At 40.0% G+C, this 288358-nt stretch overlaps 2 protein-coding genes and 2 pseudogenes across 5 annotated transcripts; 3 read left to right on the plus strand and 1 right to left on the minus strand.

The window, feature by feature from the left end:
* Nucleotides 1-22594: 22594 nt before the first annotated feature.
* Asxl2 (ASXL transcriptional regulator 2) lies at nucleotides 22595-227292 on the plus strand. Of its 3 annotated transcripts, none has more exons than XM_004663740.2 (13): nucleotides 22595-22926; nucleotides 68100-68182; nucleotides 98327-98329; nucleotides 123577-123685; nucleotides 130216-130366; nucleotides 161887-162002; nucleotides 179064-179193; nucleotides 180786-180929; nucleotides 196372-196535; nucleotides 210347-210443; nucleotides 216981-217086; nucleotides 218468-219179; nucleotides 221062-227292. In XM_004663740.2, exons 1-13 carry the CDS (start codon nucleotides 22870-22872, stop codon nucleotides 223483-223485), a joined length of 4296 nt encoding a protein of 1431 aa, XP_004663797.1. In that variant the 5' UTR covers nucleotides 22595-22869; the 3' UTR covers nucleotides 223486-227292. The 3 variants fall into 3 exon arrangements, with proteins under 3 accessions (XP_004663797.1, XP_045004843.1, XP_045004844.1); XM_045148908.1 differs by having other exon boundaries at nucleotides 180789-180929; XM_045148909.1 differs by lacking the exon at nucleotides 98327-98329.
* Nucleotides 138723-139379, minus strand: LOC101608238 (AP-3 complex subunit sigma-1-like). Of its 2 annotated transcripts, XM_045148911.1 has the most exons (2): nucleotides 139107-139379; nucleotides 138723-138926 (listed from the first exon to the last, which is right to left on the minus strand). In XM_045148911.1, exons 1-2 carry the CDS (start codon nucleotides 139374-139376, stop codon nucleotides 138798-138800), a joined length of 399 nt encoding a protein of 132 aa, XP_045004846.1. In that variant the 5' UTR covers nucleotides 139377-139379; the 3' UTR covers nucleotides 138723-138797. The 2 variants fall into 2 exon arrangements, with proteins under 2 accessions (XP_045004846.1, XP_045004845.1); XM_045148910.1 differs by having other exon boundaries at nucleotides 138723-139379.
* Nucleotides 162080-164888, plus strand: LOC105944444 (annotated as a pseudogene).
* An 18212-nt stretch (nucleotides 227293-245504) lies between the features above and the next one.
* LOC101609198 lies at nucleotides 245505-246971 on the plus strand (annotated as a pseudogene).
* The last annotated feature ends 41387 nt before the right edge of the window (nucleotides 246972-288358 follow it).

Here is a 288358-nt window from a genome sequence, read left to right on the forward strand (position 1 = left end):
ATGCTTCACCTTAAAGCCTTGGAAAAAGAAGAACAGGGCAAACCAAAAATCAGTAGACAGGAAGAAATAATAAAGATTAGGGCAGAAATTAATCAAATAGAAATGAAAAAAAAAAAAAAAACAATCCAAAGAATCAATGAACAAAGACTTGGTTCTAGGAAAGGATAAACAAGATTGATAAACCCTTAGCAAATCTGACCAAAAGAAAGAGAGAAGAGACACAAATTAATAAAATTAGAGAAAAAAAGGCAGCGTTACAGCAGATACCAGAGAAATTTAAAAAAAAAAAAACAACATAGGGATATACTATAAAAACATATACTCCAATAAGTATGAAAATCTAAAAGAAATGGAAGATTTTTTTTTTTTTGAGTTATATGACCTACCTAAGTTAAATCAAGATGAGATTAATCACGCAAATAGATCTATAACAAGTATGGAGATCCAACCAGTTTTCAAAAATCTCCCAAGAAAAAAGGTCCAGGCCCAGATGTATTCACTGGTGAATTTTCCCAGACTTTAAAGAGAGAGCTAACACCATTGCTTCTTAAGCTTTTCCATAAAATAGAAAGAGAAGGATTGATAAAAATTTCAAAAAAACTTACTGGCCTATGCTACTGAGTTTTTTTCCTTCTCAGACAGAAGCCCAGTCATCTGTAGCTAGGATCCACATATGAGGGAGAACATGGGGCACTTGGCTTTCTGGGCCTTGTTACCTAACGTAGTATAATCCTTTCCAGATCCACATGTTTTTGTGCAAATTTCATAATTTCATTTTTCTTTACCGCTGAGTAGAACTCCATTGTATAAATGTGCCATATCTTCATTATCCACTCATCAGTTGAGGGACATCTAGGCTGGTTCCATTTCCCAGCTATTATAAATTGAGCAGCAATAAACATGGTTGAGCACGTACTTCTAAGGAAATAAGATGAGTCCTTAGGATATATGCCTAGGAGTGCTATAGCTGGGTCATATGGTAGATCAATCTTTAGCTGTTTTAGGAACCTCCACACTGATTTTCACAATGGCTGGAACAGACTGCATTCGCACCAACAGTGTAGAAGGGGTCCTCTTTTTCCACATCCCCACCAACATTTATGATCATTTGATTTCAAGATGGAAGCCAATCTGACAGGAGTGAGATGGAATCTCAATGTAGTTTTAATCTGCATTTCCCTGATGACTAGTGATATAGAACATTTTTTTAGATGCTTATATGACATTCGTATTTCTTCCTTTGAGAACTCTCTATTTAGCACCATAGCCCCCATTTTTTAATTGGCATGTTTGATTTCTTATTAATTAACTTTTTGAGATCTTTGTATATCCAAGATATTAATCTCTATCAGATATATATCTGGTGAAGATTTTTTCCCATTCTGTACATTGTCTATTTGCTTTATTCACAGTGTCCTTTGCAGTGCAAAATCTTTGTAATTTCATGAGGTCCCAGTGATTAATATGTGGTTTTATTGCCTGAGCAATTGGGGTTGTATTCAGAAAGTCTTTGCCAAGACCAACATGTTGAAGGGTTTCCCCTCCTTTTTCCTCTGGCAGTTTTAAAGTTTCAGGTCTGATGTTAAGGTCTTTAATCCATTTGGACTTAATTCTTCTGCATGCAGAAATAGAAGGATCTATTTTCATCCTTCTAGAGACACATATCAGTTTTCCTAACACCCTTTGTTGAAGAGGCTGTCTTTTCCCCAATGAGTATTTTTGGCATTTTTATGGAATATCAGGTGGCTATACCTACTTGGGCTTACATCTAGGTCCTCTATTCTGTTCCATTGATCTGCATGTCTGCTTTCGTGCCAGTACCACACTGTTTTTGTTACTATGGCTCTGTAGTATAGGTTAAAATCAGGTCTGGTGATACCACCAGCCTTATTTTTGTTGCTCAGTATTACTTTAGATATTCAAGGATTTTTTGTGATTCCAATAAATTTTTGGATTGTTTTTTCTATTCCTAAAGAATGCCATTGGAATTTTGATGGGGATTGCATTAAATGTGTAGATTGCTTTTGGTAAGATTGCCATTTTCACAATATTGATTCTTCCAATCCAGGAACAAGGGATGTTTCTCCACTTCCTAGTGTCTTCTGCAATTTCTTGCTTCAGGGTTTTAAAGTTCTCATTGTAGAGATTCTTTATTTCTTGGTTAGGTTTATTCCAAGGTACTTTATTTATTTTTGTTTTGATGCACTTGTGAATGGGAGGAATTCTCTGATTTTATCCTCTGTGTGTTTGTTGTTAGCATATATGAAGGCTACTGATTTCTGTGTATTTACTTTGTATCGTGCTACATGACTGTAGGTTTTTATCAATTCTGACAGTTTGCTAGTAGAGTCCTTAGGGTCCTTTATATATAGAATCATGTCATCTGCAAATAATAACTTGATCTCTTCCTTTCCAATTGGTATCCCTTTTATGTGTGTCTCTTGCCTTATTGCTATGGCTAAGACTTCCAGAACTATATTAAATAAAAGTGGGAACAGTGGACACCCTTGTCTTGTTCCTGATTTTAGTGGAAAAGCTTCCAGTTTTTCCCCATTTAGTTATATGTTGGCTGTAGGCTTGTCATAAATTGCCTTTATTATGTTGAGATATGTTCCTTCTATTCCCAGTCTCTGTAGGACTTTTATCATGAAGGGATGTTGGATTTTGTCAAATGCTTTCTCTGCGTCTAATGAGATGATCATGTGATTTTTGTCCTTCAACCCATTTATATAATGTTTTACATTTATAGATTTGCGTATGTTGAACCATCCCTGCATCTCTGGGATAAAGCCTACTTGATCAGGGTGAATGAAATTTTTGATATACTCTTGTATTCTGTTTGCCAATATTTTGTGGAGAATTTTTGCATCTATGTTCATGAAGGGAGATTGGTCTGTACTTTTCTTTTTTTGTTCTATCTTTGTCTGCTTTTGGTATCAGGGTGAGCTGGCCTCATAGAAGGAGTTTGGTAGACTTCCTTCTTTTTCTATTTCATGGAAAAGCTTAAGAAGCAAGGGTGTTAGGTCTTCCTTGAAGGTCTGTTAAAATTCAGCAGTGAATCCATCTGGGCCTGGGCCTTTTTTAGTTGGGAGATTTTTGATAACTGTTCAGACCTCTGTGCTTGTTATAGGTCTGTTTAAGTGATTAATCTCATCTTGATTTAATTTAGGTAGATCATATAAACAAGGAAATCATCCATTTCTTTCAGATTTTCATACTTTGCGGAGTATATGCTTTGATACTATGTCCCTATAATTTTTTGAATTTCTCTGGTATCTGTTGTGATGTTACCTTTTTCATCTCTATTTTTATTAATTTGTGTCTCATCTCTCATTTGGTCAGATATGCTAAGGGTTTATCACTCTTGTTTATCCTTTCAAAGAACCAACTCTTTGTTTCATTAATTCTTTGGATGGTTTTTTGTTGTTGTTGTTGTTGTTTGTATCTATTTCTTTAATTTCTGCTCTAATCCTTATTATTCCTTCCCATCTACTGATTTTTTCGTTTGCCTTGTTCTTCTTTTTCCAAGGCTTTAAGGTGAAGCATTAGGTCATTGACTTGTGACCTTTCTAATTTCTTAATATAGGCACTTAAGGCTATAAATTTATCTCTTAGAACTGCCTTCGTTGTGTCCCAGAGATTTTGGTATGTTCTGTTCTCATTATCGTTTGACTCTATAAATTTTTTGATTTCTTTCTTGATTTCTTCATTACCCAGTCATCATTTTTAGTGTATTGTTTAGTTTCCATGATTTTGTGTATGCTCTATAGCATTTCTTTCTATTGATTTGTAGTAAGATTCTATTGTGGTCAGATAGAATGCAAGGAATTATCTCAATTTTCCTGAATTTGTTAAGATTTGCTTTGTGTCCTAACATATGGTCTGTTTTAGAGAATGTTCCATGTGCTGCTGAAAAGAATGTAAATTCTGCAGCATTTGCATGAAATGTCCTGTATATATCTGTTAGGTCCATTCATTCTATGACCTCATTTAGTTCAGATGCCTCTCTGTTTATTTGCTGCTGGTATGACCTGTCAATTGATGAGAGTTGGTTGTTGAAGTCACCCACTACCACTGTGTTTGTTATTTCTGTGACTTTAGTTCTAATAGTGTTTGTTTGATGAAATTGGGAGCCCACATGCAAATATTTTTAGGATTTCAATGTCCTTCTGTTGGAGTATGCCTTTAATCTATATGAAGTGACCTTCCTTATGTTTCTTGACTAACATTGGACTGATGTCTACCTTGTCCGATATTAGGATAGCAACCCCTGCTTTTTTTGTCAGTCCATTTGCTTGAAACACTGTTTTACAACCTTTCACCCTAAGATAATGTCCATCCTTTGTAGAAAGGTGAGTTTCTTGGAGACAACAGATTGTAGGGTCCTGCTTTTTACCCCATTCTGCAAACCTATGTCTTTTGGTTGGTGCATTGAGGCTGTTGTTATTGAGAGATATTATTGAAAGGTTTTTATTTATGTTTACCTTTGTGTGTGTGTGTGTAGATCCAGTTCTACCTTTGCTCTCTTGTGTTAACTAGTATTTGAGTATTGTTTGTTTTTTTCCAGGTTCCTTATATGTGTGCTTTTCCTTCTCTTTGGCATGGAAGATTCTTTCAAGTATTTTCTGTAGAGCTGGTTTTGTCTTCAAATACTCCTTTAACCTGATTTTGTCATGGAATGTCCTTATTTCTCCGTCTATTTGAATGGATAGCTTTGCAGGATCAAGTAACCTTGGTTGACAGTTGTTATCTTTCAGAATTTGGAATACATCACTCCAAGCCCTTGTGGCTTTTAAAGTTTGTGTTGAGTAATCTGCTGTAATCCTGATGGGCTTGCCTTTGTAGGTACTTGATATTTCTCTCTAATTGCTTTCAATATTTTTTCTTTGGGTTGTGTTTGGTACTTTGATTTTAATATGGCGAGGAGAGGTTCTTTCCAGGTTTTGTCTAGCTGGGGTTCTAAAGGATTCCTGTATCTGCATTGGCACCTCTTTCCAAATTTGGGGGAAGTTTTCCTCTATTATATTGTTGAGGACACATACTATGCCTTTGTATTGAAATTCTTCTCCTTCTACTGTGCCCTGAATTCTTATGTTTGATCTTTTCCTAGTGTCCTGAATATCTTGAAATTCCCATTCATTCTTTTCTATAAATTTGTCTTTCTCTTTGCTGGACTGTATTAGATCTGCCACCTGGTCTTCTAGCTTAGATATTCTGTCCTCTCCTTCATCCATTCTACTGGTGAGATTTTCTACAGAGTTTTTTATTTCATTAGCTGTGTTCTTCATTGCTAGTAATTCTGACTGGTTTTTCTTTAGTATTTCTATTTCCTTATTTATGTCTTGTATTGCCTTCTTTATTTCATTAAATTGGTGTCCTGCATCTTTGATTCCTTTGATTTCTTCTTTGATTCCTTTGATTTGTTCTTTGACTTCTTTAAACATATTTATAATCATTCTTTTGAAATCTTTCTCAGGCATTTCCTCCAACTCGTTTTCACTGGAGGTCATCTCTGATGTATTAATACTTTTTGGTGGATTTATATTGTTTTGATTTTTGGTGTTTCTTGTGTTATAATGCATATATTTTTGCATCTTGGATTAAGTTAATGCTTGGATTTTCTAGTTTGCTGGGTATTCTTAGCTGTATGAATTGATCTGATGTTATATATCTTCAGGGTAGGAGATTAAGATGTTAGGTGTGTCTCTTAGCACTCTCAGAGTATTTGAAAAGTGTTCCTAGGGTTCATGTTTGCCTGCTATGGGAGTATTCAAGTAGGCTGAGTGGAACAAAATACAGGTAGATTCTAAAATTTAACAAAATCTGTACACATTCAATCAACAACAGCACTAAGTATTTATGCAAGAGTATGTGTTATAACAAGCAAATACTCTATCAACAAAGAGGTTAAGATTTCTTGTCTGTTGTGGGTTCCACGTCAGCTGTGACCAGGTGAGACCCTTCCCTGGTGCAATCCCAGTTACCTTTATGGATGATTTTGGTCTCAGTCAAGTAGGCTGGCTGGATCACTGTACCGCTGTTCTGTTTTCTTGAGCTTGGCACTGGCTTTTACTGCGGTGCAGTCCGAGCCTGGCAACTGTGTCCCTGCAGATGGTCTGCCCCACTGTTGGAACCGCTGCTGCTTTTGCTGAAACTGCCACTGCTATATCCGCCACTGCTGCTGAAGCTGCCAGTGCTGGGTCTGCCGCTGCTGCTGAAGCTGCTGCTGCTGGACCCGCTGCTGCTCCTGGGCCTGCCACAACCACTTCTGAAGCCTCCCCTGCTGGGTCTGCCGCTGCTGCTGCTGCGGAACTTGCTGCTGCTGGGTTCGCCGCTGTCACTGGTAAAGCCATCACTGCTGGGTCCGCTGATGCCACTGCTATGGCCGTCGCTGCTGGAGCTGCTGCTGCTGCTGCTGGAGCCACTGTGCTGGTGCTGGGGCTGCTGCTGTTGCTGCCAGAGCCGTAGCCGTGGCTTTCACCACTGCTTCTGCTGCCAGAGGTGCTTTGGCCTGCCTGTGTGGGCTCTGGATGCTGTGGGACTCTCCTATTTCTCTGCTGCCATTTTAATTTCTCATACACCTCACTTTTTAGTTTTTTTTTTTTTTTTTTGCTGGGTTTTCTTTGGCTTTTTCTCCCCTTGGCTGCTTTGGTGTGGTTCCTATGCCACCATCTTAACTAGAAGTCCTCTAATTATTAAGTTTCTTGAGTTCTTTGCATATCCTGGATATTAATCCTCTGTTATATATATCTATCTGGCAAAGATTTTCTCCTATTCTGTAGGTTGTCTCTTTGTTTTATTCACAGTGTCCTTTGCTGTACAAAAGCTTTATAATTTCATGAGGGACCAGTGGTTGATTAGTGTTTTTATTTCCTGAGCAACTGGGGTTATAATCAGAAAGTTGTTGCCTATGCCACTATATTGAAGGCTTTCCCTACTTTTTCCCTCTAGTAATTTAAGAGTTTCATGTCTGATATTAAGGTCTTTGATCCATCTGGACTCAATTCTTGTGCATGGAGAGATAAGGATCTATATTCATCCTTCTACATATAGATATCCAATTTTCCCATCATCGTTTGATGAAGAGGCTGTCTTTTCTTCAATGAGTGTTGGTGTCATTTTTTGTTGAAAATCAGTTGGCTGTAGCTGCCCAAACTTACATCTGGGTCCTCTATTTTGTTCCAATAATCTACATGTCTGTTTTAGTGCTAGTATAATGCTGTTTATGTTACTATGTGATATAGCTTAAAATCACATATGGTGATACCACTAGCCTTATTTTTGTTGCTCAAAATTGTTTTGAATATTCAATGTTTGTTGTGCTTCCAAATGAATTTTAAGATTGTTTTTTCTATTTCTATGAAGAATGCCATTAGAATTTTGATGGGAATTGCATTAAATATATTGATTGCTTTTGGTAAGATTGACATTTTTACATACTGATTCTTCCAATCCAAGAACATGCAATATCTTTGTATTTCTTAGTGTCTTCTGCAATTTCTCTTTTGATTGTTTTAAAGTTTTCATTGTAGACATCCTTCACTTCCTTGGTGTTGCAGTCAGGTTTGCATTGTTGGCAGAAAACACATGACCAAGAGCAGCTTGTGGGGAAAAAAGGTTTATTTTGGCTTACAGACTTGAGGGGAAGCTCCATAATGGCAGGGGGATATGGTGGCATTAGAAGAAGGTGGACATCACCTCTTGGCCAACATCAGGCTGACAATAGCAACAGAAGACTGGAAGCTGACTATAACACCAATAAGCCTGACCCCAACAATACACTGCCTCTAGAAGGATTTCATTTCCAATTTGCTATCAGGTGGAGACATGGAATCCAGAACGCCTAAGTTTATGGGGGACACCAGAATCGAACCACCACACTTGTTTAGGTTTACTCCAAGGTCCTTTATTTATTTTAAGGCAGGTGTGAATGGGAGTGATTCTCTGATTTCATCCTTTGCATGTTTGTTGTTAGCATATAGGAAGGCTACTGATTTCTGTGCCTTGATTTTGTATCCGGCTATGCTGCTAAGTGTTTATCAGCTCTAACAGTTTGCTGGTAGATTCTTTAAGGGTGGTTTGTGTATAGAATCATATCATCTGTAAATAATGATAATTTGATCTCTTCCTTTCCAATTTGTATCCCTTCTATGAGTGGCTCTTGCCTTATTGCTACAGCCAATACTTCCAGTACTATATTAAATAAAAGTGTGAACAGTGGAGATCTTTGTCTTGTTCCTGATTTTAGTGGAAAAGCTTAAGTTTCCCCCCCCCCATTTAGTATTATGTTGGCTGTAAGTTTATTATAACTAGCCTTTATTATGTTGAGATATATTCCTTTTATTCCCTGTTTCTTTAGGACTTTTACCATGAAGGGATGTTGGATTTTGTCACATGCTTTTTCTTCATCTTATTGAGATGCTCATGTGATTTTTGCCCTTCAGTCCATTTGCATATGTTGAACCATCCCCTCATCTCTGGGATTAAAGCCTACTTGGGTGGGGTGAATGATGTTCCTGATATATTCTTGTATTCTGTTTGCCAATATTTTGTTGAGAATTTTTGCATATGTATGCATGATGCATATTGTTCTGTAATTTTCTTTTTTTTGTTTGTTCTGTCTTTGTCTTGTTTTGTTATCAGGGTGATGCTGACTTCATAAGAATTTCATAGTATTTCTTTTCTATTTTATGGAAAACTTTGAGGAGCATTGGTGCTATTTATTTAGTGAAGGTGGTAAAATTCATTTGTGAATCCATATGGACCTGGACATTTTTTAATTGGAAGGTTTTTTTTTTCTTTTAATAACTGCTTGGCTCTCCATATTTGTTGTAGGTCTATTTAAGTGGCTTATTTTAAATGGTATATTATTCACTTATGTGAGTCCTAGAGATTTGGTTCTGGTTTTGTAGGCAAGCATGTTAATGTCTAAGCCATCTCTCCAACTGAAGTTTGTGTTCTTAAAGTATGTGTTTATGATTTTTTGAATTTTTTTTTTGGAATTTGTTGTAATGGTGACTTTTCATCCCTAATTTTATTAATTTGTGTCTTTTCTTTCTTTTGGTCAGATTTGATAAGGGTTTATCAGTCTTGTTTATCCTTTCAAAGAATCACCTCTTTGTTTCATTACTTCTTTGAATTGTTTCTTTGGTTTCTATTTAATTAATTTCTGCCCTAATCTTTATTATTTCTTCCCATTACTGATTTTTGGTTTGCCTTGTTCTTTTTCCAATGCCTTAAGGTGAAGTATTAAGTTGTTTATTTGTGACCTTTCTAATTTCTTAATATAGGCACTTAAAGCTATAAATTTCCCTCTTGGGACTGCCTTCTATGGGTCCCACAGGTTTTGATATGTTGTGTTCTCATTGTGATTTGATTCTATGAGTTTTTTTATTTCTTCTTGATTTCATCATTGACACATTCATCATTTAGTAGTGTATTGTTTAGTTTCCATGATTTTGTGTATTTTGTTGCTGTTTATTTGTACTTCAATCCCATTGTGATTGGATGAAGTGCAAGGAATTATTTCAAGTTTCTTTTATTTGTTAAGGTTTGCTTTGTGCCAGAATATATGATCTATTTTAGAGAATGTTCCATGTGCTGCTGAAAAGAATGTGTATTCTACCTTTGGATAAAATGTTCTGCAGGTATCTGTTAGGTCCAGTTGTTCTATGACCAAATTTAACCCAGATGTTCTCTGTTTATTATTATTATTACTATTTGTAACAAACAGCTTCAGGTTTGCTGAAATGAACTTCCAGACCAGACACAGTTATGGAGGAAGGGATATTTATTGAAGCTTACAGATCCAGGGGAAGTTCCATAAAAGGTAGAAGAAGCTGGCCTGCCTTCACAGGAACAAGCAGAGAGAAAGAAGTACAAACCTAAAGCCACACAGAACAGCATACTTCAGGAACTCCTGCTAGGCACACTCTGCACATCTTTAGATTGAAATCTGAAACCCACCACCACACTTTAAGATCCACACTTTAAGATACTGCTCCCAGCCAGGTGGCAGCAGATTCAAACTACAAACAAATAATCAACTGAATATATTGGGGGCCATCTATTCTATTCAAACCACTATTTATTATTATTATTATTATTATTATTATTTTGAAGTAGGGTCTCACTCTAGTCCAGGCTGACCTGGAAATCACCCTGTAGTCTCAAGGTGGCCTTAAACTCATGGTGATCCTCCTACCTCTGCCTCCTGAGTGTTGGGATTAAAGGTGTATGCCACCATGCCTGGCTTCTCTGTTTATTTATTTTTTAATTTTTTGTTTATTTTTATTTATTTATTTGAGAGCAACAGACAGAGAGAGAAAGAGGCAGACAGAGAGAGAGAGAGAATGGGTGCGCCAGGCTTCCAGCCACTGCAAATGAACTCCAGATGCATGCACCCCCTTGTGCATCTGGCTTACATGGGTCCTGGGGAATCGAGCCTTGAACAAGGGTCCTTAGGCTTCACAGGCAAGCGCTTAACCACTAAGCCATCTTTCCAGCCCTCTGTTTATTTTTTGCCAGGATGACCTGTCAATTGATGAGTACTGAAGCCACCCATTAAAATTGTGTTATCTATGACCTCAATTCTAGTAGGATTTTTTTGATGACACTGGGAGTCCCCATGTGTGGTGGTTTGATTCAGGTGTCCCCCATAAACTTAGGTGTTATGAATGCTAGGTTCCCAGCTGATGGAGATTTGAAAATTAATGCCTCCTGGAGGGAATGTATTCTTGGGGGCAGGCTTATGGGTAGTATACCCCGTGTCCCTTTGCCAGTGTTTGGCACACTTTCCTGTTGCTTGGCCAGGGGGTGATATCCACCCTCTGCGCATGCCATCATTTTCCTCTGCCATCACAGAGCTTCCCCTTGAGTCTGTAAGCCAAAATAAACCCATTTTCCTCAAAAGATGCTCATGGGCAGGTGATTTCTGCCAGCAATGTGAACCTGACTGCAACAGTAAAGTTGGTACTGAGGAGTGGGATTACTGCTTGACATCTGACTGTATAGCTTTGGCCTTTTGGAGCTAATTTTCAACAGGACTGTGGAAGGATTTGAAACCTTGGCCTAAGAGATGCCTTGCAGTGTTGTAAGTACAGCTTGATGGACTGTTCTGGTCAGATTTGAAAGAGCTGAATGCAGTAAAACATATGGACTATGAGGTTTGCCTTGTAAGGATGAGAAAGAGCTTTGCCTGGACTGGGCTAGAAGCAGTTTATGTGAGACACTTGCTGTTATGCCCATGTCCTGAGAGTTTGTGCAGGGTTGCATTGTGTAGAAATGGACTGAGAAGAGAGAGAGATGTGGCAAGAAAGAAATATTTCAGCTGAGACTGCTGCCTGCTCAGCTGCAATGGAGAGATTATAACCACTGAGATGGGGTCAGCTGACCTGCATTGGGACAATAGAAAAAATACAGTCTTCTGAAGGGGCCCGAATGCTGAAGGAGTGTCCTGTTCTTCAAAGTCTATTTATTACCCCCTGGATTAACAAATTGGCACCCCATCTGGTATTAAGTGTATAAGAAATACAGGAAAGAAGGGTCATTGAGTTTGTAGCACAGTCTTGTGTTTTGGAAGTGGCCATGGGCAGTGTGAAGCAGGTTTGCTGGATGCCTGCATGGAGACCCAATGGAGTTGCGAGGCTGAACTGTGGGTTGCAGTGGAGACCCAGTGGAGATGCCGGGACTATGAAATGGCTGCCAAGGAGAGCTTCTGGCCCCAGATGAAGCTTTCTGGGACTGTGAGTAGCCTAGCTGGAGGAATGGAATTGGAACTGCAGAGACTTGTTGCTGGTTAGAATGATTGCACTTGGAGATTTGTCACTGACTAGAGTTGTTGGACTTGGAGTTACAGAGTTTGATGTTTTCCCTGTTTAAATCTTGTTTTGGTTGAATATTTCTTTGCTATGCCCAGTGCCATTTTTTTGCAGTATGAGCATTTATTCTGTGAGCATTTATTCTTTATTTGTTTGAGTTTTTGGTGTTATGGATCAGTTAAAAGATTTTTTTTGGATTTTGGGGATGAATGAAAATCATTAGGATTGATAAAAAAAAACTATGAGGATTTTTAAAGTTGGATTGAATGCATTTCATTTTACATCATATATGGTTATCATTTTATAGGGGCCAGAGGCAGAATGTGGTGGTTTGATTCAGGTGTCTGCCATAAACTTAGGTGTTCTAAATGCTAGGTTCCCAGCTGAAAAAGATTTGAGGATTAACACCACTTGGAGGCAGTGTATTGTTGGGGGTGGGCTTATGGATATTATAGCCAGTATCCTCTTGCCAGTGTCTGGCACTGTCCTGTTACTTGGCTAGTGGGTGATGTCCACCCTCTGCTCATGCCATCATTTTTTTCTGCCCTCATGGAGCTTCCCCTTTAGCTTGCAAGCCAAAATAAGTCCATTTTCCCCAAAACCTGCTCCTTGTTGGGTTCCCCCAAAGCTGCTCTTGGTTGGATGATTTCTGCTTGCAATGTGAACCCGACTGCAACACCATGTTAGGCGCATATATTTTAGAATTGTAATGTCCTCCTGTTGGAATGTTCTTTTAATCAATATAAAATGAGATTTTTTTTTTTTATCTTTTCTAACTAATGTTGGCTTGAAGTCTACCATGTCAGATATTAGAATAGCAATGCCTGTTTGCTTTCTAGGCCCATTTGCTTGAAATACCATTTTCCATCCTTTCACTCTAAGATAGTATACATCTTTTGTGTTTCTTGGCAGCAACAAATAGAAGGACCCTGCATTTTTGTTTGTTTGTTTGTTTGGTGTCTCCCTCTAGCTCAAGCTGACCTGGAATTCACTATGTCATTTCAGGGTGGACTCAAACTAATGGCAATCCTCCTACCTCTGCCTCCTGAGTGATGGGATTAAAGGCATGCATCACCATGCCCAGCCTGGATAAAGTAATCTTAGTTGACAGTTTTTATCTTTCAGAACTTGGAATGCATCATTCCAAGCACTTCTGGCTTTTAGTTTGTGTTGAGGGCTAGAGGGATGACTTAGTGGTTAAGTTGCTTGCCTGCAAATCCAAAGGACCAGCTTTGATTTCCCTGGATCCACAAAAGCCAGATGAACAAGGTGACACATGCATCTGGAATTTGCTTGCAGTGGCTGCCAGCCTTGGCATGCTCATTCTCTCCCTTCTCTTCCTCCTCCTCCCTCTTTCTCAAATAAATAAGTAAATAAATATTAAACCAGCTTTTAAAGAAGTTTGTGTTGAGTAATCTCCTGTTTTCCTGATGAACTTGTCTTTCTATGTGACTTGATTTTTCTAACTGCTTTCAATATAATTTCTTGTGTGTGTGTGTGTGTGTGTGTGTGTGTTGTAGTTTAATTATAATATGATGGTGAGATATTCTTTCCTGATTTCTTTTTCTCTTTAGCATTCTAGAGGTTTCTTTTATCTGCATTGGCATCACTATCTCTCTTTAGGGGAAATTTTTTATGATTTTGTTGCCAATACCTACTATACATTTAGAATGAAATTTTTCTTCTTCTACTATGCTCTGAATTCTTACGTTTCATCTCTTCATAGTGTCCCAAATGTCTTGAAATTCCTGTTCATTCCTTCATGTTAGCTCATCTTTCTCTTTGTTGGACTCTATTAGATTTTCCACCTGGTTTTCTACTTTAGATATTCTGTCCTTTCCTTGATCCATTCTATGGGGAGATTTTCTACAGTTTTTTATTTGACTTACTGTTTTTCATTTCTAATGTTTCTGATTCCTATTTTTTCATTATTTTTTTCTTTCCTCATGTCTTGTATTGACCTTGAGATATCATTAAATTAGCTTCCTGTGTTCTTTTGGGATTCCTTCAGGAGTTCTTTTCTTTTATTCCTTTAATTTCTTTTAGCATAGATATAATCATTTTAAACAATCTTTGTCAGGCATTGTATCTAAAACAGTCTTACTGGAGGTTATTCCTAATGGATTTATAAATTTTTTTTTTTTTTTTTTTGGTTTTTCGAGGTAGGGTCTCACTGTGGCTCAGGCTGACCTGGAATTTACTACATAATCTCAGGGTGGCCTCGAACTCTTGGCGATCCTCCTACCTCTGCCTCCCGAGTGCTGGGATTAAAGGCGTGCGCCACCATGCCCGGCTCTATAATTTTTTTTAACACAGTAGTTTTTGTTTATTTTTATGTATTTATTTGAGAGCAACAGACAGAGAGAGAAAGAGGCAGAAAGAGAGAAAGAGAGAATGGGTGCACAAGGGCTTCCAGCCACTGCAAACAAACTCCAGATACATGCGCCCCTTTGTGCATCTGGCTAACATGTGTTCTGGGGAATCGAACTTCAAACTGGGGTCCTTAGGCTTCACAGGCAAGCGCTTAACCACTAAGCCATCTCTCCAGCCCCCATTTTTTTTTTTCGAGGTAGGGTCTCACTCTATCCCAGGCTGACCTCAAACTCACAGTGATCCTCCTACCTTTGCCTCCCGAGTGCTGGGATTAAAGGCATGCACCACCATGCCTGTCCTGCATTTATAAATTTTGGTGGAATTGTATTGTCTTGATTTTTTGTGTATCTTGTATTATAATGTAGAGATTTTGCATCTTGAATTAATTTGATGCTTGGGTTTTCTAATCATCTGCAGTATTCTTAGATGTATAAATCTGACTTTATATCTTCAGGGTGGGAGTTTAAGGTGCCAGGTGTGGCTCCTATATTGCTCCCAGAGTAACAGCAGAAGTGACCCTAGGTGTTGAGTTTGTCTGCTAGTCAAGTACTCTAGTAGGCTGGGTGGAACAAATTACTGGCAAATTCTAAAATTCAACTGAGCAATATATACATTCAATCTTACCAGCACAGATTATTTATGCAAGAGTGATAAAAAACAAACAGATAATCTAATAAAACCTAAGTTCCTAAGGGTGCGTGTTCTCAACATCCTTAATTTTGTGAACTAAGAGGCTGAGATTTCTATTCTTAAATGCAATCCAGGCCAGCCTGTGGCCAAATGAGACCCTGTCCCCAATAATGACAGAATAAAAAGACAAAGGCCCTATAAACCGGGCATGGTGTCACAGGCCTTTAATCCCAGCACTTGGGAGGCAGAGATAGGAGGCTTGCCTCGAGTTTGAGGCCAGCCTGAGACTACATAGTGAATTCCAGGTCAGCCTAGGCTAAAGTGAGACCCTACCTCAAAAAAAAAAAAAAAAAAAAGACAAAGGAAATGTAAAAGGCAACAATAGTCAACACCAAAATACAGCTTATTTGAGAATAGTGTTCCATACAGTGTCTGGAGGTGTTATACACCATTAATGTTCTGCACAGTGTCCAGAGGTGGTATACACCATGAGTGTTCTGGATGGTGGTCTGAGGTGGTTTAAACCAGGAGTGTTCAGGATGGTGTCCTGTGGTGGTATACACCATAGTAGTCTGGACAGTGTTCTGAGGTGGTGTACACCAAGAGCGTTCTTGACAGTGTGCTGAAGTGTGCACACCATAAGTATCCTGGATAGTGTTCTGAGGTGGTGCACAACATGAGTGTTCTGTACCGTGTTTTGTGGTTCTATACAATGTGAATGTTCTGGATGGTGTTCTGAGGTGGTGTACTCCATGAATATTTTTAATGGTGTCCTGAAGTGGGGTATACCATGAGTTTTCTAGACAGTGTTTTATAGTGGTATACAGCATGAATGTTCTGGGTGATGTGCTGATGTGGTGTGCACCATGAGTGTTCAGCATGGTGTCCTGAGGTGTTGTACTCCATGAGTGTTCTGTACGATGTCCTGAGGTGATGTACACCATGACTGTTCTGCATGGTGTCAAGGGTGTGTACCCCATGAATGTTCTGGATTGTGCCCTGAGGTTGTGTACACCATGAGTGTTCTGGATAGTGTTCTGAAGTGGTGTACATCATGAGTGTTCAGGATGGAATCCTGAAGAGGTGTATACCATGAGTGTTCTGGTGGTGTTCTGAGGTGGTGTACACCATGAACTTTCTGTATGGTGTACTGAGGTGGTGCACACCATGAGTGTTCTGGATGGTGTTCTGAGGTGGTGTAGCAGACAGCTTCAGGTTTGCTGAGATGATCTTCCAGACCAGGCACAGTTATGGAGGAAGGGATTTATTGAAGCTTACAGATCCAGAAGTTCCATAATGGCAGAAGAAGCTGGCCTGCTTTCATAGGCCCAAGCAGAGAGAGAGAAGCACAAGCCAAAAGCCAAAAACTACATAGCACTTCAGGAACTCCAGCTAGGCACACTTTGCATATCTTCATATTGAAATCTCAAACCCACCACCACACCTTAAGATCTGCCCAATGACACCACCTCCAGCCAGGTGGCTGCAGATGCAAACTACAAACTAATAGAAAACTGAATATATTGGGGGCCATCTATTCAAACTACCACAGATGGTGTATACCAAGAATATTCTGGATAGTGTCCTGAGGTGGTGTACACCATTAGTGTTCAGCATGGTGTCTTGAGGTGGTGTACACCATGAATGTTCTGCACAGTGTCCTGAGGTGGTGTACACCATGAGTGTTCTGCATGGTGTCCTGAGGTGGTATACAACATGAGTGTTCTGCACTGTGCCCTGAGGTGGTGTATACCATGAGTGTTCTGGACAGTGTCCTGACATAGTGTATACCATTCACATTTTGGACAGTGTTCTGAAGTGTACACCGAGAGTGTTCTGGGCAGTGTCCTGAGGTGGTGTACCCCATGCGTATTCTGGTTGGTGTTCTGAGGTGATATACACCATGAATTTTCTGGATGGTGTTCTGAGGTAGTATATACCTTAAATGTTCTGGACAGTGTTCTGAAATGGTGTACACCACAAGTGTTCTAGAAGGTATTTGAGGTGGTGTACACTATGAGTGTTCTAGACCATGTTCTGAGGTGGTGTACTCCTTATGTGTTCTGCATAGTGTCCTAAGGTGTGCACACCATGAGTATTCTGGATTTTTTTTTTTTTTATTTGAGAGCGACAGACACAGAGAGAAAGACAGATAGAGGGAGAGAGAGAGAGAATGGGCATGCCAGGGCTTCCAGCCTCTGCAAACGAACTCCAGACGCGTGCACCCCCTTGTGCATCTGGCTAACGTGGGACCTGGGGAACTGAGCCTCGAACCAGGGTCCTTAGGCTTCACAGCCTAGCGCTTAACCGCTAAGCCATCTCTCCAGCCCAGTATTCTGGATTTTGTTTGAGGTGGTGTAAACACTGAGTGTTGTGGATGGTGTTCTGAAGTGGTGTACACCATGAGTGTTCTTCACAGTATTCTGAGGTGGTGCACACCGTGGGTTTTCTGGACAGTGTTCTGCGTTGTTGCATACTTTGTTATGGACAGTAGTATGACTCACTAAAGGAATCTCTTAAAGTATATTCAGATTTATTGTCACAGTCCTATCATCAATAATTGATAGTTTCTCACACTCCCTACTAGCAGAGTTAAAATTTTTTTTTTAACTATTTTATTCATGTGAGTGAGAGTGAGAGAATTGGCCTGCCAGGGCTTCCTGCCACTGGAAATGAATTCCAGATGAAAGTACCACTTTCTGTATCTGGCTTTACGTGGGTCATGGGGAATCAAACCTGGGTTCTTGGCTTTGCAGGCAAACACCTTGTCTGCTTAGCCATCTCTCCAGCCCCAGTTTTTTTTTTTTTTTTTTTTTTTTTTTTTTTTTTTGACAATATCTCCCTCTAGCCCAAGAACACCTGGAACTAACAATGATCCTCCTACATCAGCCTTCCTAGTGCTGGGGTTAAATAAATGTATGAGCCAATGCCCTCCACTTTTTTGAGGGAGAGGGCATATAACATAGCCCTTTTGAAGCTAGGTATGGTGGTGCATGCCTTTAATCCCAGCACTCAGGAGGCAGAGGTAGGAGGATTGCTGTTAGTTCAAGGCCAGCCTGAGACTACATAGTGAATTCCAGGTCAGCCTGGGGTAAAGCAAGACCCTACCTCAAACAGACAAACCAACAAACAAAATATAGCCGTTTTGAAACCTGGGGGATGGAAATATCCTATTAGTGTCTAGCATATTTGAGGTCCTGGGCTTGATCCTTAATATGCGTGCATAAATAAATAAAAATTAAGAAAAGTTACAAGATTTTCCCTCATACAGTCCATATATATCAACAAAATTTATATTGCCACATAAATTTTTATTTGGCATGGTGTATGTTCATTTGTGTGCTGGTGTTCATGCATGCATGTGTGTGTGGGTGGGACAGAGGTCAATATCAGGTAACTTCCTCAATCACTCTTCCTCCTCCTCCTCTTCTTCCTCCTTATTTTTTGTTTGTTGAGGTAGGGTCTCACTCCAGTTCATGCTGACCTGGAACTCACCCTGTAGTTCCACGCTGGTCTCCAGTTCATAGCAATGCTCCTACATTTGCCTTGCTGGGATTAAAGGTATGCACCATCATGTGTAGCTTCTTCCATTTTTGTTTCTTTGTTTGTTCAAGGTAGGGTCTCATTCTAGCCCAGGCTGACCTGGAATTCAGCATGTAGTCTCAGAGTGGCCTCGAACTCACAGCAGTCCTCCTATAGCAGCCATCTGAGTGCTGGGATTAAAGGTGTGCATCACCATGCCTGGCTTCTTCCACCTTTAAAAACTTTATTTATTTACTTATGAAAGAGAGAGAGAGACAGCAAGAGAGAGGGGGGGGGGAGGGAGGGAGGGAGGGAGGGAAGGAGGGAGGATATGAATGCACCAGGGCCTCTAGCCACTGTACACCAACTCCACATGCATGCACTACCATGTGCACCTGCCTTACGTGGGTGCTGGGGAATTGAACCTGGGTCCTTAGGCTTAGAGGCAAGTACCTTAACTGCCAAGCCATCTCTCCAGCCCCCACCTTTCTTAAATTTAAAATTTTTTTTTGTTTATTTTATTTATTTATTTATTTGAGAGCAACAGAGAGAAAGAGGCGGAGAGAGAGAAGTGGGGGGGAGAGAGGGAGAGGATGGGGGTGCCAGGGCCTCTAGCCACTGCAAATGAACTCCAGATGCATGTGACCCCTTGTGCATCTGGCTAACGTGGGTCCTGGGGAATCGAGCCTCGAACCGGGGTCCTTAGGCTTCACAGGCAAGCACTTAACCGCTAAGCCATCTCTCCAGCCCCCCACCTTTCTTGAGACATGGTCTCTTGCTGAATTTAGAGCTTATCTAGTTGGCTAGATTAGGTAGCCAGTAAGTCATAGGGATCTCCCTGTCTCTACCTCTCCAGATCTGGGTGCATCACCATGCCTGGTGTTTCACATGAGTTCTCAGGCCCCAAAATCAGGTCCTCATGTTTGTAAGGCAAGTACTTTACCACTGAGCCTCTTCCCAGCCCATTGTTGGTTTTTGTTTTTGTAATGGGCTGCACTTGAACTCATTGAGGGTGATCTTTAACTCCTGATCCTCCTTGATGGTATCCCACCATACTAAGTTTAACATACAATATAGTGCCAATAATGCTAAGGAATTGCATGAACTTCTGAAACCCATCTAGGGAACTCCTATATGCTAGACAAGAGACTGTAACACTGGAGTTTGATTTGGTGGTACAGGCCTGTGATCTATTACCTTGGAGGCTGAGAGAGGAAGATGGCAAGTTCCAAGCCTGCCTGGGATGCAAAGTGAGTACAAGACCAGAATAAATTATTTAGACTATGTCTCAAAAAGGGATGGGGGTAGGGGGGACTGGAGAGATGGCTTAGTGGTTAAGGCATTTGCCTGAGAAGGTGGAGACCCAGGTTTGATTCTCCAGTACCCATGTAAGCCAGATGCACATGGTATCATATGTGTTTGGAGTTCTTTTTCAGTGGCTGAAGGCCCTGATGCCCCCATTCTCGCTCAAGTAAACAAAATATTTAAAAACTGAAAAAAAGGGCTGGAGAGATGGCTTAGTGGTTAAGCACTTGCCTGTGAACCCTAAGGACCCTGGTTTGAGGCTTGATTCCCCAGGACCCACATTAACCAGATGCATGAGGGAGCCCATGCGTCTGGAGTTCGTTTGCAGTGGCTGGAAGCCCTGGCACGCCCATTCTCTCTCTCTGTTCCTCTCAAAAAAAAAAAAAAAAAAGTCTGGGAATACATTTTTGTGCCAGGTCCTAGGCTCAATCACTAGCAGGGCTGGACTGGAGAACAACTCTATAAATGAGCTACATCCCCAGCCCTACACATTAATTTTACGTGGTAAAATATGAGAACATAAATAATGATATAAAGATATTCGGGGTATTTTTGGAGACTGTTAAGGACATTATAAATAATAGTTTCTTAGGAAGTGGAAAAACATCCCTTGTTCCTGGATTGGAAGAATCAATATTGTGAAAATGGCAACCTTACCAAAAACAATCTACACATTTAATGCAATCTCCATCAAAATTCCAAAGGCATTCTTCATGGAAATAGAAAAAACAATCCAAAAATTCATTTGGAATCACAGAAAACCTCAAATATCTAAAATAATACTGAGCAACAAAAATAAGGCTGGTGGTAACAACATACCTGATTTTAACCTATACTACAGAGCCATAGTAGCAAAAACAGCATGGTACTGACACAAAAGCAGACATGTAGATCAATGGGACAGAATACAGGACCCAGATGTAAGTCCAGGTAGCTACAGACACCTGATATTCGATAAAAATGCCAAAAATACTCATTGGAGAAAAGACAGCCTCTTCAGCAAATGGTGCTGGGAAAATTGGATATGTATCTGTAGAAGGTGAAAATAGATCCTTCTCTTTCTCCACGCACAAGAATTAAGTCCAAATGGATTAAAGACCTTAACATCAGATTGGAAACTCTAAAACTGCTAGAGAAAACATTGGGGGAAACCCTACAAAGTATTGGTCTTGGCAAAGACTTTCTGAATACATCCCCAATTGCTCAGGCAATAAGACCACAGATTAACCACTGGGACCTTATGAAATTACAAGGATTTTGCATTGCAAAGAACACTATGAATACAGCAAAGAGGCAACTTACAGAATGGGAAAAAATCTTCACTAGCTATATATCTGATAAGAGGATTAATATCTAGGATATATAAAGAACTCAGAAAGTTAAATAATAAGAAATCAAACAAGCCAATCAAAAAATGAGCTATGGAGCTAAATAGAGTTCTCAAAGGAAGAAATATGAATGGCATATAAGCATCTAAAAAAATGTTCTACATCCCTAGTCATCAGGGAAATGCAGATTAAAATTACATTGAGATACCATCTCACTCCTGTCAGATTGGCTACCATCATGAAAACAAAATGATCATAAATGTTGGTGGGGATGTGGAAAAAGAGGAACCCTTCTACACTGTTGGTGGGAATGCAATCTGGTCCAGCCATTGTGGAAATCAGTGTGGAGGGTCCTAAAACATATAAAAGCCAGGTGCACAAGGTGGCTCATGCATGTGGTTTGTTTGCAGTAGTTAGAGGCCCTGGTGTGCCCATTCTCTCTCTTTTTAATAAATAAAAATACTAAAATTAAAAAGATAACCTTAAGCCGGGTGTGGTGGCGCACGCCTTTAATCCCAGCACTCGGGAGGCAGAGGTAGGAGGATCGCCGAGAGTTCGAGGCCACCCTGAGACTACACAGTGAATTCCAGGTCAGCCTGAGCCAGAGTGAGACCCTACATCGACAAACAAAAAACAAAAAAAGATAACCTTTATGGGTTGGAGAGATTGCTCAGTGGTTAAGATGCTTGCCTGCCAAGCTTAAGGATTCTGGTTCCATTGCTCAGGACCCACATAAACCACATGCAAAAGGTGGCACATGTGTCTGGAGTTCCTTTGCAGTGGCTAGGGCTCTGGCAGGCTCATTCTTTCTCGTTCTACTTCTTTCTCAAATAAATAAATCAATATTAAAAATAAAACCCCAAACAGGCTGGATAAATGGCTTAGCAGTTAAAAGTGCTTGCCTTGGCCTATGGTTGAATTCCCCAGGATCCACACAAGCCAGATGAAGCACAAGGTGGTACATGCATCTGGAGTTGGTTTGCAGTGGCTAGAGGCCCTGGCATACCTATTTTTCTCTTTCGCTAATAAAAAATTAAAAAATAAAAATAAAAAAACTATAATGAGCAGAATTTGATTCCCCAGTACCCAGGTAAAGACAGCTGCATAAAGTGGTACATGCATCTGGAGCTCGTTTACAACAGTTTGAGGTTCTGGCAAGCCCAGCCTCTCTGTGTCTCTCTGCTTGTAAACAAATAAATGCAACTAAGAAAAAAAAAAGATAACTTTTGTGAAAATGAACATAAATGAGGAAACAAGGAGAGGCTTATTGGAAGTGATAGCAGGCAAGATTATCCGTTGAGGAAACAGGCTGCCTTGGCTTTTCAAACTCTCCAGGGAGCCGCAGCTGCCAGCAAGCGCTCTGGAACCTCTAGACAAGCTTCTAGCGAGGGAACCAGTTCCGCTTCCGCAGGCAGATCTTCACTGTGGGCGAGAATGCTGGGCGTCTTACGCAACTGTGGGCAGCCCTTCCTCACGCGCATGCTCCGGTGCAGAGGCGAAGACCGGAAGGGCCGGGGGCGTGGTGAGGTGCTCAGTTCAGCCGACTTGCACGCCAGGCGTGAGAGGTGGAGGCGCGCGCGTGCTCGTTCACGCGGCCGGCTGCGTACAGTAGTGACGGCCGCGCGGGAGCGGTCACATGATCTTAGCGGCTCCCAGTACAGTAAGAGCCCAATATGGCAGCGGCGGGAGTGGTGGCCGCGGCCACAGGAACGGCAGCCCTTTAGACCCCGCCGCCCTCCTCCTTCGCCTTCTCCTCTGCTAGGTGGCTCCTCGGTCCGACTTCCCCTTTCTCCCGTCTCCCGGCCCCGCGGGAGCAGCAGCGCAGGGCACAGCAGGCAGGCAGGGCGACAGAGCTGGGGCACAGGAGCCTCCCAGGCAGTTCAGGACCCGACATGAGGGAAAAGGGCCGTAGGAAGAAGGGCAGGACCTGGGCGGAGGCCGCCAAGACGGTAAGGAGGAGGGAGCAGAGGGAAAGGCCGGGAAGACTTCATCCACTGACCGCGCGTCGCTGGGGAAGGGCGGTCACCGGTGCCGCGAGCCGGTGCTGGGCACAGAAGCGCGCGAGGGCGGCGGTTGGGGTCGCGGCTGCGATCCCTGCGGGACCGGGACGCCGTCCAAGGGGGTCGCCGCGCCGACGCGGCTCCTGCCAGCGTCCGGGACGAGTGCTTCTGGGTGTTGTCGCGGTCTGGTCGCCGTCGCCCCTACTCCGTGGTAGCCCCCGCCCGGCCGCCGGAGGAACCCGTTGTGCTTGCATAATAACCGGTTCTTCTCGGTGCTCCTGGAGAGCCCCCATTGGATGCAGACCGGAGAAGGTCGGTGTGCGCATCCAGCCCCGGAAAGAAGAGGGCAGCGCTGGAGCCGGGTAGAATTGCCCCGCAGAGGCGGACATGCCGCCGGACCCTGCGCCCCCTGCTTCTCTGGCTCTCGGAGCCGACGTGAGGTCACGAGGCGTTTGTTTTTGTTTGCTGCTGGAGCAGAAAGTGCAGGAGGTGTTTAGAAACGAAGTAACAGGTGGGACTTGTAGAATTTTTTTCTGTTTCCGTAGAGACCTATTCTGAACAACGCAGCAGTGCATGGTGGGACCTGTAGTTTACCGGGCCTTTTCTGTAGTCCAAGTGAATGTGGCCCTACAAAGTTGACACTAGTGGGCAAAGCAGTTATTTTCTGGACTTGTTATATGTAAATTTAGAAGTATATTTAAAAAGTAGATTATTGAGGATTGGTGATCAGCTCTGTCTTTTTAACGAAAAAAATATGTATACATGTAGCAACGGAACATTGAGAGAAAGTGAAATCAGCTTATCATTGGTCGTGCAATAGAATAGTAAAACAGCATCCATTAAACAATATTTCATTGCTAAAAAGCGAGTTTTTCTAAGTGAGCTCTTAGAATTCATATCTCTTATTTAAAAAATATATTTTATTTATTTATTTGATACCCAGAGGCAGGGACAGAGGAAGAGAATGGGCACTGCAGGGCCTTCAGCCACTGTAAACCAACTCCAGATGCATGCGCCCCCTTGTGCATCTAGCTTACTTGGGTCTTGGAGAATTGAACCGGGATCCTTTGGCTTTGCAGGCAAATGCCATCTCTCCAGCCCCATGGCTTATTTTTTAAATGAAAATTTTCAGAAATCAAAAGTAGTAAATATTGCCAGGCGTGGTGGCACACACCTTTAATCCTAATACTCAGGAGGCAGAGTTAGGAGGAGTACTGTGAGTTCGAGGCCAGCCTGAGACTACATAGTAAATTCCAGGTCAGCCTGAAAAAACAAAAAAGTAATGTGGTCACTGTCAGGAAATTTAGAAAATTGTAAAGAAGAAAATCACTTATCACTTTCCAGCTATATCTGTTAATGTATCACTACATGTTCTTGTTTCCCCTAAACTTTATTATACTGTTTATCAATTTTGTGTATGTGGGATCTAGGAGAGTGAATCCTAGGCCAGTAGCCTTTGCAAGCAAGTGCCTTTAACTGCTAATTTATTTCCTTAGCCCTTTAAAACACACACACACACACACACATACATATGTATTTTTTTTACTTTATTATTATTTTATTAGTTATGTACACAGTATGTATACAGCCATGTTGGTACCATCATTAGCCTCCTCCCTGTCCCCCCTCCTCAGGGACCCTCCTCCTTGGGGGAATGTGGGTTGTGCATCGTGTGGTTAGCCATCAGTTATGTGTAGAGGCAATGTCTCTGTGCATAATGTCCCAACGTGTGGCTCTAACAATCTTTCCGCCCCCTTTTCCACAAATTTCCCTGAGCCATGATGGGTTTGTTTTAGGTCTGTTAAGTGATGAGGTCTTGGGGGCCTCTGTCTCTGGATATCTGGTTTGGTAGGAGTTGAGTGTTCTCTGTTTCTATTTAGTCCAGGCTGACCTGGAATTCACTATGTAGTCTCAGGGTGGTCTCCCTGAGTGCTGGGATTAAAGGCATGTGCCACCACGCTTGGCTAAAAAATATTTTTAAATTTCCAAAAAAATATTTTGAGTCTTGTGTTTTTGTTTTAGTTAAAATATGAAAAAGGGAAGAGTTATTAGCTCTTTATTGAATGCCTTCACTTATAAGATATCTTTGTCACTTTACTGGTAGTTTCCCTCTAAAAAGTAAAACCCCATTGGGCTGGAGAGTTATTATTTATTTGTTTGTTTATTTTTTGAGGTAGACTCTTACACTAGACCATGCTGATCTTGAACTTCCTATGGATCCTTCTACCCTAAGGCACCCCAATGCTGGGATAAAGGTGTACACCACTACACCCAGCCATCTGGTTTATATGGGCACTGGGGAATTGAACCCAGTTCAATAGGCCTTGAAACTGCTTTTAACTAGTGAGCCATTTCTCCAGCCCTCTACTTTGAGGTTGGCCTCAAACTCAGTGATCCTCCAACTTCCACATCCTGTGTGTTGGGATTATAGGCATAAGCCGCTGTGTGTGTGCTTATGTGATGTGTTTATCCGTATCAGAGGATGACACAGAGTTGTCCTCTTCTACTCACCTTAATGTTTTTCTTTTTGAAAGTCTTACTGATTTTGGAGGTTGGTGCTCTCAAGACCCAGTGATTCTTTGGTGTCTGCTCCCCACAGGACCTGAGTTACAAATGTGAATAGCCATGCCCAGCTGTTAATATGGTTCTGGAGATTCCAGCTCAGGTGGTCTCAGGTCTCTTCAGGCTCTCAGGCTTGCTAGGAAGTGCACTTGAGTGTTGAGCCATCTCTCCAGCCTGAAAATGCTTTTTTTTTTTTTGGTTTTTCAAGGTAGGGTCTCATTCTAGCCTAGGCTGACCTGGCATTCACTCCGTATTCTCAGGGTTGCCTTGAACTCACAGCGATCCTCCTGCCCAAGTGCTGGGATTAAAGGTGTGCACCACCACGCCTGGCTTTTTTGTTTTAAATTTTGTTTATTTATTAGAGGCAGATAGCCACTGCAAACAGACTCCAGACACATGTGCCACTTTGTGCATCTGGCTTTACATGGGTACTGGGGAATGGCACCTAAGTTGTTTGGCTTTGCTAGCAAGTGCCTTAACCACTAAGCCATCTTTCCAACTCCCTGAAAATATTTTTTTTTTGGTAGTATACTGGGGTGGTCACTCTTCCACAGAAGGCTTGTTTACTTTCTACTTCATGAGTACCTCACCACAGCTTCCTTGTAATAAAAGAAAAAGTGAATTTTTAGCTGATAATATGCTTATCTGCTGATACCCAAACTTAATTATGTTTAGTTTAAAATTTTTTTTTTGTTCATTTTTTATTTATTTATTTGAGAGTGACAGACATAGAGAGAAAGACAGATAGAGGGAGAGAGAGAGAATGGGCGCTCCAGGGCTTCCAGCCTCTGCAAACGAACTCTAGACGCGTGCGCCCCCTTGTGCATCTGGCTCACGTGGGACCTGGGGAACCGAGCCTCGAACCGGGGTCCTTAGGCTTCACAGGCAAGCGCTTAACCACTAAGCCATCTCTCCAGCCCTAAAATTTTCTTAATAGTGTTTTAAAGATTATTTATTTGTGTGTGTGTATGTGTATGGGCATGAGGATCTTTTACCACTGCAATTAGAATGGCAGACATGCCACTTTTGTGTCTGGCTTTACATGGCTGGCTGGGGAGTTGAATCCAGGCTGGCAGGATTTGTAAACAAGCAACTTTAACTGGGAGCCATCTCCCCAGCCCCAGTATTTTAGTGTTTGTTTTTTGTTGTTGTTTTTAAAGATTTCTTTATTTGCAAACAGAAAGACAAACACACAGAAATAAGACAATGGACCCACCAGGACCTCTAGCCAGTGCAAACTAACTCTTGATACATGAGCCATGTTGTGCATATGGCTATACATGGGTCCTGGGGAACTGAACCCGGATTGTCAGACTTTGCCATAACTGCTGAGCCAGGCATGATGGTACATGCCTTTAGTCTCAGCACTTGGGAGGCAGAGGTAGGGTCACTATGAGCTTGAGGCCAGCCTGAGACTACATAGTGTATTCTAAGTCAGCCTAAGCTATAGTAAGACCCAACATAAAAACAATAAATGAAATAAAATAAAAGGCATATGTCATCCATACCCAGCTCAGTATCTAGATTTTTTTTTTTGAGTTTTTTGTTTATTTTTTATTTATGTGAGAGTGACAGACAGAGAGAAAGAGGCAGATAGACAGTGGGCACGCCAGGGCCTCCAGCCACTGCAAATGAACTTATGGCTATCCTCCTACCTCTGCCTCCTAATTGCTGGGATTAAAGGCGTGTACTGCCAATGCCTGGCATGAATAAAAAAACATTTTTAAAAAGCACAAGTTTATTAAAACAAATGAGGGTTAAAAGAGAAAAACTGGAGAGTAGGGGTATATTACAATAGCCCATTTATTTTCTGCAATCATGGTTGGCCTAAAGTTCTATATAGAACAGAGTTGCCTGGCTTTGCCTCTCAAGAGCCCCTGTGCACAGCTTTTATTTTTTTCAGTATATATAATTTTTTTTTGTTGTTGAGGGAGAGAGAAAGAAGCCAACAGAGAGAATGATTATAGGCACACTAGGGTTTCCATACCACTTAGTGCATTTGGCTTTACATGGGTCCTGGGGAATTGAACCTAGACTGTCAAGCTTTGCAAGCAAGCATCTTTAACTGCTGAGCCATCTCTCCAGCCCCTAAGCTTTTACTTTAAATTGTTTGGATTTTTTTTTCAAGGTAGGGTCTCACTGTAGCCCAGTCTGATCTGGAATTCACCATTCAGGGTGGTCTCTAACCCTGCTACCTCTGCCTTTCAAGTGCTGGAATTAAAGGTATGTATCACTACACCTGGCTGTTTGGATTTTTGAGATTGTGTGTGTTTGTGTTTGTCTCTCTCTCTCTCTCTGTCTCAGGCTGGTCTCAAAATTTTGGCAATCTTGCCTCAACCTCCTGATTGTTGGGATTACAAAGTGTGTGCTACCATGCATAGTTATAAATTAAGTGCCTTTAAGTATGGGTAGCTGTGGGCTAGAGAAGGCTTAGCAGTTAAGGCACTTGCCAGCAAAGTCTGACAACCTGGGTTAATTCCTTAGTACTCATATGAAGCCAGATGCACTATGGTGCATGCATCTGGAGTTTGCAGCAGCTGGAGGCCTTGGCTTACCTGTTTTCTCTCTCTTTTTCTTCCTCCACTTGCAAATAGATAAAAATGTTTTTAAAAATGTTGGTAGCTCTGAAGTTACATCTAGTGCCTCTTGCTACTGCAAAAAAGCTCCACATGCATGCATCACTTTGTGCATCTGGTTTTATGTGGGTAAAAGAGATTCAAGCTTGGGTTATTAGGCTTTGCAAGCAAGTGCCTGAACTGCTGAGCCATCTCTCCAATCTCTCGATTATCTTTGTGGCGGGAATTCTCAAGGTAGTGTCTCACTCTAGCCCAGGCTGACCCGGAACTCTGTAATCTCAGGGTAACCTCAAACTCATAGTGGTCCTCCTACCTCTGCTTCCCAAGTGCTGGGATTAAAGGTGTGTGCCACCACATCTAGCTCCTCCTTACTTTTTTTTCATTTCCAAGATACTTTATTTATTTGAGAGAGAGAGACAAGAGACAGAGAGAATGGGCACACTAGGCCCTCTAGGCACTGTAGACAAACTCCAGACACATGTGCCACCTTGTGCATTTGGCTTTCTGTGAGTATGGAAAATCAGACCTGGGTCCTTAGGCTTTGCAGTCATGCATCTTAACCACTAAACCATCTCTCTAACCTTTTATTTATTTTTTATTTATTTATTTTTGTTTCCTTGAGGTAGGGTCTTACTCTAGGACTCTAGGGACTACTGTCTATGTAGTGGCAGGCTGCCTTTGAATTCACAGAGATTCTCCTACCTCTGCCTCCTGAGTGCTGGGATTAAAGACTTTTGCTACTACTACTACTATATCTGGCTTCATTTTTTTTTTCATGAAATGCAATTTTATTTTAAGATAACAATAAAGAATATTCATTATGAAAGAGAAATGTAGGTGAAGTTGTATTAAACACATTTATCTTTGTTTCCAGATTCCACTAAAACCATAGTAAGAGATTTAAAATGTAAATAGGAAAATAAGAAAAACAAGAAATAAAAGAATAGCAGTATATTGGAAGTTGAAAATCGACAAATAAGAATAATTCACTAATTGGGCCACGAAAACCCATTCCAAAGCAGCAATAAAGAAAGAAAAGGCCTAACTTAGTTTACACTGAAGAATTTTCTCAAATCAGATTACCTTTTCAAACTCAAGTCCTTATGTCCTACTTGGATATCTGCTACAGCCACTATGAGAGATTGGATTGGCTGCCTAAAAAGGAGGATTGTGTTTTAAATTCTTTATTGGCTGATTTCTCGGAACAAATTATATATATAATTTATTTGAGAGAGAGACAATTCTCAGAACATATGTATGTATATGTAAGAGAAACACACAGAGTATGGGTATTTTTGCCAGGGCCTTCTGCCACTGCAAATGAACTCCAGATGCATTCACCACTTTGTGCATCTGGCTTTATGGGGGTGCTGGGGAATAGAACCCAGACCATCAGGCTTTGCAAGCAAGTGCCTTTAGCCACCAAGTTATCTTTAACCTTGCATTGTGGACTTTTTTTAAAAAAAGTTGTTTTAGAGAAAGAGACACACACACACACACACACACACACACACACACACACACACACAAAGAGAATTGGCACATCAGGGCCTCAGCCACTGCTATTGAACTCTAGACTCTTGTGCCACCTAGTACATATGTGCAACCTTGTGCTTGTGTCAACTTCGTGTGTCTGGCTTATGTAGGATCTGGGGAGAGAGGTTGAACATGGGTCTTTAGGCTTCACAGGGAAGTGCCTAAACCACTAAGCCATTTCTCCAGCCCCTTTGTGGATGTTTTAAAACTCTTTTTAATTGACAGCTTCCATACCTATGGACAATAAACCATGATAAATTCCCTCCTTTTCCCATTTTCCCCTTCACAAATCCACACTCCATCATATTCCCTCCCTCTCTGTCTTTTATTTTATTTTATTTTGATATCATTATTTTTTTCCTGCTATTATGAGGGTCTTGTAAAGGTAGTACTAGGTACTCTGAGGTCATGGATATCAAGGCCAATTTCTGTTTGGATGATTGCATTGTAAGCAGTCCTACCCTTCCTTTGGCTCATACATTGTTTTGGCCCCCTCTTATGCAATGGACCCTGAGCCTTGGAAGTGTGATAGACATATTTCAGTGCTGAACACTCCTCTTTTCACTTCTTTTCAGCACTATGATGCCTTTTGGGTCATCCCAGAGCTCACTACCATCTAAAAAGAGAATCTTAAGCCGGGCGTGGTGGCGCACGCCTTTAATCCCAGCACTCAGGAGGCAGAGGTAGGAGGATTGCCATGAGTTCTAGGCCACCCTGAGACGACATAGTTAATTCCAGGTCAGCCTGGACCAGAGTGAGACCCTACCTCGAAAAACAAAAAAAAACAACAACAACAATAAAAAGAATCTTCTCTAACCAGAATGAGAGTACCATTAATATACCAGTATGAATGTTAAGTAAAGTGCTTACAGGGCAGTTTGGTGAGCACAATATATGTATTTAGCCAGATAAGAGTAGGCATTACACTCCTAAGGCTCATGATTTCCCCCACCATAGGCTTATGATTTAAGTTTTCAGTACCAGGCATTCCTGTGGAGTGGGCCTCCAGTCCAATTAGAAACAGTTGGTTTCCCCTATAACAGACATACCACTATTGCACCCATTGGCTCATTTGGCCTGGCTGGCCAAACTTGAGACATGCAGTGTCCACTGTTTTACCACTGATGGCTTCTGTTTCCCATAGGGTTGTATGCAGCATAGCTTTGTCTAGCTTTCAGTCATCTGGTCTCCAGGGAGGAGGTTGTCAGCACAGTTCCAGTTTGATTTCTTGGTTATTGCAGCCCAGGCATGTTGAATCTTCAGCAATAGGGTCTTACCATATATTCTGAGTGGGAAATGAAGAGCCTTGGCAATGATTTGTAATTTTGAGGGGCATCAGGGACCTCCCTGGCCAACAACTCATTGGAAGGTATCCCATCCCTGGCACTGAAATTTTTCCAGTAACAGTCAATGGCTTCTGGATGTGTCATTATCCAAAAATGTAGGTTATCATATGGCTTATTCACAATATCCTGAATTTTGATTAGCCCTCTCTCCCCCACCTTTTACTTAATCTCTTCCCGTGACCTCACTTAGGCCATTCCACCTGCAGTAATCTGTTTGTTTTTCTCCTTAAATATATACAATACCATCCTCTAAATTCCTCCCCTTTCCTCCTTCCCTTATAGCCCTTTCCTAGCTTACTGGCCTCTGCTACTGAGTTTTTCTCCTCCAACTCACAAATATGTCTGAATATTTATAATGAGGAACCAGATACAGATATGAGAGACAACATGAGATGTTTGGCTTACTGGGTCAGGGTTACCTACTTGGTATAATCCTTTCCAGATATATCCATCTCCCTGCAAATTTCATAGTATCATTTTCCTTTATTGAATAGAACTCCATTGTATAGATGTACCACATCTTCATTATATACTCATCAGTTGATGTACATCTAGGCTGGTTCCATTTGCTAGCTACTGTGAATAGAGTGGCAATAAACATGGTTGTGCAAATATCTCTAAGGTAGTGAGGAGTTCGCTTAGGATATTTGCCCAGGAGTGGTATAGCTACATCATATGGTAAATCTATTTTTAGCTGTCTCAGTACTTTTTATACTGACTTCTACAATGACTGTACCAGATGGCATACATTCTCACCAACAATGTAGAAACATTTCTCTTTTTCTGCATCCTCACCAACATTTATTATTTGTTTTCTTGATGATAGCCATCCTGACAGGAGTGAGATGGGATCTCAAAGTAGTTTTAATTTGCATTTCCCTGATTGCTAAAGATGCAGAACATTTTTTAAATGCTTTTATGCTACCTGTATTTCTTCTTTTGAGAACTCTCTATTTAGTTCCTTAACCCATATTTTAATTGAGTTGCTTGATTTCTTATTAGTTTTCTGAGTTCTTTGTATATCGTAGATACTAATCTTCAGGTGTATAGCTGGCAAAGGTTTTCTTCTGATCTGTAGCTTTCCTCTTTGCTTTATTCACAGTGTCCTTTGCTCTACAAAAGCTATGTAATTTCATGAAGTTCCAGTGGTTGATTAGTAGTTTTATTTCCTGAGTAACTGGGGTTATATTCAGAAAGTCATTGCCTATGACAACATGTTGAAGGGTTTCTTCTACTTTTCCCTCAAGCAGTTTCAAAGTTTCAGGTCTGATATTAAGGTCTTTGATCCATTTGGACTTGATTCTTGTGTATGGAGAGAGATAAGGATCTGTTTTCATCCTTCTACATATAGATATCCAGTTTTCCCAGTATCATCTGTTGAAGAGGCCATTTTTTGTTTTGTTTTTCCAATAAGTGGTGTTGGCATTTTATGTCTAAGATAAAGTGGGTGTAGCTGCCTGGACTTACATCTGGGTCCTCTATTCTGTTCCATTTATGTACATGTCTGTTTTTGGCCAGTACCATGCTGTTTTTATTATTATGGCTCTGTAATATAGGTTAAAATCAGGTATGGTGATACCACCAGCCTTATTTTTGTTGCTCAAAATGGTAGTAGATATTGAGTTTTTTTTTGTGCTTCCAAATGGAGTTTAGGATTGTTTTTTCTATTTCTGTGAAGAATGCCATTGAGATTTTGATGGAATTGCATTAAATGTGTATGTTGCTTTTGGTTAAGATCAACGTTTTCACAGTACTGAGTTTTCCAATCCAAGAACTTGGGATGTCTTTCCATTGCCTAGTCCCCATTTAGTATTATGTTGGCTGTGGGTTTGTCATAAATAGCCTTTATTATGTTGAGATAATGTTCCTTCTATTCCCAGTTTCTGTCAGACTTTTACCATGAAGGGATATTGGATTTTGTCAAATGCCTTTTTTGCATCATGTGATTTTTTTTTTTCATTAAAAATAATTTTGGGGGGTTTCGAGGTAGGGACTCACTCTAGCTCAGGCTGACCTGGAATTCACTATGTATTCTCAGGGTGGCCTCAAATTCATGGCGGTTCTCCTACCTCTGCCTCCTGAGTATTGGAATTAAAGGCATGCTCCATTACACCCAGCTACTGATGGTGTGAAATTTTGATTTCCTTTTTGATTTCTTCAATAATCCATTCATCATACAATAGCGTACTGTTTAGTCTCCATGATTTTGTATATGCTTTGTAGTTTTTCTTGTTACTGATTTGTGGTTTAAGCCTACTGTAATCAGAGCACAAGGAATTATTTTAATTTTCCTGTATTTGTTAAGATTTGCTTTGTGTCACTAAGAAAAATGTATATTTTGCAGAATTTGGATGGAATGTTCTTTAGATATGTTAGGTCCATTTATTCTGTGATATGTATATAAAATATATATATGTATATATATGTATATAATTTTTTTTCTTTTGGTTTTCTGAGGTCGTGTCTCACTTTAGCCCAGGCTGACCTGGAATTCACTGCATAGTCTCAGGGTGGCCTTGAACTCCTGGTGATCCTCCTACCCCTACCTCCCAGGTGCTGGGGTTAAAGGTGTGTGCCATCATGCCCAGCCTCATTTAATAATTTAATTTTTTTATTGTTTCATTATTTTATTTTATTTTATTTTTGGCTTTTTGAGGTAGGGTTTCACTCTAGTCAAGGCTGACCTGGAATTCACTCTGTATTCTCAGGGTGGCCTTGAACTCACGGTGATCCTCCTACCTCTGCCTCCCAAGTGCTGGGATTAAAGGTGTGCGCCACCATGCCCAGTTTACACATTTTTAGTTTTGACAGAGGAAGTGAGAAAGGCAGAAGAGGTGCGGGGGTGGGGGGGAGCGGGTGGAATGGGCACTCCAGGGCCTTTCAGCCACTGCAAAGAAACTTAGATGCATTTGCCCCTTGTGATGTATTATGACATTTCATGTTTGTATCATATTGCATCTGGCTTACATGGACCTGGAGATTCAAATGTGTTCTTAGGCTTCATAGGCAAGTGCCTTAGCCACCAACCCATCTCTCCAGCCCACCATGATGTCATTTAATCTAGATGTCTCTGTATTTTATTTGCTGGGATGACCTGTTGGTTGATGAGAAGTATTGATGTCACCCACTACAATTAGGTTTCCTGTTATTTATGACCTTAAGTCTGATAGCATTTGATAAAATTGGGAGCCCTCATGTTAGGTGCATATGTTTAGAATTGTAATGTCTTCCTGTTGAATTGTTCTTTTAATCAGTATAATGTGATCTTCTTTATCTTTCCTCATTGATGTTGGTTTAAAGTCTATTTTGCCAGATAGTAGGATAGCAAAACCTATTTGTTTCTTAGGCCCATTTGTTTGAAATAGTGTATTCCATCCTTTCACCCTAAGATAGTGTCTTTTATGGAGAGGTTAGTTTCTTGGAGGCAACAAACAGAAGGATCCTGCCTTTAATTTTTTTTAAAAAAAAATTTAGAGAGATACAGAGAACTGGCACACTGGGGTCTCAGCTATTGCAACCAAATGCCAGACGCTTCCGCCACCTAGTGGGCATGTATGACCTTGTACTTACCTGATCTTTGTGTGTCTGGCTTTTGTGGGAACTGGAGAGTTGGACATGGGTTCTCAAGCTTTGTAGGCAAGTGACTTAATTACTAAGCCATCACTCCAGCCCAGATCCTGCATGCCTGTGTCTTTGGCTTGGTGCATTGAGGCCATTTATATTAAGAAGAATGGCCAGAAAGGTACACATCTATTCTTGCTATTCTTTTTGTTTTGTAGTGCTTTTTGTTTTCCCTTTACTCTATTGTATTAAGTGTTATTTGATTATGGCTTATTATTTCCTATTTCCTTGTATGTGTCCTTTGTTTTATCTTCAGTAGGAATGATCCCATCAAGTGTTTTCTGTAGAGCTGGCTTAGTGATCATATATTCCTTTAGCCTGTTTTTTTTTTTTTTTGTCACGGAATATCCTTATTTCTCCATCAATTCGGATGGATAGCTTTTCTGGATTAAGTACTCTCAGTTGACAGTTGTTATCTTTCAGAACTTGGAATACATCTTTCCAAGCCCTTCTGGATTTTAAAGTTTGTGTTGATAATCTGCTTTTAACCTGATGGACTTGCCTTTATAAAGGACTTTCTTTTTCTCCCTAACTGCTTTCAATACATTTTCTTTGGTTTGTGTGTTTGGTAGTTTTATATAACATGGAGAGGAAAGGTACTTTCCAGGTTTTGTCTGTATGATGTTCTAAAAAGCTTCTTGTATCTGTATTGACATCTCTTTCCGAATTTAGGGGAAATTTTCTTCTATGATTTTGTTGAAAATGCCTACTATGCCTTTGGAGTGATTTTTGTTTTTCCCATCTATACCCTGAATTCTTATGTTTGATCTTTTCATAGTGTCCCAAATATCTTGAAATTACATTCATACCCTCCTATTAGCTTGTCTTTGTCTTTGTTGGATTATATTAGATCTGCCACCTGGTCTTCTACTTCAGATATTCTGTTTTCTCCTACACCCATTCTACTGGTGAGAGTTTCTAAAGCGTATTTTGACTTACTGTGTTTTTCATTGCTAGTATTTTTGACTGGTTTTTCTTTAGCATTTCTGTTCCTTTACTCATGTCTTATATTGACCACCTTATTTCCTTAAATTGGTTTCCTGTGTGATCTTTTATTCCTTGAACATAGTTATAATCAATCTTCTTAATTTTAATTTTTGGTCTTTCAAGGTAGGGTCTTGCTATAGCCCAGGCTGACCTGGAACTCACTCTGTAGTCTCAGGGTTGCCTTGTGCTCAGGGTGATCATCCTACCTCGGCCTCCCTGGGATTAAAGACATGCACCACTATGCCTGACATTCTTTTGAACTCTTTGTCAGGCATTTCATCTAAGTCAGTCACACTGAGGTCATTTTTGATGAATTTATAATTTTAGGTAGAATTATATTGTTTTAATTTTTTGTGTTTCTTGTATTATAATGTAGATATTTTTGTATCTTGGCTTAGTTTGATACTTGTTTTCTAATTATTTGGTGTATTCTTAGGTGTGTCAAATTGACATTATATATCTTCAAGTAGAAGCTGAAGGTGCCAGGTGTGGCTCTTAAATGACTTTCAGAGTAACAGCAAAAGTGACCATATATGTTGGGTTTGCTCTTTTTTTTTAATTTTTAAATTTTTATTAACATTTTCCATGATTATAAAAAATATCCCATGGTAATTCCCTCCCCCTGACACTTTCCTCTTTGAAATTCCATTCTCCATCATATTACCTCCCCATCTCGATCATTGTACTTGCATATATACAATATCAACCTATTAAGTACCCTCCTCCCTTCCTTTCTCTTCCCTTTACATCTCCTTTTTAACTTACTGGCCTCTGCTACTAAGTATTTTCATTCTCACGCAGAAGCCCAATCATCTGTAGCTAGGATCCACATATGAGAGAGAACATGTGGTGCTTGGCTTTCTGGGCCTGGGTTACTTCACTTACTATAATCCTTTCGAGGTCCATCCATTTTTCTGCAAATTTCATAACTTCATTTTTCTTTACCGCTGAGTAGAACTCCATTGTATAAAGGTGCCACATCTTCATTATCCAATCATCTGTTCAGGGACATCTAGGCTGGTTCCATTTCCCAGCTATTATAAATTGAGCAGCAATAAACATGGTTGAGCACGTATTTCTAAGGAAATGAGGTGAGTCATTTGGATATATGCCTAGGAGTGCTATAGCTGGGTCATATGGTAGATCAATCTTTAGCTGTTTTAGGAACCTCCACACTGATTTCCACAATGGCTGGACCAGATTGCATTCCCACCAGCAGTGTGCAAGGGTTCCTCTTTTTCCACATCCCCACCAACATTTATGATCATTTGTTTTCATGATGGTGGCCAATCTGACAGGAGTGAGATGGAATCTCAGTGTAATTTTAATCTGCATTTCCCTACATTTTTTTAGATGCTTATATGCCATTCGTATTTCTTCCTTTGAGAATGCTCTATTTAGCTCCATAGCCCATTTTTTGATTGGCTTGTTTGATTCCTTATTATTTAACTTTTTGAGTTCTTTGTATATCCTAGATATTAATCCTCTATCAGATATATAGCTGGCAAAGACTTTTTCCCATTCTGTAGGTTGCCTCTTTGCTTTTTTCACTGTGTCTATTGCAGTGCAACATCTTTGTAATTTCATGAGGTCCCAGTGATTAATCTGTGGTTTTATTGCCTGAGCAATTGGGGTTGTATTCAGAAAGTCCTTGCCAAGACCTATATGTTGAAAGGTTTCCCCTACTTTTTCCTCTAGCAATTTCATAGTTTCAGGTCTGATGTTAAGGTCTTTAATTAATTTGGACTTAATTCTTGTGCATGGAGAGAGAGAAGAATCTATTTTCCTCCTTCTGAAGATATATATCCAGTTTTCCCAACACCATTTGCTGAAGAGGCTGTCTTTTCTCCAATGAGTATTTTTGGCATTTTTATCGAATATCAGGTGGCTATAGCTACTTGGACTTACATCTGGGTCCTCTGTTCTGTTCCACTGATCTACATGTCTGTTTTTGTGCCCGTACCACGCTGTTTTTGTTACTATGGCTCTGTAGTATAGGTTAAAATCAGGTATAGTGATACTACCAGCCTCATTTTTGTTGCTCAGTATTATTTTAGATATTCGAGGTTTTTTGTGATTCCAAATGAATTTTTGGATTGTTTTTTCTATTTCCATGAAGAATGTCTTTGGAATTTTGATAGGGATTGCATTAAATGTGTAGATTGCTTTAGGTAAGATTGCCATTTTCCAATCCAGGAACAACGGATGTTTCTCCACTTTCTAGTGTCTTCTGCAATTTCTTTCTTGAGTGTTTTAAAGTTCTCATTGTAGAGATTCTTTACTTCCTTGGTTAGGTTTATTCCAAGGTACCTTATTTTTTTTTGATCCAGTTGTGAATGGGAGTGATTCTCTGATTTCATCCTCTGTGTGTTTGTTGTTAGCATATATGAAGGCTACTGATTACTGTGTGTTTATTTTGTATCCTGCTACCTGGCTGTAGGTTTTGATCAGCTCTAACAGTTTGCTAGTAGAGTCCTTAGGGTCCTTTATATATAGAATCATGTAATCTGCAAATAATGATAACTTGATCTCTTCCTTTCCAAGTGGTATCTCTTTTATGTGTGTCTCTTGCCTTATTGCTATGGCTAAGACTTCCAGAACTATATTAAATAAAAGTGGGGACAGTGGACACCCTTGTCTTGTTCCTGATTTTAGTGGAAAATTTTTTCAGTTTTTCCCCATTTAGTAATATGTTGGCTGTAGGCTTGTCATAAATTGCCTTTATTATGTTGAGATATGTTCCTTCTGTTCCCAGTCGCTGTAGGGTTTTATCATGAAGGGATGTTGGATTTTTGTCAAATGCTTTCTCTGCGTCTAATGAGATGATCATATGATTTTTGTCCTTCAACCCGTTTCTATAATGTATTACATTTATAGATTTGCTTATGTTGAACCGTCCCTGCATCTCTGGGATAAAGCCTACTTGGTCAGGGTGAATGATCTTTTTGATATACTCTTGTATTCTGTTTTCCATTATTTTGTGGAGAATTTTTACATCTATGTTCATGAGGGAGATTGGTCTGTAATTTTCTTTTTTTGTTCTATCTTTACCTGGTTTTGGTATCAGGGTGATTATGGCCTCATAGAAGGAGTTTGGTAGACTTCCTTCTTTTTCTATTTCCTGGAAAAGTTTTAAGAAGCAATGGTGTTAGCTCTTCCTTAAAGGTCTGGTAAAATACAGCAGTGAATCCATCCGGGCGTGTGCTTTTTTTAGTTGGGAGATTATTGATTACTGTTCGGATCTCCATGCTTGTTATAGGTCTATTTAAGTGATTAATCTCATTTTGATTTAATTTAGGTAGGTCATATGAATGAAGGAAATCATCCATTTCTTTCAGATTTACATACTTTGTGGAGTATATGCTTTTATAGTATGTCCCTATGATTTTTTGAATTTCTCTGGAATCTGTTGTGATGTTACCTTGTTCATCTCTGATTTTATTAATTTGTGTCTCTTCTCTCTTTCTTTTGGTCAGATTTGCTAAGGGTTTATCAATCTTGTTTATCCTTTCAAAGAACCCACTCTTTGTTTCATTAATTCTTTAGATTGAATTTTTTTGTTTCTATTTCATTTATTTCTGCCCTAATCTTTATTATTTCTTCCCATCTACTGATTTTTGGTTTGCCTTGTTTTTCTTTTTCCAAGGCTTTAAGGTGAAGCATTAGGTCGTTTACTTGCGACCTTTCTAATTTCTTAATATAGGCACTTAAGGCTATAAATTTACCTCTTAGACCTGCCTTCATTGTGCCCCAGAGATTTTGATATGTTGTATTGTCATTATCATTTGACTATAAGTTTTTTGATTTCCTTCTTGATTTCTTTATTGACCTATTCATCATTTAGTAGTGTATAGTTTAGCTTCCATGATTGGGTTTGCTCTGCTTTGTGAGTTTTCTAGTATAGTATATTGGGTGGCGCAAAATACAGTTCAACTGAACAGTATACACATTCAATCAAAATCAGCACAGAGTATTTTTGTACGAGTGGGTATTAAAACAAACAAATCTAACAAAGTCAAAATCCATAGGGCTGTATGTTGCTTCACACCCTAACTCTGTCAACTTGGAGGCTGAGATTTCTGGTCTATAAAGGGTTCTGGGTCATCCTGTGGCAGAGTGAGACCCTGCCCCCACAAATGACAGAAAGAGACAAAGACAGTATAAATCAGGAAGCAACAAATGACAACCCCAACCTATAGCTTATTTATGAATGGCAAATCCAATTTTCCATCAGATTTAACACATAATTTGCCCTGAAATGAAAGGTCCAATGGAAGTATTTATTCAAGGGTGGGGATTAAAACAAATAGAGACTATAATAAAGCCAAATTCCTTAGGGTGTATGTCGACCCACACCCTTAATCCTGTCAATTGGGAGGTTTAGATTTCTGGTTTTAAAAGAGTTTCAGGTCAGCCTGCCCTTAGCAATGACACAGGCCCTATAAATCAGCAAGATCTAAGGCAACAACAATCAACACCAAAATACAGCTTATTTGAGAATGGTAAAGCCAACCTAGAATATGTAACATATAACCTGTCTTGTCATGGAGAGAGAGATTAGCACTTACAGTTTAGGCCTATGTACCTTTCGTTGTGTAAGTAGGCCCTGTTACCTTTTGGGATGACTTCCAATCTCATCAATGTCGAGTTCTCACCTTGATTCCTTTCTGTTGTGCTGTGGATCTGATGTTCTGATCCACTGTGCTGGGAGTCTTGCAGGCAGGGCTGAATGAGTTCTCTGGTGGTTAACTTCACACTGGTAGCTGGGGCATGCGTGAGATTGCAGGATGCCTAGAATTGTACCAGAGATGCTCAGCTGGTCCCTGCTGTCTTCTCCTTCAGGTTTCTTGACTTTGTGAGGAGGCTGATGTGAAAATCCCTCCATCTGGTTTCTGTCCTGTAGCTCTGAGCCAGCTAGGTGGGTGGGCTCTCAGACTAGGGCTGCTAGTGCTTAGCAGTATTCTGCCCATTTTCCTCATTTCTAGAAGATGTGAGACTCCTGCTTCTCTACTGTGGTTGATGATGACTTATACGCCTTCACTTTTCAGTAGAAAAGTGTCCTTTAATGGTTTCTTCCTTTTTTTTTTTCTGTGTATTTATTTTGTATCCTACTATGTGGCTGTAGGTTTTTATCAGTTCTAACAGTTTGCTAGTAGTCTTTCAGGTCCTTTATATATAGAATCATGTCATCTGCAAATAATGATAACTTGATCTCTTCCTTTCCAATTGGTATCCCTTTTATGTGTGTCTCTTGCCTTATTGCTATGGATAAGACTTCCAGAACTATATTAAATAAAAGTGGGGACAGTGGACACCCTTGTCTTGTTCCTGATTTTAGTGGAAAAGCTTCCAGTTTTTCCACATTTAGTCATATGTTGGCTGTAGGCTTGTCATAAATAGCCTTTATTATATTGAAATATATTCCTTCTGTTCCCAGTCTCTGTAGGACTTTTATCATGAAGGGATGTTGGATTTTGTCAAACCCTTTCTCTGCATCTAATGAGATGGTCATGTGATTTTTGTCCTTCAATCCATTTATATGATGTATTACATTTATAATTTTGCATATATTGACCCATCCCTGCATCTGCATGGGATAAAGCCTACTTGGTCAGGGTGAATGATCTTTCTGATATATTCTTCTATTCTGTTTACCAATATTTTGTGGAGAACTTTTACATCTATGTTCATGAGGGAGATTGGTCTGTAATTTTCTTTTTTTGTACTATCTTTGCCTGGTTTTGGTATCAGGGTAATGCTGGCTTCATAGAAGGAATTTGGTAGAATTCCTTCTCTTTCTATTTCCTGGAAAAGCTTAAGAAGCAGTGGTGTTAGCACTTCCTTGAAGGTCTGTTAAAATTCAGCAGTGAATCCATCTGGGCCTGGGCTTTTTTTAGTTGGGAGATTACTGATAACTGTTCGGATCTCCATGCTTGTTATAGGTCTATTTAAGTGATTAATCTCATGTTGATTTAAGTTAGGTAGGTCATATAAATGAAGAAACTCATCCATTTCTTTCAGATTTTCATACTTTGTGGAGTATATGCTTTTGTAGTATGTTCCTATGATTTTTTTGAATTTCTCTGGCATCTGTGGTGATGTTACCTATTTCATCTCTGAGTTTATTAATTTGTGTCTCTTCTCTCTTTCTTTTGGTCAGATTTGCGAAGGGTTTATCCATCTTGTTTATCCTTTCAAAGAACCAACTCTTTGTTTCATTAATTCTTTGGATTTCTTTTGTTGTTTCTATTTCATTAATTTCTGCCCTTATCTTTATTAGTTCTTCCCATCTACTGATTTTTGGTTTGCCTTGTTCTTCTTTTTCCAAGGCTTTAAGGTGAAGCATTAGGTAGTTTACTTGCGACCTTTCTAATTTCTTAATATAGGCACTTAAGGCTATAAATTTACCTCTTAGAACTGTCTTCATTGTGCCCCAGAGATTTTGATATGTTGTGTTGTCATTATCGTTTGACTCTATAAATTTTTTGATTTCCTTCTTGATTTCTTCATTGACCCACTCATCATTTAGTAGTGTATTGTTTAGTTTCCATGATTTTGTGTATGCTCTATAGCCTTTCTTGCTACTGATTTGTAGTTTATTTCCATTGTGGTCAGATAGAATGCAAGGAATTATTTCAATTTTCCTGAATTTGTTAAGATTTGCTTTGTGTCCTAACATATGGTCTATTTTAGAGAATGTTCCATGTGCTGCTGAAAGGAATGTATATTCTGCAGCATTTGGATGGAATGTCCTGTATATATCTGTTAGGTCCATTCCTTCTATGACCTCATTTAGTCCATATGCCTCTGTTTCTTTTTTCCTGGGATGACCTGTCAATTGATGAGAGTGGGATGTTGAAGTCACCAACTACTACTGTGTTTGGTGTTAATTGTGACCTTAGTTCTAATAGTGTTTGTTTGATGAATTTGGGTTTCCCCATGTTAGGTGCATATATGTTTAGGATTGTAATGTCCTCCTGTTGGAGTGTGCTCTTAATCAATATAAAGTGACCTTCTTTATCTTTCTTGACTAACGTTGGACTGAAGTCTACCTTTTCAGATATTAGGATAGCACCCCCTGCTGTTTTCTAGGCCCGTTTGTTTGGAACTCCGTTTTCCAACCTTTCACCCTAAGATAATATCCATCCTTTGTAGAAAGGTGAGTTTCTTGGAGACAACAAATTGTAGGATTCTGCTTTTTAACCTACTCTGCAAACCTATGTCCTTTGGTTGGGGCTGAGGCCATTGATATTAAGTAGTAATATTGAAAGTTGTGTATTTAAGTTTGCCTTTTTTTTTGTGGTTCCGGTTCTACCTTTGCTCTCATGTTAATTAGTATTTGAGTATTGCTTGTTTTTTCCAGGTTCCTTATATGTGTGCTTTTCCTTCTTTTCGGCATGGAGGATTCTTTCAAGTATTTTCTGTAGAGCTGGTTTTGTCTTCAAATACTCCTTTAGCCTGCTTTTCTCATGGAATGTCCTTATTTTTCCATCTATTTGAATGGATAGTTTTGAGGATAAAGTAATCTTGGTTGACAGTTGTTATCTTTTAGAATTTGGAATACATCACTCCAAGCCCTTCTGGCTTTTACAGTTTAGGTTGAGTAATCTGCTGTAATCCTGATGGGCTTGCCTTTGTAGGTAACTCTATTTTTCTCTCTAACTGTTTTCAATATTTTTTCTTTGGATTGTGTGTTTGGTAGTTTGATTATAATATGGTGAAGAGAGGTTTTTTCCAGGTTTTGTCTGCCTGGTGTTCTAAAGGCTTCTTGTATCTGCATTGGCACCTCTTTCCCAATTTTGGGGAAGGTTTCTTCTATGATTTTGTTGAAAACGTCTACTTAATGCCTTTGGAGTGATATTCTACTTCTACTATGCCCTGAATTCTTATGTTTGATACTTTCCTAGTGTCCTGAATATCATGAAATTCCCATTCATACTTTTCTATAAGTTTGTCTTTCTCTTTGTTGGACTGTATTAGATCTGCCACCTGGTCTTCTAGCTTCGATATTCTGTCCTCTCCTTCATTCATTCTACTGGTAAGATTTTCTACAGAGTTTTTTTATTTCATTAACTGTGTTCTTCATTGCTAGTAATTCTGACTGGTTTTTCTTTATTATTTCTATTTCCTTTTATATGTCTTGTATTGACTTCTTTATTTCATTAAATTGGTGTCCTGCAGTTTCTTTGATTCCTTTGATTTCCTCTTTGATTTCTTTGATTTGTTCTTTGACTTCTTTGAGCATATTTATAATCATTCTTTTGAAATCTTAGGCATTTCCTCCAACTCGTTTTCACTGGAGGTCATCTCTGATGCTTTAATACTTTTTGGTGGATTTATATTGTCTTGATTTTTTGGTGTTTCTTGTGTTATAATGTATATATTTTTTCACTTTGGATTAAGTTAATGCTTGGATTTTCTAGTTTGCTGGAAATTCTTAGCTGTATCAATTGATCTGATGTTATATATCTTCAGGGTTGGCGATTAAGATGTTAGGTGTGGCTGTTAGCACTCTAAGAGTATCTAGAAAAGTGTTCCTAGGGGTTGAGTTTGCCTGCTATGGGAGTAGTCAAGTAGGCTGAGTGGAACAAAATACAGGTAGATTCTATAAGTTAATTAAACACTGTACACATTCAATCAACTACAGCACTAAGTATTTATGCAAGCGTAGGTGTTACAACAACAATATCCACTATCAACAAAGAGGTTAAGATTTCTGGTCTATTGAGGTTTCTAAGTCAGCTTGTGACCAGGTGAGACCCTTCCCTGGTGCAATCCCAGTTACCTTTATGGATGATTTTGGTCTCAGTCAAGTAGGCTCTCTGGATCGCTGGACCACTGTTCTGTTTTCTGGAGCTGGGCACTGGATTTTCCTGTGGTATAAACTGAGCCTGGTTACTGTGGCCCTGCAGATAGGCATCCCTGCTGCTGGAACTGCTGTTGCTGCTGCTTAAGCTGCCGCTGCTGGGTCCACCACTGCCGCTGCTATAGCCACAGCTGGTGGAGCTGCTGCTGCCGCTGCTGGAGTTGCTTTTGCCTGTGCTGGATCCACTTCAGGAGTCGGAGCCTCTGTTGCTGGTGCTGGATCTGCTGCTGTTGCTGCCGAAGCTGGGCCGCTGCTGACTGTGTGCGCTCTGGATGTCTCCTATTTCTCTGCTGCCATTTTAATTTCTCATACACCTCACTTTTTAGTGAAAGTGTGTATTTTGCTGGGTTTTCTTTGGCTTCTTCTCCCCTAGGCTGCCTTGGCATGGTTCCTATGCTGCTATCTTAACTGGAAGTCTCCTTTTCTTTTTTCCCCCTCCTTAAGCTGTGTTTGCACAGCTACTTTGCTGCCACCTTACCTGGAGTTCACAGATTATTTTCATTGGTGAGACAGCAGCTTTCCCTGGCGTGAAGTTGCTGCTACTATGTTTGAGAGGGGAGGGGTAATACAGATATATAGGGTAAGGGGGGGGGTCTTTCGGAGAGATGAATAGGGGAAAAGTAAGACCTTCTCTTTTGTTTGCTAATAACCTGTTCAGGTGGCCTGGTAGTTCTTGAGTCCAGATCCTTGAGTTATGAGCTCGCTTATTTATTTTTCATGTTTTTAAATTTTTTTTCTGAGTTTTTATTAACCTAACATCTTCCATGATTATAAAAAATATCCCATGGTAATACTCTCCCTCCCCCCACTTTCCCATTTGAAATTCCATTCTCCATCATATCCCCTCCCCATCTCAGTCTCTTTTATTTTGATATCATGATCTTTTCCTCCTCTTATGATGGTCTTGTATAGTGTCAGACACTGTGAGGTCATGGATATGCAGGCCATTTTGTGTCTGAAGGGAGCACATTGTAAGGAGTTTTAATCTTCCTTTGACTCTTACATTCTTTATGCCACCTCTTCTGCATTAGACCCTGTGCCTTGGAAGGTGTGATTGAGACATTACTCTCTATTCCAGTCACTTCTTTCCAGCACCATGATGTCTTCTGAGTCATCCAAAGGTCACTGCCATCTGAAAAGAGAAGATGAGTTATAAGCTCGCTTTTTGTTTTGTTTTAATTTTTGTTTATGGAGGTTAGGTCTCACTCTACCCCAGACTGACCTGGAATTCAGTATGTACTGTCATGGTGTCCTGGAACTCACAGTGATCCTTCTCCCTCTGCCTCCCAAGTGCTGGGATTAAAGGTGTGCACCACCACACCTGGCTGAGCTTGCTTTTAATAGAAGTTTGGTGTCATGCTGTGGTCCCATAAAGTTTTATGGTCCACTGAGTTCAGTGTTCCAAGGCCAGTGGTTTATTATCTCTTCATTCCAGACCCTGAAGACAAAAGGGGCACAGGGTCTGTCCTCAGGGTTCGGAATGAGCAGAAGTCCCTGTTGAGTTGACAGTTGTTGAGCAGCCTGGTGTTTTTGATATGGCTTTTCTTTTGGCCAGTCCTGAAGTTGAGGAGGGAGACCTTAAAACGCACAAGTTTTACTCATGGGAAGTGGGCAAGTACTTGTGGTGGGTGGAGGATAGAGAAGGTCCCCCAGTGGCTCTATAGGGCCAATCAGTTTGAACTCCTTTCTTCCGGGATAATCATCCAGATAGCAAGGGACAGTCTCCAGACAAAGTTCTTGGTTTCAGAGGTAGAATATTGAATTTCTGAAAGTTGTTGCATTGCAGACTCATTTATATGTATGGAATGTGGGAAGCAGAACTTGGTCTCCAAGCATTGTTCTTGAAGTAAAGACAGGAAGGAAGAAGCCTGGAAGGCAGTTTCAGAGTTCCAAGGGCATTTTGAAATCACTTGGAACAGAAGATGATGAAACAAACTGTGTAAGTAGACAGATAAAAGATTGACTTATATGATTGGGCAATAAAAAGTACATCGAAGGAAATAAGTAAGGTTTTAAGGTTTCACATATAGGTGTTATGTCTATTAATAAAAGGCATTAACCTCAATCTCAGACTGGAGCCTGAGTTTGTTTATTGTGGAAGGGGGTAGAAAGCATTCTGCAATCTTAATCTCCTCTTTCCAGTTTGGAGGGGGTATTCTATCTACATACTCAAAGGAGAAAAGAGGGGTAAGGGCTATGAAAGTCTTAAGACACAGTAGCCCCCCTGAGATGGAGCTGTGTTGGGAGAGCTTTAGGGGATGTTTGTTGTCAGGATACAGAAATCCACATTTGGAAACACAGGAAGCTAGAGAGGGCCTATGAATACAAAATGTTTATCAAGGAATAACTGAATCTGTTAGACTAGAGACAAAGAAGAAGCTAAACTGTGGGTATGAAGGAATAAATTACATGTCAATACAGGATAGGTTTAACTTAAAGGGAGTAGAGCTGTGAGATTTTTAGCTTATAGCAAAAATCTTAGCTGGTCAGAGATGTCAGGTCATAAGCCAAAAAATATTATTGGCCATTAAAAAGGTTAATATAAAGTTGGGTGTGGTGATACATGCCTTTAATTCCAGCACTTATGGGGGAGTCAGAGGAGGAGGATCACCATTTGTTTAAGGCCACCCTGAGAATCCAGAGTGAATTCCAAGTAAGCGTGAGCTAGAGTGAGACACTACCTTGAAAAACCATTTAAAAAAAGAAAACAGGCTAATATAGCCCAAAATATTACTGGCTCTGGTAACATTTATTTCTCCACAAGTGCTACAGTCCATCCTTGAGGGTCTAGTCACAGGGTGTGACTTCTAGGAGCCTCAGCTTTTGGTTCTCCATTTGCCAAACTTCACTTTTTACTTTGTGTACATAGTAGGCTGTCTCCCATGTGGCTCTTATGAACTGTCTGTTCATAAGATGATAGCTCTTCAGGAGAGTGATACTTATCAGAGCCATTAGGAAATAAACTCTTAGATCACATTAAATCTATTAGTCTTGACGATCTGGTCAATATATATCTATATGGATTTTTTTTAAAGGAGAGATTTCTTTTTTTATATTTTTGTTTATTTTTATTTATTTAAGAGCGACAGGCAGAGAGAGAATGAGGCAGAGAGAGTGGGTGCACCAGGGCCTCCAGCCATTGCAAATGAACTCCAGATGCATGTGCCACCTTGTACATCTGGTTTATGTGGGTACTGGGGTATCGAGCCTCAAAATGGGGCCCTTAGGCTTCATAGGCAAGTGCTTAACCGCTAAGCCATTTCTCCAACTCTATATGGATTTTTTTTTGTATATGACATGTCATTAACACGTGACATGAATATTATATCTAAGGTTGAAAAATAATAACATAGGCAGTAGGTAAGGAAGAAGGAATTGTTAACTTGGATAAGGAGTCAATTGGAATGTTTGGAAAAGCAACAATTTGGCTTAGGTAATGTAGGAAGTATAAGAGCCTAGTATTGAATCAGCATTTGAAATACAATTTTAAGCTTAAATGTGATAGAGATTAAGAAATTAATTTTGAAGTTCACTTACCAAGTTTAAAGGTTTTTTATTTTTGGTAAGTCCTTAATATAGACTACTTGAACTTTATTTTTATTTATTTATTTATTTGAGAGAGAGAGAGAGAATGGGTGCACCTCCAGCCCCTGCAAACGAACTCCAGACACATGTGCCCCTTGTCCATCTGGCTCATGTGGGTCTTGGGGAATCAAACCAAGGTTCTTTGGCTTTGCAGGCAAATGCCTTAACCGCTAAGCCATCTCTCCAGTTCTGGCTTGTAGTTTTTACTTACGTGGTCCAGAGATCGAAAAGGTCTTAACTTTAGAGGAACTAAAGTATGTTAGTCTGAAAAAGTTTAAAGTTTGATTAATTCTACAGGCACAAAAAAATTTATATTAGGCCCAGTTTTTTCATATTAGAATAAGTTTATGGCCGATAAATAAGTTTTACCTAATAGGAAAACATACAGGAGTAGAACACATATCTCTGTAAAGGATCAGTCTTCTCATCAGGATGCAGTGGCCTTTTTTTTTTAATTTAAGAAAGAGTGAGATAGCGAGGAGATGATAGAGAATTGGCACACCAAGGCCTCCAGCCACTGCATTTGAACTCCAGACGTGTGCACCACCTTGTACGTCTGCCTTACATGGGATCTGTGGCATCAGACATAGGTCCTTACGCTTTGTACGCAAGTGTCTTAACTGCTATGCCATCTCTCTAGCCCAGCTTTTTTTGTTTGTTTGTTTGTTGGTTGGTTTTTTTGTGTTTTTTTTTTTTTTTTTGGTTTCTTGAGGTAGGGTCTCACTCTATCCCAGGCCGACCTGGAATTAACTGTGCAATCTCAGGGCAGCCTTGAACTCATGGTGATCCACCTACCTCTGCCTCCTGAGTGCTGGGATTAAAGTCATGTGCCACCATACCCAGCTTTATTTTCTTTTAATGTTATCAGGGACAAAGGAAATTGGGTATGTATTTTAATGACCTCTAAGTCTAATGTCAGTGAATAGAGATCCCATGGTTTTTAGAAAATGAATGATAAAGTCAGAGTTACTCAAGCTAAAGTGGGGCAGTGAAAGGAAAGTTTGGAGGGAGGTCTCTACTCCTGTTGACTTTTAGGCCTTGAAAAATAATCAAAAGGGGACCTGATAGATGGAGTTATTCTGTTACAGGACCCTCTGGTGAATTGGTGGGAACTGTAAACTTCCAGAAGGTCATTAACATCAATCTTGTATTTTTGACTTATATTACATTTAGGTTCAGTTTAAACAAACAAAGCTAGCTACTTAATCTTGGATTAGTCTTAATTATTGCCAAGTTTTAGAGTTCAAAGACCTATTCTAGTGCCAGAGACCTTGAGTATGAAATAGGTAGGTTTTAAAACACACAAAAAAGGGTTAATTAGCAGAGAAATGTCTGCAGCTACATTATGGAGATAAGAAGAAACACAAGATGGTTTTCAGTACAGGTCAGAAGCTGTAGTACAAACTATGGCCTTGAAGCATTACAGAAACTACAATGTCAGTAAAAAAGACTATGAAGTATGGAATATTACCAATATACAAGTCTATTACCGTACATAACAGATCTTTGGGTCAGGGGCTTTAAAATTTTCTAACACCAATTTCTGTCTCATCATACAGCCTGACACTATAAGTAAATTTACCAACTTACTACAGAGAGTTAAGTTTGAATTAGATAAACAAAACAAGAGAAGTACAGAGAGAACAACTTTTTATGTTAACCCATTTTATCTTAACTGTAAAGACCTTAATTCAAGGCACACTTTCAGGCAGAACCTACTTTACAGAGGGCAGCTTCATGCATGGAGTTTCTAAACACTGTGCTGGAGTTACAAATCCTTTACAATCCTTTGTTTGAATTTCCCGCACTTGTAGAGGAAAGTAATTTATGGTCTGTGAAGGTTAGAACATTCCTTTCTGTCAAATAAGACAGATAGGTTGTTATCTCCCAAGATCAGGTAGTTACATATTGTCTGAAATGGCCAGGCCTGGAGTCAGTTTCAAGAGAGGAAAGTGCAGTATCTATTGCTTCACAGAAGGTCTTAGATGTACCCATACATTTTTATAGATACATTGATTATACTCCATCCAGACTATTATAGGCTTGGAACATTAGATGGAAATATGACATTTTTTTCAATAATTTGGCTCAACAGAAAGCATGTTTACTATATCTTAACATTGATAAATATAGGTAAAACATATCAACATTTTTGTGTTTTGTCAGTAAACACAAATTAATCAGTTTTCTGAATATTTAAGTCATCTTAAACATTCATAAGGCATTGTGAGAAGCAGGATCAAACCCTGGCACAAAAAATATCTATGGATATAGTAAGCATGAACAAGCATAAAGTCAGAAACATAAATTTGGTTTTAGTAGTTTAACATCTTAAAATATACCTATAAACATCAGAACATTTAACATCTATGAATTTAGTCACACATAAAGACAGACTACATGAAGCATAGAACACATGACATTGCTGGCCAGCATTAAACATGATGGAGAACACTGTTATGATGAGGACCCCTGGGGAAGATTACCTGGAGACCAAGTAGTAGGAAGGAATCTTTATTGGCCAGCTGGCGACTACACCCAGGACTTAAAGAGCCTGAATGCAGTTCCAGGCTATACTTCAGGGCTCATTTTCTAGGAGAAAACCACAGGGTTTCATATCTTAGTTTTACCATTGATATTAGAAAAAAAGAAGTGTCCCAGAATCTCTCCCTCCCTGTATTTTCACTCCCCTGCAGCTGCAAGCAAGCATCAGTTAATATAAAAGCAAAAAATTGTTTTTAGCAACAGTGAGGAAAACAAACAAACACTTCTGTGGTGATCCATTGTGTTAAAGCAAGCCAAACATAAAGCTCAAGTGTAGTTGAGGCCCCATCCTGAATCACCAACTAACTAAGCTGAACTTCCTTAAAGTTCAAATATGGATTCACTTATGTCCTTTTCCCACTTAGGTCTCTATCACAATACAAAAATGCATCTGAGAGGTCTGCATGTCCTCTGTAAGGCATGGAGTTGACTTTTTTTTCTTCTAACCTTTAGCCACAGACAAAGACCTCCATAGGTGCCTGTCTTTGTTTCTATTATCTAGCAGTGAGGCAGGTGTTGGTTTACTGTGATTGCCCTGCCTCCCCTGCAGGCTTTTCTCTGGTGGGAGAAGAGAAAAGCAAGAAGAGAGAAATTAGGTATCCATATGTAGAAATTATTAAAGAGGCCCAGTAAAGACAGGCATTCCTTTTGGAGGCAGATATAGGGCAGTCTAAACCACTTTGTACCCAAATTTGAGGAATGGTTCGAGTCTGGTGAGAGAGAGAGAGAGAGAAGGAGAGAGAGAGAGAGCGCGCCAAGATCATGATCTCCAGAGAGTAGGCCGTCCAGGACGGATACGAAGGTTTAGAGTGGAGGGGGCTTGTCTGCAGTATCAAACTCAGGAAAAGCAGGAAGTGGATCAAAAGCACTGGGAGCAGTTGTTGGCACAGAGGATGAAATTCTGGTTAGCAGAATGGTCTTGATCGAGGGGGCGGGGGAGGCGCGTGCACAATTGGAAAAGGTTTGTAACTAAGGAACCTCCAGTCACTTGCCATTTTATCTTAGGAAATTGTCCAAAATAGTGAGGAGTTGTAATTTAAAAGTTTCAGGTTGTGGCCTAGTGTAGAAAGCTAGATCAAAGCTTTGGTTGTAAGGCCCAGAAAGCTGGTGGAGGCTTTAGTGCTGGAGATCCCAGGCGTGGAGAAGGGCATCCCTAATCTTCACCTTTGGGGAGGCATAGAGCAAGAGAGCCAGAGGACCCCTGGTGTCTGGGAGGATGGAGGAGAACAAAGTCTAGGGCACTACTAGAGTGAGTGTGAGCCTTACCTTAATGGTGTTTGGTGAGGTGTTGGGTGGATGGTAGAATCAAATGGCAAGAGACATCTGTGCTGGAAGTGAAGGGGAATAGGAAATGACTTAAGGGTGGAATGAGGAAGCAAAAGAACGGAAACTGAGTTTAGTGAAAACATCTAAAAAGGGGGAAAAGGGGCTTGGAGATAGCTTAGTGGTTAAGGTGATTGCCTGTGAAGCCTAAAGACTCATGTTTGACTTTCCAGGTTCCATGTAAGCTAGACATACAAGGGGATGCATTTGTGCAAGGTCATATATGTGCACAAGGCTCAATTGCAGAGGCTGGAGGCCCTGACACCAATTCTTTCTCCTTGTCTCTTCCTACTCTTGTTTGCTCTTTTATTTAAAACCAAAACAAAAGGCCAGGGGGCTGGAGAGATGGGTTAGCGGTTATGTCACTTGCCTGTAAAGTCTAAGAACCTAGGTTTGATTTCCCAGCACCCATGTAAGTCAGATGCAAAAGGTGGTGCATGGCATCTAGAATTCGATTTCATTGGCTGGGGGCCCTGGCATACCCATTCTCTCTGTATCTGCCTTTTTCTCTCAAATAAAATAAAAGCCCAGTCTCTTGGGCTTGCCTCACAAACAAAAGGTGTGGCGGTGAAGGTCACCCAAGGAACTAGGTTTTCGCATCAGATGCCCCTGGTTCGATCCTGGGTTTCGGCACCAGATGTTAGAATTTGGAATTGACTAAAGTAACATGAGATATACAAGAGAGCAAGAAAACCAGCACAGATAATTTTTATTGGAGGGACAGCAGCTTTCCTGGAGTGAAGTTGTTGCTGCTGCATTTGAATGTGGGGAGAGTAGAGATAAATAGGGTGAGGGGTGGGGGGTGGTCTTTGGGAGAGAACAAAGGGTGGGGGGTAAGGCATTCTCTTTTGTTTACTAATTCCCTGTCCAGGTGGCCTGAAAGTTCTTGAGTCCGCATCTTTGAGTTATAAGCTTGTTTGCCTTTTTAAAAAAATTTTTATTTTAGAGGCAGAGGAAGAGAGAGATAATTGGCATGCCAGGGACTCAACCATTGGAATCAAACTCCTGACTTACACGGGATCTAGAGAGTAGAACATGGGTTCTTAGGCTTCACAGGCAAGTGCCTTAACAGCTAAGCCATCTCTCCAGCCCTCGCTTGTTTTTTAACAGAAGTCCCTTGTTATCCTATGGTTCTGGAAAGTTTTATGGTGGTCTGAGGCCTTCACCCAGTACTGTATAAAGCCAGATGCACAAAGTGGCATGTATCTGGGGTTGTTTTTTTTTTTTTACCATCTCCTATGTAAAATTTACCTAGAAATTGTGGCTAGTGTGCCACACAAAATAAATGAGAAGTAAACACTATTTTAATTGGTTAATTGTAAAAGGCAAAAAGGACATCAGGCCGGGTGTGGTGGTACATGCCTTTAATCCCAGCACTCGGGAAGCAGAAGTAGGGAGTTCACCATGAGTTCAAGGGCACCCCGAGACTATGGTAAATTCCAGATCTGCCTGGGCTAGAGTGAGATCCTACCTCAAAAAACAAAAACAAACAAACAAAAAGAAAAGAAAAGAAATTCACCCAAAGCCTTGTTAGAAATTTTTGTTCTTGTTTTTTGAGGTAGAGGCGCCACCACGCCCAGCTCTCACTCTTTATTTATTTATTTATTTTGGTTTTTTGACGTAGGGCTTCATTCTAGTCTAGGCTGACCTGGAATTCACTATGTATCTCAAGGTGGCCTTGAGCTCACAGTGATCCTCCTGCCTCTACCTCCTGAGTGCTAGGATTAAAGGTGTGCGTCACCATGCTTGGCTCTTAAAAAATATTTTTATTTTTATTTATTTGAGATAAAAAGAGGCAGAGAGAGAGACAGAGAAAGAGATAAGAAGAGAATGGGTATGCCAGGGCTTCTAGCCATTGCAAATGAACTTCAGACGCATGTGCCACCTTGTATTAGTCAGGGTTCTCTAGAAGAACAGTACTGCTAGAATGAATTATTTAAAAAGGGGATTTATTGGATAAGCTTACAGTAGTCCAGTAGCAGTTGCAGGCCCGAACCTGAATCACTGAACTTGGTAGCTGCTCAGTCCTCATGTCCAGAAGCCTCAGCCATCCCAACCTGGCACTGTAGATGGTGCGGGGAAGCTTGGCGGCTTCCTGAGGAGCTGCTGGGTTTGGATCCACGTGGGTCTTCAGTCCGCACTGGTCTTCAATCCACGCTGGAAGGTAGCGAGCAGCTCCGGCAGCCAAGTGGAAGGGAGGAAGGAAGGAAGGAACTCTTTTTACCCAGAGCTTCCTTATATCAAGTCCCCCTCCTAGCCGGGCTGCCCACTCTGGGGGAAGGGCTCACCCTGGGGGAAAGACTTCCTTTAGTTGAGCCTTCCTAGAAGCAGCCTGTGGATTACTAAACAGATCAAGTTGACAACACTTTAACTATCACACACTTGGTGCATCTGGCTTTACATGAGTCTTGGGGAATTGAACCTGGGTCCTTTGGCTTTGCAGGCAAGCACTTTAACTGCTAAACTGTCCAGTCCGAAAATCACTCTTGTAGCCTAGGCTTGATTCAAACTCCACAGCATTACCCCTACCTCAACCTTCTATGTGCTGGAACTTAAGGCATGTGCTTCCATACCTGGCATGAACTTTTGGGTACTATTTAAAGAATGCTACTGACAGAAAGGTAATTAGATAAATGTTTGTAGTGTTATTATTCAGAAGAGAAGATTGTTTTGGTTGTAGAGGGTCTATTTCTGGTTAAGACTTCATAATTTTTCTCCCCCAGCAGCCTTCATAACACTTTCCCACAATGACAGCTAGCTAGCTCAGTTCCAGTTTGATTTCTCAGCATTTTATAGCTGAAGCATATGGTATCTTCAACAATTCTCTCTTATCACCTAGTTCTGGTGGGCAACCAAGAGCATTAGCAATAGCCTGTATTGTTTTAGGGGTTCACTGACTTCTTACAGAAATTTGTGTTATGTTTTCCACTTTTTTTAAAATATTTATTTGTTTGAACAAGAGAGGGGGGAGGGAGGTGTATATAAAAAGAATGGGCATGCCAGGGCTTCTAGTCACTGAAAACGGACTCCAGATGCATGTGCCACCACGTGCATCTGTCTTACGTGGGTTCTGGGGGTCGAACCTGGGTCCTTAGGCTTTTCCGGCAAGTGCCTTAACTGCTGAGCCATCTCTCCAGCTTCCTCTTTTTTTAAATTTAATTTTCCATATTGACCACCTTATTTAATTAATTTGGTTTCCTTTGTTCTCTTGGGATTCTTTCAGGAGTGCATAGATATAATCATTTTGTTTTTTAAATTTTGTCAGGCATTTCATCTAAAACAATCTCACTGGATGTGATTTCTGATGGATTTGTAATTTTTGGTGGACTTTTGTTGCCTTGATTTTTGTGTGTGTGTGTTTGTGTGTTTCTTGTATTATAATGTAGAGATTTTTGCACCTTGCTTTAATTTGATTCTTGGATTTTGTAATTGCCTACAGTATTCTTAGTTGTGTAAATCCAACTTTATATCTCTTCAGGGTAGGAGTTTACAGTGCTAGGTGTGGCTCTTATATTCCCAGAGTAATAGCAGAAGTGAACATAGTTGTTGATTTTGCCTGCTATTCAAGAATTCTAGTAGGCTAGGTGGAACAAATTACTGGCAAATAAAATTCAACTGAGCAATATACACATTCAACCAAAACCAGCACAGATTATTTATGAAAGAGTGGGGATTAAAACAGATAATCTAATAAAGTTAAAGTCCTTTAGGTTGCCCCCCACCCGTAATCCTTTCAATTTGAAAGGTTGAGATTTCCAGTCTGAAATGAGTTCCAGGTTAGCCTGAGGCCCAGAGTGAGGCCCTGGCTCCAGTAATGACAGAGGAAAAGACAAAGGCCTTATAAATCAGGAAACATTAAGGCAACAATAGTCAGCACCAAAAAAAAGATTTTATTTGAGAATACATCAATTAAATCTTAACACATAACCTGCCCTGACCTGGAAGGTGAATTTAGCACTTCCAGTGTAGGCGTATGTACCTGGCTTTGTGTAATAAGGCCCTGTTACCTTTTGGGATGGCTTCCAATCTCACTATTGCTGAGTGCCCTCTGTCACTCTCTGTTGTGCTGTGGACTCGGTTAGGCTGCTTGGGTTGCTGCATCTCAAGTTCTGAATGGCTCTGTGCCGGATGCTGTGTCTCTAGGGGTGGATGAATTCTCTCTGGTGGTTTGTGGCACAGGTGGATTTTCCAGCTGAACAGTGAGAGAAGCTTGGATTAAAGGCGGTATGCTGATTGATTTGAGAGAGGGATTTTTTGTTGTTATTTTTTTGGTGTGCAAGTGCCCACTTCTCCAGAGAGCAGTGGGGGCTTCTTGCTGAAGTTTGAATTTCCAGACCATGAGCAAGTCTCATGTCCAGTCATAATAGAACAGTTGGTTACCTGCAGAGGCTGCATGCATACCACTGTTGTACAAATGTATACTTGTTTTTTTTTGTTGTTTGTTTTTTTTTTTTTCTTTTTCAATGTAGGGTCTTTTCTAGCTTAGACTGACCTGGAATTCACTATGTAGTCTCAGGGTAGCCTCAAACTCAGTGATTCTCCTACCTCTGCCTCTCAAATGCTGGCATTAAAGGTGTGCATCACCATGCCCAACTTAAGTGTGTATTTCTTTTTTTTTTTTCCCTCTCAATTTTTATTAACATTTTCCATGATTATAAAAAGGATCCCATGGTAATACCCTCCCCCAACTTGCCCCTTGGAAACTCCATTCTCCATCATATCCCCTCCTCTCAATCAGTCTCTCTTTTATTTTGATGTCATGGTCTTTTCCTCCTCTTATGATGGTCTTGTGTAGGTAGTGTCAGACACTATGAGGTAATGGATATTTAGGCCATTTTATGTCTGGAGGAAGCACGTTGTAAGGAGTCCTACCCTTCCTTTGGCTCTTATATTCTTTCTGCCGCCTCTTCCGCATTAGACCCTGAGCCTTGGAAGGTGTGATCGAGGTGTTACTCAGTACTCCAGTCACTTCTTTCCAGCACTATGATACTTTCTGAGTCATCCCAAAGTCACTGCCATCTGAAAAAGAGAAGATTCTCTACCAAAAGTGAGAGAGTAGCATTAATATAAGGGTATAAATATTAAGAGAAGTGCTTACTGAGCAGTTTGATAAGCATATTATATACATTTTCCCAGACATCAGCAGATGTTACACCCCTAGGACTCATGACTACCCCTGTTTTAAGTTTTCAGTATGTATTTCCCCCCATGGAGCGGGCCTCCAGTCCAATTGGAGAGCAGTTGGTTTCCACCGTGATAGATGGGCCACTATTGCACCCGTTGGCTCATTTGGGCTGGCTGGCCAATTATAAGGCTTACAGTGTTCACTGTTGAGTATCTTCACTTGGTGGTATCTCTTTCTCCCATTTAACTACATGTAGAACTTCTTCTAGCTTTCTGTCAGCTGGTCTACATGGAGGAGGTTATCAGCTCAGTTCCAGCAGGATTTCTCAGTGGTCTTGCAGCCCAAGTATGTGGAGTCTTCAGCAATAGGGTCTTACCATCTATTCCTGGTGGGACACCAAGGGCCTCGGCAATGGTCTATAATGTTTTGGAGGCACCAGGGATCTCCCTGGCCAACAACTCACTGGAGGTATCTCATCCCTGGCACTGAAAATTTTCTAACAACGATTTATGGCTCCTGAGTGTTCCATTGTCCGAAATTGGAGGATTCCATATGATTTATTTGCATATTCTTAGATTTTGATTAGCTGTCCCTCCACCTTTCCTTTACTCAATCTCTTTAAGTGTGTATTTCTTGATTGGCTGGTTTATTTTGTAGCCTGCAGGGTCCCCTGCTTATTCATGCTGTTGGTAACCATTTTCCTCCAGTAGCTCCCATAGGACTTTCCAGCACCTATGTCTCTGGCTTTCCTTTAGACTTTGTTTATGAGTATGTGTGGATGTATGTATGTAAGTATATATACACATATGTGTACATGCACGTTTCCTCATTTATACTTAAGTTTATCACTCCCCACCTCCCCCAGAGCATGTCTCATTTTACCCCCACGTTGGCCTTGAACTCATTATCCTTAAACCTCAGCCTCCAAGAAGAGCTGGGGTTAAAGGCATGCATCACCATACCGTAGTTTATCATTTTTGTGTAGCATTTGCAAATATTTTTCCTCATGTGACTCTGGGTTTTGTTTCCTTCTTCTATATTGTTTGGCTTTTTTATTTTTGCTGTGTGTGTGTCATCCTACACATTTACCTGTGGAACATCTGGTATCTCACTCTATTGCTCTTCCTCCTGTTCTTTTTTATTTATTTGTTTGCAAGCAGAGAAAGAGAGATGAATGAGCACACCAGGGCCTCCAGCTACTGCAAACAAACTCCAGGTTCATTGGCATTTTGTGCATCTGGCTTCATGCGAGTACGGGGGGTATCAAACCTGGGTCATTAGGCTTTGCAGGCAAGCATCTTAACTGCTGAGCCATCTCTCTAGCTCCTTCCTTCTGTTCTTAATTAAGCCAGTATCTCTTACTGATACTGGAGTTTGTTATTATTTTGAGAGCTCCAGAGATTCTTGGGTTGCCCTCGGCTCCCTTATGAGACTGGGTTACCAGATGCACATGGCCATGCCAGCTCTTTATGTGGGTCTTGGGCATCAAACTCAAGTGTGGTATCTCAGGTCCTCTGCTTACATAAGAAGTGATCTTAATCACTGAACTATCACTTAAGCCCTGTTTTTGGGGGGTGTGTGGGGGGAGGCTTTTTGAACCAGGGTATCATCTATCCCAGGCTGATCTTGAGCTCTAGAGGATATTGAGCTTTCAGATCTTCCTGTCTCTACCTCCTTTAAATCCTGGGATCTACAGGCATGTGCTACCACACCTGGTTTGTGAGGTGTTGTGGATCAAACCCAGGGCTTTGTACATGCTAGGCAAAAACCCTACCAACTGAGCTACATTGTTAGCCCAGGAAAAGCAGTCTTAAATCCATCAAAGACAAGATTTGATTAACTTCTAGGTCAAAATAATACAAATACATAATAGGAAATACATGAAAAGCATATGGAAAAATTCACTGTAGTCTTACCACATAGTGGCAAGTGCCACTGATCTTAGAGCAGTTTTTTTATCCTCCACACATTTCCCACAACTTGGCCTTCTGTTGTTTGTGTAGTCATTACTGTATGGTATGGTATAGTATGGTATGATCTTGAAGTGGTAGCATTGTTTACTCATTATTTTAGGTGAATTCTAACACATTTCACTAGACTTAGGAAGGGTAATGGCTTGAGTAGAGTGTGTTGGTATTAGTAGGTCATCATGATGAAAAATTCAGAAGCTTGTTATGTGATTGCAATTTGTATTTTCTTTCTCTTGGTCCCCTTGTGCAACTTTTCTTCACTATTTGTGATTTATTTTTTTCCTGAGATAGTGTCTAGCTTTAGCCGAGGCTTATCTGGAACTCACCATGTAGTCTCAGGATGACATCAAACTCTTGTTGATCCTCCTACCTCTGCCTCTCTAGTGCTGGGATTAAAGGCATGTGTTGCCACACCCAGCTGGTAATGTTTTTCTTTTCACAGCTCCTTCCTTCCTGCCTCTTCCTCTCCCTGTATTGCCCTGTGAAAGTCACCAGACAACCTTGGATGCTAGTTTTTGCCTTTTACCTTGTTTGAGGCAGAGTCTTAAGCTTGACAAAGTCTGTCCCTTGTTTCCCATCTTGCCACCCTTCACTGCAGTGTCTAGCTTTTTATGTGGCTTCTGGGGAGTTTAAGCTCAGGTCCTCAAGCTTGTGTGGCAAATACTTTGTCCACTGAATCAGCTCCTATTCCTTTTTTTTTTTGAGGCAGGGTCTCCGCTCCTCTTCTCTGTTAGTTATCCTTTCTGTCTAAATTCTAGTTATTCCTTGTTCTCATATGCTTAGCTTTGTTTAGCTTCTGAATCCCTATAGTAAGTACACGGTGAGTTGTGAGTTTGGGTGGTGAGGATCATGGTACCCATGGTCTTGAGTGTCAAATTTATGTAGTACAAGTTTGGTGTAATTGTCAGAACCTGTATGTACATCTCATGTTGGAATACAAAGAATTGGAATAGCTGGGGTCTTCTTTTTCCTGGTTCAGAAAAACTTGTTCCCTGTGGTTTTATGGTAGAAAAAGTGTTAAAAGTTGAACTGATTTATTGAGTTATTTTCAATATCACTGTTCTCAACGGCAACTAACACATACTTGGCTCCCAATGTCATACTCAACCCAAAACTCTAGAGATATTACAACTATTGTGCCCCATACCTTGGGCCTATCCCCTATATAGACTACATGCAGACACTCAATTAATTAAGTCCTTCAATAGGGCCCCACATAATAATTATACTAAAACTTATATTAAAATCCTGTGTTGTAAATACTCTGTCCAGATTCATCTAAGATAAAAATAATTAAAATACAGATAATATGCCAGGTATACCAGCCATTACATACAATCGCAAGATGTTATAATAAAACAAATGGTAGAAAAACTGCTAAAAGTTGAACTGATTCACTGAGTTACTGTAAGAGTTAATTGCTGAGGAGCTAAACTTTATCAGCAGATGGAAAAATCCCAAAGAGAGAAATGTTTGGAAAAGTCCCAGAGGGACAACAAGAAGGAAGGACAGGTTAGGCTAAATCAAAATAAAATGGAGTTCATTGTTAGGGTGGTCTGACTACAGAAATGATTGATATACAAATTGCCATATCTTATTTGTTCACTTACCCCTCCCTTTGGCTATGAAAATATAAAATAAAAATAAAATCTTAGCTCGGGGCCAGAGCTTCTTTGGAGGGCTATCTCAACTCTTTGGCCCCTGGGTAGTAAATAAACTCTTCCACTTTAATTCATGCTAAAATAATCTTTCCATAAAATTTCTACAGCAGTTATCCTTGATTCCGCATTTCCTATTTCTTTATTATTCTAGGAGAAATTAATCTTTGTTCTCTCTGGACTCACATTTAGTGTTAAGCACACTGAATTGCATTTCTTCCTTCTTGGTTAAATGGGATCTGAATTTACAGTGCTAATTAACGATCTTTGTTGTTTAGAGCTGGAGAGATGGCTTAGCGGTTAAGGCACTTAAATTTCCTGCAAAACCTCAGGAACCAGGTTCAATTCCCCAGTACCCATGTAAGCGAGATATACAAGGTGGTGCATGTGTCTGGAGTTTATTTGCAGTGGTTAAAGGTTCTAGGGTGGCCATTCTCTCTTTCTCTCTCTTTCTTTCTGCCTCTCTTTCTCAAATAGAAAATAAAGATCTTTGTTGCCTAAAACAAGGTATACAGTTTTTGTTAATTTTTTTGTTTGTTTTGGGTTTTTATTTTTTTTGAGATAGGATTTCACTGTAGCCTAGGCTGATATGGAACTCACTCTGTCATTCCAGGATGGCCTTGAACTCACAGTGATTCTCCTACCTGTGCCTCCTGAGTGCTAAAGTTTAATGCATGCTCTACCATGCCTGCCCAATTTTGTTAATTAATAAATTATTTTAGAGAGTCAGCTTTTTTTTTTTTTTTTTAATTTGCAAGGAGAGAGTGAGAGTCAGAGAATGAGCACCCTTAACGCCTCTTCGCACTGGAAATGACCTCTAGACATATATACCACTTTGTGCATCTGGCTTTATGTGGGTGTAGAGGTTTTGAATCTTGGCTGTCAGGCTTTATAGGCAAGTGCTAAGCCATCTCTCATAAGGAAAAGAAAAATTTGTATGTGTGAACTTGGTGTGCTAGTGCACACTTCTAATCCCAGCACTCAGAAGGTAGAGGTAGGAGGATCACTGAGTTCAAGGCTACCCTGGAACTACAGTGTGAGTTTTGATTAGCCTAGGCTAGACCCTACCTGGAAAAAAACCACAAAAGTTATATGTGGTATGTAGGAGTTTTGTGAGTGTGTGTTCATTTCATGGTGCAAGTATGGCATTTAGAGGACAACTTTTGGGTTGGTCCTTGCCTGTTTACCTCATTTGAGGCAAGGTCACTCACTCCTGTCTCCTCTGCCTTTCCCATCTCCCTGCCAGCTGGGTCTGAAGATCAAACTTGGCTACTCCACTTTGAGCTGTGCTTGCCTTATCTACTGATCCATCTCCCCAGCCCCTGGCTCTTAACATTACTGTCTGTGCTGCAGTGCTCTCTGAGCCTTGGGCATAATAGAGTTGTCTCATTTAGTGCTGAGCATTCAACCTTATTCCCAGCACTTTGATGAGTTTTGAGTTGTACTATTAGTCCCACCATCTGTTAAAAGTTTCTTTGACTAGAGATGAGAGTAATTCTAATAACATATGAACATATACCTAAATATTTAGAGGGCATGCATATTCATTTAGGCCAAACAATAGTAGTAGCTTTACCTCAATGACTTTTGACCTTCCAAGCCATAATTTTGACTATGTTCTCAGTACCAGACATGAATTCCTTCCTATGAAGCAGGCCTTAAATCCAATTAGAGAGCAGTCAGGTCTTACAGGCTACCTGTAGTTTTAAAATCCTTTTTATTAGCTTGAGAATCTATCAGCTAAGAAGAAAATAAGTACTTAAAAAAATCTTATTTGTGGCTGGAGAGATGGCTTAGTGGTTAAAGGTGCTTGCTTGCAAAGCCTACCTGCCTGGGTTCCATTCTGAGGCCCTGATGCATCCATTTCTTTCTCTCTGTCTGTCTTTCTTTCTCCTCTTTCACAAATAAATACTAAAAACAAATCTTATTAATTGTCCTTTAATTCTCTGTAGTGTTTTTTTTAATGGTTATATTATTATGAAGTAGTTTGCAACAATTGTTTTATAACAGTTTCTGAGTCATTCCACTGGAATGTTTTTATGTGATAAACATTGCCTTCTTGTGGTTAGAGTTCAGTCAGTGTTTTGAAAAACTACCAGTCTTTCAAGCTTGTGGTAAATGAATATAATAGTTTAATAGTGTTTTTACTCAGAAATACATAAGCATTTTGGATTTTTTTACTCTTTGATTTTTCCAGTATATTTTCTCTACGTATTTTTTGTAGGGATCAAATTAAATATAAAAGATATGGGCTGGAGAGATGGCTTAGCAATTAAGGCACATGTCTGTGAAGCCTAAGGACCAGGGTTTGATTCTCCAGGTCCCACGTAAGCCAGATGCACATGGTGGCTCATGCATCTGGAGTTGGTTTGCAGTGACTAGAGGCCCTGACATGACATTCTAACTCACTCTCTCCTCCTCTCTGTCTCTAATGAATAAATATAAATATAAAAGATATTAAGTTGGAAGGAGTCTTTTTTTTTTTCTTCTTTAAACAAACTCCAGATGCATGTGCCACCTTCTGGCTTTATGTGGGTAATGGGGAATTGAACCTGGGTCACTAGGCTTTGCAGGCAAGGTCCCAAACCACTGAGCCATCTCTTTAGCCCTGTTTTTTTGTTTTTCAAGGTAGGATCTCACTCTAGCCCAGGCTAACGTGGAATTCACTATGTAGCCTCTGGCTGACCTCAAACTCATGGTGCTCATTCTGTTGGGATTGAAGGCATTTGCCACCACGTCCTGCCCTGTTTTATTTATTTATTTTATTATTATTTTTTAAAGCATCCTGTATAGTAGACCCGGGCTGGCATGATTTTGCTGCAGTCCTCCTGCTTCAGCATTCTGAGTCATGGGATTGATTAGAGGCATGGACTTTCTTCCCTCCCTCCATCCAGTTTCTTTTGAGGCAGAAGTAGGAGGATTACTGTGAGTTTGAAGCTAGCCCAGGACTCCAGAGTGAGTTCAAGTCAGCCAGAATTAGAGTAAGACCCTACCTTGAAAAAACAAAAACAAAAGTTACTGGTTTATATCTCCACTTACCTTTGTCAGCAGATTAAAAAAAAAAAATCCCCAAAAAGAAACTGTCCAGAAAGGGCCCAAAGGAACAAATTAAAAAAAAAGTTTAGGGTGGCCTGAAGTGATTGATATACAAATTGCCACATCTTGTTTATTAACTTACCCCTCCGCTTAACTATAAAATAAGAATAAAATCTCAGCTTGAGACCAAAACAACTTTAGAGGACTACCTCAAGCTCTTTAACCCCCAGGTAATAAACTCCTACTTTCACTCATACTATTAAAATAATATTTCCAAAAATTTTCTACAACAACATTGGCTAGTTGTGATGAAAACAGCACAAAAATCAAAGAGCAGGTAGCCCGAGAAAAGCATTCTCTTTTATTAATTTTATCCACTTTAGGAATGCTGGTAAAATTTTAATTTGTTTTGTTGTTTATTTTTATTTATTTATTTGAGAGCAACAGACAGAGAAAGAGGCAGATAGAGAGAGAACGGTGTGCCAGGGCCTCCAGTCACTGTGAACGAACTCCAGATGTGTGCGCCCCCTGGCTAATGTGGGTTCTGGGGAATCGAGCCTTGAGCCAGGGTCCTTAGGCTTCACAGGCAAGTGCTTAACTGCTAAGCCATCTCTCCAGCCCATTTTTTCAAAAAATTTTGTTGTTTATTTTTACTTACTCATTTGAGAGCAACAGAGAGAGAAAGAGGTAGATAGAGAATGGCTGGTGAAATTTTATATGAGGCTGATATTAGAAATAGGTGTGACAAAGATTTTTGGTGAGCAGTTCTGTTTCAGTCTCTTGGCTGCTTGGGATTAAAGGCATGCACCACCACTACTTCTTGAAGCATAGTTGTACTAGCTTACTACCTGCTTTTGAAAGGTTGTATACCATTTTGGGCTTGTTGTATGTAGTTTGTCTCCTTTTTCTTTCAGGTGTTTTTTTTTTTTTATTGTTGTAGTTGTTTCTTAAATAATTTATTTATTTTTATTTATTTATTTGCAAACAGAGTGTGAGAGAGATAGAAGAGAGACAAGAGAATGGGCACGTGAGGGCCTGTAGCCACTGCAAATACACTCCAGACGCATGTGTCCTTTGTGCATCTGGCTTACGTGGGTCCTGGGGAATCGAACCTGGGTCCTTTGGCTTTGCAGGCCTTAACTGCTAAGCCATCTCTCCAGCACCACACCCCTTTTGAGGTAGGGTGTGGCTGTAGCCCAGGCTGACCTGGAATTAACTCTAGTTTCAGGCTGTCGTGGAACCCACAGCTCTCCTACCTCTGCCTCTGGAGTGGAGGGATTAAAGGCATGTGCCGTAAGCTTGGCCATTCTCAGGAATTTTCTGTTTTTTTTTTGAGGTAGGGTCTCACTCTAGCTCCAGCTGACCTGGAATTTACTATATAGTCTCAGGGTGGCCTCGAACTCATGAGGATCCTCTTACCTGTACCTCCCAAGTGCTGGGATTAAAAGTGTGCACCACCATGGCTGGCTTTCTTTTTGTTTGTTTGCTTTTGATTTTCAGGGTAAGGTCTCACTCTAGCTCAGGCTGACCTAGAATTCACTGTGTAATCTCAGGTTGTCCTCAAACTCAACTGGATCCTCCTACCTCTGCCTCCCAAGTGCTAGGATTAAAGGCGTGTACCACCATACCTGGCTAATTTTTTAAAACATTTATTTATTTGTCAGAGAAAGAAGGAGAGGTAGAGAGCGAGAGAGAGAGAATGGGCACACAAACCTCCAGCCACTGTAAATGAGCTCCAGATGTGTTCGCCCCTTGTGCATCTGGCTAATGTGGATCCTAGGGAATTGAACCTTGGTCCTTTGGCTTTGCAGGCAAGCGCCTTAATTGCTAAGCCATCCCTCCAGCCCTTCTTTCATTTTTTTTTGAAGCAGGGTCTCACTGTAGTCCACACTGATCTGGAACTTACTTTGTAGCCCAGGCTGGCCTTGAACTTACAGCAATCCTACCTCAACCTCCCTAATGTTGGGATTCTAGATGTGAGTCACCGTACCTGATTTAGTTTGTGTATTATTGAGTGATTTAAGAGTTTATATTTGACAATTTGATGCTGTACCAGTAGCGTTAAGAGGCTTTGGATGTCACTCAGTTGGTATAATGCTTGTTAAGCCCTGGGTTGGTTCTCCAGTACTGCACAAGCTGAATGTGGTAGCACATACCTATAATGCCAGCACATGGAGGTAGAAGCAGGAGAACCAGAAGTTCAAGGTCACTCTTGGCTATATAGGATTTCCAGGTTAGCCTAGACTGCAGAGTGAAATCCTATCTCAGAAACAAACATACACTTAGACATTCTGGGCTACAAAAACAAAAAAATTAAGCTGGGCAAGACTAAGGTAGAAGGATCAACCGTGAGTTCTAGGCCAACCTGTGCTACAGAGTGAGTTTCAGGTCAGCATAGGCCTAGAATAAGACCTTACCTTGAAAAAACCCCAAAATGAAGCTGGGCATGGTAGCTTACTTCTTTAATCCTAGCAGAGGTAGGAGGATCACTGAGTTTGAAGCTACCCTGAGACTACATAGTGAATTCCAGGTCAGTCTGGGCTAGAATGAGACCCTAGCTCAAAAAATAAAATAAAATAAAACCAAATTAATCAATCTAATATTTGCTTACATCCTACGTAAAATGTAATTTTTTTTTTCTTTTCTTGGTAGGACTCAAGAGAGCAGACATTTGACCATGTTAACTTTAACTCCTGAGTTTCTACCCATCTTTTTTTTTTTTTTAAAGTTTAGAGAGATTTTATTAGATTAAGAGAAGGAAAGAGGAGAGACTATATAGAGCTCCTGCTAATGAGAAGAAGGCAGGAAGGGTAAAGTCAAGTCTTGTGTGTACTATTGCCCTACCTAATTTTCAGAGCGTTTCTTAGGGCTATTTGCATCTATCTGGCATTTGTGCCACCTAGTGGATGGTTTTGGAACTAGGTATTCGTTTACAGCTGCTGCCATAGAATTAATTGCTTGGGGCAGGTTCAGAGTGATAGAAAAGAGGGGGAAAAGCCACGCTGAAACTCAGAAACAACCCAGGAGATTTCCCTTCCCCTGTCTAACCTTTAGAAGTGTTCTTTACTGTATGATTCAGATCGAGAAAGACAACACTTGATCATTTTCTGTACCTCTTGCGCAGTTGTGGATTTGTTTGGGGCTGTTTGACAGAGAATGGCAGAAAGAAGCAGATAGAAAGAGTATGGGTGCATCAGGGCCTCCTGCCACTGTAAACTAACCACTCCAGATGCTTGCACCTCTTTGTGCATCTGGCTTTCTCTCCAGCCACCTGGGGCTGTTATTGAGTCTAGGTGAGAGTACTACAGAAGAGACAAAACAAGGAAATCCAGTGCTTGGTGTAATAATACTTTTTCTAATTATGGTTTCCTTCCACCTGCTACCATTTTCAGGGTCCTCAAATAGCTGGTTTGTCCCTTCTGTCCATATTTTTAAATAAATTTAGTGGGTAAGACAGAAAAGACTATGCTTACTATTTTTATTGGATACCCAGGTACATTTGTTTTCTAATAAAGAATGGGATTCGCTTGGCATGGGGGCAAGGGCCTTTAATCCCAGCACTCGGGAGGCAGAGGTAGGAGGATCACCATGAGTTCAAAGCCACCCTGAGACTACATAGTGAAAGTGAATTCCAGGTCAGCCTGGGCTAGAGTGAAACCCTACCTCGGGGGAAAAAAAAAAAAAGGTTATTTTGGCTCATAGTTACAGGGCACAGCCATCATGATAGAGAGAGCATGGCTCCAGGAAAGTGAGGTTGGTGGTCACAGTGTATCCAGCTGTAGTCATGAAGAGATTGGAATGCTCTATAGATACAATTTTAATCTCATTGTAACTGTATTGTTATTTGGTTTGGCTAAGAATTTATTGCACACCATGCTATACTAGGCTTTGCTAGAAGTGTAAGAACAGATAATTTTCAGTGTGCATTAATAGTAGGTCGTAGACAGGGATGTGATGTCAGGGTGGAGAGTAAATTTCATATCAATAATTGAAGTATTTGGCTGGAGAGATGGCTTAGCGGTTGAGGCAATTGCCTACAAAGCCAAAGAAGCTAGGTTCATTTCCCAGGACCCACATAAGCCAGATGCACTAGGTGGTGCATGCGTCTGGAGTTCATGTGCAGTGGCTTGGAGGCCCTGGCACGCCCATTCTCCATCTGCCTCTCCCTCTTCACAAATAAGTACATAAAAATAATCAAAGTGTTAATTTTAGGCTTTGATCCATTCCTACTTTAGGATTGGCTTACGATTTGAGGGAGAGAGAACTTGAGATGAAAAGATTCTGGATATGTATGTTTGAAATGTAATTTTAAAGACATAGTTATAATAAACAATTATACAACTATAAGAACTTAACAATAATGTGTTATTATATACTTGTTTCTCAGGTCTTAGAAAAATATCCCAATACACCCATGAGTCATAAAGAAATTCTTCAAGTTATTCAGAGAGAAGGATTAAAAGAAATCAGGTAAGTTACTTAAATTTCACTAGTAATAGTTATGATATTTGATTAGACTGTTTAGTATATATTCATATCCATTGTCTTAAACATTTGTTATTGGTATCAAATGCTTTATTAATGTCAGATTTACTCAGCTGTTCATTTTTGACATTTTTAAATTATAGCATAGTTATAAAATCAAAAGTGAGTGAAACATTCTTAGTGATAAAGCAGCTATTTCTCTAAGCCCATGCACTTTAACTCTTAGAAATGCCTGGTGCCATTTTTAACCCTTCACCTATCACTTCACGCTTTAGATTTACTAAGTATGGTCATTATCAGATAAAAATTTACTATAGGGCCTGAATGATGGCTTAACAGTTAAGGCACTTGTCTGCGAAGTTTTATTGACCCGTACCCACATAAGTGAGATGCACAAGGTGGTCTGTAGTTTGTTGCCATGGCTAGGGTCCCTGGCATACCCATTCTCTGCTTTCTGCCTGTTTCTCTCTGGAATAAATAATAAGTAAAATATTTTTAAAAATGTACTGTAGGGAAATGTAGCAGACAGCTTCACGTGGCTGGGATGAACCTCCAGACCAAACACAGTTTATAGGAGGATACAGTTTATAGGATTTCTAAAAGTTTAGAGATACAGGGGAAGTTCCATAATGGCAGAAGTTCACAGATTCAATAGAAAAAAAGCAACCACCACCAGCACAAACAAGCATACACTTCAGTAACACCAGACAAAGCTCAACACTTTGCATATCTTAGGCAAGAATTCAGATCTGCCCCTAGTGACACCTCCTCCAGCCTAGTAGCTGGAGATCTAAATTACAAACTTTAATCAACTCCTGAATGTATTGGGGTCATCCATTCAAACTACCACAGGCAGGGAAAGTACTAGAAATAGACAGTCTAAGAATAAATAATATTTGATAAAAAAGAAAATTGGAAGGTCACAGTTGATGGCACACACCTTTAATCCTAGCACTCAGGAGGCAGAGATAGAAGGATCTTCATGAGTTCAAGGCCACCCTGATACTACAAAGTGGAATTCCAGGTCAGCCTGGGCTAGAGTGAGACCTTACCTCAACCAAAATAAATAAATAAATAAAAAAGTTGAGCTGGGAATGGTGGCACACACCTTTAATCCCAGCACCCAGGAGGCAGAGGTAGGAGGATCACCATGAGTTCAAGGCCACCCTGAGACTACATAATGAATTCTAGGTTAGCCTGCACTAGAATAAAACCCTGCCTTGAAAAAAAGAACCAACCAAGCACACAAAAAAGAGTCCTTAAATGAAATGTAGTACACAGTGGTCAATTTATAGGATCAAAGATAACACATTCAGTTTTTTTTCTTTATTAGATATGTACCTACTTAGTGTGTAAACAGCACATGTTGGTACTGTCATTACCCTTCTCCCTGTCCTCCGTAGGGACCCTCCTCATTGGGGATTGTGTGTTGTGCATTGTGGGGGTAGTCATCAGTTATGGGGGAGAGGCAATGTTTCTGCATGGCTCTTAATTATCTTTCCATGAATTTCTCTGAGCCATATTGGGTTTGTTTTAGGTCTACTTAAGTGATGAGGTCTTGGGAGCCTCTGGGTTTCTGGAGCTCTGATTTGGTAGGAGTTGAGTGTCCTCTGTGTCTATCTCTTTCACCCTTGTGCTGATACCAGGTTCACCAAGAAAGCAGCACTCTTGCTCATTTCCCCAGTTATTCTATGGTTTCAACTGGGGATCTGGTGAGTTGTGATGGGCTGATTCTCTCCTCAGGTCCTTCATCCATATGAAAAAGAGAAGCAGAATATCCAGTGGAGAGTGAAATCAGCACTGGATAAATGGGATAACCATTGTTATTTTAGAGAGAATTTAATAGGTGTAGGCTCTTTTGTAGCCTGAGTCGGCTAGAACTTGATATTGGAGAGTGAACTTGATTTTTGGATGTGATCCTGTCTTGTTTCCCAGTTCCTGCTATGGGTTCTATTCCACTGAGTGGATCTGTTACCCAATTCAAGAGCAGTTGGTTACCCACCATGGCTGTGTGCTGCCACCATTACACGTGGGTGAGCATCACGTCAGGTTGTTTGCAGATGAGTAGCTTAGACCATGAGTTACTTGGACGGATGTTGGCCATTATCCCCCAGTCATTCATGTAGCATCTTCTGTCACTAGTTAAGCTGTCTGGGGACTGACTCTTTCAGATTCCATCCAGGTCTCTCCATATTCCATACCAAGAGCATATGGTGTCTTAGGCAGTAGGGTCTTACCATTAACCTTTGGTGGGTCATTAAGTGCTCTGACAGAAGTTTGTCTTGCTTTGGGAAACCTTGTAGGGCTCTCTGATCAACAGCTCTTTGTGGATGTTAACCACATCATGGTATTGGGAGTTACAGGCCAGTGTCAAGGGAAAAGAAGGAAGAAAAAGATATGTAGTATAGAAGAGAGAAGGGAGAGGGAGAGAGAAGATTAAGGTTAGTCTTCATCATATCCTCTCCAGGGCCCTTTGATTCAGGTGTTCCCTCTAATTACCTGATGAAGGTTCAACCTTTTAGTCTGTCTTTCAGGATATAGAATTTTATGGTACCAGTTCCATTTGGGTCCAGTTTTATGTCACTCCTTCCCCCACTCTCCTTATTGTCTGGTCCTCAAGATGCCTATTAGGTATGTCCGCATCTTGGGCAGTTCCAGATTGGGAGCCATGGATAAGTGAGACCATGTGATGATTGTCTTTCTGTGATTGGGTGAGTTCACTAAGAATGATCTGTTCCAAGTTTGGTCATTTTTCTTCAAATTTCATTGTGTCATTTTTCCTTACTGCTGTGTAGAATTCCATCGTGTAGATATACCTCATCTTGGTTATCCATTCATCTAATGATGAACATCTGGGTTGATTCTAGTTCTTAACTATTATAAATTGTGGAGCTATAAACATGGTTGAGCAAATCTCTCTGAACTGAGGCATGGAGCTTTTAGGGTAAGTGCTCAGTAAGGGAATAACAGGGTCTCATGATAACTCTATAGTCATCATTTTTAGGAGCCTCCATATTGCTTTCTGTAGTGGTTGTACCATCTTACATTCCCACCAGCAGTGAGGGTTCCTATTTCTCGATATCCTCACCAGCATTTGTTTTCATTTGATTTTTTTAACGTTTCTTATCTTTACTGGAGTAAGGTGGAACCTCATAGGTTTGTTGTTGTTGTTGTTGTTTTTGTTTTTTTGAGGTAGGGTCTCTAACTCAGGCTGGCCTGGAATTCATTATGTAGTCTCAGGGTGGCTTTGTAATCATGCCAATCCTCCTACCTCTGCCTCCTGAGTGCTGGGATTAAAGGTGTGTGCCACCACACCCGGGCTCATAGTTTTTTTTTAATTGATATTTCCCTGATGGTTAGGGATGTTGAATATTTTCTTAAGTGTATGTATTTGCTATTTGTAATTCTTCCTCTGACAACTCTCTGTTCAATTCTCTGCCCCATTTTGTGAGTGGTTTGCTTGGCTATTTTATTGTTTAGGTTTTTGAGTTCTTTGTAGATTCTAATTAAATTAGGCATCTGTCAGTTGTATAGCCAGTAAAACATTTCTCCCATTCTGTGGGTAACCTGTTGGCTCTGGTTATTGTATGTTTGTCTGTGAAAAACTTTTCAGCTTCATCAGATCCCAATGGTTGAGTGAGTGTTTATTTTCTGAGCTACTGGGGTTTTGTTCAGGAAGTCTTTTTCCACTACTATATAGTGGAAAGTTCCTCCTATTTTTCCTTCCAGTAGTAGATTGTCTGGTATTATATTGAGGTCTTTGATCCATTTGGACTTGATTGTTGTGCATGGCGAGATGTGTGGATCTAGTTTCAGTTTCCTGCATATGGTTATCCAGTTTGTCCAGCACCATTTGTTCAAGATGCTATCTTTTTACCAGTGTACATTGTTAGGGCCAATCAAGTAGCTGTAGTTACTTGACCCAAAGTCTGGGTCTTCTGTTCTGTTCCATTTGTCTATAATGCTGTTTTTGTTACTATGGCTTTGTAATACAGCTTTAGATCATGTGTGGTGATGCCTCCAGTGGTGTTTATTTTGCTAAGGATGTGCTTGGATATCTGAGGCCTTCTACCATTCCATATAAATTTTGAGATCCTTTTTTCTATTTCTGTGTAAGAAAAATATTGGGGTTTTTATTGGTATTGCATAAAAACTGTATATTGCTTTTGGTAAGATTGCCATTTTCATAGTGTTAATTCTGCCTACCAAGGAGCTTGGGAGGTCTTTCCATTTTCTCAAGTCTTCAATTTCTTTCTTGAGTGTTTTTTTTAGATAGGGTCTGATTCTAGCCCAGGCTGACCTGGAATTCACTATGTTGTCTAAGGTTGGCCTCTAACTCACGGCGATCCTCCTACCTCTGCCTCCCGAGTGCTGGGATTAAAGGAGTGCACCACCACGCCCAGCTGGCTCTTAAATTCTTTATGCCACTTCTTCCGCATTAGACCCTGAGCCTTGAAAGGTATGATCGAGTTGTTACTCAAGAATTCCAGAACTGTGATACCTTCTGAGTCATCCCAAGGACACTGCCATCTGAAAACAGAAGATTCTCTACCCAAAGTGAGAGTAGCATTAATATAAGGGTATGAATATTAAGAGAAGTGCTTACTGGGTCATTTCATAAGCATAATCTATACATTTATCCAGACATCAGCAGATGTTACTCCCCTAGGGCTCATGACTACCCCTGTTTTAAGTTTTCAGTATCAGAAATGTATTCCCTCCCTGGGAGCGGGCCTCCAGTCCAATTGGAGGGCAGTTGGTTTCCACCATGATAGACAGGCCACTATTGCGCCTGTTGGCTCATTTGGCCTGGCTGGCCAATTATAAGGCTTGCAGTGTCTACTGTTGCGTATCTTCAGTGGTGGTATCTCTTTCTCCCATTGAACTGCATGTAAAATGGCTTCTTCCAGCTTTCTGTCAGCTGGTCTACATGGAGGAGGTTATCAGCTCAGTTCCAGCAGGATTTCTCAGTGGTCTTGCAGCCCAAGTATGTGGAGTCTTCAGCAATAGGGTCTTACCATCGATTCCTGGTGGGAAGCCAAGTGCTTTGGAAATGGCCTATACTGTTTTGGGGGCATCAGGGACCTCCCTGCCAATAATTCACTGGAAGGTATCCCATACCTGGCACTGAAAGTTTTCTAGCAACAATCTACGGCTCCTGGGTGTTCTATTGTCCAAAACCGAGGATTCCATATGATTTATTTACATCCTCTTAGATTTTGACTAGCCCTCCCTCCACCTTTCCTTTACTCAATCTCTTCCCCTGACCTCACTTTGGGCCTTTTCACCCCTGTTAATGTAGTCTTCTAATTAACGTTTATAAAATACCAACCTATTAATTACCCTTCTCCCTTCCTTTCTCTTCCCTTTATAGCTCTTTTTTAGCTTACTGGCCTCTGCTACTGAGTTTTTTCTTTCTCACACAGAAGCCCAATCATCTGTAGCTAGGATCCACATATGAGAGAGAACATGAGACACTTGGCTTTCTGGGCCTCAGTTACCTCACTTAGTATAATCCTTTCCATATCCATTCATTTTCCTGAAAATTTCAAAACTTCATTTTTCTTAACCGCTGAGTAGAACCCACTTGTATATATGTGCCATAACTTCATTATCCACTCATCAGTTGAGGGACATCTAGGCTGGTTCCATTTCCCAGCTATTATGAATTGAGAGGCAATAAACATGGTTGAGCACGTACTTCTAAGGAAATGAGATGAGTCCTTAGGATATATGCCTAGGAGTGCTGTAGCTGGGTCATATGCTAGATCAATCTTTAGCTGTTTTAGGAACCTCCACACTGATTTCCACAAGGCTGGACAATATTGCATTCCCACCAACAGTGAACAAGGGTTCCTCTTTTTCCACATCCCCACAGCATTTATGATCATTTGTTTTCATGATGGTAGCCAATCTGACAGGAGTGATTTGGAATCTCAATGTAGTTGTAATCTGCATTTTCCTGATGACTAGGGATGTAGAACATTTTTTTAGATGCTTATATGCCATTTGTATTTCTTCCTTTGAGAACTCTCTATTTAGCTCCATAATACATTTTTTAAAAGGCTTCTTTGATTTCTTATGATTTAACTTTTTGATTTCTTTGTATATTCTAGATTTATACCTCTATCAGCTATATAGCTGGCAAAGATTTTTTTCCCATTTTGTAGGTTGCCTCTTTGCTTTATTTACAATGTCCTTTGTAGTACAAAATATTCGTAATTTCATGAGGTCCCAGTGGTTAATCTGTTGTTTTATTGCCTGAGCATTTGGGGTTGTACTCAGAAAGCCATTGCCAAGACCAAAATGTTGAAGTGTTTCCTCTACTTTTTCATCTAACAGTTTCAGAGTTTCTGGTCTGATGTTAAGGTCTTTAATCCATTTGGACTTAATTCTTGTGCATGGAGAGAGAGAAGAATCTATTTTTATTCTTTTTTTTTAAATATATTTTTTAAATTTTTATTTATTTATTTGAGTGTGACAGACACAGAGAGAAGGACAGATAGAGGGAGAGAGAGAGAATGGGCACGCCAGGGCTTCCAGCCTCTGCAAATGAACTCCAGACACGTGCGCCCCCTTGTGCATCTGGCTAACGTGGGACCTGGGGAACTGAGCCTTGAACCGGGGTCCTTAGGCTTCACAGGCAAGCGTTTAACTGCTAAGCCATCTCTCCAGCCCCTATTTTCATTCTTGTACAGATACATATCCAGTTTGCCCAACACCATTTGCTGAAGAGGCTGTCTTTTCTCCAGTGAGTATTTTTGCCATTTTTTTTTCTTTTTTTTTTTAAATATTTTTTGTTCATTTTTTATTTATTTATTTGAGAGTGACAGACACAGAGAGAAAGACAGATAGAGGGAGAGAGAGAGAATGGGCGCACCAGGGCTTCCAGCCACTGCAAACGAACTCCAGATGCATGTGCCCCCTTGTGCATCTGGCTAACGTGGGACCTTGGGAATTCAGCCTCGAACCGGGGTCCTTAGGCTTCACAGGCAAGCACTTAACCGCTAAGCCATCTCTCCAGCCCCATTTTTGCCATTTTTATCGAATATCATGTGGCTATAGCTACCTGGACTTACACCTGGGTCCTGTATTCTCTTCCATTGATCTACATGTCTGCTTTTGTGCCAGTACCATGCTGTTTTTGCTACTATGGCTCTGTAGTATAGGTTAAAATCATGTATGGTGATACAACCAGCCTTAATTTTTGTTCCTCAGTATTATTTTAGATATTTGAGGTTTTTTGTGATTCCAAATGAGGTTTTGGATTTTTTTTCATTTCTGTGAAGAATGCCATTGGAATTTTGATGGGTATTGCATTAAATATGTAGATTGCTTTTGGTAAGATTGCCATTTTCACAATATTGATTCTTCCAATCCAGGAACGAGGGAAGTTTTTCCATTTCCTAGTGTCTTCTGCAATTTCTTGCTTGAGTGTTTTATAGTTTTCATTGTATAGATCCTTTACTTCCTTGGTTAGATTTATTCCAAGGTACTTTATTTTTTTTTGATGCACTTTGAATGGGAGTGATTCTCTGATTTCATCCTCTGTGTGTTTGTAGTTAGCATATAGGAATGCTACTGATTTTTGTGTATTTATTTTGTATCCTGCTACATGGCTGTAGGTTTTGATCAGCTCTAACATTTTGCTAGTAGAGTCTTTAGGGTCCTTTATATATAGAATCATGTAATCTGCAAATAATGATAACTTGATCTCTTCCTTTCCAATTGGTATCCCTTTTATGTGTGTCCCATGCCTTATTGCTATGGCTAAGACTATACTATATTAAATAAAAGTGGGGACAGTGAACACCCTTGTCTTGTTCCTGATTTTAGCGGAAGAGCTTCCCGTTTTCCCCCATTTAGTAATACGTTGGCTGTAGGCTTTTCAAAAATAGCCTTTATTATATTGAGATATGTTCCTTCTATTTCCAGTCTCTGTAAGACCATTATCATGAAAGGATGTTGGCTTTTGTCAAACGCTTTCTCTGGGTCTAATGAGAGGATCATATGATTTTTGTCCTTCACTCCATTTATATAACGTATTACATTTTTCGATTTGCATATGTTGAACCATCCCTGCATCTCTTGGATAAAGTCTACTTGGTCAGGGTGAATGATCTTTCTAATACATTCTTGGATTCTGTTTGCCAATATTTTGTTGAGAATTTTTACATCTATGTTCTTGAGGGAGATTGGTATGTAATTTTCTTTTATTGTTCCATTTTTAATGTTGGCTTCTCAGAAGGAGCTTGGTAGGATTCGTTCTTTTTCTATTCTATGGAAAAGCTTTTATGGAGAAGCAGTGGTGTTAGTTCTTCCCTGAAGGTCTGGTAAAATTCAGCAGTGAAACCATCTGGGCCTGGGCTTTTTTTAGTTGGGAGATTTTTGATAATTGCTTGAATGTCAATGCTTGTTATAGGTCTATTTAAGTGATTAATCTCATTTTGATTTAATTTAGGTAGGTCATATAGATCAAGGAAATCATCCATTTCTTTCAGATTTTCATACTTTGTAGAGTATATGCTTTTATAGTATGTCCCTATGATTTTTTGAATTTCTCTGGCATCTGTTGTAATGTAACCTTTTTCATCTCTAATTTTATTAATTTGTGTCTCTTCTGTCTTTCTTTTGGTCAGATTTGCTAAGGGTTTATCAATCTTGTTTATCCTTTCAAAGAACCAACTCTGTTTCATTGATTCTTTGGATTGGTTTTTTTGTTTGTTTGTTTGTTTCTATTTCTTTTTTTTTAATTTTTATTTATTTATTTGAGAGCAACAGACAGAGAAAGAGGCAGAGAGAGAGAGAAAGAGAGAGAGAGAGAGAGAGAATGGGTGTGCCAGGGCCTCCAGCCACTGCAGACAAACTCCAGAGATGTGCACCCCTTTGTGCATCTGGCTAATGTGGGTCCTGGGGAATTGAGCCTCGAACCAGGGTCCTTAGGCTTCACAGGCAAGTGCTTAACCACTAAGCCATCTCTCCAGCCCTGTTTCTATTTCTTTAATTTCTGCCCCAATCTTTAGTATTTCTCCCTGTCTACTGAATTTTGTTTTGCCATGTTCTTCTTTTTCCAAGGCTTTCAGGTGAGGCAGTAGGTTGTTTACTTGTGACCTTTCTAATTTCTTAATAAAGGCACTTGAAGCTATAAATTTACCTCTTTGAACTGTCTTCATTGTGTCCTAGAGATTTTGGTATGTTGTGTTCTCATTATCGTTTGACTCTATAAATTTTTTGTTTTCCTTCTTGATTTCTTCATTGACCCATTCATCATTTAGTAGTATATTGTTTAATTTCCATGATTTTGTGTATGCTTTATAGCCTTTCTTGCTGTTGATTTGTAGTTTGACTCTATTGTGGTCAGATAGCATGCAAGGAATTATTCCATTTTTCCTGTATTTATTAAGACTTGTTTTGTGTCCTAATAGATGGTCTATTTCAGAGAATGTTCTTTGTGCTACTGAAAAGAATATATATTCTGCAGCATTTGGATGAAATGTCCTGTATAAATCTGTTAGGTCCATTCCTTCTGTGACGTCATTTAGTCCAGATGCTTCTCTGTTTATTTTTTCCCGGGATGACCTGTCAATTGATGAAAGTGGGTTGTTGAAGTCACCCACTTCCACTGGGTTTGATGGTATCTGTGACCCTAGTTCTAATAGTGCTTGTTTGATGAATATGGGGTTCCCCCATGTTAAGTTCATATATGTTTAGGATTGTAATGTCCTCCTGTTGGAGGGTGCCTTTATTCTATATAAAGTGACCTTCCATATCTTTGTACATAATGTTGGACTGAAGTTTACCTTTACCTTGTCAGATATTAGGATAGCACCCCCTTCTTATTTTCTAGGTCCATTTGCTTGAAACACCTTTTTCCAACCTTTCACCCTAAGATAGTGTCCATCCTTTATAGGAAGGTGGGTTTCTTGGAGGCAACAAATTGAAGGATCCTGCTTTTTAACCCAGTCTGCAAGCCTATGTCCTTTGGTTGGGGCATTGAAGCCGTTGGTATTAAGAGATATTATTGAATGGTGTGTATTCATTTTTGCCATTTTTCCTAGTTCTTCTGGTTTTACCTTTGCTCTCTTGTGTTAATTCATATTTGAGTATTGTTTGTTTCTTCCTGGTTCGTTATATGTGTGCTTTTCTTTTTCTTCAGCATGGAGGATTCTTTGAAGTATTTCCTGTAGGGCTGCTTTTGTCTTCACATACTCCTTTAGCTTGGTTTTGTCGTGGAATGTCTTTATTTCTCAGTCTATTTGAATGGATAGCTTTACAGGATAAAGTAACCTTGGTTGACAGATTGTGTTTCTCTCTGTTGGACTGTATTTGATCTGCCACCAGAATCTGTAGTTTGATATCCTGTCCTCTTCTTCTTCATCCATTCTGCTGGTGAGATTTTTACAGAGTTTTTTATTTCATTAACTGTGTTCTTTATTGCTAGTAATTCGAACTGGTTTTTCTTTTTTATTTCTATTTCCTTATTTATGTCTAGTATTGACCTCTTGTTTTCATTAAATTGGCATTCTGTGTTTTCTTTGCTTCCTTTGATTTCTTCTTTGAGTTATCTGAACCTATTTATAATCATTCTTTTGAAATCTTCTCAAGCATTTACTCTAACCTATTCTCACTGGAGGTCGCTTCTGCTGCATTAGTGCATTTTGGTGGATTTATATTGTCTTGATGTTTGGTGTTTCTCTGTTATAATGTATATATTTTTGCATCCTCGATTATTTAATGATTGGATATTCTAGTTAGCTTGGTATTATTAGATGTATCAGTCAGTCTGATGTTATATAACTTCAAGGTAGGAGCTTAAGACATTAGGTGTGGCTCTCAAGACTCTCAGAGTATCTACAAAAGTGACTTTCTGTGTTGGGTTTGCATGCTATGAGAGTATTCAAGTAGGATGAGTGGAACCAAATACAGATGGTTTCTAAAAGTTAACTAAGGAATGTACACTTTCTATGAAAAAGAGCAGAAAGTATTTATCCAGGCGTAAGTATTATGACAACCAGATCCTCCACCTGTCCCTTAGGCTGTGTGGTGCCTCTCTAACTCCCTTAATCCTGACATCAAGGAAGTTAAGATTTCTGGTCTGTAGAGGGTTCTAAGTCAGCTTGTGACCAGGTGTTACTCTTCCCTAATATAAAACATGAGGAAACAAAGAAAGAAGTGAAAGATTCCCAGAGGGTATCTTCCGCGGCCGGAGACCCGCACCCAAGAACCAAGACCGAGCCACTGGATGCAAAGGCAAAAGGTAGTTTTATTGTTCACACAGGCGCCTGTGGGCACTCTAGTCGTTCGAGAGACTGAGCGCGCCGGGCAAGGTGGAAGGTCCCTTTTTATAGGGTTAGGGAGAGCAGAAGCTGGTGTACAGAAGCAGATGCATGGTTACAATCTTATCATTGGTCAATGTTAGGCTATTTCAGGGTTATGGGGGGGGGGCATAGCTGGGTTCCAGGAACCGAGACGGGATTTGGGAACTAGGTAGTTGAGCAAGGTTTGCTTAAGGGAGTTTGCTTAAGGGACTGGAGGATTCTGATTGGTGGAGTTCAACCACAAAGCTAGGGAGGGGTTCTTGCTCAAGAGGTTAGGGAGGGGGTCTTGCTCAAAGGACTTTCTGATTGGTGGAATCCACCTGTGTTGCTTGGCTAAGTCTGAAGCAACCACAGGCAGGGTGGTGACCTCCTGGGTTCCGGGAAACTGAGACAGGGTTTTTGCAACTGGGGCTGTTTTAGCTTTGGGATTTTTCCATGGGGTTTTACAGAAGCAACAAATAGCATGCCCAAAATACAGCTTATTAGAATGGCAAATCTGACCATCCCTGAGATTTAACATATCATTTATCCTGATATGGAAGTTGCAATTAGCACTTCTGGTTCAAGCCTATATACCAGGTTTATTAGGTGGGTACTGACCCGGTATAATCCCAGTTACCTTTTGGCATGATTTTGGTCTCTGCTCTTGCTTGAGTCCTTCTTTCAGTTCAAGTAGGTGTGCCCAGATCCCTGAACGCTGCTCTGTTCACTAGAGCTGGGCACTGGCGGTGGGGGAGGGAAGGCTGCCAATGATGCTCTGGTTCTCTCGTTGTTCCAAGTGTTCTGCCTTGTTATCTGCTCCTCTGTTATTCACTGTTGTTCTCCTTTCACATTTCTTTAGTTTGCCGAGAGCTCCGGTGTGAGTGGAAAATCCCTTCATCTGGTTTTTCTTGTGGCTAAAACCAAGTCTAGTGGCTGGTTGGCACGCTGCCCACGGATCTGCTGGAGCCGCTTCTGCCAGCGTGTGTGGGCTCTGGATACTCTGGATTTCTCCTACTTCTCTGCTGCTGTTTCAATTTCCTATATACCTCACTTTTTAATCAAAGTGTGTATTTTGCTGGTTTTTTTTTTTTTGTTTGTTTTTTGCTTTTCCCCCCTAGGCTGGGCATTTTAATGAGCATAGTGTATACATTTATCCAGACAGCAACAGACGTTACACCCCTAGGGCTCATGATTACCCATGTTGTAGGTTTTGGGTATGAGGGATCTATTCCCTCCCCTGGAGTGGGCCTCCAGTCAAATAGAGGGCAGTTTGTTTCTCCCATAACAGATGTACCAGTACTGCCCCCATTGGCTTATTTACGTACCAGTACTGCCCCCATTGGCTCATTTGCCCTGGCTGGCCAAATTTAAGGTTTGCAGTGTTCACTGTTGAGTAACTTCACTGGTGATTTCTCTCTTTCCCATTGACCTGCATGCAATATGGCTTTTCCCAGCTATCTGTCAGCTGGTCTACATGGAGGAGGTTATCAGCTCAGTTCCAGCAGGAGTTCTCAGTGACTTGTAGCCCAAGTATGTGGAGTCTTCAGCAATAGGGTCTTACCATCTATTCCTGGTGGGAAACCAAGGGCCTTGGCAATGGCCTGTAATGCTCTGTGGGCATCAGGGACCTCCCTGGCCAACATCTTACTGGAAGGTATCCCATCCTTGGCACTGAACAATTTCTAGTAATAATTTATGGTTCCTGAGTGTTCCATTGTCCAAAAAAGTAGGCTTCCATATGATTTATTCATACCCTAATAGATTTTGATTAGCCCTCCCTCCATCTTTCCTTTTCCCAGTCTCTTCCCCTGACCTCACTTAGGCATTTTCATCCCCATTAATGTGTTCTTCTACTTGCATATATGCATTACCTTCCTATTAAGTTCCCATTCCCCTTCCTTTCTATTCGTTTTATATCTCCTTTCTAGCTTACTGGCCTCTGCTATTGAGTTTTCTTCCTACTCACACTGAAGTCCAATCATGTGTAGCTAGGATCCATATATGAGAAAGAACATGCGATGTTTGGCTTTCTGGGTCTGGGTTACCTCCATATCCATCCATTTGCCTGCAGATTTCATTTTTCTTTACCACTGTGTAGAATTCCATTGTATAAATGTGCCCTATCTTCATTATCTACTCATCAGTTGAGGGACATCTAGGCTGGTTCCATTTCCTAGCTATTCTTAGTTGAGTGACAATATTTCCCTGATGACTAGGGATGTAGAACATTTTTTTTAGATGCTTATATGCCATGCTTATTTCTTTGAGGACGCTCTATTTAGTGCCATGGCCCAATTTTTAATTGGCTTGTTTGATTTCTCATTTAATTTGTTGAGTTCTTTGTATATCCTAGATATTGATCCTCTTTCAGATATATAGTTGGCAAAGATTTTTTTTCCCTATTTTGTAGGTTGCCTCTTTGCTATATTCACAGTGTCCATTGCCATACATAATCTTTGTAATTTCATGAAGGTCCTAGTGGTTAATCTGTTGTTTTATTGCCTGAGCAATTGGGGTTATATATTCAGAAAGTCTTTGCCAAGACCAATATGTTGAAGGGTTTCCCCTACTTTTTCCTCTAGCAGTTTCAGAGTTTCAGGTCATATGTTAAGGTCTGTAATCCATTTGGACTTAATTCTTGTGCATGGAGAGAGAGAGAAGAATCTATTTTCATCCTTCTACAGATACATATCCAGTTTTCCCAACACCATTTGCTGAAGAGGCTGTCTTTTCTCCAACGAGTATTTATGGCATTTTCATCAAATATCAGGTGGCTATCGGTGCCTGTACTTACATCTGGGTCCTTTGTTCTGATGCATTGACCTACATGTCTGCTTTTGTGACAGTACCATGCTGTTTTTGTTACTTTGACTTTGTAGTGTAGGTTAAAATCACCAGCCTTATTTTTGTTGCTCAGTATTATTTTAGATATTTGAGGTAGTAGCAGACAGCTTCAGGTTCACTGAGATGAACTTCCAGACCAAGCACAGTTATGGAGGAAGAGATATTTATTGAAGCTTACATATCCAGGGGAAGTTCCATAATGGCAGAAGAAGCTGGCTTGCCTTCACAGGACCAAACAGAGAGAGAGAAGTACAAGCTTAAAGGCCAAAAGCCACAGCACACTTTAAGAACTCCAACTAGGCACACTTTGCATATCTGTAGATTGAAATCTGAAACCCACCACCACACCTTAAGATCATCCAGTGACATTGCCTCCAGCCAGGTGGCTACAGATGCAAACTACAAACAAACAAACAACTGAATATATTGGGGGCCATCTATTCTATTCAAACCACCACAGAGGCCTTTTCTGATTCCAAATGAATTTTTGGATTGTTTTTTTCTATGTCTGTGAAGAATGCTGTTGGAATTTGATGGGGACTGCATTAAATGTGTTGATTGCTTTTGGTAAGATTGCCATTTTCACAATATTGATTCTTCCGATCCAGGAACAAGTGATGTTTTTCTATTTCCTAGTGTCTTCTGCTTTTTCTTGCTTGAGTGTTTTAAAGTTTTTGTTGTAATGATTCTTCACTTAGTTTGGTTTATTCTAAGGTTTTTATGTAGTTGTGAATGGGAGTGATTCTCTGATTTTATACTCTGTGTATTTTTTGTTAGCATATAGTAAAGCTACTGATTGCTGATTTCTATGTGTTTACTTGGCATCCTGCCACATGGCTATAGTTATTTATCACCTCTAAACAGTGCTAGTATACTCTTTAGGTCCTTTATATACAGAATCATGCAATCTGCAAATAATGATACTTGATCTCTTCCTTTCCAATTTGTATCCCTTTTATGTGTGTCTCTTGCCTTACTGCTATGGCTAAGACTAAGACTTCCAGTAACTATATTAATAAATGTGGGGACAGTGGACACCCTTGTCTTGTTCCTGATTTTAGGGAAAAGCTTGATGTTTTTCTCCATTTATAAATATGTTGGCTATAGGCTTGTCATCAATACCCTTTATTTTGTTGAGATATGATCTTTCTATTCCCAGTTTCTATAGGACTTTTATCATGAAAGGATGTTGCCTTTTGTCAAATGGATTTTCTGCATTGAATGAGATGATCTGTGATTTTTCTGTCTTGCAGTCTGTTTATAGAATGTGTTACATTTATCTATTTGTGTATGTTGAACCATCCTTGCATCTCTGGGATAAAGCCTACTTGGTCAGGGTGAATGATCTTTCTGATATATTCTTGTATTCTGTTTGCCAATATTTTGCTGATAATTTTTGCATCTATGTTCATGTGGGAGATTGGTTTGTAATTTTGTTCTGTCTTTGCCTCGTTTTGGTATCAGGGTCATGCATGCTTCATAGAAGGAGTTTGATAGGATTCCTTCTTTTGCTGTTTTTGGAAAAGTTTAAGAAGCATTGGTGTTAGTTCTTCCATGATGGTATGGTGAAATTCACCAGGGAATCCATCTGGGGTTGGACTTTTTTAGTTGGGATATTTTTTAAATAACTGCTTAGATCTCCATACTTGTTTTTGGTCTATTTAAGTGCTTAATCTCATATTGATTTAATTTAGGTATGTCATATAAATCAAGAAAATCATTATTTCTTTCAGAAATTCAAACTTAATGAAATATATGTTCTTATAGTATATCCCTATGATTTATTGAATTTTTCTGGTATCTGTTGTGATGTTACCTTTTTCATCTCTAATTTTATTAATTTGTGTCTCTTCTCTCTTTCCTTTGGTCAGATTTGCTAAGGGTTTATCAATCTTGTTTATCCTTTCCAAGAACCAACTCGTTGTTTTATTGATTCTTTGGATTGCTTATTTTGGTTTCTATTTCATTAATTTCTACCCTAATCTTTATTATTTCTTCCTGTCCCCTGATTTTTGGATTGCCTTTTCTCTTTTTTCAAGGTGAAGCATTAAGTTGTTTGCTTGTGACATTTCGGGTGGTTTTTTTTTTTTTGGTTTTTCAAGGTAGGTCTCACTCTGGCCCAGGCTAACCTGGAATTAACTATGTAGTCTCAGGGTGGCCTCGAACTCACAGTGATCCTTCTATCTCTGCCTTCTGAGTGCTGGGATTAAAGGCATGTGCCACCATGCCCAGCTTTACTTTTGACATTTCTAATTTCTTAATAAAGCCACTTAAAGCTATAAATTTTCCCCCTAGGACTGCCTTCAGTGTGTCCCAGAGGTTTTGGTATGTTGTGTTTTCATTAGCATTTGACTCTATGAAATTTTTTCTTTCTTTCTTGATTTCTTCATTGTCCCATTGTTCATGTAGTAGTGTATTATTTAGTTTCCATGATTTGGTGTATGCTCTATAGCTTTTGCTATTGATTTGCACTTTGATCCCATTGTGATCAGAAAGAATGCAAGGAATTGTTTCAGTTTTCCTGTATTTTAGTATTTGTTTTGCGTCCCAATGTAGTCTATTTTAGAGAATGTTTATGTGCTGCTGAAAACAATGTGTATTCTGCAATATTTGGATGAAATGTCTTGTATATATCTTTTAGGTCCATTTGTTCTATGACCTCATTTAATCCAGATGCCTCTCTCTATTTTTTTCTGGGATGACCTGTAAATTTATGAGAGTGGGTTGTTGAAGTCACCCACTAGAACTGTGTTGGGTGTTATCTGTGACATTAGTTCTAATAGCGTTTGTTTGATGAAGTTGGGAGCCCGCATGTTGGGTGCATATATGTTTAGGATTGTAATGTCTTCCTGTTGGAGTGTGCCTTTAATCAATATAAAGTGACCTTCCTTATTTTTCCTAAGTGATGTTGGTCTGAAGTATACCCTGTGAGGTATTAGGATAGTGACTCTTGTTTGTTTTCTAGGCGCATTTGCTTGAAACAATATTTTCCAACCTTTTTACCCTAAGATAGTGTCCATCATTTGTAGAACGGTGAGTTTCTTGGAGACAACAAATTGAAGATTCCATTTTTGTTTATTTTGTTTTTCAATTTAGGGTCTCACTGTAGCCCAGGCTGACGTGGATTTCACTGTGTAGTCTCAGGGTGGTCTCGAACTCATGGCAATCCTCCTATCTCTGCCTCCCAAGTGTTGCTCCACCATGCCTGGCTAAGAATCTTGGTTTTTAATCCAGTCTGCAAACCTATGTCTTTTGCTTGAGGTATTGAGGCTGTTGATATTAAAGTTATTATTGAAATGTATGTATTTATTTTTGCCATTGTTCTTGTTTTATAATTCTTCCAGTTTTACCTTTGCTGTCTTTATTAAATAGTATTGGAGTATGGTTTGTTTTTTTCCAGGTTCCTTACATGTATGCTTTTCCTTCTCTTTAGCATGGAGGATTCTTTCAAGTTTTTTTTTTTTTTTTTTGTTTTTTTTTGTTTTTCGAGGTAGGGTCTCACTCTGGTCCAGGCTGACCTGGAATTAACTCTGTAGTCTCAGGGTGGCCTCGAACTAATGGTGATCCTCCTACCTCTGCCTCCCAAGTGCTGGGATTAAAGGCATGCGCCACCACGCCCGGCTTTCAAGTATTTTTTGTAGAGCAGGTTTTGTCTTCAAATACTCCTTTAGCCTGCTTTTGTTGTGGAATGTCCTTATTTCTCTGTGTGTTTGAATGCATGGCTTTGCAGGATAATGTAACCTTGGTTGATAGTTGTAATATTTCAGAACTTGGAATACATCATTCCAAACCCTTCTTGTGTTTAAAGTTTGTGTTGAGTAATCTACTGTGATTCTGATGGGCTTGCCTTTGTATGTGACTTGATTTTTCTTTCTAACTGCTTTCAGTATATATATTTTTTGTTTGTGTGTTTGGTAGTTTAATTGTAAAATGGTGAGGAGAGGTTCTTTCCATATTTATCTGTTTGGTGTCCGAAAGGCTTCGTGTATCTGCTTTGGCATCTCTTTTCCAATTTGGGGGCAGTTTTCTTCTATGATTTTATTGAAAATGCCTTCTAAGCCTTTGGAGTGAAATTCTCCTTTTTCTATACCCTAAATTCTTATCTTTGATCTTTATAGTGTCCTTAATATCTTGAAATTCCCATTCATACTTTCCTATTAGTTTGTCTTCTTTTTTTGTTGGACTGTATTAGATCTGCCACCTGGTCTTCTAGTTTAGATATTCTATTCTCTCCTTCATGGTGAGATTTTCTACAGTTTTTTTTTTATTTCATTGACTGTGTTTTTCATTTCTAGTAATTCTGACTGCTTTTTCTTTATCCTTTCTATTTCCTTATTTATGTCTTATATTGACCTTCTTACTTCATTAAATTCCTTTTCTCTGTCTTTGATTCCTTTGATTTCCTGTTTGCTTTCTTTGAACATATTTTTAATCATTCTTTTGAAATCTTTCTTAGGCATTTCCTCTAAATCAGTCTCACTGGAGGTCATTTCTGATACATTTTGGTAGACGTATAATTTCTTGATTTTTTTTGTGTGTTTCTTGTATTATAATATAGAGATTTTTGCATCTAGGTTTAATTTAATGCTTGGATTTTCTAATTATCTGCATTGTTATTAGATGTATCAATCTGATTTTATATATCTGCAGGGTGGGAGCTTACGGTGCTAGGTGTGGCTCTTAAGACTCTGAAAGTATCTGTAAAAGTGACCCTAGATGTTAGGTTTGTCTATTATGAGAGTATTCCAGTAGGCTGAGTGGAGCAAAATACTGACAGATTCTTAAGTTTAACTGAACAATGTACACATTCAATGAAATACAGCCAAGATTATTTGTGCAGGAGTAGGTATTATGACAACCAGATTCTCTAACAAAGTTACAGTCCCTTAGGGTTTGTGTTCCCCTACCCCCTTAATCCTGTCAACTAGGGGGCTATGATTTCTGGTCTGTTGAGGGCTCCAAGTTAGCTTGTGACCAGGTAGGTTCCTTCCCTAATGAACAACAGAAAAGGAAACAAAGGTACTATAAATTAGGAAGCAACAAATGACAAGCCCCAAATATAGCTTATTTAAGAATGGCAGATCTGACCATCCATCACATTTAACATATATTTTATCCTGGCATGGAAGGTACAATTAGCACTTCCGATTCAAGCCTATATACCAGGTTTATTTGGTGAGTACTGATCTGGTGTAATCCCAGTTACCTTTTGGGACTGTTTTGGTCTCAGTTATGCTGCATTCCCGCTTGGGTCCCTCTTTGCTGAACTGTGGGCCCAGGTAGGCTGGCTGGTTCGCTGGATCGCTGCTCTGGTCTCGTGTGCTGGGTGCTGGGTGCATGGTGTGGTGTAGGTGAGCTCCCTCTCCCATGTCTCTTGTTGGTGCTTCTGCTGGTGGTTGGGGAGGGGAGGGTGTGGATAGTGGCTTTAGTTCTCCCACAAGTGATCCTCTTCCTCACTAGCTGCTCCTCCATTCTTTCCTGCATTCCTCTGTACACGTTTCTTGAGTTTGCGAGCAAGCCAGTGTGAATGGAGATTCTCCTCACCTGGCTTTTTCTGCTGCTCCAGGCCAAGCCTGGTGGCTGTGGCTACGTGGACCTGGCCACTTCTACCTGCTTCTGTGGGCTCTGTACGCTCTGGGTCTCTCCTACTTCTCTGCTGTAGTTGATAAATTCTTATACACTTCACTTTTTTAGGCAAGGTTTGTTTGTTTATTTATTTGGCTTTTTTCCCCCTAGGCTGCTCTGGCATGGTTGCTATGTCGCCATCTTAACTGGAACCTCTGAGATGATGGTTCTTGAGTCCCGTACATATAGAATCATGTTGTCTGTGATTATGGCTAACTTAAATTTTTCCTTTCCAATTTGAATCCTTTTTATTTCTTTTAAAAAAAAATTTTATTAGCATTTTCCATGATTATAAAAAAAATCCCATGATAATTCCCTCCCTCCCCTCCACACTTTCCCCTTGAATCCTTTTTATTTCTTTATCCTGTCTTATTGTTTGAGGTAGGACTTCCATTACTATTTTGAAGAGCAGAGGTGGGAATGGATACCCCTGTCTTGTTCCTGATCTCAGTTGGAATTCCTTCACTCTCTCCTCATTAAGTATCATTTGGGCTTTAGGAGCTTTGTGTATAGCCTTTATTGTGTCAAGATATAAACCATCCATGCCTGTTCTTTCTAATGTTTTGATCATGAAATGATGTATTTTCTCAAAGGCCTTTTCTGCATCTATTGAAATGATAATGTGGATTTTGTGTTTATGCTCATTTATGTGGTGTATTACATTGACTGATTTCTGTATGTTGAACCAACCCTGCATTCCAGGGATAAAGCCTACTTGATCAAGGTGGATAATGCTTTTGATAAGTTATTGAATTCAGATTGTGAGGACTTTGTACAAGATCTTTTCATCAGGGAAATAGGCCTATAGTGTTCTTTTCTTAACGGCATCTCTGCCTGGTTTTGATATTTTCAGTTCTTCCATGAAGGTTTGATAGAATTCAGCTGACAAGCCATCTGGTCCTGGATTCTTCTTTTGGGGGAGGTTTTTGATTACCTTTTTAAGTCTTGGTGTATGTGATAGGTTTGTAGCTTTGGTAGGTGTTATGTATGCATGAATTTATCCATTTCCTCCATATTATCCAGTTTTGTGGGGTATAGGTTTTTGAATAAGTCCTTATGATTCTCCCAATTTCACTTATGTCTGTTGTGATCTTCTCTTTTTGATTTCTAATTTTGTTAATTTGGAGCATCTCTTTTTTTTTTTTTTTTTTGCTTGATCAAATTGGCTAGGAGTTTATCAATCTTGCTTTCTCAACAAACTGGCTCTGTGTTTCATCAGTTTTTTAAAAATTGTTTTCTTAGTTTCCAGTTCATTAATTTGTGCTATGATCTTAATTATTTCTTTTCGTCTGGAGCTTTTTGAGTTGGATTCTTCCTGTTTTTCCATTGCCTTTAAGTGGATGGTTAGGTTATTGATTTGGGATCTATCTGTCTTTGTTACGAAGGCATTTAGTGCTGACTTTTCCCCTAAGCACCGCCTTCATTGTGTCCCATAAGTTTTGGTACCATGTGTTCTCATTCGTTGTCATTCAATTCTAGAAACTTTGCAATTTCATTTTTTATTTCATCTGCTACCCATTTATTGTTTAACAGTGTGTTGTTTAGTTTTCAGGAGCTGGCAGGATTCCTGGCACATTTTTTATTGTTAATTTCTAACAGTATAACATTGTGGTCTGATATCATGCAGGGAATTAACGTCAATCTTCTTAAATATATGGAAGCAGGCTTTATGCCCCAGTGTATGATCTAGTTTAGAAAATGTTCTATGGGTTATTGAGAAGAAAGTGTAATGTTTCCATTTTGGGTAGAATATTCTATAGATGTCTGTTAGGTCTAATTGATCTATGGTGTTGGTGAGTTCTCTCACTCCTGTATTAATTTTCTGCTTGAATGATCTAACTATTCCTGATAGTGGAGTATTTGAAATCCCTGACTATGATGGTATGTTGATGGATATTTCTGTTTGTTGTCAAGTATGTGGTTTTTTTTTTAATGAATTGTGGTACACCTGTGTTTGGAATATAAAGATCGATGATTGTGATAACCCCTTGTTGGATCATTCCCTTGATAAGTAAGAAGTAGCCTACTTTGTCCTTTTGGAATACTTTTGGTTTGAAGTCTATTTTATCCAACATTAGTATAGGTACACCTGATTGCTTCTTACTTCCGTTTTCTTGGAATATCTTTTTCCACCATTTCACCCTGAGGAGGTGGCTTGTCTTCAGTGGTGAGGTAGGTTTCTTGAGGACAGAAAATTGAAGCATTTAATTTTTTCTTTTTTTTTAATATTTTTTTCATTATTTATTTATTTATTTGAGAGTGACAGACACAGAGAGAAAGAAAGACAGAGGGAGAGGGAGAGAATGGGTGCGCCAGGACTTCCAGCCTCTGCAAACGAACTCCAGACGCGTGCACCCCCTTGTGCATCTGGCTAACGTGGGACCTGGGGAACCGAGCCTCGAACCGGGGTCCTTAGGCTTCACAGGCAAGCACTTAACCACTAAGCCATCTCTCCAGCCCAGCATTTAATTTTCTGATCCACCCTGTTAGCTCATGTCTCTTGATGGGTGGGTTAAGGCCATCAATGTTTAGGGCAATAATTGTTAGGTTTGATTTAATCCCTGCCACATTGTAGTGGTTTTGGTGTTTCCTTGGACTTTTCAAGGCAGGGTCTCACTCTGGTATAGGCTGACCTGGAGTTAACTATGTAGTCTCAGGGTAGCCTCAAACTCAAGGTAGTCCTCCTACCTCTGCCTCCCGAGTGCTGGGCTTAAAGGCGTGTGCACCACACCCAGCGACTTTGTAGTTTCTTGTGTCTTCTCTGTGTTTGGTTATTGTGATCTCTTTCTTGTAGGCAATTGAGGTTGATTATTTGACTCTTCTGTGTGGATAATTCCCTGAAGTACTCTCTGTAGGTTTGTAGGTTTTGTGTTCATATATTTGTGAAGCTGACTTTTACCATGGAAAGTTTTTCTTTCACCGTCTATTATGATGAATACTTTCCTAGGTAGAGTAGTTTCGGTTGGAAGCCATATGTTCTTAGAGTTTGCAGTGTTTCATTCCAGGCCCTTCTGGCTTTTAGGGTTTCCATTGAGGAGTCTGAAATAATTCTGATGGGGTTACCTTTATTTGTAATGTGTTTTCTCCCTAGCTGCTTCTAGGACTTTCTCTTTGGTGTCGATGTTTAGTCTTAAAGATAATATGTCTTGGAGAATTTCTCCTTTGGTCCAGTCTGTTTGGAGTTCGGTTAGCTTCTTGTAACTTGATGGGACTTTCTTTTGTGAGGGTGGGAAAGTTTTCTTCGATATTTTTGTTGAATAAGTTCTTCCTGCCTTTCGTCTGAATTTCTTCTCTTTCTGGTAGTCACATGATCTGAATGTGGGGACATTTAAGGGTATCCCACAGTTCCCTCATGTTCTGTCCTCAAAAATTTTTTGAAGTTATTGAAACTCTTGGTCTCACAAGTTGTTTCTTCTGTTTTGTCTTCCAGTTCTGAATTTGTGTCCTTCACATAGTTGATTATGTTCTTGAGAACTTTTATAGAATTTTGGACTTGTGAAATTTGGTTTGTATTTTCTAATGCCTTTTTATGTGTAGTATACAATCCTCTGTTGAGTTCCCTTTTCACCTCATTTTCTTATTTTCTTAATGCTTCTTGAAATTCATCCTTGCATTTATTTACGTCTTTTGAGCTTAGCCAGCTGATTATTGAGGTCTTCTTTCTTTGTAGTCTCTTCCTTCAGATAATTTAACTGTCTTTGGAAACCTTCCTGGTTCTTTTCTGTTAGGTCTAATTATTGGACTTTTGTTGATTTTTCTGCAAATTCTGCTAGTTGCTTGGCCAGGGTTACATAGCTTGTATCTTCATTTTGGGATTCTGCAGACACATGTGCCCCCTTGTGTATGTGGCCTACGTGGGTCCTTGGGAATTGAACCTAGGTCCTTTGGCTTTGCAGACAAATGCTTTAACCTCTAAACATCCCTCTAGCCCCCCCCCCCTTTTTTTTTTCTTTTTCAAGGTAGGGTTTCACTCTAGTCCAAGTTGACCTGGATTTCACTATGTATTCTCAGGGTAGCCTTGAACTCACAGTGATCCTCTTAACCTCTGCCTCCATAATGCTGGGATTAAAGGTATATATCACCACGCCCCTCTCTGTTACTTCTGTTTTGATTAGAGAGTTCCATTGTGGGACTGGGCACCCTTGTTGGATTGACTTGCATGTGATTTTTCATGTTATTCCTTGCACTGAGGTCTGTCTATCACACTGTAGGAGTCTTCCTTAATTTAGGAGGCAGCTGTAGTTTACTCTTGAAGTGTCTTCAGTGATGCTTCCCTTTTATATTAGGCTTCAGTCAGGCTTCTTTTTTTTTTAATTTTTTTGTTTATTTTTTTACTTATTTGAGAACAACAGACAGAGAAAGAGGCAGAGAGAGAGAGAGGAGGGGGGAGGGAGGGAGAATGGGCGCACCAGGGCCACTGTGGACGAATTCCAGATGTGTGCGCACCCTTGTGCATCTGGTTAACGTGGGTCCTGGGGAATCTAGCCTCGAACCGGGGTCCTTAGGCTTCACAGGCAAGCACTTAACCATTAAGCCATCTCTCCAGCTCCAGTCAGGCTTCTTAATGGCAATGGGAGCCTGCCTGCTCAGAGTGAAGGAGCTCACAAGGCTATGGTGGGGGGGGGGGTCAAGGACCTGATGAAGGGGCTTATTGGTTGGTGGTTGGGGTATAGGACTGCATGGTCAGGTGGCCCAAGGGGATAAGGGGTAGGCAGGAATTAGGCAAAGCAGACTGTTGTTGCAGTGTGGGCAGCAGGATCCTCCTGATGCTGCCTCCCCATCTTTTATGTGGGTACTAGGGATCCAAACTCAAGTATTCATGTTTGCCCAATGAGCACTTTACCCAATAAGACATTTTCTCCTTTTCTTTTCCTTTCCTTTTTCCTTTCTCCTTTCTCCTTTCCTTTTCCTTTGTTTCTTCCTTTCCCCTCTTCTTCCCCCATCCTCTTTATTCCTCATCTCTTTTCTTTCCTCTATTTTCTCACTTTCTGTTCTCTTCTATGGCCTCATAGATCTTAGGCTGCCCTCAAACTCACTGTGTAGCCAAGGATTACCTTGAATTTTTGATCCTCCTGCTTCTATCTCCTTAGTGCTAGGGTAAGTTTATACTACCATACCAGGTTTTACGTGGTGATAGGGATTGAACCCAAGGTGTTGGGCAGTCTAGCTAAGCATTCTACCAACTAAGCTACATCCTTTGCCTTAGTAAGTCTTTCTTAATTTTTATTTGTATTATATTTTATTAAAAATAATTAGGTGGGGCTGGAGAGATGGCTTAGCCATTAAGGCACTTGCTTGCAAAGCCAGAGGCCCCAGGTTCAACTCTCCAGGACCCACGTAAGCCAGATATACAAGGTGGCACATGCATCTGGAGCTCGTTTTCAGTGGTTGGAGGCCCTGATGGCACCCATTCTCTCTCTGCCTCTTTCTCTCTCTCTCAAATAAATAAGTAGATAATAAATAAAATATATATCTAAATGAAACAACCCAAATATTTACCAAGAGATGAATAGACAAGGAGTGTGTGTGTGTGTGTGTGTGTGTGTGTACACATTATCTTTTTCTGTACATGAGATATTCGGTCTTAGGGGGAAGAAGTGAGCTAGGTCTGGTGATGCACACCTATTATCCCAGTATTTGGAAAGCAGAAGCAGGACATGCTAAGATACTATCTTTAAAAAGTAAAAGAAAGAAAGAAAGTGAAATTCTTACAGATGCAGCAGATTGATGAATCTTAAATATCATGCTAAACAAATAAGCCAAACCCTAAAGAGCATATACTATATAATCCAGTTGTATGAAATATTTAAAATGGACATTCTATAGGGACAAAAGTAGGATAAGTATTACCAAGAATTAGAATAGTGAATTGCTATTTCATGTGTATAGTATTTTGTTTGTTTTGTCTTTGTTTTTGTTCACTATCCTGTAGCCCAGATCAAACTTGTGATCCTCTTGCCTCAGGCTTCCTAGTACTGGGATTACAGTTGTGATGTTTGTACTTTGTGAATGTACTTTATTCCATTGAATTGTACACTAAAAATGTTATATAGTGTATTAGCCTTTTAAAAAACATTTTATTTTTATTTATATTATATTAGAGGAAGGAAGAGAGAGAATGGGTGTGCTAGGGCCTCAGGCCACTGCAGAAGAACTCCAGACGCATGTGCCACCATGTACATATGGCTTATGTAGGTCCTCAGGAACGGAACCTGTGTCCTCAGGCTTCGCAGACAAGTGCCTCAACCACTAAGCCATCTCTCCATCTCATACTAGCCTTTCTTAACAATGTGACTAGAGCAACTTAAGGTTTGTCACAAAAGTACACCCATCCTGGCAGTGAAGGCAGTAGCTTTTGGTCATTGGTCACATCACAGCTGCATACAGGAAGCAGAGTTAGACATGAAGCAGGCATGGTTATATAACAACTAGTAGGCCTACTAGTAGATTCCACACCCCAAGGGTTCCAAAATTTCCCAAAACAAAGCCACTGACTGGGTATTAAGTATACAAACACATGAGCCTGTAGAATCTAAAGGATGTTCACTTGGCTAAGAAAAATTCAGATACGTGCTAGGTGTAGTGTCTTACACTTTTAATCCCAGCACCTGGGAGTCTGAGGTGGAAGGATTGCCCTGAGTTCAAACCTAGCCTGGGCCATAGAGAGTTAAGTTCAGTTTGGGCTAGAGTGAGACCCTGCCTCAAAAACAAAACAAAATTAGAACTGATCTGGTGGCTTATGTCTTCAATCCAAGCACTCAAGAGGCTGAGGTAGGAGGATCATCATGAATGTGAGGTCAGTCTGGACTAGAGTGAATTCCAGGACAGCCTGAGATAGAGTGAGACCATACCTTGAAAAAACAACAACAAAAAACAATTCAAGTACTAATCTCTTTAAGTAGTTAGGTGGTAGGCTGAGGCAGGAGGGTTGTGAATTTGAGGCTAGCCTGGGCTAAATAGTGAGACCTTGTCTCAAGTGTGTGTGTGTGTGTGTGTGTGTGTGTGAAATAGGTCATAGGTTAAAAACCATTTTCCCAAATTGCAGGAATTTTTAGCAGAAAGTATTAACATTTAAATGCCCATTTACAAAACACAAAAGCTTTTTGGTAATATAGGGAGAAAGGGGTCCTTAAAGTTTTCCTCCTCAGAAATTCCTTTTATTTATTTTTTAATTTTAAAATATTTATTTTAGAGAGGGGGTGTCAGAGAGAGGAAGAGGCGGACAGAGAGAATGGGCACGCTAGGGCCTCCAGCTATTGCAATAGAACTCCAGACACATGAGCTACCTTGTGCATCTGGCTTATGTGGGCACTAGGGAAACGGGAATTGAACCTGCATTGCATCCTTAGGCTTCACAGGCAAGCGCCTTAATTGTTGAGCCGTCTCCCCCCTCCCCCCACTGTCCATAATCCCTGTTCATTTCCCACCACTTTTTTTTTTAATAGTGATGGGGAATCAAACCCAGTGCTTCAAACATTGACACATTTTAGCTACTCTAGTCTTTTACTCTACTACTAAATCACATCACTCATCTTCCTCCTCCCCTCCTATTCTAGGGATGAGACCCAGGGCTTTGTGCATACTAGGCACACACTCTGTCACTGATTTATATCCTTAGCCCCTAATTTGGGTGTTTTGTTTTCTCTATTCATTTTTTTTAAATTAATTTATTTATTTATTTGAGAGCGACAGACACAGAGAGAAAGACAGATAGAGGGAGAGAGAGAATGGGCACGCCAGGGCTTCCAGCCTCTGCAAACGAACTCCAGACGTGTGCGCCCCCTTGTGCATCTGGCTAACGTGGGACCTGGGGAACCGAGCCTCAAACCAGGGTCCTTAGGCTTCACAGGCAAGCGCTTAACTGCTAAGCCATCTCTCCAGCCCACTCTCTATTCATTTTTTAAAATTTATGTTTTTACCTCCGTATGTGAATTTATGTGTGTATGGGCATGCCAGGGTTTCTGGCCACTGCAAATGAATGCCTCTTCAGCTTTAAGTGGGTTACTAGGGATCAGTAGGCTTTGCACACAAGCATCTTTAACTGCTGAGCTATATCCCCAACATTTTGGTTATATCTATCTTATTTGTAAGCAATTCAAGAGATTATAATTTGTAACCAAAACCTTTTACGAGCTCATTAGTTATTTTACCACTTTAAAATGTAGAAGCTTAGAGTCTCTTTTTATGACTAATTTTGACTTCCATAATCATAGAAAGTTCAAAAACTGTTTATCCAGATGTTTACCATTTGTTTATGATCTTTCATCTCTTTAGTGTAGGATTTCTCTCTACCATCACTTCCCTTTAGTCCAAGGAATTTTCTTTAAAAGTTTCTCTTTGCGAAGGTCCCTTTGTGGGGTATTTTTTTGTTTGTTTTGTTTTGGTTTGGTTTGATTTCCTTTTCATAGTTGAAGGTTATTTTTTGCAGCACCTAAAATTTTCAAAATTCATTTAGTACTTCAAAAATATCACTGCAGTACTTTCTAACCTCTGGGTCCTGTTGGGAAAAAAAAAAATCTTTGCTGTTTTGAGTAACTATTTTCTTGTAAGTAATAGTTTTTAATTTTTTAAAATTTATTTGAGAGAAAGAGGAAAGAGAAAGGCAGAGAGAGAGAGAATGAGCATGGGCATGCCAGTGTCTCCAGCCACTGTAAATGAACTCTAGACACAGGTGCCACCTTATGCATCTGGTTTATTGTCCTGGGGGTCCTGGGGAATTGAACCTGGGTTTTTTGGCTTTGTAGACAAGTACCTAAACCTCTAAGCCACCTATCCAGCCCACAAGTAATAGTTTATTTTTTTTTAAGTTTTATTTATTTGAGAAAAAGAAAGAGGAAGTACGGGGGCGGTTAATGTATGTGCATACCAGGACCTCTTTCTGCTGCAAATGAACTCCAGTTGTGTGCGCCACTTTGTTAACCTGGCTTTACGTGGGTACTGGGGAATTGAACCCAATCTAGAGATATTTTCAAATTTACGGAATTATATCCTTTACTTTTGAAGTTACCATTTTGTTTACTACATCCTTGCTGTAATCCTGCCTTTCCATTAATTTCATTTAAATCTTTACTTCATGGATTGATGAGTATTGATTGTCTTTTCCTTTGAGATTCCTTCTATTTTTCCAGATCGTTGCATTAAGATTTTTTGTTTGGTTGGTTTTAGAGGTAGGGTTTCACTATAGTCCAGGCTGGCCTGGAATTCACTATGTAGTCTCAGGGTTGAACTCATGGTGATCTTCCTACCTCTGCTGGAATTAAAGGTGCTATAATTGTATTCTAGGGATTGGGTATGTAGTTTAGCTGGTAGATTGCTTGATTGCCTTTTTTGCAGTCTCCATGCTTGTGTTACAGGTATACACCACCACATCTGGCTATATTGTTTGTGCTTTTTTTTTGGGGGGGGGTGTCAAGGTTTGCTAAGTAGCCTATTAGTTTGACCTTAAACTTGGAACCCTATTATTTCAGCTTTGCTGATATTAGGATTATAGGCTCATGTCACACCTGGTGGAAAAAGAGTATTCTTTTTTTGTTTTTTGTTTTTTCGAGGTAGGGTCTTGCTCTAGCCTAGGCTGACCTGGAATTCACTCTGGCACCTCAGGGTGGCCTCGAACTTATGGCAGTCCTGCTACCTCTGCCTCCCTGAGTGCATGAGCCACCTTGCTTGGCACGAGTATTCTTTTTAAAATTTTTTTGTATTTATTGACTTATTTATTTGAGAGAGACAGTGAGAGAGAATGGTTGCTCTGGACCTCTAGCCACTGCAAATGAATTCCAGATGCATGTACCACCTTGTGCATCTGGATTTATGTGGGTCCTGGGGAATTGAACCTGAGTCCTTTGGCTTTGCAGGAAAGGGCCTTACCTACTAAGTCATCTCTCCATCCCCAAAGGGGTATTCCTATCTGTTGTTTAAACGTACACTGAGTTCCTTTGAATCAAAGAGAAGCTAATGTACCTTAAAGTCTACAATTGATGGCATTATGATGGCTCATTGAAATCAGAATGCATGGGAAGAATAATAAAGAGAAATACTAATTACATTCACCTTTAACTCTAAACGGTTCTAATAATTATACTTGGTCATATAATTCATAAAGGACTTCACCTTTTTTCTGGAATAGGTTAGATTATTAGTTGAATTAAATTGTGTATTTTTAGACAATTATGTTATGGGCTAATTTGTTAAAGAAATTACTTTTTTGTATCAAAGGGGTTGGTGCTAATTAGAGGGAATTTGAGTATTGCTGGGAGGGCAAGGGATAGTTTATTTGTGGGAACCTTATTGTTACTTGTAAAGAAAAATTAAAAACTTTTTTTTCCCTTTTTTCATTTTTTTTGGGGGTGCGTTCCAACTCCAGAAGGTAAGAAGCATTACTTTATTTTAAAGAAGTATACATTTGTAAAGTACTATCATAAGTTTAATTGAGCTTACCATGCATGCTTTTTATTTTATAAAATGAGTTAGCTTAGAAATTAAATAATATTGGTAATTATATAAATATTTATTTGTGAAAGATTGTTTCTTGTTGTTTTTACAGTCTGTAATCATTATTTAGCTATAATTTTAGAAACTCAGCTTGTATTAAGATTTACCAAAAATATTGAAGAACTCTCTGTTCAACATATTAATTATAAAAATATTTACAAGACTAGAAGCATGTATGTTAACATTTGTTCAGTGTATATAAAATTGAAGATGTATATGTGGTTCTATCTAATGAAGAAATGTCGGTGAATCCTTTATAGATATGATGCTTAAAACCAGGCCAGTAAAGATTCATTGTTTAGATTCTTTACTAAATTGACTTACTGTTTTTGCCTTTATTGATACAGTATTGTAAATGTCTCCAGCTGTAGCAGTTTTGTGATTTAGCAAAGCATTTGTCTAACTTGCCTGTGAGACTTGAGAACAGGAACAATATCTGTTTATTTTCATGTCATGTGGATATACTATAATTGTTTTTATTAGAGCTTGATTTTTTTATTTTTGGTTGACAGCTTCCATAAGTATAAACAAAAATTCATAATTCCCAACCCCCTCACCTCTTTCTCCTCCTCTCAAATTCACCCTATAGTGAATCTCTTCTTTTTTTCAATTAGACTTTTATATTTTGATACCATCATCTTTTCTTTTTATTATGAAGGGCTTATGTAGATACTGTCAGGCAGAGTGAGGTCATGAATATCAAGGCTATTTTATGTCTGGAAGATTGCATTATAGGGCTGGAAAGATGGCTTAGCAGTTAAGTGCTTGCCTGTAAAGCCTAAGGACCCCGGTTTGAGGCTCGATTTCCCAGAACCCACATTAGCCAGATGCACAAGGGATGCACACATCTGGAGTTCGTTTGCAGTGGCTGGAGGCCCTGGCTTATCCATTCTCTTTTTTCCTCTCTGTCCCTCTCTGTCTCAAGTAAAAATAAATAAAAGCATTAAATAAATAAATAAATAATAAATAAATAAATAAATAAATAAATAAAAAATGTGCTTAGGGCTGAAGAGATGGCTTAGCACTTCCTTGGACAGCCTGATGGCCTAGGTTCAGTTCGCCCAAACCCATGTATAGAAAGATGCACAAAGTGGTACATGAATTTGGAGTTTATCTTTAGTGGCAAGAGATCCTGATATTCCCTCTCCCCCCCCCCCCCAGCCAAACACACATTCAGATTCACACACTCAAAATTGCTTAGAGGGCCATTTGCTGGGTATTATGTATGCATTTAACCAGAAAGCAAACAGGCAAGGTCATGAGAAGCAGGGCTCATGACCTTGCCAGCCATAGGTTTTTCACTAGGTTTTAAGTACCAGGCATGTATTCCTTCCCGTGAAATGGGCTTCTAGTCCAGTTAGAGAGTGGTTGCTTTTCCCCATACTAGACCTGCCACTATTGCACCAGTTGGCACATTTGGCTGGGATGGCCAGCCTTAAGGCTTCCAGGATCCACTGCTGTTTTTGTTGATGACTTCTCTCTCCCAAAAGGCTGCCTGCAGCATAGCTTGCCAGCATTCTGACAACTAATCAACATGGAAGAGGCTTCCATCTCACCTTCAGCTTGATTTCTCAGTGACTCGCAGCCCAAGCTCAAGTGCAGTCTTCAGCAATAGAATCTTACCATCTTACCATCTAGTACTCATGGGCAACCAAGAGCTATACCAGTGGCACTGAAATTTTTCTACTTGGCTTCTGGGCACTGTCAATGTCCACAGAATATTTCTGCCTATACTATCTCTCTTTTAAATTTAATTTATTTATTTGCTTGAGATAGGGAGAAAGAGGCAGAGCAACAGAGAGAGAATGGGCATGCTAGGTCCTCCAGCCGCTGCAAATGAACTTCAAACACATGCGCCACCTTGTACATCTGGCTTATGTGGTTACTAGGGAATTGAACTTGGGTCGTTAGCCTTCACAGACACATGCCTTGACCACTGAGCCATATATCTCCTGTCCCCATACTCTCTTTAAAAAAAATATATATATATAATCGGCTAGCCAAACAGTTTCTATATGGCTTATTCATAACATCTTAAATTTATATTAACACTTCTCCCACCCCTCCTTTACTATTTCCCTGATCCCACTCTAGACCATTCCACTCCTAGTAATCTGACCCTCTATTTACATATCTACTATACCTTCCCCTTAAGCCCTTCCTTCTTCTCCCGCCCTTATAGTTTCCTGGCCTAGTACTGACTTTTATTTCAACTCATACAAGTCTAAATATTTATAGCTAGGATCCACATATGAGAGTGGTCATACAGTGTGTGAGTTTCTGGGCCTGAGGTACCTCACTAAGTATAACCTTTTCTAGGTCCATCCATTTTTTTCTGCAAATTTCATAACTTAAATTTTCTTTACTGCTGACTAGAACTTCATTGTATAAATGTGCCACATCCTCATCCATTCATCAGTTGAAGAGCATGTAGGCTGCTTCCATTTCCTATCTGTTGTGAATAAAGCCACAATAAACATGAATGAGCAAGTATCTCTAAGGTAGTGAATAGAGCCCTTAGGGTATATGCCAAGGAGTAGTATAGCAGGCTTGTATGGCAAATACATTTTTAGCTGTCTTAGAAACTTCCACACTGGTTTCCACAGTGGCTATACCAGGTTACATTGTCTCCAACAACGTAGAAAGGTTCCTCTTTTTCTATACCCTCAATAACACTAATTGTCTTTTGTTTTATTGATGATATCCATTGTGACCAAGTGAGGTGGAATCTCATAGTAGTTTTAATTTGGATTTCCCTAATGGCTGAAGATGAAGAACATGTTTTAAATGTTTATTGGCCATCTGTATTTTTTTCTTTTGAGAAAACTATTCAATTCCATAGCCCATTCTTTTGATTAGAGTGTTTAATTTCTTATTATTTAGTTGCTATTGGAATTTTGATGGGGATTGCATTAAATGTGTTGATTGCTTTTGTTAAGATTGACATTTTCACAATATCGATTCTTCCAATCCAAGATTATGGTATGTCTTTCCATTTCCTAGTGTCCTCTTTGTCATTTTTCTCTGGAGTGTTTTAAATATTGCATTGTAGAGATTGTAAATTTCCTTCAAGATACTTTTTTCTTCTTGTTCTTTCCTTTTTTTTTTTCAAGGATACTTTATTTTTTTGGATGCAATTGTGAATGGGAGTGTTTCCCTGATTTCACCCTCAGCATGTTTTTGTTTGTATGTAGGAAAGCTACTCATTTCTCTGTTAATTTTGTTAATTTTTCCTTCTGTGCTAAACTTGTTTATCAGCTCTTAACAGTTTGCTAGTAGAGTCTTTAGGTTCCCTTGTATAGAATCTTTTGTAAATAATGATAATTTGACCTCTTGTTTTCCAAGTTTTAGATTTTTGTTTCTTGACTTATTGCTAAGACTTCTACTATTATATTAAGTGAAAGTGGGCACCCTTGTCTTGTTCCTGATTTTTCCCCAGTTAGTATACTGTTGGCTCTAGGTTTGTCATAAATAGTCTGTATTGTATTGAGATGTTTTCCTTCTATTTCCAGGGGTGTTTTTTTTAGTGCTTTTTATCCTGAAGGGATGTTGGATTTTATCAAGTGCCTTTTCTGCATCTTAGAGATGTTTGTGTGATTTTTGTTCTTAAGTCCACTTATATGGTGTATTAGATTTACCAATTTGCATATGTTGAACTATCCCTGCATCTCTGGGATAAAACCTAACTGCTTGGGTTTAGTGATCTTTGTGATGTATTTTTGTATTCTGTCAGTATTTTTTGAGAATTCTTTTGTTTGTTTTTTTATTTTAATTTTGTGTTTTGTGTTTTGTTTTTTTCCAGGTAGGGTTTCACTCTAGTCTAGGCTGACCTGGGAATTCACTACGTAGTTCAAGGTGGCCTCGAACTTAACTATAATCCTCCTACTTCTCTGCCTCTCAAGTGCTGGGATCAAAGGCATGCACCATCACACCTAGCTGAGAATTCTTATATGTATGTTCATAACGGAGATTGGTCTCTAATTTCTTTTTCTGTTGTGTTTTTGTCTAGTTTTGGCATTAGGGTAATGCTGGCTTCATGAAAGTTTTGTAGTTTTCCTTTATTTTTCTATTTTATTGAAAAGTTTGAGAAGCATTGGTGTTAGCTAATTCCTTGAAGGTCTAGTAGAATTCACCAGTGAATCCATCTGGACCTGGACTGTTTTCAGTTGAGAGAGATTTTTTATAACTGCTGTGATTTCAGTGTATGTTGTAAGTTTGTTTAAATATCTCATCTTGCTTTAATTTTTGTAGAAAAGCATGTATTTCTTTCAGATTTTATTTGTTGAGAGAGGCAGATAGAGTATGGGTGTGCCAGGGCCTCTAGCCATTGCGAACAAATGCACCATCTTGTGTATCTGGCTTACATAAGGCCTGGAGAATTGAACCTAGGTTCGTTGGTTTTGCAGGCAGATGCCTTAACCACTAAGCAATCTCTCCAGCCCTTTCTTTCAGATTTTCAAACTTAGTTGAGTATATGTGCATAAGGTATAAGGTATGCCCTTATGATTTTCTGCATTTCATTGGTGTCTGTCATAATAGTGCTTTTTTTCATCTCTAATTTTATTTGTGTCTCTTTCTTTTGGTCATTTTTGCTAAGGGTTTATCAATCTTCCTTATTGTTTCAAAGAACCAAGTCTTTGTTCCATTGATTCTTGTTTTTTTGTTTCTATTTTGTTCCTGTTTCCACTCTGATCTTTTTTAAAAAGTTTTTATTTATTTGGAAGCAGAGAGATATAAGATAGAATGTGTGTGCTAGGGCCTCCAGCTGCTACAAAATAACTCCAGATGCATGCAGTAATTTGTGCATCTAGCTCTACATGGGTTTTGGGGAATTGAACTAAGGTCTTTAGGCTTTGCAGGCAAGCGCCTTAACCACTGAGCCATCTGTCCAGCCCAGTTCTTTATTGTTTGTTTTTGGAGGTAGGGTCTCACTCTAGTCCAGGTTGACCCTGAATTCACTATTAGTCTCAGGCTGCCTTCAAACTCAACAGAGATCCTCTGACCTCTGGTTCCACCCTGATCATTATTATTTCTTTCCATTGTCTGATTATTGCTTTGCCTTGTTTTTTGTTTTTTTTCCCCAAGACTCTTGGGTGTATCATTAACTTTGTTTACTTGTATCCCCTCTTAGGACTACCTTCATTATATATATTTATATCTATACCCATACTTTTTGACATGTTGTGTTTTCAATATCATTTGATTCTATTAATTTTTCAATTTCCTTTTTTATTTCTTCAATGACCCATTCATCATTCAGTAGTATACTGTTATGAATTTGTGTATGTTCTATACTTTTCTTTCTGGTTATTTGTAGCTTAATCTCATGAACAGATAGAGTACAAGCTTGTTAGATTTGCTTTGTGTCCTAATTTATGGTCTGTTTCAGAGAATATTTCCGTGTGCTACTGAAAAGAATGTGTATTTTTCAGTGTTTGTATGGAATGTTCTGTAGCTATCTGTCAGGTACATTTGTTTTGTGGTGTCATCTTATCTAGATGCTTCTCTGCTTAATGACCTGTCAGTTGGTAAAAGCAGGGTATCAAAGTATCAAACACTAAATTGTGCTTGGTGTTATTTGTGACCTTACATCTAGTAGTGTTTGTTTATTGGAATTGGGATCACCCATGTTTGGTACATATGTATAGAATTGTAATGTCCTCCTGTTGGATTTTTCCTTTAATCCATATAAAGTGGTCTTTATTTTTCCTAACTAATGTTGGTTGGAAGTCTATCCTGTTTATTTCCTAGATCCATTTACTTGAAATGCCATTTTTCATCTTCTCACCTGAGGTCTTGGAGGCCACAAATAGATGGATCCTATCTTTTGACCTAGTTTGTAAGCCTGTGTTTTTTGGTTGGGACATTGATACTGCGTTACTATTGAAATTTTTTTTTTTTTCCTGTTATTCTCCTCCATTGACCATTACTTGAATATAGTTAATTTTTTCCTGTTTTCTCATGTATTTTCTTGTCAGTCTGAGGTATTTCTTCCAAGTATTTTCTGTAGAGCTGTTTTTATCACAGGATGTTCTGATTTCTCCCTCAGTTATGACGAATAAGGTTGTTGGATAAAGTAATCTTGGCTGAAAGCTGTTACCTTTCAGAACTTGGAATGCATCACTTCAAGCTCTTCTGGCTTGTAAAGTTTGTGTTGAGTAATCTGCTGTTCTGATGGGCTTCCCTTTATAGGTGACTTGATGCTTCTCTAACTGGTTTCAGTATATTTTATTTGTTCTTTGTGTCCAGTACTTTTAGTATAGTATGGTGGGGGAAGGTTCTTTTCTGGTCTTGTCTGGGGTTCTAAGTGTTTCTTGTATTTATGTTGGCATTTCTTTCCCTATTAGGGGGAAATTTTCTTCTATGACTTTATTGAAAAATTTACTATGCCTTTAGAGTGAAATTGTCTTTCTAGACCTGAATTCTTTTTGTTCCTATAAATTCTTAAGTATAATCTCTTCATAGCGTCTTGAATGTCTTGAAATTCCCCCTCTTGCTTTCCTATTTAGTTCTTTTTTCTCTTTGTTGGAATGTTCTAGATCTGCCACCTTCTCTTCAAACTCACATATTCTGCCCTTTCCTTGATCCATTCTATCGGTGAGGCTTCGTACAGGGTTGTTTCTTTTTTATTTAAATCACTGTGTTTATCAGTTCTAGTATTTATTTTTATTTTATTTACTTGAGAGGGAGAGGGGGGAAAAGTACGTGCACATGTGCGCCAGGGCCTTCAGCCACTGTAAATGAAATCCAGATGTATGCATCACCTTGTGCATCTGGCTTACCTGGGTCCTGGGTAATTGAACCTGGGTCCTTTTGCTTCACAGACAAATGCCTTAACTGCTAAGCCATCTCTCCAGCCCTGTTTCTTTCTTTCTTTTTTTTTTTTTTGTATGTTTGTTTTGTTTTGTTTTGTGTTTTAAACTTAAGAGGGAATAAAGGTAGGAAGGGAGAGAGGGCAGAGTGGAGAAATGAATATGGGCATGCCAGGGCCTCTGGCCACTGAAAACAAACTTCAGATGTATCTGTTACCTTGTGCATCTGGCTTATGTGCCTAGTGGGGAATTGAACCCAGATGCTTAGGCTTTGCAGGCCAAGCACCTTAGCCACTAAGTCATCTCTTCAGCCCCATTTCTAGTATTTTTGATTGGTATTTCTATTTTCTTACTCATATTGACCTTATTTCATTAAGTGGGTTTCCTGTTTTCCCCTTTGAGTTTTGTTTTCTTCTTGGATTTCTTCCCTTTCTCCCTTTCTCCCTTTCTCTCTTTCTCTCTTTCTGTCTTGAGTTTTGTTTTCTTCTTGGATTTCTTCCCTTTCTCCCTTTCTCTCTTTCTCTCTTTCTGTCTTGCTGTCTTCCCTTCCCCTTCCCCTTCCCCTTTCTCTTCCTCTTTCCCCTTCCCTGGCAAGCCCATGGACTGGCCTTATTAAACAAGAGAATTGGTGTGCCATGTCCTCCAGCCACTGCAATGGAACTCCAGACGTATGTGTCCTCTTGTGCAAATGTGCAACATTTCATGCTTGTGTCACTGGGTGTGTAGCTTATGTGGGACCTGGAGAGTTGAACCTTAGGCTTCGCAGGCAAGAACCTTAATCACTGAGCATCTCTCCAGCCCTCTTCTTAGATTCTGTGAACAAACTTATAATCATTCTTTAGAATTTACTGTTGGGTATTTCATCTAAATCTGTCACACTGAACTACTTTTGTGATGGGTTTGTAATTTTTGGAGGAATTAATAATTGTCTTTTTATTTTTTTTTTATTTATTTACTTGAGAGCGACAGACACAGAGAGAAAGACAGATAGAGGGAAAGAGAGAATGGGTGTGCCAGGGCCTCCAGCCTCTGCAAACGAACTCCAGATGCGTGAGCCCCCTTGTGCATCTGGCTAACGTGGGACCTGGGGAACCGAGCCTTGAACCGGGGTCCTTAGGCTTCACAGGCAAGTGCTTAACTGCTAAGCCATCTCTCCAGCCCAATATTGTCTTTTAAAAATGTTTCTTGAATTATAATGTAGGTATTCTTTGCTTTTTCATTCCTTGTTCATTTTGGTGCCTTTCTAGTCATTTGGTGTAATCTTAGACATGTAAATCAGAATTTCTATCTTCAGGGTAGGAGCTCAAACTCCCAGAGTAATGGCAGGAATGACCAAGCTGTTGGATGGATATGCTGGCTATATAAATATTCTAGTTTAGTAGACAGGTCCATGATGGTGGGTTAAATATTGAAACCAGACACAGTTTTATGGGAAGAAGGGATTTATTTCAAGCTTATAGATTCAGGGGAAGTTCCATCAATGGCAGAAGAAGCTGGCTTCCACTCATACATCCAAGCAGAGGGACATTACCACCAGTCAGCAAATACCAAAAAGCAACAAGCACATGCTTTTGTCTTTGTTTTTAGAGGTAGGGTCTCACTCTAGCCTAGGTTGACCTGGAATTCACTATGTAGTCTCAGGGTGTCCTTACAGCAGTCCTCCTACCTTTGCCTCCCGAATGCTGGGATTAAAGGCGTACACTACTACACCCAGTTGAGCTTGGTCTTTTTAACTTCAGTTAAGTTTGTAGTCTATTAAGCTTACTTATCAGAATCTATTAACCTTTGAACAATGGGTTATAAAAGAAAGCTTATAAGTCAAAATTATAATTAAATAATAAAAGCTAAGTAAACCTTTTGTGGATTTTTTTCTTTTTAGATAAAATAATGTCAATAATTAAGCCATTTCTCCAGCACCCCTCCCCCCAGTTTTTTGAGTCAGGGTCTCATTCTAGTCTATTCTAACCTGAAATTCACTGTGCAATCCAATTGGCCTCAGTCTCATAGCAATTCTACCATAGTCCCTTGAGTGCTGGGATTAAAGGTGTGAGATACTATACTTGATGGGGTTTTTTAATACATACAGATTCATATATTCATTACTACAGTCATGATACAGAGCAGTTTTAGCAAGGGTAGCACTTGTATTGCTTTTATTGCCATACCTCCTTCCTTCCATATTACCTCCTGTTCATCCAAGATACAAATCTGTACTACATTTCCATAATTTTATCATTTCAAGAATGAACTTGGGCTAGGGAGATGGCTTAGTGGTTAAGGCGCTTACCTGTGAAGCCTAAGGAGTCATGTTCAATTCTCCAGGTTCCACGTTAGCCACATGCACAGTAATGCAGGTATGCAATGTCACACATGTGTCTGGAGTTCGTTTGCAGTGCCTGGAACCCCTGGTGCACCCATTTTCTCCCTCTCTGTCATTAAAAAAATGGCCAGTCTGTTGGGCTTGCCTCAGAACAAAAAAAAAAAAAAAAATTAATCTTCACAGTGTGTAACCATTTATGATGGTCTCTCTCCACATAATTTTCCAGAGAATCTTACAGGTTATTGTAAGCAGTTCATTTCTATATCTTTTTTTTTTTTTTCCTCCTCTCTTAGGCAGGGTCTCACTCTAGCCCAGCCCAGGCTGACCTGGAATTCATTCTGTAGCCTGGGGTGGCCTCAAACTCAGTATTCTCCTACCTCAGCTTTCCAAGTGCTAGGATTAAAAACATGAGTCATCATGCCTGGCAATTTATTCCCTCCTATTGTTGAGTAGTATCTTTATCCCCTGACTTGGATCTCCCACACCTACCCCTTCCCTCTCATCCCTGTGCTGGGAACCAAACCCAGGGCCTTCTGATTGCTTGGCAAGTGCTTTGTCACTGAGATGAGTCTTGTGCCTGCTTGGCAAGTGCTCTGTGACTGAGACAAATCCCTGAATCTGGCTATAGTTTCTTAAGTATTTAAGAACATCTGGATTGTTTTCTTATTTTGGATATCACTAAGAAAGTTTCTGTGAACATTTCTATATGGGTATAAAATTTTCATTTTCTGGCAAGTATATACAGAAATAAAATTGGTAAATTGTGCGTTAAGTTTTAGTTTATTTTTATTATTATTTTTAATTTTTTTGGTTTATTTTTATTTATTTATTTATTTATTTGAGAATGACAGAGTGCGAGAAAGAGGCAGAGAGAGAGAGAGAGAGAGAATGGGTGCACCAGGGCCTCCAGATGCGTATGCCCCCTTGTGCATCTAGCTAATGTGGGTCCTGGGGAATCGAGCCTCGAACCGGGGTCCTTAAGCGTCACAGGCAAGCGCTCAACCGCTAAGCCATCTCTCCAGCTCAAGTTTTAGTTTATTTTATGAATTATTCAGTTTAGGGAGAAATCATTATCTGTGGAATTTGTTTAGGGGAAATTGGTATCTAGGAAAAGGTTGGAACAGTTCCACATACATGTAGGAGAGTGAACATAGAAGCCACTTCAAATAACCGCCCAGAGAGGATTAAGAAATAGTGAAGGGCTCAGAGATAAATGTTACATACAATCACACATGTGAGAAAGTAAACATAAAAGCCATTTCAAATAGCAGACCAGAGAGAATTAAGAAATAGTGAAGGACTTAGAGATCAAAGATAAATTTTACATATAATCAAAGTGAGAGTATACCTCCAAAGCATGACACAGGTAGAAAGCAAGAAGAAAATACCCAAGCCAGGCTGGGGTGGAGGGACAGACTCAGTCCAGGTCATGGGACAAAAGGAAGAGAAGAAAGAGCCTGTGAGAAAGCATGTATCCAGGCAGAGATCCCAGAGCAGAAAGAGGCTTGCCTATGTGGGTTACCTCTTTTATATGGATCAGATATCCAGTCAGCTCAGGTGTGTAAGCAGAGACCTGACTGATTCAGACTCAAAGGGCTGACCCATCTGATAAAGGAACAGTACAAGACCTGATTGGTTAGTGGACTCAGGGCCGACCCAGAGAGGACAAGCTGGAGAAGAGATGCCATTCTGTCCATTTTGGCAAAACTGAGCCTGGGTGTGGTGGCACACCTTTTATCACAGCACCTGGGAGGTAGAGGTAGGAGGATTACCATGAGTTTGAGGCCACCCTGAAGCTACATAGTGAATTCCAGGTCAGTCTAGGCTGGAGGGGTACCCTACCTCAAAACTCTTATTCCCCTAAAAAAAAAATTAAAAAATCCCTGAAACCTAGTTAGTTAGTTTATTTACTTATTTATTTATTTGTGGTTTTTCAAGTTAGGGTCTCACTCTAGCCCATGCTGACCTGGAACTCAAGGCAATCCTCCTACCTCTGCCTCCCAAGTGCTGGGATTAAAGGCATGCACCACCACACCTGGCTAGTTTATTTTATTTTTGATACAGGGTCTTGCTGTGTTAGCTGAGTAGCTGGCCTGGAACTCTTGATTGTCCTGTCTATAACTCCACCTCCTAAGGGTTAGGATTTATAGGGCTGGGGAGATGGCCCAATGGTTAAAGACACTTACTGGCAAAGCCTGCTGGCCCTTGTTCAGTCCCCCACTACAAATGTAAAAATAGGTGCACAAAGTGGTGCATGCATGTAGAGCTTGTTGTTGGAGGCCCTGGCATGCTTATCCTCTGTCTGTACATAATAAAATCAATAAAAATATTAAACTTTTTTAAAAAAGGATTACAGGTATTATGCTACTGTGGTGGTTTGATTCAGGTATCCCCCATAAACTTAGGTGATCTGAATACCAGGTTCCCAACTGATGGAAATTTTGGTATTAACACCTCCAGGAGGGAGTGTATTGTTGGGGGTGGGCCTATGAGTGTTATAGCCAGCTCACCCTTGCTAGTGTTTGGCACACTCTCCTGTTGCTATGGTCCACCTTATATTAGCCAGGGGTTGATGTCCACCCTCAGCCCATGCCATCGTTTCCCCTGCCATGATGGAGCATCCCCTCAAGCCTGTAAGCCAAAATAAGCCCCTTTTCCCAAAAGCTGCTCTTGGTCAGGTGATTTCTACCAGCAATGCAAACTTGGCTGCAATAGTAATGTTGGTACCAAGAGTGACATTGCTGTTAGACACATACCTGACTGTGGTTTTGGCCTTTTGAAGCTGATTTTCAAGAGGAATGTGGAAGGATTTGATACCTTGGCCTAAGAGATGTCTTGCAGTGCTGTAAGTCCAGCTTGATGGACTATTCTGGTCAGAGTTGAAAGATCTGACTGCAGTAAGACCTATGGACTGTGGGGTTTGCCTTGTGAGGGTGAGAAACAGTTTTGCCTGGATTGGGCTAGAAACAGTTTGTATGAGAAGCTTGCTGTTATGCCCATGTCTTGAGAACTTGTGCAGTGTTGCATTATGTAGAAATGGGCTGGTGTGAGCAGAGGGATATGGCACAGAAAGAAAATCTTTTGGCCGAAACTGCTGCATGTTCAGCTGCAGTTGAGAGATTACAACCATTGAGATGGGGCCAGTTGACCTGCATTGGTACAACAGAAAGAACGCAGCCTTTTGAAGGGGCCAGAGTGCTGAAGGAGTGTCCTGTTCTTCAAAGTCTACTTTATTCCCCTTTGGATTAACAAATTGGCACCCCACCTGGTATTATGGAGTATAAGAAATGCAGGAAAAAGAGGGTCATTGAGTTTGCAGCACTGTCTTGTGTTTTGAAAATGTCCATGGGCAGTGTGAAGCAAGTTTGCTGGATGCCTGCATGGAGACCCAAGGAGCTGTGAGGATGAATTGTGGGTTGCAGTAGAGACCCAGTGGAGATGCCGGGACTATGAGATGGCTGCCAAGGAGAGCTTCTGGCCCCTGATGAAGTTTTCTAGGACTGTGAGTAGCCTAGCTGGAGGGGCAGAATTGGAACTGCAGAGACTTGTTGCTGGTTAGAACTATTGGACTTGGAGTTAGAGTTTGATGTTTACCCTGTTTAAATCTTGTATTGGTTGATTATTTCTTTACTATGCCCAGTGCCATCTTATGCAATATGAGTGTTTATTCTGTGCCATTACTTTTTGTTTTTTTGACAGGGGCTGGTGGTATTGTGGCTTAGTTAAAAGACCTTGGATTATGGGGATGCTAGGATGAAGGCCATGTGCCACTATGCCTGGCACTTCCCACTTTTTTATGGGAGTGCTATGGATCTGAACTCAGCCCCTTAAATCTGCATGCCAAGTACTTCTCACATACCATGCCTTCTCACCAGCCCCTTTCCTTGTTTACTTTAAAATGTACATGCCTAAATTAGATATTAGGAAATCTTATATCATTACTATTTCCAATAGCAAAATACACACACACACACACACACACACACACACACACACACACACACACACATTTCATATGGGTTTAGGCCCAGAAGTCATGTAAAACCATCTCTACATCCAGGCCAGTATTAAAATAATGGTTTTTAAAAAACTTTTTTTTTATTTGCTTTATGTTTATTTATTTATTTGAAAGTGACAGACAGAGAGAGAGAGAGAGAGAATGGGCCCGACAGGGCCTCCAGCCATTGCAAACGAATTCCAGACGCGTGTGCCCCCTTGTGCATCTGGCTAACGTGGGTCCTGGGGAATCGAGCCTTGAACCGGGGTCCTTAGGCTTCAAAGGCAAGCGCTTAACCGCTAAGCCATCTCTCCAGCCCTTAAAAGACTTTTTAAAATGTCTTTTTAAATTTTTTTAATCTATTTGAGAGACAGAGAGGTGCGGAGGGAGAGGTAGAGAGAATGGGTATGCCAGGGCCTCTAGCTACTGCAAAGAAACTCCAGACACATGTGCCACCTTGTGCATCTAGTTTATTTGGATCCTGGGGAATCATATCTGGGTCCTTTGGCTTTGTAGTGCCTTAGCTGCTAAGACATCTCCCCAGCCCTAAAATTAATGTTTTAAATTTGCAGTGTAAGTATACCTAGCAAAGAAGAGTTTAAAATTTTTGTTACCATTACCATTTAAAACAAACATATTTATACAGCTTATTTGAAAATACATATATTTTGTTTTTTTGAGGTAGGGTCTCACTTTGGCCCCAGGCGGACCTGGAATTAATTACGTAGTCTCAGGGTGGCCTCTAACTCACAGCAATCCTCCTACCTCTGCCTCCCGAGTGCTGGGATTAAAGGCATGTGCCACCGTGCCCAGCTATTTTCTGATTTATTAATTTATTTATTTGCAAGCAGAGAGAGATAAAGAGAGGAGTCAAACAGGGAGAGAATGGACACACCAAGGTCTCTCACCACTGCAAATGAATGCCAGATGCATGCACCACTTTGTGTACCTGGCTTTGCCTGGGTAATGGGAATCAAACCCAGGTCTTTAGGCTTTTCAGGCAAATGCCTTAACTGCTAAGCCATCTCTGCAGCCCTGCTTACTTTTTTGCAGGGAGGTTACAAGATCTTTTTCTTCCATTTCTATAATCAATTCTTTTTTTTAATAGAAAAATCCCATTTAATATATAATCTACAATTTCCTTGAAAAGAAGTCTAGATTCCAACAATACAGTAGGAATAATACAAATACAAAACAAAATTAGAAAATAGTTTCTCAGTAAGATTCAAGATTTTAAAGACTTTCAAAAAATTCTATAATAGTTAAGAATCTGACCCAAAACTGCATATAATCAATTCTTGAAAGTGCCAAATCCATACCGTCTTATTAGGAATCAAGCTAAAAGTTCACATTTCAGTTTGATATATTTTAGGCCTGCTGGAAGTGGTAAAGACCGTAAAACCACTTTTCATTTTAGTTTCAAGTTGTCCAAAATCTTTTTTAAAAAATTATTTATTTATTTATTTGAGAGCGACAGACACAGAGAGAAAGACAGATAAAGGCAGAGAGAGAGAGAGAATGGGCACGCCAGGGCTTCCAGCCTCTGCAAACGAATTCCAGACGTGTGCGCCCCCTTGTGCATCTGGCTAACGTGGGACCTGGGGAACCGAGCCTTGAACCGGGGTCCTTAGGCTTCACAGGTGAGTGCTTAACCGCTAAGCCATCTCTCCAGCCCCAAAATCGTTTTTTTTTTGTTTTGTTTTTGGATTATTTATTTATTTGAAGGTGAAACAACGAAAGGGCAAGGGTGGGGAGAGAATGTGTGCACCAGGGTCACTAGCCACTGGGAGTGAACTCCAGATACATGCACCACCTTGTACACCTGGCTTACGGGATACTGCCTGAGCATTGAACCTGGGTCCTTTGGCTTTGCTGGCAAGCAATCTAACTGCTAAGCCATCTCTCCAGCTCTCTAAGTTCTAAATATTTTTCAAAAGAAAAATAAAAAGACACAGAAGCAATGGCTGTTACATGTATATTAATGTAGTTCAAAAGCACATTCGTACATACTCATACACATTTCATTTCCCCAAAAAGCATGCCCAACATAATTTTAGTGTGCAATAATTTTTCTTTCTTCAAAGAAATGTAAAAATGATGGTGACTAGAGGTTTCTTAGCAAATTCTATACAGGAGCAGTTTGGTTTTGCTCCATGCTTTCTTTGAAACTATCCTAAGTTTGTAAGAAGTATCTGAGGTTATAAAAGGCTAGTCAGCTATTATTCTTCCTGGGGCACCATGATAGTAAAGACTCAGGATTTTTCATGGATGCATAAATCACAATAGAGATTTCCTCAGCCCTCTGTCTCAGATGGTTCAATAGAACCCCAAAGACTCAGAAGAGCCACAAACAAAACAAACAAAAACCCCCGCATCTCAAACTGCCTTGTAATATGGCAAACACCTTATAGTTTAGCAGTATTCTTAATTTGCTGAAAGATTTCCATATTTTCAAACCTGTCATAAAAATGGCTTAATAGCTATTCAACTTAACTGAACTAGCTCTGAAGAACCCTGAAAGACAATAACCAAATGTCAGCTACCAACAGTAATTCAAAAGAAGAACTGAAAATAAATGCTCAAAAGAAGGCAAAGTGGAGGTGCACTGACTGGCAAGAAAATTAGCCAGGGCATACTGAAAAGCAAAATCCATATTTTGTTTGTTTATTTTTGGTTTTTCGAGGTAGAGTCTAGCCCTAGTCCAGGCTGACCTGGAAATCACTATGTTGTCTCAAGGTGGTCTCAACCACATGATGAGCCTTTTGCCTCTGCTTCCCGAGTACTGGGAGTTCAAGGCTACCCTGAGACTAATGAATTCCAGGTCAGCATGGGCTAGAGTGAGACTACCACAAAAACCCAAAATACAAAAAAAAAAACTTTGATGTATAATAGACTTTCAAGTTATCACCATAATACCCACAATTTATATATATATATATATATATATATATATATATATATATATATATAATGTTGTATATATAATATGTATAAATATAATATATATAAATATTATATAAATAAATATATATAAATAATATATATGATATATACATACATACATACATACATATATATAATTTGCTATTCCACAATCCTCTCCACTGAATCCTTGCTTTTCAATCAGTATTACTCTTTTTGATGCCATCAGTTTTTTCCCCTCCCATTATACAGGTCTTGACATCAGGCACTATGAGTTCATAAGTATATAGGCCACTTAGTATATGGAACATGATACTTTTTTTTATTGAAAGCTTCCATATTTACAGACAACAAACCATGGTAATTCCCTTCCCTACTTTCCCCTTCACAAATCCACCCTCCATCATAGCCCCTTCCCCTCTCAAGTAGTCTTATTTTGTGGTGGTGGTGGTGGTGGTGTTATTTGAGGTAGGGTCTGACTCTAATCCAGGCTGATCTAGAATTCACTATGTAGTCACAGGGTGGCCTTGAACTCATGCCAATCCTCCTACTTCTGCCTCCGAGCGCTGGGATTAAAGGCATGTGCCACCATGTCCAGCAGTCTCTCTCTTTTTCTTTTTTTTCTTTTTTCTTTTTGTTTGTTTTTCAAGGTAGGGTCTCACTCTGGCTCAGGCTGACCTGGAACTCACTCTAGTCTCAGGGTGGCCTCGAACTCACAGTGATCCTCCTACCTCTGCCTCCCGAGTGCTGGGATTAAAGGTGTGCGCCACCACGCCTGGCTTCAGTCTCTTATTTAGATGTCATCATTTTTCCTCCTATTATTAGGGTCTTGTGTAGGTAGTGCTCGGCATTGAGAGGTCATGGATATATGTAATTTTGTGTCTGGAAGATATGCATCATAGGGAGTCCTACCCTTCCTTTGTCTCTTGAATTCTTTCTGCCATGGACCCTGAGCCTTGGAAGTTGTGATAGATATGTTTCATTGCTGAATAGTCCACTGTCATTTCTTCTCAGCATTATGGTGCCTTTTGAGTCAACTCAGTGGTCACTGCTATCTGAAAAGAGAAGCTTCTCTAACTAAAAGTGAGAATAGCATTAATATACGGATATGAACATTAAGAAAAGTGCTTACAGAGCAGTTTGGTGAGCATAATATATGCATGTAGGCAGACTGCAGCAGGCATTACTCCCCTAGAGCTTATGACATCCTTAGACATAGGTTTTTGAGTAGGTTTTCTGTACCAAGAATGTATTCCCTCCTGTGGAATCTGCCTCTCTTCCCAATTAGAGTGGTTGGTTCCTCTATAATAAGACATGATACCCTTTGGCTCATTTGGCCTGGCCAAATTTAAGGTTTGCAATATTTACTGTTGCTTATCACTAGGTAGGGTCTCTATCCTAGGCTTATCTGGGACTGACTCTGTAGTCCCAGGCTGGCCTCAAACTCACAGCCATCCTCCTTTCTCTGTCTCCCATGTACTGGGATTAAAGACGTGCACCACCACTTCTGGCTGTTTATTTATTTATGAATAACAATGAGAACAAGGCAGACAGACAGTAAATATGGGCATGCCAGGGCCTTCTGCCACTGTAAATGAAATCCAGACACTTTGTGCTTCTGGCATTATGTGAGTACTAGGGAACTGATCCTAGCTCATCAGGGTTTGTAAGCAAGCACCTTTAACTGATGAGCCATCTCTCACACCTAATTAGTATTTTTAAAAGGCTCTTTTATGTATTTTCTTCTTTTTCACAAAAGTGTACAAACTGCATTTGTGCAGGAGATAATAGTGCTTTAATGACCTTAGGCAGTTAGATGTGTTATAAACATGGCAAGAGAGCAAATAAAGAGAATTAAGCTTTTTACATAGACATCTTTAATATTTCCATATTAGGGGACAAATAGTGATAACCTGTCATCAGACTGCAAACATCTTCTCAATTTTAAGTCTCATAACCTTATATACATTCCCATACCTTTTTTATTTTTTAATTTAATTAAATTTATTTATTTTAGTTTTTCGAGGTAGGGTCTCACTCTGGTCCAGGCTGACCTGGAATTAACTGTAATCTCAGGGTGGCCTTGAACTCATGGTGATCCTCCTACCTCTGCTTCCCCAGTACTGGGATTAAAGGTGTGCGCCACCACGCCCAGCCCTTTTTTATTTTATTTATTTTTTTTTTAATTTTTTTTATTTTTTTCAAAGGTAGAGTCTCACTCTAGTCCAGGCTGAGCTGGAATCTTGTAGTCTCAGGGTGCCTTCAAACTTGTCTTGATCCTGTGAGTCCTGGCCACTGTGTTGTGCTATTTATTTATTTATGAGATAGAAAGGCAGGTAGAAGAGAAAGATGCAGATAGTACACCAGGGCCTCTAGTCATTGCAAATGAACTCCAAACACATGCATTTCTTATGCATCTGGCTTTATGTAGGTACTGAGGAATCGCATGTGTCACCTTATACATCTTGTTTTACATGGGTATTGGGCAATTGAATCTGTCCCTTTGGCTTTGTCAGTAAGTGCATTAACTGCTAAGCCATCTCTCCAGCCCAGGGCATGATTTTAAAAACAGATCTCATTATGAAATCATAATAAAATTAATACTTCTGACTGGAGAGATGGCTCACTGGTTAAAGGCACTTGTTTGTAAGGCCTGCTGGTCTGGGTCCAATTCACCAATGCATATGTAAATAAATCCTCATCCACAGGGTGCCACATGCATCTGGAGTTCATTTGTGCTTGCTTCCATACTTACAGACAACAAACCATGGTAATTCCCTTCTCCACTTTCCCCTTCACAAATCCACCCTCCATCATATCCCCTTCCCCTCTCAAGTAGTCTTTTATTTTGTGTTGTTGTTGTTGTTTGAGGTAGAGTCTCACTCTAGCCCAGGCTGCCCTAAAATTCACTATGTAGTCACAGGGTGGCTCTTTGCAAATAAAATTAATACTTCCCTCTGGAGGTCATTTTTCTCTATCTTTCAGTTTGTGTCCATTTTTAAAGGTCTTTGGATCAGTGAGATTATGGTGTATAAGGATACAATCTATAGGAGCCTATGCTGAAGACACATGACTATGTATCAAAAGACAATGTAGGGCTGGAGAGATGGCTTAGCGGTTAAGCGCTTGCCTGTGAAGCCTAAGGACCCCGGTTCGAGGCTCGGTTCCCCAGGTCCCACGTTAACCAGATGCACAAGGGGGCGCACGCGTCTGGAGTTCGTTTGCAGTGGCTGGAGGCCCTGGCGCGCCCATTCTCTCTCTCTCCCTCTATCTGTCTTTCTCTCTGTGTCTGTCGCTCTCAAATAAATAAATTAAAAAAAAATTAAAAAGACAATGTATTGGAACATCTATATCTCTTTTCTTCTCCAGAGAATCCTCTTAAGGGAGCTCCTCACCAACATTTTTCTTCTTCTCTTTGTAAGTGGCTACAAAGAATTGCCTGAGACCTGTTTGGGCTAGTCTTTCTCACCTGTTGCAGTCTAGTTCACATTGCTGATAGAAATCACTCAACCAAGAACAGCTTCTGGGAAACAGAGATTTATTTTGGCTTACAGGCTCGAGGGGAAGCTCCACGATGGCAGGGGAAAACGATGGCATGAGCAGAGGGTGGGCATCACCCCCTGGCCAACATAAGGTGGACCACAGCAACAGGAGGGTGTGCCCGACACTGGCGTGGGGAAACTGGCTATAAAACCCATAACCCCCTCCTCCAACAATACACTGCCTCCAGGAGGTGTTAATTCCCAAATCTCCATCAGCTGGGAACCTAGCATTCAAAACAAGTTTATGGGGGACACCTGAATCAAACCACCACATCACCCAATGTGGTTCCTTGTTTGTTGATAGCCCTCCCATCTATTAGTGACAAGGAGGGTGGGCAGAGCCTATATCGAATAATTGCTCTTACCACTGTGACTCCTAACCCTCTTCTGATGTTGATCTTAGACTGCCTGTACAGGACCCATCATTCTCATTCTTGAAATAATCCTGTGACTGATCCCATTCAGAGTTGGTCAACTCTACACACTGGTGGTTTCTTGCAAATCCCATTTGGAGTTGTAGCTATGGCATGTTTTAGCTACTCACTGAGCCTCCAAAAATGTCCTAACCACCAATTTAATACTGGCTAAAAAATGCTCCTTAGTGGTTAAGGCGCTTGCCTGCAAAGGACCCAGGTTCAATTATGACCCAAACAATCCAGATGCACAAAGTGGGACATGCACCTGGAGTTTATAGCAGCTAGAGGCTCTGGCATGCCCATTTGCTCGCTCGCTCACTCTCTCTTTCCTCTCTCAAATGAATAAATAAAAAATAAGATGTTAAAAATACTCCTTGAGCTTTTTCAGAAAAGTCAAATTTCTAATAATTACATAAGGCAGGAAGGGTCTCAGCACCTTGTGGATTGAACCTCTATTCTCTTAAAACATTCTTTTCACTTTTTTCCCCCAGGTTCATAAACTAGTAGTCTATATTATTGCCCTCAATATAGATAGGAATCAAATACAGTACACTCAGGGTGAGTAGCACTCAGGGGAGATCAGTTGGACTTTCTGGACTAAGAGAGCTGTAACTTACTCTACACAGCACAGAGAAGAAAGGTGTCCATGGGATTCTTCTAACTTCTAGAAGTAGAACAAAGGGCTAACCAGGCCCTGAGACATCAAGGAGATGGCAGTTATCAGGACTCAGTGAAGACTGAGTGAGCATTTAGTTCCTGTCTAAATATACTGATCAATCCAGCCTTACTGGCTTCTCTAAAGAACAATCCCAGGTCGGAACTTTGTTTCCCTCAGTTTTGGACCACCCCTCAAATCTAAGTAGGCTTCTCTTGGCACCTTCCATGGTGGAGCATATTTTTCCAAGGTACACACTTGCTCAGTATTATTACACAGAGAAATACAGTATATTTTGCCTTATGACTTTGTGAGTGAGTGGAAAGGAAAAACAGGAAGGTTTACTTAATCTGGCCTCCCACAGAAATTTACCAAATCTACCTAGTTTCACATGTGCCCAGTTTCCAGTCAGAAGGGTCTTGCAATGAAGAAATGGAGAGTTAGGAAATAGAACAGTCCATACCTCCTATCAGTAACTGAGGCAGGCTGAAAGATGGTGGATAGACAAAGTAAAGTTAAAGCAGGAAAACTCAGAGCATTGGTCTATGCAGTCACCCTCCTTCAATTCCCAGCCAATGCACCAGAAATGATTCTGGAATTTAGGGTGTCTTTGAAAGCAGTGGAGCCATTCTTGCTCTTGGTCTGGTTTTGACTCATGAGTTAGGATGCCAGACAGTCACAGGTAAGCGCTCATCAGTGAAGTACATCCCCAGCCTAAGAGCTTTACTATTGTAGAAGTTGCCTTGTTTTGATATTTTATTCATATATTTTAGAGTATTTACTTTTTTCATGTGTGTTTTCAAAAATGATTCTGTTTTTAAATTTTTTTAATTTATTTAAGAGGGAGAGAACGAGACCGCTAGTGAGAGAGAGAGAATGGGCACACCAGAGCCTCCAGCTGCTACAAACTCACACCAAGCACATGTATCACCTTGTGCATCTGGCTTGTATGGGTCCTGGGGAACCAAACCTGGGTCTTTTGACTTTGCAAGCAGGCACCTTAACCGTTAAGCGCTCTCTCCAGCGCGCCTCCCCCCTTTTCAAAAAACTTATTTTTCTTAAATGATTCTTAATAACATTTTGAAAGAATCAGAATTGGGCCTGGTGGTAAAAGCCTATAATCCAAGCACTTGGAAGGCTAAGGTAAAGGATCTTCACTTTGAGATCAGCTTGGTCTTCACGTTGAGTTCAAGGCCATCCTTGCATGTGTGAGTCCCTAAGTTTAATTCTCTAGTACCACCTCCCTTCAAAATCAGTAATGACAAAATTCACTGAAAATACTCTGGAATGCTAGTCAAGAACAGTCATCATTGCTTATTATATGTAGTTGAAGAAACTCAGAAAATTTCTAGATTTCAGCTTCCTTAACAATAAGAGGATATTAATTCTTAAATGATTTAAAGTTGAGGAAAATGAAACACTCTAGGGCTGAAGAGATGGCTCAGTGTTTCAGGCACTTGCCTCCAAAATCTAATGACCCAAGTTCATTTTCCCAGTACCCATGTAAAGGCAGATATACAAAGTGGCACATGCATCTGGAGTTCATTTGTGATGGCTGGAGGCACTGGTGTGCCCATTCTCTATCTCTCTATTTCTGCTTGTAGATAAATATATTAATTAAATATTTAAAAAATTTACATTTCTATTAACATTATATAATTATGCATCACTTAACAGTTTTGTCTGTATGTTTGTTTATGAGGCATATGTGCCCTAGCATACCAGAGGAGGCCAGAGGACAACTTTGAGGTGTCTTTTCTCCATCTTCTTTTGTCTATTAATACATATATTTTTTTATTTACTTATTGGCAAGAAGAGAGAGAATGAGAATGGGCATGTCAGAGCCTAGCACCTCTGCAAATGAATTCCAGACTCATTTGCCACTCCGTATATCTGGCTTTACTTGGGTACTTGGGAATTGAATCCAGGCCATTGGGCTTTGTAAGCAAGTGCCTTCAGTCACTGATCCATCTGTCCATCCTCTGTTCTCCATCTTCTTTCAGACAGTCTCACTATTGCAAGCAAACTTCCAACATGCAAACATGTCGGACTAGTTGGTCTGCGTATTTCAGTTTTTCATGGCTCTTCTTCCCATTATTATAGGTGCACTGGGATCACAGATGCACATGCTCATTTTACATACAATAGGTTTTGCAAGCAAACCTGTTTAGCTACTGAGTGATCTCCCCAGTAGGCATAATTGCTTTTTGTTGTTGTTGTTTTGTTTTTGGGTTTTCCAGATAGTGTCTCACTCTAGCCCAGGCTGACCTGGAATTCATTATGTAGTCTCATGCTGGCCTTGAACTTACAGTGATCCTCCTATTTTGGCCCCCAGAGTGCTAGGATTAAAAGCATATACCACCACACCTGGCATAATTGCTTTAAAATTATTTTTTCTCTATTCCTGAATTGTTTGTGTATTTCTTTGTTGGTTAAATCTCATCATTAAAATAGAATTATTTTATTGTGGGTAATCTTTTTCCTGCCTTCTTATGGACTTGCAAATGTGTTCTTCATACTCTGTATGACATCCGAGTTGGATTTAAAATCTGTTCATGGGCTGCAGAGATGGCTCAGTGGTCAAAAATGCTTGCAAAGCTTGCCAGTCTAGGTTTAATTCCCCAGTACACATGTAAAGCCAGACACACAAAGGTGTACATGTATGAGTTTGTTCACAGTGACAAGAGGCCCTACTGCATCTGGTATCTCTCTCTCCTTCCCTCCTTCAAGTAAATAAAAGTATTTTAAAATGTGTTCATTCTTTTCTGGGATTTTTTATTTTGGCATCTTTTGCCATTGAATATTGCTAAGAAAACAGATGCTTCCTGTTTGGATTTATAGGGTTTTTTCTTTTTTGGGCTGTAGAATGGCTGCAAATAAAATAAAAATTTTAGTGTCTTATAACAATACTGTTTTTCTTCATATTTTTAGCATATCCTGGTCAAAATTATTATTGACTATTCTTAACACTAGGCTGTGGATTTTTCGCTTTTTCCTTGAAAATCACTGGCCATGCTTTTTAGCAATGTAATTGTAATAAAAAGATAAGCCAAATAATGCAAACATACTTTAGGTTCTGTTTCTGTTCACATTTCATTAACCAAATCAAGACTGATTGCCAAACCCAATACCTTTCTGAGAGGTTAAATATATGCCACCCACTCAAATATGCTGCAAGGCCATATGACTGCATGAATTGTGAATAAACACACTAATAAGTTGCCATTTTGGCTTTCATGCTAGCTCCCAATTTGGTTGTTTCTTAATCCTAGAAGTTTAAGATTTATAAGAAAAATGGTTTATTATCAGTTTCGCCTGTATATGTTTGGTTAGTACCTTGCCTTGCTCACATTTTCACTGAATGTTTCCTTATTTAATAGAGTCAATATTTTCTTATTAATTGAAGAGCTGCTTATCTTTTTTTGTTAAGACAAGATCTCATATAGTTTAGCCTGGCCTTGAAGTGGTATCTATGTAGTCAAGGCTGGCCTTGTATTCCTGATCCTCCTTGCCTCTGATTCTTAAATGTTGGAATTACAGGCACGTCTCATTCTTACACCATTCTTGTCTTTCCCTTCCACATCTCTAAATATGAATTCTTTTACATAGGTTCTTGGTGTCATTTACTTCCAGGTATAAAAATAAAAGTCCTTCTTACCACCCCCCCCAAAAAAAGAAAAACTTGCTCCATGCAGGCTAGGCATCTCTCCAGCCCCCTTGTTAATAATTTTAATGTAAATTTCTTTGGTAATGAAATACAAGAAGACATAAAAATGAGATCTGATTGTACCTGGAGAAGAATTTTCTTTTCTTTTCTTGGGGTCTTGCTTTATGTAGCTTATAGTTCACGCTGGTCTCCAACTGTGATCCTTCTGCCTCAGCTTCCCAAGTGCTGGGATTAAGGTGTGTGCCATCATGCCCTCACTCAGAAAATAATTTTTGGAGATAATATAATTAATGATTATATATTTCAAATCCCAGAAATGTAGAAAGTTGCTACATGCAAAATAAAATCTCGCAAGCATTATTTAAAGTCGTTTAAAGTGGTCTCCTGATAAGTTTAAGTTTTAAAGAAACAGCAGTGCTCACTTCACAGATCTGATTTATTTTGATGCAATAGTATGCTAGAGGATATTTTTTTTGAAACACTATGAATGTGTGCATATATCTGTATTGTCCTGTTTTCTTGTATCCTAGATAAGTTTGTACTAAATAAAGTAGGCTATTTGGCATAATAAACTTGATACTATTACTTAATATATTATGGTTATAGAATTCGTGTTACTTTGGATATAGGAGAATAATCTTTCCATCCGTTTTCTCCTTGGCAGCCTCTTTGTAGATTGATACACCTTTAATAGTTAATCCAAATATGTTTAAATCAAACTAGTTTTGACCAACAAAGAATATTCAGAGAAAACTAACCAGTGTATTCTTCATTCTCCTCTTGCTTTGCAGTGGGACCTCCCCCCTTGCATGCCTGAATGCAATGCTGCACACAAATTCTCGAGGTGAAGAGGGGATCTTCTACAAAGTTCCAGGTAGAATGGGAGTGTATACTTTAAAGGTAAGTGTTTTTGTTGGGGAGTCATTTAAAAAGAATAAATAGTAAGTGACAACAGAAATAATATCTTGAGTCATAGAGACAAATGCTGTTCTTGAGAACCATACCTTCTGGAAGAAATGTAATACTTTCAACCCAGAAATAAAATAAGTTTTTGTTTGTGTGTTCTGGGGATTGAACTGAGGGCTTCATGAATATTAAGCTGGTACTAAAGCACGTGCTTTACCAGCAGGTACTTATTCTCATATTCATATTTTTTTCACTAAGCTATAATGATAGGTAGGTATTTTTAAGACCCTGACAGTATTTAAATAATAATTGGGTATTAGATGCTTTGTATTACTCATTGAATTCTCTATTAAAACTCAACTCAAGACTGGCTGTGGTGGCACATGCCTTTGTTCCTAGCAGAGGCAGAGGGAAGAGTATCACCTTGAGTTTGAGGCTACCCTGAGACTACATAGTGAATTCTGTGTCAGCCTGGGCTAGAATGAGACTCTACCTCAGAAAGCCAAAAATAAAAATAAAAATATCAACTCAAAATAGTTATTGTTATGACTCCCATTTCTTTTCTTTTTTCTTTCTTTTTTTCCAAGGTAGGGTCTCACTCCAGCCCAGGCTGACCTGGAACTCTCACTATGTAGTCTCAGGGTGGCCTCAAACTCATGGTGATCCTCCTACCTCTGCCTCCTGAGTGCTGGGATTAGAGGCATGCACCACCACACCTGGCTCCATTTCTTAATAATGGAGAAAACTGAAGTTCAGAAAAGTTTAAATTTCATCACTAGTATTGGTCAGATTGTATCAGAAACCTGATTATTTAAAGCCCAGATTTCTTTTAACTCCCAAGTTCTTTCTACCACAAGGTAGCTAATATTGTTCTTATGCTGAGGAAGGACCGTATCAATATCCTTTCTCTTAACAAAAGAAAAACCAACCCAAATGAACTTATTGACATACGACATTTATTAGTTTGTGCAGTTAAGCATTCTAAGAAACCTAGCCTAAATCCAGAAGATCAAAGAGGTCTCAGCAGGTCACTTGGTCTGTGTACTTTCATTTAGCATTTTTTTCTCATTCATCCTTTCTCCTCATTATAGATGAATTTATTCCCAATCTCCATCACACAAACTGAAATCTGGAGAAGGTAGAATCTCTGAAGCGAAGCAAAAGCCTATTACCTCATTCAGATTTGATTTAGTTGGTTTGACCTAGCCTGTGTGACAATACCAGAGTGATGACTATCAACAGATTCATAGATTTTTCTCTTTGGCCAGTCTGTGGTTCCCTATTCTCTTATTGATGAGGCAAGAAGTTGTTTCCCAAAGGAAGTTTATCAGTGAAAGAAAACTGAATATTTGGCAGACAATAACTGCATACCCCTTAGGGCATGCTATGTCCTGTTTGTTACCTTTAATTCTGAGCTGGTAATCATCCCTATGTGCAATGTTAATGTGGAGGCTACTAACATTAAAAGATCTAATCTTTTTTTTTTTTTTTTCCTTTTTCCCTTTGGTTTTTCAAGATAGGGTCTCACTCTAGTCCAGGTTGACCTGGAACTTACGATGTAGTCTCAGGGTGGCCTCGAACTCACAGCGATTCACCTACCTCTGCCTCCCAAGTGCTGGGATTAAAGGTGTGCCCCACCATGCCCAGAAAAAGACCTAATCTTAACTGGATGTGGAGGCATACACTTGTAATCCCATTACTAAGAAGTTGAAGCAAGAGGAGTTCAACGTTCTAGATCAGCCCGGACTACATTAGGCTAGTCTGGGCTACATAGCAAAATACTTTATTTAAATTTTTTTTTGAGGTAGGGTTTCACTCTAGCCCAGGCTGACCTGGAATTCACTATGGAGTCTCAGGGTGGCCCCGAACTCATGGCGATCCTCCTACCTCTGCCTCCCAAGTGCTGGGATTAAAGGCGTGCGCCACCACACCCGGCTTTAAATTTTTTTTTTTCAATGCAATACTTTTTGTCTACTGTGTTACAATTTCCTGGTGTTATTTGACTTTATTCCCACATGAAGCTTTTGCTTTTCTGAGATCTTAGCTGTTCTATACCTTCCATGATTTTAATTACATTTATTAATTGTCTAGTCTGTTGTAGAGATCAGAGAGAAAAGTGGGTTTTTCAATTCTTATATAACACTCTGTACAATATTTCTAATCATAGCTATGTGAGGTATGTTTCTTCCACATTTGATTAATTAATTTCCCAGGATGACTAACAGAAAGCAGAAAAAAATTACTTTTATTTATCTGTTATGATACTGCAGATAATACAGATAGAAAAGCAAGGTATCACCTAGGAACATAGAGCTTCGGTATTCTCTTGGCATACCACCCACCATGCACCTACATGATTTTTGTTGTCTGGGAGCTCATCTAAACCCTGCCTGGTCTTCAGAATTTTTAAGGAGGATTCATTTTGTGGGCATAATTATATCATTGACCATTGATAGGTAATGTAATTCTTACCCCTTTGTCCCCCTGGAAATTTAGGCTGAAAATTCCAGTCTTCTACTTACGTACATAGTTTGTTCCTTTTGCAGCCTGCCCTTATTACTACCCTACTTAGGAACCCACAAAGAGTCATCATTAAAACAGAAATGTTCCTGTCTCTTAGGAGATTCCAAGAGATTTAGGAGCTCCATGTCAGAAACTGAGGTCAGAAACCAAATAACAGAACAAAAGATTGCTCAGGAAATTACAATAGTTTTGGAAGTTCTTTTTCAGAAACTCTAGCTAGAGTCCGTAACATTTCCATTTTTTAAAAAATTATTTTGCCAGGTGTGGTGTTGCAAGCCTTTAATCCCAGTACGTCGGAGGCAGAGATAGGAGGATCTCTGAGTTTGAGGCCACAGTACATAATGAATTCCAGGATAGCCTGAGCTAGAGTAAGACCCTACCTCAAAAAAGAAAAAAAGTTAAAAAAAAATTTTTTTTTCAAGCAAAAAGAGTGAGCTGAGCAAGAGAGAGACAAAGATAGAAAATGGACTTTAAGCCGGGTGTGGTGGCGCACGCCTTTAATCCCAGCACTCGGGAGGCAGAGGTAGGAGGATTGCTGAGAGTTCGAGGCCACCCTGAGACTACATAGTGAATTCCAGGTCAGCCTGAGCCAGAGTGAGACCCTACCTCGAAAAACCAAAAAAAAAAAAAAAAAAAAAAGAAAATGGACTTTACAAGGCCTCTTGCCACTGCAAATGAACTCCAGATGCATGTGCTGTTTTGTGTGAATACTGGGAAATTGAACCCGGACAGTCAAAGCTTTGCAAGCAAGTACCTTAAATGTTGAGCCATCTCTCTAGCCCCCACTATATTACTTATTATATTTCACTGTCTAGTCTATTCCAGAAATAGTGACAATTACTAGGATGTATTATCTGTAGTTCATGATCTCTTAAAACTCTTAACAGATTTATTGAGAAAGTTAAAACTCTATAGAAATAATTTCAAAGTCACAAAAATATTGTTAAGTATACCATGACAATGAACCAAAATAGAGACTCATTGTAATTAATATGACATGGGAAGTTGTCTTTTTCTTTTTTTAAACATGAGTGTTACAGATTGAAATCTGGTCCTCATGACTGCAGAGCAAGTGTTTTTACCCACTGAACTATTTCTGTTAATCAAACTGCTTCCCCCGCCCTTTCCCCCACTTTTGCTAAGCCTAGCCTCAAATTCATGGCAGTCTTCCTACCTCAGCCTCTAGATTACTGAGGTTATAGTCATGAGCCTATATCATGCCTGGCTTATGTGTTTGTTGTTATTTATTTGTAAGATTTAAGTTGGAATTGGTCTCATACATAAGGGAGAAAGGGCCCTTCCAGGGCATGAGAGTAGTTCAAACAAAGTCACAGGTAAGATTCAGAACAGATTTAAAAATAAAGAGACTTGAAAAAACAAAAAATGAATAAAAGAGTCAGTATTCAAGAGCAGAGGTAGGAAGATTACTGAGTTTGAGGCTAGTCTGGAACTACAGAGTGAGTTCCAGGTCAACTTAAGCTAGAGTAAGACTCGGCCTTGAAAAACCTGAATGATCCTGAGTTTGGCATAAAAGTGCCTGTACCCATATCCTCTAAGCACATTGGACACCCTCTCTAAGTGTGGGTTTTATGTCTCGGATTGAATACCTGTGCTGCAAATGCCACATACGAGTATGGAAATAAAAAGATTTAAAAAGAAAAGAAAAGAAAAGAAAAACCTGAATGAATAAATGAATGGAGATCAAATTTTGAGCTATATGTTTTTGTGTGTGCATGTATTGTGTAGATAGATGGCAGAGGCCTCCAGAAGAACTATGTGATCAAATCTGTGTTTAAAAAGATATTCAAGGGCTGGAGAAATGGGTCAGCAGTTACAGGTGCTTGCTTATAAAGCCTCCCCAGTACCCATGTAAATCTAAATGCACAAAGTGACACATGCATCTAGAGTTCAGTTCCAGTAGCAAGAGGCCCTGGCATACCCATTATCTATATATATCTATTTCTCAAATAAATAAATAAAAATATTTTTAAAAGAAGATATTTAAGTAGGATAAATTTCAGGATAAAGTAGAAGAAAGATGGATAAATTTCAGGATAAAGTAGAAGAAAGATGGATAAATTCAGGCATTAAACTATGAAAGTGGTAAGAGATGCAGGCAGGCGACATTAGGGAAATAAAACATACTGCATTTTGACTGGATGAAAGAGTTGAGAAAGAGAAGATTCTAAGAGTTGGGGCATGAGCATGTGGTCCTAGAGGGATCACAAGGTTGTTTTTCTTTTCTTTCTCTCTCTTTCTTTCTTTCTTTCTTTCTTTCTTTCTTTCTTTCTTTCTTTCTTTCTTTCTTTCTTTCTTTCTTTCTTTCAAAAAGAAGATAATTATATTTGTATTTCAGATACTTGTTGAACCTACAGGTCAAGATGTCTGGCTGGCAACTAACTCTATAAAAGCTGTCCTGCATTTTGAAGGAAGGAATTTAAAATTTTGGGGTCTGTATTTTAAGAAAGTGTGTAACATAAGAGATGGCTTAGAGAGAAACTTAAGTGGACAATAGCTGTTCCTTATAAGATCAAAGTTTATGATGTTGGTTATGATACCATGTAAAGTCACATTTTGTGCTCATCATCATTTTTAATCTGATTATCAAAATAATGTGCAAAATGAATACTGGTGGAAAGAAAATTCATACTTTATTAATTTGTGTATATTTTTATATGCTATATAAATATATAGTAATTAAGATTTATTGACCTTAGTGAATTCAGGTCAGCTTGGGCTACAGTGAGACCCTACCTCAAATAACAAAACAAAACAAAATTTATTGAGCTCTTATGTCAGAAACTATTCTAAATATTTTATATTAATTAGCTCATTTAGTTACTGACTGACCTCTTAAGGTAGGTATTATTATATTTACCCTATAGACTGATACTGAGTCAATGAAAGTTTGAAACTTTGATGAAGGCTAGATAATTAGAAGATAAGCTGGAAAGTCTGATTTCCCTAGCCTTTTATTCGCAGCTACCTTATTAATCACTAAGCTGGCATAGCTATCCTTTCTAATTAGCATTCTCATTTTTTCTCTCGTTTTACTTTTGTTTGTAAGTAGAGCAATAGAAGAGAAACAGACAGAATGGGTGTGGCAAAGCTTCCAGTGCTGCAGGTGAACTCCTGATGCATGCATCACTCTGTACATCTGGCTTTACATGGGTATTGGGGAATTGAACCTCAGGTTGTTAGGTTTTGCAGGCGAGCACCTTAACTGCTGAGTTATCTCTGCTGCTGGCATTCTAATTTTTAATAGATTAAATAAAATGATTGATGTAATTCTTTTTTTAAAAAAGTAAAGTTCCTTCTGTTTGACCTCTACTAATGACTATCTAATATTGAGGAACCAGTTAGGTGCAAATAACAAACTACTGTCACTACCAGACTTTAATTGTTTTAACTCAATTCAGAATACATAGAATACTCCCTCCTACGATATGTAGCAGAATTTAAAATCCCAAACATTTCATTTATTAGGACTTACATCTACCCAATTAAATCTTTTTTTTAAATTTTTTATTTATTTATTTGAGAGTGACAGACACAGAGAGAAAGACAGATAGAGGGAGAGAGAGAGAATGGGCGTGCCAGGGCTTCCAGCCTCTGCAAATGAACTCCAGACGCGTGCGCCCCCTTGTGCATCTGGCTAACGTGGGACCTGGGGAACCAAGCCTCGAACCGGGGTTCTTAGGCTTCACAGGCAAGCGCTTAACCGCTAAGCCATCTCTCCAGCCCCAATTAAATCTTTTCTAATTGAAGCTTTGTGTTGTGCCTATATATTAATGCTGTGAATATTTTTATCTTTGAAAAGAGGATAGAAAAATTAACTTAACTTGACCCAAAAAGGAAAAAAAAGTCAGAAATTAAAAAATATTGATGGTTTTGCTACTGTTTATAATACTAAAAGTTAATCAGTAGTCAGCTATAACATTGCATATTGAAAACAATTTAAATTTACTGAAATTATAATAATTAGATGCCTGTATTTTCAGAAAGATGTGCCAGATGGGGTGAAAGAGCTGTCAGAAGGTTCAGAAGAAAGCAGTGATGGTCAGTCAGATTCTCAGAGTTCTGAGAACAGCAGCAGCAGCAGTGATGGTGGCAGCAACAAAGAAGGGAAAAAAAGCAGATGGAAAAGGAAAGGTAAATCTATCCTTCAATGAAGTACTGAATGCAGTAGGACAAATGTCTTGTTGATCTTTTTCCACACCTGTTAGTCTTTGTTTTTCATCCTGTAGATCAGTGCTTTGAAGTAGTTTTCTGCAGAAATGTTTCTATTTATACTGTCAAACACAGCCCAGTAGCCAATATCTAATGACTAGTATGACTGAGGAATTTTTTTTTTAATTGCTTCTTTTGTGGGAGACTTTTAGGTGCAAAATTGAGTGGCAGGCAGGCCCAATGTGCTCTCCCCCCGCCCCTCTCCACATCTGTATAGCCTTGTCCACTTTCAAGATCCCCCAACATAATCATACATTTGCCCCTCCCCTCCCCCTCCTCTCCCTTCCCCTCCCCTCCCCTCCCCTCCATTGTTTATCTCTACTGATGACTTCTCTAACTCCCATAGAGCTGCATGTAGCATAGCTTTTTCCAGCTTTTCTATCAGCTGGTTTACAGGGAAGAGGTTTTCAGCTCAGCTCCAGCAAGATTTTTCAGTGACCTTGCAGCCTCAGCATATGGAGTCTACAGCAATGGGGTTTTACCATTTGCTAAAACCATTCCTGGTGGCCTTGGCAATGGCCTATAATGTTTTGGGGCATCAGGGTCCTCCCTGGCCTACAACTCACTGGAAGGTAGGTATCTGTTGCAGTCAGGTTCACATTGCTTGTAGCAATCACCCAGCCAAGAGCAGCTTGTCAAAAAAAAAAAGAGAGAGAGGTTTATTTTGGCTTACAGGCTCGAGGGGGAAGCTCCATGATGGCAGGGGAAACGATGGCATGAGCAAAGGATGAACATCACCCCCTAACCATCATCAGGTGCACAACAGGTACATTAGAGTGTGCCAAACACTGTTATACTATACTATACCATACCATACCATACCATACCATACCATACCATACCATACCATACCATACCACACCACACCACACCACACCACACCACACCACACCACACCACACCACACCACACCACACCACACCACTCATAAGCCTGCCCCCAACAATACATTGCCTCCAGGGGGTGTTAATTTCCAAATCTCCATCAGCTGGGAACCTAGCATTCAGGACACCGACACCTGAATCAAACCACCACAGTATCCCATCCCTGGCACTAAAATTTTTATAGTAATGATCTATGGTTTCTGGGGTGCTGTTTTCCAAAGAAGTAGTTTTCCATATGGCTTATTCATACCCTTTTAGATTTTACTAGCCCTCCCCCCACCCTTTAGCCAATCTCTTCTCCTGACCTCACTCAGGCCTTTCCACCCCAGTAATCTATTCATCTACTTAGATATATGCAGTACCTTAAGTCCTCCCCACTCCTCCCTCCCTTATAGCCCTTTTCTAGGTTACTAGCCTCTGCTACCAAGTTTTATTCCAACTCATTCGTGTGTGTGTGTGTGTGTGTGTGTGTGTGTGTGTGTGTATCTCCAAACGTTTGTAGCTGAGATCTACATATGAGAGAGAACATGCAGTGCTCCCTCCCTTATAGCCCTTTTCTAGGTTACTAGCCTCTGCTACCAAGTTTTATTCCAACTCATTCATGTGTGTGTGTGTGTGTGTATCTCCAAACGTTTGTAGCTGAGATCTACATATGAAAGAGAACATGCAGTGCTTGGGTTTATGGGCCTATCTCACTAAGTATATTTGTTTCCAAGTCTATCCATTTCCCCGCAAATTTCATTATTTTGTTTTTGTTTACCACTTACTAGAACTCCACTGTATCAATGTACCACATCTTTATGATCCACTTTTCAGTTGAGGGACATCTATGCTAAGAATAGCTATCATAAAGAAAACTAATCACAATAAATGCTGAAATGCTGGAAAAGAGAGGAATGCTTGTATGTGGGAATGTAAACTGGTAAATGTAAACTGGTACAGCCATTGTGGAGGTTCCTGAGATGGCTAAAAATATTTACCATATGACCCAGCTGTACCACTCCAAGGCATATATCATAAGGACTCATCTCACCACCTTAGAGATACTTGCACATCCATGTTTATTGCTGCTTTATTCACAATAGCCAGGATATGGAACCAGCCTAGATGAAGAAACAGTTTTATTCTACTCCCACCCCTCCACCCCCAAGCTAGGCTTCGTGAGAGGAAAGCAGACTTGTATATCCTTGTGGTTCAAACAAACAGAAATAGGCAGGCTGAGCAGAGAAGCAGAAAAACTGAGCTAAATTGAGCTGAGTGGAGCAGAGCAGGTAGAATCTGGGACAGGATGAAGACAGCAGCCTTTATAGGCAAGGGAAAGACCAGATTAGATTGTTTTGCAGTCAGGTTCACATTGCTGGCTGGAAACACCCGACCAAGAGCAACTTGTGGGAAAGAAAAAAGGATTTATTTTGGCTTACAGACTCAAGGGGAAGCTCAACGATGGCATAAGCAGATAGTGGACATCACCTCCTTGCCAACATCAGGTGGACAAACAGCGACAGGAGAGTATGGCAAACACTGGCATGGGGAAACTGGCTATAATACCCATAAGCCCACCCCCAACAATACACTGCCTCCAGGAGGCGTTAATTCCCAAATCTCCATCAGCTGGGTTTCCCATCTCACAATAGATAGTGGGCTGTTTTTTGATGTATCCTGGTTAACCCTAGTCTTCACCATCTATAAGTGAGGGAAGGTTGAATTAAAGGACGTAAGTATAGTTATTAGATTTATTTAAGTGTATGTCTATACTTCTTAAAGAAAACTGGAGGATCTCTCTGGAGCCTATTGGTTTCCTGTCCTAGGGGATCTGGCTAGGTTCTAAAAGCTAGAAATGAATTCTCCCCCACTGAGCAGATCTCATGCCCATTCTGTGAGCAGTTGGTTACGCACATTAGCTGTGTGTCACTGTTGCACAAGTGTGCTTCTTTCTCAGTGGATTGATTTCACATCTGGCAGGAGGATCTCCTGCTTATTCACTCTGTTGGCAGCTATTGTTCTGCAGCAGCACTCTGTGGGCTAGCTGGAAGGGAACTGGATTCCCTTTTAGTTCCAACATGATCTTTTGAGATTCTGTGGCCCAGTCTGTGGTGTCTTCTGAAACAGGGACTTACCTTTTAGCTCTTGCAGATGTCCAGGTTTTTTGGCATTGGCATGTATTCATTTTGTGTCTTCCTGACCAGTAGCTCACTGGGGGGGGGGGTGCGGGGGGGGGCAACCCAATCCTGACCCTGGGATTTACCAGCCAAAGCACATAGTTTTAGAGTATGATTTCTCCACCTTTTATAGGTTCTTCTGTTTGAGTTCCCCGGAACCTCATTTACTTGAAGAATGGTATTCAGGAGCAAGGTTTCTCTGGAGTTGATTTATATTGCTATTGTGTTTATTAACCCTGCCTGCCTCCCTCTTTCCCTCCCTCATTCCTTCCTTCCCTCTCACCCTCCCTCACTCCCTCCATCCCTCCCCTATTCCTTTCCTTTTTTAAAAATCAAGGTAGGGTCTCACTCTAGCCCAGCCTGACCTGGATTTCATTATGTAGTCTCAGGGTGACCTCAAACTCGGTGATCCTCCCACCTCTGCCTCCAGAGTGCTGGGATTAAAGACATGTGCCACCATGCCCGGTACCCTTTTTCTTTTTTGATGACCCTTTACTTGTAGTCTAGTAGCCCTGCTCCTCCCTCCCTGTTACCCTTTTTCTAAGCTCCATTCTAGCACCATGTCCATACAGCTTATACTTATGATGGCTTACAGTTAACTGAAGCTGATCCAGATTAAGAACTGCATATGAGAGAACATGCCACTTTTATCTTTCTGAGCCTGTGTGACCTCATTCAGTATGATTTTTTCCAAGTTCATATATTTCTAAAATTTGATTAGTCTTTTTTAAAATTTTTGTTTATTTTTATTTATATATTTATTTGAGAGCGACAGATAGAGAAAGGGGCAGATAGAGAGAATGGGTACACCAGGGTCTCCAGCCACTGCAAACAAACTCCAGATGTGTGTGATATCTTTATTTGAGAGAGAGCACGTGCATGCACGCTAGAGAATGTATGCATCATAGCTTCCTGCCACTACAAAAGAACTCCCAACACATGCACCACTTTGTGTTCTGGCTTTATGTGGGTACTGCTGAATTGAACCTGGCTGTCAGACTTTGTAAGTAAGCACCTTTAACCATGCTGAGCCAAGCCCCCAAGGTTAGCTTTAAATTGGCCTTCCAGTGATGGCAAATCCTATTTCTTGGTTTATGTGTTCCATTACACTTGGAAAAAAATGATGTATTCATAGAAAGCTCCACTACTATTTTTTTAGTTGTTTTATTTATTATTTATTTTTATTTTTGTCACAGAGAGAAAGAGGCAGAGAGAGAATGGGTGTGCCATGGCCTTCAGCGACTGCAAACAAACTCCAGACACGTGCACCCCCTTGTGCATCTGGCTAATGTGGGTCCTGGGGAATCGAGAATATTTTATTTATTCATAAGCAGAGAGAGAGAGAGAGGAGATAGAAATAACACACGTGGGCCACCTACCACTGCAAATGAACTCTAGGTTCATGTACCCTTTTGTGCATGTGATTTTATGTGAGTGCTAAGAAATTGAACTTGGGTCATCAGGCTTTGTAAGTCCATAACTACTGAACCATCTCTCCAGTCTCCAGACAATCTAAGAAACAATTACAGGACCTCCATTGTCAGTAGTTCAATAATGAGATTGGAATAACAACTTTACTCTATACTGTACGTATTAATAGAAGACTTTACCAGCAAGGTAATAAGAAATTCAACAATGTTTTTCATCTGCCTTTGACTCAGTTTGCTTAAAAAAAGCACATCTGGTCATGGTGGCACATGCCTTTAGTCCCAGCACTTGAGAGGCAAAGATAGGATCGTTGTGGAACTACATAGCTGTTACACCCAGTTCTTGGCACCCTCACTGACCGCTAAGGAGAAGCAAACACGTATGCAAGGGCAAGGAGCTTTATTTTGGGCTTAAGCTCGGTCTCTTGACTTCACCAATGCAGTGGATCCGTATAAGAGCCCCGAGTAGTGGGAGGGTAGGGTTTTTATAGGGGTTTGAACATAGAAGCAGGGGATGGGTACATGATTGGTTGATTTAAACAGTAACTGCACTTGTACTCTTCTGATTGGCTTAGGATTTTGGCGGGAAAAGTTGGTGGGCTGGGGCTAGGGGAATTGAACTTAATTTATGACTACATGAATATATGGCGTAATCAGTTCCCAATAAGTGTTAAACCCACCCTTACCAAAAAATAAAAACTTAGACCTTGCGGGAAACAGAAACGTAGGCCTACTGAGGACTCTGAAGCCTGTTATGGTGTTTATCTGGTTCCTGAGTCCTTCATTCCCTCCTCTCTTTGTACCATGAGGAGCCAATCTTGGATCCCAATTGAGTTAGTGAGTGGAGTCTAATGGTATATACTGTGATCTTAAAACCATAAGCTGTACTGTATTAATGCATTCCCTAACAGAAGCAACTAACCTATTAATAATGCAAGGTCCTATTGTGATTAGGAACAAAAATAAAAGTAATGGTCCTGCTAAAGCAGAGAGCAGAGTTGTTAACCATGGGGAATGACTGAACCATGACTCAACCATCCTCTATCAGCTTCTCTTTCTTTCTTTCATTTTTCCAGATTCTCTCATACCTTCACCATTGAGTCTCCAATTATACCTGAATGGTTGATATAAAAACAACATTCTTCCCTTAAGGCCAGACATAGTCCCCCTTGCTGGAGGAATAATAAGTCCAACCCCCATCTATTCCTTAATACAACCTCAGCTAAGGAATCTCCATTTTTCTCTTAAGTGAGCAATGGACGTTTCCAGCCTCTGAATGTCTAAGTCTATACTAAGTGTATACTTTCTCAACACATTGTAATGTTTTCCTTGAAGGGTTTGTACTGCAATGCCTGTTCCTGCCCCTGCCAGGTCTGCATTGGGAAATGTTGTCACCAACCAGTAAATAAGGCACCAGGATCATACCCAGTAGCGTACAGTCTTATTCCCCAGGTCTTTCCATTATTCCAGGACACCTGTCTCCCTTTTTCTGTAAACTTGAGAGAAACGAAATTACAGGTCTCATTTCCTTTCAAGGGAGGGAGGTAACATGGTCAATTTTAGTCCCTGGCCTGGTTCAGTGTCATCGTGATAAGGTCCCCTTAGTAGGCCACCTTCCCAGTAGACACACAGTGCTAGGCAGCACAGTAGAAGGCTTCAGGTCCCCCATAACCCTCTTTGATTCTTGCTTTCCCTAAGTGCCCGGGGCATACATAGAAATAAGAAATTTCCTGATTTGCCATAGAGTCTCATGAGTCACCCACTAGTTGATAGAGGTTGAAGATCAAATCAGGAAACCAGGTTACCTGTGGGGCAAGATGTGATTTGGAGTAAGCAGTTTCCCCTGAGGCAGTGTGGTTATTATCCAGGTCAGTTTATAAAGTTTGCGGGAAGTAGCTGCCACAATATGTACAGTTAGGAGCACAGTCAAGATCAGGAGCATTTGAGTTGAACCTTGAGTGGAGTGCTGCATTTCCATTGTGGCTGATAGTCCTCAGGTTCAGCCAGTGGATATGCCGGTCAGATGTGGCAATTCCATCCATCTTCACAGTGGTAGGTGTGGTCAGATGAAGATGTAGGGTCCCTTCCAGCGGGGTTCCGGTGTCTTGCGGCAATGGCAACACCCAGTCTCCTGGATTATTTACATATTTTAGATTTGAAAATAACCCTTTGAACATCTATAGTTTTTTTTTTTCTTTATTATAGAATTAAAACTATGGGGAAAAGATGTCTTAATGTTTGTTTTCCCTCTTGGAAAGCTCTTGTGTTACTTAATAGGCCATTCATATATGGAGGGTATTTTTTATCTTTAGTTATACATTTCTCTCTGAGTGTTTAAGACCATGTAGATAGCCATATTTAATTAAGGATTAGCTTTGGAGGTCGCTAATGGCTCTCCACAGAGACATTAGGGACACATGAGTAGCTCCATAGCTTACTGGTGTCTTCTGTCTGTAAGGATGAGTCACAGCCATGCTGGCCAAGTAGTTTTCCCTTCTTTGGGAAGTCAGGAGGACTGATTGCTCTTCAATTGTGACTCTCTTGTTTCAGACTGTACACCAGTATTTTTGGGGTCTCCATATCCTCCCTGTTCAGGAAGATAGGTGACTTACCAGAGGCCCAGTGTAGAAATGTCCCATCATCTCCAGTGGCCTTATGACCTGGGAGCACAGGCCAAAATATTGACGCCTCTTGCTCTGATGATTCCAATTGCCTTTAGCTTCTACATAGGTAATTAACACACCTAGAAAGGAAATTACACCAGCCTGGATGTATGTACATAGAGAGCACATTTTATTACTGAAATAGATTAAAGAATGGCACAAGGGCTTCTAAAATCATTTTGTCCTATCTTTAAAATTTTTGTTGTACTGTGGCAGAATAAGCATTATATATGAGGCTTAGAAAGTAGGCACATCTCACATTTTAAATATCTAACATTTATAAACATAGGCAGAACCTGTTACCAATCTTGAAAACAGTACCAATTGACTTACAGACTAACTAATTTAACCTAGTAATTTTCAGAAAAGGACAAGTAAGACAGTATAAAGTCTTAGCACCTGTCTTTGAAAACATCTTTGATTAGTTCAGATACCTATATGGGTACAAATTACCCAGAGAACATGGAAACAGAACCACAGAGCTTGAATTTTTTTTTTTTTTTTTCAGATGAGGACCATTGTTTGAGCATGAGGCTATACCCTAAAGTAGGAAATAGGTCTTAAGAGTTAATTTTGTTATAAGCACTGGACTTACATACAATAGAGCAGAATCTGCTCTTTAAAAAAAAACAAAAAAAAAAACAGGTAGCTAAATTCTAATATAACCCTTGATAAATCGTTTTGAAAGAAAAAACAAAACATTGACAACCAATGATTTTGGCTTGAACTTGATAGCTATTGATCTTATGTACCACAGAATTTTTTTTTTCCAGTTACCTTGGAGTTTATTTAATGTTTTCATGCAATACACACTTGGTTTTTTAAATAACAGTTGCGACAAACAGCAGCAAGAATTTAAGAATGCTGCACATGGGATCCATACAAAACACCAACATTTTGGGTTGTACACAATTAAAGAAATATCTCACTTTTCGAAATACTGTGATAGCCAATACATAGAGGCATGCCTGTATGTGGGCACAGTAATGCAGTTTAGAAAAGGGGAGGGAATCACACTGGAACTACTCAATTTCTTTAAAACCTCTGAGCAAGAAAAGTAACATTGAACTTCCATACTGATTTTATACAACTTCTATACAGTACCTTGACTTAAATCCAAGAGCAAAGTTAACACTCTCCTCTATTTTTGGTAAACAACTGTAGGGTAAACTTAGATGACTCCCCCCTGGATTTTACCTGGGAGCAGCCTTTTTAATATTTTATTTAAAAGAGGGCAGGTTTAGCACTTTTATGCTGATGTCACCAATGTTAATATTTCTTGGGATCTCAGGAAGATTCATATTCTTTACAGCTGATACAGCACAGGCTAGAGCTTCTGCTAAGCCAGCCTCAGATTTCTCCAACTTATTCTGTGCATCAATCTGTGTAACGATCTCATTCATGTTGGTCTCCAAGACCATTCCCCCCATCACCATTTCTGCAAGAATATTGTGAACCTTGTCTACATGGAATATTAAATCCAGTTCACAGACATTTTCAAAACATTTGTCTAATGTTTCCACAAACACTTGAATTAGATCTAAAATGCCAAGTTCACTTTCTGAGGAATCCACACAGAAGACAAAATATAGTGTTGCATAATGTCTATAAATCAGTTTGTTGTCAGATTCTCCAATTAATAATCCTTCTAGGAAATTACAAACATTCTCATCTCTCTTAGACACCAAATGGAAAGTCTCCCTGATGATTTGCTGCTGCGTATCTTCACTGTAAGGCTGGTAGAACTTGGACAGCCGTGGCTTCCCGTGGTTGTTGAAGATGAGGATCGCCTTGATCATGGCTGGGCCAGGCGGACCGGGTGGGCGTGCTGGGAAGGGGCGGGAGGATTCCCAGGGCGGAGGCGGGCACACAAACCTCGCCTCCGGGAGGGACATCGCCTGCGATCCTTCCCCACCTGCCCCTTCCCTCCCACGGCACGCCACCACTGAAATTTTTATTAACACAATTTTGTGTTTTACCCATGACTTAAATTTGATAAAACTTAAGCAAGCTATCCCAACATATCCCAGGAAGATAAAAGTTATCATTACTGAAATTAAATCACTTAAACCTAAGTGATTAAACCTAGTTATGAACATTCAATAAAATTATCATAAATAAGACAGAAGCTATCTTTAAAGTCACAATGTCTTTAGGTATGAGTACTTCACCTTTAGAAATTAGCAACTTATATGTGAGCCTTTGTCTTAAGAATAGTTAACCGTGATGAAATGAGGAGCCTAATTTACTTTACTGAGTCTTAAAGCCAGTTTTATAACCCTTAAATCATAGCAAATTAGCATCAGTGACCTGTTAATGAATGAGGTCTTATCATAAGACTCAGTTTCTCCACTCATTAAAACCTTGGCATCAGGTAAACATTAGATTTAATCCAATTAAATGTTTCAAGGGGCCCTTCCCTGAGCAACCTTCATTATCATTATGCCCTGGTGGCATCTATCCTTTTTTATTTATCTCCTTGTCTGGTCCCTTTTTCTGTTTTTTTGGCTTCCCAATTATAAAAAAACAGAACATGCCACCTAAAGCAGCTGTTTTAAGTTCTTATCTGGTTTTGCTACCAACTTTTTTAATTCTTACAAATATCAGGTATTGACTGAGTTGAAAATTTATCTTTAAGAAGAATTTCCGCCTCCATGGTATCTGGAGTTACATTAGTATGTTTTCTGATTGTCTCATTTTAAGTTTCTGGAGAGAAGTAATGGACAATTCCTGTTCTTCCTGCATTTTCTAAATGAGCCCAGGCTCAGGAGATAGGCTAGCAGAGACTTTTGGGCTTACCTGAAAGCTGATTGTCCCATCTGAAACAAAGTGGAGGAAAGTGAATGAAGAATCTAGTCAGTTTATGCCCAATCCTGGCTTTTTTTTTTCTTCTCATAGAAGGGGGACATCCCTCTGACCAGATTTGGGAGAAAAAATTAGGGCTTTAAAAAAAATTTTTCCTATAGGAGTCCTCACACAAATTTCCCTGTTTTCTCCCCAACTAAATGGAGACACATGGTGTGGTATATGTGCCCCTAGGAGCAAGAAAGGTCCAGGACAGGATATCTGTGTTCATCTTGCCTGGCCAGCTCCCATGCCCGAGTACCTCCAGCAGTCCCCAGCCCTGCACGTGCTGTACATCACAGCATATAAGCAGTGTCATTGGCAAGACAGGCCCAAGTGGGAAGACTTCCCCATCTACTCCTGTCTTAACAGCCTTTATGCCCTTCTGGGAGAGGGGTTTCTTGGGACCACTTTCCCTTCTCCACTCTGGGAGCCTGGGATATAGGAACCCCATTTGTGAATGTTTCAGAATGGTCTAGGGACTAAAGGGAATTCTTTAAAGGTAAACCTTTGGTTTTATTACCTTAAATATGGGGATCCTCCCCTTTGTTGATATTAGAGAGAGATCGTTTACTTGTGCTATGTATCATATGTTTTTACCCTGATATAAACATTAGGTAAGCCTGATGCTTGTCTTATGTAAGGAGTTTGTAACCTGATCAGATACCTTGATTCTCAGTTTACCCATTTAATATTTTGCCTAGTGAGAAATTTTATCTAACAGATGTGACTTTAGGTATTCCAAAGAGAAGAACTATAAAGAGAACCACAGTTATATGCTGTACTCCTTTTTCCTTGTCAGAGACAATTGGCCATTTTGTCTCTAGTCAGAGTCTGGGGGACACATGGCTTAAACTTGCATGAGGTCTGAGATAAAGGGGACTCTATCCGTTTCTTCAGAGTCCAGCTTTCCATGAATTTAAAAAGCATATGTTGGAAAGCAAGAGCAAAATGAAATTATAGAGCAGAAAGATAAGCATCCTGACATTCCTTATCCTATTCTGAAGTTCTTTGTTTTTACATAGCAAATTTACCCATTTGCAAAACAAAAGGTGACTATTGTCTATGTTTAACCTGGCTAAACCTCCAAGTATATCTGTACTTATGACGTTGTGACCCACCTAGCAGAGGCATCACCTGTGTCTAATGTAAGATGAATTTAGATTAAGACAATGTACCTATATAAAACGTTTAGAGTATCCTTAAGAGTCTGTAAACAGTTGAAAAATCTATAACTTCAGGCACGGTGTTGAGCTTTAGCCTGAAAGTTCTTTCCTACATACACACATCTTTATACACATACTTTAACATTCTCATCTAAGTACCACTCAAAAAGCATTTTTAACGAGCATTCTATGTCCCAACATTGAACAATTCCTTCCCAGTTCCTTCAGTCAATTCATCTCACTCCATTATTAACCATCTTTCTTTTAAGGCTTTTATTAAAAACTATACCAAATTAATTAATCCTATTACTCACTAACAAGTGAGTAGGTCTAAAGACAATTTTGTGTTATTAATACCAATAAGTCACTAAACTAAGGCAACTATTATTGCTATCTTGAGGCAGGCTGGTCTAGAAGTCAGGTCAGTTGCCTCCTCCTTTTAAGTTCATTAAGGACATTATAATTTTTTTTAAAGATACCTGACAAATTATAAGTTACTGCTTTAGAGAGAATTCTGTTGTTTTTAATAATCCTCTATGAAAGTTGAAGTTGACCTAGAACATAAATTCAATAATTATATTTATGATACCATGCAACAAAGTTGACATTTTTTTTTCTTTCTTGCTGCTTTTTGGTGCACTGTGGCAGCTGGGTGGGGCTTGCATACACCTTAGATCAACCCTGCCTTACTCCTGGCACTCACCAGGGGTCCAGTGTAGTACACGTGGAGGTAATGGTCAGGAAGACTGCTGGGATGCCAAGGATTCTGAACACCTGAATGGGAAAGAGGGGCTCCTCCAGGACTGCTGGGATGCCACTGAAGAAGGAGTAGCTCCACCCGAGGGACCACTGGGAGAGGAGGCAGAGACATGGCACCTCCACGGGCAGAGGCGCCATTGTCTACCATCTGACTCTGACTTGGAGCACTTGCAAAGCTGGCTTGTAGTTTTGCTGCTTAAAGGGAGTGAGGGGACATTTCCTTCCTAAACTTTTTATTTCCTAGCCAGATAAGCTATGCGGGTCCACATGGATGCCCAGAAATCCAGAAATGACCTGGAGGACTTATTCCCAAAGGATCCTGCCTCCCTGTGGGAGAGCTAATTCCCTTAACTTTCAGAAGAGTTCTTATTCCATGAATCTGAGATTTTATTTTATTTTTTGACACAACAGAGAAAGGTTAGAATGCCAAGACCAGAGGGCAGCGTTCCTGAGGGCTGATTAGTACACAGGGGATTCCCCAAAGATCTGGGCATGAGCTTGTCCACAAGTTTAAGAGGCTGGCGACCTGCCCTACAGGCTTTTAAGAAGAGGTCAATGTGTTACCAGCTTTTTTGTGTGTCTGAGAGAAATAGATAGAGGGTTTTTCCCAACACCCAATGGGCTGTCGGGGTTCAGGCAGAGGACGGCTTGCCTTCAGTCAATACCGAATAGTGGCTTTGCCTAAGACATCAGTTGCCAGTTTGTCCTGTCTGGTCCCACATAATGGTGCGAACCGAAAATAAAGGAGAAGAAAGAAACCTGCCAGCCCTCAAAAACATAGAGGCAAGGCCACATGGGCCTATGTCTCCCAGTCCCTCTGGGAGAGAAGTCACCCTGTCCATTTCATAAGGTCCCTGTTCAGGTACCAGCTGTGGGTTTTTGGATTTTTTTTTTAATTTTTATTTATTTTTATTTATTTATTTGAGAGTGACAGACACAGAGAGAAAGACAGATAGAGGGAGAGAGAGAGAATGGGCGTGCCAGGGCTCCCAGCCTCTGCAAACGAACTCCAGATGCGTGCGCCCCCTTGTGCATCTGGCTAACGTGGGACCTGGGGAACCGAGCCTCGAACCGGGGTCCTTAGGCTTCACAGGCAAGCGCTTAACTGCTAAGCCATCTCTCCAGCCCGGTTTTTGGATTGTTGTTCGGGGGGGGGGGGGTTGCCACGGTTCACCCCAAAGGCATCCAGGCAACCTGGGGTGGGTGAGCATGTGAAGAGAGAAAGACATTCCCAGGAGGAAGTTGAACAGCTCTCTCCTTACCTGCTGCCGTGTTGAAATCCCAGCCTGGTCTAGCCAAAGGGAAGAAGGTATCAATGATAGCCCCCTTTTCTGCCTTTGTGTCCTCTTGCCTTGGAAATAAAAAAATAAAGAGCTGGGCATGGTGGTGCGTACCTTTAATCCCAACACTTGGGAGGCAGAGGTGAGTTCAAGGCCACCCTGAGACTAGTGAGTGAATTCCAGGTCAGCCTAGCCTACAGCAAGACCCTACCTTGAAGAAATAAAAATAGAAGAATAAGAAAAGAAAAAATTACATGAAATTAAATGGATAAATGCTGAGATACCAGTAACAAACAGTGATTTAGTTGCAGAGACTGCATTTAGTTTTGGGTCATTCATAGAATATAGATACCTATAAAATTTTAGGCATATCTTGAATATTTGTGAGTGCTTTTGTAGTCCAGTAGAAATTAGTGCAACAGTCTTTAGCAAACAATGACAGTAACACCATTCAATGGGGCAGTTCTAAACTGCATATAGTGGTACACAATTGTAATCTAAATATTGGAGAGGCTGAAGCAGTAGGACTGAGCTCCAGGCCTACCTGGGGTACCAAGGCAAGACTCTTATTTCAAAAACAAACATTAATTAGAAAACAACAAAATCCAAAACAGGACAGTTCTAAGTCATTTGTAATCAAATCAAAATTTGAATAAAGGTAGTATTCCTTCTTATTTGTAGGTTTTACTCTCAATCTGACATCATTTAATTTGAACTGCATTGTAAGACAGGAAGAACATTATGATAGTATCTAAAACCACTTCCTTTTATGTGCAAAATACACAGCTCTTACTGCAAAACATGCTTTTATTTGAAGATGGGCAGAAACTTGATATGTATGTTTCAGCCAAATTCAAACAAATTTGACTAGTACTTTAAAACTATGTAGTTTTGTTCTTAGCCTTAGCCTCTTAGATAGGAAACAGTATTCAAAGAAGAGCTACATGGAATTTCACACCAAGGTAAGGTGACATGATTCTAGAAAAATGATTGCTAAAATCATTTTTTATAATCATAAAAGTGAAATTCGCTTGTTTCCTAAAATGAATTATATATAAATAACTCTCACATAAAATGGCTGCATGAATATTTTTTTTTTTACTTTTTGGTTTTTTTGAAGTAGGGTCTCACTGTAGCCCAGGCTGACCTGGAATTCACTATGTAATCTCAGGATGGCCTCGAACTCATAGTAATCCTCCAACTTCTGCCTCCTAAGTGCTGAGATTAAAGCTGTGCACCACCACGCCCAGCTATTTTTACCTTTTGATACAGAAGTTTTGAGGGATTTTGGTCTGCTTTTACCATCTTAGTATCTTATTTGTTTGTTTATTTATTTGAGACAGAGGGAGGGGGAGTGAGAAAGAGAGAATGGGCACACCAGAGCCTCTAGCTGCTGCAAATGAACTCCAGACGCATGCACTCCCTTGTGCATCTGGCCAACATGGGACTTGGAGAATCGAACCAGGGTCCTTAGGCTTCCCAGGGATGTAATTTAACCACTAAACCATCTTTCCAGCCCGTTAGTGTCACTTTATGTGAAGTACTCCTTTTCACTATTAATAATCACTATTTGTAGGAGCATGTTGGTGTTAATTTTATTGGATATTAAAAGTATTTTAAACCAGGAGTTTGCATATATTATGTTTGGTTGTGTAAAAATGCCATCAATCAACTTGCCCAATAGCATCATTTTGTATATGTTAAACTACTAAGTAGGGAAGATGATACCTCCTTTCAAAAGCATCCTGGTAAGGAACTTTTTGGCAACAATTAACTTAGGTGGAGAGACTTCTGGGAAATGTTCTTGTTGGTAGAGGCTGAGTAAAAGGTTCAGCACTACCATTACGACTGGAATAGTGAGGGAAATCAGAAGCAAGAAAGTTGTTCCAGACTGACTTTCTTGTCTTGTTTAGGGGACTCTGAACTTAAGTAAGAACTGTAGCCAGGCATGGCAGTGCACACCTTTAATCCCAGCACTCAGGAGGCAGAGGTAGAAGGATCACCAGAGTTCAGTGCCACCCTGAGACTACAGAATTCTAGGTCAACCTCGGAGCTAGAGTGAATTCCTACTTCAAAAAATAAATTAAAAACAAACAACAAGAACTGTAGCCAGGCCAGCCTGAAGTAGATGGCACTTATGGGGGCAAAAGTCTTAGAAACAAAACTGGTCTCTTAATTCTAGAAAGGAGGTTCACAGGACTATGAGAATAAAAACGTTTCCTCAAGAGAAGTCATCTAACTTAAAATTATTTTCACATTTCGTGCATCTACTTTTTCCTGGGTCCTGAAGAATTAAATATGGGTCAATAGGCTTTGCAAACAAGTGCCTTTATCCACTGAACCAGCCATCTCCCCATTCTTCTTGTGGGCTGGAAAGATGGCTTGCTGCTAAGGCACTTGCCTGCAAAGCCAAAGGACCCAGGTTCAATTTCCAGGACCCACTTAGGCCAGGTGTACAAGGTGGTACATGTGTCTAGAGTTCCTTTGCAGTGGCTGGAGGCCCTGGTGTGCCCATTCTCTCTCTCTCTCTCTCTCTCTCTCTCTCTCTCTCTCTCTCTCTCTAAGAACGAAAGAGAGAGAGGGAGAGAAAGAAAGAAGGAAGGAAGGAAAGAAGGAAGGAAGGAAGGAAGGAAAGAAAAAGAAAGAAAGAAAGAAAGAAAGAAAGAAAGAAAGAAAGAAAGAAAGAAAGAAAGCAACAACATTTTTAAAACTCCATTTGTTATCAGTCTCCTACTTAAAAACAATAGCAGTCCTGGTGATCTAATATAGGAAATAAAGTTGTGGGTTTTTTTGGTTTGTTTTGTTTTGTTTTTCCAAGGTAGGGTCTTAAACTAGCCCAGGCTGACCTGGAATTCACTATGGATTCTCAGGGTGGCCTCGAACTCATGGCAATCCTCCTACCACTGCCTCCTGATGGCTGGGATTAAAGGCATGCTCAGCTGGAAATAAAGTTTTTTTTTTTTTTTTTTTTTTGGTTTTTTGAGGTAGGGTCTCACCCTGGTCCAGGCTGACCTGGAATTAACTATGTAGTCTCAGGGTGGCCTTGAACTCATCCTCCTACCTCTGCCTCCCGAGTGCTGGGATTAAAGACATGCGCCACCACGCCCGGCTCTGGAAATAAAGTTTTATTCTTTATAATACAAGCATTATTCCAGTGAAATCTTTTTAAAAAAATATTTTATTTTTATTTATTTATTTGAGAGGTGTGGGGGCGGGTAGAGAATGGTCACACCAGGGCTTCTAGTCACTGCAAAAGAACTCCAGATGCTTCTGCCACATTGTGCGTCTGGCTTACGTGGGTCCTGGGGAATCGAACTGAGGTCCTTTGGCTTTGCAGGCAAGTGTCTTAACCGCTAAGCTATCTTTCCAGCCCCCAGTGAAATCTTTTATAGTTTATCATCTCTTCTCCCACAATCTATCATTTTAAATTGAGTCCTACAATCAAAACCAATCTGCAAAGAGACTTACACTGATAAGAATTTGTGCCCCCCACTTTCCTTTTGGCTTTGTAGAGTTGACTTATCAACTTGTTTCATTGATAAGACTGCTTATGGACTTTTCCTTTATTATGATTGTCCTATATGTATTTGTAAGGAAATTAGAGCAGATTGATTGATTCCTTCCTTCCTTCCTTCCTTCCTTCCTTCCTTCCTTCCTTCCTTCCTTCCTCCCTCCCTCCCTCCCTCCCTCCCTCCCTCCCTCCCTCCCCCCGTGTGTGTGTGGTGTGTGTGTGGTGTGTGTGTGTGTGTGTGTGTGTGTGTGTGTGTGTGTGTGTGTATTGCAGAGTAGGGTCTCGCTCTAGCCCAGGCTAGAATTCACTCTGTACTGTCAGGGTGGCCTCAAACTCACAGCAGTCTTCCTACCTCTGCCTCCCATGTACTGGGATTAAAAAGTATATACCACCACGCCCAGCTCAGATTTCTTTTTATGTGTGTTTTTTAGTCATGGATTTTCCTACATTTTCCTTTTGTGGAAAAGTAGTTGATTGGTGTGAGTGTGTACACATAAGTTTTGTGTGTGTGTGTGTTTTACATGCTTTTCATTTATATGTACTTTGGAGAACCAGAGTGTTCATATTAAAAGTAGTTTCTATGGGGCTGGAGAGATGAATTAGCTGTTAAGGCACTTCCTTGCAAAGCCTGCTGACCCAGATTTAATTATCTTCTCTCTCTGCTTGCAATTAATTGAATATTTTAGAAACAATTTTCTTAAAAGAAAGTAGCTTCTAGGACTGGAGTAAATGCTCAGTAGCAAAAGGGTGCTTGCATGCAAAGTCTGGTTATTGGGTTATATTCCCCAGTGCGCACCCAAAGCCAGATGCACAAAGTGGTGCATGATTCTGGAGTTTTGCAGTGGCAGGAAGCCCATTCTCACTTTCACTGTCTTCCATCTCTGTCTTTTAAAGAAGGAGGAAAGAAAAACAGTAGCTATAATTGGTCATTTTCTGAACTATATAGCAACTAGTGAATTGAGGTCCTTGGGGATTGAAAAGTCTTGCTCAGAATAGTAAAATAACTTAGGACCAGAGCTTGGGTGAGATTAAACCAAGTGTCTTAATTTTTCATTTCCATGATCTTAAACAGTAAAAACTACCTGGCTATAAGAGAGCAATAAGCTTATTTTCTAAAGATAGCCATACTAAACACTGACAGAGCTTTAGTTTGGAGATAGGAACAGGGCTTTGACTTAAAGTATATACTGCTTTTATCTCTTTAATCATAAATTTCTCAAGCCCTAGCTTCATTAGAAAAAAAAAAAAAGATTCCCTCAAACCTAGGGCTGGAGAGATGGCTTAGCGGTTAAGCGCTTGCCTGTGAAGCCTAAGGACCCTGGTTCAAGGCTCGGTTCCCCAGGTCCCATGTTAGCCAGATGCACAAGGGGGCGCACGCGTCTGGAGTTCGTTTGCAGGGGCTGGAGGCCCTGGCGTGCCCATTCTCTCTCTCTCTCTATCTGCCTCTCTCTCTCTCTCTCTCTCTCTCTCTCTCTCTCTTTCTCTCTCTCTCTCTGTCTTTCTCTCTGTGTCTGTCGCTCTCAAATAAATAAATAAATAAAAATTTTTAAAAAAATCAAACCTAGGTTTGGGGCTGGAGAGTTAGTTCAGCAGCTACAGGTTGTTTGCAAAGCCTGATGACTGGTACTGATATAAAACCAGATGAACAAAGTGGCACATGTGTCTGTAGTTAGTTTGCTGTAACAAGAGGCTGTGGCATACCAATTCTCATCTTCCTCGCTTACCCTCTCCCCTTCTTTACTCTCTTTCTCTCATATACAAACAAACAAACAGGTTTCATTGTGGAAGTTTCATATATTCACCCTGGGTAGACCATATAGTTAATATTTTTCTTTTTTTTAATTATAAGCTGTTAGAAACTTGTAAGATAGTTGCAGATAGAGTAATACACATTTCTTTCTCCTGACTCTTTGTGGAGCTAAGTTGCTGCGTGCATGGTAAAAAGTCCTATTGCAGGCTTATAATCATAGAACTTGGGGTGCAGAGGCAAGCAGATCATTTATTTTTTTTTAATTTAGTTCATTTTTTTTTTCTTATTGCTGTGAACAAATACCTGAACAGAAACAACTTTTGGGTTATGGTTTCAAGGGGTTACATTTCATCACAGCAGGGAAGGCATGGTGGTAGGGCAGCCCATCACATTGCATTCATAGTCGGGAAGCAGAGAGAGAGAAGGAAATCAAGTCATGTAAAACTTCACAGTCTGGGCTAGTGACCCACTTCCTCAAACAAGGCTCAGCCTCCTAAAGGTTCCATAGGTGTTCAAACACATGAGCATGCATGGGCATTTTATGTCCAAATTTTTAAAAATGCACAATGGCTGTCCATCTTCTTGTTTTGAGACAGGGTCTTTCAGAGGCCTGTAGCATGCCAAGTAGCTAGACTTTCTGGCCAGTGAGCTCCAGGGATCTGCCTATCTTCACCTCCCCAGCAGTGCGATTACAGGTATGTGTCACCATTACCCACTTTTTTTTTTTTTTTTAAACATGAGTTTGAGATAAAACTCAGGTTCTCATGCTTGCTAGGCAGGAACTTTACTGAGTGAGCCATTTCAGGTTCCTCCCACCCATATTTTAGTCTAGGCTAGCCTCAAACTCTATGTAGGCAAAAGTGACCTTCAACTCTTACCTGTATCTACTCAGTACTGGAGTTACAGTTATGCACTAACATCTAATCATGAATTTGCTTGCTTTTTTGGTTGGTTGGTTCTTTTTTGAGATAGGGTCTCACTGTAGCTCACGCTGACCTGGAATTCACTATGTAGCCTCAGGGTGGCCTTGAACTCTTGACATTCCTCCTACCTCTGCCTCCAGACTGCTGGGATTAAAGGCATGTGCCACCATGCCCTGCTAATCATGAATTTGAATTTAGATTTTCTAAAACAAGGGTTTTTGTGCATATGTACATGTGTGTACATTTGTCAGTACACTTGTGTGCACATGTGTGTTAAGACCAGAGGTTGATATTGGGTGCATTCCTTGATCCCTTGAGTGCTTTCCACCATATTTATTGATAGAGTATCTCACTTGAACCCAGAGTTTGCTGATTCAGCTCATCTAGCCAGCCAGCTTCTCCTGAGGCTGCTCTGTTAGTGCCTCCTGAGCATTATGTTACAGGTAGACTACCATGTTAGTCTGGTATTTACATGTGTGCTAGGGATCTGAACTCAGGGCCTTATACTTATGTGGTAAGCACTTTACTTTCTGGGTCATCACCCAAGCTCAGGCCTAGAACTCTGTAAGTAGTCCAGGCTGACCTTACACCTGAAATACATCATCCTCCTGCCTGCTCAATGTTGGTCATACAACTATAAGTCTTATTTTCTTGTTTAATCACTGAAAAGTCTTAGAACTACTGGTAACACAGAGCAGCAACCTATTCCAGGTCTGAATGTAGTGTTTTTGTTTTTGTTTGTTTGTTTGTTTGTTTTGGTTTCTTGAGATAGGTTCTTTCTCTAGCCCATGCTGACCTAGAATTCACTCTTTAGTCCTAGGGTGGCCTTACACTTACACAATCCTCTTACCTCTGCCTCCTGAGTGATGGGATTAAAGATGTGCACTATCACACCCTGCTGAATTACTAAATGAAAATTTTAGTAAAATAGCATCAGCTTCTTGGTGATGTTGCTGATCCAAGTACAGGCAAAAATGTAGCAATATTTGCAGGTTTGGGGCTGGAGAGATAGCTTAGCATTTAAGCTGCTTGCCTACAAAGCCTAAGGACTAAGGTTTGATTCCCCAGGACCCACATAAGCCAGATGTGCAAGGTGGCACATGTGTCTGGAGTTGTTTGCATCTGTTACAGGCCCTGGCATACCCATTCATTCATTCATTTTCTCTTTCTCCCTCTCTCCTTCCCTCCCTCTCCCTTGTTCTCTCACTTGCCCCCAAATAAATAAAGCTATTTAAAAAGTGTTATTTTCAAGTACTTTATCAGTTTTCTGATCCAGTAAATTACTATGAACTGGGTGTCTTAAAACACCAAAAGTTTGTTCTTTTTAAAAATGTTTTAAATTTATTTTTATTTGAGACAAAGAGAAAAGGAGAGAGAAAAAATAGAGAATGGGCATGCCAGGGCTTCTAGCCACTACAAATTAACTCCTGATACATAGGCCACCTTGTGCATCTGGCTTACATGGGACCTGGAGAATCAAGCCTGATCCTTAGGCTTCACAGGCAGTCCATCTCTTCAGTCCCCAAAATTTATTCTTTTAGCAGTTCTGTAGAAGTCTGAAAGCAAGGTGCCAGCAAGGGTCTAAAGGGGATTTCAGAGAGACCGTTCTCCCTTGCTTTTTTGAATTTCAGGTGTTGGGTAGTTAATTTGCCTTATGACTAGTTTTTCTTCTGCTCTGGATCTTTCTTGTCTATATGTCTGTTACAAAAACACATTGTGGTGGGATTAAGGATCCACTTAGATAACCTAGAGTAATCTTCTGATTTCACAAGATTTACTTGTAATCGTCACTACTCTTTCCATAATAAAGTAGCATTCACAGACTGGGAATAAGGACTTGGACATACCTTTTAGGTGACCACCATTGTTAGCCTACTCCAAGTACCCATTCATTATTCTGAAAATAAAATTTAAATCTTTCCTTTGCTTTGTGCTACCTGCATATCTTTTGATAAGCTAATTCAACTTACACCACATATAATATGCAGTAAATATATAACTTTGAAATTTATTTTGTTTTTAATTTATTTTGACAACTTCCATAATTATAGACAATATCTCATGGTAATTCTCTCCCTTCCCCACTTTCCCCTTTGAAACTCCACTCTCCATCATATCCCCTCCCTATCGCAATCAGTTTCTCTTATTTTGATGTCATCATCTTTTCTTCCTATTATGATAGTCTTGTGTAGGTAGTGTCAGGCACTCTGAGGTCATGGATATCCAGGCCATTTTGTTTCTGGAGGAGCACATTATAAGGACTCATACCCTTCCTTTGCCTCTTACATTCTTTCCACCACCTCTTCCCCAATGGACCCTGAGCCTTGGAAGGAGTGATAGAGATATTTCAGTGCTGAGCACTCCTCTATCACTTCTCAGCACCATGGTGCCTTCTGGATCATCCGAGGTTCACTGCTGTCTGAAAAGAGAAGGTTCTCTAACCAAAAGTGAGAGTGGTATTAGTATATGGGTATGAACATTAAGAGAAGTGCTTACTAGGCAGTTTGGTGAACATAGCATTTAGCCAGATGGTAGCAAACATTACACTCCTAGGGCGCATGACTACCCCTGTTGTAGGTTTTCAGTATCAGGCATGTTTTCCCTCCCATGGAGTGGGCCTCCAGTCCAATTGGAGAGTGGTTGTTCCCCCATAACAGACATACCCCTATTGCACCTCTTGGCTCATTTGGCTTTGCTGGCCAAATATAAGGCTTACAGTGTCTACTGTTGAGTATCTTCACTGGTGATTTCTCTCTCTCCCCCATTGAACTGCATGCCACATAGCTTTTTCCAGCTTTCTGTCAGCAGTTGTACATGGAAGAGATTTTCAGCTCAGGTCCAGCAGGATTTCTCAGTGACTTTGCAGCCCAACTATGTTGTAGCCTTCAGCAATAGGGTCTTACTATCTATTTCTGGTGGGAAGCCAAGGGCCTTGGCAATGGCCTGTAATGTTTTGTGGATATCAGAGACCTCCCTGGCCAACAACTCACTGGAACATATCCCATCCCTGGCCTTGAAAGTTTTCTATTAACAATCTATGGCTCCTGAGTGTTCCATTGTCCAAAAAAGTAGGTTTCCATATAACTTATTTATATTCTCTTAGATTTTGATTAGCCCTTTCTCTACCTTTCCTTTACTCAATTTCTTCCCCTGACCTCACTTAGGCCTTTTCACCCCCATTAATCTGTTCTTCTACTTACATATGTACAATACCATCCTATTAAGTCCCCTCCCCCTTTCTGTTTCCTTTTTTTCCCCTTTCTACCTTACTGCCTTCTGCTACTGAGTGTTATTCCTATTCACATTGAAGTCCAATCATTTGTAGCTACGATCCAGATATGAGAGAGAAGATGTGACATTTGGCTTTCTGGGCCTGGGTTACCTCACTAAGTGTAATCCTTTCCAGATTCATCCATTTTCCTGCAGATTTTATAGCTTCATATTTCTTTGCCACTGAGTGGACCTCCATTGTATAAATGTGCCACATCATCATTATCCACTCATCAGTTGAGGGACATCTAGGCTCGTTCTATTTCCTAGCTATTGTTAATACTGTGGCAATAAACAATAAACATGTTTGAGTAAGTATCAGGTAGTGAGACAAGTCCTTAGGATTTATGCCAAGGAGTGGTATAGCTGGGTCGTTTGTTGAATCTATTTTTAGCTGCTTCAGGAACCTCCACACTGATTTCCACAATGGCAGAACCAGACTGCAGTCCCCCAACAGTGTAGAAGGGTTCTCCTTTTTCTGCATCCTTGCCAGCATTTTTGGTCATTTGTTTTCATGATGGTAGCCATTCTGACAAGAGTGAGATGGAATCTCAAAGTAATTTTAATTTGCATTTCCCTAATGGCTAGGGATATAGAACAGTTTTTTAGATGTCTGTATGCCATATGTATTTCTTCTTTTGAGACCTCTGTATTTAGTTCCATAGCCCATTTTTAATTGGGTTGTTTGATTTCTTACTTAGTTTTTTGAGTTCTCTGTATATCCTGGATATTTATCCTCTATCAGATGTATAGCTGGCAAAGATTTTTTTCCCCATTCTGTAGGTTGTCTCTGCTTTATTCAGTGTCTTTTGCTGTACAAAAGCTTTGTAATTTCATGAGGTCCCAGTGGTTGATTTGTGGTTTTTATTTCCTGAGCAACTTGGGTTATAATCAGAAAGTTGTTGCCTATGCCAATATGTTGAAGGGTTTCCCCTACTTTTTTCTCTCATAGTTTCAGAGTTTCATGTCTGGTATTGAGATCTTTGTTCCATTTGGACTTAATTCTTGTACATGGAGAGATAAGGACCTGTTTTCATCCTTCTCCAGACACATATCCAGTTTTTCCGGCATCATTTTATGAAGAAGCTGTCTTTTCTCCAATGAGTGTTGTTGGCATTTTTGTTGAAGATCAGGTGACTGTAGCTGCCCACACTTAGATCTGGGTCCTCTATTTTGTTCCATTGATCTCCATGTGTTTTAGTGCCAGTACCATACTATTTTTGTAAGTGTGGCTCTTTAATATAGCTTAAAGTCACATAGGGTGATGACACTAGCCTTATTTTTGTTGGTGACAAACCTGTGTCTTTGGGTTGGGTATTGATGCCCTTGATATTAAAAGTTATTGAAAGGTGTGTGTTTATTCTTGGCATTATTCTTGTTTCATAGTTCTTCCTATTTTTCCTTACTCTCTTATATTAACTATTATGAGTATGGTTTATTTTTTTCCTGTTTCCTTACATATGTGCTTTTCTTTCTCTTCTGCATGAAGGATCCCTTAAAGTGCTTTCTGTAGAGGTGGTTTAGTAGTGTTCATATATTCCTTTGGCCTTTTTTTTTTTTTAATTGTGGAATGTCATTATTTCTCCATCAGTTTGGGTGGATAGCTTTGCTGCATAAAATAATCTTTCTTGACAGTTTGTTATCTTTCAGAACTTTGAATACAGCATTCCATGATCTGGCTTTTATGAAGTTTGTGTTGTGTAATCTGCTATTATCCTGATGAGCTTACCTTTATATGGGACTTGAGTTTTCTTTCTAACTGCTTTCATTATACTGACTTTGGTTTGTGTGTCTTATAGCTTAATTACAATAAGGCAGTGAGAGGTTCTTTCCTGATTTTTGTCTGTTTGGCATTCTAAAGGCTTCCTGTTTATGTATTGGCATCACTTTCCCTATTTGGAGAAATTTTCTTCTGTGATTTTGTTGAAAATACCCACTAAGCCTTTGGAATGAAACTTTTTTTTTTTTTTTTTTTTTTTTGGTTTTTCGAGATAGAGTGTCACTCTAGCTCAGGCTGACCTGGAATTCACTATGTAGTCTCAGGATGGCCTTGAACTCATGGTGATCCTCGTACCTGTGCCTCCTGAGTGCTGCGATTAAAGATGTGCGCCACCACGCCTGGCTTAGAGTGAAATTCTTCTTCTACTATACTGTGTATTCTTATGTTTGATCTGTTTTGTTTTGTTTTTTACTTTGATGATGTTTTCTTGTTATTGCCAAGAACATATTTAAAGGGCCAGTTATATTTCTCATTTAGTTGCTATTCAGGTCAATCTTAAGCACAACTTTTCATAATTTCCTGTGTGATCTCTTCATTGTTTCCCCAATGTCTTGAAATTTCTATTCTTGCCTTTCTATTAGTTTATCTTTCTCTTTGTTGGACTTCATTATATCTGTCACCATGTCTTATAGTTTAGATATTCTGTCCTCTCCTTGATCCATTTTACTGGTGAGACTTTCTATAGAATTTTCTATCTGTTTTGCATGTCTAGGTTCTCCCCCACCCCCCAAGATAGACTCTTCTCCAGCCAAACTGATATGGAATTCACTATATATTCTTGAGCTTGCCTGGAACTCATTGTGATCCTCCTACCTCTGCCTCCCTAGTGCTGGGATTAAAGGAGTATGATACCGATACCATGCCTGGCTCATTTCTCATTTCTGATTGGCTTGTTTCCATTATTTCTTGTCCCTTGCTATGTCTTTTATTGACCTCCTTAACTTCCTTGGTTTCCTGTGTTCTTTTGGAATTCCTTCAGGAGTTTGTTTCCTTGTTTGATGCCTTTGAATCCTTCAAACATAGATATAATCTTTTTTTTGATTTTTTTTTTCAGGCTTTTCATCTAAATCAGTCTCACTGGATATCATTTTTGATGGGTTTATTTGGTGGAATTGTCTTGATTTTTTTTGTGTGTATGTGTGTGTTTCTTGTAATGTAGAGATTTTTGTATCTTGAATAAATTTGATGCTTGGGTTTTCTAATTATATGTAGTATTCTTAGATGTGTAAATCTCATGTTATACATCTAAAGGGTAGCAGTTTAGGGTGCCAGGTGTTGCTCTTTACTCCCAGAATAGCAGCAGTAGTAACCCTAGGTGTTCAGTTTGCCTGGTATTCAAGTATTCTAGTAGGCTGGGGGAATCAAATTACTGGCAAATTCTAAAATTCAACTGAACATTGTACATATTCAATCAAGACCAGGGCATTTATGTAAGAGGATTAAAACAGACAGATAATCCATTAATGTCAAGGTTCCTAAAGGTGTGTATTGTCCCTGTCAGCTGGGAGGCTGAGACCTGCTCATCTGAAATGGGTTCCAGGTCAGCCTGGGGCCAAGTGAAACCCTGCCCCCAATAATGACGGAAAACTAGAATAAAGGCCCTATAAATTAGAAATCTTCAAAGGCAGTAATAGCACCAAAATACAGCTTATTTGATAATAGCAAAGCCAACCAGGACTACATCAATCCAATTTAACACATAACCTACCCTGGCATGGAAAATGAGATTAGCACTTCCAGTGTAGTTCTTCTGTTTACCTGGTTTTGTTTAAGTAGGTCCTGTTACCTTTTAGGATGGTTTCCAATCACATCTATGCTGAGCGCCCACCTCAGCCCCTTCCTGTTGCGCTGTGGATTTGGTGGCTTGGTTCACTGGATCTTGTGTTCTGACTGGCTATGCTGGATGTCATGTCATGTGGAGTGGGGCATGGATGAGTTCTCTGATGGTTCCTAGTACTGGCAGTTGGGGGAAGGGAAGCTGTGCAGGGTACTCAGTGCTTTCTGGAACTGTTCACCCAGTCCCAGTTGTGTTCTCGTTTACAGCTAGCTACTCACCTGGTTTCTGCTGTCTTTCCCTTCAGGTTTGTTTGTTTGTTCTTTTTTTCTTTTTATTATTTTTATTTATTTATTAGAGACACAGTGTGTGTGAGAGAGAGAAAGAGAGAGAGAGAGAGAGAGAATGGGCTACTGCAAATGAACTCCAGATGCATGCACCACTTTGTGCATCTGGCTTATGTGGGACCTGGAGAATTGAACCTGGATCCTTAGGCTTCTCAGGCAAGCACCTTAACTGCTAAACCTTCTCTCCACCCTGCCCCCTTTCCATATTTCTTGACTGTTCCATGAGGCTGGTGTGGGTGGAAAATCCCTTCACCTGGCTTTTTCTTAGGTTCTGTGCAGGGCTCGGGCTGCTTGGCGGGACTCTGGCTGTTTGCTAGAAGCTCTTCTCTCCTGCTTTTATGCAATGGTTGGTAATTTCTTATACATCTTCACTTTTCAGTAGAAGAATGTATTTTGCTGTTTTTCTGCTTATTCCCTTCCCCCAAGGTGCTTTGGCTTGGTGACTATGCTGCCATCCTACCTAGAAGTCAAGACTTTATTTTTAGTGAGAAACTGCCAAGTGTCTTGTCTTCGAGATAGCTTTATGTTTGAGACAATAGAAATGGAATTATATAATAGAATCAGTGGTATTACTTTTGTTTGTGTATAATTAGTACTTAAGATGGATGAGGAAATGTACATTTTAACTTTTCTGCACAACATTGGAAAATCTGATCAATATTAATAGTTCAGCTTATATTTTCCTAATGTTCCTCTAAAAATATTGGCCAAATACAAAAGTCAAACAGGAACGAATGTTGGCAAATATGTAGAGAAAGTGGAACCACTGATACAGTGCAACTTGAAGTATAAAATAGAGCAGTCTTTTTGGAAAACATGGAGTTGTCATATGACCAATAATTTACTTCTAGGAATGAACTCAGGGAAATAGAGGTGTCAGTTAAGGAGCAGTAAAGGGCTTGCTACTTAAGAGTGAGGACCTGAGTTCAAAATCCTAGGATCCATATAAATACTGGGTATGGCAGTACATGCTTGTAATCCCAGCGTTTTGGAAGCAGAGTCTGCCAGTGTGGTATAAGCTGGCTAGTTAGTCTAGCTAAATTGGTGAGCTCTGGATTTACTGAAAGACCCCATCTCAATAAAGAAGGGAGTGATTAAGAATGACACCTTGACCTCCCTATATTATGCATACATGTGTGAACCCCACACACACACACATGCATGCCTACGCATATACCAACATGCACACACCGATGCATACACATTAACAAAAAAAGAATGAAAATTAAGCCAGGCATGGTAATATATACCTATAATCCCATACTCAGGGGCTGGTGCAAGAGGATTACCATGAGTTTGAATCCAACCAGGACCACAGAGTGGAATCCTGTTTCAAAAACAAAAAATAGCCTGGTGTGGTGGGGCATGTCTTTAATCCCAGCACTTGGGAGGTAGTGGTGGGAGGAAAACCGTGAGCTCGAGGCCACCCTGAGAATACACAGTAAACTCCAGGTCAGCCTGAGCTAGAAGGAGACCCTACCTCAAAAAGTTTTTAAAAAATTGAAAAATCAGCTGGAGAGATGGCTAAGCAGTTAAAGGTGCTTGCTTATAAAGTCTGATGCCCCCAGATTCATTTCCCCATTTTGTACCTAAAGCCAGATGCACAAAGTGGTTCATACATATCCGGAGTTCATTTGCAATGGCAGGAGGCCCTGGTGTACTCAAGTGTTCATTCACATATATACATACATACATACATACATACATACATACATAATTTTTTTTAAAAAAATAAGAAAAACAGCTGGGCATGATGATCCATTCCTTTTATTTAATCCCAGCACTTGGGAGGTAGAAGTAGGAGGATCGTGGTGAGTTCAAGGCCAGCCTGGGACTGCATAGTGAATTCCACGGGGTTAGCCTGGGCTAGTGTGAAACCCTACCTTGAAACACCCCCCCAATAAATAAGCAAAGGAAATTTGAGAACACACACTGAAGTGTTGAAACGTTTAAATGTTCTTCAGAGCATTGTTCATGATAGCCAAATTTGGATATAGTTCAAATATTCATCAGTGGATGAATATATACAGTGTGGCATGTGCACATAATAAATTATCACTCAACAGTAAAAAGAATGGAATGTTGCTATGTTGTAACATTGATGAAACTTCAGCATTACACTAAGTGAACAAAAATATCCACTCAGGAAAAAACATGTATTACTATTATTATTTTTTTCACATTTTATTTTTTATTATTATTATTTTTTTTTTTCCAGGTAGGGTCTCACTCTAGCACAGACTGACCTTGAATTCACTATGTAATCTCAGACAGGTCTTGAACTCATGGCAGTCCTCCTACTTCTGCCTCCCAAGTGCTGGGATTAAAGGCATGCACTACCATGCCCAGCTCTAAAATATGTATTCTATTATTCCGTTATAACAAAGGTTCAGATTAGGCAGCTTCATAGAGACAGAAAATAGATAAGTAGTTGCCCAAGACCAGGGCATCCAGCATATCATTTTGGAAGTGATGATGAAACCTGATGGTGGTGATGAGTGTACAACTTATGGATAGGCTAAATGCCATTAAAGGTACATTGTGAGGTTTTTTCCTGCTCAATCAATTCTAGAGTTATTCTCCGTTTTACGTAAGAGATGATAAGTGAAATGTTTTGTTTTGAGGTAGGGTTTCATCCTAGTTCAGGCTTACCTTGGACTCTGTAGTCCCAGGCTATCTTCAAACTCACAGCAATCCTCCTTTCTCTGCCTACCAAGTGCTGGAATTGGAGCATGTGCTTTCTATCAAGTTTACTGTATGTCAGTTATTTCCTACACACACATACCTTCTTCAGGAAGATTGGGATACAGAATTAAAGTACTAAAGTAAATTGTCTTAATGTTTTCTACTGCTGTCTGCTTTATATTCCTCAGGACATGAAATAGTAAATTGGAATGTTGTATTCCAAAATGTGCATATTTTTGCTTCTGTTCATGTCAGGTAGCCATCAAGCAATCCATATTGGTATCTTAAAGCTTCTTGGTCTTACCATGCCAAGATCAAGAGTATTCATTGCAGGGCTGAAAGATGGCTTAGCAGTTAAGGTGCCTACCTCCAAAGCAAAGGGCCCAGGTTCAATTCCTCAGGACCCATGTAAGGCAGATGCACAAGGTAGCACATACATCTGGAAATTGTTTGCAGTGGCTAGAGGCCTTGGTATGCCCATTCATATTCTCTCTCTCTCTCTTCAAAAAAAAAAAAAAAAAACTTTCTTTATCTGGGTGTGGTGGCACATGCCTTTAACCCCCCCCCCCTCCCAACTTGGGAGGCAAAGAGAGGTGGATTTCTGTGAGTTTAAGGCCATCCTGAGACTACATAGTGAATTCCAGGTCAGCCTGGGCTACAGTGAAATCCTACCTTGAAAAACATAAACAAAAAAAAAATTAAGAGTATTCATTGCAAATTCTTCCTTATGATGTTCTATTAGCATCAATAGGATTTATTTTATGGGTACCCATATGTGAGGACACAAGTGAAGCACTTGTTCAGTTACTATGAATCCTACTATATCCTCCACTTTCTCCTGGAATCCTAACCATCCTGTAATGGTTCCAACTTTTCTTGTCTTTTGGCTTACAGTTCTCAAGGATAGTTTCTATCATGGTGGGAAAACATGGCAGTTGCAGGAAGTGGGATCATAATATATCAGCAGGGAGAAACAAAAAGGCACATGGGGCCTGGCTCTAAAATCTCAAGGTCCACCCCTACTGACACTCTTCTGCCATCAACTCTACCTCCTAAGAGTTCTACAACCTACCCCAAGAGCATCACTATCTTGGAACTAAGTATTATACAAACACCCAACTCTATGGGGAGCATTTTACATTCAAACCACCACACATGAAAGCTTGCTATCAATACTTTTTCAGTTCCTTAAAGAGGAGAGAAGACATTAGTCAACGTGCATTCTTCAATTCTTCAGGAATCATCACTTTTCTCTTTCTTTCCTCTCTCAAGAAGCTCTGGCATGCCCATCCCCTACCCCTCTGTAACACACACACAGACACACACACACCAGTTTTATTGCTTGACATGAATAATACTCACATACTGTCGAACTTTGTAGAACATAAAGTTGTATTTGCTATGTATGATTACAGTTTAGCCCAACTCAGGATAACAGAGGCTGGAGAGGTGGCTTAGCCGTTAAGGTGCTTGACTGCAAAACTTAGGACCCAGGTTCAATTCCCCAGTACCCATGTAAGCCAGATACACATGGTGGCCCATGTGTCTGGAGTTCGTTTGCAGTGGCTGAAGGCCCTGCCGTGCCCATTCTCTATCTGCCTCTTTCTCTTGATGTCTCAAATAAATAAAAAATAGCTTTTTTTTTTTTCAAGAAAGAGCAGTTAATGATGATATAAAACATAGTTATACCCTGGGAAAACCTATATTGCTTTTCTTAGGCCAATCTTCAAATGGGCCTTTTTTCCAGATGAAGCTAAAGCTATATTGGTAAGAGAGAAAGGAATGTGGGTGTAAAACATTGATAAAAATTTTGAGATGGAAATCTCCTTGTTGTCCAATGAGTCATGTCGTAAGTGACCTTCATGTTTACTTTAAGAGCAGAGATACTACCCAAAGAGTCCTAGGATCTCTTCTAAATTCTAATTTGATGACTCATGATTTACACTATACTACTTCTTCAGTCACTTGCATTGAAAGTTTAAACAGAAAAATAATGTATACTAACACCAATCCCTTCCCCGTCCTATCATCCTTCACTAGAACTTTCTGATGAAATAAACTGAAAAGGGGAATGTTTGCAGTAAACTCCAAAAAGAAGATTCTGCCCCAAAGTGTTGGGGTCACAGTTCTTAACACAGGTAGCATCACATGATCTGGGGAAGGAATGGTGCTTGATATTAACTCTCATAACACAATTTTCCTTGTCACTTTTTCTCCCAGTATCGTCTAGACTGTCACAGCCATCCTCTCCCCAGTCAGGCTGCCCCTCACCCTCCATTCCAGCAAGTAAAGTCATTTCTCCATCACAGAAGCACAGCAAAAAGGCACTAAAGCAGGTAAGGATTGCAAGTCTGTGTTTATCAGAAAGATAAACTTCTAAGCTAAAAAATGCTCTGAGAGCTGGTTGGTGGCCATGTACCTGATAATCCAAGCTGTATACTTGTAAATATATAAAGACTCTGTCTCAAAAACAAAGAAACAAAAAACACAGGCCCATTAATAAAAGCACTGAAAACTTAAAACAGACTTCTTTTTCAAAAAGAAAATATTTGTGTACACACCCACACCCACCAGTGTCTCTTGCTGCTGCAAAACAAATACATGTGCCACTTTGTTGCCTCCAGCTTTACGTGGGTACTGGGGAATCCAACCTGAGCTGTAATGTTCTTCAAGCAAGTGTCTTTAACCACTGAGCAATCACCCCAGTCCAACATATTAGGTTCTTTTAAGGGGAAAATTTTAAGGAATCTGGCAATTTTTTTCTTTTAATGGGAGGAAGTGGATTTATTTTGGGCTTAGAGAGTCCAGGGAAACACCATCAATGCCAGAAGAAGCTGACTTCATTTCATAGATCCAAGCAAAGGGACATCACCAACAGCTAGCATCACAAATAAGCACAATCTGCCAGCTGTTGTTTTGTTTTTTTAAAAAAGAATTTTTATTTGCATGTATACATACACGCACACATATTTATGTGCACAGGGTCTCTTTCTACTGCGCACAAACACCTGATGCTTTTGTTTTGTTGTTGTTGTTGTTTTGTATCTGTCATGTGGGTACAAAGGAATTAAACCCTGGCCAGCAGGCTTTGCAAGCAAGCATCTTTAACCATTATGCCATTTCCTTAGCCCCCAATTTACTGTTACTAATTTATACCCATGTGAGTGCTCCCCATCATAGATTTTTGTTAGATATTCTCCTTTTGTTGTTTGTTTTTGTTTTGTTTTGTTTTTTGAAGCAGGGACATACTCTACTGCAGGCTAACCTGAAACTCTGTAGTCTAGACTGGCCTCAAACTCACAGTGCTCCTACTAAGTAATGGAGTGAAAGGAATATATCACCTTGCTTGACTAGATAATCTTTTGTTGTTTTGTTTGTTTGTTTTGAGTTCAGATCTCATTGTAGACCTAACTGATCTGAAACTCATTCTGAAGCTCCAGGCTGTTCTCAGACTCATAATCATCCTCCTGTGTCAGCATCCTGAGTACAGGGATACCTGGCTAAGATACCCGTTCAACTGATTTTGAAATTCCTAATTTGCTAAGACTTTTCTTTTCTTTTCTTTTTTCCTTACAGACCAATATCTTTTTAAACATTTTTGTTGTTGTTGTTGTTGTTGTTGTTGTTTTTTGTTTATTGAGGTAGGGTCTCACTCTAGCCTAGGCCGATCTGGAATTCACTATGGAGTCTCAGGGTGGCCTCAAACTCATGGCAATCCTACCTCTGGCTCCCGAGTGCTGAGATTAAAGGTGTGCTCCACCATGCCTAGGTCTTAAAAAAAATTTTAAGCATGCATGAAGACACTTGGATCTAGTATTCTTTTTTTAAAAAAAAAAAAAAATTATTCTATTTGAGAAAAGAATGGGTGTGGCAGGGCCTTCAGCCACTGTAAATGAACTTCAGATGCTTGTGCCATCTTGTACAGCTGGTTTACATCGGTCCTGGGGAATTGAACCTGGGTCTTTTGGTTTCATAGACAAATACCTTAACTGCTAAGCCATCTCTCTAGCCCCCCCCCCCCCGCCCTTTTTCACATTTTAAAACTTATTTACTTATGAGAGAGAAAGAGACTGACGGGGTTGGGGGGGGGGGGGAGAAGGTCCTCTAGCCAGTGCAAATAAACTTCAGACACATGTGCTTCCTTGTGCATCTGGCTTATGTGGGTTCTGTGAATTAAACCTGGGTCCTTAGTGTTCACAGGCAAGCACCTTGATCATTAAGCCATCTTTCCAGCTCTCAGTATCCTTTAAGAATATAGATGTCAATGTTCAAAACAAAATACTAGTAAACCAAATGCAGCAGCATAGAAAATGGTATATGTATCATAGACAAGTGGGATTATTCCAAGAATGCAGGGTTGGTTCAATACACAAAAATTCATCAATATAATAATAACATGTCAATAGATAAAGGGCAAAAACCACATGACAACCCCAATACAGAAGAAGCATTTGATGAAATCCAGTGACCTTTTTAATTTATTAAAACTGCTCAAAAAAATAGGAATAGATAGGAATTTCCTCAACTTGAAGCATATGTGAAAACCACACAGCCAATACCAAGTTGATGGTACAAGACTGAATGCTTTCCTCCTAAAATTAGGAACAAGAAAAACATGTCCACTCATGCCACCCTTATCCAGTACTGTGGTGGATGTGCCAGCCAGGACACTTAGGCAAGAAAATAAACAAAAAGAATCCAGATTTCAAAGGAACTGGAAGTATTTCTATTCACAGATGCATGATCTGTATGTAGAAAAAATTTTTAAATAGAATAAGTTCAGAATAGCTATAGTATATAAGATCAATATACAGAAATCAATTGTAGTGTGAACTGTTAGCAATGATAGTTCAAAAATTAAATTTAGGAGGGTTTTGGTGTTTTTAACTAGGTGGAGATATGGTTCGAGATTCTCCTGGGACTCAGCATCATGAGCATGTGCTTGTTCATTCTCGGAGTGGCCACTATTTATCATAAGTTCTCCAATAAAGGCAAGGAAAAAAGAGTTGCCCATATTAGATATCAATGGTAGTTGATAGAACGAGACAGCTGTATCTCTGGAGTCAATCATTACTGTGTGTCCAAGGGCTTGGATAACATTGATTAAGGAAGAATTTTCCTGATTGATGAAAACGGTGGTCATCTACTCTTGCTGGAAGGCTATGCAATATATTATGTAGCATGCAGTATATTATGTAATACCTAATAAAAATGAAAAAGAAGACTCAAAAAAATTAAATTTAGAAAACAATTGTTTTCAATAGCATCAAAAAAACAAAACAAAATAAGCTGGGTGTGGTGGTGCATGCCTTTAATCCCAGCACTCGGGAGGCAGAGGTAGGAGGATCACTGTGAGAGTTCAAGGCCACCTTGAGACTACATAGTAAATTCCAGGCTAGCCTAGGCTAGACAGAGACCCTACCTCAAAAAAAAAAAAAAAAAAAAAAAAAAAACAGGGCTAAAGAGATGGTTTAGTAGTTATTGCCATGCCTGAGGAGCCTAAGGACAAAGACCCAGGTTCGATTCTCCAGCCCCATGTATGACAGATGTACATGGCAGCGCATGCGTCTGGAGTTCATTTGCAGTAGCCAGAGGCCCTGGCGTGCCCATTCTCCCCCCCCCCACACACTTGCTGTCCTAAATAAATAAATAGAAATCTTTAAAAAAAAAAAAGAACAAAATAACTGCAAAAAAAAATTAAAGAGATAGGCACTGAAATCTGTAAGACATCATTGAAAGAAATTATAGACTTAAACAAATGGAAAGACATTCCATGTTCATGGATGAGAAGTTTTATTAATACTGTTAAAATAGCAACATTCTTCAATCTGATTTATGGATTAAATACACTAACTGTAAAAATCTCAGGTGTGTGTTTTGCAGAAATTAACTCATTGATCCTAAAATTCATATGTAGTGCAGGGGTACCAGAAAAAAAAAAAAAAAAAAAGCTCTTGAAGTCAAACAAAATTGGAAGACTCACACATCCCAAATTCAAAACTTACTACAAAGCTACAGTAATTAAGACAGAAAAATAGAGCAGTGAAATAAAATTGATCATCCAAAAATAGCCTAATTTTTGTGGTCACTTGTTTTTTGTTTGTTGGTTTGTTGGTTTGTTTTGACAAAGGAGCCAAAACTATACTTTAATAAGGAAATAATTCTCTCAATAACTGGCATTTGTTCTACTGCATATCTACATACAAAATAATGAAACTGAACACCGACAATGCACCACTTGCAAAATGTATGAAGACCTAAATACGTGAACAAAAACCATAAGATGCTTAAAAGATATAACTAGGAGATATGAAAACTTAACTCGCACATAAATTGTTCATTATTATAGTATTTATAATATCCTAGAAGCAGAAATAACATAAGTATCCAGCAACTAAACAGATAAATGCAAAATACAGTATATCAATACAATAACATTCAGTCATGAAAGAAGTAGTACTGATGCATGTACTGATAATGCTACAACATGGATACCCTTTGAAAACATTACTCTTAATTGGGCAATTTGGGGGGCCACATGTTGTGTGACTCCATTGTATGAAATGTCCTGATAAGCAAATCTATAAGCAGAAAATAGATTAGTGATTTCCAGGGGTCAATAGGCAGTCATTTCTAATAGGTACAGAGAATTTCTTTTTTACAGTGACTAAAATGCCCTGGAATTAAATAATGACAATTGCATAATTCTCTGAGTACACTAAGAACCACAAATTTTACACATTTGAAAAGGTCAATTTCATACTATATGAATTGTAGTCAATTAAACAAAGATGAGGGAAAACACACCACTTCCATTTTAAGGTGGATAAGGGCAAGTCTTCTAAAATAAATCTTTATTACAAGCATTTCCGATCTCAGCAGTTTTGTCTTATTTAACTGGTAGATATTAGAAGGACGTCTCAGTCTCTCAGGATGTCTTACAAGATATTGTCTAGCATGTGGATATCAATTCTATTTAAGCCTCACAACCAGTGATAAGGTAGGATTGGGCACAGTCCAAACGAAGGGAATAGTAGGGCCAAGAATAAATAACCAGTCATCTAACTGTGAAGACTGCACCCTTAGACCTCATCACATTTTCTGTTTTCCTGGGGAATAGAAAATAATTAGGATAATTATTCCAAGGTACTAGTCATCTGACTATGAATTTTGATTTAATGTTTTAACATTTGGCAAGGAGAAGATGACACAATTTAGGGGGGTGTGTGTCTACACCCCTGTTCATCTTCTTACTGGGTTATATGACTTTAGGCAAGTTGCATAATCTCTCAAATTATAATAGCCTAGTCTGAGAAGATGAGAAATGTATAATTGGTACTTTACATGCTCTGTAAGTTAGTTTTCAGAATCTAAAGGAGTCTGACTTAGGAATTGCAAGAAAATGTCAAATATGATTCACATACAAAAGTGGGACTCATCTTTTAAAAGAACAGTGTTTGGATGAGGACTACTCCAAGGTTTGAGAAGCTGGTAATAGTAGAATAATTTAAGATGGCCAGTGCTCATCCCATCTCGTAATGATCCTCCTATGTCAGCATCCTGAGTAGAGGGACCAAAAGTATACACCACCACACCTGATAAGATATTCTTTCAACTAAATTTGAAGTTCCTAATTTTTTCTAATTTGCTAAAATGTTTCACATAAGTGCATGTCTGTGTATGTTTAAATCAAGAACAGATGTTGAAATTGTTAGAATTTGTTGCCGTGTGTGTGTGTGTGTGTGTGTGTGTGTGTGTGTGTGTGTGTGTATGTGTTGCTAGGGATGGAACCTAGAGTTTCACATACACTGCGCGAGTATTTCTACCATTGAGCTACTTCTCCAACCCTCAGGTTTGTTTTCTCTAGAATTTTTGGAAATGATCAGATGGATTTTTTATTTTTAACCTAATATATGAAATTATAAAGCTAGATTTTCTAATAGTACACGATACTTAACTTTTGAATAAACCCTACATGTTCATTACATATTTTTTAAAATGTTATAGTTATTTCATTCAGATTTTTAATTTTTTTATAATAATAAACTGTGTTTATTCAATAGAATATAGCAGTTGTAATTAAATAGATCCATACATTCCCAAACAGTGTTACAAATACAATGGATGAATAAAGACCTGAACCGCTTGACATCTATGTACATTTTTAAAGCATCACGACAATGCTGTTGCTTTGCAGATCCTGGGGTAAAACGGAAAGACAAGATCTCTTGGGGGGCGGGGGGCGGCGCTGCGAGAACCGGTCAAGAGAAACTTATTTAAACACTTTCATTCCCTCTTTTGAAGAAATTTTTTTTTAATTTTTTATTTATTTGAGAGAGACAGACACACAGAGAGAAAGACAGATAGAGGGAGAGAGAGAGAGAATGGGCGCGCCAGGGCTTCCAGCCTCTGCAAACGAACTCCAGACACGTGCGCCCCCTTGTGCATCTGGCTAACGTGGTACCTGGGGAACCGAGCCTCGAACCGGGGTCCTTAGGCTTCACAGGCAAGCGCTTAACCGCTAAGCCATCTCTCTAGCCCTGAAGAAATATTTTTAAAAACATTTGAGCCGGGCGTGGTAGCACACGCCTTCAATCCCAGCGCTTGGGAGGCTGAGGTAGGAGGATCGCTGTGAGTTCGAGGCCAGCCTGAGACTACGTAATGAATTCCAGGTCAGCCTGGGCTGAAGCGAGATCCTACCTCAAAAAACCAAAAAAACTAATAAAATTTAAAAAATTGAGAATGGAGGGGTGCACCAAGGCCTCTTGCTACTACAGTCACCAGACACATGTGCCACCTTGTGTATCTGGCTTTACGTGGATGCTGGAAATTCCAAGTCTGGCTGTTAAAGGGCTTGTAAGCAGGCTGAGCCATCCCTCCAGCCCTGGCACTCTTTTCTTTTCTCTTCCTTTTCCTTCCTTCCTTCCTCTCTTTCTTTCGAGGTAGGGTCTCACTCTAGCCCAGCAGATTTTTAATTTTTTATTGACAACTTCCATACATATACCATCATCGTAATCCCCTCCCAGTACTCCCCTTTTCTTCTTCCACTGAATCCCTTCTTTTCACTTATACTTTTATGTCATGATTTTCCCCCTCCTATCAGCCAGATCTCATGCAGGTAGCATCAGCCACTGTGTGATCATGAATATCAAGACCACTTTGTATCTGGATGACAACATTGTAAGCGCTTCTCCTCTTCTTTTGGCTCTTATATTCTTTCTGACACCTCTTCAACAATGGTCCCTGAACCTTGGAGGGTATGAGAGAAATGTCTCAGTACTGAACACTTCATTGTCACTATTTAGCACTTTGGCGAGTTTGGAATCACCCCTGAAAAGAGAAGCTTCTCTAACCAAAAGTGAGAGTAACTCTAACATCGGCATAATTACAAGTGTTTACTAGGAGCTTGGTGGGCAAAATATATCCATTTAGCTAAACAGTAGTAGTTTTCCCTCAGGGCTTATGATTTCCATAGCCAGAGGCTCTTGACTTAAATTTCAGTACCAGGCATGAATTCCCTCCCAAGGTGCAGGCCTGAAATCCAGTCAGAGAGCAATTGTTTCCCTCAACACAAACATGCCATCATTATACCTGTTGGTACATTTGGCTTGATTGGCCAGCTATAATGTTTGCAGGTTCCAGTGCTGGTTAAGACCATAGATGATTTTTCTCCTCCCAAGGGCTGCTTGCTACATGGTTCTTTCCAGAATCCTTATAGCTAGACAACAGGGAAAAGCCTTCCAGTTCAACACCAGTTTGCTTTCTAAGTGACTTGCAGCCCAAGCTTGTGAAGTCTTCAGCAATATTACCATCTAGTTCTGAGGCAACTAAGAGCCATGGCAGTAGCCTACAATGTTTTTGAGCCAGGTGTTATAATTCACATTCATAATCCTAGCACTTGAGGCTGTGACAGGATTATGAGTTTGAAATCTACATGGTCTTATAGCAGGACCCTGGGTTTTTTTAAAAAAAGAGAGAGAGAGAGAAGATTTTTAGTTTTGAATTTTATAGTATTCTTTAGTATCCCAGTGCAAGTTTGAAATCAGAAATGTTCTTCAAGGAACTGTGTTGCTTTCTATCTTATTTAAGATTCCAGGATAAAATTACAGAAATTATCTTTACCTAGGTTGAGTAGATAATACCTTTTCAAATCCTAGCATGATACTGTTCTCTGTTATTAGTCACTGGTTTTCTGCTTTGGAGCCTGTCAGACAATATTCTTTTGAATATACTTTTCCTTAGTTCTATTCTTTTTTTTTAATGTGTAGCCCAGGTTGGCCTTGAACTCTTGATCCTCCTGCCTCTGCTTCTTCAGCAATATCCTACTGGATGTGCCAACACAACCAGCTGCTGATCATTTTTTTTTTTAAGATTTATTTATTAGAAACAGAGAGAAAGAGAAAGGGAATTGGTGTGTGAGGGCCTCTAGCCCCTGCAAGTGAACTCCAGATGCACGTGCCACCATGTGCATCTAGCTAACCTGGGGCTTGGAGAATTGAACCTGGGTCGTTAGACTTCACAGGCAAGTGCCTTAACCCCAAAGCCATCTCTCCAGTCCCTGCCACTCATTTTTAATATTATCTTTTTTCCAGTGCTGCTTGCCAGTGGATTATCTATTTTATTGAGCTTTTAATTTTTTTCATTTGCTTATTTGAGAGGGAGAAAGAGGCAGAGAGAAAGAAAATTGGTGTGCCAGAGTCTCTAGCCACTACAGATGAACTCTACACTCATGCGCCACCCTGTGCAGCAGGCTTATGTGGATGCAGGGTAAAGAACTGGCTTTGCCAGTTGTAGTGGTACACTCTGGCAGGATATTGCTGAAGAGGCAGGAAGATTAGGAGTTTGAACCCAGCCTAGGCTACCAAAAAACAAAAACAAACTGTCTTTGAGTTTCTTTTGTTTTGAGACACAGTATTGCTATTTATTTAGTTTAGATCGGCCTATAGCTATGCAACCCTGAATTTTTTTTTTAATGCTGAGTGTGGTGGTACACTCATGCAATCCCAGCATTCAGTAAGCTGAGACAGGAGGATTCCAAGTACAAAGCCAGCTAGAATTACATAGCAAGACCATTCCAGTTCCTGCCCCTCATCAACCTCCCAAAGTGATCAATAGATGTAAACCAACTAATCATTATGGAAACATTGGCATAACCTTTATCCTTAGATTTAGGCCTGAATCAAGAAATTTTGATCCATTAATCACTGGCCAATATGGAAGAGAATGACTACTCATTTACTGTTGAACTATAAATTACATCTCCTTTTTAATTTAGCATGGAGGAATAAATTAAAACTTGGGCCTCATACATGCTAGGTAAGCTCTATACCACTGAGCTATATCCCCAGTCCACTAGAGCCACTTAGGAGAGGAATTTTATAATAGTTATGAAAATTTCAGTGTACATACCCCATGAACAAATAAACATTTTGGAAAAGGATACAGGCACAGAAAAATTGTCAAAATTAACTTTGTAATAGGAAGAACTTTCTAGCAACCCTCCTCACATATATGTAGTGTATTATATACCTGATATAGCTGTATATTGGTATATAATATAAAAATTAAGAAATAAAAATAATTATGCCTATAAGATAGTTATACAAACATTATGAGGTTTGCTATGAAGTTTATTTGTGTAAAAATCACCAAAAAGGTGCAATATTGAATGATTAAAATGAAGTCTCCTGCCAGATATGGTGACACACACCTTTAATGCCAGCACCTGGGAGACTGAGGTAGCAGGATCCATGAGTTCAAGGCCAGTCTGGGCCACAGAGTAAGTTCCAGGTCAGCCTGGGCTGGAATAAGATACTACTCAAAATAACAGCAAGAACAAAATTAAGTTTCCTAGAAAGAGTGAAACTAGTGGATGACACAAGAATGTCCTACTAGAATCTTAAGAAAATATTGAAAATAGCTATGAGAAAAGGTGAATGACACTGACAACTGAAAATTTATAGTTTAAAGAGAAAAAAAAACAAGAGAATGGAAAATGCAAATTGCACGCAGCAGCTGCAGAGGGATAAGAAACCTCAGGGAAACCCTTTCTCCTCTAAGTACTCAAGTGGAACAACAAGAAGACAATATTTTTAAAAGACCTGCTGGGTCTGCAGCTTGGTGGATCTACACCCTCCTTGAAACACACTTTCAGGCAATTTAGAAAATGTGTCATACATAAGACTATACTCTGAAACCTGGTCCGAAGAAGTAATTCTCTAGATTGTATTGAACAACTTAAAAATTTTTTATTTATTAAGTTTTTTTATTTATTTATTTTATTTATTTGAGAGCGAGAGAAGGAGAAAGAAAGAGGCAGATAGAAAATGGGTGCTCAGGGCCTCCAGCCACTACAAATGAACTCCATCAGATCCTGGAGAGTTGAACCTTGGATCCTTTGGCTTTGTAGACAACTGCCGTAACAGATAAGCCATCCAAGGGGAACAACTATTAATAGAACTACAGAGCATTTAGCCAGGTAGAATCCTGGATAATACCAATGTGTGATAGAGAACATACACACAGGTTCCAAGCAGCACACCTGATAACAGGAAGCATCTCCTGGGGTCAGGATCAGCATTCACATCTTCACTCATTAAGGATTGCCTATTGATGGGGTCCAATCTCACTGATTCTGAGAGCTCAGAGTGGAAAACAGCATTCCTAACATGATCCCTGAAGGATGTGAACTCCTCTGCCAGAGTTGTGATCAGTATCTGTGATCTGACTTCCCAGTAGATTATTCAGTGGTGTGACACATCTGAGTGCCCAAAAAGGAGCACCAAGTATAGAGACTGGAAGCAGCAAGCAGGCAAGAGTACATTCAGACTCTATACACCGATCTAGCTCTTTCCCTTCCCACTTATTCTTCCTTTACTTAATATCCACTATCAATCTAGCATGCCACTTGTATCTTCTTAATCTGTCCTTCTCCCTCCACCGTTTCCATTTTCATTTTCATTTTCCTTTTAATAACACTTTACTAAACAGCATAGGCTGGCCTGGCTGTTGAGTCTCCTTGACTCAGCCTTTTGAAAGCTAGATCTGTTTTAGGTTATCTGATTACATTCCTTTCTGTCTCTTTTTCATTGTATCTTTAGGCAAGACTAAAACCATCTCAATTTTTCCCCCTTCCATTTTCTTTTAACTTCTCTACATTTTTTCCTCTCAACCAATACTGATGACCAGTTTTACTATTTTTTTCCTTTTCACTCATCCACAATAACAAATGTACATAGTATTACCAGTATTTCTTTACTTCCTAAAATGGTTGGCATTGACAAGGTGACATTATTTTTATTTTACTGTTAATCTTTTTTGTTTGTTTGTTTTGGTTTTGGGGGTTGTTTATTTTATTTTATTTTTTATATTTTATTATCATTTTCCATGATTATAAAAAAAAAATCCCATGGTAATTCCCTCTGGGGTTGTTTTTGAGATAGTCTCACTCTAGCCCAGGCTGACTTGGAACTCACTCTGTAATTCCAGGTTGGCCTCAAACTCACAGCAGTCCTCTTACCTCTGCCTCTCCAGTGGGTGCTGTGATTAAAGGTATGTGCCACTATGCCTGGCTGTTACTGTATTATTTATCGTGGGTCTAACCTTTGATAGTGATTGTATTTGTAGACAGTATTCTTTTAGAGAGTGCTGAGTATTGAGCCTGGTGCTCCTAACATAAGTCTAGCAGAGGAAAAGTGACACTTCAGCCCTACTATAACATAGTCCTCCCTTGAAAATTACACTTTGACTTAAAGACCAAGGGTGATTTAAAAGCAAAAACTAGGGCTGGAGAGACAGCTTAGCAGTTAAGGCCCTTGCCTGCGAAAGCCTAGGGACTCATTTCGACTCTCCAGATTCCACATAAGCCAGACTCACAAGGGGGTGCCCATGTCTGGAGTTTGCTTGCAGTGGCTGGAGTCCCTGGTACACCAATATTCATTCTCTCTCTCACTCTTAAAAAATAAGACCAGTCTGTTGGGCTTACCATAAACAAATAAATAAGCACAACCAATGACTAACTCCAGGTGTATAAGTCCCAAAACAAAAACATAAGAAATGTTAAAAAACGTGAACAAAAGACTCCTATATAAATGCCAGTGTAATGGGCCCCAATGAAAGGGAATTAGGTGAAATTCCAAAGAATTCAAAAGAATGAGTATGTTCAAGGAAATCACGGAAGATTCACACTCCTAAATGAACTCCTGTAGAAGACAGCAAGCCAGATGAAATCAATACAGGATAGTAAAGTAGAATAGAGACAATAAACTAAAATATTGGAAATAAAAAATTCAATAAATAAGAGACTCTTTGGAAAGCCTCAGCAATAGAATAGATCAAGAAAAGAACAGAATATCAAGGATGGAAGACAATGTAGAAGAATTAGAACATCCAATCATGAGAAAGATAAATTCATAGGTAGTCTGGTGTGTTGACACACGCCTTTAATCCCAGCACTTGGGAGGCAGAGGTGGGAGGATCACTATGAGTTTGAGGCCACTCTGAGACTACATAGTGAATTCCAGGTCAGCCTGAGCTAGAATGAGACCCTACTTTGGAAAAAAGAAAAGAAAAGGAAAGGAAAGGAAAGGAAAGGGAAAGGAAAAGGAAAGGAAAGGAAGAAAGAAAGACAAAAGATAAATTGATAATATATTAACCAAAATTCTAGACACATGGTACTTGATAAAAAGGCCAAACCTGGGCTGGAGAGATGGCGTAGCGGTTAAGCGCTTGCCTGTGAATTCTAAGGACCCCGGTTCGAGGCTCGGTTCCCCAGGTCCCACGTTAGCCAGATGCACAAGGGGGCGCACGCGTCTGGAGTTCGTTTGCAGAGGCTGGAAGCCCTGGCGCGCCCATTCTCTCTCTCTCCCTCTGTCTTTCTCTCTGTGTCTGTCGCTCTCAAATAAATAAATAAAAAATTAAAAAAAAAAAATGTTAAAAAAAAAAAAGGCCAAACCTTTGACTCATGGACATACAAGAAAAAAATTTCGTGTTAAGGCTCAGAAAATATTTTTAACAAAATTAAAGCAGAAAATGTTCCACATCATCCAGGTACAGAAAGCATTTAGAACAATAAACAGAAAAGACCAAAGGAAAAATTCCACATGTCACATAATCAAAACACTAAATTTACAGAACAAAGAAAATATACATTTTACAGGTCCATCAGAATAACAACAAGTTTTTCTCCAGGAAATTTAAAAGTCCGAAGAGAATGATAAATATATCCATGAAGCTACAGGAAAGAATAAATCCTGCTAGAGAAGTAGTTAAGAAAATAAGGACTATGAAAATGTCAAATAATACAAAATCAATAAATTGGCATAAATTAATATATTGCCTTTCATTAATAGCTGAATATTAATTATCTTAATTTCCAAATCACAGGCAAGCAGTTTAGGTTAAAAGCAAGATATATCTGTTTGTTGCTTCCAATAAAAGCCTGTCACCTGGGCTGGAGAGATGGCTTAGCAGTTAAGCGCTTGCTTGTGAAGCCTAAGGACCCCGGTTTGAGGCTCGGTTCCCCAGGTCCCACGTTAGCCAGATGCACAAGGGGGCGCACGCGTCTGGAGTTCGTTTGCAGAGGCTGGAAGCCCTGGCGCGCCCATTCTCTCTCTCCCCCTCTATCTGTCTTTCTCCCTGTGTCTGTCGCTCTCAAATAAATAAATAAATAAATTTTTTTTTTTTAAAAAAAAAGCCTGTCACCATCAAAGACAAACAACATTATAGTTAAAGGATTGAAAGTTATTTAGAGCAAATGGAACTAGAAAGCAAGCAAGGTGCTGCTTTTCTAATAATGCAGAAATTAGAGTGCAAGATAAAATTTGCCAGAAAAGAGTCTAGAATAAGACTGCCTCAAAAAACAAACCAAGTTGAGTGTACCCAACTCCATAAAACACACTACTAAGTATAAAGACACCTGTGAGGGCTGGGAAGGTGGCTCAGTGGTTAAAGGCACTTGCTTGCAAATTCTGTTGGCCTGGGTTCAATTACTCAGTACTCACATAAAGTGAAACCCAATATGGTAAATGCATCTGGCATTTTGCAACAACAGGAGACCGTGGCATGCACATACACAAACACACATAAAATAAGTAAATTTATTTATTTTAATTGATACATGTGAACTCCAACACAATACCAGTTGTTGACTTTTACATCTCACTGACCAAAAGACAGTCATCGTGATGAAAAGTAGAGAAACATTTGCATTAATTGACCTAAGAGACATTTATAGAACATTCCATCCAAGGACTGCACAGTGTATATTCTTCTCAATAGCTCATGGAACTTTCTCTAAAGTATATCATGTAAGAGAACACAAAGCATCTAGCTCATCTGGGGTAGAGTGAGACACTGCCTCAAAAAATGAAAGTATGTAGGACATAAAGCAAGTTTTAACAAACGTAGGAAAATAGAAATTATTTCATTTCCTCTCATTACAATGGAATAGAAGTAGAAATCAACAGCAGTAGAAATTAAAGATAATTGAATGATTAACAGGTCTCAAACTCAAGAAGGAACTGAATGAAAAGGAAAATAACATACCCATGCATACCTAGAGTCAAATGAAATTGAAAGCCTAATATACCAAAACCTATGGGATGCAATGAAAGCGGCTCATGCATTTAATCCCAGTACTTGGGAGGCAGAGGTTGGAGGATCGTCATGAGTTCAAGGCCACCTTGAGACTATATAGTGAGTTCCAGGTCATCCTGGGCTATTTGAAACCCTACCTTGAAAAAAAAAAATAATTGCAAACAATATCCAAGAACACATTGACAGCTGGAGTTGATGCAGCTCAGTTTCAGGCAATAATAGTTTGAAAAAGCCTTCCAAGCTCATGAATTGAAAGAATTATTATGAAAACGGCTGATTGGTTGGCTCCAAGTTCAATGAGAGCCTGTCTCAAAAAATATGATGGAGACTTATATAGAAAGCCACCTGATAACAAGCATACACATGCAAATTATAGACCAATCTCCTCAATGAACATAAATGTAAAAGTTCTGAGTAAAATGCCTGCAAATGATCTAGAGAGCTGGCTCATCAGTTAAAAGCAATTAATTGCATAGCCTGCCAACCTGGTTCAGTTCCCCAGGACCCACGTAAATCCAGATGCACAAAGCAGCACATGCTTCTGGAGTTCATTTGCAGTGGCTAGAGGCCCATGGGTGCTCATTCTCATTCATTCATTCTCTCTGTCTTTGCAAATAAGTAATTTTTTAAAAATATTTGCAAACAAGCCTCCACATGCATATGTACCATACACAAAATCACACTTAAAATACTTTGATGTTGGGCTGGAGAGATGGCTTAGCGGTTAAGCGCTTGCCTGTGAAGCCTAAGGACCCCGGTTCGAGGCTCGGTTCCCCAGGTCCCACGTTAGCCAGATGCACAAGGGGGCGCACGCGTCTGGAGTTCGTTTGCAGAGGCTGGAAGCCCTGGCGCGCCCATTCTCTCTCTCTCCCACTATCTGTCTTTCTCTCTGTGTCTGTCGCTTTCAAATAAATAAATAAAAAAAAATTAAAAATATTTAAAAAAAAATACTTTGATGTTGTATTTTTAACTTTGGTTTTTCGAGGTAGTCTCTCACTGTAGCCCAGGCTGACTTGGCATTCACTATGTAGTCTCAGGGTGGTCTCAAACTCACAGTGATCCTCCAACCTCTGCCTCCCAAGTGCTGCAATTAAAGGTGTATGCCACCACACCCAGTTTTTCAAATTCTAAATTATTTATTTATTTAGGATAGACCAAGAATGAGAATGTGTGTGCCAGGGCCTCTTACCTCTGTGAAGAAACAGTTAACATATGAACCACTTAGTGCTTCTGGCTTTATGGGAGTACTGGAAAATCAAACCCAGGCCATCAGGCTTTACAAGCAAGCGCCTTTAACCCATCTCCCCTGCCCTAGATTTTGTACGTGTGCAAGGATTTAATCCCAAAGTGCTTTTACTAAAAGTTTTTTCGTAAATATGATATGGTTGATTACTGCCTGCTGGGTATCCTGTAGCACTTGGACTTTATGAATTCTTTACAAGATTTTAAGTACTCCACAGGAAAATGAGAAACATTTACTTAAACCTTGCTAATCCTACTATAGGTTACTACTCTAAATCAAATATTCTGAGTTAAATGTTAGGTTTAAGGAAATGAGTATGCAGAGTATTTTCATAGTCCTAGTAAGAAAAGTTACTTCATTGTTAGTTATCTTTTACTCAAAGAAGAAGCTCTTATAATTTATTTTAAAGTAGAATTAGGAACATTTCTAAACTTTTGATTGGGAAGAACTATGTAGGGTTTTTTATTAAATGTATAAATTATTCTAACCAGCTTTCATGTGGTGCTGTATCCAAACTCAGGTCCTCATACTTGCAGAGCAATTTCTTAACCACTGAGTCATCTTCCCAATCTCTCACTTTTTCTATGATGATTCTGGTGGTTTCTTAAAACTGGCAGCTTACTGAAGTCATACATTTCCAGGCTTGTGTAGGAATTATTTTCTTGGTATATGTCTCGGTAGCTCACATATTGTTATGATTAAAGTGTGACAATTATATGATTTTTCTGTTCTTTCTAAATAGTATCATCAAATGTATCATATTAAGACTCTCAGAGAAATAAAAATAAGTTGAAAGAACCATACTCTTGTTAGAACCTGCATTGTGTAGTCTTATTTCACCTCTGTTTACTGAATTGCTATAAATATCTGACTCTTGATAATTTATTTGGACAAGATTTACTGCTTTTACCCACTGTAATTCAAGTAGTTATTCAAATGTCACACCTGAAGAATAAGTAATCTAAATATTTGCATTGCTACATGGGGTTGATGCAAAGGGGCTCTTGATACTGGGCTTAAGATTCCATTTCCAGCAATAATTTTTTTTTTCTAAAATAACTATGTATAATTCTCTAATTAGAAGATGGTAAAAGTCCTTGGCTTGCTACAGATTTTTAAGTTCTGTAACAATGTTAATGTTTTTGTTTTGTTTTGTTTTGTTTTGTTTTGTTTTGTTTTGTTTTGTTTTTCGAGGCAGGGTCTCACTCTAGCCCAGGCTGACCTGGAATTCACTTCATATTCTCAGGCCGGCTTCAAACTTGCTCAGTCCTCCTACCTCTGCCTCCCAAGTGCTGCGATTAAAGGCATGCGACACCACGCCTGGCTAATGTTATTAATGATTTTTCTTCACACTAAAATATAGTGGGTGTAGGTTAGGCAAGAAATACACCAACTCTAAGGATCATTTAGGCCTGATTCAATTTAGGCTTTAATTTGTTTTGCTAAAGTCCAAGGAAACTGAATGATCAGCATGCCTCTTAAAACTTAAATGACATCATATACTTTTTAGAATTAGTAAAGTTAGGTCTGTTTCTTATAGTCATTTTTTTCTTTCTAGGCTCTAAAGCAGCAACAACAGAAGAAGCAGCAGCAGCAACAGCAGTGTAGGCCAAGCATGTCTATCTCCAACCAACACCTCTCTCTCAAGAGTATCAAAGTGGCCAGTGAGTCTGTACCTTCCAAACCTGGTAGGTAGTTTTGCCCCCCCAACCACCATAGAAGTTCCCCCCCGCAGTATTATTGTGTCGATTTTATAGGTTTGGATGCTGTATTATTTATTTATTTTTAAATTACTACATTTATTCATACAGTCTTTCTACTGCATCAATACAAATCCAGGATAAATGTGAAATTTTTATATAAAATTATGCAGTTGTGAAAAAAAGTTTATCAGTGGAATTTGTATGTAAATCAAAGACAAGTAACATTTGTCAAGTGTAATAACATTTGGAAGCCTTAAATCATTGACTTTACAAATCTTATTTCCAGAAGAGTCAAAAGTGTGCTACTCAGTTCTCATTTAGAAATAAATGAGGGCTAGAGGGGTGCCTTAGCGGTTAAGGCATTTGCCTGCAAAAGCCTCCTGGTTCGATTCCCCAGGACCAACATTAGCCAGATGCACAAGGTGGCACATGCTCCTGGAGTTTGTTTACAGTGGCTGGAGGCCCCGGTGTGCACATACTCTCTCTCTCTCCCTCTTTTTCTGTTAAATAAATAAATGAGCTTAGGGCTGGAGAGATGGCTTAGTGGTTAAGGTGCTTGTCTGTGAAGCCAAGAACCCAGGTCAACTCTCCAGGACCCTCATAAATTGATGCACAAGGTGGCACATGCATCTGGAGTTCGTTTGCATCTGCTGGAGGCCCTGGCATGCCTTCTCTCTCTCTCTTTTCTCTCAAATAAAAATATGTTTTAAAAAGTAAGTGAATGGGGAGGGGGTATGATGGAGAGTAGAGTTTCAAGGAGGTAAGTGGGGGGAGGGAGGGTATTACCATGGGGTATTTTCTATTATCATGGAAGTTGTTAATTAAAAAAGTGGGCTTTCTAGCCAAGCGCCACATGTTCTCTCTCATATGTGGATCCTAGCTACAGATGACTGGGCTTCTGTGTGAGAATGAAAATACTTAGTAGCAGAGGCCAGTAAGTTGAAAAGGAGACATAAAGGGTGGAGAAAGGAAGGGAGGAGGATACTTAATAGGTTGATATTGTATATATGTAATTACAATGATTGTAATGGGGAGGTAATATGATGGAGAATGGAATTTCAAATGGGAAAGTGTGGGGGTGGGGAGGGAGGGAATTACCATGGGATATATTTTATAATCATGGAAAATGTTAATAAAAATTTTTTTAAAAAAAGTGGGCTTTCTAAAAATACTTCCTTTCATTTTCCATTGGACATTTTTGCATGCTTTTTGGATTTTTGCTTTTATTTCATATTTTTAATCTAAATAGTTCAAACGACAGACTTTTGTGTTACCTAACTTGTTTGGATTCCATAAACTGATTCTGTGGACATGCAATCAAAATCAAACTTGCACATCTTACAAAATTTTGTATTTTTGTATGTAAAGAGATTTCTGCTAGAGGTAAACAGAATGAGGGAGGAATGAATAGATTATATTTTACTATTTTGCTTTAATTCTCAAGACTCAAAACATATAAGTACAGTCACATTTTCTATACATAACTACCTTTGGTTGCCATTGAATAATTGTTTGATTTATTACAATTTGTCTATAAATCCCAGGGTCACTAGTATTTACTTCTTTTCTCCCCCTAGCAGTATGGGAAGGAAAGCAATCTGATGGACAATCAAGCAGTCCCCAGAACTCAAACTCCAACTTTTCTTCCTCCATTAAAGTTGAAAGTTCTCTGCTAGGCTTGGGCAAGAAGTCTTTCCAGAGGTCTGACAGACTGCACACAAGTAAGTTAGTTTACAAAGACTTTTTTCAGTGTCAGCTGTGTATTGAAATTCATCAGCTACTGGTTAATCTGGATTTGATATATATAACAAAGGTTAGATGTGATTTCTTTTTGTTGACATAATTTTTTTTATCACATTTTTACATAGTTACTTTGAGTTTTTATTTTTGATTCTTTTGTATGCTTATTTGTTTGTATTATAGGAGGGATTGAACCCAGGGCTTTAAGCAAGCTCAGAAGGTGTGCTACTACTTCTGTACATCCCCATACTGGCATAATTGTTTTTGGGGTTTTTCTGAAACAGGGTCTCACTTTACAGTGAAATCTGGACTAGAACGTTTCTTCCAAGTACTGTGATTACAAGCATGCACCATTACTTCCAGGCCTGACATAATTGATTTTAAGTAATGAAGACAAACATAGAATTATTTAATGCCCTTTTGCTGTATTTGTTACCTTCCATTTTCCAGTGAGCTCCAATTGTCTTCATGTTCTTCCTGTTTTTCTCTTATCAAAGTGTTTCACAGCAAGTTTTTACCAGTCATTTTATGATCTATTGATCTTTGCTTTGTGTTGCATTATTTTTGTCTTATTTCTATAGCCTGAAACAGCTTATAATTAAACATGGAAACTGGTCATCTTTTCCTGTTCTTGTGGAAATCCCACTAATGAATGAATGGGGAAAAATAAAAGATTAAATAAATATGGGTGAAGAAAATGAGGGATATCCAGATGGTCAGGTGTCAACAAATTTTGTAAGATGAAAACTGGATGGTCCTGAAAGCTGTTTTTCATTAATAAGAGAGCCATCTATGGCTCCAGAATGTGCAAATGCTCAAGGACTGGAGAAATGATGTATCACAGAAAAGGAAAGTGAGAAGAACTATGTTTGAAAGTGAAGAAGCAAAGAGTGGGTCTGATAGGCTATAACTTGGTGGCAAAAAATGTGCTTATCATGTGCAAAGGTCTCTGGGTTTGCCTTTCAGCACCTCACTACCCCCACAAAGTTCAGAAATACTAACAAATACTGTGGGAAATTTGTATTCATTGACATATACCTAGTCTATCCAAAATATAATTGTGAGGATAGAATTAATATTTTTAGGTTATTACTTTGTTAAAAAAAAGAAAAAAACTTGGTTTGGGGCTGGAGGGATGGCTTAGCAGTTAAGGCATTTGCCTGCAAAACCAGAGGACCCAAGTTCAATCCCCAGGACGTGGGTCCTAGTCAGATACATAAGGGGGTGCATGTATCTGGAGTTTGTTTGCAGTGTCTGGTAGCCCTGGTACACCCATTCTCTCAATCTCTCCCCCCTCTTTTTCTGCCAAATAAATAAAAATAAAATATTAGAAAAAAAATTGGTTTGATCTAGGTTAGGTTGTAATGTATATTTGTACATTCTATTGTTTTTATTTTTTGTTTGTTTTGTTTTTTGAGGTAAGGTCTCATTCTAGCTCAGGCTGACCTGGAACTTGGAACTCACAATGGTCCTCCTACCTCTGCCTCCCAAATGCTGGGATTAAAAGTGTGTGCCCCCATGCCTGGCTGTATTGTTATTATTATTTTGAGACATAGTCTCACTGAAGGCTGAGCTGATCCGGAACCCATCCCATAAACCAGGCTGGCCTCACACTTGATACAATCCACTTAATTCAGTTAGCCTCATGAGTACTGGCATTATAAGCATTCGGTACCATGTCTTGTGTTACAGTTTTCATAAAGCCATATCTCATTAAATGTTAGGGTTAGAGCTAAATATTTAAATTGACTTATGCTGTGAACATCAGTTCCAGTAAGAATAAACATTTTTTCCTTTTTTTTTTTTTTTTTTGGTTTTCGAGGTAGGGTCTCACTCTAGCCCAGGCTGACCTGGAATTCACTATGGAGTCTCAGGGTGGCCTCGAACTCACGGCAATCCTCCTACCTCTGCCTCCCGAGTTCTGGGATTAAAGGCGTACGCCACCACGCCCGGCTTTTGTCCTTTTTTAAACTGTTGTTTTGTGTGTATGTAAAGGGGGAGGGGGCTTACATAGCTCAGGCTATATAGCTAAGGATGCCCTTGAATTTTTTTTTTAAATGATAAAGAGAATTGACATGCCAGGGTCTCTAGCCACTGCAGTTGAACTCCAGATGCATGGCTTACATGGGATCTGGGGAGGCAAACATGGATCCTTAGGCTTCGCAGGCAAGAACTTTAACCATTATACCATCTCTCCAGCCCAAAACAAATACACCTTTTTTATTTATTTTTATTTATATTTGAGAGAGAAAGAGGCAGAGAGAGAGATGCAGATAGATAGAGAATAGGCAAGCCAGGGCCTTCAGCTATTGCAGACTCCAAAAGCATTTGCCAGCTTGTGTATCTGGGCTGTGTGGGCCCTAGGCAATCGAATCTGGGTATTTTAGCTTTGCAGACAAGCACTTTAACAGCTAAGCCATTCCTCAAGTCCCAGAATAAATATTTTTTGAAGTTACACATAATATGTTGAGTACAGGTTTGGAGCCCTAGGGACGTAATACTGAACAAAATTTCTTCCTTACATAGTCCATATTCAACTCAACACCAGTTAAGATTACAATTTTGATAACTTCATTTAATTTCAATAGAAATGTGGGAGTATAAGAAATTGTAGACCTAAAATTTTGGAAGTTCATGAAAAACAAAGAAGTTGCTATACATTTTATATAAAGCATAAATAGTAAAACTAAATTAGATAATATACACGAAATGTTTTTTGTGTGATGCATATGAAGAAAAAGATCGGTGTTGGTATCTTATTCAGTCACTGTCTTCCTTGTTTATTGAGACAGGGTCTCTAAGTGAACCTAGAGCATACCAGTTTGAGTAGACAAACTATCCAGTGAGCCTCAGGGATTCACCTGTGCCTGCCTCTCCAGTGCTAGGACTGTAGGTGTGCCCTACCGTACCCAGCCAGCATTGTATGTGGGACCTGATGATCCAAATTTACATCCTCATCTTGGACCAATGAGCCATTTCTCCAGCCCCAAAATATTTTTCATTAACATTAGTATAGTATGTCTTACTTTGTTTAAGGCACATAAAATTATTTTCAGAGTATAGTTTCATCATACTAGAGAATAGTTTTGTCTGGTTTGTCTCACGTAAGTAAAAATTTGAGCTAGAGTTTGACATTGATGGGCAGTATGTAGTGAGTGCAAAAACCATTATTGAAGGATCCCTCACCTTCTAATTTCATGAGCTGCTACTATGTGGGAATGTAAGCTGTTTCTTTCCCCTATAAGGGTACTATACTAGTTTTACAAGCACACTGGTAACTTCTGGAATGCTCATCAGTGTTAATCCCATTAAATTTATCATGTTTACCTCTTTTTCTGTCTCTTTATCCTTGCAAATAAATAAGTATAATTTCATTTCTGCTAATTCAACATGCCTTTTGGTAGGAATGCTGGGTTTTTATATGTATTTTATATCTTTTGTTATTAGAAATTTTTAACTGAGCATGGTAGTACATGCCTATAATCCCTTGAAAGTCAAGATAGGGAGTGCAAGCTCCAGTCCAACCTGGGCTACATAGGAAGACCTCATCTTAAAATATATTTTTTAATTTTTTAAAGAATATTCCCCTTTGGGCTGACAGGATGGCTTAGCCATTAAGGCCTTTCTCTTCTTTCTCTCTCTCCCCTCCCCACTTCTCTGTCAAATAAATAATTAAAAATAAAATTTGGGGGATGGCTTAGCAGTTAAGGCCTTTGCCTGCAAAGCCAAAGGACCCAGGTTCTATTCCCCAGGATCCACATTAGCCAAATGCACAAGGGGTTACACGCATCTGGAGTTCATTTGCCCTGGCGTGCCTATTCTTTCTCTCTTTCTCTCTTTCTTTCTCTCTCCCCCTCCCTCCCCTCCTCCCTCCTTCTCTGCCAAATAAATAAATAAAAATAAATTATTTTTAAAAAATAATAAAGTTTTAAAAAAGAATATTCACCTTTATCTCCTAGGTCCTTTTTATTATCATTCAGTTTGAAAATATGTTAATTTTTTGTTATAACTTCTTTGTTCAAGAGATTGTAGTGAAGGGTCTTTTTTCATTTACAGATATATAGGGGTGGAATATATACATTTTGTTTTGTTTACTCAAGGTAGGGTTTCACTCTAGCCCAGGCTGGCCTGGAATTCACTGCATAGTCTTAGAGTAGCCTCGAACTCACAGCAATCCTCCTGCTTCTGCCTCCCAAGTGCTGGGATTAAAGCTTGTGCCACCATAACTGGGCTTTTTTTTTTTTTTTTTTTGAGAGAGAGAATGGTCGCACCAGGGCCATGTGTGGCATTGCACACTTGTGTCACTGTTGTATCTAGCTATATGTGAGATCTGGAGGATTTGAACAGGAGTTCTTAGGCTTTGCAGGCAAGTGCTTATATTTTTTAAATATTTATTTACTTGAGAGAACTAAAGAAGCAAACAGAGAGTATGGATGTGCCAGGGCCTCCTCCCACTGCAAGCAAATTCCAGACACAAGCACCACTTTGTGCATCTAGCTTTACATGGGTATTTGGCACTTGAACCTAAGCCATTAGGCTTTGTGAGCAAGCACTGAGCCATCTCTCCAGCTTCTGAAACACTTTCATAGTGCTTTTCTTATGAACTTTAAAAAAATTCTGTGTGGTATATGCACATGTGATATATGTATTTAGATGTTCTGATACCATGTACACATGTGCAAAGTTCTGAGGAAAGCATTGTCTTTTATTTTATTTTATTTTTTTTTTTTGCCTTATTTCCTCTAAACACTCCTCTTATTTCCACTGAACTTGGAGCCTTTTTTCTTTTAGTTAGACTGGCTGACTAGCAATTTTCCTGTCTCTGCGCCCCTCAGTACTGAGATTTTAGGTATGTGTGGCTATGTCCACCTTTTTGCATAGTAAACTGAGATCCTCATACTTGCATGGTAAACACAGTCACCCAGTGGACATTCTCCCCTAGCCCTTGTTGAAAACTTAACTGAAGCACTGTTTAGCCAGAGATCATAGGCTACATGATACCTCTACATGTGTAGAATAGTGATATGCAATAGACTCTAAAGCCAGAGTGTCTCAGTTTAGATTCACTGATTTTACTCATATATTTTGCACATGTGTGTGTGTCCAGGTTGAGTTGGGTGACTGGAATTGAACCTAGGCCAATAAATAGGCTTTGCAAGAAAGTACCTTTAACTACCAAGCCATCTCCACAGCTCCTTATTTTATTTTTGTGTGCATGTGTGTTTACATAATGTGGGTGCACCAGGGTCTTTTGTTACTGAAGATAGACTCCAGGCACATGCATCCTAGCTTTGCATGGGTGCGAGGAATTGAATGCGAGCTGACAGACTTTGCAAATAAGTGCTTTTAACCTCTGAACCATCTTCCCAGCCCGTCCACCCTCTTTTTCTGAAGCAGGGTCTCACTCTAGGGTGTATGCATATATTTGTGATGTGTGTATGCAGGTGTTAGTCTTGAACTCATGTTGATCTTCCTTTCTCAGCCTCCTGAGTGGTGGGATTAAAATGTCTGGTGTGGGTTCAGATTCTTACCCTGTAACTTAATAGTATAATTTCCTTGTCTAGGCCTCGCTTTTGTCACTTGTGCGATGCAATGATAATAATTACCTATTTTAGCTGGGTACAAGTAGTATACTCCTATAACCTTGACAAAAGAATCATTTCAGCCCAGAATTTTGAATTGGGCCTGTGCAGTAGAGTGAGACTTCATGTCAGAACTGAATCATATAATAAAGAAATAAGCTGAGCATGGTGGTGCACACCTTTAATTCTAGCATTTGAGTGGCTGAAGTAGGAGGATCACTGAGTTTGAGGTAGGCCTGAGACTACATAGTGAATTCCAGGTCAGCCTGGTCTAGAGCGAGACCCTACCTCAAAAAAAAAAGTACATATAAAAGTATATATAAAATGAAATACTATCTTCTTAATAGAGTTTTAAAGGTGGGTTGATATATATGAATGCTTAGCATAGGTTCTGCTGAGAATAATGCACTTAGGCAGCCTTAGTAAATTTATTGCTGCTGTTACTGTGGTTATTGTTGCTATGGCTATTGCTAGAAATATGTGAAGACCTGCTCAATTTTGCCTAACAATACTGAATTTTCTAGTTGATCAGCAAAATTGTGTATTCATTAAGTCAAACTTAATGTTATAAAGGGATTTTTATATGATAATATTTTATATGCTAATATTTATCAGATATGAGAATTTGTCCATACACATGCACTCATAGGCATGCACACATACACACTTGTTCAAAACAAAGTCCCAACATGTCTCACAGGCTGGCCACAAACCTAGCATGATCATGCCTCAGCCTTGCAATTGCTAGAGTGGATATTATCACACCTTGCTTTTTTCAATTATTTTGAAACTACTTTGTATTAGATCGAGTTTCTTGTTTACCTTTGATAATGTTTCTTACTTAAAGGTTTTGTTTTGTTTGTTATAAATAAATAGTATGCCTGTTCCCTGTTGGTTTATTTTGCTAGGCATATCTTTCTATGTCCTTATGTTTTACTTATATCTCTGTCAGTAGCATGTAGCTGGCTCTTTTCTCTCCCCCCTCCCCCCAGAAATTTGATATTCTTCCTTTTAAAGCAAGTTCTGTTGTTGTTCATTGCTCTGTTGGATTGCTTCTGGGAAATTTTCTTGTCTCTGCCTCCCTTCTCATCATAGATTCACTGGGATTGCAGAAGCCCACTACAGCTTTAGGCTCCTTTTTTCCCCCGACATTCACAGCATTTAATATCTCGTCAAGAAGGCCTTAGTCATCAAGTCATCATATTCCTACAAAATAATTACATGAATTTATTATTGAAATTCGTTGTGTTTAATTTAGGAATCCATGTGTTCTTGTAGCTTTTATATTTATTCTTTTTATTGACAGCTTCCATAACTTCTGTTGTTTGTTTGTTTTTGTTTTTCTGAGGTAGGGTCTCATTCTAGCCCAGGCTGACCTCATTCACTCTGCAAGTACTGCGAGGTCATGGATATGAGGTCACATTGTGTCTGCAAGAGCACATTGTAAGCAGTCCTACCCTTCTTTGGCTGTTACATTCTTTCCACTACCTCTTCTGCAATGGACCCTGAGACTTGGAAAGTGTGATAGAGATGTTTCAGTTTTGAACACTCCTCTGACACTTCTTCTCATCAGTGCCTTTTGGGTCATCCCAGTTACTACCATCTGAAAAGAGAAGCTTCTCTAACCAAAAGTGAGAGTAACAATATATTAGTATGAACATTAAGAAAAGTGCTTACAGGGCAGGTTGGGGAACACAATATATGCCTTAGGAAAACATCAGAAGGTGTTAGAACCATAAGGCTCATGACTTCCCCTGTCATAGGCTTTTGACTAGGATTTGAGTGCCAGGCATGGATTCCCTCCTATAGAGCAGGCCTCCACTCCAATTCATGAGTGTTTGGTTTCCCCCATAACAGACATGCCACAGTTGCACTGTTGGCCCATTTGGCCTGGTTGGTCAAACTTAAGGCTTACAGTGACCACTGTTGTCTATCTCTACTGATGACTTCTGTCTCCCAAAGAGCTGGCAATGCTTTTTCAACTGAGTTACATCCCAGCTCATAATTTCTCTTCTGTTACCCATTGATAATTCTTTAAATGCTACCATACATGCTTAATTCATAAAAATAATTGTCTTGATTCTCCTCTAGAATAGTGGAAATACTTTGTATTACTTAGCACTGTCTTTTTTTTAATCTGGATTTCAATAATTTTTAGCTTATAACCCTCCACCCTTCTTGCATGCATAGACTGGGTCTCATGCCTACAGAGTACTGAGAGTTCCATATCTTATAACATTTTTATCTTTTTTTTGTGTTTGTGTTTGTTTTTGTGTTTTTGAAGCAGGGTCTTTCACTGTACCCAGGCTTAGAACTCATTTTGTAGCCCTGGCTGGCCTCAAACTCACAGTGGTCCTTCTACCTCAGCCTAGGTTATGGGTGTTGGACACCACACACAGATCTCATTGTTTTTTAACTGCACACAGTAGACACTTGAATATTATTTTTCACATAAAAATGTTAATGTAAGCCGGGCGTGGTGGCGCATGCCTTTAATCCCAGCACTCGGGAGGCAGAGGTAGGAGGATTGCCATGAGTTCAAGGCCACCCTGAGATGACAGAGTTAATTCCAGGTCAGCCTGGACCAGAGTGAGACCCTACCTCGAAAAACCAAAAAAAAAATGTTAATGTAGGGCCTAGAAGGATGGCTTAGAAGTTAAGGCATTTGCCTGCAAAGCCAAAGCACCCAAGTCTGATTCCCCAGGACCCACCTTAGCCAGATGCATAAGGGGGTGCATGCTTCTGGAGTTGGTTTGCAGTGGCTGAAGGCCCTGGTGTGCCCATTCTCTCCCTCTCCCCACTTCTCCCCTTTTGTCCTCCCTCTTTCTCTGGCAAATAAATAAATAAATATTAAAAATGTTAATATAGATCTTTTTAAAAGTTTTGCCCCTTTTCGTTGTATTCCACCCCATCTTCTGTTATTTTCTTTAAAAAAAAAAAATTGTTTATCTCTGAGATGGATCAGCAGTTAGAGGTTCTTGCTTACAAAGCCTGCTGAACAAGGTTCAATTCCCCAGCACCCATATATGAAGTTACACATGTATCTATCTGTGATCCCAGTGCACCTGTGACAATAGGAGGCAGAGCCGGTAGAACCTTAAACTCACAAGCCAGCTAGTCTGACATTTGTTTGCAGTTTTGCATTTCATTTACAGCTGCAAGAGACCCTATCTCAAAGAAGATTGAGAACAGACACCTTGAAGTTGTCCTCTGACCTACACACACACACATATTTGTGCAGTTTAAAAGAAAAAAGGACTTTGTTTCAAACAGGTTTTTGCTTGTAACCCTAGCACATAGGAGACTGAAACAGGAGGATTATGAGTGAAAGCTCAGTCTGGACTCCATAACTAAATGAGACCTTACATCAGAAAAATGGGGAGAAAGGCAAATTTGTTTTTCTTTTGTTAAAAACAAAACAAGGTCTTAAGAGTTTGTTGTAGGTCTGTAGGTGTTGCAGTTATCTTCTTGTTGCTGAAATAAAAACCCAATCAGAAGCAGCTTATGAGAAAAAAAAGGGTTTGCTGTTGGGTTTTTTTGTTTGTTTTTGGGGGGTAGAGTCTTGCTCCAGCTCAGGCTGACCTGGAATTGACTATGTAGGCTCAGGGTAGCCTGGAACTCATGACAATACTCTTACCTCTGCCCTCCGAATGAATGCAGGGATTAAAGGCATGTGCCACCACAGCCAGCTCAGTTTTGAAGGGAAGTTTCATCATAGTAGGAAGAGCATGGCAGAGCAGGGTGGGAGCTAGCTAGTGAGCACACAATAGGGTTGGGCTAATAAACCTCAAGGTCTACCCCGTAGTGAATACATCTGCTCTATATAGTAAGGCTTCACCTCACAAAGACTGCAATCGCCCCAAATTACCACCTGCTGGGAACCAAGTATTCAAAACAACTGAGACTATGGGGGAATATTCAAACAACTTCTACAACTGGCTGCCATAAACTCATTACCATCTCCTGATGCAAAATGCATTCAGTCCAACTTTAAAGGACTCACAGTCTCTACAATTCCCAACACTGTTTAAAATCCAAAGTCACATCCAAGATTCAAGACAGTCTCTTAATTGAGCCATATTAAATAAAAACACAAATACAAGTTATATACTTCCAGCCTACAGCACAGAGTAAACATTCCCTTTGGAGGGAAAAAGCATAGCAAGGTATTGCAGTCAGTTTCGCATTGCTGGCAGAAAACACCCAACCAAGAGCAGCTTGTGAGAAAAAGGTTTATTTTGACTTACGGACTGGAAGGAGATGGCAGGAGAAAACGATGGCATGAGCAGAGAGGATGGACATCGCTTCCTGGCCAACATCAGGTGGACAACAGCAGCAGGAGTGTGTGCCAAACACTGGCAAGGGGAAACTGGCTGTAACACCCATAAGCCCACCCCTAACGATACACTGCCTCCAGGAGGGTTTAATTTCCAAGTTGCCAACAGTTAGGGATGTGGCATTCAGAACACCTAAGTTTATGGGGGACGTCTGAATCAAACCACCATATTCTGCCCCTCACCCCCATAAACTGATAATGGTGCATGATGTAAGATACAATGCGTTCATCCAACTTTAAAAAGTCCTTATAGTTTTTAAGCAATCCCAATGATATTCAAACATTCCCATAGTCCAAGATCTTTTGACTGAGCCATAATACCAAAAAAAAAAAAAAAAAAAAAACCTAAAAAAATCTCATAATGGTACAGACTAAACATTCACACTGCAAAAGATGACATTGGGCATACATAGCAAAGAAATGTTCAACCAATACTAGCTTTAAAACAACCAGGACAAGCAATCAAACTCTGCAGCTCCAAGTCCAACAATTCTAGGCAGTGACAAGTCTCCAAATCTAATAATTCTAATCAGCAATAAGTCTCTGGAGTTCCAATTCTGTCCCTCCAGCTAGGCTACTCGTAGTCCCAGAAAATTTCATCCAGTGCCAGTGCTGGCAGCTCTCCTTGGCAGCCATCTCATAGTCCTAGCATCTCCATTGTATCTCCACTGCAACCCACAGTTGATCTTCATGGCTCCATCAGGTCTCCACACAGGTAATCCAATAAGCCTGCTTCATTCCTAATGTCAAGGCTATTTCTAAAATAACAAGACCATGTTGCAAATTGAATTACCCTCTCCTTCCTGCATTTGTAATATTCCATAATAACAGGTGGGCTGCCAATTTGTCAATCCAGGGGGTAATAAAGCAGACTTTGAAGCACAGGACACACCTTCAGCTTTCAGGCCCCTTCAGAATACTGCATTCTTGTTCCAGTGCAGGTCAGCTGGCCCAATCTCAATGCTTGTAATCTCTCAATTGTAGCTGAATGGGCAGCAGTTTCAGCCCAAAGAGTTCATTTTTTTCTGTGCCATATTTCTTTGCTCACACTAGTCCATTTCTGTGCAATGCAGCCCTGCACTAGTTCTCAGGACATGGGTTTAACAGCAAGCCTCTCACACATACTGCCCAGTCCAAGCAAAGCTCTTTCTCACCCTCATAAGCCAAACCTCACAACCCCTAGTTCTTACTGCATTCAAGTCTTTTAACTCTGAGCAGAATAGCTCATCAAGCTTTACTTACAGCACTGCAAGGCATCTCTTAGGCCATGATTTCAAATTCGTCTACATCCTCCTGCAAAGCAGTTCCAAAAGACCAAAGGTCACACAGTGAGATTTCTAGCAGCAGTGATCCCACTCCTCTAGTACCAACTTCACTTTTGCAGTCAGGCTCACATTGCTGGCAGAAAACACCCTACCAAAAGAGCAGCTTGTGGGGAGAAAGGGGCTTATTTTGGCTTATAGACTCAAAGGGAAGCTCCATGATGGCAGGGGAAAACGATGACGTGAGCAGAGGGGGGACATCACCTCCTGGCCAACATCGAATGGACTCAGCAACAGGAGAGTGTTCCAGACACTGGCTATAGTACCCATAAGTCTGCCCCCAACAATACACTGCCTCCAAGAGTTGTTAACTTCCAAATCACCATCAGCAGGGATCCTAGCATTCTACCTAAGTTTATGGGGGACACCTGAATCAAACTACCACACAAGGAAAGACTAAACCAATCAAATGCAAGATAGAAAACAAGCATGACAGGCTAGAGATTTGGCTTAGCATTTAAGGTACTTGCCTGTGAAGCCTAAGGACCCAGTTCAACTCTCCAGATCCGACGTAAGAACAAGGTGACGCAAGTGCACAAGGTCACACGTGCACAAGGTGGCACATGCAACTGGAGTTTGATTACAATGGCTGGAGGCCCTGAGATGCCAGTTCTGTCTTTCTCTTGCTCATATAAAAAAAAAAGCATGACAAATACCAAATTCTGCAGCTCTGCATCTGGCATCGGGAACTTGAGATGAAATCCTCTGGGCTCCAACGAGTTTCAGTAGTTTTCTACTCCATCTGTGCTACTTGCTTTTTTGGCAGTTCCACTTAGTCCAGAGCAAGCAGCTTTCTTTAGTGTCCATTCCATAGTCCTGAAATCTCCAAAATTCTTTGCTCTCCACTATAACCCACAGTTCATTTTCACAGCTCCATATAGTGCCTCACAGGTCCTTCTTGCAAGGATCTCAGCCCTGCTTTATATCACCATCTCAAGATGCCTACTTCTTAACCCTCTTTATAGCATCTAAATATTTCTAAAATCAGTACCATGTGGACTATGTCAGTCAAATTTTAAGTCCTGGGGAACTGTGACTTTTAGGATGAAAAACACTTTCAGCTTTTTTTTTTTTTTAAGGTAGGGTTTCACTGTAGCTCAGGTTGACCTTAAATTCATTTTGTAGTCTCAGGGTGGCCTTGAACTCTGCCTCCTAAGTGCTTGGATTAAAGGTATGCGCCACCATGCTCGGGCTCACCTTCACATTCTTCCTTCAGGCCCCTTTCAAAAGAATCAGCACTCCTCCCTTGTTCCAAGGCAGAGTAGCTGGCTAGTCCTCAGTACTGTTTTATCTCCTGCCATCTCTGTGCTGGGAATCCAAACATGCTTACATTCACTCCACCAAACACACCAGTTCATCACTTTTGTTGTTGTTTTTGTTGTTTTGTTTTGTTGTTGCTGTTTTTCCAAGGTAGGGTCTTACTCTGACCCATGCTAACCTGGAACTTACTCTAGCCGCAGGCTGTCCACAAACTCACGGTGATCCTCCTACCTCTGCCTCACAAGTGCTGAGATTAAAGACATGGGCCACCATTACTTTTATTTTCCCATGCTCAAGTTCTCAGGACACAGGCAGAATGCAGTCAGCCTCTCATGTGGACTGCCACTACCTTCGTTTCTGATAAAGTCCTCTTTCCAGTCTGACACCAAATAAACCAAGCTTCTACAGCCTACACTTTTGTCTGCATTTTGATCTCTCAAATTCTCATCAGTATAGTCAGTCCATCAGTCTCTGCTTTGTAGCATCCAAGGCTTCCCTAGTCTAAAGTTTCTTCTATTTCTTTCCATATTTCTCCCACTACCCAGTTCCAAAAAAGACTAAAAGCCACATATGATCATGTTTATCACAACCACCACCACACTTCTTTATGCCATTTTTTTTTTCATTGCATTTACTTCATCATTACTGGAGCAAAATACATTCTGAAAATCAGCTCATGGAGTGAAAGTTGATTTCAGCTTACAATCTTAAGAAGTTTCAACAATACAGAAAAAGCATAGCACGAGCAGGAACCTGGCTCACATCATATACCAGCAGCAGGGAGGTAGTGGAAAGAGTGAACTGAGCTGAACACCCATTGGGCTGGACCAATAAACTTAAAAGCATGCATGTGGTGACACTTTCTTCAGTAAGACTTCACCTCCCAGAAGTCCCACAACTGCCCAAATTGCTATCAGTTGAGTACCAAGTATTCTAAATACATGATATAGGGAACATTTCATTCAAAACCACCCCAGACCACAGTGACCCTAGGGCCTTCTTTGAGTATTACTGGATAAGGGTTCCCTAAAAGGGAAAGCAGACAATTTGGTAAGATTCCCTGAACAATGAAACAAGCAAACAGATCTCTGGTAATGTGGCCTTGAGGAATTGGTCCCATGCCTCTGTTGAAGCTACTTCCATATCTCTGTGGCCAAGGGGTAGGCCTTACATTAGTAGAAATGGAGGCAAAATCCCTGTACTGTGCCATTAGAATTCCTTGGGCATGACATTTTCTTATTGGGAACCCATAGGAGGCCTCATCTAGGAGGAGGCAAGCCCTTTATCCCTAGAGGGGAAAATTCTCAGATCATAGGTTGGCTTGTCTTCATAATTTTTCTATCTCCTTAATAAACATTTCATATTATAACTAGTCTATATTCTATATTTCAAATAGTTACAGTACTTCTAGGTCTATAAATCTGCTGTGTCTGGTTAAGATCATAGAGCAAATAATTGAAAGAGATGAGTCTAAAACTACTAGGTACTCAGGAGTCAAAGGCTGGAAAATTATGAATTTAAGGTCAGTGGGAGTAATTTGGGAAGGCCTTTAAAAAATAACAACCTTTTGCCCTGACTTCTCAGTCTTTTCTGTACATATATTTTTATTCCTGTTTTCAAGTTTATGCATATATAGTGCAAGGTACACATGTGTGCTTCTGAAGACCAGGTACCATTCTCTTGCATGTCATCCTCTGGAATGCTAGCCACCTTTTTTTTTTTTTTTTTTTTTTTTTTTTTTTTTGGAGACAGTCTATCTCATCAGTCTAGAGCTCACTAAATAGGCTAGACTAGCAGCCCGCAAGCCCCAGTAATCTGCCAGTCTTCTGCCTCCCCAGCACTGGGATAACTAGCACATATCACCATGCCTGGCATGTTCATGTATAATCTGGGGCTTAAATTCAGGTCCTCTGGCATGCAAAGCAAGCACTTTCCTGACTAAGCTATCTTCTCAACTTTTTTTAGGTTTTCTTTGTTGTTGTTGTTGTTATTTTTGTTTTTGTTTTTTTGAGGTAGAATCTCACTCTAGCCCAGGTTGACCTGGAACTCACTATATAGCCTCAAGGTGGCCTTAAATTCATGGCAATCCTCCTGCCTCTGCCTTCCAAGTGCTTTGACTTACTGCTCCAGAAGGCGTCTTTAGTTGCAAGCACCAAATTTTCCTTTCCTCCATCACACAAGTTCCAAAAGCCCCAAATCCACATAGATTCATCACCTACACACCACACAAGCAAGCACTTTGTATATCTTAGGCCAGAATTCCAAATCTACCCCCACACACACACACCTTAGAGCTGAACCTAGGATCCACCCACAGTGATACCTCCTCAAGCCAGGTAGCTGGAAATCCAAGAAGCTTTAATAAAACTCGTGAATCTATTGGGGGACATTGAAAACACCACAGACATTTGCAATGGTATCTCATTTATCATAACCTTTTCAATTTGCAGAGAGAGGTGATTATCTCTTAAATATGATGAGACATCTACTTTTATAGACCTCCCATTTTTACAGAACTTACTCTGTAGTTCCAAGCTGGCCTTGTTCACAGCTATCCTCCTTTTTACCTCTGCTTCCTGAGTACTGGGATTAAAGGCATGTACCACTACACCCCACCAAAGTTTTCTGGGAACAAAAACAATTATGCACACCTTTAATCCCAGCACTCAGGGAACAGAGGTAGAAGGATCACTGTGAGTTTGAGGTCAGCCTAGACTAGAGTGAGATCCTACCTGAAAAAAAAAAACAAAACAAAAACTTATTGTTGGCCTTAAAAAAAATTGTAAGATGCTTGAGTGTTGCCTTCTTCAGAGTGTCATGTTTAACAGATTATTTTTACACTGCATATCAAGCCATAGTTTAGTAAGAAACACTATTTTGTGAGCAGGTCCAAGTGATAATGATTATTTTCTATATTTTGTAGGGCAAATGAAAAGGACTAAATGCGCTGACATTGATGTTGAGACACCAGACTCCATTCTGGTTAATACTAATCTGCGAGCGCTGATCAACAAACACACCTTTTCAGTCCTTCCTGGAGATTGCCAGCAACGGTTGCTTTTACTACTTCCTGAGGTGGATCGACAGGTGTGTCATGGCAAACACTTTCTAATCTTTATGGGGTTTCTTCATCACCTTTAGAGCTCCTTTAGACTTGTTTTGAGTCCAGGTCTCTTGTATTCCAGGCTGGCCTCAAAGTTGCTATATAGCTGAGGTGGACCTTGGAGTCAGTCTTCCTGCTTCAGAATACCCCTTTCTTTGACTAGTGTTGGAGTCTTAAGCCTGTGCCACCATGCTAGGACAAGCACTCTACCAACTGAGCTTTATCCCCAGCTCTAATGAGATTTTTTTTTTTTTTTTTTTTTTTGAAATAGAGTCTTGCTCTAGCCCAGACTGACCTGGAACTTACTAGGGTGGCCTCAAACTCTTAGCAGTCCTCTTACCTCTGCCTCCTGTGTACAGGGATTAAAGGCATGTGCTACCACACACCTCTTTCTAATGTGATTTTAAATGTCTTTTTTATATGTACCTGTAAAGCAGTGGTATTAATTAGTACCATTATATTGACTTTTCCCATGCAGAATGAACAAATATCTAAACATCTGAGATAGGAAACCTGCAACAGACCAAAGAAACAATTCCATCTACTCTAGCTCAGTGATTTCAGTGAGTTCATTGGTCTTACTTATAGGAGCATGGTTGACTCAAAAGGAGCTCCATTACCAAATGCCAAACCCAGAATGGGTTGTGATTCATACAATCCAAGAGCCCCCTGCCCAGCTTAGAGGCAGCGTAGTAGTCTTTTCTTCTTGGAAAGGTTTACTGTTTTTATAACCTCAGCCTTGTTAATCTTGAAAGTTCCCAGAGCTACTTGAACATTGTAAGTTTCCTTCCTGAGTCTTATGGTCCTCCCTTCTTCCTCTAGGGAAGGGAGAGAGGTCTCTGTCTATCCCAAGATAGCCTCAGATTCACAGAGATCCTCCTGCCTAGGTCTACCAAGTACTGTGATTAAAGGCATGTGCCACCATGTCTGGCCTTCAGCAGGTATTTAATATTTTTAGAAAGAGAAGAGAGTACTTCAGGGCCTCCTACCCCTGTAACCAAACTCCATATATGTATACCACTTTGTGCAACTGGCTTTATGTGGGTACTGGAGAATTAAACCTGAGCCTTCAGTCTTTGCAAACAAGGATGTTTAACAACTGAGTCGTCTCTCCTGTCCCCCAAAATATTATTAACTGAGAAATGATACCATTTTGTCTTAACATCAGGTGGGTTTTGCAAATCTTATGGTTGTGCAGAAGCATTTTTTAGTGAAATATAAAGAATTGCAAGTGAGGGCTCAATACACAGCTTTATGTAATTATTCTTGTACAGCATGTGAGAAGCCCTAGGTCCAATTCCCACTTTTTGTCTGTTTGCTTGTTTGCTCGCTTGCTTTTTTCAAGTTAGGGTTTCATTCTGGCCCAGGCTGACCTGGAATTCAGTATGTAGTCTTAGGGTGGCCTCCTGCCTCTGCCTCCCACGTGCTGGGATTAAAGACATGCACCACCATGCCCAGCTCCAATTCCCACTTTTGCCAAAAAAAATAATTATGGAATAACTGAAATGACTTTCATTTTCATTTTAGGACATAGATATCAAGAGGAAAACTTGTTTTGTTCCATTAGTCAGTGCCTTAGTGAAATGAATCAATTTCAAGAGCAAGCGAAAAGTATGAATCCAAATAACTAGATATATCTGAAAATATCAGTGGGAAAGTTAGGGGTGCTCATTTGTCAGTTCTTTATGTTTGGGTGTGAGTAGAGATACATGGGTGCTAAGTGCATGGGTAGAAGTCAGAGAACAGCTTCAAGTGTTAGTCTTTGCCTTCCACTTTGGGTAGGCCCTGTTTCTTTTTACTACCAGGTAAGCCAGGCTAGCTGGCCAGCAAACTTATAGAAATCTCTAGTCCCCACTTTTCATCTTGCCTTGGTGACCTGGGATTATAGACACTTGCAATTGCATACAGCTTTTACATGGTTTCTGGGGATCCAAACTCAAGTGCTTTTACCCACAACGCCATCTTCTCATGCCATACTATTCATTTTTTAAATTTTTTTTTGTTTATTTTTATTTATTTGCAAGTGACAGAGAGAACGGGCATGCCAGGGTTTCCAGCCACTGCAAACAAACTCCAGATGTATGTGCCACGTTGTGCATCTGGCTTACGTGGGTCCTGGGGTATAAAGCCTCGAACCAGGGTCCTTCTTCACAAGCACTTAACCACTAAGCCATCTCTCCAGCCCCATAATGTTCATTTTTGTAGTTAAATTCTTCTAAAAGAAATACTTAAAGGGCTGGAGATCCTTCACTTCCATGGCTAGGTTTATTCCCAGGTTCATTCCTTCCTTCCTTCATTCCTTTCTTTCTTGATGCAATTACGAATAGGAGTAATTCTCTGATTTCATCTTCTTTGTGTTTGTTGTTACCATATAGGAAGGCTACTGATTTCTTTGTGTTTATTTTGTATCCTGCAACATTGCTATAAGTGTTCATCAGCTCTAACAGTTTGCTGGTAGAGTCTTTAGGGTCCTGTATGTATAGAATCATATCATTTTCAAATAATGATAATTTGATCTCTTCCTTTCCAATTTGTGTCCCGTTTGTGTGTGTCTCTTGCCTTATTGCTATGGTTAAGATTTCTAGTACTTCATTAAATATATATGAGTGGGGACAATGGACACCCTTGTCTTGTTCCTGATTTTAGTGGAAAAGTTTCAAGTTTTTCTCCATTTAGTATTATGTTGGCTGTAAGCTTGTATTGTGTTGAGATATGTTCCTTCTATTCCAAGTCTCTGTAGGACTTGTATCCTGAAGGAATGTTGGATTTTGTCAAATGCTTTTTCTGCATCTATTGAGATGATGTTGTGATTATTGTCCATCAGTCCAGTTATATAGTTTATTACATGTATTGACTTGGTTATGTTGAACCATCCCTGCATCTCTGGGATAAAGCCTACTTGGTCAGAGTGAATGATCTTTCTGGCATAATTCTTGTATTCTGTTTGCTAATATTTTGTTGAGAATTTTTGCACCTATGTTCATGAGGGAGATTGGTCTGTAATTTTTTTTGTTGCTTTTCTATGTTTTTCTGGCTGTGGTATCAAGGTGATGCTGGCTTTCTAGAAGGAGTTTGGAAGTACTCCTTCCTTTTCTATTTTATGGCAAAGTTTGAGAAACATAGGTATTAGGTCTTCCATGAAGGTCTGGTAAAATTGCACCAGTGAATCCATCTGGGCCTGAACTTTTTTTCAGTGAGAGATTTTTTTTTTTTTTCTTTTTTGAGGTAGGGTCTTGCTGTAGCCCAGGCTGACCTGGAATTCCCAATGTAGTCTCAACCTGCCCTTGAACTCATAGCAGTCCTCCTACCTCTGTCTCCCAAGTGCTGGTATTAAAGTTATGCACCACCATGCCCAGCATAGGTGGGAATTTTTTTTATAACTGCTTGGATCTCCATATTTTTATAGGTCTATTTGAGTGGTTAATCTCATCTTGATTTTATCTTATTTTATTTTAATATTTTATTTATTTATTTATTTGAGAGAGAGAGATAGAGAAAGAGGCAGAGAGAAAGAGAGAGTGGGTATACCAGGGCCTCCAGCCACTGCCAACGAACTCCAGATGCATGTACCCCCTTGTGCATTTGGCTTACGTGGGTCCTGGGGAATTGAGCCAGGGTCCTTAGGCTTCATAGATAAACGCCTTAACCACTGAGCCATTTCCCCAGCCCTTGATTTAATTTTAATAGTTCATATAAACCAAAGAAATCATCCATTTATCTCAGATTTTCAAATTTAGTGGAGTATATGTTCTTATAATATGTCCCTATGATTTTTTTAAATTCCTCTGGTATCTGTTCTCTCTCTTCGCTTTCTTTTGGTCAGATTTGCCAATTTATTAAGCTTGTTTATCCTTTCAAAGAACCAGTTCTTTGTTTCATTGACTCTTTGGATTGTTTTGTTTTGTTGTTTTTTGGTTTCTATTTCATTAATGTCTGCCCTAATCTTTATTATTTCTTCCCATCTACTGACTTGGTTTGCCTTGTTCTTCTTTTTCCAGCCTTAAGGTAAAGCATTAAGTTGTTTTCTTGTGAGCTTTCTAATTTCTAAATGTAGGCACTTAAAGCTATAAGCTTCCCTCTTAGGACTGCCTTTATTTTGTCCCAAAGGTTTTGGTATGTTATGTTCTCATCATCATTTGATTCTTTGAAGTTTTTTATTTCCTTCTAATCAAGAAGGAAATGGACCCAGTCATCATTTTGATGTCTTGTTACATTTCCATGATTCTGTGTATGCTCTATAACTTTTCCTTGCTGTTGATTTGTAGTTTAATCCCATTGTGATCAGTTAGAGTGTAATGATTATTTTAGTTTTCCTGTATTTGTTAAGATTTGCTTTGTGTCCTAATATGTAATCATTTTAGAGAATGTGCTCTAAAAAGAATGTGTATTCAGCAGCATTTGGATAAAATTTCAGAACTGTTGGTCTGAAGTCTACCCTGTCAGATATTAGGATAGCAACACCTGCTTGTTTTCTAGACCCATTTGCTTGAAACATCGTTTTCCAACCTTTCACTCTAAGATAGTGTCCATCCTTTGTGGAAAGGTAAGTGTCTTGGAGACAACAAATCAAAGGATCCTGCTTTTTAACCCAGTCTGCAAGCCTGTGTCTTTTGGTTGGGGCATTGAAGCTATTGATATTAAAAGTTATTATTAAAAGGTTTTTCTTGCCATTTTTATTGTTCTGTAGTTGTCTTTGCTCTCTTAGCAACTAGTATTTGAGTATGGTTTGTTTTTTTCCAGGTTCTTTATGTGTGTATTTTTCTTTCATCAGCATGGAGGATCCTTTCGAGTATTTTCTGTAGAGCGTGTTTAGTCTTCATATATTCCTTTAGCCTACTTTTGTTGGGGAATGTCCTTACTTCTCCTTCTATATGGATGGATCATTTTGCAGTAATCTTGGTTGACAGTTGTTAGCTTTCAGAACTTGGAATACGTCATTCCAAGCCCTTTGTCTTTTATGCTTGTGTTCACTAACTGTTGTTATCCTGGTGGGCATACTGTTGTATGTAACTTGATTTTTCTCTCTAACTTTTTTCAATATACTGTCTTTGGTTTGTGTATTTTCTAACTTAATGATATTATGACTGTGAGAGTTCTTTCCTGATTTTGTCAGTTTGGCATTCTACTGGCTTCCTGTATATATATTGGCATCACTTTCCCTACTTGAGGAAGTTTTCTTGTATGATTTTGTTAAAAATACCTGTTATGCATTTGGAGTGAAATTCTTCTCCATCTACTATGCCCTGAATTCTTATGTTTGATCTCTTGACAGTATCCCAAAAATCTTGAAATTCCTCATTCACACCTTCCTTTTAGTTTGTCTTTCTCTTTGTTGGACTGTATTAGATCTGCCACCTGGTCTTCTAATTTAGATGTTTTGTTCTCTCCCTCATCTATTCTACTGGTGAGACTTTCTACGGAGTCTTTCTTTGACTTACTGTGTTTTTCATTGCTAGTACTGTTGTCTGGTTTTTCTTTATTATTTCTATTTCCTATTCATGTCTTGTATTGACCTCCTTATTTCATTAAATTGCTTTTCTGTGTCTTCTTTGATTCCTTTGATTTCTTTGAGCAAATTTATAATCATTCTTTTGAAATCTTAGGCATTTACTCTAAATCAGTCTCACTGAAGTTCATTTCTGATTGATTTATAATTTTTGGTGGATTTATATCATCTTGATTTTGTGCTTATTATATTATAGTGTAGAGATTTTTGCATTTATTGCATAATTTAATGCTTGGGTTTTCTAATTACCTGCAGTATTATTAGATGTATCGTCCAATCTGACATTATATATCTTCAGGGTATAGGAGCTTAAGGTGCTGGGTGTGGCTCTTAAAAGACTCCCAGAGTAACCACAAAAGTGACCCTAGGTGTTGGGTTTTCTTGCTATGAGAGTATGCTAGTAGGCTGGTTGGAACAAAATACAGGCATATTCTAAGATTAACTGTTAACAATATACACCTTCATTGAAAATCAGCACAGAGTATTTATGCAAGAGTAGGTATCACAACAAACAGATCTTCTAACAAAGTCAAAGTCCCTAAGGATGTATACTGCCCCATACCCTTAATCCTATCAACTGGGAAGCTAAGATTTCTGGTCTGTAGAGGGTTCTAAGGTGAGCTTGTGGCCAAATGAGACCCTGCCCCAACAAATGACAGAAGAGGAAACAAAGGCACTATAAATCAGGAAGCAACAAATGACAAGCCTAAAATATAGCTTATATAAGAATGGCAAATCGGGCTGGAGAGATGGCTTAGCGGTTAAGCGCTTGCCTGTGAAGCCTAAGGACCCCGGTTCGAGGCTCGGTTCCCCAGGTCCCACGTTAGCCAGATGCACAAGGGGGCGCATGCGTCTGGAGTTCGTTTGCAGAGGCTGGAAGCCCTGGTGCGCCCATTCTCTCTCTCCCTCTATCTGTCTTTCTCTCTGTGTCTGTTGCTCTCAAATAAATAAATATTAAAAAAAAAAGAATGGCAAATCCAGCCATCCATCAGATTTAACACATAATTTACCCTAACACAGAAGGTGCAATTAGCACTCCCAATGCAAGTCTATATACCAAGCTTTTTTGGTGGGTACTGACCTGATGTAATCCCAGTTACCTTTTGGGATGGCTTTGGTCTCAGTTATGCTACACACCCATTTGGGTCCCTCTCTGCAGTGATGTGGTCTCAGGTAGGTTGGCTGGGTCAGTAGGTCACTGTTCTGATAGCCTGTGCTGGGTAAGTATATGAGTTCCTTCCCCGTGTCTCTGGTGCTTGCTGTCACCTGCGCTGGTGGTGAGGGAAAGAGGCTATGAATTGGTGGTTGAAGTTCTCCCTCTGGTCCTCATGATCCTCTTCCTCACTAGCCACCCCACTGGTATCTGCTGTCCTTCCCTTCACATTTCTTGGGTTTGTGAGGAGGCTGGTGTGGGTGGAAAAGCCCCTCACCTGGCTTTTTCTGCCGTTCAGGCCAAGCCTGGTGGGCATGGTTGCACTGTGAACCTGATGCTGTCGCTGCTGGAGCCACTTCTGCCTGCTTCTGTGGTCTGTAGATGCTCAGAATCTCTCCCTACCTCTCTGCTGTGGTTGATAACATCTTATACACCTTCATTTTTAAGTAGAAGAGCATATTTTGCTGCTGTTTTTTTGTTTGTTTGGTTGGTTGGGGGTTTTTTTGTTTGTTTGTTTGTTGCTTTTTCTCCCCTAGGCTGCTTTGGCATGATTCCTACGCTGCCATCTTCTCTTTCTGTAATTATTTCTTTCAAACCTGGTGGTTCAGGACTGTAATCCCAGATATTCCTAGGTTATTCAGGAAAATGAGGCGGAAGGATTGCTAGTTTAAGACCTACCCCCAGCTACAGAGCAATTTTAACACCAAATTTGGCAACATAACAGAATTCTGTCTCAGGGCGGAGTGAGTAAAGTGCTCACCACACAAGTGTTAATACCTGTATTCAGATCCCCAGGACCCCTGTAAACAGCTAGAATGCAAGCATCTGGAATCCCACAATGCAAATAATAAGAATGGAGGTGGAGGCAGAAGAATCTCTCAGCAGCTGCGGGGAAGAGGGACAGCTAGCCTGGCAAACATAATACCAAAAAAAAAAACAAAAAACAGAAGAGAGCCAGGCATGGTGGTGCACACCTTTAATTCCAGCACTTGGGAGGCAGAGGTAAGAGGATCGCCAAGAGTTCAAGGCCACCCTGAGACTACAGAGTGAATTCCAGTTTAGCCTGAGCTAGAGTGAGACCCTACCTTGGCGGGGAAAACACACAAGAAAGTGTACCTCAAACTAGGTAGAAGGTATGATCTTATACCTGAAGTTGTCCTCTGACTTCCATGTGAATGAGCTGACATGCATGCCCACCATGAACAGGTACATAAGCACCATATGCATAATACATACATACACAAGGAAGAATTGAGGTGGGTATGGTGGTGCACAAAGTAACCAAAGACAACATTTAAGGGTTTGGTGGTAGCTTAGCATGTTCAAAATCATAGGTTCAGTCCTCACTACCAGGGAGGAAATGATTTCTAGACACTTCCTGAAATGTGATACCACCCATTTCTTTCTAAATCCTTAAGGAAGGAAGGTGTTTCCCCTAGTTTATACAGTAAAGTTTGAGTTTATAGTAAAAAGATTAGCAAAATAAGCTGTACAAATGAGAGCTAATTGTTTACAAAGTCAAAAGTGAGATTTGGTCTGGAGAGATGGCTTTGTGGTTAAGGTGCTTGCCTGCAAAGCCTAAGGAACCAGGTGCAATTCTCCAGGTCCCATGTAAGCCAGATGCATATGGCAGCTAATGTGTCTGAAATTTGTTTGCAGTGAGTAGAGGCCCTGGTGTTCTCTTTCTCTCTCCCTCTGTCTGTCTCTAATGAATAAATAAAAGTAAAAACTTTTAAAAAAAATCTTTTACTTTTATTTATTTATTTATTTATTTATTTATTTATTTATTAGAGAGAGGGAGGGAGGGGGAGAGAGAATGGGCACACCAGGGCCTCTGGCCATGCAAATGAACTCCAGACGCATGCGCCACCGTATGCATCTGGCCAATGTGGGACCTGGAGATTGAACCAGGGTCCTTAGGCTTCGTAGGCATGTGCTTTAACCACTAAGCCTTAAGCCATCTCTACAGCCCAAATAAAAGTAAAAACTTTTTTAAAAGCAACCTAAAAATGAGATTTTTCTATTTTTAATTTCATGTTTCTATTAAACTATCTTGACATACCAGTTTCTTAGCACTGTGAATCAGCACATCACACCAGGTCAGAGTCCCTTGTCTAGAAAATGCAACCAACTAAGGCATTCTTCAAGAAATAGGAATGAAACCTTAAAAGTAATCTTCCCTAGTGACTGCTTTTCCCACCTTAACTGTTCTCCAAGTAATTATAGTTGGGAGTGTCCACCCAGTTCTTGATTGTAACGAGAGAGGAGAGAAAGAATGGACACACCAGGACCTCTAGCCCCTGCAAAAATACTCCAGACATATGCCATTTTGTGCATGTGGCTTGGGGAATCAAACCCAGGTTGTTAGGCTTTGAAGGCAACGCACCTTAACCCTTGAAGCATCTCTCCAGCCCTATTTTTAAATTTTTTTAAAAAATTTACATTGTGCATGTACACACATGCTAGGGTCTCTTGCCACTATAGACACATACCATCCAGCTTTATCTGGGTAGCTGGGAAATTGAATCCTAGGACAGCAGATAGGTAGGCAAATGCCTTGAACCTTTTCTTTTTATTTTTGCTGCCTACCTGTCTCTCCTGATGGCTGTTGCTCTCTTACATGCAGACCCCATCCTTTTACCTCTAGAGCCCCATTAGGCAGGCAGCTCTGTCTCTATATTATTGAGCTAAAAATAATACTACAGAGCAAAACTATCTTTTATGAAAGGCAGGAGTATGAGGATTATCATGGATTCAAGGCCACCCTGAGACTACAGTGATTTCCAAGTCTGCCTGGGCTGGAGTGAAAGCTGGGCTAGAGAAATGGATCAGCAGTTAAGTTACTTGCCTGCAAAGCCTAGCAACCAAGATTCAATTCCCCAGATGCACAAAGTGGTGCATGCATCTAGAATTCATTTGCAGTGGCTAGAGGCCCTGGGGTCTGTTCTATTCTCATTCTCTCTGTCTGTCTCCCTCTTTTTATTTTTTTAATTTATTTTTTAATTTTTTTATTTTTATTTATTTGAGAGCAACAGAGAGAGAAAGAGGCGGGGGTGGGGGGTAATGGGCGCGCCAGGGCCTCCAGCCACTGCAAACGAACTCCAGACGCGTGCGCCCCCTTGTGCATCTGGCTAACGTGGGTCCTGGGGAATGGAGCCTCGAACCGGGGTCCTTAGGCTTCACAGGCAAGCGCTTAACCGCTAAGCCATCTCTCCAGCCCTCTCCCTCTTTTTTTTTTTTTTATCTCTCTCTCCCCCTATTTAAAAATAAATAAACATCAAAATCTTTTTAAAACGTGGAAACTATATCTCAGTATATGGCATATTTAGGTAGGAAAAATAGAATGTTACTTTTTCATTAACAAAATATGTAGGAGAGATTGATCAAATATATTTAAAGATCAGTCATCTAGAACAGGTTTTTCGGAAAGCAGATTTAGGGTTCAAATAACAACTTAAAAAATTTTCTATCTGAATAAGGTTAAATGAATACTCTAAGTGGAAATTTTTTGTTTGTTGTTGGTTTTTGAGTTAGGGTTTCACTCAAGCTCAGGCTGACCTGGAATTCACTATGTAGTCTTAGGGTGGCCTCGAGCTCATGGTGATCCACCTACTACCTCTGCCTTCCAAGTGCTGGAATTAAAGGCATGCACCACCACTCACTCCCAGCTTATATTTTAAATTTCCCCTGAATTTAAAAAAAAATGCTATTATGAATTACATCATTCCTGATTACAAAGAATTTTGTGGGTGGTTTTAAATAAATTATATGCTTCTAAAAAAATTTCAAGGTTAGGGTTGGGGACATAGCTCATTTGGCATAGTGCTTGCTTAGCAAAAAGTCTTGGTTTCAATTCCTAGCAACTATTCATAAATGAGACATGCTGGCATGCCTATAATCCCAGTACTTAGGAAGTTGAGGCAGAAGAATCAAAAAGTTCAGTTCATCCTCAGGTACATATCAACACATCAGTTGTAGGCCAGCCTGGAATACCTAAAATGCTGTCTAAACAAATATTGAAAATTTGAATTTCCTGTCTTGGCTAAGAGCCATAGAGGAAAAAGGAGAGAGAAGATAGAGAATGGGAGGAAGGGAACAAAGGCAAGAGCTCTTTTAGTGAACTATATCTCCAACTCCTAATTTTTTTTTTTTTTTTAGCAATGCTAGAATATTTTTTAATAGTTTTTTGTCAATTTCGTCTTAAACATCAAGCTTGGATAAGTGATGCTGCCATACTTGTTCAATGTGTCTTTTTTGTAACATAAAATAGTGCTTTTCCTTGCTATGTTAAATAAGGTTTTGTGTGTTTCGGTGGGGGTGTTTTCATTTGGTTTGCTTGGGTTTTTTGAGGTAAGGTCTCACTCTAGCCCAGGCTGACCTGCAATTTACCTTATAGTCCCAGGAATTTACCTTATAGTTCCAGGGTGGCCTCAGACTAACAACAGTTCTCCTACCTCTGCCTCCCAAGTATGGGAACAAAGGTGTGTGCCACCAGTTTTGTGGGTTTTAACCAAGACATGAAATTATTTCTCAATGTGCAAACGTTATTTTTTCTAGTATATTGCACTCTACCACTGGCCTACAAGGTGAAAAAAGTAAACCTTTTAAAAAAATCATCATAAATTAATTTAATAGACAGATGGAAAATTTTTAACATGTGTGATTCTCACCCTAATAGGAAAATAAGATTGTAATGGGAATTGACACATCACAAGACCTCAAATCTCTATGTTTAATCAACATGGAACGATCAGCAAAAATTAAGTAGCATGTTAATTCATGTTTCCAGGGAAAAGGATAACTGTATGTTCTTAAATTGCTAGTAATTGTTTAGCTGCTTTGGACTGTAATTTTTTAGTATCTACTTATTCATTTTTTTTTTTTTTCCCTTGGACTATAACCCTTAAAAGTAAAAGCACAGTACATTCATCTTTGCCAATATGTTTGTTGCAGCTCTGTTGGTTATGGGGAAACATTGGTAACTATATGTATGACTGCTATTAGGAAATAGGCAAATTAACTGAGGTATTCATATATGATAATAATATGAAGCCATTTGAAAGATGCTAAAGCCATGCCCCTTGACATGAAGGTGCAACTTAGTACCACTTGTTTTTTAATTCATTTGGGGGAATGTGTATGTGTGTATATTCATGTATATCAGTGTGGGCACATTTACCATAGTGCACATATGGAGATCAGAGGATAGTCCTTGCCTTCCACCTCATTTGCAGCAGGATCTCTTGTTTTTATTATTCTGTTAGCAGTACCCAGGAAATTCTCCTCTCTCAGCCTCCCTTCTTGGGATTTTGGAAGCCTGTCATAGCTTCTGGCTTTTATGTGGGGCCTGGGGATCTGAACTAAGGTACTCAGAGTTATATGGTAAATGCTTTATCCAGTGAGCCATCTTCCTAGTCCCAGAACCAATTCTATAAAAAGAAGTGATGAATCCGTCTCAGAAGAAAGGGCATAAATATATATTTATGTGTAATTTAGTGTTCAAGGTTTTGGTTTGTTTTGCTTTAATTTGAGGATTGGTATCAAAAGCAAGAGAAAGGAAAGAGGTAAATGAGAAAAATATTTTATTGATATTTTTATTTGGGCCAGGCATGCCTTGAATCCCAGCACTTAGGGGGCTGAGGTAGGAGGATTGCTATGAGTTCAAGCCAGCCTGAGACTGATTCCAGGTCAACCTGAGCTAGAGAGAGAACCTACCAGAAAAAAACAAAATAAGTAAATAAACATATGTGTGTGTTTGTTTGCATGCAAGGGGAGGGAAAATATCAGGAACTTTTCCCACTGCAGATGACCCCCAGACACATGCACCACATATTGTATCTGCCTTTACATGGGTACTGGGGAACCCAGGCCATCAAGCTTTTCAAACAACTACCTTTAGCTACTGGTGCATGTGTGTGCACATGCACTTATGCATCCACACGTGTATATGCACATTAGTATCATGGAGCACTTGTGGGGAGGTCAGAGGAAGAAACCTCAGCATGTTGGTCATTATTTTCTACCTTATTTTTCTGTTTGTTTGTTTCTGAGATAGGGTCTCACTCTAGCCCAGGCTGACCTAGAATTTAGTATGTAGTCTCAGGCTGGCCTTGAACTCAGCGTGATCTTCCTACCTCAGCTTCCCCAGTGCTGGGGTTAAAGGCATGCGCTACCATACCTGGCACCACCTTATTTAATACAGGATGTTTCTGTTCTGTGAATGTCAGAACTTTGTATCCTTCTGACTCTGCACATTGAGATTACAAACAAATGCACTACTTTAGTCCAGCTTTATGTGGTTCCTGGGGATGTGAACTCTGGTCATCAGGCTTTTGCAGAAAGTGCTTTTAATCACTGAGCCATCCCTAGTCTAATTTAAAAAAGAGAGAGAGAGAGAGGGTCTCAAGTAGCCCCAGCTGACACAACTATGTAGCTGAGGGATGAACTTGATCTTCTGATCTTCCCATCTCCTCCTGTTGTGGGTTTAGAATCAAGTGGCTGGTTCTTTGTGAGCCTGATGCTAGGAAGGCACTCTACTACTGAGCTCTAGCTCCTCAAGAATTTATTTTTCTTCAAAACAATATGAGTGTGTCAGTAAGAAAATTGTCATCCATAAGAAGCAGCATAATAGGAGTTAGTCATGTTTCTACAGGATTAGTTGCATAGACATTCTCTTCTAAAATAAAATGAATAATACCATGCCATTTTTTTTTTACTTTCTTGGTAATTTTTTTTTTTTAATATTTAGGTATTTGTAAGTTTTGAGAGAAAGGGGAGCCGGGCATGGTGGCGCACGCCTTTAATCCCAGCACTTGGGAGGCAGAGGTAGGAGGATTGCCATGAGTTCAAGGTCACCCTGAGATGACAGAGTTAATTCCAGGTCAGCCTGGACCGGAGTGAGACCCTACCTCGAAAAACCAAAAAAAGAAAAAGAAAGAGAGAAAGGGAAAATGGGTGCTCCAGGAACTCTTACCACTGCAAATGAACTCCAGAGGCATTGCTTTACATGGTACTGGCTTTACATGGTATTGAGGAATCATACCCAAGGCCGTAAGGCTTTGTAAGCAAGTACCTTAACCCTGAGCCATCTTCCCAGCCCATTTTGTAATCTTTCTCTGGCTTATTATTTGACCCAGGTTGGTCCTGATGGTTTGATGAAGTTGAACGGTTCAGCCCTAAACAATGAGTTCTTTACTTCAGCAGCCCAAGGCTGGAAGGAAAGACTCTCAGAAGGTAAGTGTTCTACCTGGTTTCCTAGGATCTGTGTGCATATATATGGACCCACAATGAGGGCGTATTTGCACTTCACCAAATTAAGTAGTTTTCAAAAGTGACAGGAAGTTGCCAAAGAGAGAATTAGTTATCCTGTGTGAAATACTTTTTCACACTTTTTTTCTGAGGCCTGAGTATCTAGGAAGCCTCCAAATGAAGTCTAACATTACAACGTATTTCCTTAATGATTGATGTCACCAGAGAAACAGCAAAAAAATAATAATCTTCTTAGTATTTCCCATTCAGTAATTCTAAATGAATACTTGAGGATTATATGAAGCTCCTTACTACACAAATTGAAGACATAGAGTTCTTTTTTTTTTTTTTTTTTGGTAATACTTGCCAAGCAGAGAGAGAGAGAGAGAGAATGGGCATACAAGGGCCTCCAATCACCACACACGAACTTCAGATGTATACACCACTTTGTGCATCTGACTTTATGTGGGCACTAAGGAATTGAACCCAGGTCATTAGGTTTTGCAGACAAGTTTCTTTACTGCTGAGCCATCTCTCCAGTCCAAGTTATTCTTTTGATACATTGCATTAGTTTGGTAAACAATGAGATAACCTCTTTGTTACTGTCACCCCCAGTGAAATGAACAGTAAAGGAAATGAGTGAGAACACAAGAAGAATGCCTAGAGGACTGGGGAGATGGTTTAATGAGTAAAGTGCTTGCTGCTCAAGCATGAATACCTGAGTTCAGATTCCCAAAACCCATGTAAAACCAGATGTAGTAGGAAGCATCTGTAATCTCAGCCCTCCTACTGTGAGAAGAAGGTGGAAGATAGAAGCCTTGAAGCTCCAGGTTAATTCACAACACTGAGCAACAAGAGTTTCTGCCTCAAACAAGGTGTCCGTGCTCACACATACTCACATGTACACACAAAGATAATTTTTTTGCATACTACAACATTATTTAAATTGACAGAACATTTATGGATCATGACTGAAAATTACTGTGATTACTAGTTCCTTGTGTCCCTTATTTAAACAGATTTACTGGGCTGGAAAGATAGCTTAGCATTTAAGGTGCTTGCCTACAAAGCCAAAGGGCCCAGGTTTGATTCTTCATTACCCATGTAAAGCCAGATGCTCAGGGTGGTACATGCATCTGGAATTTGTTTGCAGTGGCTAGAGACCCTGGTGTGCCCATTCTCTCTTCCTCTATCTGCCCCCACCCCCCATAAATACATAAAATATAAACAGATTTGCTGAGTACCATAATAGAATATATAAAAGTACTTATATGGTGGCACACACCTTTTGTCCCAGCACTTAGAAGGAGTGAGACCCTACCTCAAGAAAACCAAACCACAAAAAAATCTTAATGATTGTGGCTGGGTAAGTGGCTTTATGAGTAAAGTATTTGCCTTGCAGACATGAGGGCCTGAGTTTGGATCCCCATCACCCATGAACCAAGTTGATGAGTTAGTAAAAAAAAAACCTTCTCAAAGAATAAAATGGAAGCTGGGCATGGTGGCACACACCTTTAATCCCAGCACTTGGGAGAGGGAGATAGGAGGGTCACCATGAGTTCAAGGCCACCGTGAGACTACATAGTGAATTCCAGGTCAGCCTGAGCTAGAGTGAGACCCTACCTTGAAAAAAAAAAAAAGAAGAATAAAATGGAGAACAATGGAGGATGACATTTAATAATGACTTCTGGCCTCCACATGCACATATGTGTCCACACTCGCACCACCCACATACATATACGAAAAATATTTTTTTAACTTTTTTATTGGCAGCTTCCATAATTACAGACAAAAAAAAAAAAACAATTTCCTTAACCAGCCCCACTTTCCCCTCACTAATCCACTCATATCCCCTCCCTGTCAACTAGTCTTTTATTTTTATGTCATCTCCTTTTCCTCCTATTATGAAGGTTTGTGTAGGTAGTGCCAGGTACTGGAAGGTCATATATATCTGGGCCATTTTGTGTCTGGAAGAGTGTATTGTAAGGAGTCCTATCATTCCTTTGGTTCATACATTCTTTCTGCCACCTCTTCTGCAATGGGTCCTGACCCTTGGAAAGGTGTGATACAGATGCTTCAGTGCTGAATACTACTCTGTCACTTCTCAGCACGGTGGTGACTTTTGAGTCACCCAAGCACTTATCACCATCTGAAAAGAGATACTTATCTAACCAAAAGTGAGAGTACCATTAATGTATGGGTATAAACATTAAGAAAAGTGCTTACAGAGCAGCTTGATGGGCATAATATATGCATTTACCCAGACAACAGTAGGGTGTTACTCCCCTAGGTCTCATGACCTCCCCCACCATAGGCTTTTGACTAGGTTTTCAGTACCAAGCATGTATACCCTCCTGTAGAGCTGGCCTCCAGTCCAATTAGAGAGTGGTTGGTTTCCCCCATAAAAGACATGCCACTATTGCACCAGTTGGCACATTTGGCAGGCCAAATTGGCTGGCCAATCTTAAGTCTTGGAGAGTACAGTGACACTGTATTGGGGAGTGGTGTTCAAGGTACAGTCTCACTCTAGCCCAGGCTGTCCTGGAATTTACTAGGTACCCTCAGGGTAGCCTCAAACACTACTGCGATCTTTCTACCTCTGCCTTCCCGGTGCTGGGATTAAAGGCATGTACCACCATACCCTGCTGCCATTGGACCTTTGATGGAGATTGCATTAAATGTGCAGATTGCATTTGGTAAGATTGCCATTTTCACAATATTGATTCTTCTAATCCAAGAACATGGCATATGTCTTTCTGTTTCCTAGTGTCTTCTGAAATTTCTGTCTTGAGTGTTTTAAAAGTTTTTATTGTAGAGATCCTTCACTTCCTTGGTTAGGTTTATTCCCAGGTTCTTTCGTTCGTTCGTATTTATTTATTTATTGAGGCAATTGTAAATGGGAATGATTCCATGGTTTCATCCTTTTTAGCTGTTAGTATTGTTACTGTTGTTAGTGTATAGGAAGGCTACTGATTTCTCTGTGTTTATTTTGTATCCTGTTATGTCGCTAAAAGTATTTATCAGTTCTAACAGTTTGCTGGTAGAGTCTTTAGGGTCCCTTATGCATAGAATCATATCAACTGCAAATAATGATAATTTGATCTCTTCCTTTCCAGTTTGTATTCTATTTGTGTCTCTTGCCTTATTGCTATAGCTAAGATTTTCCATCACTATATTAAATAAAAGTGGTGGCAGGGCTGAAGAGCTGGCTTAGCAGTTAAGGCGCTTGCCCGCAAAGCCTAAGGAACCACATTCTACTCTCCAGATCCCATATTAGCCAGACTTACAAAAGTGAAGCAAGCACAAGATCACACATGCTCACTAGGTGACACTCCAATTCTCTCTCTCTCTCCATCTATCTATCTATCTCTCTCTCTCTCTCTCTCTCTCTCTCTCTCTCTCTGTGTGTGTGTGTGTGTGTGTGTGTGTAAAAATAAAGGAGGTAGACACCCTTGACTTGTTTCTGATTTTAGTGGAAAAGCTTCAAGTTTTTCTCCATCTAATATTATGTTGTCCATAGCTTTGTCATAAATGGCCTTTATTATGTTGAGATATGTTCTTTCTATTCCCAGTTTCTGTAGGACTTTTACCATGAAGGGATGTTAGATTTTGTCAAATGCCTTTTCTGTATCTTACTGAGATGATCATGTGATTTTTGTTCTTCACTCCATTTGTATAGTGTATTACATTTATTGCTCTGCGTATATTGAGCCATCCCTGCATCTCTGGGATAAAACTTACTTCGTCAGGATGAATGATCTTTCTGATGTATTCTTGTATTCTGTTTGCCAGTATTTTGTTGAGGATTTTTGCATCTATGCTCTTAAGGGAGATTGGTCTCTAATTTTCTTTTTTTGTTCTGTCTTTGGTTGTGGTATCTGAGTGATACTGGCTTCGTAGAAGGGTTTTAGTAGTATTCCGTCCTTTTCTGTTTTATGGAAAAGTTTGAGAAGATTTGGTGTCAGTCTTTCTGTGAAGGTCTGGTAGAATTCATCAATGTATCCATGTGAGCCTGGGGTTGTTTTTATGTTTGTTTGTATTTTGTTTTGGACAACTTCCATAACTATAGACAATAAACCATGGTAATTCCCTCCCCTGTTTTCTCCCTCACAAATCCACCTTCTATCATATCCCCTCCCCCTCTCAACTAGTCTCTCCTTTATTTTGATGTCATCATCTTGTCCTCTATTATGAGGGTCTTGGCTAGGTAGTGCCAAGCACTGCTAGGTTCTAAATATCCAAGCCATTTTGTGTCTGGAAGACTGCATTGTAAGCAGTCCTACCCTTCCTTTGATTCTTAAATTCTTCCTGCCACCTCTTTCACAATGGATCCCGAGCCTTGGAAGGTGTGATAGAGATGTTTTAGTGCTGAACACTGCACTGTCACTTCTTCTTAACACTATGGTGACTTTTGAGTCATCCCAGGGGTCACCATCATCTGAAAAGAGAAGCTTCTGTAACTAAAATTGAGAGTAGCATTAATATATGGGTATGGACATTAAGAAAAGTGCTTTTAGGTCAGTTTAGTGAACATAATATATGCATTCAGCCAGACAACAGTAGACATTACTCCTCTAAGGCTCATGACCCCTCTCCCCCAATATAGTATTTTGACTAAGATTTGAGTACCAGGCATGTATTCCCTCCTGTGGAGTGGGCCTCTGATCCAATTAGAGAGTGGTTGGTTTTCCGCCATAACACAGATGCCACTATTGTACCAGTTTGCACATTTGGCCTGGCTGATCAATCTTAAGGGTTGCAATGTCACTGTGTGTCACTGTTGATGACTTCTCTCTCCCATATGGGCCTTGAATTTTTTAGTTGGGGGATTTTTTATAATGCTTTGCTCTCAGGGCTGGTTATAGGTTTGTTTTAATGGTTTGTCTCTTGTGGGTTTAATTTCGGTAGGTCATATAAATCTAGATAATCATCCATTTCCTTTGTTGAAGTCACAGAATCACTTTATAACATATCAATTACCAGAACCTCTCTTTAAAGAGAAATTGGTTCAGGAATTACTTCCTTAACACCTACTTTTTTGCAAGTAGCTAGCTGTTATCAGTAATGATGCCTTGATAATTATTGTTCCTATGATTTGAGCACATAGCTATTGTACCTAATAGGGTGTTTTTGAATATACCTATATGAACAGAGTTCAGTACTGTTTATTTCTCATTCTATGATACACAGAATTAGCATCATAAGTTCTACATTCCACTCAGCCAGATTCCTCTTTTCCTATTGCTTTGTTCAGATCTGTGGTTCTCAAGTTCCTCTATCACTTGTCCTTTCCTTTCTTTTACCCCCAAGAGGTCTTCTTACATTTCACATTTTGTCATTTCTATCTGTTATTCCTTTTTTTGTTTGATTGTTTGTTTTGAATACCAAACTATAAAAGGGAGTGGCCTATTTGAACCACAAGTTTTGGTTGGTTGTTGTTTTTTTTTTTTCAATATTTTTTTATTTATTTGAGAGCAGCAGAGAGAAGGCAGCAGAGAGAGAGTGAGAATGAGCGCGCCAGAGCCACCAGCCACTGCAAATGAACTCCAGACGTGTGCGCCCCCTTGTGCATCTGGCTAACATGGGTCCTGGGGAATCGAACATCGAACTGGGGTCCTTAGGCTTCACAGGCAAGCGTTTAACTGCTAAGCCATCTCCCCAGCCCGGTTGGCTGGTTTTTGGACTTCACTATGTAGCTCAGGCTGGCCTTAGAACTCACTATGTAGACCAAAATGTCCTCAAACATGTGGCACTTCTACCTCAACCTTCAGAGTACTAGGATTACTTAGCTTCTTGCTCCTGCAAGTGAATACCACTTTTTGTGTCTAGCTTTATATGTGTACTAGTGAATCAAACCTGGGCCTGCAGACTTGGCAAGCAAGTGGCTTTAACCACTGGGCCATCTCTTCAGCTCCAGCTTGTGGTATGATCCATCTCCCCATCCCTTTTTTTATGGTGTGTGCTAAAGGTGCACTTGTTAGGCAAGTGCTCTTACACTGAGCTAAATTCCCAACCCCTCTCTAGCCATTTTTATTGGATCCTTAAGTTCCTTGAAGCTGGTCAAGGCTTTCTGTAGTAAAAGCCTCAAATATAATTTCCCTTGAAGAAACCTAACTTTAAAATTAGAAGAAAAAAAAAAAAAACAAGCTCAGCGGCATTATTTACTAAAAACCCATCACTAAAATAAATTGTAAATTCAAGGTTAGAGATAAAATAAATCTGCATGGAAAATGATGTTTAGAACAAGATAGAGGTCATTCAGAGCACACCCAGAGAACAAGCACTGTGGTCTTAAGCTTTATATTGAATACCAGTGCATAGACTATTAAATGAAAATGGTTTATTTCACTTAGTGGCATTTACATCTTCCTTTACAGTTAGATACCTTGAAAACTTTTAGTTATTTTGACATCATATGCTATTCCTCTATGAGTCTTTCATGATTTATAGTTAAAAGTTGTGAATGTGAATAGTGTTAATACTTCAATATCCTTTGGGACTTGTTTGCTTAATACATTGCAGGTGAGTTTACCCCTGAGATGCAGGTGAGAATTCGACAAGAGATTGAGAAGGAGAAAAAAGTGGAGCCTTGGAAGGAACAATTCTTTGAAAGTTACTATGGTCAAAGGTAAATTAAGATTCCTTTTACTTTATTCAAAGTTGTTTTATAATTTGCATTTTACTAATACATTTACCCTTAACTTACTGTAGGCACAGTGGTTTCTTTTTAATTAAAAAAAAAAGTTGGTGGCTACTGAGGTTCAGTCGGTAGCATGCTTGCTTTTCAAGAATGAGGACCTAAGTATGATCTCCTCAGAACTTGTGTAAGAAAAGGAGGATGTGGTGGCAAATGTGTGTAATCCTAGCACTAGGGAGATAGAAACAGGAAGATCTTTAGCCTCCTTAGTAAGTTCTAGGCCAGTAAGAGATCCTGTCCCAAAAGAGGTGTATAGAAAGAGTCAGGTATAGTGGCACATACCTTTAAATCACAGCATTTTGGAGGCAGAGGTACTAGGATAAGCAGCAAATTCCAGATCAGCCTGGGCTAGAGTGAGACCCTACCACAAAAAACAAAAGGAAAGTAGACAGCACTTGAGAAATGCCTCCACATGCACGGAAACACATGTGCTTGTATATCCATACAGATACACACAAATGATTTTTTTTGTTTGTTTTAATTTGGAGGCAGAGTCTCACTCTAGTCCAAGCAGATCTGTAGCTCACTCTCTAACCCAGGCTGGCTTTGAACTCATGATGAGCTCCTATCTCAGCTTCCCAAGTGCTAGGATTAAAGACAAAAGCTAGCACACCCATGTGTTTTTTTTTTTAATTACTTATTTCTTTGGGGAGGGAGAGAGAGAAAGAGGCAGAGAGGTAGAGAATGAATATGGCTGCAGCCACTGCAAACAAACTCCAGACTCATGTGCCACCTTGTGCATCTGGCTGATGTGGGTCCTGGGGAATCAAACCTGGGTCTTTTGGCTTTACAGACAATCACTTTAACCACTAAGCCATCTCTCCAGCCCTGTTTTAGTTTTTTTAATTAGAGTCCTTTCTTGAAAAGGACAGGCTTTTTTTTTTTATCTTATAAGCTAAAAGAACATTTATAATAAGTTATACAAAATATAACTTATTCAAAACCAGTTAATATAAGCCTGTAATACATGCTTTTAGAAATCTAGACAATATGGCTCCTTTTTAAGCACAAGTAACAACAATAACTACTGTTACTGAACTTTTATTATGTGCCAAGCAAGTACTTAACATAGAATAACTTAATCATGGCATCGTTGTGAGGTTATACAGAAATGCAGAAGATTAGTCCATTACTACCACATGGAAAGTTGGTATCAGAGCCAGAATTTGAGTCTTAACTATTTTGGGTCCAGAGTAATAATAGAAAAATACCTACTGTGTTTCAGAGGGTTCACAGTTGCCATATTATGTCTAAAATGTTTTTAGTAACATGGGCCATTTTCTCAACTAGACATTTTCCTTCCACTTTTTAGTTCTGGCTTGAGCCTTGAAGATTCAAAGAAACTAACAGCTTCACCCAGTGATCCCAAAGTAAAGAAAACCCCAGCTGAGCATCCAAAATCCATACTTCCTTCAGCTGCGGCTCCTGCCAGATTAAGCCCTGTAGTTCCCCAGTTGGAGTGTAAAGAAGAAGCAGTGCAAATGTTATCACCTATCCGAAAAGAAGAGCGTGAAAGCCAAGATGAGGTGCCGCCAAACTGGAGGTCCCCAGAGACCCACCTTGCCTCAGCTTGCAATACAAATGAGCTTATCAGCAGGCTTTCCATCAAGTGCCCAAAGGTTGAGGATCTCCTGGAGCCAGTTGCCCATGCTGAACAAGAGTCAGAGAAAGAGAATCAATTCACTGCCACTTCTTCTAAGTGTTACACATCTGAGGGCCAAGAAGCATTAGTTACATCCCCAAGCAAACCTAAGAGTCCTGAAGTAGAAAAACCAGTCAGGAAGCCTACAGCAGAAGCAGCTTCACAACCCACCAGTATGAAAAATCCTCCAGCAACTCTTGCTGATCAGATCTCAGAAAACCTCAAGAGGAAATCTCTCACCCAAGAAGAGGCTCCTGGGAGCCTAGAGAAAAGACCACGCATCACTGAGAATCATCAGCACCAGCAGCCATTTCAGGTCTCCCCACAGCCCTTTCTTAACAGCGGGGACAGGGTCCCAGTGCGCAGAGTACCACCTCTCAAGGTAAACTGGGGTGAATTGAAAAGAAGGGATGGCCTGAGCACTAAATTTTTGGTTGTATGTATTAAATTTCATATAACATGTGTTATTACTGTAGAATTAGTTATGTATATTTGATACACCTATAGCTGGTATTACACAAATAAAATTATCAACAATTAGGCATGTAGAACTGCTTTCCTATAGCTCTCTCATTATTGATATTTCAATAAGGAACCTAAGTATCTAAACCACTCCAAAACCCTCTCATGCTTATAATAAGTCTTATATCCTTGGTACAGAGTCTCACCACATAACCTGGGCTGGGCTCAGATTCTCAGTTTTCTCTAGCCTCTGTTGGGATTATCAACCAAAAACTTTTTTTAGTGAATGTCAGCTGATTTCTAGACCTGAGAGCTGAATTACATTTTAGGTTTTACTTTAAGTAACACTAAGATCATTATTTCAATTTAGTCTCTCTAACATTCCATCATCCAGACTGGTTCTGTATTAAATTCCTGAACCCACATTTAAACAAATTAATATAATCCTACATTTCTCCTTCCTTTTGATTTCATCTCCCTCCTTAAATCTTCCCAAAGGGTTTCATTAGGAGTTGCTTTTTAGCTGGGCATGGTGGGGCATGCCTTTAATCCCAGCACTTGGGAAGCAAAGTTAGGATGATTGCTGTGAGTTCAAGGCCTCCTGAGACTACATAGTGAGTTCCACATCAGCCTGGCCTAGAGTGAGCCCTACCTCAAAAAAAAAAAAAAAAAAAAAAGGAGTTGCTTTTTAGTTTTACTCATTTACCTTAGGACCTATCTGATATCCCACTTTCATAGACGAATCTTAATGTAATTTACAACAGAACAAAGCTTTTAGGATTTTTGCCAGTTGTGATTACAGACACATATAATTCTAGTATGCAGGAGACAAAAGCAACAGGGTCATGAATTGGAGACCAGTCGGACTATATAATAACACCCTATCTGAAAATAAAAACAAAATAAACATCTTCATAGATACAATTTAAGTAGAAAACAAAATCTGAATTTTAGTACATATGTTACAACTTAGTTGTCATAAACACACGTGTGCTTTATGTGTTTTATGTTACATTTACAAAAAAAAAGAAATCTAGCTAGGTATGGCCTTTTATTCCAGCCCTCGGGAAGCAGAGGCAGGAGGATCACTGTGAGTTCAGGTCTACCCTGAGACTACATAGTGAATTCCAGGTCAGCCTGAGCTAGAGTGAGACCCTACCTCAAAAATAAATAAATGGGAAAGAAATCTAATTCATCTCCTGAGTACATTGTCACCAGTTTTCTAAACAGTATTGAGTGCTTTTTAAACTTCAAAAGAAAGCATAACATCTTTTTAATATTTAATAAATTTACACATAACTGAAATATTTTAGTAGCAGTATGAAAACTTAAAACTACCTTGTCCTTGGTATTTTTCCCCTTGTTTGATTTTAGCATGGTTACTGCTGATTCTCTCATATCATATAGAATGCTAGGTATGGTGGTATTCTCAGGAACATTCTTAAAACCCAAGTATGGTGATCCATATCTGTATTCCCAAAGGTATGGAGAGCCACAAATTGAGACCAGCCTGGGCCTACATAGCAAGACCCTGTCTTCCCCCACCCACCACCACAGAAAAAAGCAGAGCTTGGTTTGGTTTGGTTTGGGTATTAGAGATTGAAGAGCCTCATGCTTATGGGTACACATAGTGGGAAGGATCCTAGACTTTAAAACTTGGATGCTCAGTCACAGGCTACCCATTTGTGCCATGAGTACCATAGTGTTCATTTGCTCTAAAATGTAAGTGTTAATGTTTTTATTAGTCTTATAAATGAAAATTGAGCTCTGTTTTCACTCCCCCCCCCCCCAATGTTTTTCAGATCCCGGTCTCCAGAATCTCCCCCATGCTGTTTCCTACTTCACAGGTCTCTCCCAGGGCTCGTTTTCCAATCTCCATCACTAGTCCTAACAGAACAGGAGCCAGAACTCTTGCAGACATCAAAGCAAAAGCCCAGTTGGTCAAAGCCCAGAGGGCAGCAGCTGCAGCCGCTGCTGCAGCGGCTGCAGCCGCCTCAGTTGGAGGGACCATTCCAGGACCTGGCCCTGGAGGTGGACACGGTCCAGGAGCAGGCAGTGAATGGAAAACTGCTAGAGGAGGGAGTCCAGGTTCAGACAGAGTCAGTTCAACTGGAAAGGACCCCACACTGGAACTGGCAGGAACTAGAAGCAGGGGAGGTACGAGAGAGCATTTACCCTGTGGTTCAGAGACTCATCCCCAACCTGAGACCAAGACAAGTCAGGCACAGCCTCCTAGTGTCTCTGGAGCACAACTACAGCAAACCCCCTCAGGGTCTCCAGCACCTGCCAATGGAACATGCACAAAGATCCCATCATCAGCCCACATAGAGAAATCGAACAGTGAAAAACTGAACCCCACCAGGACAACAGCCTCAGTGGCCTCTCCTAGCCACCCACAAGGACCTGATAGTTGCAGACAGGAGAAAGCGCCTTCTCCAACAGGGCCTGCTCTGACCTCAGGAGCCTCACCTGTTTGCTTTGTAGCTGAAGGCACAGTTGAACCTAAAGCAGATTCTAGTAAGAATTCACCAAACCCTTCAGCCTCAGCAAAAATAACAACTACTGCTCCAGTGGATACAACTCCCTCCCCTTTAACATGCTTACTGACAACAGCCAGTTTAGAAACGCTTCCTGTGCCCAAAGTCAGTCTAACTGCAGGATCTTCTGGATCAGCTCCCTCCTCAAGTCCTTTGCCAGCAGCTTCTAGCCTTAAAACCCCAGGAACACCTGCAAATATGAATGGACCCACTTCAAAACCAAGTTCTAGTATCCCTGCTAATAATCCTTTAGTTACTCAGCTGCTCCAGGGCAAAGATGTTCCTATGGAGCAAATTCTACCCAAACCTCTCACCAAAGTTGAAATGAAAACTGTTCCCCTGGCTCCAAAGGAAGAGAAGGAGATAGAAGCACTCATAGGTGCCAGCTTAATAGAAGGTAGCTCCCGAGAGGAAGTTAATGACAGGCAGTCCCATCTGGCTATCCAGCAGTTGGGAAAAACTTTGCATAGTAAGCAGCTTCCCCAAGTTCCAATGCCTCTGTTTTCAGCTAAGGACCTTCGGAACTCTTGCATTGACCAATACCAAGATGGACTAAATAAAGCAACTCAAGATCACATCCTTCATTCTCTCATGCAGAGGGTTCAGAGACAGAGTGTTCTTTCATTTGTGCCACCCTCCCAGTTCAACTTGGCTCACTCAGGTTCCCAGTTGGAAGACATTTCCACAAGCCAGAGATTCATGCTGGGCTTTGCTAGCAGAAGGACATCCAAACCTGCAATGGCAGGTCACTACTTACTTAATATTTCCACTTATGGCCGGGGTTCAGAGAGCTTTAGGAGGACCCATTCTGTAAATGCAGAGGACCGATTTTGTTTAAGTAGTCCCACTGAAGCATCAAGAATGGGATATACAGACTGTAAAAACATAGCAGGAGACAGTAGCAGCAGCAAAGAAGATGAAACTGATGAAGAGAGTACTGGTGATGAACAGGAACCTGTCTTGGTAAAGGAAGAACCCCAGGCTTCCCAGAGTTCCAGCAAGCATGATGAGAGTTTAGGATCCCACAATAGGGAAACTCCATCTACCAATGATTGCTTAGCTAACAAGAATGGCAAGGCTGAGGTTCCAGTGAATGAGCAGCTCACCTCAAGCAAAGAGAGTTACTTATTCTCTAGAGGCCAAACATTTGATGAAAAGACCCTAGCCAGAGATTTTATTCAGGTGGCACATAAGCAAATGGCTCATGTTGTGAGAGGTAAGACATTGTGTAGCAGCCCTGATCTTTTTAATTCCACTGCTCTTTCTCTACCTGCAGACAGTCCCACCCATCAGCCTTTACTCCTTCCACCACTGCAAACCCCAAAATTGTATGGAAGCCCCACACAGATAGGGCCAAGCTACAGAGGCATGATCAATGTCTCCACGTCATCAGACATGGACCATAACTCTGCTGTACCAGGTAGCCAGGTATCTAGCAATGTAGGTGATGTCATGTCCTTTTCAGTGACTGTCACTACCATCCCTGCTAGCCAAGCTATGAATCCCAGCAGCCATAGCCAGACGATTCCTGTTCAGGCCTTTCCTGAAGAGAACAGTATAGAAGATACACCTTCGAAATGTTACTGCCGATTGAAAGCCATGATCATGTGCAAAGGATGTGGAGCTTTCTGCCATGATGATTGCATTGGCCCCTCCAAACTGTGTGTCTCCTGCCTTGTCGTTCGGTAATGAGACTAGAAAAAGATGCTGTAAAGGAGGGAAGGGAAGGGCTAACAAGATGTTTTCTTACATCCCTTTAGAGTCACAGAAATAAAGTTTCAGTTGTCTTAAGAGAGACACATTAATCAGGAATAGAGTACCAATCTTTTACATTTTGGAGAAAGAGCACCTTGTGTAGTAAGTCCAATGTGCTAATAAAACTATGAATTGGTGACAAGTTTGCACTTAAAAAATCATGTAAATATGTCACATTTTGGTTAACACTGTTTTTCTAAGTGTTTAGGTGATGATGTATTACTTTGAATTCCAAATATGTTCCATTTCTTGTGAGTGAGAAAAGTTGAATGGTATGCTTGGTGAAAGTAAGCTGTTTCTCTTTGATCTTTTCTGAGGCTAGGAAAAGGTTATTCATAAACTGGCCTTTACAGGATTTAGATTAAGGGTTTACTCTTTCATTTACCTTAGGTGAAATTTTATTTTTAAATTTTCATTTTAGGTGAAAAATTTTAAAAGATGTTAACATCTCAAACTGTTTTTGACCTAAAAACTCTGGCTTGGCTTTTTTACTTCTTTGAATCAGTACTGTCGTCAAGCAGAACCCCTCTATTCCCTAACTCCACTCCTCTGGCCTGAGAAAGTGAAGGTCATTCATGAAGGGTCTGCCTCTCAGGGCCCCTGTATGTTACTGTAGTCTGTATATGGCAATACTTCCAGCACTAGTCTATTTCCACACTGCATCATTTATAGGAGCACACAAACAGATTTGAGATACCAGCATAAGATGAGTGGACACATAGTGATGGGGAGATTTGAGCTACTGTCTTATAGGATGAAGAGAATCAAAAAACTGCAAAAGCTTAACTGAGCACACCAAGAACCTTAAAAAATGATTTTAGCACTAGATACAAGGTTAATCTTCTCTTCCAACCCTTTATCTATTGTCATACACCTACTATAGGTTGGAAAGCTCATTAGTGGTACATTGACTCTTTCTGTTCAACCTGTTTTGATATCTCAGGCATAAGAGAAGGAAGAAGTAATGTTCTGCCATCTTACCACAAAAACATATATGCGTCTTCATGCAGAAGGCAGTCTGCTCATTTAGAATATAGGAAATATGTCTACTGTCTTGGAATTACTACTGTCTGTGCAACAAGGGTACCTGTTGGGCATTGATGAATGACCAAGGGAATGTCTGGAAGACAACTGGGCTTCAAAGTTTTGCCCTTTTTCCTTTTTATTCTTTTTTGATCATAAAATACTTCTCTAGTGACTGAGCAGTTTTTGAGTAAATACTATTTAGGTCACAGTTAAAGAACATTGAAAGGGGAAAAAAACACAGTTTATCAGAATTTCGTATTGAACAGGAGATTATCAGTATCTTATTTGCATATTGACTTGTGTCCTAATTTTAAGTGCGTAATTAAATATAATAGTGCAACCTAGTATAGATACATTGGTATTTAATATTCAAAAGGGTGTTTTAAAAATGCAAAACATTGTAAGCCTGTTAAGTCACATTCCAGATTTTGTGAGACAGTGATCTGTTCTGGCTCTATCCTAGTGGGTACCTCACCCCCTTGCATTGACACTTGTAATGCCTTCTCACAGTCCCTGTACTAAACTACACAAGAAACTCAGCTTTATTACTTTTCCTCTCTGGCTCTTTTGTTGTAGCCCAAAACAAATACAGGATTTTTTGTATGTATTTCAGTGCCAGCCAAGACAGTATGATGTCTTTCCATCTTCATTTCTTCCACCACACACATAGCTAACACATAAGAAAGGCTCCAAGGATCCAGGGATAAGAAGTGTGTTCTCAGCAAATAAGTAGGAATTAGAAACCAAGCTTCTGCCACCAAATTTGCAGTACCTTGGGTAATCTCCAAGGTACCATGCCCGGCCTCTTTGTTCCTCTACTTAGTTGCATTTTTGTGCCCAGAAGAGGTTTAGTGGTGCAGAATGGAGTCCATACTAACTGTTGATTACTAGTGTTTTTTTCTGCTTTGTTCCTTTCCTCCATGGACCAGAGGAAGGCATTAGGGATTTCCAGGTACATTTAGAGAAGAAAGCATATTGTGCCTCTTCCTCTTGGTCCATATATTCTTGTAGCTAGGTCCTAAGCACTGCTGCTTATCAGATTCTTCTAAGTAACACACAGAGAAATACTTATATCCAGGAATATGGCAACAGAAGCTGCTAGCTAAGTATACTGCCTTGGACTTGACTAGATAAGAGAATACATTCTCTTAGACTGGAAGCAAATAAAATATCAATTCATCAATTTTTTAAACTCGTTTCAAGTACCATCTCATAAGTGAATTCATTTTTATAAGTGAATATAAAAAATTTGGCCCTTTAGAGTTTGGTACTTTAAGTAATTTTTTTCCTAGCTTTTTAGATGTTTTACCTTTATATTTGCTCAGAAATGCTTTAATAAATGCTAACTTATTTTGGAGGGTTATTAAGTGGCAATTTCTAGTCATAAATTAGATACCATACCTGATGCATATGCCCCCTGTGTATCTTCTCTAGTTTTCAAGTAACCTCTGCTTCAGTCACTGCAGAAAGTGCTCACTCATGTTGCAGCTCAGTGGGATTTGTAAGTGTTCCAGGTTGTCTGGTAGGACACTGCCTCAATCTTAAAAGATTGTTGAGTAGTCACAGATTGTATCAGGAGTTGTTTGCTGTGAATCCTTTAAGATGTTGAAACTGCCTCTAGCATTGTATTAGTTTTTTGAGAATAAGAGCTGTCAAATGGAGATTTTCATGGAGTGGGAGGTGAGTGCTTACCTGGGCAGGTAAGGCACATAGATGCAGACATCTAATTTAGTTCATCTCGGGTGTAAGTAAACCATCAAAGAAAGGGAAACCTCATCACCTTCAAGTGAAGGTGCAGTGCCTCACATATTAATGACCCATCAGTCACCATACAAATCACTGATGATGTTTTCTTCCCCTTAGATATCCTTAAAGAACTCTGGTTAAATGATTTGCTAGAAAGAGATGGGTTTCTTCTGGTCATTTTACTACTATTTATTTTAGAACTCACTGTTCATGAGCAGTGTCAGAGCTGTTTTCTCTCTGACATCCCACCATAGCAAAGAGAGGCAAGTTTCCCCATTGTATTACAACAGTGTGCTAAGTGAAAAACTTGGCCAAGGGTAGTTTGCCTCTCAGTTACAGAATAGTCCAAAGAGACTGTGAAACATGGTGACAGGCAGGGACCTTTCCTACATGTTTCAGTACTTACATACCTATTGAAAGAAAACAGTAGGTGAGACATTTCCTAAAGTTGGAGCAATAGCTTCATAGAGTCTTGGTTACTTTATTTTTTTTAATGCTTTACATTTGATACAACTATTAAAGATCAATTTTAAAAATAACTTTCCAGTAATATATTTTAAGTAATATATATTTTAATATCTATGTAAAAAGTAACTATGGAAGACTGAATTTCTCATATATGGTATGTTTAATGTAGGACTTCACTGTTAAGGCACATATTATTTCAAAGGAAATTATTCTAAAGTCACTCAAATTTTCTCCCCCCCCCCAAAAAAAAATGCAATAAGGGGAATGGTTTGTTAGGGCCTTTATTTTTTATTTTAAAAGAAAATTGACTTAGTTTCCACAAACTATTCCCCCTGGCCCACCACTGGTGATAAGGTTTATACAGACTGGTTTGGTAAATACTAAACTTTTGTGTCTTCTGCCTTTGTAAAGGAATTGTTAACATGGGAATTGAGGGTATGTACAGAAAAGTTGGTGTCAACACCATTTAATAAGTCATATTTTTTCACAAATAAAAAAAGTCATTTTAATAAGAACTTAAAATATTTGCAATAAATATATGTATATAGATTGTATGTATTCATATATTCTTATTTTTCATTTTATTAAGTAAAAGATAATTAAAAATGAAATTTAAAACCTTGTACTTTTTGGTGACTCTTGAAGTCTGACACACATCTGAATGTGGATTGGGGAAGGGCTCTCAGTAGTTGCCTTATACTATTAAGGTAAGGTTACCACAGATTGTGGGAAAGAGTAAACTGAGGGAGGGATTTTGGGATAAATCAGGGTAGAGTGTTTCTTTCAGAACTCAAGTAAAAATATTAAATTTTCATAGCCTGTCTTGTGCTTTCATCCTTAATTTGTTTTCTGTCCCTAACCACCTAATTTCACTGGACAAGTGAAGAAAACATACTTAGTGTACCTGTGGTTTCTTTTAAAATAAAGAAAGGTAAGGAAGTATGTTGGGGAAAATAGGCATTTCTTCGTCTAACAGTGATTGATTAGCAGACATTCATTGCCACCACAGAATAGTCCTTGGAAGATACAAAACCTTGTTTTCTACTAACCATTCTTCAAGAAGTAAGTTTCATAGCCAGATTCATGTCCTGCTTGACTGATCTGGAGAGCACTAAGAGATCTGTGTGAAGAGGATTAACTTTGCCTTGATTAATTAATTAGATTGTTTCAGCATCTGACCAGCTTTGAATACCTCGGTATTGGGAAGGACAGGTACAGAATAAGCCCTGAGCCAGGTTGGTGTCTAATCCAAGAAAAATCCATTTGTGATTGTAAAGTAATGATTTTAAGATATCCAATACCTACATAGATGGCCTGTTGAGCAAAAACACACTGTTCTTTTTAAAAGACTGATGATATAGCTCAGTGACAAGAGTGTTTGCTTAGTACCACAGGGGGAAAAGGACACTACATAGGTTCCTAATGGCCTGAAGTAAAATAATGTGAGCTAGATTTTCAAGAGCATACACCTCACTGACCCATGAAGCTGACTAAATTGTAGATCACTAGCTGAGTCTCCACAAAATTGCTCAGCTCTGGTTTTCCCCAACCACTGGGGACAGGGAGATGGCATGTTTTGAAAATTTCCAATAAGGATACATAGTTTTTAAAAGACTTTTTCAAACTTTGAGGTTTGGGGCTGGAGAGATGGCTTAGCAGTTAAAGCACTTGTGGGTAAAGCTTGAAGACCTGGGTTCATTTCCCCAGTACCCACACAAGCCAGTGCCACAAAGTGGTGCATGTGCCTGAAGTTCATTCACAGTGGCTAGCCCATTCTGTCTGGTCACTATCCCCCTCACACACACCAATTTTTTTTTTTTTTCAATTTCTGAGGTTTCCAAAATCTGAGTTACCCAGAAACATGGGAGTTTTTCAGCTATCCAAGAGGACAGTAATATAGATCTTGGCTGAAAATGTTCTATTTCTAAAGGAAATTTTAGATTTCTGAGAACATCTATGTCCTCATAATTTCCATACACAATAAGAATGAGGGCTAAATATTACTCAAAGGCGCATCTGCTTTATTGGAAGTAAAATTCCTGTTCACATGATCGCATGAGGATCCTAAAAGTATACAGTGGTTCAGAGAGAAGAGCAATACAAGACCTCAGGTTAGCTTCAGTATAGACTATATTTATTTCCCATGTTCATTGCTTCTTACACTATCTCAACAGTCCTTAGAGACACGTTTCACCTGTTAATAAACTTATGTAGAAACCACTGGCTCATATCTGTTGGGCACCTAATACTCACCATGCTCTGCTAAAATGCAGGTTGTGAGAGGCTAAGCAAAAACTCATGTAAATTGCAAAAAAGTTCTTAAAATAGTAATTGTACAGCAGGGATTAGTTACTTCAAGGAGCACATCAGTGCTGTGTGTTGAAGGTGTAAATGCAGTATGCAGTAGAAGCATTTGAAGTACTGGGTACAACTGGTGAAACCTTATGCATTGCCCCTAAGTGAAAACCAAGCAATGTGGACATGAGAAGCCATGTTCATAAAATTTATCTTTTTTGAGATCATTAAAATATACAGAGAAAGAGGAGCAGGCCAAATGACCGTTCCTTTCTCATCACCATGCAAAGCCAAAAAGCTAAAGGGATTTTTTTTTTTTTTTTTGCCACAGAATTATAAAGAACTTTAGCATTTTTCAATGACCCAAGTCCAAATTCTTACTTTGGGGCTACAAAGGTCTTAATTTTGTTTGTAAATAGACAATGAGAATGGGTGCACTGGGGCTTCCAGGCACTGCAAACAAGCTAGACACATGCTGCTTTGTCCATCTGGCTTTTCATGGGCACTGGAAAATTGAACGCAGGCCTTCAGGCTTTGCAAGCAAGCACCTTTAACTGCTGAGCCATCTTTCCAGCCTTCTAGAAAGGTTTTAAAAGAAGAAATCATCCGTGCATATTCAAAGGCTGTACAGACTGAGGAACAAGGACTCTGTACTTCCATGTGCCTTTCACTTTAACCTAAAAAGGGGGAATCTCTCCAAGGTTCTTAGGAAGGACAGAAGCAAAGGCATTGCCCCTAAGTGAAAATCAGGCAATGTGGCAATGAGAAGCCATGTTCATGAAATTTACCTTTGTGGAGATCATTAGAATACACGGAGAGAGGAGCAGGCCAAATGACAGTTGCTTTCTTGTCACCATGCAAAGCCAAAAAGCTAAGCCTTCACCTGTGGCTCAATAGTGGAGTCTCCTGAACAGTGACCTCAGACTCACATTTCCTTGCTTTCAACTACCAAAAAAAAAAAAAAAAAAAAAAACGAGCAAAAATTTGGATTTTGACTTTTCACCTTAAACTACAAAACCTGTTTGATGCCTTGGGAAGAAGAAAGATAAGCCTGACGTAGGCTTTTTTTTTTTTTAAGGGATTTGGGTAAACTTGGGGTCCAATAGCTTATTCTTGTTTAAAAGATTTCTGGTTCACTTAGCATGAGGCTGAGCTGTCATGAATGTTGCATGGAATTTGGAGACTAAGGAAAGGTTTTCTGTTGGATTGTAACAGCTCTTGGTGTCAATCAGAGTTGCAGTTCTGCTCCTGTAACTTCAGTGAATTGCAACTTTATTTTATTAATGCTGTATTAGGCAAATGTGGCTGAACACTCAATTTTATTTTATTATAAATTCCAACCACCCAAACAATGTATCATATTTTAGAGCTTACTTTTTGTATGGCCCATGTCCTTATGGAATGTGTGGTATTTACATTTGTATGTTTTAAAACCCAGGGTTTTTAGATACTTAAGAGTTTAGAAATGACCAAGTTGTTCTTTGACCTAAAGTCAATTATTTTCTTGTTCCAAGTTTCCAAGCAATAGCAGTTGGGAGACTTCAGTAGTAACCCTGGTAAACCTATATGCAGAGTCTTCCAGTTTAATATCAGGCTGCCCTTTTAGGAGCCAGGTGTGGTGGTGCAGGCCTGTAATTCTGGCATTTGGAAGGTAAAGTTAATAGCATCAGAAGTTTAAGGACAACCTGGGCCTGTTTTTGGGTTAGGAAGGAGGAGATAGTTTGTTCTCTGATAAAATACTAATTATAAAGCAACTTTGGGGGCTGAAGAGAGGGTTTGCTTGTAAAACCTGATAGTCCAAGTTTGATCTCCCCAGGACCCATGTAAAACCAGATGCATAGAGTGGCCCATGCATCTGAAGTTTGTGGCAACAGGAGGTCATGTCACGCTCATACTCATTCTCTGTCTCTGTCTCTCCTCTCAGATATATAAATGAAAATATTTTTTTAAAAAGCAACTTTGTTACTGGAAATTTTGGGAAATTTCCAGAATTCATAAAAGATCTAGAGAATAAGACATGAGTCTTTAGAAATTAAGTTTTTCTTAGCCATAAGTGTTTCAATCTATTGTTCCAGGAGTTATTTCAGTGACTCATATCACACCTTTCACCAGCACCAACAGAAATCAAAACAGAAGAAATGACCTTATTGTCAGTCTTGTTCACTTTGAAATCCTTGTACACCTAGGCCTTAGCACTTTGACAGATAAAAATTCTGCCTTTAACTCCATACTATTTATCCTTCACTTTCTGTTGTTCCTTTTATTGGTCATACAGAAATTACCTTCAGAGTTGAATGTATAAAAATGTTTCTGCACATGGACAAATTGTGTTCTATCTTAACAACTCATGTTGAATAAAGGCATACAGTTTTACTCTGTGGCTGTGCCTTTTATTTTCCAAGGGAATAGGACACCTGATATGACTTACCTTGATCCTTCCTCTGGGTCTGGTTGCACAACTCTCTCAGGGCCATGGCTAAAGTTCGGTACTCCAGGGGCTGGACGATGGCTCAGTGGTTAAAGTACTTGATTGCAAAGCCTGCAGGCCTGGGTTCAATTCCCAGTACCCATGTAAAGCCAGATTGACAAAATGGCGCATGGAGTTAATTTATGGTGGCAGGAGGCTCTGGTGTACGCGCTTGCATCCTCCCCCCCTCCCTCCCTCCCTCCCTCCTCTCTCTCGCTCCTTGCAAGTAAATATTTAAAATAAATATTTTAAATACTTCTAAATAACAAAATAGCTGGGCATGGTGGCACACGCCTTTAATCCCAACACTTGGAAAGTGGAGGTAGGGTCACTGAGTTCAAGGCCAGCCTGAGACTACATAGTGAATTCCAGGTTAGCCTGGGCTAAAGCGAGAACCTATCTTGAAAATCCAAAAGTAAAAAAAATCCGGTGTAGTGGTGCATGCCTTTAATCCCAGCACTTGTAAGGCAGAGGTAGGGCCGTAAATTCAAAGTCACCCTGACACTACATAGTGAATTCCAGGTCAGCCTGGGCTAGAGCAAAACCCTACTTTGGAAATAAATAAAAATAAAAACAGGGACTCTTCAAAGGCACGATCAGTAGCATAAAAGAAACATGAAGGCTGGAGAAAATGATCTGTGGTATAGAAATTGTCTAGTCCTGGATAACAATTTTATCACTGTGACAACTAACTGAACAAGAGGAAAGATGTTTTTGCTTCATGATTTCAATCCATTGTTAAATGGCTCCACAGTTTCCAGATGGTGAGAACAGTAGGGTAGAGGGAATTGGTAGAGCCACATGAATCTCAGCAGCTGGGAAGCAAAAAGGAATAGGGACTGAGGACAAGGTATGTCTTTCTAGTGAATGACTATACCTACTTCCAACTAGGCCTCACCTCCTACTTTACATCACCCCCAAAAGTAGTACTACCAGCTGAAGATCAAGCCTTCAACATGACCGTGGGGGCATTTCACATCTGAACCATAAAAACAGTATGCTCGGTGCTCATATTTAAACATGGAAATGCCAGGTACCCAGCAGTTGGTATATATCCAACACAGAGTCCTATGTTTAAAAAGATGTTTATGCCAGTATTAAGTGTTCATGATATTATTGACAAGGGCCTTAAGTTAGAGCCAACCAGCTGTCCACTGACAGATATTGGGGGGAAGGATCATTCAGCCTTAAAATGGAAATTCTGACCCTTGCAGCATGAACCTTGAAGATACGCCAATTCAAGTAAGTCAGACACAAAAAGATGCTATGATCCATTAATGTGAAGTACCTAGAATAGTCAAAGAATTGAAGGAAGAAAAATGGGAGTTGTGTTTAAAGGGTTCAAAATATGTTGGGAGGGCTGGAGAGATGGCTTAGCAGTTAAGGCACTTGTCTTCAAAGCCAAAGGACCTAGATTCAACTCCCTAGGACCCACGTAAGCCAGGTGCACAAGATAGTGCATGTGTCTGGAGTTCAGTGGCTGGAGACCCTGCTGCACCCATTCTCATGTGCCTCTCCCAAATAAAAATTTTAAAAAATCTTTTTAATGTGTTGGGAGCCAGGCGTAGTGGCTTCAAACTCATGGCGATCCTCCTACCTCTGCCTCCCGAGTGCTGGGATTAAAGGTGTGCATCATGAATTTGAAGCCACCCTGAGACTACATAGTGAATTCCAGGTCAGCCTGAGCTAGAGTGAGACCCTACCTTGAAAAAAAATAGTATGTTGGGAAAGTTGAAAAGTTCTGAAACGTGATGGCTGCCCAGCAGCATAAATGTAAATAATGCCACTGATATATTTGTTTTGAGGGAAGGTTCACCCTAGCCCAGGCTAACCTGGAATTCACTCAGTCCCAGGCTGGGTTAGACCCTGACATGCACACATAAGCACAGATAATTTTTTTAAGTGTCCACCTGTGAAGTTAAGAACTCATTGCGTTGAATAAAGTAGTTGTGCTGTCAGAAGCAGGTGTGTGACAAGCCAGCGTAATGACAAGGAAGTGTCATTGCACTAAGAAGCCTCAGCTGAAGATAGAGACAACTAGGCTATCCCAAGAGTTCATTGCAGCAAGCAGTGAGTACCTTTTAAGAATAACCAGAGAGATGGCTAAGCAGTTAAGAGACTTGCCCAGGACCCATGTAAACCAGATGCATGGGTGGTACATGCATCTAGAGTTCGTTTGCAATGGCTAGAGGCCCTGATGTGCCCATTCGCTATCTGGTGCTCTCTCAAATTATAGACTTATGTATATAATATTTTATATAGAAAGATATGGAGAGAGAGTAACCAGGGCTGGAGAGGTGGCTTAGCCATTAAAGGCACTTCCGTGCAAACTTTCTGTCCTGTGTTCAGTTCCCCAGTACCCATGTAAAGCCAGATGCACAAAGTGGCACATATGTTGAGTTCATGGCAGTAGCAAGAGGCCTTGGCATGCCTATTCTCCTCCACCCCCCTCCTCTCCCTCTCTCAAATAAAAATATTTCTTTAAAAAGAATAGCCAGGCAGAAGAGATGGTTGAGTAGTTTAGGCACTTGCCTGCAAACCCTAAGGACCCATGTTAACTCTCCAGGTCGCACATGCGCATGGGGGTGTATGCATCTGGTATTCAATTGCATTGGCTGGAGGCCCATGACAATTGTCTCTCACTTTCCCACATTTAAAAAAAAAAAAAAAGGCCAGTCTGTTGGGCTTGCCACCAAAAAGTAGCTTAAATTACTAACCGTCCTCTGCAACTACAACAAAGAATGAAGTTTCTTTTTTAAAAATTCTTACTCAGTTATTTGTGAGCAGAGAGAATATGGGTGCACTAGAGCCTCTAGCAGCTATAAATGAACACTAGGTGCATGTACCACTTTGTTATCTGGCTTTACATGGGCCCTGGAGAATAGAACTTAGGCTGTCAGGCTTTGTAAGCAAGTGCTTACATTCTTAGGTCTCCCCAGAGCTAAGAATGAAGTTTTGATTTTGTTTAACTTTTTTATTTACTTATCAGAGAGAGAAACAGACAGAGAATGAATATGCCAGGGCCTCTAGCCACTGCAAGCAAACTTCAGATGCATGTGCCACCTTGAGCAGCTGGCTTATGTGGGTACTGAGGAATGAAACCTAGGTCCTTATGTCTTGAAGGCAAGCACCTTAACCACGAAGCAATCTGAGACCACCCCCCACCCCCATGTTTTTTGAGGTAGGATATGGCTCTAGCCCAGCCTAACCTGGTATTCACTATGTAGTCTGGCCTTGAACTCACAGCAGTCCTCCCACCTCAGCCTCCCGAGTACTGGGATTAAAAACATGTGCAAGAGGTCCGGTTAAGATGGCGGCGTAGGTACCACGCCAAAGCAGCCTAGGGGGGAAAAAGACCAAAAAAACTCAGCAAAATACACTCTTTTACTAAAAAGTGAGGTGTATAGGAAATTGAGGCAGCAGCAGAGAAGTAGAAGAGTTATAGAGCATCCAGAGCCTGCACAGGCGGGAAAAGCGGCTCTGGCAGCTTGGCCAACCCCCGCAGCCGCGGCGCAGCAGAAAGCCACCAGACTCTCGGCTCGAGCCGCAGGAAAAGCCGGGTGCGGGATTTTCCCCTCACACCGCGCTCTCCGCAACTCGGGAAACGTGAGGGGAGAGCGGCAGTGAGCAGCGGAGGAGAAGACCACGAAATAGAAGAACACATGGAGCAGCGAGACAACCAGAGCAGCCGCGGCTCCCTCCCCTCCCCCACCGCCTGAACCCAGCTCCAGCGAACACAGCAGCGGCCCGGGACCCGGCCACGCTAACTTGGGCTGACAGCGGGACCCAAGCAGGAGCAGAGTTAGGCAGCAACTTCAGCGGCTCCAGCACCGGTACCAGCGGCCCCAGCAGCAGCAGACCCAGGAGCGGCAGCGGCGGCAGATCCCGCAGCAGCGGCTTCGGGGGGAGCAGCGGCGGTAGACACAGCAGCGGCAGCTTCAGCAGCGGTGGTGGCTCTGGTGGTGGCAGCTACGGCAGCAGCAGAGGCAGCAGCAGCGGCTCAGTTTGCCCTGTAGGAAAAGCAAGTGCCCAGCTCCAGAAATCAGAACAGCAGCCCGACGACCCAGGCAGCAACTTGACTGAGACCAAAATCACCCAAGGTAACTGGGATTGCACCAGGGAAGGGTCTCACTTGGTCACGAGCTGACTTGGATCCCTCAACAGACCAGAAATCTAAACCTCTTTGTTGATAGAGGATCTGGTCATTATAATAACTACTCTTGCATACATACTCGGGGCTGTTTTTGATTGAATGTGTACAGTGTTTAGTTAAATTTTAGAATCTACCTGTATTTTATTCCACTCAGCCTGCTTGAATACTCCTATAGCAGGAAAACTCAACCCCTAAGAACATCTTTGTAGATACTCTGAGAGTCTTAAGAGCCACACCTAACACCTTAAGGTCCTACCCTGAAAATATATTACATCAAATCAATTGATACAGCTAAGAATACACAGCTAGCTAGAAAATCCAAGCATTAACTTAATCCAAGATGCAAAAATATATACATTATAACACAAGAAACACTAAAAAGCAAGACGATATAAATCCACCTAAAAGTATTAATTCATCAGAAATGTCCCCTAGTGAGAAAGAGTTAGAGGAAATACCTGAGAAAGAGTTCAAAAGAATGATTATAAATATGTTCAAGAGGTCAAAGAACACATGAAAACAATCAAAGAAGAAATCAAAGAGGAAATCAAAGGAATCAAAGAAGAGGCAGGACACTAATTTAATGAAATAAAGAAGGCAATACAAGACATAAATAGGGAAATAGAAATAATTTAAAAAAAAACAGTCAGAATTACTAGCAATGAAGAACACAGTTAATGAAATAAAAAACTCTGTAGAAAATCTCACCAGTAGGATGGATGAGGGAGAGGACAGAATATCTAAGCTAGAAGACCAGGTGGCAGACCTAATGCAGTCCAACAAAGAGAAAGACAAACTTATAGACAAGTATGAGTGGGAATTTCAAGATATTCGGGACACTATGAAAAGATCCAATATAAGAATTCAGGGCATAGTAGAAGGAGAAGAACTCCACTCCAGAGGCATAGTAGGCATCTTCAACAAAATCATAGAGGAAAATTTCCCCCAAATTGGGAAAGAGGTAACAATACAGATACAGGAAGCCTTTAGAACCCCAGCCAGACAAAACCCAGAAAGAACCTCTCCTCGCCATATTATAATCAAACTTCCAAACACACAAACCAAAGAAAAAATATTGAAAGCAGTTAGAGAGAAAAATCAAGTTACCTACAAAAGCAAGCCCATCAGGATTACAGCAGATTATTCAACACAAACTTTTAAAGCCAGAAGGGCTTGGAGTGATATATTCCAAGTTCTGAAAGATAACTGTCAACCAAGGTTACTTTATCCTGCAAAGTTATCCATTCAAATAGATGGAGAAATAAAGACATTCCATGACAAAAGCAGGTTAAAGGAGTATTTGAAGACAAAACCAGCTCTACAGAAAATACTTGATAGAATCCTCCATGCTGAACAAAAGGAAAAGCACACATATAAGGAACCTAGAAAAAACAAGCTATACTCAAATACCAGTTAACAGAAGAGAGCACAGGTAGAACCAGTAACACACACACACACACACAAATGGCAAACATAAATACACACCTTTCAATAATATCTCTCTTTTTTTTTTTTTTTTTTCAGTGCTGAGGACTGAACCCAGGGCCTTGCGCTTGCTAGGCAAGCGCTCATCCACTGAGCTGAATCCCCAACCCTCAATAATATCTCTTAATATCAACGGTCTCAATGCCCCAACGAAAAGACATAGATTTGCAGACTGGGTTAAAAAGCAGGATCCTACAATTTGTTGTCTCCAAGAAACTCACCTTTCTACAAAGGATAGACATTATCTTAGGGTAAAAGGTTGGAAGACGGTGTTTCAAGCAAATGGGCCTAGAAAACAAGCAGGGGTTGCTATCCTAATATCAGACAGGGTAGACTTTAGTCCGACGTTAGTCAAGAAAGATAAGGAAGGTCACTTTATATTGATTAAGGGCATACTCCAACAGGAGGACATTACAATCCTAAACATATATGCACCTAACATGGGGGCTCCCAAATTCGTCAAACAAACACTATTAGAACTAAGGTCACAGATAACACCAAACACAGTGTTGGTGGGTGACTTTAACACCCCACTCTCATCAATTGACAGGTCATCCCGGGAAAGAATAAACAGAGATGCATCTGGACTAAATGAGGTCATAGAAGGAATGGACCTAACAGATATATGCAGGTCATTTCATCCAAAGGCTGCAGAATATACATTCTTTTCAGCAGCACATGGAACATTCTCTAAAATAGACCATATATTAGGACACAAAGCAACTCTTAACAAATTCAGGAAAATTGAAATAATTCCTTGCATTCTATCTGACCACAATGGAATTAAACTACAAATCAGTAGCAAGAAAGGCTATAGAGCATACCCAAAATCATGGAAACTAACCAATACACTACTAAATGATGAGTGGGTCAAAGAAGAAATGAAAAAGGAAATCAAAAAATTTATAGAGTCAAATGATAATGAGAACACAACATACCAAAATCTCTGGGACACAATGAAGGCAGTTCTAAGAGGTAAATTTATAGCCTTAAGTGCCTATATTAAGAAATTAGAAAGGTCACAAGTAAACGACCTAATGCTTCGCCTTAAAGCCTTGGAAAAAGAAGAACAAGGCAAACCAAAAATTAGTAGACGGGAAGAAATAATAAAGATTAGGGCAGAAATTAATGAAATAGAAACAAAAAGAACAATCCAAAGAATTAATGAAACAAAGAGTTGGTTCTTTGAAAGGATAAACAAGATTGATAAACCCTTAGCAAATCTGACCAAAAGAAAGAGAGAAGAGACACAAATTAATAAAATCAGAGATGAACAAGGTAACGTCACAACAGATTCCAGAGAAATTCAAAAAATCATAGGGACATACTATAAAAGCATATACTCCACAAAGTATGAAAATCTGAAAGAAATGGATGATTTCCTTGATCTATATGACCTACCTAAATTAAATCAAATGAGATTAAGCACTTAAATAGACCTATAAGAAACATGGAGATCCGAACAGTTATCAATAATCTCACAATGAAAAAGAGCCCAGGCCCGGATGGATTTTCTACTGAATTTTACCAGACTTTTAAGGAAGAGCTAACACCATTGCTTCTTAAGCTTTTCCAGGAAATAGAAAAAGAAGGAATTCTACCAAACTCCTTCTATGAGGCCAGCATCACCCTGATACCAAAACCAGGCAAAGATAGAACAAACAAAGAAAATTACAGGCCAATCTCCCTCATGAACATAGATGCATAAATTCTCAACAAAATGTTGGCAAACAGAATACAGGAGTATATCAAAAAGATCATTCACCCTGACCAAGTATGCTTTATCCCAGAGATGCAGGGATGGTCCAACACAAGCAAATCTATAAATGTAATACATTACATAAACGGGTTGAAGGACAAAAATCACATGATCATCTCATTAGACACAGAGAAAGCATCTGACAAAATCCAACATCCCTTCATGATGAAAGTCCTACAGAGACTGGGAATAGAAGGAACATATCTCAATATAATAAAGGCTATTTATGACAAGCCTACAGCCAACATATTACTAAATGGGGAAAAACTGGAAGCTTTTCCACTAAAATCAGGAACAAGACAAGGGTGTCCACTGTCCCCACTTCTATTTAATATAGTTTTGGAAGTCTTGGCCATAACAATAAGGCAAGAGACACACATAAAAGGGATACAAATTGGAAAGGAAGAAATCAAGTTATCATTATTTGCAGATGACATGATTCTATACATAAAGGACCCTAAAGAGTCTACTAGCAAGCTGTTAGAGCTGATCAAAACCTACAGGAATGTAGCAGGATACAAAATAAATACACAGAAATCAGTAACCTTCATATATGCTAACAACAAACACACAGAGGATGAAATCAGAGAATCACTCCCATTCACAATTGCATCAAAAAAAAATAAAATACCTTGGAATAAACCTAACCAAGGAAGTAAAGAATCTATACAATGAGAACTTTAAAACACTCAAGCGAGAAATTGCAGAAGACACTAGAAAGTGGAGAAACATCCCTTGTTCCTGGATTGGAAGAATCAATATCGTGAAAATGGCAATCTTACCTAAAGCAATCTACACATTTAATGCAATCCCTATCAAAATTCCAAAGGCTTTCTTCATGGAAATAGAAAAAACAATCCAAAAATTCATTTGGAATCACAAAAAACCTCGAATATCTAAAATAATACTGAGCAACAAAAAAGAGGCTGGTGGTATCACCATACCTGATTTTACCCTATACTACAGAGCCATAGTAACAAAAACAGCATGGTACTGGCACAAAAACAGACATGTAGATCAGTGGAACAGAATAGAGGACCCAGATGTAAGCCCAAGTAGCTATAGCCACCTGATATTCGATAAAAATTCCAAAAATACTCATTGGAGAAGAGACAGCCTCTTCAACAAATGGTGTTTTGAAAACTGGATATATATCTGCAGAAGGATGAAAATAGATTCTTCTCTCTCTCCATGCACATGAATTAAGTCCAAATGGATTAAAGACCTTAACATCAGACCAGAAACTTTGAAACTGCTAGAGGAAAAAGTAGGGGAAACCCTTCAACATATTGGTCTTGGCAAAGACTTTCTGAATACAACCCCAATTGCTCAGGCAATAAAACCACAGATTAACCACTGGGACCTAATGAAATTACAAAGATTTTGCACCGCAAAGGACACAGTGAAAAAAGCAAAGAGGCAACCTACAGAATGGGAAAAAATCTTCGCCAGCTATATATCTGATAGAGGATTAATATCTAGGATATACAAAGAACTCAAAAAGTTAAATAATAAGGAATCAAACAAGCCAATCAAAAAATGGGCTATGGAGCTAAATAGAGAGTTCTCAAAGGAAGAAATACGAATGGCATATAAGCATCTTAAAAAATGTTCTATGTCACTAGTCATCAGGGAAATGCAGATTAAAATTACATTGAGATTCCATCTCACTCCTGTCAGATTGGCCACCATCATGAAAACAAATGATCATAAATGTTGGCGGGGATGTGGAAAAAAAGGAACCCTTCTGCACTGCTGGTGGGAATCTAGTCCAGCCATTGTGGAAAACAGTGTGGAGGTTCCTAAAGCAGCTAGAGATTGATCTACCATATGACCCAGCTATAGCGCTCCTAGGCATATATCCAAAGGACTTATCTCATTTCCTTAGAAGTACATGCTCAACCATGTTTATTGCTGCTCAATTTATAATAGCTGGGAAATGGAACCAGCCTAGATGTCCCTCAACAGATGAGTGGATAATGAAGATGTGGTACATTTATACAATGGAGTTCTACTCAGCGGTAAAGAAAAATGAAGTTATGAAATTTGCAGAAAAATGGATGGACCTGGAAAGTATTATACTAAGTCAGGTAACCCAGGCCCAGAAAGCCAAGCGCCACATGTTCTCTCTCATATGTGGATCCTAGCTACAGATGACTGGGCTTCTGCGTGAGAATGAAAATACTTAGTAGCAGAGGCCAGTAAGTTGAAAAGGAGACATAAAGGGTGGAGAAAGGAAGGGAGGAGGATACTTAATAGGTTGATATTGTATATATGTAATTACAATGATTGTAATGGGGAGGTAATATGATGGAGAATGGAATTTCAAACGGGAAAGTGTGGGGGTGGGGAGGGAGGGAATTACCATGGGATATATTTTATAATCATGGAAAATGTTAATAAAAATTAAAAAAATAAAAAATAAATCAGTACTGCCAAAAAAAAAAAAAAACATGTGTAACACAGCCCGCTTAGAATGGAGTGAACATCTTGGTTGATTTGAGAGGAAGGTTTTTGTTTTGGTTTGGTTCTTTGTATTTCAAAATTATTAGTGAATTTGAACTACCCTATGTGTTGCAGTCAGGTGCACATTGCTGGCAGAAATCACCCAACCCAAGAGCAGCTTGTGGGGGAAAAAAAGGGGGGGTTTATTTTGGCTTACAGACTTGGGAAGCTCCCTGATGGCAGGGGAAATCAATGGCATGGGCAGAACGTGGAAATCACCTCCCGGCCAACACCAGGTGGACAATAGCTACAGGAGAGAGAAACCCACCACCAATACACTGCCTCCAAGAGGATTCAATTTCCAAATTAGCATCAGCTGGGGACTTAGCATTCAGAACACATAAGTTTATGGGGGACACCTGAATCAAACCATCACCCTATGTGAACTATTTCTATTTCTTTGTGAATTGCTTGATTGGGACTTTTATTAATCTATATTTCTTGGAGTGTTCAATCTTTTTCCTTTAGTGACTAATATCTTTACTCTCTTCATATAGTAAAGATTCTAATTTTTGTTATGTATTTTTCCTAATTTTCCTGTCCACTGGATTCTGGTTTGCACTCTATTTTGCCATATAGGAGCTTTGTAGTTTTCTGTTGTCATTTTCATAATATACGTAAGCCCTCAACTACAAAATTAACGAGTCATTTAACTCTTTTTCCTAGGTTTTCTATGCCTTAATTTTAATTAGTCATATTAAAGTATAACATATAAATTATATGTAAAGTCTATAATGTAATATATACATGTTTTATCAGCACAATCATGATAATGGACATACCCACTACTCCCCAAGGGGCTTCTTTGCATCTCTCATGGTTCTTGACCCCTATCCCTGGGCAATCTCTTATCTTTCTGCCACTATCAAATAGGTTTTATTTTCTAAGGTTTTATGTGAATGGAGTCATGCATTCTGGGGTTTTTTGCTTGTCTGTTTTGTTTCTCAAGTTAAGGTCTCACTCTAGCCCAACCTGACTTGGAACTCCCTCTGTAGTCCAGACTGATCTCTAGTTCACAGTGATCCTCTTATCTGTGCCTCTTAAGTGCTGGAATTAAAGATGTGTGCCACCACTTCCATCTACCTTATGTATTTGTTTGCTTAGCTACTTTAATTCAGCTTAGTTTATTTTTATTTTTGTATTTGTTTTTGTAATATTAGGAATCAAACCCAAAGTATTGCATATGCCAGGCAAGAACTCTTATCGTTGAGCTACAACCAAGATGTTCACTCCATTCTAAGCGGGCTGTGTTGCACATGTTTTTTTTTTTTTTTTTTTTGGCAGTACTGATTTATTTTTTATTTTTTATTTTTTTAATTTTTATTAACATTTTCCATGATTATAAAATATATCCCATGGTAATTCCCTCCCTCCCCACCCCCACACTTTCCCGTTTGAAATTCCATTCTCCATCATATTACCTCCCCATTACAATCATTGTAATTACATATATACAATATCAACCTATTAAGTATCCTCCTGCCTTCCTTTCTCCACCCTTTATGTCTCCTTTTCAACTTACTGGCCTCTGCTACTAAGTATTTTCATTCTCACGCAGAAGCCCAGTCATCTTATCCCAAGCACCCTCAGCTCAGTTACTTTGCTGTCCATCTGTATTGTCATGCATATTGCTTGGTAGATCATGAGGCTGTACCATAGTTACCCATTCACATGGCAATGGGTGTTGGGTTGTTTTTATTTTTTTTTAATATTTTATTTTTCTTTTATTTATTTGAAATAGAAAAATAGGGAGAGAGAGAGGGAAAAAAATGGGCACACCAGGGCCTCCAGCCGCTGCAGATGAACTCCAGATGTGTGTGCCCCCTGTGTATCTGGCTTATGTGCATCCTGGGACTCAAACCTTGGTCCTTCGGCTTTACAGGCAAATTCCTTGCGGGTTCTTTTATTACTTTTTTTTTTTATTTATTTGCAAGCAGAGAGCTAGAAGACAGACAGAGAGAATGGATGCACCCAGACTCTAGCCACTGCAAACAGATCCCAGATAGATGCATCTGGCTTTACGTGGACACTGGGGAATTGAACTCAGGTCATTAGGCTCTGCAAGCAAGGTGCCTTAACCTCTGGACCATCTTTCCAGCCTCTATCTTGTGTTTTTTATTTATTTATTTATTTATTTGCAAGTGAGGGGATGGCCATACCAGGACCTCCCACTGCAAACAAACTCTAGATACATGCACCACTTTGTGCATCTGGCTTAATGTGGGTACTGGAGAATCAAACCCAGATGACCAGACTATATAAGCAAGTTCCTTTAACCACTGAGCCATCTCTCTAGCCGCATATATCTTTTATGAAGTATATATAGATTTTGTATATGGCCTGTCCAGTTCTACCACATTTAAAGACTGATTTTCTTACTGAATGAATGACTTCTGTTCCCCTATTGAAAATATCAAGTGTGTGTGTGTGTACATAGCTGTATACTTTTGAAGATTACCATAGTGTCTACAGCTTTATAAATACGTTTTTCAAAACATATTTTTATTTGAGCCAAGTGTGATGGTGCACACTTTTAATCCCAGCACTTGGGAAGCAGAGGTAGGAAGATCACTGTGAGTTCAAGGCCACCCTGATACTGCATAGTGAATTCCAGGTCAGCCTAGGCTAGAATGAATCCTACCTCAAAAAAAATAGATTAGATTAGATTAGATTAGATTAGATTGATGGATAGATAGATAGATAGATATAAATATATACTTGTTTTATTTATTTAGGGCTGGAGAGATGGCTTAGCAGTTAAGGCGCTTGCCTGCGAAGCCTAAGGACCCAGGTTTGATTCCCAAGTACCCATGTAAGCCAGATGCACATGGTGGCGCATGATTTCCATATGAATTAGAAAATCAGTTTATCCATTTCTACAAAAATGGTATTTTGGTTGGGATTTTTTTTTTTTTTTTTTTGAGGTAGGGTCTCACTCTAGCTCAGGCTGACATGGAATTCACTCTGTAGTCTCAGGGTGGCCTGGAACTCATGGCTATCCTCCTACTCTGCCTCCCAAGTGCTGGAATTAAAGGTGTGTGCCACCATACCTGGTTTGGGATTTTTTTTTTTTAACAGGGTCTCACTCTATAGCTTTGAGTGGCCCAGGATGTTAAAACTCATGTCACTTTGGGAGACTGAGACAGGGCAGCTGATGTAGAGCCACCAAGGCCCTCTTGATTGGGGTTATATTTAAGCTCTACATCAATTGAGGAGAATGAAGTTTTTTTTTTTTTGGTTTTTTTTGTTTGTTTGTTTTTGGTTTTATGAGGTAGGGTCTCACTCTAGCTCATGCTGACTTAGGATTCACTCTATAGTCTCAGGGTGGCCTTGAACTCATGGTGATCCTCCTACTTCTGCCCTCTGAGTGCTGGGATTAAAAGCATGTGCCACCACACCTAGTGAGAATTAAGATCTTAATATTACACAATCAAGTCACCTTTCCTAGTACATACAATTATATAATTTCGGCAGTGGCAATCGTAGCTCAGGCAGACCTAAAACTCATAATTGTCTTACCTCAGTCTTCTGAGTGCTAGGATTACAGGTGTATATCACCACACCCTGTGCATTCCTTTCTAATAGAGATGCCTGGTGCTACAAATTTACTTCTATGTGCTACTAATTTTTTTTTTTTTTTTACTTATTTATATGCAAGCAGAGAGATACGGTGGGGAGAGAGAGAGTATTGAGCATACCAGGGCCTCCAGCCTCTGCAAATGAACTCCAGACACATGTGTCGTTCGTGGGTGCTGGGGTTTTGAATTTGGGTCTTTCAGTTTGGCAGGTAAGCACCTTAACCACTGAGACATCTTTCCAGCCCTGTTTTTTCAGTATCTCAATAATTCTGATATGTTGTTGCCTCCCTTCTCTTTAGTTCAAAAACACTTTCAAAGTTCCATTTATAAATGGTTCATTGGGGTGGCTCCGGTCGGCCCTCTTGGCAAGTGGTAAAGCAGTGGTGGCTCCTGTCTTGGGGCAGCAGATCTGTAGTGCCCGTGGATCCAGAGTGCTCACATGCTCGGGTGGCCCCCACCACTACCCTCTCCATGGTGTTGTTGGCAACAGCAATCTGCACTAAAGCAGGAAAGGCTTCTCGGCAGTTTGTGGAGATTACCTGAACTTGGATTGAGGGCTTACTAGTAGCTTTTCCAAAATGCATGAACACTGAACAACAGAGTGTATGATATGTCTACCAGCATATGGAGAAGTTGTACATGATACTGATCACTACCAAAACCAGCAAGATTTTAGAAGATTTGAAGACTCTAAGGCCCTTCTCAAGAGTGGTCCCTGAATACTGCCGAGCCTTAGAGGAAAATGAAATATCCAAGCACTGTTTTGATTTGAATTTTGCTTTTGATGAAATTGTTGTCCTGGGATATTGGGAGAATGTTAACCTGGCACAGATCAGAACCTTCACAGAGATGGATTCTCATGAGGAGGTGTTCAGAGCAGTCTGAGAGAATAAAGAACATGAAGCTAAGGCTGAGATGCAGCATAAAACAAGGAAATTGCAACAGGCCCTAAGAGATGCAGAGAGACAGGGCAGAAAAGTACCTGGGTTTGGTAGCTCTGCAGTGTCTGGAGGCAGCACAGCTGCTGTGATCACAGAGACCATCATTGCAACAAACCCAAAGTGGCACCTGTACCAGCCAGTAAGGCTTTGAAACTTGGAGCCAAAGGAAAGAAAGTAGATAATTTTGTGGACAAACTGAAATCTGAAGGTGAAACTCTCATGTCCTCTAACATGGAGAAGTGTACCTCTGAAACAACCAAAGTGCACACTCCACTTACTAATATGGAGAGTGTGCCTATGAAGATTGAAGAAAAGATCACCCTAACCTGTGGGCAAAATGGAGGATTACAGAATATGAAGTTGCATGGCATGATCATGCTTAGGATCTCAGATGACAAATTTGGCCGAATTCGTCTTCATGTAGAAAATGAAGATAAGAAATGTGGATTTAAAAAAAGAAGAAGAAGAAGAACTTCACCACAGAGTCTCTAATTGACTTGAAGAATCAAGAGAAGTCATTTCCAGTCAACAGTGATGGAGGAGTACTAAAGTGGAGACTACAAACAGAGGAATCTTTCACTCCATTGAAAATTACTTACTTACCTTCAGAAGGTGGAAATGGCTGTGATGTCAACATAGAATACCAGAACTACAAGAAGATAATTTAGAACTGAATGATGTGGTCATCACCATCCCACTCCCATCAGGTGCTACTGCACCTGCGATTGGTGAGATCAATGGGGAGTACCAATATGACAGCTGGCAAAATACCTTGGGGTGGGGCCTGCCAGTGACTGATGCCAAAAATAAGAGTGGCAACCTAGAGTTTACCATCGCTGGGCAGCCCAATAACTTCTTCCCTGTTCAAGTTTCCTTAATCTCTAAAAGAAATTACTGCAACATACAGGTTACCAAAGTGACCCAGGTAGATGGAAACAGCCCTGCCAGATTTTCCACAAAGTCCACTTTCCTAGTGGATAAGTATGAAATCCTGTAATATTAAGAAGCGAGAACCAAAAAGGAAAAATTTCAAATTACTAAAGAAGAAACCAAAAGTGGTCAAAGAATTTTCCCAAGTTTACAAGCCATTGAAGATTCTTTGTTTCCTGATCCAGTGCACGTTCTCTGCATGCAAGGACCCTCAAGGCACCCCCAGTGTTTCAGCATTACAGAAACATTCTTCTTTTTTTTAAATTTTATTTATTTATTTATTTGAGAGTGACAGACACAGAGAGAAAGACAGATAGAGGGAGAGAGAGAGAATGGGCGCGCCAGGGCTTCCAGCCTCTGCAAACGAATTCCAGATGCGTGCGCCCCCTTGTGCATCTGGCTAACGTGGGACCTGGGGAACCAAGCCTCGAACCGGGGTCCTTAGGCTTCACAGGCAAGCGCTTAACCACTAAGCCATCTCTCCAACCCCAGAAACATTCTTTGACAAAGAAATGGCACAGGCATAAAGGGAAAGGCCACTGATTTCTTTGGCAGCTTTTTTGGCCAGAGAATACCCCAGTAAAACCTCCTCTACCTTTACCTAAGCTCCTTTATTTTAACCCCCAGATATAGTTATATTTTTGTACTTTATTTCTTAAAAGTATTCTTTGTATATTTTAATCTGCCATACTCCCTTTCAGTTTTTCTTTCTGAACACTCAGTCAAGCGCTGGGATATCTCTTTGTAGGCATTGTGTTTGGTAGCCCTGGAACAAGATTATCTAACCCATTTTTTATTTTAGGACAGTAATGGTAAATTGCTTAATGGATATAGAGTCTAGAAGTTAAAAGATAAGGTTGTCTTCTGTCCTTTGCCATATCCGTCCATTCCTTGGCCAAGTTATCCCCTTGTGAACCCTGCCCTTCCACTTCAAAATAGTACTGTGAATCCCACTTGGGTCAATATTACAGAGTAGCTGAGAAGTAGCTGAACTGCACACATCTCTTGAGATGTCTAAGAGACCTTTAACCAAGCTCCCACTTCTCCACATTTGGGGGAGTTGAGCTACAACATACTAGCTCACAGTCTGTAATCCATTTGTGTTCCTCATGTGGACCACTTCCCTCGTCATGGCTCATCTTTCTGTCATCTGTTTTCTCTAAAAGAAAGGATGTCATGGGTTTTGTGTCATTTCCTCTTGGCCTTGATCATCAAGGAGACTCCATGTCCTCCACTAGTGATATCATTTCAAGAGGCAGGTGATTGTTTTAGTATATAGGGATTGCTCATTTATACTCTGTTTCCTCCCAGCTAACCCAGCATTTTCCACCAGCCTACCTGTCCCTATCTGGAATCCTTCCTTGATTTCTCCTAAGCCTTTTTGGTGTCATGTAGTGATTGTTTCTCAGCTCCATTTCATCTATAGCAGTCAGCCCCACCCAGTATTGCACTTGGGGTGGGTGACACAAAGCAGTGAGGATGCAGGCCCTGGCAGTGGGAAGAGGTAAATGACTATGGGCATGCTCCCAACTGGCTGGAGAGCAGGACTCCCACTCTGAACCTTTGCTCTTCATAGCAAAAGAGTGCCATACAGAAAACCCGTGTCACACACAAATGGCCAGGCTGGGTTGGCTTGTCAAAGAAATTTCTGGCCTTTCCCTTTCCCCTAACTACATCAGGGAAGAATGCTTATCTCTAGCTTGGTTTTCACATGAGGTTTTTCTGAGGAAAGGGAATAGGACAAGAAGTCTGTTACATAGGTAAGTAAACAAGAAATGTTATTAATCCAGTTGTGTTGTCCATATGGTTTTTTTAAGTTTCACAAAATTTCACAAAGATTTTTTTCCTGGAATTAATTTTGGGGTAATATTTAAAACAGATAAACTAACCCTGTAAAATACTGTCCAACGTACACAAAGAAGGCAAATTCTTAAATAAAAAAATATTATTTAAATTATTTAAATATTATTTAAATTATTTAAATATTATATTAAAAATGGTTCATTGGGACACGACTTTAATCCCAGCACTTGGGAGGCAGAGGTAGGAGGATCATCACCAAGTTCAAGGCCAACCTGTGACTACATAGTGAGTTCCAAGTCAGCCTGGAATAAAGTGAGACCCTACCTAAAAAAAAAAAAAAAAAAAGGTTCAGAGATGGCTTAGCAGTTAAGGTGCTTGCCTATGAAGCTTATGGGCCCAAATTTGATTCTCCAGGTCCCTGGCATGCCTATTCCTTTTTCTCTCTCTCTTTCCCTCTCTCTCTCTCTCTCTCTCTCTCCCCCCCCCTCTCTTTCTCTCTCCCCCTCTTAAAATGACCATTATGATTTTTTTTTCGGTTTTGCTTTTTTTTGGGGGGGGGGGCAGAGGTCTGAGGTAGAGTCTCATGCTAGCCCAGGCTGACTTGGAATTCACTCTGCAATCCCAGGCTGGCTTTCAACTCAGTGATCCTCCTACCTCTGCCTCCCAAGTGTTGGGATTAAAGGTGTGCACAACCTCACCGGGCACAACCAAATACTTATTGAGCACTAACCACATGCTTGAGGATTGGTGTTAGTAGCCTTGAAGAGGAGGAAGGGAGAAGATGAAAACAAATGTCTTTCATAGGGATAACAGCCTCACATATCAAGGTTAAGCAGGCACTTGCCCTTTCAGAAAGAAAGAAAGCTGGGCCGGAGAAGATGGATCAGCAGTTAAAAATACCTACTATACAAGCATGAGGGCCTGAGTCTGCCTGAAATCAATTCCCTTGCACCCTGTAAAAAACTGGGCATAGCTACACACATCTGTTACTTCAGTCTGGTATGTGTAAGAATGGAAAATTGTTTGGCTTGCCAACCAAAAAAAAAAAAAAAAAAAGAGCAGTAGTCCTAGATTGAGTGCCTTCTCAAGAAAACAGTCCAAATAACAAAACTGGACACCTGACATATTCCTGGCCTCAACATGTGTGACTGTACACACACATCACATCACACATATGCCAAAAATAATATAAAAGTTATTTATAAAAAACAAACAGGATGAGTACCTCTGTTATTTATTACATTTCTGATGTTTGTTAACATTCCAACAATTCACAAAATACTAAAGTTATCATGGTTAAGGTAGAAGATATAGTTCAGTGGAATAGTGCTTGCCTATTGTGATTATTGAAATCTAAAATACTGGCTCAGAGGGGATCAAGGGTCCTCATTCGGAGGGGATTGAACCCCATTTCCTAAACTGTCTTACTTTCCCTTTGGAACATACCCTCTTCTGGCCAGCTTGCTTGAATTGTTCCTCTCTGGCTCCACCATCACCAATGTGGAATCCAAGATACCTCCAGACTCCAGAAGAAAGAAAGCTTTGCAATTATCTAAATATAGTTTGGGAAGGCTCTATCTCATTTAGTCTAATTATCCTGTCCCTCATCAAAAGAACAAAGAGTGAAGAATTTTCAAGCTTCATTATTTTCATTCCTTCCACAAGCGTGGGCTTTTATATGATGGGCCTGAAACTGGGATGCAGAAGTGCTGGCTGAGAAATGCCTGGGCCTGGTGTCAATATTGCTTCTATCTCTAGCACAAGGAGCCCATTAGAATGAGAAGTGAGGCTGGGGTGAAAGATCCCTCAGTCCTTGAAATGTGTAGGTGAGCAGTAAAACAAGACAGGCCTATAATACACCAATGACCCATTTTTCTGAGTCATCCTGTTCTTCCATTCAAAAACCACCAAGTGACTGCTGTGCACACATAAGAGCAGTTGGCTGACTACCATGCAGTAAGGAAATAGAAACTCACTGGATCTTTAGGAGTTGGATCCAAACTAAGGTTAGAGAAGTTCAAGAGAGAGAGGTTAAACCTTTAAGGTTTAGAACAAAGAATTTTATTTTTGAAGGCCAATATGTCTGGGGCAATGAAAATTGTCCCAGAAAGCTTTTATTCAATTCTATTTTTGTTAATGAAGTGCTGTAATACACCTGCAATCAGCCATAACAAAATATTTAAATCATGTTTAATAAGACAAAACCTCTATTAGTCACAGCATTACAAATGATTAACTGGCTTGTTACAGTCTGTTATGACTATGATACAACATAACATTTGTGGGTGGGCTTAGATATCATCATAAATGTAATATGTAATAATAATCACTAACAGGGGCTTGAGAGATTGCTCAGAAGATAAAACACTTGTGTAGCAAGCAGAAGGAGTTGAGTTCAGGTCTCCAAATCCATGTAAAGCCAGACAGTGTTGAGCATCTGTAATCCCAGGACCCTACAGTGAGATGGGAGGTGGAGTCAGAAGAATCCCTGAAGGTTCATGGGCTGGCTGTCTTGGAAATGAAAAGGCAAACAAGATGCCCTGCCTCTAACAAGGAGAAAGGTAAGGAACGTGTATGCTGTGGCATGCGTGCATTTACACTCACACACAAATGTACACATTCACATAATATGCACACACAAGATCTCAAAAAAGAATATGCAGAGTGGTCATTGGTGAGTTCAAGTACCAGCTTTTCTCTAGCACCCCACCTGTTCCCCGTGAGCTATTGATTAGCAGTTGGTGAGTTCGGGTGCCAGCATTTCTCCAGCATCCTCTCAATGCCTCCTGAACTTGGTAAATTCATGCTGCAGCTTCTCCCTTTTCCCCCTGCAGCTGCCAAAAGACCTCCCACTGAGCTAGAGACACCTACATGAATTAGGGAACAGCTGTGGCCAAGTTGAGATCATCTCACCATTCCATCCATGAAGCAGCACCAAGTACCTCAATGGTTGAACCACAAGCAGCAAAAAGCACAGATAAGCAAACACAAAACATCCCAACAAGCATCATTCTTCCTTTTCTTCAGCATGTTGGAGTCTATCAGGTATTTTCTGTAGAGCTGGTTTTGTCTTCAAATACTCCTTTAACCTCCTTTTGTCATGGAATGTCCTTATTTCTCCATCTATTTGAATGGATAACTTTTCAGGATAAAGTAACCTTGGTTGACAGTTGTTATCTTTCAGAACTTGGAATATATCACTCCAAGCCCTTCTGGCTTTAAAAGTTTGTGTTGAATAATCTGCTGTAATCCTGATGGGCTTGCTTTTGTAGGTAACTTGATTTATCTCTCTAACTGCTTTCAATATTTTTTCTTTGGTGTATGTTTGGAAGTTTGATTATAATATGGCGAGGAGAGGTTCTTTCTGGGTTTTGTCTGGCTGGGGTTCTAAAGGCTTCCTGTATCTGCATTGGCACCTCTTTCCCAATTTGGGGGAAGTTTTCCCTTATGATTTTGTTGAAGACGCCTATGATGCCTTTGGAGTGGAATTCTTCTCCTTCTACTATGCCCAGAATTCTTATATTGGATCTTTTCATAGTGTCCCAAATGTCTTGAAATTCCCACTCATACAAACTATAAGTTTCTCTTTTTTGGCCTGTATTAGATCTGCCACCTGGTCTTCTAGCTTAGATATTCTGCCCTCTCCTTCATTCATTCTACTGGTGAGATTTTCTACAGAGTTTTTTATTTCATTAACTGTGTTCTTCATTGCTAGTAATTCTGACTGGTTTTTCTTTATTATTGCTATTTCCTTATTTATGTCTTGTATTGCCTTCTTTATTTCATGAAATTGGTGTCGTGCATCTTCTTTGATTCCTTTGATTTCCTCTTTAAGTTCCTCTTTGACTCCTTTGATTTGTTCTCTGACTTCTTTGAACATATTTACAATCATTCTTTTGAAATCTTTCTCAGGCATTTCCTCTAACTCGTTCTCACTGGAGGTCATTTCTGATGCATTAATACTTTCAGGTGGATTTATAATGTCTTGCTTTTTAGTGTTTCTTGTGTTATAATGTATATATTTTTGCATCTTGGATTAAGTTAATGCTTGAATTTTCTAGCTAGCTGGGTATTCTTAGCTGTATCAATTGATTTGATGTTATATATCTTCAGGGTAGGAACTTAAAGTGTGGTTCTTAAGACTCTCAGAGTATCTACAAAGGTGCTCCTAGGGGCTGAGTTTTCCTGCTATGGGAGTATTCAAGTAGGCTGAGTGGAATAAAATACAGGTAGATTCTAAAAGTTAACTTAACACTGTACCCATTCGATTAAAAACAGCCCCAAGTATGTATACCAGAGTAGTTATTATAACAACCAGATCCTCTATCAACATAGAGGTTAAGATTTCTGGTCTGTTAAGGGATCCAAGTCAGCTTGTGACCAAGTGAGACCCTTCCCTGGTGCAATCCCAGTTACCTTAGATGATTTTGGTCTCAGTCAAGTTGCTGCCTGGTCGTCAGGCTGCTGTTCTGATTTCTGGAGCTGGACACTGGCTTTTCCTGTGGGGCAAACTGAGCCTGGCAACTGTGGCCCTGCAGATCAGCACCCCCACTGCTGGAACTGCTGCTGCTAAAGCTGCCTCTGCTGGGTCTGTCAGCAGCTGAAGCTGCTGCTGCTGGGCCCACTGCTGCTGCTGCCTCTGCTGCTGCTGCTGCTGTAGCTGCCACTTCTGGAGTCACTGCTGCTGCTGAAGCTGCTGCTGCTGCTGGGTCCACTGCCACTGCTGCCACTGAAGCTGCTGCTACTGGGTCTGCTGCTGTTGGGGCCTCTGTTACTGGTGCCGGAGCTGGTGATGTTGCTACCGGACTCTGCTCCTGCTTGGGTCCCGCTGTCGGCCCAAGTTGGCGTGGCTGGGTCCCCGACCGCTGCTCTGTTTGCTGGAGCTGGGCTCAGGCAGTGGGGAAGGGGAGGGAGCCGCAGCTGCTCTGGATCTCTCGCTGTTCCACGTGTTCTTCTACCTCATGGTCTGCTCCCCCGTTGCTCACTGCCACTCTCCCTTCACGTTTCCTGAGTTGGAGAAAGCGCCGGTGTGAGTGGAAAATCCCCGCACCTGGCTTTTCCTGCCCAAGCATCATTCTTAACACTCAACACAGTTGTGCCAGAAATACCTGATCAAAGTTTTATCTCCAGATAGGTAAGTCTCAATGAACAACAGGTAATATGAAAAACTAAGCCAGTATATCTCTCTTGGGACTCCCAGCCTCATAGTAGAGGGTCTCTATGAGAGCCACATAGAAGAAACTTCAAACAAAGAACTTGTTGTAGTTGCTTCTTGTTGCTGTGACAAAGTACTTGACCAAAAGCAGCTGATATAGAAGGAAAGGTTTTTTATTTTTACTTACAGTCTCAAAGAGAAGTTCCTAGATGGCAGAGTGTGAGCAGAGTTGGGACATCACTTCTGCCAAATCAGGTGGACAACAGTAGCAGGAAGGTGAGTCAAGTTTTGGGTAAGAGAGCTGACTCTAACACTTCTAATCTGGCCCCCAGCAGCACACCAATGCTAGCAACTCTCCACATCTCAAATTGTCACCAACTGGGAACCAAGTACTCAGAACACATGAGTTTATGAGGGGAGAGGGGCATATGATACGATACCACAGAACTCAAAAGAATGATTATAGATATGTACAGAGAACTCAGAGAAGACACAAACCCAAACTCTGAATTAATTCAAAGAGGGTACAAATAAACACCTAAATGAATTCCAAGAGAACATAAAGAGCTAGTTGGCATTAAGAAGTCAAAACAATATGAAAATGGTATTCAATAAAACAACAGAAATCCTGAAGGAAAGCCAAACTGAAATCAAGCTTGAAATGAGGTTAAATTCAAAAAGTCAAACAAAAAGATCCATGGAATTCTTTGCTAACAGAACAGATCACATAAAATGCAGAATATCAGGCCTTGAAGACAAGACAGAGGATTTGGATAAATTAGTCAAACCCAAAGAGAAGTTAAAAAAAAATACATGAATAAAACATGAGAGATACTAGGGATGCCATGAAAAAGACCAAATGTTCAACTAAGAGGCATAGAAGGAGAAGAACTTCACACTGTTAACAGAAAGCATCCACACCGCCTCAGTTCAGAGAAAGCTGCATATCAGGCCTGACCCACAGAACCCCAGCACAGATCACATTCCAAACTCCTCAGACAGTAAATAAGAGAATTGAGCACTGCCTTGACAGCAAGCAAGGAAGCAGACTAGGGCTACACCCTGGCCCACCTGGAGGTGACACAAGGAGGCTGCTTTGACCATATGTCACCCAGCCCAAGCAAGCAGGCAGACAACCTCCCCACACTCACCACTTAACCAAAGCTGACCTGGTAATACAACTTGGGGGCCTCAAGAGGAACAAGTACCTCACTCTCAACACAACAAGAGGTCAAACTAGACTTAGGCAAACACAAACACAAAACCAAAATGCAGGACATCAAGTCAACATATACCCACCACGGATGCCTAGCCTCTTAATGGAAGACTCCAATGAAAACACAGAGGATACTCCAGACATAGAATCCCACAATGAAGACATGCTAAACATAATAAAATTAATGAAACCATGAAAAAATGGATGTTAGAATTGGAGAAAATCATCAAAAAACCAACAATTGCATAAGTGAGATGCAAGACACATCAACCATAGCACAAAGCTCTCACTTCTCAACATAATAGAAGAAAAGCAGAGAGATCTAAATAGATATACAAGTTGAACTTGAGTCAACAAATAGGTGACCTTAACTATCAGTGGATCAAACTTAAGGAGGAAATCATCAACTGCAGGCATGAATTCCAAGAAACAAAAAACAACAACAAAAAAAAAAAAAAAAAAAAAACGAGGACCTGAAAATGGAATTCAACAGAGGGATAGAAATGATGCAGAAAAATTCAGGGAACAAATATCAAATAGTCCTCCTATGGTGGTGCACATCTTTAATCCCAGCACTCAGGAGGCAGAAGTAGGAGAAACACTGAGTTCAAGGCCACCCTGAGACTACATAGTGAATTCCAGGTCAGCCTGAGCTAGTGAAACCCTACCTCAAAAAACCAAAATTAAATAAATAACCCTCCATAGAAAGCCTCACATATTAGATCATGTTGAAGACAGAACTTCAGATTTTGAAAAGAAGACAGAGGAAATGGATCAAAAGTCCAAAAACTATGATAAATTTAAAAAATCATGCAGCCAGGGGTGGTGGCACACACCTTTAATCCCAGCACTTGGGAGGCAAAGAGAACAGCCTGTGCTAGAGTAAGACCCTACCTCGAAAAAAAAAAAAAAAAAAGCCAGACACGATGGTGCATGCCTATAATCCCAGCTCTCAGGAGGCAGAGCTGAGAGGATGACCATGAGTTCGAGGCCACCCTGAGACTAAATAGTTAAATCTTAAAAGCCAGAAAGGCTTGGAATGGTGGAGTATTACAAACCTTGAGACTATGGCTGCCACCCCAAACTACTGTAACCAACAAAAATATTCCTCATGCTAGAGGGTGAAAGGAAAACTTCCCATGATAAAAGCCAGCTCTATGAATCTGTGAACACAAAGTCAACCCTAAAGATAATTTTTTTTTAATTTTCATTAACATTTTCCATGATTACAAAATATATCCCATGGTAATTCCCTCCCTCCCCACCCCCACACGTTCCCATTTGAAATTCCATTCTCCATCATATTACCTCCCCATTACAATCATTGTAATTACGTATATAAAATATCAACCTATTAAGTATCCTCCTCCCTTCCTTCCTCTTTCCTTTATGTCTCCTTTTCAACTTACTGGCCTCTGCTATTAAGTACTTTTATTCTCACACAGAAGCCCAATCATCTGTAGCTAGGATACACATATGAGGGAGAAGATGTGGAGCTTGGCTTTCTGGGCCTGGGTTACCTCACTTAGTATAATCCATTCCAGGTCCATCCATTTTTCTGCAAATTTCATAACTTCAGTTTTCTTTACTGCTGAGTAGAACTCCATTGTATAAATGTGCCACATCTTCATTATCCACTCATCAGTTGAGGGACATCTAGGCTGGTTCCATTTCCTGGCTATTATAAATTGAGCAGCAATTAAACATGGTTGAGGACTTCCGGTTAAGATGGCGGCATAGGTACCATGCCAAAGCAGCCTAGGGGGGAAAAAGACCAAAAAAACTCAGCAAAATACACACTTTTACTAAAAAGTGAGGTGTATAGGAAATTGAAGCGGCAGCAGAGAAGTAGAAGAGTTCCAGAGCATCCAGAGCCTGCACAGGCGGGAAAAGTGGCTCCGGCAGCTCGGCCAACCGCCGTGGCCGTGGCGCAGCAGAAAGCCGCCAGACTCGGCTCAAGCCGCAGGAAAAGCCAGGAGTGGGATTTTCCCCTCACACTACGCTCTCCGCAACTCAGGAAACGTGAGGGGAGAGTGGCAGTGAGCAATAGAGGAGCAGACTGCGAGGTAGAAGAACACGTGGAGCAGCGAGAGAACCAGAGCAGCTGCGGCTCCCTCCCCTCCCCCACCGCCTGAGCCCAGCTCCAACGAACAGAACAGTGGCCCGGGACCCGGCCACGCCAACTTGGGCTGACAGCGGGACCCAAGCAGGAGCAGAGTTCGGCAGCAACATCAGCGGCTCCAGCACCAATAACAGCGGCCCCAGGAGCAGCAGACCCAAGAGTGGCAGCAGTGGCAGACTCGGCAGCAGCAGCTTCAGAGCGAGCAGCGGCAGTGGACACAGCAGCAGCAGCTTCAGCAGCAGTGGTGGCTCCAGCAGTGGCAGCTACAGCAGCAGCAGCAGCAGAGGCAGCAGCAGTGGCTCAGTTTGCCCCGCAGGAAAAGCAAGTGCCCAGCTCCAGAAATCAGAACAGCAGCCCGACGACCCAGGCAGCAACTTGACTGAGACCAAAATCATCCAAGGTAACTGGCATTGCACCAGGGAAGGGTCTCACTTGGTCGCAAGCTGACTTGGATCCCTCAACAGACCAGAAATCTTAACCTCTTTGTTGATAGAGGATCTGGTCGTTATAATAACTACTCTTGCATACATACTCGGGGCAGTTTTTGATTGAATGTGTACAGTGTTTAGTTAAATTTTAGAATCTACCTGTATTTTATTCCACTCAGCCTGCTTGAATACTCCTATAGCAGGGAAACACACCCCTAAGAACATCTTTGTAGATACTCTGAGAGTCTTAAAAGCCACACCTAACACCTTAAGGTCCTACACTGAAAATATATTACATCAAATCAATTGATACAGCTAAGAATACACAGCTAGCTAGAAAATCCAAGCATTAACTTAATCCAAGATGCAAAAATATATACATTATAACACAAGAAACACTAAAAAGCAAGACGATATAAATCCACCTAAAAGTATTAATGCATCAGAAATGTCCTCCAGTGAGAGTTAGAGGAAATGTCTGAGAAAGAGTTCAAAAGAATAATTATAAATATGTTCAAAGAGGTCAAAGAACACATGAAAACAATCAAAGAGGAAATCAAAGGAATCAAAGAAGAGGCAGGACACCAATTTAATGAAATAAAGAAGGCAAAACAAGACATAAATAGGGAAATAGAAATAATAAAGAAAAACCAGTCAGAATTACTAGCAATGAAGAACACAGTTAATGAAATAAAAAACTCTGTAGAAAATCTCACCAGTAGGATGGATGAGGGAGAGGACAGAATATCTAAGCTAGAAGACCAGGTGGCAGACCTAATGCAGTCCAACAAAGAGAAAGACAAACTTAAAGAAAAGTATGAGTGGGAATTTCAAGATATTCGGGACACTATGAAAAGATCCAATATAAGAATTCAGGGCATAGTAGAAGGAGAAGAACTCCACTCCAGAGGCATAGTAGGCGTCTTCAACAAAATCATAGAGGAAAATTTCCCCCAAATTGGGAAAGAGGTGCCAATGCAGATACAGGAAGCCTTTAGAACCCCAGCCAGACAAAACCCAGAAAGAACCTCTCCTCGCCATATTATAATCAAACTTCCAAACACACACCAAAGAAAAAATATTGAAAGCAGTTAGAGAGATAAATCAAGTTACCTACAAAAGCAAGCCCATCAGGATTACAGCAGATTATTCAACACAAACTTTTAAAGCCAGAAGGGCTTGGAGTGATATATTCCAAGTTCTGAAAGATAACAACTGTCAACCAAGGTTACTTTATCCTGCAAAGTTATCCATTCAAATAGATGGAGAAATAAAGACATTCCATGACAAAAGCAGGTTAAAGGAGTATTTGAAGACAAAACCAGCTTTACAGAAAACACTTGATAGAATCCTCCATGCTGAACAAAAAAAAAGCACACATATAAGGAACCTAGAAAAAACAAACAATACTCAAATACTAGTTAACAGAAGAGAGCACAGGTAGAACCAGAAACACACACACACACATAAATGGCAAACATAAATACACACCTTTCAATAATATCTCTTAATATCAACGGTCTCAATGCCCCAACGAAAAGACATAGATTTGCAGACTGGGTTAAAAAGCAGGATCCTACAATTTGTTGTCTCCAAGAAACTCACCTTTCTACAAAGGATAGACATTATCTTAGAGTAAAAGGTTGGAAGATGGTGTCTCAAGCAAATGGGCCTAGAAAACAAGCAGGGGTTGCTATCCTAATATCAGAGGGGTAGACTTTAGTCCGACGTTAGTCAAGAAAGATAAGGAAGGTCACTTTATATTGATTAAGGGCACACTCCAACAGGAGGACATTACAATCCTAAACATATATGCACCTAACATGGGGGCTCCCAAATTTGTCAAACAAACACTATTAGAACTAAGGTCACAGATAACACCAAACACAGTGGTGGTGGGTGACTTTAACACCCCACTCTCATCAATTGACAGGTCATCCAGGGAAAGAATAAACAGAGAGGCATCTGGACTAAATGAGGTCATAGAAGGAATGGACCTAACAGTGATGAATAGTGATGCAAAACTTTTTTTTAGATGCTTATATGCCATTCGTATTTCTTCCTTTGAGAATGCTCTATTTAGCTCCATAGCCCATTTTTTGATTGGCTTGTTTGATTCCTTATTATTTAACTTTTTGAGTTTTTTGTATATCCTAGATATTAATCCTCTATCAGATATATAGCTGGCAAAGATTTTTTCCCATTCTGTAGGTTGCCTCTTTGCTTTTTTCACTGTGTTCTTTGCAGTGCAAAATCTTTGTAATTTCATGAGGTCCCAGTGATTAATCTGTGGTTTTATTGCCTGAGCAATTGGGGTTGTTTCAGAAAGCCTTTGCCAAGACCAATATATTGAAGGGTTTCCCCTACTTTTTCCTCTAGCAGTTTCAGAGTTTCAAGTCTGATGTTAAGGTCTTTAATCCATTTGGACTTAATTCTTGTGCATGGAGAGAGAGAATAATCTATTTTCATCTTTCTGCAGATATAGATCCAGTTTTGCCAAAACCATTTGCTGAAGAGGCTGTCTTTTCTCCAATAGTATTTTTGGTATTTTTATCGAATATCAGGTGGCTATAGCTACCTGGGCTTACATCTGGATCCTCTATTCTGTTCCACTGATGTACATGTCTGTTTTTATGCCAATACCACACTGTTTTTGTTACTATGGCTCTGTAGTATAGGTTAAAATCAGGTATGGTGATACCAACAGCCTCATTTTTGTTGCTCAGTATTATTTTAGATTTTCGAGGATTTTTGTGATTCCAAATGAATTTTTGGATTGTTTTTTCTATTTTCTGAAGAATGCCTTTGGAATTTTGTTAGGGATTGCATTAAATGTGTAGATTGCTTTAGGTAAGATTGCCATTTTCACAATATTGATTCTTCCAATCTGGGAACAAGGGATGTTTCTCCACTTTCTAGTGTCTTCTGTAATTTCTTGCTTGAGTGTTTTAAAGTTCTCATTCTAGAGATCCTTCACTTCCTTGGTTAGGTTTATTCCAAGATACTTTATTTTTTTGATGCATCATGAATGGGAGTGATTCTCTGATTTCATCCTCTGTGTGTTTGTTGTTAGCATATATGAAGGCTACTGATTTCTGTGTATTTATTTTGTATCCTTCTACATGGCTGTAGGTTTTAATCAGCTCTAACAGTTTGCTAGTACTCTTCAGGGTCCTTTATGTATAGAATCATGTCATGTGCAAATAATGATAACTTGATCTCTTCCTTTCCAATATATATCCCTTTTATGTGTATCGCCTGCATTATTGCTATGGCTAAGACTTCCAAAACTATATTAAATGAAAGTGGGAACAGTGGACACCCTTGTCTTGTTCCTGATTTTAGTGGAAAAGCTTCCAGTTTTTCCCCGTTTAGTAATATGTTGGCTGTAGGCTTGTCATAAATAGTTTTTATTATATTGAAATATGTTCCCTCTATTCCCAGTCACTGTAGGACGTTTATCATGAAGGAATGTTGGATTTTGTCAGATGCTTTCTCTGCATCTAATGAGGTGATCATGTGATTTTTGTCCTTCAACCCTTTTATATAATGTATTACATTAATAGATTTGCATATATTGAACCATCCCTGTATCTCTGGGATAAAGCATACTTGATCAGGGTGAATGACCTTTTTGATATATTCTTGTATTACGTTTGTCAATATTTTGTTGAGAATTTTTGCATCTATGTTCATGAGGGAGATTGGTCTGTAATTTTCTTTTTTTGCTCTATCTTTGCCTGGTTTTGTTACCAGGGTGATGCTGGCCTCATAGAAGGCGTTTGGTAGAATTCCTTCTTTTTCTATTTCCTGGAAAAGCTTAAGAAGCAATGGTGTTAGCTCTTCCTGAAAGGTCTGGTAAAAATCAGCAGTGAATTAGAAGTCTCTTTAGGTATGTTGTACATTGCAATTCTCTTGTAATAGGTATACTTAAGTCTATTAAAGGTACAATTCATTAAAAAAAAATCAGCAGTGAATCCATTGGGCCTGGGCTTTTTTTAGTTGGGAGATTATTGATAACTGTTCAGATCTCCATGTTTGTTATAGATCTATTTAAGTGATTAATCTCATTTTGATTTAATTTAGGTAGGTCATGTAAATCAAGGAACTCATCCATTGCTTTCAGATTTTCATTATTTGTGGAGTATATGCTTTTATAGTATGTCCCTATGATTTTTTGAATTCCTCTGGCATCTGTTGTGATGTTACCTTTTTCATCTCTGAATTTATTAATTTGTGTCTCTTCTCTCTTTCTTTTGGTCAGATTTGCTAAGGGTTTATCAATCTTGTTTATCCTTTCAAAGAACCACTCTTTGTTTCATTAATTTTTTGGATTTTTTAGTTTTTCTTTCTATTTGATTAATTTCTGCCCTAATCTTTATTATTTCTTCCAGTCTACTGAATTTTGGTTTGCCTTGTTCTTCTTTTTCCAAGGCTTTAAGGTGAAGCATTAAGTTGTTTACTTGCGATCTTTCTAAATTCTTAATATAGGCACTTAAGGCTATAAATTTACCTCTTAGAACTGCCTTCGTTGTGGCCCAGAGATTTTGGTATGTTGTGTTCTCATTATCATTTGACTCTATAAATTTTTTGATTTCCTTTTTGATTTCTTCATTGACCCATTCATCATTTAGTAGTGTATTGGTTAGTTTCCATGAGTTTGTGTATGCTCTATAGCCTTTCTTGCTACTGATTTGTAGTTTAATTCCATTGTGGTCAGATAGAATGCAAGGAATTATTTCAATTTTCCTGTATTTGTTAAGATTTGCTTTGTGTCCTAATATATGGTCTCTTTTAGAGAATGTCCCATGTGCTGCTGAAAAGAATGTATATTCTGCAGCATTTGGATGGAATGTCCTGTATATATCTATTAGGTACATCCCTTCTATGACCTTATATATTCCAGATGCCTCTCCCTATTTTTTCCCAGGATGACCTGTGAATTGATGAGAGTGGGGTGTTAAAGTCACCCACCACCACCATGTTTGGTGTTATTTGTTACCTTATTTCTAGTAGTGTTTGTTTGACGAATTTTGGAGCCCCCATGTTAGGTGCATATATGTTTAGGATTATAATGTCCTCCTTTTGGAGTGTGCCCTTAATCAATATAAAGTGACCTTCCTTATCTTTCTTGACAAATGTTAGACTTTAGTCTACCTTGTCATATATTTGGTTAGCAACCCCTGCTTGTTTTCTAGGCCCATTTGCTTGAAACACCATTTTCCAACCTTTCACCCTAAGATAATGTCTATACTTTGTAGAAAGGTGAGTTTCTTGGAGACAACAAATGTAGGAATCTGCTTTTTAACCAGTCTGCAAACCTATGTCTTTTCGTTGGGGCATTGAGGACATTAATATTAATATTAATGATAATAATAATACTATTAATTAATATTAAGAGATATTATTGAAAGGTGTGTATTTATGTTTGCCATTTTCTTTTGTGGTTCCAGTTCTACCTTTGATTTCTTGTGTTAACTAGTATTTGAGTATTGTTTGTTTTTTCCAGGTTCCTTATATGTGTGCTTTTCCTTTTCTTCAGCATGGAAGATCCTATCAGGTATTTTCTGTAGAGCTGGTTTTGTCTTCAAATACTCCTTTAACCTGCTTTTCTCATGGAATGTCCTTATTTCTCCTTCTATTTGAATGAATAGCTTTGCAGGATAAAGTAACCTTGGTTGACAGTTGTTATCTTTCAGAACTTGGAATATATCACTCCAAGCCCTTCTGGCTTTTAAAGTTTGAGTAATCTGGTGTAATCCTGATGGGCTTGCCTTTGTAGGTAACTTGATTTTTCTCTTTAACTGCTTTCAATATTTTTTCCTTGGTTTGTGTGTTTGGTAGATTATAATATGACAAGGAGAGGTTCTTTCCAGGTTTTGTCTGGCTGGGGTTCTGAAGGCTTCCTGTATCTGCATTGGCCCCTCTTTCCCAATTTTGGGGAAGTTTTCTTCTATGATTTTGTTGAAGATGCCTACTATGCCTTTGGAGTGGAATTCTTCTCCTTCTACTATGCCCTGAATTCTTATATTTGTTTTTTTCATGCTGTCCCAAAAATCTTGAAATTTCCACTCATACCTTCCTATAAGTTTGTCTTTCTCTTTGCTGGACTGTATTAGATCTGCCACCTGGTCTTCTAGCTTAGATATTCTGGCCTCTCCTTCATCTATTCTACTGGTGAGATTTTCTACAGAGTTTTTTATTTCATTAACTGTGTTCTTCATTGCTTGTAATTCTGACTGGTTTTTCGTTATTATTGCTATTTCCTTATTTATGTCTTGTATTGCCTTCTTTATTTCATTAAATAATGCTGCTCCTGGGTCTGTCCTGCATTTTCTTTGATTTCCTCCTTGATTCCTTTGATTTCCTCTTTGATTTCTTCTTTGATTCCTTTGATTTGTTCTTCTTCTTTTTTGAACATTTTTACAATAACTCTTTAGAAATCTTTCTCAGGTATTTCCTCTAACTTGTTCTCACTGGAGGTCATTTCTGATGCAGTAATACTTTCAGGTGGATTTATAATGTCTTGCTTTTTAGTGTTTCTTGTGTTATAATGTATATATTTTTGCATCTTGGATTAAGTTAATGCTTGGATTTTCTAGCTAGCTAGGTATTCTTAGCTGTATCAATTGATTTGGTGTTATATATCTTCAGGGTAGGAGCTTAAGGTGTTAGGTGTGGCTTTTAAGACTCTCAGTGTATCTACAAATGTGTTCTTAGGGGTTGCATTTCCCTGCTATGGGAGTATTCAAGTAGGCTGAGTGGAATAAAATACAGGTAGATTCTAAAATTTAACTAAACACTGTACAATCAAAAAAAGCACCAAGTATTTATGCAAGAGTAGTTACTATAACACCCAGATCCTCTATCAACAAAGAGGTTAAGATTTCTGGTCTGTTGAGGGATCCATGTCAGCTTGTGACCAAGTGAGACCCTTCCCTGGTGCAATCCCAGTTACTTTGGATGATTTTGGTCTCAGTCAAGTTGCTGGCTGGGTTGTTGGGCTGCTGTTCTGATTTCCGGAGCTGGGCACTGGCTTTTCCTGTGGGGCAAACCGAGCCTGGCAAGTGTGGCCCTGCAGATCAGCACCCCTGCTGCTGGAACTGCCACTGCTGCTCCTGAAGCTGCCACTACTGGATCTGTTGCTGTTGCTGCTAAAGCTGCCGCTGCTGGATCCTCCGCTGCTGCTGCTGGATCTGTTACTGCTGCCTCTGAAGCTGCTGCTTCTGGATCTTCTGCTGCTGCCACTACTGGATCTGCCAGTGCTGGGGCTACTGTTGCTGGTGCCAGAGCTGCTGATGTTGCTGCTGGACTCTGCACCTGCTTGGGTCATGCTGTTGGCTCAAGTTGGCGTGGACGGGTCCCAAGACCGCTGCTCTGTTCTCTGGAGCTGGGCACAGGTGGTGGGGGAGGGGAGGGAGCCGCAGCTGCTCTGGTAGAGAACCAGAGCAAGAGCACTGTTCCACATGTCCTTCTACCTTGTGATCTGCTCCTCTGTTGCTCACTGCCACTCTCCCTTCATGTTTCTAGAGTTGTGGAGAGCTCCATTGTGAGTGGCAGCTCCCCTCACCTGACTTTTCCTGTGGCTAGAGCCAAGCCTGGAGGCTTTCTGGTGCACTGCTGCCACCGCGGTTGGCGGACCTGCCGGGGCTGCTTTTCCCAGCCTATGCAGGCTCTGGATCTCTTCTACTTCTCCACTGCCATTTCAATTTCCTATACACCTCACTTTTTAGTAAATGTGTGTATTTTGCTGATTTTTTTCGGTCTCCCCCCCCCCAAAAGGCTGCTTTGGTGTGTCTTTCCTTTTCTTAATTTTAAAATTACTGAATAAAAACATAGCTTTCCCTAGGGAAACTACCTTTAGTTTGGACTAACCCTTTGCCCACCCCTTCCTCTCCTCCATTCCCCTCCCTTGATCCATTTTTACCTTTCTATCCTCAGTATTTTGTCCCTCTCCTTACATAGCTACTATTCCCTCCCCTAAAACCATATTCCCTCATTCCTTCTTATGGCTTCTTTCTAGCTTCCTGGCCTCTACTGTCACTTGCTCTGATGTACATACACATCTAAAAATTCAAAGTTAGGACATATAAAAGAACATGTGGCATTTGTCTCACGTAGTATATTTTCCAGATCCATCCATCTCCTGCAAATTTTATAATTTCAGTTTTCACTACAGCTGAGCAAAACTCTATTGTGTACATATGCCATATTGTCATTATATATTAATTTAGTTGTTGGACATTTGGGCTGATTTAATTTCTTGATATTGTGACAAACATAGTTGAGCAACTATCTCACCATGCCCAGGAAAGGTACAGTTGGATCATAGAGTATATCTATTTTTAGCTTTAAAAATATTTATTGGAGCTGTAGAGCTGGCTTAGTGGGTGACTTGGATCCCTCAACAAACCAGAAATCTTAACCTCATTGTTGATAGAGAATCTGGTCGTTATAATAACTACTCTTGCATACATACTTGGGGCTGTTTTTGATTGAATGTGTACAGTGTTTAGTTAAACTTTAGAATCTACCTGTATTTTATTCCACTCAGCCTGCTTGAATACTCCAATAGCAGGGAAACGCAACCCCTAAGAACATCTTTGTAATACTCTGAGAGTCTTAAGAGCCACACCTAACACCTTAAGCTCTTACCCTGAAAATATATTACATCAAATCAATTGATACAGCTAAGAATACCCAGCCAGCTAGAAAATCCAAGCATTAACTTAATCCAAGATGCAAAAATATATACATTATAACACAAAAAACACTACAAAGCAAGATGATATAAATCCACCTGAAAGTATTAATGCATCAGAAATGTCATCCAGCGAGAACGAGTTAGAGGAAATGCCTGAGAAAGAGTTCAAAAGAATGATTATAAATATGTTCAAAGAGGTCAAAGAACAAATCAAAAGAATCAAAGAAGAAATCAAAGAGGAAATCAAAGGAATCAAAGAAGACGCAGGACACCAATTTAATGAAATAAAGAAGGCAATACAAGACATAAATAAGGAATTAGAAATAATAAAGAAAAACCAGTCAGAATTACTAGCAATGAAGAACACAGTTAACGAAATAAAAAACTCTGTAGAAAATCTCACCATTAGTATGGATGAGGGAGAGGACAGAATATCTAAGCTAGAAGACCAGGTGGCAGATCTAATACAGTCCAACAAAGAGAAAGACAAACTTATAGAAAAGTATGAGTGGGAATTTCAAGATATTCGGGACACTATGAAAAGATCCAATATAAGAATTCAGGGCATAGTAGAAGGAGAAGAATTCCACTCCAAAGGCATAGTAGGCGTCTTCAACAAAATCATAGAAGAAAATTTCCCCCAAATTGGGAAAGAGGTGCCAATGCAGATACAGAAAGCCTTTAGAACTCCAGCCAGACAAAACCCGGAAAGAACCTCTCCTCAGCATATTATAATCAAACTTGCAAACACACACAACAAAGAAAAAATATTGAGAGCAGTTAGAGAGAAAAATCAAGTTACCTACAAAAGCAAGCCCATCAGGATTACAGCAGATTATTCAACACAAACTATGAAAGCCAGAAGGGCTTGGAGTGATATATTCCAAGTTCTGAAAGATAACAACTGTCAACCAAGGTTACTTTATCCTGCAAAGTTATCCATTCAAATAGACGGAGAAATAAGGACATTCTATGACAAAAGCAGGTTAAAGGAGTATTTGAAGACAAAACCAGCTCTACAGAAAATACTTGATAGAATACTCCATGCTGAAGAAAAAGAAAAGCATAAATATAAGGAACCTAGAAAAAACAAGCAATACTCAAATACTAATTAACTAAAGAGAGCCCAGGTAGAACCGGAACCACAACAACAACAAAAAAAAAATGGCAAACATAAATACACATCTTTCAATAATATCTCTTAATATCAACGGTCAATGCCCCAACCAAAAGACATAGGTTTGCAGACTGGGTTAAAAAGCAGGATCCTACAATTTTTTGTCTCCAAGAAACTCACCTTTCTACAAAGGATAGACATTATCTTAGGGTGAAAGGTTGGAAGACGGTGTTTCAAGCAAATGGGCCTAGAAAACAAGCATGGGTTGCTATCCTAATATCAGACAAGGTAGACTTTAGTCCAACGTTATTCAAGAAAGATAAGGAAGGTCACTTTATATTGACTAAGGGCACACTCCAACAGAAGGACATTACAATCCTAAACATATATGCACCTAGCATGGGGGCTCCCAAATTCATCAAGCAAACACTTTTAGAACTAAGGTCACAGATAACACCAAACACAGTGGTGGTGGGTGACTTTAACACCACACTCTCATCAATTGAGAGGTCATCCCGGGAAAAAATAAACAGAGGCAACTGGACTAAATGAGGTCATAGAAGGAATGGACTTAACAGATATATACAAGACATTTCATCCAAAGGCTGCAGAATATACATTCTTTTCAGCAGCACATGGAACATTCTCTAAAATAGACCATATATTAGGACACAAAGTAAATCTTAACAAATTCAGGAAAATTGAAATAATTCCTTGCATTCTATCTGACCACAATGGAATTAAACTACAAATCAGTAGCAAGAAAGGCTATAGAGCATACACAAAATCATGAAAACTAAACAATACACTACTAAATGATGAATGGGTCAATGAAGAAATCAAGAAGGAAATAAAAAAATTTATAGAGTCAAATGATAATGAGAACACAACATACCAAAATGTCTAGAGCACAATGAAGGCAGTTCTAAGAGGTAAATTTATAGCCTTAAGTGCCTATATTAAGAAATTAGAAAGGTCACAAGTAAACGAACTAATGCTTCACCTTAAAGCCTTGGTAAAAGAAGAACAAGGCAAACAAAAAATTAGTAGACAGGAAGAAATAATAAAGATTAGGGCAGAAATAAATGAAATAGAAATAAAAAGAACAATCCAAAGAATTAATGAAACAAAGAGTTGGTTCTTTGAAAGGATAAACAAGATTGATAAACCCTTAGCAAATCTGACCAAAAGAAAGAGAGAAGAGACACAAATTAATAAAATCAGAGATGAACAAGGTAACGTCACAACAGATTCCAGAGAAATTCAAAAAATCATAGGGACATACTATAAAAGCATATACTCCACAAAGTATGAAAATCTGAAAGAAATGGATGATTTCCTTGATCTATATGACCTACCTAAATTAAATCAAATGAGATTAAGCACTTAAATAGACCTATAAGAAACATGGAGATCCGAACAGTTATCAATAATCTCACAATGAAAAAGAGCCCAGGCCCGGATGGATTCACTACTGAATTTTACCAGACTTTTAAGGAAGAGCTAACACCATTGCTTCTTAAGCTTTTCCAGGAAATAGAAAAAGAAGGAATTCTACCAAACTCCTTCAATGAGGCCAGCATCACCCTGATACCAAAACCAGGCAAATATAGAACAAACAAAGAAAATTACAGGCCAATCTCCCTCATGAACATAGATGCATAAATTCTCAACAAAATGTTGGCAAACAGAATACAAGAGTATATCAAAAAGATCATTCACCCTGACCAAGTATGCTTTATCGCAGAGATGCAGGGATGGTCCAACACAAGCAAATCTATAAATGTAATAATTACATAAACGGGTTGAAGGACAAAAATCACTTGATCATCTCATTAGACGCAGAGAAAGCATTTGACAAAATCCAACATCCCTTCATGATAAAAGTCCTACAGAGACTGGGAATAGAAGGAACATATCTCAATATAATAAAGGCTATTTATGACAAGCCTACAGCCAACATATTACTAAATGGGGAAAAACTGGAAGCTTTCCCACTAAAATCAGGAACAAGACAAGGGTGTCCACTGTCCCCACTTTTATTTAATATAGTTTTGGAAGTCTTAGCCATAGCAATAAGGCAAAAGACACACATAAAAGGGATACAAATTGGAAAGGAAGAGATCAAGTTATCATTATTTGCAGATGACATGATTCTATACATAAAGGACCCTAAAGACTCTACTAGCAAACTGTTAGAGCTGATCAAAACCTACAGGAATGTAGCAGGATTCCAAACAAATACACAGAAATCAGTAGCCTTCATATATGCTAGCAACAAACACACAGAGGATGAAATCAGAGAATCACTCCCATTCATAGTTGCATCAAAAAAAATAAAGTACCTTGGAATAAACCTAACCAAGGAAGTAAAGAATCTCTAGAATGAGAACTTTAAAACACTCAAGCAAGAAATTGCAGAAGACACTAGAATGTGGAGAAACATCCCTTGTTCCTGGATTGGAAGAATCAATATTGTGAAAATGGCAAATCTTACCTAAAGCAATCTACACATTTAATGCAATCCCTATCAAAATTCCAAAGACATTCTTCATGGAAATAGAAAAAACAATCCAAAAATTCATTTGAAATCACAAAAAAACCTCAAATATCTAAAATAATACTGAGCCACAAAAAATGAGGCTGGTGGTATCACCATCCCTGATTTTAACCTATACTACAGAGTCATAGTAACAAAAACAGCATGGTACTGGCACAAAAACAGACATGTAGATCAGTGGAACAGAATAGAGGACCCAGATGTAAGCCCAGGTAGCTATAGCCACCTGATATTCGATAAAAATGCCCAAAATACTCATTGGAGAAAAGACAGCCTCTTCAGCAAATGGTGTTTTGAAAACTGGATATATATCTGCAGAAGGATGAAAATAGATTCTTCTCTCTCGCCATGCACAAGAATTAAGTCCAAATGGATTAAAGACCTTAACATCAGACCTGAAACTCTGAAACTGCTACAGGAACAAGTAGGGGAAATCCTTCAACATATTGGTCTTGGCAAAGACTTTCTGAATACAACCCCAATTGCTCAGACAATAATACCACAGATTAATCACTGGGACCTCATGAAATTACAAAGATTTTGCACTGCAAAGGACATAGTGAAAAAAGCAAAGAGGCAACCTACAGAATGGGAAAAAATCTTTGCCAGCTATATATCTGATAGAGGATTAATATCTAGGATATACAAAGAACGCAAAAAGTTAAATAATAAAGAATCAAACAAGCCAATCAAAAAATGGGCTATGGAGCTAAATAGAGTATTCTCAAAGGAAGAAATACGAATGGCATATAAGCATCTAAAAAAATGTTCTCCGTCACTATTCATCAGGGAAATGCAGATTAAAACTACATTGAGATACCATCTCACTCCTGTCAGATTGGCCACCATCATGAAAACAAATGATCATAAATGTTGGTGGGGATGTGGAAAAAAAGGAACCCTTCTATATTGCTGGTGGGAATGCAATCTGGTCCAGCCATTGTGGAAAACAATGTGGAGGTTCCTAAAACAGGTAAAGATTGATCTACCATATGACCCAGCTATAGCACTCCTAGGCATATATCCTAAGGACTCATTTCCTTAGAAGTATGTGCTCCACCATGTTTATTGCTGCTCAATTTATTTTTTTTAATCTTTTTAAAATTTTTTTATTAGCATTTTCCATGATTATAAAAAAAAATCCCATGGTAATTTCCCCCCACACACACTTTCCCCTTTGAAATTCCATTCTCCATCATATTTCCTCCCCATTACAATCATTGTACTTACATATATACAATATCAACTTCAATTTATAATAGCTGGGAAATGGAACCAGCCTAGCTGTCCCTCAACTGATGAGTGGATAATGAAGATGTGACACATTTATACTATGGAGTTCTACTCAGTGGTAAAGATAAATGAAGTTATGAAATTTGCAGAAAAATGGATGGATCTGGAAAGGATTATACTAAGTGAGGTAACCCAGGCCCAGAAAGCCAAGCGCCACATGTTCTCCCTCATATGTGTATCCTAGCTACACATGATTGGGCTTCTGCGTGAGTAGGAAAATACTTAGTAGCAGGGGCCAGTAAGTTAAAAAGGAGATATAAAGGGAAGAGAAAGGAAGGGAGGAGGGTACTTAATAGGTTGTTATTGTATATATGTAAGTACAATGATTGAGATGGGGAGGTAATATGATGGAGAATGGAATTTCAAAGGAGAAATTGTTGGGGGGAGGGAGGGTATTACAATGGGATTTTTTTATAATCATGGAAAATGTTAATAAACAAATTTTTTTAAAAAAAGGAAAGAGAGTGAGCACTCTATTTTGAGCAGAAACTTCTTATGGGAATGAATAATTTTGTTCTCAGTAACCATAGGTTGCTACAGGAAAACTCCAGTGTCAGCACTGGGATACTTCCTAGTGAGGGTCATGGAGACCCCTGAGACCACCAAAACAATACAAGCAGTTGTCAAAGCTCTTGGATGTCCACTAGAACTAGATGGAAAGATCCAATTGCTGAAGGCACCATATGTATCAGTCTCAAGACAGAAAAATCAAGCTGGAATGGAGCTGGAAGCCTCCTCCTTCCTTTCATGCTTCCCTAGTGTTGTAAAGTGCCATACAGATTGCTGAGGGAAAAGTCACCAACAACCTTACCTACACAACTGACTACCCAGATAAGAGCTGCCCATTGGTGTAAAAATGGCATGACTAACCAAATTCTCTTTGATTTGATCTGAGAATGGCTCCATGGGAGAGAATCATGCCTGTTAATGAAAACCTAGTCAAAAGCCCATAGCTGAGAAGGTCAAAGACCCTAGGGGCAAAGCTACTACTGTTGTTTGACTAAGTAGATATGTTGAGCCCATGAAATTGCTTTCTAAATATTTCTATTAGGTTTATGTCCATAGATCAGCATTGACTTCATCTTTAGTCAAAGAAGCTTCTTTTTATAGCTGGCAGTGAATACTAGGGAGACTCAAGTATGGTGGTGGATACCTTTAATCCCAGTACTTGGGAGACTAAGTACTAAGGTAGGAATATTACCATGAGTTTGAGGCCAGCCTGGAACTACAGAATGGATTACAGATCAGCCTGGGCTAGAGTGATACCTTGCCCTGAAAAAAAAAAAGTAAAGAAAATAATAAGTGAGATCTGAGAGCTCAGTACTTACTGAGACATCTCTATGACATTCTCCAAGGCTCAGGGAACACTGTAGAAGGGGGAGCAAAAAGGATGTTACATAGAGGATGAGAAGAGTACTTCCAGGTATGAAGTTACCATTACTTTATGACCTCACAGTGCTTGTCATTACCTTTATAAACTTGCCCAATATTGAGTTCATAAACATTTCAACATGGATGATGGAGGGCAAAAGATAAGATCATTAAACTAGAAAGTGTCTAGTTAGAAGGAGGAGGAGGTCAGTAGAAAGGGTAAGGAGCAAAGGGATAAAAGAAGGTATTGGAAGGAGATTATGATCAAATTCCATTATATTTATGCATGAAATTTTTCAATAAAAATGTTTTTAAAATTCTGCAACAAGTTTCAAGCAAAGGTCTACACTGAAAAAAAAATGTTTTCATATTTCAGATTACTTGCTACATATTTTTATAAAAAATCAAACCTCATGACTAATAAAAGTGATTGATGAGGCTGGGTGTGGTGGCTCATCCCAGCACTTGGGTGGCAGAGGTAGGAGGATTGTCGTGAGTTCAAGGCCACCCTGAGACTACATAGTGAGTCCCAGGTCAGCCTGGGCTAGTATGAAACCCTACCTCAAAAAACCAAAATAATAAAATAAAATAAAATAAGTGATTGGTTAGTGTGTCAATAGGATGTGAAATACGGTGTTCAAAGGATTCACTCAGTTTGAACCATAATTCAAACACAGAGACTTGAGTCAAATATCTTGTGTCTGGTACTAACCAGTGGATATCCATGTGTATCAGGATACACATTTCCTGATAATGTCCTCTGGTAAGTGAATGGACAGGCAAAATGGTCCTGAATTACACACACACACACACACACACACACACACACACACACATCCTCAAATGCCTTCTGAAGGCATACTACCTCAAGAAGGATTCTGGTCTTTAATCCAAGTATGTGGAAGGCAGAGGTAGAAAGCTCACCATGAGTTCCAGGCCAGCCTGGGACTACAGAATGAGTGCCAGATCAGCCTGGGCCAGAGTGAGACCTTACCTAAAAAAAGAAAAAGGCCTGGAGAGATGGCTTAGCAGGTAAGCACTTGCCTGTGAAGCTTAAGGACCCCAGTTCAAGGCTCGATTTCCCTAGGACCCACGTTAGCCAGATGCACAAGGGAGCGCATGCATCTGGAGTTCGTTTGCAGTGGCTGGAGGCCCTGACATGCCCATTCTCTTTCTTCCTTCCTGTTTCTCTCTCTCTCTGTCACTCTCAAATATAAATAAAAATAAACAGAAAAGTTATTCTCATTAAAAAAAAATTCTGTTTCAGAAACTAATGTGAGACCAGAGCTGCCACCTTTACCCAGAAACTGGAAGAAGGGAAAGCAGGCTGGAATCCGATGTAGTTCTAGAAAGTGGTATAGGAATCAAACAAGTGAGTTGAGGGACAAGAACACTTGAAGCCAAGGAAAGGACTGGCCACGTTAATCATGTGCCTGTTGTCTGTGCTGGTTACCTTTCCACTCCTTTGATGGCTTTGCTCTGTCTCCTTCTCTAGCTCTCCAGCTTGCTCTCTCCCTTACTCCACTCTCCCTCTGACTATTTTACCTCACTTTTCCTTATCCTCTGTTTTGTCCAAATTCTGATTGATTTTCTAGATATGTGTGACAAGAGCTTTAATCAAAACCTGGAAAAAAAAAAATCTTTGGAAGCCTGGGCTGCTCTAAAGACCAAATTGGATTTGTTATGCCCAAACAAGCTTTACCACACTTTAAAAAGAAAGAAAGAAAGAAAACCAAATGAACTGAGAATTTATGTTCAGTGACCTTGAAATGATTTGGTGCATTTGCTCATTTTGGTGGAGATTTTTAAGAGCAGATTAGACAAGGCCTTTTTCTTGAGTTTTTGTTTTTGTCTAAGAGAATGAGCCTTGGCAGTGAGTGCAGTGAGAACGTGGAGTACTCTGAGATGGCACTCTCTGGGTCAGTACTCTCAAGTGGATTTTCTCTGGCCTGTAGGGAGGCCAGAGGCTGATGTGAGCAGTCTTCTTCAGTTGCTTTCTGTCTTATTCTTTAGTTTCTTATTAGTGGTACTAAGAATTGAACCCAGGGTTTTGCACATGCTAAGCAAGCACTGAACTACATTGCCAGCCTCCACTTTCTTCTTTGAGACAGGGTTTCTCACTGAACTTGGGGCTGACCTGATTCACCTAGACTAAGTAGGCAGTAAGCCCCAGGAATTTGCCAGTCTCAATTACAGGCATGCACTAGCATGCCCAGCTTTTATGTGGGTGTCAGGCCTCTGAATTTAGTTTTCAGGCCTGCACAGCAAACTCTTTACCTGCTGAGCCAACTTTCCTGGCTCACAACATGTGTCTTATTTACTACCATAGTCATAAATTCTAGTATAGTGCCTGGAAAATAGTAGACTCTTAAACATTTGTGAAGTTATTACCATTTAATTATCAAACACTGTATCACTACATGCCAACTACTGTGACATTTCTACTGTTTCTCTTTTTCCTTGAAGCAGGATATCACTTTTCAGTTCAGTTGGCCAAGAAATTGTGGGTGATCCCCTGCCTTAGCCTCCCAAGTGCTGGGATGATAGGTGTAAGCTACCATCCTGGCATTGTTCACTCAGATCCTGTGGCAATGAACTAAAGTGCCTTCTGACCAGAGATTCAGCTCCCTCTGGGAAAGTGGGGAGGCAGCCAAATTTCCCTGAAACCAAAAGATAGAATGAGTAACAGATAACTAGGAAGTTCCTGAAATTATTGCTGCTGACCTGGGAACTTGTCCCCATCAACAGTTAAACTACAATATGCCATGCCCAGGTGGCACCAAGCCACAGACAAGGCCGTATAGGACTTGCCTTATGTAGACTGGCCTCTGGACAGCCAAGCCATGTTATTAATTATTCAATAATGTTCTCTTGCATTTTACAAAAATGGGCCTGCTATAATGAAGTTTTATGGTATTATTTTTGTGGCACAAATGGGGAAACTAAGGCTGAACAATGTTCAAATCACAAAGCTGCTATATAATAACCATAACAATAAACGAATGTGCTCAGTTTTTTAAAGCAGCTTAACAAACTGGCCATTTCTTTTTCTTTTTAATATTTTATTTATTTATTTGAGAGGGAGAGAGAGACAGATAGAGATAGAGATACAGAGAAAGAGAGAGAGAGTGAATGGGCATGCCAGGGCCTCCAGCACTATGACCAAACTTTGGATGCACATGCCACCTTGTGCATCTGCTTGATTTGGCTCTTGGGGAATCAAACCTGGGTCCTTTGACTTTGGAAACAAGCACCTTAACCACTAAGTCATCTCTCCAGACCTTTTCTTTTCTTTTCTTTTTTTTCAAAAAACAAGGTCTTTAAAAAAAAAGATTTTATTTTTATCTATTTGAGACAGAGAGAGGGACAGAGAGAGAAAGAAAGAGTGAGAATGGGCCTGCTAAGGCCTCTAGCCACTGCAAATAAACTCCAGACATATGCACCACCATGTGCATCTGACTTAAGTGGGACCTGGAGAATCAAACCAGTGTCCTTAGGCTTCGCAGGAATATACCTTAACTGCTAAGCCATCTGTTAGTACTGGCCTTTCTTTCTCCCTCTCTCTCCTTCTCTCTCTCTCTCTCTCTCTCTCTCTCTCTCTCTCTCTCTCTCTCTCTCTCTCTCTTTTTAATGAGAGAGAGAATGAATATTGGCCTGCCAAGGCAGCCACTGTACTAGAACCCATGCACCACCTTGTGCACTTGTGTCACCTTGTGCATTTGGTTTACATAGCATCTGACTTGTTGAACATGGGTCCTTAGGCTTTGCAAACAAATGTCTTAACTGCTAAGCTGTTTCTCCAGCCTGCTTATTCCTTTTTTCTTTCTTTTTTCTAGTTTTTGGAAGTAGGGTCTCACTCTAACCCAGCTGACTTGGAATTCACTATGAAGACTCAGGGTGGCCTTGAATTCATGCGATCCTCCTACCTCTGCCTCCTGAGTGCTGGGATTAAAGGCATGCACCACCACGCCCAGCTAGGCTCCTAACTCTTACTCTTTCCACACATGCTTCCAGAACAGAACTGAGGAAGGTCACTCTTGTGATCCAAGAGTTCTAGTTTCCTGAATGGTTTTGAGTAGAGGGGTCATATTTTCCATTGTGTGGGCTGTGAAGTGACAGAGGAGCAGGACCTGGTATGGAGCCGATAGCTCCTACACTACACCAAGCTAGTGCCGAGCAGGAACACTGGGATAAAGATCAGGCGGGATGGGATTGGCCTGGGAAGAATAGGTAGAGGCAAAACATGCAGTGTCCATAACAGGGTTATCTAGATGTGGAAGAACTAAAGATCCAGCTGTTCTCATGGCTTCTGCTGCAGGCAGAAGTGTTTGCTCCTTCAGAGAACCTGGAATCACATAAGTCAGGGCACGTGGCAGGCTGCCCACCAGGGGAAGGCAAAGTGTTGAGGAGTGTGTTAAATTACATTTTTAAAAAACTGTCTGTGGGGCAGAAAGCTACCATATCTATAGACACACATATGGATATGAATACACATGCATGCATATCTCTTATGCCATAAAAGGAAAAAATGGAGGGAGGAAGGAAGGGAGGGAGGTAGGAAGGGAAAAAGGAAGAAAGGAAGGAAGGAAGGAGAAAAGAAAGGAGGGAGGGAGGAAGGAAAGGGAAAGAGAGAGACAGAACTAAAGTCCAGACAAGCTGGTAACACTCTCAATGTCCTCCTTTTTAGTTATTTATTTATTTTTGGTTTTTCGAGGTAGGGTCTCACTCTGACCCAGGCTGACCTGGAATTCACTGTGTAGTCTCAGGGTGGCCTTGAACTTACAGTGATCCTCCTGCCTCTGCCTCCTGAATGCTGGGATTAAAGGCATGAGCCACTACACTGGGACTGACCCCCTTAAAAAAATATTTTGGGCTGGGTGTGGTGGCGCACGCCTTTAATCCCAGCATTCAGGAGGCAGAGGCAGGAGGATCGCAGTGAGTTCTAGGCCACCCTGAGATTACATAGTGAATTCCAGGCTAGCCTGGGCCAGAGTGAGATCCTACCTCGAAAAACCAAATATATATATATATATATATATATATATATATATATATATATATATATATATATTTTTTTTTTTTATTTATTTGAGAAAGAGAGAGAGAGAAAAGAAAATGGGTATGTGAGGGCCTCCAGGCACTGCTAATGAACTCTAGACACATGTGCCACCATGTGCATCTGGCTTACGTGAGTCCTGGAGAATCAAACCTGGGTCTTTTTGCTTTGCAGGCAAGCACCGTAACCACTAAGCCATCCCTCCTGGCCCCTTTAGCTTGTACAGCTCAAGGGTAATACACTGGCCTGCCAGGATAAATCTATGTACTCATAACCCCTCAAATCAAGTTATGCCTTTCTTCCATGGAGGTGTGATTCAGTGGGAATATTCATGCCCAGCTGCAAGAGCTATGGGCTCCATTCCTGGCACCACAACAAACAAACAACAACAAAACCCAACAATAAACTATTCAATTATGTAGGGAAAATAATGAATGCATGGTTGACTATTACATCTTTCTCCTTTATTATGTATATATTTCACATCAAAATTATTTTCTATTATTAATTAATCATAAAAGTCTGCTGAAGCATAAAACTTACATGCTAGGGGCTGGAGAGATGACTTAGCAGTTAAGCACTTGCCTGTGAAGCCTAAGGACCCTGGTTCGAAGCTCAATTCCCCAGGACTCACATTAGCCAGATGCACAAGGGAGCGCATGCATCTGGAGTTCGTTTGCAGTGGCTGGAAGCCCTGGCGCACCCATTCTCTGTCTCTCTCTGACTCTATCTCTCTTTGTCTGTCACTCTCAAATAAATAAATAAATAAATAAATAAATAAATAAATAAATAAATAAATAAATAAATAAAATTTTAAAAAACCTTACATGCTAGTTTCTTCATTTTCAGTGTTTTTTCTTCAATAGGTGGAAGTTGATAGTGTATGAGAATGTGTGTATGTATATGAGAGTATTTGTACACTCAGAGCTTTGTTGAGTATCTGCTCAGTCCCGGGTTTATTCAAGACCTTACAGACATAAGACATACACGTTTTGCTCTTATGGCACTGACATTCTGGTGAGAGAGATATGATGAGGAAAAAACATACATGTAAACAAACAAAAAAAAGTAGGGTTTCACTCTAGTCCAAGCTGACCTAGAATTCACTATGGAGTCTCAGGGTGGCCTCAAACTCACAGTGATCCTCCTACCTCTGCCTCCTGAGTGCTGGAATTAAAGGCATGCGCCACCACACCTGACATGGACAAGCTTTTTAAAAGCATGTCCATGTATGTGTGTATTTGTGTGAGCATACATGTGTGCTTGGATGGGTATACATATGTGGAGATCAGAGGTCAACTTCAGATGTCTTCCTCAGTTTCTCGCTACCTTATATTTTTGAGACAATATCTCTCAAAGTGAAGCTCACCTAGTTGGCTACCTGGCCAGCAAGCCCCAGCATTCCTCCTGTCTCTGCCTCTCCCAGTGCTGGCATTAAAGGCATGTGCTGCCATGCCCGGCTTTTACATTAGTGCTGGGGATCAAACTCAGGTCCTCCTGTTGATGTGGCAAGCACTTTCCCACTAAGCATCTCCCCATCCCTAGGACAAGCATTTTATAAAAGTAATATAATGACTACATTTTCCTGAAATATTGCATGTGTTATTTATATATATATATTATACACCCACACCCACATATAGATAGATGATAGATAGATAGATAGATAGATAGATAGATAGATAGATAGATAGATAAATAGATAAATAGGTTTTTTGAGGTAGGGTGTTGCTGTAGCCCAGGCTGACCTAGAATTCATTCTGTAGTCTCAGGGTGGCCTTCAACTTACAGCAATTCTCATCCTCTGCCTCTCAAGTGCTAAGACTAAAAGCATGTGCCTTGTAGAGATCCTTCACTTGTTTAGGTTTATTCCAAGGTACTTTATTATTATTATTATTTTTGATGCAATTGTGAGTGGAAGTGACTCTCTGATTTCATCCTCATGTGTTTGTTGTTAGCATATAGGAAGGCTACTGATTCTTGTGTGTTTATTTTGTATCCTGCTACATGGCTATAGGTGTTTATCAGCTCTAACAGTTTGCTGGTAGTCTTTAGGGTCCTTTATGTATAGAAACAAGTCATCTGCAAATAATGATAATTTGATCTCTTCCTTTCCAATTTGTATCCCTTTTGTGTGTGTCTCTTGCCTTATGGCTATGGCTAAGACTTTCAGTACTATATTAAATAAAAGTGGGGATAGTGGACACCCTTGTCTTGTTCCTGATTTTAGTGGAAAAGCTTTAAGTTTTTCTCCATTTAGTATTATGTTGGCTGTAGGCTTGTCATAAGTAGCCTGTATTATGTTGAGATATGTTCCTTCTATTCCCAGTCTCTGTAGGACTTTTATCATGAAGGGATGTTGGATTTTGTCTAATGCTTTTTCTGCATCTAATGAGATGATCATGTGATTTTTGTCTTTGCAGAAGACATTAGGAAATGAGAAGACATCACTTGTTCTTGGATAGGAAGAATCAATATTGTGAAAATGGCAATCTTACCAAAAGCAATCTACACATTTAATGCAATCCCCATCAAAATTCCAATGGCATTCTTCACAGATAGAACAAAACAGTCCAGGGCTGGAGAGATGGCTTAGCAGTTAAGCACTTGCCTGTGAAGACTGAGGACTCTGGTTTGAGGCTCAATTCCCCAGGACCCACGTTAGCCAGATGCACAAGGGGGCGCATGTGTCAGGAGTTCCTTTGCAGTGGCTGGAGGCCCTGACGCACCCATTCTCTCTATATATCTGCCTCTTTCTTTATCTCTGTCTGTTGCTCTCAAATAAATAAATAAAAATAAACTTTTTTATAAAAAAGGAAAAACAATTCAAAAATTCATTTTGAAGCATAAAAAAATCATGAATATCTAAGACAATTTTGAACAACAAAAATAAGGCTGGTGGTATCACCATACCTGATTGTAACCTATACTACAGAGCCATAGTAACAAAAACAGCATGGTGAGAGGATCAAATTTGCTCCAGTTTACAGCTAAGCCTAAGTTTCAGTTTCCCAGAGAGGCAGGCAAGACTTCTGGGAAAAACCACACAGGGCTGTTAATCAACAGCAACCCTGACATGTAGTTCCTGCAAAGCCTTTAAAACATGTCTAAACCTGCTCAAGGATGGAAAAATCTGGGCCACAGCCAACCAAAGGTATACACACTGCTGCTTGCTTAGCCAATCACATTAGAAGATGACCTAACTGTCCTAAAATTCCCCTAGCTGTGCTTAAAAGGGGCCTGCGTGTTCCTCTCAAGGTTGCCATTTTGTATGAATGGTTGACCCCCGCATGCTGGCTGATTCTGCAGAGTAAATGCTCTTTGCTTTTACATACTATTCAAGTCTGGGGTCTTTCTTCAGTGATTCTCAGACCCTTACATTTGGGGGCTCATCCTGGTATTTCTGGAGACTCCCCCCAGACTTGATAGTGGAGTGTTTCTAGGGGAGCAATTGGTTCTCTGCCAGTCGGTGAGTTGGCTCGGCCTTCTGTACTGTGTTTCTTTGTTCTGCTCTGTTCCTTGCTTTTCCGGTAGAACTGGTGTCGGAACACAATCTGAAGGCCCATAAAGGTCAGGTGGATGTGCCAATTATTACCTCTGGGCCAGGGAATTCCAAGGATGCTCCAAACCCCCATCTGTTGGAGCCAGAGAGCTCCAGTCTGACTCTAGTTTTGATAGATACTGACAGGTCTCACAGGTCTGGTGGAGCCCGTTCACAGGATAGACCACTGTCAGCATCATTTTGGTTTCTTTTTCACTCCCCAGGAGGTTTGTTTCTGTGTCTGTATGTTTGTGTCTTGTTCACCCTTTTCTTCTTTCTTTATTTATTTTATTTGATTTGATTTGATTTGATTTTCGAGGTAGGGTCTCCCTCTGGTCCAGGCTGACCTGGAATTAACTCTGTCATCTCAGGGTGGCCTTGAACTCATGGCAATCCTCCTACCTCTGCCTCCCGAGTGCTGGGATTAAAGGCATGTGCCACCACGCCCAGCACTTTTTTTTTTCCTTAGGGTCTCACTCTAGCCCAGGCTGAACTGGAATTCACTGTGTAGTCTCAGGATGGCCTCAAACTCATGGCAATCCTCCTACCTCTGCCTCCTGAGTGCTGGGATTAAAAGCATGTGCCACCACACCCACCCTTTTCTTCTTTCTTGTGAGACAACATGGGACAAGCAGCAAATTCCACTTCACTGAACCTAGTCCAGTCACACTTCAAGGATTTCCAGTGCCTGGTAGACAATCTGGGTTTAATAGTATGGCCAGGAAAACTAACCATCTTTTCAGGAATGAATGTCCAACTTGCAATGTGGGATGGCCAGAGGAAGGCACCTTCTACCTTCCCACCATTTACCAAGTTAAAGCCTTTGCAGGTGTTCTTCACGACTGAGGAAAAAGAAGAGGCACTAGTCACAGCCCAGAAGTCAGTTCCAGGGCAAAATGGCCTGCCCACATTGATGTGGCTTTTTTCTTGATTTGCCCAAACTGGGACCCTAATGACTGTGCAGGTAAGGAGATGCTGAAAGTCTACCACCAGATTCTAATGGGTGGTTTCTGGGAGGTGATCAGAAGGACTACAAATTTGTCTAAAGTAGGTCAGGTCATACAAAGTAAGGAGGAAAACTCAGGGGCCTTTCTAGAGTGACTGTTGGAGACCTACCAGACTTACACACCCCTCAACCCTGAAGCAAAGGAAAATCAGTGCTGTGAACATGGCTTTTGTCAACTAGGTAGCACCAGACATCTGCAGAAAGCTCCAACAACTGGATGGATTCGTGGGAAAGCAAATGGCAGTGTGTGTAGCCATAGCAGAAAAGGTCTACAACAATAGAGAAACTTCAGAAGATAGATAAACAAAAGGACTCACCAGAGTACTACTGGTGGCTACAGGGAGAAAAAGAGATGATTCCTGAGAATTAAAAGATATAGCCTATGAAAGGGGAAAGATAAACAAACCCCTCAAAAAAAGGAGGGACAACCCCATCTTTAAAAGACCAGTGTGCTTACTGAAAAGAAATAGGACACTGGAAGAAAGACTGCCTCCCACCCCCCAATTTTCACCTAGGGCCCTCAGTGAATGGGATCATTTCCCACTACCCTACTTGTAAGGCAGTAAATCCCTTGACTGGGAAATAGATTACACTGAAGTCAAACCAGGTTTACATGGATACAACTACCTTTGAGTTCTTGTAGACACCTTTTCAGGCTGGGTGGAGGCATTCCCCACCAAGAAAGAGTCTGCCACCAATCATAGTGGCTAAGAAGCTGCTAGAAAAACATTGTCCCCAGGTATGGGTTACCTTCATTGTTGGGATCTGATAATGGACCTGCCTTCATCTCTCAGGTAACACAGTCACTTGTTAAGATTGTGAGGACCAGTTGAAAACTTCATTGTGCCTACTGTCTCCAGAGTTCAGGCCAGGTAGAATGAATGAATTAGACCTTAAAGGAGACATTGACTAAATTCACCCTAGAAACTTGTGGTGACTGGGTAGTCCTCCTTTCTTATTGTGCTGGCCTGCAGCATAAGAGTCGAAACAGACCCTGAAGGAGGTAGTAGGAATGGATCTGAGACAAGAGCACAAGGAATGGAGCCAAGACAAGTTCTGATCAAGGCTCAGGCTTATTCAGGCAGACACCAGCTTATATACAGAATAAAAAACTTTCTTGACAATGCCTACATGTCTAAAGTTAGCTTCACCAGGGCCGTACGGTAATTTATGTCTCTGTGTCTGGTGCCTGCTTCATTTAGGCTGTATGATAAGGCCTCTGTGCCTGGTGCCTACCTCACATTAATTGCCTCTGTGTCAAGAGGTCAAAGAGCAGCTGCAGTTCCCGAGGTCGAAGAGAGGCTACAGTTCCCGACACTTATGCCCTGTAAAATGCTAGAAACAGCCCCTATACCCTAGGCCTAACTCCCTTTGAGATACCTTATGGAAGGCCCCCTCCCCTTGTGCCTAACCTTCAACCTGAGATCCTTGCAGAATTTGACATCAGAAACTTCTAGAATCCTTACAAGCTCTCCAAAAGGTCCAAAAGCAGATTTGGCCAAATCTATGAGTCAGCCCCCCCCCCCCTTAACCTGCATTACTTTGAACCAGGTTGATGTGAAAGACCCCCAGAGGGAGACCTTCACTCAAGTCTCGAGATAGCACGCACCCAAAGACACACGGGAGACCAAACTTGCTGCAAAAGCATGAGGCTTTATTCGGGAAACCAGAGCTCTGGGGTCGACACGTATCTCATGCAGGAGACAGAGGAGTCGACCCTGAGCCCTATTGGGTGTTTCTTTTTATAGGGTTTTTAGCAAGGAAGGGAAAGGGGGGTTCACAAAGGTATTTGCAAAGCTTGTACAGTTATGTCTACATATCTTATTTGTGCATAACCAGAGTTTAAGTCCTTGGTCAGGCTGTCTTGGGAAACTATTTTTTTTCCTCTTCCTGGGACATAAAGTTTAGGTTGACCTGACCAACCCATATCTTGGGCCACCTGCAGCCTATCTTTTATCGTATTTTTTTATTTACTCCTTTCTGAATATACAGTTCAGGCTGTCCCCTAGCTGTTTCTTCACTAAGTTTACTTTAAAATTTTCCATCCTGCCTTTCAGATGAAGTCTGGATTAAGAGACACAATCACAAGACTCTTGAGTCACACTGGAAAGGCCCTCACATGATAATCTTCACCACGCTCATAGCGATAAAGGTTGACAGAGTCAGAACCTGCATAAATCACTCCCACCTCAAACGTGAGGAACAAAAGACCACTCAACAGTTGCAACACCGATGGGAGAAGCCTCCTGACAACTCAACTCTAAAAGAATAGAAGATTCAGCCCCACATACTGGACCCACTAAAGCTAAGACTTTACAAATCCTGATCTTGATCTTCACTATGGGTTTGGCCCTCACTGGACCTAACCCTCATGAGCCATATAACCTCACATGGGTGGTTACTAACACGGCTACAGGGATGATTGTAAATTCCATGTCCCACTCTGCCTCTATTGGAACTTGGTCCCCTTGGCTCACTACCCCCCTTTCATTGGTGATAGGGCCCCTGATGCTATTGCTACTTGCCCTCATCTGTGGGCCCCATATCCTTAACACTCTCATAAGATTTGTCAAAAAATGCATATCTACCGTTGGGCTTGAGAGGATCAAATTTGCTCTAGTTTACAGCTAGGCCTAAGTTTCAGTTTCCCAGAGAGGCAGGCAAGACATCTGGGAAAAAAACACAAACAACAGCGACCCTGACATGTGGCTGGGGAAGATGGCTACTCAGGGGCCTGAGTCAGTTCCTGCAAAGTCTCTAAAACATGTCTAAACATGCCCAAGGATGGTAAAATCTGGGCCACAGCCAACCAAAGGTATACACATGTAACTGATGCTTCCTTAGGCAATCACATTAGAAGATGACCTAACCCTCCTAAAATTCCCCTAGCTGTGCTTAAAAGGGGCATGCATGCTCCTCTCAGGGTCACCATTTTATATGAATGGTTGACCCCCGCATGCAGGCTGATTCTACAGAACAGACGCTCTTTGCTTTTACATACCATTTAAGTCCAGGGTCTTTCTTCAGCTGTTCTTGGACCCTTACAAAGGTACTGACACAAAAACAGACATGTAGATCAATGGAACAGAATAGAGGACCCAGATATAAGTCCGGGTAGCTATAGCTACCTAATATTTGACAAAAATGCCAAAAATACTTGGAGAAAAAAACAGCCTCTTCAGCAAATGGTGCTGGGAAAACTGGATATGTATCTGTAGAAGGATGAAAATAGATTCTTCTCTCTCTCCATGCACAAGAATTAAGTCCAAATGGACCACACACCTTAATATCAGACCTGAAACTCTTAAACTGCTAGCAGAAAAAGTAGGGGAAACTCTTCAACATATTGGTCTTGGCAAAAACTTTCTCAATATAACTCCAATTACTCAAGCAATAAAACCACAGATTAACCCCTGGGACCTCATAAAATTACAAAGTGTTTGTACAGCCGAAGACACTGTGAATACAGCAGAGAGGGAACCTACAGAATGGGAAAAAAATCTTTGTCAGCTATACATCTGACAGAGGATTAATATCTAGGATATACAAAGAATTCAAAAAATTAAATAATAAGAAATCAAAGAACCCAATTAAAAACTGGTCTATGGAACTAAATAGAGAGTTCTCAAAAGAAGAAATATAGATGGCATATGTACCAGACAGCTTCAGGTTCGCTGAGATAAACCTCCAGACCAGGCACAGTTATGGAGGAAGGGATTTATTGATGCTTACAGATCCAGGGGAAGTTCCATAATGGTAGAAGAAGCTGGCCTGCTTTCACAGGACCAAACACAGATACAGAAGCACAAGCCAAAAGCCACACAGCACCCTTCAGAAACTCCATCTAGGCACTTTGCATACCGTTAGATTGAAATCTCAAATCCACTACCACACCTTAAGGTCTGCCCAGTGAAACTGCCTCCAGCCAGGTGTCTGCAGCTGTAAACACTATTAAAACTGCCACAGCATATAAACATCTAAAAAGAAAAGTTCTATATCCCTAGCCATCAGGGAAATGCAGATTAAAACTACATTGAAATTCCATCTCACTCCTGTCAGATTGGCTACCATCATGAAAACAAATGACCATAAATGCTGGTGAGGATGAGGAAAAAGAGGAACCCTTCTACACTGTTGGTGGGAATGCAATCTGGTCCAGCCATTGTGGAAATCAGTGTGGAGGTTCCTGAGACAGCTAAACATAGATCTACCATATGACACAGCTATAGCACTGCTAGGCATCTATCCTAAGGACTCATCTGACTACCTTAGAGATACTTGCTCAACCATGTTTATTGCTGCTCTATTCACAATAGCTGGGAAATGTAACCAGCCTAGTTGTCCCTCCACTGATGAGTGGATAATGAAGATGTGGTACAGTTACACAATGGAGTTCTACTCAGCAGTAAAGAAAAATGAAGTTATGAAATTTGCAGGAAAATCGATGCATCTGGAAAGACACCTAACCTATATATTATAAGTGAGGCAACTCAGACCCTGAGAGCCAAATGTCATGTGTTCTCTCTCATATATGGATCTTAGCTACAAATGATTGGACGTCTGTGTGACTAGGAAGAAAACTCAGTAACAGAGGCCAGCAAGCTAAAAAGGAGATATAAAAGGAATAGAAAGGGAGGGATGGGGGACTTAATAGGATGGTATTATATATATATGTAAGTAGAACAGATTAATGGGGGTGAAAAGGCCTGCATGAGCTCAAGGGAAGAGATTGAATAAAGGAAAGGTGGAGGGAGGGAGGGCTAACCAAAATCTAAGAGAATATGAATAGGTCATATGGAAATCTACTTTTGTGGACAATAGAACACTCAGGAGCCACAGATTGTTAATAGAAAATTGTCAGTGCCAGAGATGGGATATGTTCCAGTGAGTTGTTGGCCAGGAAGGTCTCTGATACCCCTAAAACATTGCAGGCCATTGCTGAGGCCCTTGGTTTCCCACCAGAAATAGATGGTTAGACCCTATTGCTGAAGACTCCACATGCTTGGGCCACAAGGTCACTGAAAATTCCTGCTGGAGCTGAGCTGAAAACCTCCTCCATGTAGATCAGCTGACATAAATCTGGGAAAAGCTATGCTGCATGCAGTTCAATGGGAGAGAGAGAAATTACCAGTAAAGATACTCTACAGTGGCTGCAAGCCTTAAATTTGGCCAGCCAGGCCAAATGAGCCAATGGGTGCAATGGTGGCACATCTGTTATGGGGAAATCAACTGCCCTCTAATTTGACTGGAGGTCCACTCCATGGGAGGGAATACTTCCCTGATACTGAAAACCTACAACAGGGCCCTAGAGGTGTAATGTTGGCTGGTATATACTATGCTCACCAAACTGCCTAGTAAGCACTTCTGTTAATGTTCATACCCATATATTAATGCCACTCTCACTTTTGGTTAGAAAACCTTGTCTTTTCAGAGGGCAGTGACCTTGGGATGACTCAGAAGGCACCATGGTGCTGAGAAGATATGACCGAGGAGTGCTCAGCACTGAAATATCTCTATCTCACCTTCAAGGCTCAGGATCCATTGCTGAAGAGGTGGTAGAAAGAATGTAAGAGCCAAAGGAAAGGTAGGGCTCCTTACAACATACTCCTCCAGGCACAAAATGGCCTGGCTATCCATGGCCTCACAGTGCCTGACACTACCTACACAAGACCATCAAAATAGGAGGAAAATATGATGGCATCAAAATAAAAGAGAGATGGAGAAGGGATATGATGGAGAGTGGAGTTTCAAAGTGGAAAGTGGTGAGACGGAGGGAATTATCATGGGATATTGTTTATAATCATGAAAGTTGTCAATAAAAAAATAAATTTGAAAAAGGCATGTGCCACCACCCCTGGCTACATAATATTTTGTATATGGAGTTCACTCCAGCCTCTGTCTTTGACAGAGAATTAGCCAAGACACATTCAGTCCTCTCTTCAACAGCCCCTTAGCTCTGAAGCAATTATGCTTTCAGTGGTACATTTTCGGGTCAGTTTTTTAAATCAATGTTAAATGCTATGTCCAGACAATAAGTTAGTTGTGCCATTGATTCACTGCAATTATTAAGAGGGCTAGTAAA

The sequence above is a fragment of the Jaculus jaculus genome, chromosome 5 (genome assembly GCF_020740685.1).
Source record: "Jaculus jaculus isolate mJacJac1 chromosome 5, mJacJac1.mat.Y.cur, whole genome shotgun sequence".
Lineage (NCBI taxonomy): Eukaryota > Metazoa > Chordata > Mammalia > Rodentia > Dipodidae > Jaculus > Jaculus jaculus.

Bases quoted from the DNA above. Each gene is read 5' to 3' on its own strand.
- Asxl2 (XM_004663740.2), top strand. From the start codon at position 22,870: ATGAGGGAAAAGGGCCGTAGGAAGAAGGGCAGGACCTGGGCGGAGGCC. The intron at 162,003-179,063 runs GTAAGGATTGCA...TTTTCTTTCTAG, and splicing joins GCAAAAAGGCACTAAAGCAG to GCTCTAAAGCAGCAACAACA. The intron at 219,180-221,061 runs GTAAACTGGGGT...AATGTTTTTCAG, and splicing joins GCAGAGTACCACCTCTCAAG to ATCCCGGTCTCCAGAATCTC.
- LOC101608238 (XM_045148910.1), bottom strand. From the start codon at position 139,376: ATGATCAAGGCGATCCTCATCTTCAACAACCACGGGAAGCCACGGCTG.